A 288358-nucleotide genomic window follows, 5' to 3' on the forward strand; every position below is an offset into this window, starting at 1 on the left:
TGGTGCAGCTCTCTTGTGACTGGGGCATAAAACAGAGGGATAATAGTATCTTGTATAAGAGTGTCTGTGTGCATGGCAAGATCCAGTCTGAGGGTGGAGGTACTGCTTCTTCTATTGTGATCATTCACACAAGGAATCTTGGATCCCATGATATTATAAGGACTAGTAGTTCTTATAGAATGCTGGTTCTTTCAGAATACTGATGAGCTTCTCTGTTTAAAAATTAAAAAAAATTTTTTAAATATAATTTTGAAGGTTATTTCCATTTATCACTATTACAAAATATTGGCTATGTTCTCCAGGGTTGTATAACACATCCTTGAGCCTATCTTACACCCACCTAATAGTTTGCGCCTCTCACGTCCCCACGCCTCTCCGACCTCTCCCCCTTCTCTCTCCCCACTGGTAGCCACTAGTTTGTTCTCTATGTCTATGAGTCTGCTTCTTTTTTGTTATATTCATTAGTTTGTTGTATTTTTTAGATTCCACATATATGTGTGACATTATATAGTATTTGTCTTTCTCTCTGATTGCCATTACGTTATTTTGAATATTCTGAAGTTCTGCTGGAATGAAGCTGTTTTGAATTATTCCAAGTTTTATATTACATGTTACCACATCACCTAGAATGTCATTATTTGTTCATTAGAAATATAGGGTACAGCGCAAGGCAGTGAGCTTGGAGTAAATTTGCATGAAACGAAGAAGGAGTCAATGATAGATACTCTCTAGAAATATATATTTATTGAGAGTTTAGCACACTTGTTTAGCATCTGTATTGCAGACAGCAAACAATCCTTTTTTTTTTTTCCATTTATTTTTATTAGTTGGAGGCTAATTACTTTACATCATTACAGTAGTTTTTGTCATACATTGAAATGAATTAGCCATGGATTTACATGTATTCCCCATCCCAGTCCCCCCTCCCACCTCCCTCTCCACCCGATCCCTCTGGGTCTTCCCAGTCCACCAGGCCCGAGCACTTGTCTCATGCACCCAACCTGGGCTGGTGATCTGTTTCACCCTAGATAATATACATGTTTCAATGCTGTTCTCTTGAAACATCCCACCCTCGCCTTCTCCCAGAGTCCACAAGTCTGTTCTATACATCTGAGTCTCTTTTTCTGTTTTGCATATAGGGTTATCATTACCATCTTTCTAAAGTCCATATATATGTGTTAGTATACTGTAATGGTCTTTATCTTTCTGGCTTACTTCGCTCTGTATAATGGGCTCTAGTTTCATCCATCTCATTAGAACTGATTCAAATGAATTCTTTTTAATGGCTGAGTAATATTCCATGGTGTATATGTACCACAGCTTTCTCATCCATTCGTCTGCTGATGGGCGTCTAGGTTGCTTCCATGTCCTGGCTATTATAAACAGTGCTGCGATGAACATTGGGGTGCACTTGTCTCTTTCAGATCTGGTTTCCTTGGTGTGTATGCCCAGAAGTGGGATTGCTGGGTCATATGGCAGTTCTATTTCCAGCTTTTTAAGAAATCTCCACACTGTTTTCCATAGTGGCTGTACTAATTTGCATTCCCACCAACAGTGTAAGAGGGTTCCCTTTTCTCCACACCCTCTCCAGCATTTATTGCTTGTAGACTTTTGGATAGCAGCCATCCTGACTGGCGTATAATGGTACCTCATTGTGGTTTTGATTTGCATTTCTCTGATAATGAGTGATGTTGAGCATCTTTTCATGTGTTTGTTAGCCATCTGTATGTCTTCATCGGAGAGCGTTTTGCCTATGTTCTCCTCTAGGAGTTTTATAGTTTCTGGTCTTATATTTAGATCTTTAATCCATTTTGAGTTTATTTTTGTGTATGGTGCTAGAAAGTGTTCTAGTTTCATTCTTTTACAGGTGGTTGACCAGTTTTCCCAGCACCACTTGTTAAAGAGGTTATCTTTTTTCCATTGTATATCCTTGCCTCCTTTGTCAAAGATAAGGTGACCATAGGTTCGTGGATTTATCTCTGGGCTTTCTATTCTGTTCCATTGATCTATATTTCTGTCTTTGTGCCAGTACCATACTGTCTTGATGACTGTGGCTTTGTAAGTAGAGTCTGAAGTCAGGCAGATTGATTCCTCCAATTCCATTCTTCTTTCTCAGGATTACTTTGGCTATTCGAGGTTTTTTGTATTTCCATACAAATTGTGAAATTATTTGTTCTAGTTCTGTGAAAAATACCGTTGGTAGTTTGATAGGGATTGCATTGAATCTATAGATTGCTTTGGGTAGTATAGCCATTTTGACAATATTGATTCTTCCAATCCATGAACACGGTATATTTCTCCATCTGTTTGTGTCCTCTTTGATTTCTTTCATCAGTGTTTTATAGTTTTCTATGTATAGGTCTTTTGTTTCTTTAGGTAGATATACTCCTAAGTATTTTATTCTTTTTGTTGCAATGGTGAATGGTATTGTTTCCTTCATTTCTCTTTCTGTTTTCTCATTGTTAGTGTATAGGAATGCAAGAGATTTCTGTGTGTTAATTTTATATCCTGCAACTTTACTGTATTCATTGATTAGCTCTAGTAATTTTCTGGTAGAGTCTTTAGGGTTTTCTATGTAGAGGATCATGTCATCTGCAAACAGAGAGAGTTTCACTTCTTCTTTTCCTATCTGGATTCCTTTTACTTCTTTTTCTGCCCTGATTGCTGTGGCCAAAACTTCCAAAACTATGTTGAATAGTAGTGGTAAGAGTGGGCACCCTTGTCTTCCTCCTGATTTCAGGGGAAATGTTTTCAATTTTTCACCATTGAGGGTGATGCTTGCTGTGGGTTTGTCATAAATAGCTTTTATTATGTTGAGGTATGTTCCTTCTATTCCTGCTTTCTGGAGAGTTTTAATCATAAATGGATGTTGAATTTTGTCAAAGGCTTTTTCTGCATCTATTGAGATAATCATATGGTTTTTATCTTTCAATTTGTTAATGTGGTGTATTACATTGATTGACTTGTGGATATTAAAGAATCCTTGCATTCCTGGGATAAAGCCCACTTGGTCATGATATATGATTTTTTTAATATGTTGTTGGATTCTGTTTGCTAGAATATTTGTTAAGGATTTTTGCATCTATGTTCATCAGTGATATTGGCCTGTAGTTTTCTTTTTTTGTGGCATCTTTGTCTGGTTTTGGAATTAGGGTGATGGTGGCCTCATAAAATGAGTTTGGAAGTTTACCTTCCTCTGCAATTTTCTGGAAGAGTTTGAGTAAGATAGGTGTTAGCTCTTCTCTAAATTTTTGGTAGAATTCAGCTGTGAAGCCATCTGGTCCTGGGCTTTTGTTTGCTGGAAGATTTCTGATTACAGTTTCGATTTCCTTGCTTGTGATGGGTTGTTAAGATCTTCTATTTCTTCCTGGTTCAGTTTTGGAAAGTTATACTTTTCTAAGAATTTGTCCATTTCTTCCAAGTTGTCCATTTTATTGGCATAGAGCTGCTGGTAGTAGTCTCTTATGATCCTTTGTATTTCAGTGTTGTCTGTTGTGATCTCTCCATTTTCATTTCTAATTTTGTTAATTTGGTTCTTCTCCCTTTGTTTCTTAATGAGTCTTGCTAATGGTTTGTCAATTTTGTTTATTTTTTCAAAAAACAAGCTTTTAGCTTTGTTAATTTTTGCTATGATCTCTTTAGTTTCTTTTGCATTTATTTCTGCCCTAATTTTTAAGATTTCTTTCCTTCTACTAACCCTGGGGTTCTTCATTTCTTCCTTCTCTAGTTGCTTTAGGTGTAGAGTTAGGTTATTTATTTGACGTTTTTCTTGTTTCTTGAGGTAGGCCTGTAATGCTATGAATCTTCCCTTTAGCACTGCTTTTACAGTGTCCCATAGGTTTTGGGTTGTTGTGTTTTCATTTTCATTCATTTCTATGCATGTTTTGATTTCTTTTTTGATTTCTTCTATGATCTGTTGGTTATTCAGAAGCGTGTTGTTTAGCCTCCATATGTTTGAATTTTTAATAATTTTTTTCCTGTAATTGAGATCTAATCTTACTGCACTGTGGTCAGAAAAGATGACTGGAATGATTTCAATCTTTTTGAATTTACGAAGACTAGATTTATGGCCCAGGATGTGATCTATTCTGGAGAAGGTTCCGTGTGCACTTGAGAAAAAGGTGAAGTTGATTGTTTTGGGGTGAAACGTCCTATAGATGTCAATTAGGTCTAGCTGGTCCATTGTGTCCGTTAAAGTTTGTGTTTCCTTGTTCATTTTCTGTTTAGTTGATCTATCCATAGTTGTGAGTGGGGTATTAAAGTCTCCTACTATTATTGTGTTACTATTAATTTCCTCTTTCATACTCGTTAGCATTTGCCTTACATATTGCAGTGCTCCTATGTTGGGTGCATATATATTTATAATTGTTATATCTTCTTCTTGGATTGATCTTTGACCATTATGTAGTGTCCATCTTTGTCTCTTTTCACAGACTTAATTTGAAAGTCTATTTTATCTGATATGAGTATTGCGACTCCTGCTTTCTTTTGGTCTCCATTTGCGTGGAATATTTTTTTCCAGCCCTTCACTTTTAGTCTGTATGTGTCCCTTGCTTTGAGGTGAGTCTCTTGTAGACAGCATATATAGGGGTCTTGCTTTTGTATCCATTCAGCCAGCCTTTGTCTTTTGGTTGGGGCATTCAACCCATTTACATTTAAGGTAATTATTGATAGGTATGGTCCCATTGCCATTTATTTTGTTGTTTGGGGTTCACGTTTATACCACCTTTCTGTGTTTCCTATCTAGAGAAGATCCTTTAGTATTTGTTGAAGAGCTGGTTTGGTGGTGCTGAATTCTCTCAGCTTTTGCTTGTCTGTAAAGCTTTTGAGTTCAGAAGGATATGTTTTTATAAAAAGTTAACTTTGGTACCCAAAGACTAATGTTACTCTGATAGGCTCTATGCTGAGTATCTTAAGGGCAAAAGTAATTAAAATATACATTTGAGTCATGATGAACATAGCAGTGATATAATAGGGGATCTTCCCTACCCAGGAATCAAACCGGGGTCTCCTGCATTGCAGGCAGATTCTTTACCAACTGAGCTACAAGGGAAGCCCAGATGGCAGGTATATAGACAAATGGCTTCTCTTGGAGCATGGGCTCTAGGGCATGCAGGCTTCAGTAGTTGCAGCTCTCAGGTTCTAGAGTAGAGTCTCAATAGTTGTGGTGCACAAGTTTTGTTGCTCTATGGCATGTGGGATCTTCCTGGATCAGGGGTTGAACCCATGTCTCCTGCATTGGCAGGTGAATTCTTAACCACTGAACCACCAGGGAAGTCCTAAAGATTACTTTGGAGTGAAAAAATTACATAGAATTATATAATATTAAAGTTGAAAGGGGTTGAGATTTTAGGGGGAAAATGGTAATGGAGAAATATGAGAGAGAGAAAGGTGGAAAAAAGAAATGATGAAATAGGGCCTTGGGTGGTACTCACAGTTTCCCCTAGACAGAGACAGCGGCAGGCAGGAGAGCAGCAAGGATTAGAGCAAGACCCGGTGGAGCAGGTCTGCCTTCCCCATGGTGTCAGGAGAAAGAGCAGGAGACCAGGGAATATGGTGTCCTCCTCCTTGCACTCTGCCTGGCCTCAGAAACTCCCCGATCCACAGGAGTTTATTTATGACAGTGCTCTGTGCACACAGCAAGCCCCACTCCAAGGCTTCCTAACACAGTGTAGAATTTGGCAAGAATTCCTCAAAGGGGTCATTGCTCTCAGTGGGGGCCTCATGTCACTTCAAGGATCAATCTCAGTGGGCTCAGAAATGGTGTCAGCAGCATGGGGGAGGAAAGGGTGGGATGAATTGCGAGAGGAGTGTTGGCATATATACACTACCATGTGTAAAACAGATAGCTAGTGGGAAGCTGCTGTATAACACAGGGAGCTCAGCTTGGTGCTCTGTGATGACCTAGAGGAGTGGATTGGGTGGTGGGGGGAGGGAGGCTGAAGACAGAGGAGATATATGTATGTTTATAGCTGATTCACCTTGTACAGCAGGAACCAACACATTGTAAAGCAAATATCTCCCAAATTAAGAAATGATGACTCTTAAAGCAAAATGATAATGCAATAAATCATAAGCTCTCCCTTCCCCCCCAGAAAAGAAGTGGTGTCAGAGTAGGTGTTGGTGGTAAAGAACACGACCACCAACACATGAGTGGAAGCCCACATTATAGTTAGAATCTGCTTCCTTTGCCTGGGAACAGAGGCTCTGAACCTCAAAACCATTGCCAGCAAATAAATTTGTATTGTGGAGGTTTTGTCTTGTGATGGTGGGCTTCCCAGGTGGCTCAGTGGGAAAGGTTCCTACTGTATTGCAGGAGTCACAGGAGATGTGGGTTTGATCCCTGGGTTGGGAAAATCCCCTGGAGGAGGGCATGGCAACCCACTCCAGTATTCTTGCCTGGAGAATCCTATGGACAGAGGAGTCTGGCGGGCTACAGTCCATAGGGTCACAAAGAGTAGGACATGACTGAAAGCGACTTAGCATGCAACATTCTTGCTTATACCCACTGATGCCAATGGCATTTTCTCAGTTGTGACAACTGAAAATGTTTCCTCTTTCCTGGTTGAGAACCACTGACTTATAAAGTTCTGGTAAGAGGTTTTCAGCTTTCCTGCACAGATTCCAAAACTGTTACTAGCCACATGGCACTGCTTTCAACTTCCTCATTAGAACAGTAAACCTCAAACTTTTTCACATTGCGGCACACATGGAAAATAATATTTGCACAGTATACTGGGAGGTCAAAGAGATTTCTTGCAGCTAAAGGTGACCTCTTGAGGGCTGAGGGGATTAATATTTGGGACATACCTTAATTCCCTCTGTACCACCTTACTGTACTGGCTGGGAAGTGCCTCAATGTTTTTCTTGTAGATAATGTGGGCTCTTCATTTTTGCAGAGAATCTATGAAAATACTCCTGGGAGAGAAGAAATAACATAAGCTAATATCAACTATAATCTTGAGGTATTAATCAAGCAATACTGGTAAAAGAAAGACAATGCTGGGGGAGTCTATGGTGGGAGTCAAAAGGATGGAAGAGTAAATGAAACTTTTTGTTGTTCAGGTTTTGCCTCTAAAAGCTCCAATCTCTCATTGGTAAGGAATGTCTTACCAACTCCTGAACTTGTCATTTGTCTCCAACTTGGGCTTCCTGGATAGCTCAGTTGGTAAAGAATTGGCCTGCAATGCAGGAGACCCCAGTTTGATTCCTGGGTTGGGAAGATCCGCTGGAGAAGGGATAGGCTACCCACTTCAGTATTCTTGGGCTTCCCTTGTGGTTTAGCTGGTAAAGAATCCACCTGCAGTGCAGGAGACCTGGGTTCGATCCCTGGGTTGGGAAGATCCCCAAAAGAAGGGAAAGGGTACCCACTCCAGTATTCTCGCCTAGAGAATTCCATGGACTGAGTTGGACAGGACTGAATGACTTTCAGTTTCAGCTCTTACAATAATTATATTTGTTCACCCATTCGTTCAACAAATACTTATTGAGGCGGGGGTGGTCCTAAGATGGCAGAGGAATAGGATGGGGAGACCACTTTCAAATTCATTGAAAGAACATTTGAACGCTGAGCAAATTCCACAAAACAACTTCTGAATGCTGGCAGAGGACATCAGGCACCCAGAAAGGCAGCCCATTGTCTTCGAAAGGAGGTAGGACAAAATATAAAAGATAAAAAGAGAGACAAAAGAGGTAGGGACGGAGATCCATCCCAGGAAGGGAGTCTTAAAAAAGAGAAGTTTCCAAACACCAGGAAACACTCTCTCCAGCGGTCTCCAGCAGTTCTGTGGCGAGCCTTGGAATTTCAGAGGGCAAAATAACTGGGAGGAAAAATAAATAAATAATTAAAACCCACAGTTTACATGCCTAACAGCAACTCCCCGTGGAGCAGCAGCCCAGATGCTCACATCCCCCACTAGCAAGCGGGGGCTGGACAGGGAGGATGGGCTGCATTGCTTAGGGTAAGGACCTGGGCCTGAATGCCCTGAGGGCAATCTGAGGGAACTAGCTTGAGATAGCAACCCAGACTGTGGGATAGCTATCCCGCGAAAAGCCCTAACACCTAAGACACTGCCAGGCCTGCTCACAGAACAAAGGACTGAGCAGAGCTAGCTGGCTGTGGACCGGCCCATCCCCGCTGGAGACAGGCAGGCGAGGGCAGCCAGAGCCGGAAGGGGGCAATCGCGGCCCCAGAGAGGCATCCTATACCAAACTGCAAGCAGGCTTCTTTGCTAACCAAGACTTCTTGGGATTCTGGATGGTCGACATCCGCCGGGAGGGTTGCAGCCAGAGATCAGCTCCCCAGAAGAGACACACAGCACACCTGAGAAGGCGCGCCGTTGTACACCCAGAAAACCGAGCAGCTGGGACGGGGGAGGCGATAAGTCGCAGCCTTCAACTGGGGGCGACTGCACTCGCCAAGCACCTGGTCACCTGAGCTGCTCGGACCTGGGACGGGCACAAAACGCAGGCCCAACCAAGTCTGCGCCTTTGTGGAGTACCCGAGAACCTGAACCTGAGTGGCTTAGACCTGGGAAAGTGCATGCAACCCAGGGCCCGCCTCAGACAGTTCCCAGCAGAGCAACCTAGAGCCTGAGCAGTGTAGACTGGGAAAGCACACATGCCGTGAGTGGGGGGCAAACCCAGTGTGGCTGAATCACTGTCAGCACACGCCAGTGATATTTGTTCGCAGTGTTCCTCCCTCCCCACAGCACGACTGAACAAGTGAGCCTAAAAAAAGTGACCACCACCGCCCCCTTGTGTCAGGGCGGAAATTAGACACTGAAGAGACCAGCAAACAGAAGAAGCTAAAATAAACAGAGGGAACTGCTTTGGAAGTGACAGGTGCAATAGATTAAAACCCTGTAGTTGGCACTGAATACATATGAAGGGGCCTATAGACCTTGAGAAGTACAAACCAGACCAAGGAACTATCTGAAAATGAACTGACCCCACACTGTCCACAACAGCTCCAAAGAAAGTCCTAGATGTATTTTTACTATTGTCATTTTTTAAATTATAAAAAATTAAAAAAATTTTAAGTCCCCTATTACTCTCTTACTTCATCATATATATATATATACATATATATATATGTATATATATATATATAATAACAATTTTTGTGACTGTGTCTGTGTGTGTTTTGTGTTTTTGAGAATCTAACCTCTACTCTAGATTTTTAATCTTTGCTTTTTGGTATTTGTTATCAACTTTGTACCTTTAAGAACCCAATCTTCAGTACCCATTTTTACTTGGGAGTGAGATCACTGGCCTGATTGCTCTCTCCCCCTTTTGACTCTCCTTTTTCTCCACCAGGTCGCCTCTATCTCCCCCCTCCCCCTTTTCTTCTCTACCCAACTCTGTGAATCTTTGTGTGTTCCGGGCTGTGGAGAACACTTAGGGAATGGATTACTGGCTGGATCTGTCTGTCTCCTTTTGATTCCCCCTTTTATCCTCCTGGCCACCTCTGTCTCCTTCCTCTTTCCTCTCTTCTGCGTGTAACTCTGTGGGATCCAGACTGTGGAGAGCACATAGGGAAGTGATTACTGGCTAGCTTGCTCTCTCCCCTTTTGATTCCCCCTCTTCTCCTCCTGGTCACCTCTATCTCCCTCCTCCCTCTTCTCTTCTCCATGTAACTCTGTGTACCTCTCTGGGTGTCCCTCACTGTGGAGAAACTTTTCATCATTAACCTAGATGTTTTATCATCAGTGCTGTATAGATGGAGAAGTCTTGAGGCTACTGTAAGAATAAGACTGAAAACCAGAGGCAGGAGGCTTAAGTCCAAATCCTGAGAACACCAGAGAACTCCTGAATCCAGGGAACATTAATCAATAGGAGCTCATCAAACGCCTCCATACCTACACTGAAACCAAGCACCACCCAAGGGCCAACAAGCTCCAGAGCAAGACATACCACACAAATTCTCCAGCAACACAGGAACATAGCCCTGAGCTTCAATATACAGGCTGCCCAAAGTCACACCAAACCCTATGACATCTTAAAACTCATTACTGGACACTTCACTGCACTCCAGAGAGAAGAAATCCACCAGAACACTGACACAAGCTTCCCTAACCAGGAAACCTTGACAAGCCACCATCCAACCCCACCCACAGTGAGGAACCTCCACAATAAAGAGGAACCACAAACTGCCAGAATACAGAAAGGCCACCCCAAACACAGCAATATAAACAAGATGAAAAGGCAGAGAAATACCCAGCAGGTAAAGGAACAGGATAAATGCCCACCAAACCAAACAAAAGAGGAAGAGATAGGGAATCTACCTGATAAAGAATTCTGAATAATGATAGTGAAAATGATCCAAAATCTTGAAAACAAATTGGAGTTACAGATAAATAGCCTGGAGACAAGGATCAAGAAGATGCAAGAAAGGTTTAACAAGGACATGGAAGAAATAAAAGAATCAATATATAATGATCAATGCAATAAATGAGATAAAAAACACTCTGAGGGAACCAACCATAGAATAACAGAGGCAGAAGATAGGATAAGTGAGGTAGAAGATAGAATGGTCAAAATAAATGAAACAGAGGGGAAAAAAGAAAAAAGAATTAAAAGAAATGAGGACAACTTCAGAGACCTCTGGGACAATGTTAAACACCCCAACATTCGAATCATAGGAGTCCCAGAAGAAGACAAAAAGAAAGACCATGAGAAAATACTTGAGAGAATAGTTGAAAACCTCTCTAAAATGGGGAAGGAAGTAATCACACAAGTCCAGGAAACACAGAGAGTCCCAAACAGGATAAACCCAAGGTGAAACACCCCAAGACACATATTAATCAAATTAACAAAGATCAAACACAAAGAACAAATATTAAAAGCAGCAAGGGAAAAACAACAAATAACACACAAGGGGATTCCCATAAGGATAACAGCTGATCTTTCAATAGAAACTCTTCAAGCCAGAAGGGAATGGCAGGACATACTTAAAGTGATGAAAGAAAATAACCTACAGCCCAGATTACTGTACCCAGCAAGGATCTTATTCAGATATGAAGGAGAAATCAAAAGCTTTACAGACAAGCAAAAGCTGAGAGAATTCAGCACCACCAAACCAGCTCTCCAACAAATGCTAAAGGATCTTCTCTAGACAGGAAACACAGAAAGGGTTATAAACTCAAACCCAAAACAACAAAGTAAATGGCAACAGGATCATACTTATCAATAATTACCTTAAATGTAAATGGGTTGAATGCCCCAACCAAAAGACAAAGACTGGCTGAATGGATACAAAAACAAGACCCCTATATATGTTGTCTACAAGAGACCCACCTTGAAACAAGGGACACATGCAGACTGAAAGTGAAGGGCTGGAAAAAGATATTCCATGCAAATAGAGACCAAAAGAAAGCAGGAGTAGCAATACTCATATCAGATAAAATAGACTTTAAAACAAAGGCTGTGAAAAGAGACAAAGATGGACACTACATAATGATCAAAGGATCAATCCAAGAAGAAGATATAACAATTATAAATATATATGCACCCAACATAGGAGCACCTCAATATGTAAGACAAATGCTAACAAGTATGAAAGGGGAAATTAACAATAACACAATAATAGTGGGAGACTTTAATACTCCTCTCACATCTATGGATAGATCAACTAAACAGAAAATTAACAAGGAAACACAAACTTTAAATGGTACAGTAGACCAGTTAGACCTAATTGATATCTACAGGACATTTCACCCCAAAACAATCAGTTTCACCTTTTTCTCAAGCACATACAGAACCTTCTCCAGGATAGATCACATCCTGGGCCATAAATCTAGCCTTGGTAAATTAAAAAAAAATTAAAATCATTCCAAGCATCTTTTCTGACCACAATGCAGTAAGATTAGATGTCAATTACAGGAGAAAAACTATTAAAAATTCCAACATATGGAGGCTGAACAACACGCTGCTGAATAACCAACAAATCACAGAAGAAATCAAAAAAGAAATCAAAATATGCATAGAAATGAATGAAAATGAAAACACAACAACCCAAAACCTATGGGACACTGTAAAAGCAGTGTTAAGGGGAAGGTTCATAGCAATACAGGCTTACCTCAAGAAACAAGAAAAAAGTCAAACAAATAACCTAACTCTACACCTAAAGCAACTAGAAAAGGAAGAAATGAAGAACCCCAGGGTTAGTAGAAGGAAAGAAATCTTAAAAATTAGGGCAGAAATAAATGCAAAAGAAACAAAAGAGACCATAGCAAAAATCAACAAAGCCAAAAGCTGGTTCTTTGAGAAGATAAATAAAATTGACAAACCATTAGCCAGACTCATCAAGAAACAAAGGGAGAAAAATCAAATCAACAAAATTAGAAATGAAAATGGAGAGATCACAACAGACAACACAGAAATACAAAGGATCATAAGAGACTATTATCAGCAACTATATGCAAATAAAATGGACAACTTGGAAGAAATGGATAAGTTCTTAGAGAAGTGCAACTTTCCAAAACTGAACCAGGAAGAAATAGAAAATCTTAACAGACCCATCACAAGCACAGAAATTGAAACTGTAATCAGAAATCTTCCAACAAACAAAAGTCCAGGACCAGATGGCTTCACAGCTGAATTCTACCAAAAATTTAGAGAAGAGCTAACGCCTATCCTACTCAAGCTCTTCCAGAAAATTGCAGAGGAAGTTAAACTTCCAAACTCATTCTATGAGGCCACCATCACCCTAATACCAAAACCTGACAAAGATGCCACAAAAAAAGAAAACTACAGGCCAATATCACTGATGAACATAGATGCAAAAATCCTTAACAAAATTCTAGCAAACAGAATCCAACAACATATTAAAAAGATCATACATCATGACCAAATGGGCTTTATCCCAGGGATGCAAAGATTCTTCAATATCCACAAATCAATCAATGTAATACACCACATTAACAAATTGAAAGATAAAAACCATATGATTATCTCAATAGATGCAGAGAAGGCCTTTGACAAAATTCAACATCCATTTATGATAAAAACCCTTCAGAAAGCAGGAATAGAAGGAACATACCTCAACATAATAAAAGCTATATATGACAAATCCACAGCAAATATTATCCTCAATGGTGAAAAATTGAAAGCATTTCCCCTAAAGCCAGAAACAAGACCAGGGTGCCCACTCTCATCACTACTATTCAACATAGTTTTGGAAGTTTTGGCCACAGCAATCAGAGCAGAAAAAGAAATAAAAGGAATCCAGATTGGAAAAGAAGTAAAACTCTCACTGTTTGCAGATGACATGATCCTCTACATAGAAAACCCTAAAGACTCTACCAGAAAATTACTAGAGCTAATCAATGAATATAGTAAAGTTGCAGGATATAAAATCAACACACAGAAATCCCTTGCATTCCTATACACTAACAATGAGAAAACAAAGAGAAATTTAGGAAACAATTCCATTCATCATTGCAACGAAAAGAATAAAATATTTAGGAATATATCTACCTAAAGAAACAAAAGACCTATATATAGAAAACTATAAAACACTGGTGAAAGAAATCAAAGAGGACACAAATAGATGGAGAAATATACCGTGTTCATGGATCAGAAGAATCAATATAGTGAAAATGAGTATACTACCCAAAGCAATCTATAGATTCAATGCAATCCCTATCAAGCTACCAATGGTATTTTTCAGAGAACTAGAACAAATAATTTCACAATTTGTATGGAAATACAAAAAACCTCAAATAGCCAAAGCAATCTTGAGAAAGAAGAATGGAACTGGAGGAATCAACCTGCCTCACTTCAGGCTCTACTACAAAGTCAGTCATCAAGACAGTATGGTACTGGCACAAAGACAGGAATATAGATCAATGGAACAAAGTAGAAAGCCAGAGATAAATCCACACACCTATGGACACCTTATCTTTGACAAAGGAGGCAAGAATATACAATGGAGAAAAAACAATCTCTTTAACAAGTGGTGCTGGGAAAACTGGTCAATCACTTGTAAAAGAATGAAACTAGAACACTTTCTAACACCATACACAAAAATAAACTCAAAATGGATTAAAGATCTAAATGTAAGACCAGAAATTATAAAACTCCTAGAGAAAAACATAGGCAAAAGACTCTCCGACATAAACCACAGCAGGATCCTCTGTGACCCACCTCCCAGAATATTGGAAATAAAAGCAAAAATAAACAAATGGGACCTAATGAAACTTAAAAGCTTTTGCACAACAAAGGAAACTATAAGCAAGGTGAAAAGACAGTCTTCAGAATGGGAGAAAATAACAGCAAATGAAGCAATGGACAAAGAATTAATCTCAAAAATATACAAGCAACTCCCGCAGCTCAATTCCAGAAAAATAAATGACCCAATCAAAGAGTGGGCCAAAGAACTAGACAGACATTTCTCCAAAGAAGATATACAGATGGCTAACAAACACACGAAAATGTGCGTAACATCACTCATTATTAGAGAAATGCAAATCAAACCCACAATGAGGTATCATTACACGCCAGTCAGAATGGCTGCTATCCAAAAGTCTACAAGCAATAAATGCTGGAGAGGGTGTGGAGAAAAGGGAACCCTCTTACACTGTTGGTGGGAATGCAAACTGATACAGCCACTGTGGAGAACAGTGTGAAGATTCCTTAAAAAACTGGAAAAAAAAAACTGGAATATGACCCAGCAATCCCACTGCTGGGCATACACACTGAGGAAACCAGATCTGAAAAAGACACGTGTACCCGAATGTTCATCGCAGCACTGTTTATAATAGCCAGGACATGGAAGCAACCTAGATGGCCATCAGTAGACGAATGGATAAGAAAGCTGTGGTACATACACACAGTAGAATATTACTCAGCCATTAAAAAGGATACATTTGAATCAGTTCTAATGAGGTGGATGAAACTGGAGCCTATTATGCAGAGTGAAGTAAGCCAGAAAGAAAAACACCACTACAGTATACTAACGCATATATATGGAATTTAGAAACATGGTAATGATAACCCTGTATGTGAGACAGCAAAAGAGACACAGATGTATAGAACAGTCTTTTGGACTCTGTGGGAGAGGGCGAGGGTGGGATGATATGGGAGAATGGCATTGAAACATGTAAATTATCATATGTGAAACGAATCACCAGTCCAGGTTTGATGCATGATACAGGGTGCTTGGGGCTGGTGCACTGGGATGACCCAGAGGGATGGGATGGGGAGGGAGGTGGGAGGGGGGTTCAGGATGAGGAACACATGTACACCCCTGTCGGATTCATGTCAATGTATGGCAAAGCCAACATAATATTGTAAAGTAAAACAAAACAAATAAAACTGAAACAACAACAACAACAACAAATACTTATTGGACATTACTAAGATCAATACACTGCACTGGCCGTTGAGAATACATCAATGAACAATATGGACATTGTTTGAATCTAAGCAGGGGTCCTCAACTTCTGGGGTCTAATGCTTGATGATCTGAGGTGGAGCTTATGTAATAATAATAGAACTAAAGTGCACAATAAATGTAATGCCCTTGAATAATCCCCAAATGGCCCTCCCACCCTGGTCCATGGAAAAATTGTCTTCCACAAAACCAGTCCCTGGTGCCAAAAATGTTGGGGACTGCTTTTGTTGGGAGTGATGGATACCAAGCCTTGAACAAGACAGTGTAGTGAATAAAAACAGAGGACATGTAGAGCTTCCTAAAAAGCACTGAGGTGGGTGTGTAATCCAGGCTTCAAAACTCAGGGAAGGCTTCTTTTAGGATGCTAGAAAAAGCTGGGCTATAATGAATGACTTAAAATTCTTCAGCTGGGTGGGCTGCAGTTCTTGGCTTCGGAAATAAACAACAACAACAGGCTTAAAGATAAGAGAAAGCTTGGTATAGTCTGAGAATGGGAAGTATTTCATGAAAATAAGGATGTGGAGTGAAGTTAGGACTTGAACATAAAGAAGCTTGTGGGAAGGAGTTTAGATCATATCCCAGGAGAAATGAGGACCCCTGAGGAAATTTAAGCAACACAGTGGTATAATCAGGTTTGCATTTAGAAGGGCTACTCGTATGATGATTTGGAAGAAGGCTGGTGTGGTTATCTAGATATGTTTTGATGGTGTCCTGAACTAAGTAAGAGAAGGGTCATAAGAACAGAGAAGATGAAGGATTCATGAGATATTTAGAAAAAAAAAAAAATCAATGTTGCCTGGTGATTGACTGCATGTTTAGGATGGAAAGGGAGAAGTTAAGGGTGAGATCCAGGTGTCTGCTTTAGTTAGTTGGGTGAGTTATTAAAATTTTTGCTAAGAGGCACAGCAAGGAGATTGTGTGTGTGTGTGTGTGTGTGTGTGTGTGTGTGTGTGTGTGTGATTATGAATGTGGCTTAGACATGATGTGCCCATAGGTATCTACTATTGAGTTGGACATGAAACTCTAAGTCACAGATACACATTTTGGAATTTTCATGATATTTTGAGGATTTTTAGCAGTGGGAATAGATGAAAGCCCCCATGTAGAGAACATAGAACAAGAAGAGGTGTAGAAAGGGGTTCTGAGAAGCAAGTACATTTAAGGAGACCCAGAGGAAGGAGCCAGAGCAGTAGGAGAAAAATCAGGATAATGTAGTATCATGAGAAAGGAAAAACAAGGCATGAAAATTTAAGAGGTATAAAAATATATAAAGATCTTTACAACATTGGGCAATTGTAAAATTTGTTTTATTTTCAGATTGGGTCAGATTTAATGAAGGATTATTTACATATAGAAACTTAGTCCTTTAGCATATAGTTCTATGTCACTCAGTTTTGTCTGACTCTCATGCAACTCCATGGACTGTAGCTTGACAGGCTCTGCTGTCCATGGGATTCTCTGGGCTAGAATACTGGAGTGGGTAGCATTCCCTTCTCCAGGGGAGCTTCCTGACCAGGGAGCAAATCCAGGTCTCCTTCATTGCAGGAGGATTCTTTATCATCTGAGCCACCATAGGTCTTTTAATTTCTAATTCTTCTAAAGTTTATTATCATTGTTACTTATTATTTTGGTAAAATGCCATCAACTTTCTTGAAACAGGAAATTTCCTTGCCTGGAATATTGCTCTACCAAGTCAGATCCTTCTCCTCCTCGGGGTGGAATACACACCGCTCTGAGTACCACACTGAACTGCAAGTCCAAATGGAGTTCTCGTCCTGTTTTTGCACTGGATAGCTAATGTTTATTGAGCTCTTATGGTATGTTAAGCTGGTGTTACCTAATTTAACCCTTCCAGTTACTTCACCAAGTGGGTCTTATTATTGCCCCCACTTTAGAGATGGAATACCCAGAGATTAGGTCACCCACTAGGGATTCACAGCAACTAAGCACAGTGAGAAAATCTGAACTCAGGTGTTGTCTGGGCCCAGGGCCCCAGCTCTGCCTCACCATGACATGGCATTGCCTCTTTCATGTGCTTCTGATGAAGTCACCTTTGCTTCTAACCTAAGCTACAGCTTTCTGAGCACTAACACTGGGATAAGGAGATTTTCTTGAGAAGAAGCCTAAGAAAGAACACTGAAGAATTCAAGACTCACATAATGATTGAGAATGTCTGGAGTTAGAATGCCAGGGTTCAAATCCTGAGTTCTCTGGTTTACTTAAGATCTCAAAGCCTCACTTTTACAACCTTAAAATGTGGATACTAATAGTATCTGCTCATAGGATTACTGTGAGAGTGCAGAAAGAAAGCCGTGTAATATATTCATGACAGGGCAGGATGCAAGGTGAACAGGGTGTTAGGACACCTCCCTTTCCCCTACCCTTTAATAATAATAATAATAATAATAATAATACCAATACCAATAACAATGATAATAATTACTATTCCCAAGATGTGTTAAGGGAAACAGTTATAAGTCTGCTACTTATGTGAATGATATAGGGAAGAAATTTACCAATCTTTAGACAATACAGCTATTAGCTTATCTTTGTAAAGACTCTGTGAGGAACAGAGCTGCTATGACTTTAATACAGATTCTACAGCTTTTCAATACTTATTTCATCATGTAATTTCTGTAGTTAAGAGGAAGAGAGAGAAAAGGTAGAAGGAAAGAAGAAAGGGAGATCAAAGACAAGGCAGGGAAGCCAGAGACAGGAAAATGGACACTATTTTTTCACCTTTTACAAGTTGCTGTGTAAAAGTGAGCCTCTCCTGGAGGCCTACCTGTTTAGAGCTGTAATCACTTTCCACTCATACTCACACCTTCTTCCCCTGCTTTGTTTCCCGTAGTGGGAAACTTTTCTTATATGCAATTTGGCTTCCTCATTTATCTTGCTTTTTATCTTTCTCCTCACTCTAGAGCATACGCTCTCTGTTGTTCAGTTGCTAAGTCTGTCTGACTCTTTGTGACATTAGGCTTCCCTGCCCTTCACTCTCTCTCCTCTGTCGTCCCCTTCTCCTGCCCTCAATCTTTCCCAGCATCTCTGGGTCCTTTCCAATGAGTCCACTCTTACATCAGGTGGCCAAAGTATTGGAAGCTTCAGCTTCAACATCAGTCCTTCCAATGAATATTCAGGGTTGATTTTCTTCAGGATTGACTGGTTTGATCTTGCAGTCCAAGGGACTCTCAAGAGTCTTCTCCAGCACCACAATTCGAAAGCATCAATTCTTTAGTGCTCAGCCTTCTTTACGGTCCAACTCTCACATTTGTACATGACTACTGGAAAAACCATAGCTTTGACTGGACAGACCTTTGCTTGCAAAGCGATGCCTTTTCTTTTTAATTTGTTGTCTAGGTTTGTCATAGCTTAAGTGCTTTAATTAAGCTTTCTGAAGGTGGGGATTTTTGTCTGTTTTACTTCCTAGTAGGCAAGAGTGTAGTTGCTCAGTAAATAATGGTTGAATGATTGATGGACATGAAACAGAAAGCAAAAGAGTATTTGCAATTGGAGACAAAATAGGGATGATGAGCTAGAAGCCATGAACCAATTATATAAAATGTTAATTTCCCATAACAGTTACCGTATGACTGAAGAACTCACTTGTCTTCCCTTTACATCCTACAAGTCTTCTGCTTGTATTTGCACTCTATCCAAATAAGTTACACAAGAGTACATTTAGCTGCACTTTGCCTGAGTCCTACACCTGCTGAGGACATTTCTTTTGCTTAAATATTAACCTGTTTCAAGTACAGGAAATCCACTTACTGGATATGACAAATTTTTTTTTCTCGGAATTCTGAGCCCCACTGTTTTGACATAACTCTTTTTACTAGTTTTTAATTAGAAACCATGTGAAAAACATAATAAGACACTTTAAAAACTATCGTTAGCCATAAAGTTATAATTTGTTTGTTATTTTTAGCTGAACTTGATAATTTAGGTAATTTTTTTCATTTTGAAAAATGACCTGAAGAATAAAATACATTGATAATAAGCATAAACATCTGAAAATTAAAATCTTCTTCCTTTAATGTTGTTCTGGAAAGGATTCCAGCTCATTGTCCAGTGAAAATAATGGCTCATTTGTTTTTCTGCTAAATTTCTTTCTACGGGGATTCTAATATCTCTGCCATCTGCATTTTTAAAATAGGATACATGAAGGACATCTTTTAAGACAGTCCTCAAACAAAGAGTCAGTGTAGAGGAGTTAAAGAAAAGAAACGGGAATCCAAATGCAGGCTTTACTATGTTTTAAACTGTTTTTTCTAAGTTGTAAAGCAAATTGACTCATTGAACCTTTTAAATGAAAATCAATTTTTTATTGCTTAATCACTTCATAGCAAATAGATGGGGAAACAGTGGAAACAGTGACTGACTTTATTTTTTCTGGGCTCCAAAATCATTGCAGATGGTGATTGCAGCCATGAAATTAAAAGACGCTTACTCCTTGGAAGGAAAGTTATGACCAACCTAGACAGCATATTAAAAAGCAGAGACATTAGTTTGTCAACAAAGGTTCGTCTAGTCAAGTCTATGATTTTTTCCAGTGGTCATGTATGGATGTGAGAGTTGGACTATAAAGAAAGTTGAGCGCTGAAGAATTGATGCTTTTGAACTGTGGTGTTGGAGAAGACTCTTAAGAGTCCCTTGGACTGCAAGGAGATCCAACCAGTCCATCCTAAAGGAAATCAGTCCTGAATATTCATTGGAAGGACTGATGCTGAAGCTGAAACTCCAATACTTTGGCCACCTGATGCAAAGAGTTGACTCATTGGAAAAGACCCTGATGCTGGGAAAGATTGAGGGCAGGAGGAGAAGGGGACGACAGAGGATGAGATGGTTGGATGGCATCACCGACTCAATGGACATGGGTTTGGGTGGACTCCGGGAGTTGGTGATGGACAGGGAGGCCTGGTGTGCTGCGGTTCATGGAGTTGCCAAGAGTCGGACATGACTGAGCAACTGAACTGAACTGAACTGAAGGGGTTATATGGGCTTCCCTTGTGGCTCAGCTGGTAAAGAATTCACCTGCAATGTGGGAGACCTGGGTTCCATTCCTGGGTTGGGAAGATCCTCTGGAGAAGGGAAAGGCTACTCACTCCAGGTATTCTGGCCTGGAGAATTCCATGGACTGTATAGTTCATGGGGTCGCAAAGAGTCAGACATGACTGACTTTGACTACTTTCCCTAAGGGGAAATAAACTTCCATTGATTTTGCTGCAATTTTCTCTTTCCTTGACCCAACTGGATAAAATCTGCCATTTATCTGTAAAGGATTAAGAATTTTATCTAGTGAAAGAAGAGTTTCTGTATGTTTTAATTCAGAGCCAGTTAATTTATTTTATCTGCTCTATAGTATTGTATTGCATAATACCACATTTTATCCACCGTTTTATTATTCAAACTGTGGTTTCTAGATTTTTCTGGTAACAATGCTGTAATGAATGTTCTTGCATAGGCTCCTTATTTACATGTGGGGTATTTCTTTATGGTAGATATGCAGAAGTGGAATTGTTACCAGCGTATTTATATTTTAGAATTCTAACAAATTACCGTTCAAGTCATATAATGCCCTTCTGCAAACTTGCCCAAGTTAATAGTACCAAACTTAAAAATGTTTCCTGATGTGTATAAATAATGTTTTAATTTGCGTGTTTCTGATTACTAAAGAGGCTAGGTAACTCCTGTGTTTACCAACCACTTATATTTCCTTTAGTCTTTTGTCCATTTTTCTACTGATTTGTCTTGTTCATGATGTTTTATAGCCTTTAAAAGATATATTCTAGACACTAATTTAAAAAATTGAAGTATAGTTGATTTGCAATGTTGCATTAATTTCTGCTGTACAAAGTGATTCAGTTATATAGAGTGTGTGTGTGTGTGTGTGTGTTTATCTGGAGAAAGGCATGGCAACTCACGCCAGTATTCTTGCCTGGTGAATCCCATGGACAGAGGAGCCTGGCGGGCTACAGAGCATAGGAGTGCAAAGAGTCAGACATGACTAAAGCGACTAAGCAGGCAGGTGTGCGCGCACACACACACACACACACACACACACACACATGTGTTCTTTTTCATTATGGTTTTATCCCAAGAGGTTGGATATAGTTCCTTGTGCTGTAGAGTAGGACCTTATTGTTTATCCATTCTGCATTTGTAATAGCTACATCTAGTAATCCCGAACTCCCACTCCATCCCTCTCCCATCATATCTCCTTTGGCAACCACAAGTCTGTTCTCTGCTAGAGAACAGACTAATACTTAATTGTTTATTTGAATTAAAAATATCCTCTCCCAGTCTGTCTTTTGTTTACCTAAAGTTTTTTTGACCCTTGTTGGTAAGTGATGATTAATCTAGGTATATATTTTTAGATTTGAAGATATTTTCTCTCAATGTTTTGAGATATTTTGGTATCTTCTGGCTTCAATTATTGTTTTTGAGTAAACTGTTAATTCTAATACATGTTCTTTGTCTTTTTTTCACTCTGATGTGCTTAACATTGGATTTTTGTTTGTGTGGTTTTACTATAGTGAAGTATAGAAAGTATAAAAAGTCATTTCAACCATTATTTAAATGCATAATTAAGTGGCTTTAAGTATATATGCAATGTTGTATAATCATCACCACTATTTTATCTCCAAAACCTTTTTGTCATTCTTAAGAGAAGTTTTGTACCCACTAAGCAATAGCTCCCCAGTCTTCCACTTACCCCCTGTCCCTGTTATCCTCTAGTCTACTTTCTTTTTCTAAGACTACTTCTCTTCTAGATATTTCGTGTAAGTGGAATCATACAATATTTGTCCTTTTGTTTCTGGCTTATTTCACTTAGCATAATGTTTTCAAGTTTCATCCATGTTGTAGAAATGTCAGAACTATATCTTTTTTTTAATGGCCAAATAATTTTCCACTGAGGGTACATACCACCACTTATATATCCATTCATCATCTGTTGATGGACTTTTGATTACCAACTTATTATGACTAATGATGCTGTGAACAATGGCATATGAGTATCTGGTTGAGTTCTCTTTTCCAGTTCTTTGGAGGTATATTCTTAGGAGTGGAACTGTCAAATCATATAGTAATTTTATGTTTAACTTTTTGAGGCTCCACCACACTTTTTCACAGTGGCTGCACCATTTGACATTCCCAGCAACTGTACAAAGGCTATAATTTCTCTACATCCTTGACAACACTTGTTAATTTTTAAAACAATTATAGCCATTTTTGTAGGTATAAAGTGGTATCTCATTATGATCTCAATTTGTGTTTCTCTAATCAGTAATAGTATTGAGGTTCTTTCAGGTCAGTCAGTCAGTTCAGTCACTCAGTCGTGTCTGACTCTTTGTGATCCCATGGACTGCAGCACACCAGGCTTCCCTGTCCATCACCAACTCCTGGAGCTTGCTCAAACTCATGTCCATCGAGTCGGTGATGCCATCCAACCATTTCATCCTCTGTCATCCCCTTCTCCTCCTGCTTTCAATCTTTCCCAGCATCAGGGTCTTTTCCAATGAGTCAGTTCTTCACATCAGGTGGCCAAACTATTGGAGCTTCAGCTTCAGCATCAGTCCTTCCAATGACTATTCAGGACTGATTTCCTTTAGGATGGACTGGTTGGATCTCCTTGCAATACAAGTGTCTCTCAAGAGTCTTCTCCAGCACCACAGTTCAAAAGCATCAATTCTTCAGTGCTCAGCTTTTTTTATAATTCAACTCTCACATCCACATATAGCGATTAAAAAACCATAGCTTTGACTAAATGGACCTTTGTTGGCAAAGTAATGTCTCTGCTTTTTAATATTCTGTCTAGGTTGGTCATAGCTTTTCTTCCAAGGAGCAAGCATCTTTTAATTTCATGGCTGCAATCACCATTTACAGTGATTTGGGAGTCCCCAAAGATAGTCTTTCACTGTTTCCACTCTTCCCCATCTATTTGCCGTGAAGTGATGGGACCAGATGCCATGATCTTAGTTTTTGGAATGTTGAGTTTTAAGTCAACTTTTTCATTCTCCTCTTTCACTTTCATCAAGAGGCTCTTTAGTTATTCTTCGCTTTCTGCCATAAGGGTGGTGTCATCTGCATATCTGAGGTTATTGATATTTTTTTCTCCCCTGGCAATCTTGATTCCAGCTTGTGCTTCATCCAGCCTGGTATTTTGCATGATATACTCTGCATATAAGTTAAATAAGCAGAGTGACAATATACAGCCTTGATGTACTCCTTTCCTGATTTGGAACCAGTCTGTTCCATGCCCAGTTCTAACTGTTGCTTCTTGACCAGAATACAGATTTCTCAGGAGGCAGGTAAGGTTGTCTTGGTATTCCCATATCTTTAAGAATTTTCCACAGTTTGTTTTCTTTCAGGTACTTATATGTCATTTATATATCTTTGGAGAAATGCCTATTCAAGTGCTTTGACATGTTTTAACAAGTCTAGGTGATTCTGATGCACACTAAACTTTTAAAAATCAAGTGACTAGAAACCAATAAACTACTACCACAAATAACGTATTAATATAATTGAAACCAACTGGAATAAAGCTGTTAGGTTTTTTCAGAAAAAAAAATTATTTATTTGTGCTGAGTGTTAGTTGTGGCACATGGGATCTAGTTCCCTGATCAGGGCTTTGAACCTGGGCCCTCTGCATTGGAGCTCATAGTCTTAAGCACTGGATCACCAGGGAAGTCCCAAGTGTTAGGGTTTTGTTGTAAGATTATTTAATAGATCATGGTGAATATGTGCTATTCAATTTTCAAAAGCTTGTCTCTTGCCTTCTTAAGTAGACAAAGGCTGAGGAGAAATAGATAAACATTTGGGGAAAGGAAGAGGAGAAATCAAAGAAGTGGAGGATAAACAGAAGCAAGAGTAGGAAAATACGTTCCACAAAACCAGATATGTGGAGTATTTAAGACCAAATGAGGGTTATGAGGTAAGATATCTTTAATTGTACTTTATACAGTAAGTATTCTTTTTTCTTGTACAGAAGGGCAGGTACTGAATTCAAGGACTTCCTGTAGCTCTAATGTTAAGGAATCTGCCTGTGATGCAGGAGACCAGGGTTTGATCCCTGGGCTGGAAGATCCTCTGGAGAGGGGAATGGCAATCCACTCCAGTATTTTTGCCTGGAGAATTCCATGGACAAAGAAGCCTGGCGGGCTACAGTTTGTGGGGTCGCAAAGAGTCAGACACTGCTTAGCGACTAACACACACCATAGACTTAAGTTTCTTATTCACCGGATTTTAATTTAATTTTTAGAGTAGTAAATATGCTTATGTGGTTCAATAGTCAAATAATTTTAAATGGTACTCACTAAGTGGTCTCTTCCTATCCTTGAGAACCTCTGCTTACTTTTTCCTGTAGTACTTCCCTTTTTGACTGTGCTGGCTCTTCATTGTGATGCATAGGCCTCTCTAGTCAGGGCGCTCAGGCTTAGTTGCCGGGTGGCATGTGGGATCCTAGTTCTCCGACTAGGATTGAACTCGTTTCCCCTACATTGGAAGGTGGATTCTTAACCACTGGACCTTTGGGCAAGTCCCAGGTAAATACTTTTTTAGTAGCTTTTTTTTTTTTCTTTCTGGTGGGCATCATTCTAGGCTTAGTTTATGTGAGTGCAAAAAAAGGATATGTTATTTCCTTTCCCTCCCCTTATTATTTAAGAGCCTGTATTATGTACCCTGTCCTTTGCTCTATTGTTTTCTCATAACAGTATAAGCCTGGAGATATTTCTGTATTGATGTGTAGAGTGCACTCTCATTCTGTTTCCAGTCACATATTTTTGCCATTGTTTAGATGTTTCCTAATATATTCTGAATTCTTGTGACCTTTTACATACAGTAAACTGTTATACTCTCGCCTCCCAGTATTAACTTTTGATTTATCAGTGGAGTTTACATGAATATAAAAGATATTTATTCTTGCAAGATAGATCAAGTATTCTATTTCTTTCTCTTTGAATTCCTGCCATAACCACCCAACCAGCCTCCAACCTCTCTATCTCATTTACTGTTGTGTCTCCAGATACTGTTACAGAAAGAACAAATTTCAGTTGATGAAATTTGATGTCAAGATATGTCATTCTTTAAAAGTCTACTGAATTTTAAGTCCAAGATTCCCAACCAGTAGGCTGGTGGCAGATCTATTTTCAATTATAATTAGATCTTTTCTTCAGGATAAAGAACAGGATGTAAAAATTCATAACTCAAGAGTGTCCAGGTCTCTCTGGTTACAAAAATAGTGTTCAAGATCCTCTTACAATGAAAAGAAAAGTGAAGCGAATTATAAAAGAATTCATACAGAGTGCCAGGTAATTACCAGAATATCAGAATTTGAATGTAGTATGTCAAAACTGAGAAGCTCATTGTGTCTGGAGTCCATCCTAGTAATGAATAGTTTGCAATATTTATCATGTAGTATTGCAATAAGCCAAATATCAATGTTTCTTTTATTCTTCAGTGTAATTTCTCTAAGGAAGGAATCCTAATGTATTCAATTTTGCAACATAGCATGGAATATAGTGCCTGACACACTGGAGTGAATGAATAAATGTTTCTTGAATGAGTCTTCTTGGTCCAAGGAGATACAGTGATTGATTTGCAACAAGCATACCCTCCAAGTACATTTGCAGTCATGACTTCCATAAGAACAAAGAAAAAAGGACTCGACTAAATGATAGAATTTATTATAATCCTGTTAGTTTATTTCCTTTAGTCATACCCCTAAGAGAAGGAAATGGCAACCCACTCCAGTATTCTTGCCTAGAGAATCCTGTGGACAGAGGAGCCTGGTGGGCTGCTGTCCATAGGGTCACACAGAGTTGGACATGACTGAAGCGACTTAGCATGCATGCATGCATTGGAGAAGGAAATGGCAACCCACTCCAGTATTCTTGCCTGGAGAATCCCAGGGACAGAGGAGCCTGGTGGGCTGCCATCTATGGGGTCGCACAGAGTCGGACATGACTGAAGTGACTTAGCAGCAGCAGCAGCCATACCCCTAATTTCTTTTATATTTCATGCCTTAGATGGATGCTTAATTGATCTAATTATAACATTTATTCAGCTCTGAAATGGTTTTTTTCTTGGCCTTGTTGTCTGGTGTGTGTTGGAGAAGCAGTATGGTTTGAGGTTATGAGTGTAGACTTGGAAGCCAGACTTCTTGATATTGAATTCTGGTTTAGCAATTTACTACCTGAGTAACTTGGGGAAATTACACCTCTCTGTGCCTCAATGTCCTCACTTGTTATGAAACGGAAAGTGTTAGTCATTCAGTTGTGCCCCTAACTCTTTGCGACCCTGTGGACTGTAGCTCGCCAGGCTCCTCTGTCCATGAGATTCTCCAGGCAAGAATACTTGAGTGGGTTGCCATTTCCTCCTCCAGGGGATTTTCCCAACCCTAGTCTCCTGCCTTGCAGGCAGATTTGCTTACTGTCTGAGCCACCAGGTAAGCCTCAATTGTCATAATAATACCTGTTTCATAGGGTTGATATATTAATACTTATGAAGTGCTTAGAGTAGAATCTAGCACAAAGGTGATTATCTTTCTTTCTTAAAGATTTTTTTTTTGATGTGGACCATTTTAAATGTCTTTATTGAATTCGTTATAATATTGCTTCTGTTTTATATTTTTTGGCTATGAGGCACATATGATCTTAGCTCCCTGACCAGGCATCGAGCCCACACACCCTGCATTGGAAGGCAAAGTGTTAACCACTGGATGGCCAGGGAAGTTCCAGGGTGATAGCTTTTAGCTTTTACTTTTGCCTAGACTGGAGACAGAGCTTAGGGTGCTTGAACTTCAAAGACCTTCACAGTTCTTAGTTTATAGCATCCAGGCTCTGTCAGAATCAACCAAATGAAGACTAGGACTCCTAGGACTTTCCAGGGATCTTCTCTTCAAACTCTGGAAGCTTCTACTCCTCCATCCATATGATGGATGATTTAATGCTTATGAGTACCTCCTTGAGTTTATATTCATCCTTTGTTTCTGGGTCAAAGTTCCAAAAGAAAAAGATGTTTTGATGTAACACTCTTATTTAGGCTTTGAGTCCTATGTATTCTTTCTTCTAGGAAAACTCCTCTTTGAATCACCTCTTTAGTGTTTTCAATCTGTCATCCTTCACTGAATCTGATACCCAAGGTTAACTAACTGATCACATGTATTGGTCAATGGCGGATTTCGTTCTCAGGATACATAACTTCCAATTCAAATCAAGTCCCAGTTAATTATGCTGCCTCCCTATGTTGGACAGCCAGTTTTCTATTTCATTACTTCCCTTTAATGTGGAAAGTCTTTCTTTCTCCAGGCAGCCATTTGTTCTCTCATAAATCCACTCTTTGGCTTTTTCTTAGGGTACTGCCATAACCAAACACACTTTTCATACTCTTAGCATATAATCCAACACTTTCTTCTTTTCCCTGGAACCTTTAAATGGAGCCTACTCAGACTACCATCTCCGTAATGTTTTTCAGTTTTGAAATCCCTTAGCCCTTGGCTTTTTAAACAGTAATTTTATTTATTTATTTTTGGCTTTGCTGGGTCTTTTGCTGCACAAGGGCTTTCTCTAGTTGTGGTGAATGGGGGCTACTCTCTAGTTGCAGTGTGTGGGCTTCTCATTGCCGTGGCTTCTCTTGTTGCAGAGCATGGGCTCTACTGTGTGGAGGCTTCAGTAGTTGCAACACGTGGGCTTAGTAGTTGCAGCTCCTGAGTGCTAGACTACAGGCTCAGTAGTTGTTGCACATGGGCTTGGTTGCTCAGCAGGATATGGTATATTTTGATCTTTCCTGATCAAACCCATGTCTCCAGCATTGGCAGGTAGATTCTTTAGCCAGTATGGAAACCTCTTGCTGTGAATTTTTATCTTAGGAGTCTATTGGGAATCACATAGAAGTGTAATAAACATTTATTGAGTAAATGAGGAAACAGTGATAGAGACTGACCAGAAAAAAAAAAAAAGGTTTATTCAACAAGCCTTCAGAGATGTTAAAAATTATCTTTCTCCCATGGAGATCTGAGTCTGTGGAACAGGGACTCCAGCAAAGCAGTTTTCATTGACATGGTCTTTAAGCATTTCCAGTATCTGTGATAGTGGAAAGGATAGAAAGTTAAGATGGACATGGGTTACTGAAGCAGTGAAAATTTCTTCCCTGAGATCTGGGTAGTATACTGTCTGAGGAAATCCAGTTAGCATAGTGGAAATGAGATTCATTACTTAAAATGATCCAACTTGCAGTTCTATGAACTGAGATTTGACTATCAGGGGTTCCTTTTCAATAAAGGTATTTTTCTACAATAAGTTGCACTTTGAGAAGTATGATATCCATGAAAAATATTTAGCCAGAATTTTATGGAGGAGATTTGAGAGGAGACAAAGGGGTTCTCACTCCATCTGGAAGGAGTTTTGCTTACCTTTGCTGCAAGGAGCACTGTACTCAGCAACTGCAAACTCATCTGAATAAAAACAAAAACAGTCAAGCAAAGTGAGAGGGAAAGCAAACATCAATGGGATACAGGTTAGTGAAAGAATCTTTATTGTGGGAAGAATTGTATTAGAAACACCAGCATCATTCACTTGATGTGTTCTTACTGCCTTCTGTCTTCAAATACTGTAGATTATGCTTTCCTTTACCCTAAACCCTTGAAGGGCAGCAGTTTAGATATTATACTTATTTAAATTTCATATTGTCTTATAGTCGATTTTATCTGAAAAGAGAACTAGATATCCTACAGGTGCTTTGTATTAGGAATAGTACATTTACACAATAGGTAATTTCTACAATGTTTGTGTAGAAGACAAAGACTGGAGAAGTAGACTTGGTGGAGACAAAATGAACTGATGAGAGCAGTTAGTTTAATGAACTGGCCCAACATATCTCTCACAAATAAATCTCTGTGATCAAGATTTTAATTTCTGTGTGAACATTGCTCTCACTCACCTGTCTCATAATAGTCATAGACTTTCACTATGGCCGGTTTCAGATCCCTTACTGGGATGTCTTGCAGAACTGTGAAGGTCAAGGTCAGGGTCTCATTTGTGACCTATAAAGCAAAAGGGAATTAAATGATACTCCAGGGAGCTTCTGTATCTCTTCTTTGAGTGAGTTTAAGTATTCATCTATTTTGGGGAAAAACTTTTGTCAACTAAGAGGGTCCTTAAATTGGGTTAAAAGCTCTCAAAGTAGATGAAAACTTCCCCAAACTGTTTCTTAAGTAACTAAAACTATTCATACACTCCCATTAATGTGAGTTCATGGCTCTGTTCATAGAGGTGAATGATGTATGCCTTTTATTGTTTGAATACCTATGTATATTTTTAAGTATCAGAATTCAATATTTTCACTTCTCTATCTTGCAGAAATACTTGTTAACTCAAAATACATGTATATATATGGCTGAGTCCTTTCGCTCTTCATCTGAAACTGACACAGCATTGTTAATTGGCTAATGTGTGCATGCTAAGTCGCTTCAGTGTGTCTGACTCTTTGCGACCCTATGGACTATAGTTCACCAGGCTCCTCTGTCCATGGGATTTCCCAGGCAAGAATACTGAAGTGGGTTGCCATGCTCTCCTCCAGGGGATCTTCCTGAATGAGGGATTGAACCCTTGTCTGTTATGTCTCCTGCATTGGAAGGTAGGTTTTTTACCACTGGGCCACCTGGGAAGCCCAATTGGCTATACCCCTGTACAAAACAAAAAGTTAAAAAAAAAAAAAGGAATATAAAAGGCAGATCGTTGCAGACTTAAGTTTCATAAAATTGTGAGCTATAATATCCATCAATATGGGAACGAATAAATTATGCAACAACACACAACTATAACATCAGATTGGTTTATTGGTGGACTGACCCTATATTTTATGGTATAAGTCCTTTCTGAGATTGATAGTATATTAGCCTTTTGTTTTACTGATATGAGGCTGAAATTGTGTGCTCAGTCATGTCCAACTCTTTGCGACACCAAGGACTGTAGCCCACCAGGCTCCTCTGTTCATGGGATTTCCCAGGCAAGAATACTGGAGTGGGTTGCCATTTCCTCCTCCAGGGGATCTTCCTGACCTGGGGATCAAACCCTCATCTCTTGAGTCTCCTGCATTGGCAGGTGGATTCTTTACCATTGATGTCACCTGGGATGTTGATATAATAATTGACTAACCCCAATGGTTGCTTCCTTCTAGTATGCAGTATTTGCAAAATAACTTGTGCACATAAATCAGCACCTTTTATGGAGAATTTATTGCTTTTGGGGGGTCCTAGAAATATTCATATCCAAATATTATATATAACAAGCCATTTCTTCTCATAGTCCTAAATGAAATTATAAATAGAGGAGAGGAGAATATTCATTGGAACTAATGTTAGAATGCTCAACTTTTTAGTATGGAGGTGATGTCTCTGAAAATGTCTTAATTCATTTCCTAAGTAGCTCACTATCTGTATTTTTTTGCAGCTAGATTGGTAGGGTGCTCACCTTATCCAGATAAATCAAAACATGGTTGTTGCTAACTTCTGTTCGGCTCACATCAGATCTTTCAAGCTGAAGAAAATCAAGACATTGTAAATGTTAATAAACAGATGAAAACCCTGGGGAACCAGAGAAAAGAATGTTTACTACCAAACTAAGCCTGAGGGTGAAATTTCTTGAAATGCTTCTTATAAGTAAAGACAATAATGTGGCAAAATTAAAAAGGAAAGGTAATTGGGATGCAGGGTTTAATATTAGTATGGTATAGGACCTATATATAAAGTTGATTTATTTGAGGAACAGGGAACAAAAAGACTTGGAAATTACCCATATTTCAAGGTTCAATTCACATTCCATTCCTTTATGGAGGCTTTTTTTTTTTTTTAACTTTTTCTTATTCTCAGTTTTCTCTGTACTTCTGTAATAGTTCTAGTTTATGTCAATTTTTTTCATATTTTTTCACTAGTTCATGTGCTTATGCTTTATTTTCTGAAGATTATAAGATCCATTAAAGTAGGAGCCTGCCAACACTTTTTTTCCTATTAGATGTGGCTCCTAGCATAGTGCTGTTCATGACAGGAAACAGACTGTTGCTGTGTCACTGAAGCAGTGGACAGTAAGGATGCTGGAGCTGGCAAGGTCACCAGATTTGCCCAGGAAGTTCAGAAGACTAAATTAATATGATATGATCTCTAATACCTGCCACCCCAGTATGATCTATGGTGAAAGAACAGTCTCAAAATTGTCTGAATTGACCACTGAAGTTAGTAGTGAAAGACTAGTTAATGATAACAATGCTTCATTAAACTAGAACAAAATGAGAACATTTTACAGACCATTTGTTTTTCATGGGTGGCAGTTTAAAATTAATATTTCAAACTAATATCTTAATGGAAACATGACCAAAAAATCCATCACAAAATTTTGAGACCCATTAGAGCAAAGTTTAATGAGAAAACAAACAAGCAACTCCCCATACAAACATGCTAAATTATATTTCTGCATTTGGTGAAAGTAATGTCTTTGGTAGGAGTTGATTTAATAGTATTTTATATTAATGTCTTAGTCTAGAGATATATAAAACATTAGATCCAATAGAGTCTCCTGGGCTTATTGGAAACCTACCATTTTCACTGTTGGTTTCAAGGGAATGAAGCCAGATACCATCTTCACATCAACAATTGCCATGTTGGAGGCTGGACGGCTTCCGATATAACTAAAGATCCAGGGAAGAAAGGAATTAGGATTTTCTGTGTCATTAAATATTCTTTTTCTATGTCCAGTAAGCACATAAGAGCCCCGAAAGGTATCAGAAAACTTCCTAAATTTCTTATCAAATAGCTCAAAAAACTGGCTGTGCATTAGAATCTTCAGGGGAGCCTGTTGAAGCCACAGAGACCAGGCCTTACTCCAGACCAGATAAATCAGAATTTCATGGGTGTGACCTCTGAGCATCTGCCTTTTAAGAAAGCTCTATAAGTGATGCATCGTTGGGCAGTTCAGTTCAGTCGCTCAGTCATGTCCGACTCTTTGCGACTCCATGAACTGCAGCATGCCAGGCCTCCCTGTCCATCACCAATTCCTGGAGTTTACTCAAACTCATGTCCATCGAGTTGGTGATGCCATCCAACCATCTCATCCTCTGTCGTCCCCTTCTCCTCCTGCCTTCAGTCTTTCCCAGCATCAGGGTCTTTTCAAATGAGTCAGTTCTTCACATCAGTGGCCAAAGTATTGGAGTTTCAGCTTCAGCATCAGTCCTTCCAGTGAATATTCAGGACTGATTTCCTTTAGGATGGACTGGTTGGATCTCCTTGCAGTCCAAGGGACTGAGTCTTCTCCAACACCACAGTTCAAAAGCATAGATGAGCATGAGACTTCTAATCTATCCAGTTATTTGTTACATGTACTTTGTCTTTTTTTCCTGAATAATATCCCCAATCAGGTTATAATAATCTTGTTGTTGCTGTTTAGTCAATAAGTTGGGTCTGACTCTTTGTGACCCCATAGATTACAGATTGCCAGGTTCCCTTGTCCTTCACCATCTGCCAGAGTTTGCTCATAATATTCTTATGGACAGATACAAATAGCCCAGTAATTATTTGAAACTTGCTGCATATGTATGTATTTCCCCCAGATTGATTATTTTATATATAATCTGAGATTTAATTATCATCAGTGGGAATTCTAACTAGAGAGTCACTACTCCCTTCTATTCATACTTTTCAAGAGGTCTCCACCTTTGTCCTGGATAAAGCAAGAATAATATCAGATTTCATGACAATAGAATGAAATCAGGATGAATCATTACTTTAGAATAAAGTCAGGAATTCAGGTTAGAGGAAAGGGGTAATATTCTTTATGTAATTATTATTGAGAGGGATTAATAAGCTGTAAATAAGGAGATTAGACACTTACAGATCCTGCAGTGGGTGATATAAAATGTAAACTCCATCACTGAGAAATTCTGTGTCAACATGGGAACAGGTTGCTTTTTCAATAAATGCAGAACAGACATTCACCATCACTCTGCTCTGCTTAATGTGGAGTTCTAGTGAGAAGATTGACTGTTATACCCAGAACTACATGATGCAGTCAGAGGTCTTACCTGACACTCAGTGAGATCTGGAAGCTGGTGTGGGCTTTGGGTCCATCACAAGTTTGGGGCAGAGTCTGTACCTCCAAAGCAAATGGGAACTCGTCTTTTTTCGGGAGAACATTGTATTTCAAAGATGTCTGTGGAACAGATAAAAATCTGTGATTTTCCCTTCTCCAGGACTCCTCCCAGCTTCCCCAACTCTTTCATTTGCCCCTTCATTTGCTGAGTTAGGACTTTTCAGTGACCATGGTGATGCTGGACCTTCTGTCTGCAGAATCTCACCTGGAGGTAAACACATCCTTCTCCTGTGACTGATATGCTGTACTCTCCAGGCACCTCTGGCAATGAAACCTGCTGTAGTAACAGGCGGTTGCTGTTTTCCACTTGGAAGTTTGTGGAAAATGTCCCTGAAGACTGGATGGTCACCTGTGCAGCCTTCCCAGTCCTGGTGAAAGTGGCTGCTCCGTATCTGGACAAGGCGTGGAGAGCTACTACTGTGTCCTGGAAGAGACAGGTGAGAGGACCCACTTAGGCATGACAACCCTTGGAAGACCCAAAAGCCCATGTTAGTGAATAGTGAAAGTCACTCAGTCGTGTCTGACTCTGTGACCCCATGGACTGTAGCCTGCCAGGCTCCTCTGTCCAGTGGAATTCTCCAGGCAAGAATACTGGAGTGGGTAGCTGTTCCCTTCTCCAGGGGATCTTCCCAACCCAGGGACTGAATCCAGATCTGCATTGCAGGCAGATTCTTTATTGTCTGAGCCACCAACGGAGCCCAAGAATACTAGAGTGGGTAGACTATCCCTTCTCCTGGGGAAATTCCCAACCCAGGGATAGAACTAGGGTCTCCTGCATTGCAGGAGGATTCTTTACCAGCTGAGTTACCAGGGAAACCCACAATCTATGTTAGTTGTCACAAAAGGAGCTTTGGTTTCCTATTTCCTGTTCCCCCTCACTATTTCAGTAGTAGAATCCTCATTTTAAGATTGATTTTACTCCCTAGATAGATGACAGAACCATATCCTTTGCATATCTGCCTTGGACTGTATGGTTCTGTCGTAGATCTATCCTTATTTTTCACCATCCTCAAATACTAACATTTTTCCTCATTTCAAGTTATTCTTATCTTCATTTTTTTCTTCTCATACGTGTTTGTATCTGTTCAAACATTTTGCTATCTGAAGGCAAAGTGAAAGGTTCTGGCTAAGCACAGACCTGGGTGGAGGAGAAGCCCCCCTGGGAATTCTGCTGCTTTGAGATCCACTTCACGGTGCTCGTGGCATGGGTGAGGTCCTCCAAGGTCGGGGCAGGCTGGGCCGTGAGGTAAGTGAGGAGCACGTAGGCTGTCATCTCCACCTCTGCAGACGGAGCCCTGGGTTGGTAAACATCCTCTGTGAGCACCCTGGGTTTCTGAGGTCGTGTCCAGTGGATGGAATTATCTGGAGGTATGAAAAAGATTTGTTAAGTGACCACATACTCATATTCAACTTCAAGTAAAAGTGCAGGAGCCAGACCTGAAGTGAGGGCTGCCTTCCAACGATAGTCTGTTAAACCTTATCTAGATGTTTTTCCTTCTATGAAAAGCTGAACTTGACTTCTCATAGAACTTGGGCTAAGGCGGTCATGTTGCTGGAGTCCAAAGCCTACAGCCATCCAAGCTGTCAAATGGTTGCTGCAGTTGTGTTTGTGGAAGAAACAGCCGAGCAAGTTCTCTGATTGGTTGTAGTAATTTCCTGTATCTAATGTTATTCCGACCTTGTCTAGGGTTTGTTCAATTTTCTATAAAGCCTGTCTTTGGAGATTTCTTATGAGGATCACAAATCACATGAGATAATGGAGTTTTCATTCATTAGATTAAAAAAAATAGAGTAATTCTCAAAATACCAAAGGCTGACAGGGTATGAAATAACAGGAGCTGATTTATACTGCTGTGGGAAGTAAATAACTCTTTGGAGAGTAATTTGGCAGTAATCCGGCAAAGAGGAAAATGTACTGAGCTCATGAATCCAGCAGTTATGCTTTCCAAGTTCAAATTAGACAAACTCAGGTATTACCCCCTCAAGGAGAATATGAGTATTCATTGCAGCATGGTTTGCAATAGAAGTAAATAAACAAGAAAAGATCCATGAGAAGAGACACTCTAAGTTATGACCTTTTAGTTTATTGTAATGTATTATGCAGTAGTGAAAATTAACACACCTGTACAAGGGACTCCTTTCAACCTAATGTTGAACTTAAAATACAAAAGGCAAGTAGACAGATAAGGATCAAGTAGAAATATTTAGAAGGATGATAGTTCTTATCTAAAGATGAAAAACATAAGTATTTTGAATATTATTTAGGATTACACATGCAATAAAAAGATAAATCCATGGATATTTTAATGACAAATTCTGGATCAACTACTTTTTAGAGTAGGAATGGCACCCCAGGGGTTTTTCCAGCATTGGTAATATTTTGTTTCTTAAGCTGAAAGGGAGGTATTAAAGGTATTTTGTTTCTTAAGCTGAAAGGGAGGTATTAAAGGTATTTTCTAATTATTCTTTGTGCATTTTTGTATATCTGAAATATTTCTCAATGCATTATAAGAATAAACAACTAATAGCACTGTCAAGGGAGAAAGGCAGGATATGTTTTATTGTATATCTTATTATTTGCATCTTATTTTTATTTCTTCTACCTCTCATATAGGCCATTATATAAATAGAAATATTGTGTGGATAATGAATAGACTTGTCCAACATCATCAGTCTTGTGAACTGAGCATAAAATACTAGAATTTATTCGTGGGGTTACTTCCTTCAGTCTTATGTTTAAAATGATATGATACAGCCGCCCGGCTAGCTCAGTTGGTAGAGCATGAGACTCTTAAAATGATATGATACACTGGTTTAGGGTGGGGCATATATTGAGAACTGATATCTTAATCAATAGCTAATACTTGTATAGCACTTGCTCTGGGCCATATACGTTTTTTAGCACTAGTCTTCAGAGGCCAAGCTTCTTACTATTACATATACTGCCTTTTATCTTTGGATGTGTAACTTGAGTAAGAAACTTCAAGTCTATAATGATACAGAGGGACTTCCTTGGTGGCCCAGTGGTTAAGACTCAGCCTTCCAATGCAAGTGGTGTGGGTTTGATCTCTGGTCGGGGAACTAAGATACCACATGCTGCATAGTGTGGCCAAAAATTAAAAAAATAAACAAAATGTAATTATAATGATATAGTTAAAAGAAGAGAGGGAAAGGGATCCTGAGAGGGGGTCATGGGAGACTTTTGGTGTGGAATTCTTAGTCCCGAGAACGTGGGATGGGAGAAAGTTCCCAGGTATACTCTCACCTTCCTTCACGGCTTCCTTATCCAGTGACGTGAGTACCTCTGTCCTCCTTTCCTGGTTACCCGCCAGGGCAAAGGCATAGGCCAACAGTGCCTTGGTGTAGACATGGCTGCCTTGGGATCCTTCCTTGGCTGACTTCCACGCTGAGTCCAGGCAGAACAGGGCATTGCGGACGACAGGGTGCTGGTGAGGGAGAACAGGAAGGGAGTGAGCTGTGTGAGCAGGGAGGCTGGGGCCCCCAGGTAAACACAGACCACAGTAGAGAGGTCAAGAAGTTGTTCAGAAGCATTTGTCCCTCTAGCCTTGTTCTTATGGATGGCGAGAACAGTATTTTTTTAAATTAATTAATTAATTAATTAATTTTACTTTACAATATTGTATTGATTTTGCCATACATTGACTAGTATTTTTTAATCTGTTAGTCTACATTCATAATGCAAGAATATAATCCATATCCTTAGAATTCATTCTATGTGTGTGTGGTGCTGGTAGTGAGGTTGCTAGGGAAGAAATAGACTAGGGCCATCACTGGGAAAGTGTAAATGTTTCTTAGTGGTTTGATCAAATTCTCTATCGATCTGGGAAGCATTGGCATTGCATAGAGAGAAAGCTGAGTAAGGTGACATTTCAGACAACGTGTCAGCAGTTTCACTGCATCCAGAGCAATGCTTTAGCCAGGACACTTACTGTGACAGGGAGAGGCATCTCTAGAAGGGCGATGGTGATGTAGGCAGAGAGGGTCACTTCATCATCCACCCCACCCTGTAAACATGAGACAGAGATTTGAGAAAGAAGGACATTTATAGTCATACAGCTTACCTTAGGAAACAAGAAAAATCTCAAATAAACAATCTTAATCTTATGCCTAAAGCAACTAGAGAAAGAAGAACAAACAAAACCTAAAGTTAGTAGAAGGAAAGAAATCATAAAGATCAGAGCAGAAATAAATGAAATAGAAACAAAGAAAATAATAGAAAAGATCAATGAAACTAAAAGCTGGTTCTTTGAAAAGATAGACAAAGTTTATAAACCTTTCACTGGACTTGTCATGAAAAAAAAAAAAAAAAAAAAAAGGGAGCAGGCAGGCCCAAATCAATAAAATCAGAAGTGAAAAAAGGAGAAGTTACAACCGACACCACAGACATACAGAGGAGTATAAGACAGCCTACCAGCAACTATATGTCAGTAAAATGGACAATCTAGAAGTGGACAAATTCCTAGAAGGTGCCACCTCCCAAGATTGAACCAGAAAGGAATAGAACGTTTGAACAGACCAATTACCAGTACTGAACTTGATGATCAGTAATTTAAAAACTCCCAGTAACTTCTGAGAATGCTCTTCATCAGCTCCTTGTATTCTGCTGTCATGGGATTTGTCCTAATCCACATTCATGACCGTGGGGCAAAGTATCATAGTCATCCTAAGTTCCATCCCCTCTTTCTGATGCTGCTATCCAGGTTTTATTTTCATCTGATACCTTCCTTAAGAATCCCTAGGTTATCACTTCCTCTCCTTATCCTTGTGGACAGTGTACTGGACAAACCGAAACCAGCTCTGGGAACACTTCACCTTGATGGCATTGTTAAGCAGAGACCCAGAACTCCTGAAACAGCCATTGCTCTTCTGCTTTTGGGCCAACCAGGTGAGAGCTTCAGTAATATGTGCTTCATCAATGAAGATATAGCCTCGAGCCTGGGCAAAACTCTTCAGTACAAAGGCCGTGAGCCTGCAGGGGAGAGGAAGTGAAGATCACATCTATGTTGGTACAGTGATTTCATAACCACTTCATAGCAGCAGCCTGCATAGGACACGTCTCATACTGATGTGAGTCATCTAACAGACATACTTATGTACTTAGAGCTTCCATTGCCTTTACTTGATGAGTCTGCTGGATTTAGTACAGTTGACTCTTGAACAGCATGGTTTGAACTGCACTAGTCCACTTACTCAATGGATTTTTTTTTTTTTTTAACAAATATATACTAGAGTACTACATGATCCCCAGTTGGTTGAATCTGTTGATGGACAAATAGTATAGAATTTTCCACTGCTGAAGGTTAGCACCCATAACCTGCATGTTTTTCAAGGGTCAGCTGTACTCTTAATGTTACTTTTTTTTTTCTATTTATTTGATTAAGGCTTTAAATTTTTAGTGATTTTCTTTTGCAGATAGTAGCATCTTCTCATGCATAGGTCTTACATGAGGTACCTTCTGACACTGTTTTGCCTGAGGTATTTCTTTTTTGATTTTTTCTTATGTGGGCCATTGTAAAGGTCTTTACTGAATTTGTTACAATACTGCTTCTGTTTTATAAAGCTTGTGGCATCTTAGCTCCCCAACCAGAGATCAAGCCTGCACTGCCTGTGTTAGAAGGCAGTCTTCACTTCTGGACTGCTGGGGAAGTTCCTACCTCAGAGATTTTAAAATAATGTTTGATATCACTGGGACCATCTCATTTCTTTCCTCCTATTGGTGAGTTTATTAGTGATCAAAGTGAATCTGATCCAAAAAACATAAACTGAAGTTAACACAATTTATCTGGAAGTTATGTGATATGGTCACTGGCTATCTCATTTAAAAAGTCATGGTTATGGAGGCTGTTTTTTAAAAAAAATAGCTATTTCAGAAAGAATACCTTGGTATATTATGAACAGGATGAATTCTGGGGACAAGTCTAACATATGTGTATTCAAATCTCAGCTTTTTTGCTTGTTACCTTGCTAGTCTTGTATATTTATCCAGTATAACCAATATAGGCTTAATGATAATATCTGATAGGTTTACTGGGAATATAATTTTGACTCTATATGTGAGAGAGCTGACACAAAAATAGAAGCTCAGAAGAGCTGTCTTTCCCTTACCAGGTATTGCCCTCACTGTTGCTGTGATGGTCCCCAAAGGTGCTGTAAGAGCCGTCGAAGTGCTTGTAGAGCAGCTGTCTCTGGTAACCTGGAGTGGGAGGTTAACGAAGCAACATGACAGATTGTACATTGCATGGCCAGACAAATCAGCAAAATGCCCTGGCATTTGGTGCAATTCCCTAAAGTTTGCTGCCATGTGTGGATGGTTTTGAGTCCTAAACATTTTATTGGAGGTTGGACACCGGATAAGTCCCATGAAATTAACTGTCATAGTATTCTTATTATTGTAAATATCCTAAAATGATATATTTACATATCACAGAATGGATAAATAACTCAAGCCTACTGGAGAATCCAATCTGTTGTTAAAACTTTAACACTGCAAAGTTTTCATGCACTTATTCAGTCACTCACCAGTGTTGAGGTAGAGGATCGCCTTGGACTTGAGTTCTGCAGTCAGCTGCTGTGTCTCATTTAGATAATCCAGAACATAGATGTTAGGGGCAAAGAGGGCCATATTCTGTTCTCCACAACCATAGGGCATTTGGAGGAGATTTTGTGTGTTTCGCATGGCAGAGCCTAATATGTCTCCTAGGAAATGGGAGAGATGGGAAGTCATAAAACTTACAGATTATCGTGTATTGGAATCATTAGGAAGAAATGAATAATTAGCTAAGGTAAAGAAAGGAGCATTTTTAGGAAGGGCGAGTCTTTCAAGAACAGAGGTATGATTAAAAGCAATAAATAAGTCCAAAGGAGAAGAGAACAAAGAAATTAAAATTAGAGCTGTTATTTTGAGAAAATATTTATGGAAAAAATAGTAGATATTGTCTAATACAGTATACCAGTCCCCTGTAGTCCCCTAGGGCTGGAGACTCACCCAAAACTGAGAAGGAGGCTCGGGCAGATTCTTCCACCACGTTTGGTGGCAGCTTCAGAGATAATGGTTCAGACACCTTGGCACCTAGAGAAAGAAACAAATCAGCCATAATGAAAATGACTTCTACTGTATATCTTCCTAAAGAGCTCCAAGATCCAGAACTAGAACTATGTCTTGAACCTAAACTTCTTCTGAAAAGTTGTCCCTCTTTTAATATTCCAATTTTTTAATATCTTCAACATATATGAATGGGATTCTGAGATTTCTAGAACCTTTCCTTTCCCATCCTCCTTGTGTGTGGAATTGTAGCCAAAAAAAGGCTATACATTGACTAGTGCCTGTTATGTCGTGATTCTGTGTAATTCCCACAAGGGAAGCCCAAAATCCAGTTTTTTTGGGGCTTTCCTGATAGCTCAGTTGGTAAAGAATCTGCCTGCAATGCAGGAGACCCTGGTTTGATTCCTGGGTTGGTGAAGATCCGCTGGAGAAGGGATAAGCTACCCACTCCAGTATTCTTGGGCTTCTCTAATGACTCAGCTGTCAAGAATCTGCCTGCAGTGCAGGAGACCTGGGTTCAATCCCTGGGTTGGGAAGATACCCTGGAGAAGGGAAAGGTTACCCACTCCAGTATTCTGGCCCGGAGAATTCCATGGACTGTGTAGTCCATTGGGTTGCAAAGAGTCGAACACGACTCAGTGAGTTTCGTTAAGACCAAACTATGGTCGGAATATCTTGGTGGTGGTTTCAGCTGTCACTGAAAAGTTCCTGAATTCTACCTTAATGCTCAGTCTTTACTTCCATCAAATTTCACCAGATATGAAGACAGTATTTTTATGGAAACTCTAGACAGGGGGAAAGGGGTGAAGATGAGCAGTATTTGACTCACTGAAAAGAAATTAATAGTTGCTGATAAGCATACATTTGATGGCATTTTAATATTGGTAAATGACCAGAAAAAAATGTAGTATTTATCATCATACCGCATCCCATCTTTATAGACTAATAATGAAACTTTTGTTAAAGGGCACAAAGTATCAGTTATACAAAATGAATAAATTCAAGAGGTCTATTGTAAAGCATAGTGCCTAGAGTTAATAATACTGTTACAAATTAATAATAAGTTAATAATACTGATACGAATTTATCAATACATTATTTAAAAATGTACATGGATAATTATTAAAGTATTAAAAAAGACTGCAAGGTGGTGACAATAGCCTTTAAAATGAGGTTTTGATTTTTTTAAGGAGAAAGTATTTTTGTATACCTAAATATTTGCTAACAGGATATATCTTATATTACAAAAACATAATAAGACAGTGAGAGGAAACTGTTGGAAGTGATGGATAAGTTTATGGTATAGATTGTGGTGACAGTTTCACAAGTGTATACTTCCTCCAAACTCATTAAGTAGGATACATCAATTATGTATGTACTATCAATTATATTAATTACATAGTCATGTAGTTAAATTTAATCCTGTAGTTAAATATATAATTGTGTGCTAAATATACAGTTATATTAATTATATATTACTTGTATGTCAAAAAGTTCTCTTACATTCAAAAAACTTTTTGTAAGAAAACAGATGACATAAGCAAAGCAAAAAGACAAATTCCCAAATGAAAGGAAATATTTACTACAAATTACTCAATAGATAAAGAATCAATGTATACAACTGAATCCAAAAAAACCCAAACTACTCCAACATATTGAAAATGGTCAAAGGATATGAAAGCAATTCATAAGTGTGCAAAAATAAGTCATCCTAATTTTCAACTAGAGAAATGTAATTTAAAGCAATAATACTTTCTTTTCATCCAGATTTTTGGTTAAAATTTAAAAACTTTGATGGTAACCAATGCTGGTGATCATGCAGGAAAATATAAACTGGTGGAAACAGAAGCATATTTAGGTAATAGACTTTGTTCAGTTCTGTTAAGACTAAGAATATACATTACTGGCTCTTAATTAGGAATTTCACATTTTGGTATCTACCTTAGATACACTTGTATATATACACAAGGAGGCATCTATCTATCTATCTAGTCCAGCAAACAGTTGGAAAAACCAATTTGGGAAATGCTATAAAACCAAGCAGAACTGTGATAGTTTGAAATTAAAAGGAATTATCTAAATCTATAACTTAACATGGAGAGATTTCTAAGATAAGTCCTTGAGTGAAAAAGAAAGCAAGTAATATGATTAAACTTATCCATTTATGTAAATCACTGTACAGAAACAAATTTATCAATGTATTATTTAAAAATGTACATGGATAATCATTAAAAAAGATTGCAAGGTGGTGACAATAGCCTTTAAAATGAGGTTTTTGTTTTTTTTAAGGAGAAAGTATTTTTGTATTATGTGAGTAATTAAAATTAATTTCAATAAAACTCTGTTGATTAGCTCTAGACACATGAGAGAGAGGTCAGAATGAAAAACTCAGAAATGGAGGAAAATCCATGTTGGATTTGGTAGTAAGCAGTAAGTTCACTTAAATGTAGAAACAAGGCTAAATAATAAGGCAATTATGTTTTTTATAGTACATTTCATATATTAATATGTTAAGTCCTGACATGACAAAAATATAATAAAGAGAAGTGAGTACGAAGAGAAAGGCAAGAAATGATGTTGATCAGACATTGATTTAAGAACACATTGTGTATATGTACCACAGCTTCCTTATCTATTAGTCTGCTGATGGGCATCTAGGTTGCTTCCATGTCCTGGCTATTATAAACAGTGCTGTGATGAACATTGGGGATATACACCATGGAATATTACTCAGCCATTAAAAAGAATTCATTTGAATCAGTTCTAATGAGATGGATGAAACTGGAGTCCATTATACAGAGTGAAGTAAGCCAGAAAGATAAAGACCAATACAGTATACTAACACATATATATGGAATTTAGAAAGATGGTAATGATAACCCTATATGCAAAACAGAAAAAGAGACACAGATGTACAGAACAGACTTTTGGACTCTGTGGGAGAAGGCGAGGGTGGGATGTTTTGAGAGAACAGCATTGAAACATGTATATTATCAAGGGTGAAACAGATCACCAGCCCAGGTTGGATGCATGAGACAAGTGCTCGGGGCTGGTGCACTGGGAAGACCCAGAGGGATCGGGTGGAGAGGGAGGTGGGAGGGGGGATCGGGATGGGGAACACATGTAAATCCATGGCTGATTCATGTCAATGTATGGCAAAAACCACTACAATATCGTAAAGTAATTAGCCTCCAACTAATAAAAATAAATGGAAAAAAAAAGAACACATTGTATTGATAAATTTCTTAGTGTACTGTTTCTATAAATGTTTTTGTCTAGATGAGAAAATTCTCCACAAAGATAAAGCTATATCTTTTACTGTAAGCTTCTTTAGTTCCTTTTTGAATGACTGATAGAATGTTAGAATTGACACCAAACAGTGACAGGACAGATGGTACAGGCTGTGGCAACCTTTTCTCAGGAAGTACCATGGCCTCATTCTCTAATGTGGTTAGCTATGCAAGACTCGGAGTTGCCGTGGCTTGAATTCAGCAGTTCAGCTACTCGTTCTGTATTGTATATTATAATTATATTACACATATGTTACCCATGTTGTATTACCAAATATCCAAGAAAATATCCTCTTTGGCAATATTCATTTTGAATCTACCCACTCTCTATTAATACTTATAACCACATCATACACTAGTCAGAAGGTCATTTTGATAGTTGGACAGGTGCTTAAGAAATAAAGAGTCAGAATTCATGGGATAAGGATAGTCTCCTGATCAAATTACTCGGCTTCTTTAAGAGCCAGTTTCCTCACTTACAAATGGGCTGATGGTTCTTCGGATCTTACCTCATAGGGAAAGTGTAGGAAGGGTATATATAAAATGCCTTGAACTTAAAATATTATACTCTAGTCAATGTCATTTTAATTATGATGGCTGAGTCTTACCTGATGAACAAATCAGGGAGTTGAATGTTACTTCCTTCTCTAGTCCTTCAGGCTTTAGGAGGAAAGAAAAAAGTCAGAAATGAGAAACTTTCAGGACATAGGGGAACTACAGGTTTCTTGATAAAGAAAAGTATTGGAATGATCTTCAAATGTATTATATAAACAAATTGTTTAAGTGTAAGCAATATATGGAGACAAGTTGATAGATGGGAAAGGGAGGGGGAATTATAAAGTTAAATCAAGAGAGACAGAGATGAGAGAGAGACAGAGAGAGAGAATCATATTGTGAAATATCACATGATCATATATTATTTAGTCCTTCTTACTCAAAAGCTGGAACTCCAACTGGATTCACCATTGTTTTTCTTGACTCATTGTGACCCATCAAAAAAAAAAAAAAAAAAAAAAGAAGGCTTACTTACTTCTACCAGCAGGGGCTTGATGATAGTGTCTTTCCTTCCATGCTCAGGGACCACAGGCAACTCATTTCCACACAGCTCTTGAGACTCCACTGCCTCTGCGCTCACTGTGAAATTCACATTCCCTAGAAAATGGGGACCAGTAGAGATGAGCGCCATCTCTGTCTTCTTCCGTGACTCCAAACCCAAGGTTTATACATGTTTAATGCTCTGTGACTTTTTATTTTGGTCTATAAAAATATAGGAGCAGGAATAGAAGTAGCGTAGACTAGAGGCTAATGATACTGAGAATCCAAGGTGGAGATGGAGGTGAGGGAAAGGGGGTATCCTTCTAGACATCCTAGAATTAAAGAAAGAAAAACATTCTACCATCTGGTGGAGTGGGGGGCACATTCTTTGCCTGGATATAAGGATCCCATAGATACATACAATTTTTAGGTAGAGAACTGCCTATAAGAGACTGTCTCTCACCTAAGGACTTTGGGGTCACCGCCCAGGATACGGTCTGCCGGCCATTCCCACAGATGCAGTGAGTCTCTTGTTCCTTGTCTTCTGGAATAGCTAGGAATGCAGGAGAGGCTTCTAGGTGCACACTGACCTGTAACCATGGATGAGACAAAGAGACAAATGAACCAGAGGAAAAGGGAACCAAAGAGGGAATGTCTTAAAGTAAAGCACATTGAGGGATTAAGTAGATTTCAGGTTGCCTAACACTGAAGATAATTTAAATGAAGACAGAGCCTCTTATGGGTGGATCTGACACCTAAATCTTAGTATGTGGGGGTAATCTGCTCTTTCACGTGGTAGGAGCAGAGATGAAGAAAAGTCATGACAGTAGGTTTGTTGCCTGTGGAAGCTCTACTCCTCTGGCTTAGGGTTTTTTTTTAATTTGTTGTTAGTTGGAGGATAATTGCTTTACAGTGTTGTGATGGTTTCTGCCATACAGCAATACGAATGAGCCATCATTGTACACATATCCTCTTCCTCCTGAACCTCCTTCCCACTCTCTTGGCTTAGGATGTCAACCACACCTTCAGGTCTCCCAGCAGAGTATATAAGATTTATAAACAGTTATGGTGAGATGTAAAAATTAAGTTTAATATAATTAATCATATATGAAAAGTTAAATATTATGGGAATTCAGAGGTTGAAATCTTGGAGAACAGAAGACATGAGGATTATGATAAGGTCAGAACCTTGTTTTACATTGTCATTTGGTATTTGGAGATATCAGAGACTGTGGTCATATAACATCTGAATATTTCTGACAGTATTCTCTCCTGATGAGCCCACCTTATACGTAGGAAGTTTGTCAGTATTCCCAGGAATGCAGTTTTTAATTTACTGGGTGGTTACTCGTGTTCAATTTAAGAAAGAGAGGTCATTACCCGGATGCATTTGGGAAGGTAGTTTAACACTGTGGCCTTGAGTGTGAAGGCCTCTCCACGGATCACAGAGTAGGGCATCGTCAGCTCCACAAAGAAGGGCTGGAAGACTCGGAGAGAGGCAGTCGGAGAGAGGCCAAGTCCAGTGTCACTGGACAGGCAGAGGGCCCCGGCCTTCCACTCAGTGATGGTATCAGGGACTGTTACTTCTACTTCATGCACACCTGAGGAGCTGGGGAGGATGGCCATGTGAAAACAAAAAGCAAGCAGTTAAAATACAGGCCTTGTTGTTGTTTAGTTGCTAAGTTGTGTCCAACTCTTTGAGACCCATGGACTAGAGCCCACCAGGCTCCTCTGTCCATGGGATTCTTGAGGCAAAAACACTGGCATGGATTGCCATGCCCTTCCTCAGGGGATCTTCCTGACTCAGGGATTGAACCCATGTCTCCTGCATTGGCAGGCAGATTCTTTACACTGAGCCACCAGGGAAGCCCAAATACAGGCATACCTTATTTTATTGTGCTTTACAGTCCTGTGCTTTTTAATAAATTGTTTGTGGCAATCCTGTGTCAAACGAGTCTGTTTGTGTCATTTTTCTACTAGCATTTGCTCACTTCATGTCTCTGTGTCACGTTTTGGTAATTCTCTCAATATTTCAAACTTTTACATTATTATTATATTTGTTGTGGCGATCTGTGATCAGTAGTTTTTGGTGTTACTATTTTAATTGTTTCGGGGTGCCATGAACTGCACTCATGTAAGACAGCAAACTTAACAGATGAATGCTGTGTGTGTCTGACTGCTCCGCTGACCAGCCACTGCCCTAACTCTCTTCCTCGTCTCAGGCTTCCCTTTCCCTGAGACACAACAATACTGAAATTAGGCCAATTAATAATCCTAGGATGGCCTGTAAGTGTTCAATGAAAGGAAGAATTGCACCCCTCTCAATTTAATAAACCAAAAGCTAGAAATAGGGTTTCCCTGGTGGTTCAGTGGTTAAGAATTCACCTGCCAATGCAGGGGACATGGGTTTGATCCTGGATCTCACATGCCCCAGGGCAACTAAGCCAGTGCATAACTACTTAAGCCCATGCTCCAGAGCCCATGTTCCACAATAAGAGCAGCATTGCAATAAGAAGCCCACATACCACAGCAAAGAGTAGCCTCCACTCTCTGCAACTAGAGAAAACCTGCATGAAGCAACAAAGACCCAGCACAGCCAAAAATGAATAAATGCAATTTTTAAAAAAGCTAGAAATGATTAAGCTTTGTGGGGAATTCAAGTTGGAAGCTAGGCCTCTTGTACCAGTTAGCCAAGTTATGAATGCTCAGGAAAGTTCTTAAAGGAAATTAAAAGTACTACTTGGGTAAACACTTAGATGATAAGATAGAAAATCAGCCTCACTGCTTGACATAGGGAAAATTTGAGTGATTTGGAGAGAAGACCAAACCAGCCACAACATTTCCTGAAGCCAAAGCCTGATTCAGAGCAAGGCCCCAACTCTCTTTGGTTCAACTCTCTTCAATTCTTTGTGGGGTGAGAGAGTAAGGGAGCTGCAGAAGAGGTTGAAGCTGGCAGAGAATGGTTCATGAGTCTTAAGGAAAGAATTCAACGCTATAACATAAAAGCTCAAGGTGATGTAGCAAGTGCTGATACAGAAGCTGCTGCAAGTTATCCAGAGGATAATTAGTGAAGGTGATTACACTAAATGACAGATTTTTAAATGTAGATGAGACAGCCTTATATTGAAAGAACATGCCAACTAGGACTTTCATAGCTGGAGAGGAAAAATCAATGTCCAACTTCAAATCTTCAAAGGACAGGCAGACTCCCTAGTTAGGGGCTAGTGCAGCTGGTGACTTGAAGTTGAAGCCAGTGCTCATTTACCATTCTGAAAATCCTGGGGCCCTTAAGAATTATGCTAAATCTACTCTGCCTGTGCTCTATAAATGGAACAACAAAGCCTGGATGACAGCACATCTGTTTACAGCATGGTTTACTGAATATTTTAAGCCCACTGTTGAAACCTACTGCTTAGAAAGAAAAGATCCCTTTCAAAATACTACTGCTCATTGACAATGTACCTGGTTTCCCAAGAGCTCTGATGGAGATGCTCAATGAGATTAATGTTGTCATCATGCCTGCTAACACAATACTCATTGAAGTCCCTGGATCAAGAAGTAGTTTTGACTTCCAAGTCTCATTCTTTAAGGAATGTATGTTGTAAGGCTTTAGCTGCCATATATGGTTGAGTCCTCTATGGATCTGTGCGGGGAGCCAGCCTGACTGCTCAGGCTCCTTCTTGGCCCTGAGAGAGATCAAGAGGTCCCTCTCTGTCCCGCCACCCCTGATTTATTAAAGTGCAGGTTGGCCTTTCTCACCTCCCTCAAGGAAATTGCTGTAGCGACCTTTTACCCATTTTCCTGACGAGATTGTCAGGCTCCTGTGTATGGTTTACGTCTAGGTAATCTTTAGATAATCTTTAATTGATTGTAATCATGATAATCTTTTAACTGATTGTAATCATACTAAGACGCCAGTCCCTTGCTCTGATAGTCTTAAAGAGTTGAGATAAAATTCCTGAGCGAAGACTAATGCCTGCGATTCTGCACGTATACATGTCCTTGATCTAAATTTAGCGAGTCCTGTTAGCATATATAAGCATGTTACTCCTCAATAAAGTTGTCGGTTTCAGTCGAGAGCTGACTCCGTCCCTCTCAACCCCATCTTTCCGAGTCTTTATTTCTTAGGTATTTCGGCGATTGCGCCCGTGACCAGTTCGTTTGCCGGCAGGCTCCGGCAGATCTGGGCAAAGTCAATTGAAAACCTTTTGGAAAGGATTCACCATTCTAGGTGCCATTGAGAACATTCACGATTCAAAGGAAGAGGTCAGACTATTAACACTAACAAGAGTGTGAAAAAAGTGGATTCCAACTCTCATGGATGACTTTGAGACTTCAGTGGAGGAAGTAACTGCAGATGTGGTAGAAATAGCAAGAGAACTAGAATTAGAAGTGGAGCCTGACTATGTGACCAAATTGCTGCAATCTCCTGTTAAAACTTGAATGGATAAGGAGTTGCTTTTTATGGATGAGCAAAGAAAGTGGTTTCCTGAGATGGAGACTACTCCTGTGGAAGATACTGTAAATTGTTGAAATGACAACAGAAGAGTTAGACTATTACATAAACTTAGTTGCCAAAGCCATGGCAGAGTTTGAGAGGACTGACTCCAATTTTGAAAGACATTCTACGATGGGTAAATGCTATCAGACAGCATTGCACGCTACAGAGGAATTGCTTGTGCACAGCAAGGAAGACCCAGCGGAGTCAATAATAAATAATAAATGAAAAGTGAAAATAAAATACATATAAAATAAATAAGTAATTTAAAAGAAGTTGCTTACCTTACAACCACCAAGTCCCAGATCCATGTCTCAGGGAAGTACTTTCGCACAGTCTCTGTGGGAGGCTCTGCAGTATCCTCAAGATGCATAAAATCACCATGTCTTCCCATTTCAGCTATGACTGTGGAGCAAACAGCAACAATAACTATAAAGAAAAAGCTTATGGAAGATTGTAATAAGTGCTACAAAAGAAATAGGGTGATGAAAAGGATAGGAACTGGGAAAGGACACTTGGGTTAAAGGAAAGCTTCTTGGAGGAGGTGATATTTTTAGGTGAATTCTGAAGTATTACAATAAGCTATAAGTGAGCTGGGGGAAGTGAGCCCCAGTCAGAGAACAGTGAGACCCAGAGGCAGAAAGAATCTTGGATAAACATTGGGGTACATGTGCCTCTTTCAATTCTGGTTTCCTTGGTGTGTATGCCCAACAGTGGGATTGTCATCACAGCACTGTTTACAATAGCCAGGACATGGAAGCAACCTACATGTCCATCAGCAGATGAATGGATAAGAAAGCTGTGGTACATATACACAATGGAATGTTACTCAGCCATTAAAAAGAATACATTTGAATCAGTTCTAATGAGGTGGATGAAACTTGAGACTATTATACAGAGTGAAGTAAGCCAGAAAGAAAAACACCAATACAGTATGCTAACACATATATATGGAATTTAGAAACATGGTAATGATAACCCTGTATGCCAGATAGCAAAAGAGACACAGATGTATAGAAGAGTCTTTTGGACTCTGTGGGAGAGGGTGAGGGTGGGATGATTTGGGAGAATGGCATTGAAACATGTATATTATCATATGTGAAATGAATCACCAGTCCAGGTTCGATGCATGATACAGGGTGCTTGGGGCTGGTGCACTGGGATGACCCAGAGGGATGGGATGGGGAGGGAGGTGGGAGGGGGGTTCAGGATGGGGAACACATGTACACCCATGGTGGATTCATGTCAATGTATGGCAAAACCACTACAATATTGTAAAGTAATTAGCCTCCAATTAAAATAAATACATTTATATTAAAAAAAAAAGAACCTTGAATAGTCTGTGAAAGGATACCTAGAGGCAGAAAGGAGGCTCTGCAACTACTGCATGTTGTATTAAGTGTAAGGGTTATGAACTGAGGTCTGGATTTGGTCTGCTCGTCTGCAGGAGCAAAGAAAAACCATACTCAGACATTATGACAGTGGCTTTGAGAAATCGTTTATAGGAGTGAGAGGATCAAGAATTTAAAAAGCTCTTCATTCCCCAATTTTTATCCATCCTATATATAATAGTTTGCATCTACTAACCCTAAACTGCCAGTTCACCCCTCTCCAACCTTTCCTTCCCTCTTGGCAACCCAAGTCTGCTGTCCATGTCTTGAATCACAAGTTCTTTTTGGTTAATTTCATCATATTTTATCTTTCTTAAAGAATTTGGTTCAATATATTAGGCAATTAATTAATTTTTACCTGGTGAAGCTAATAGTCTTTGAGGCTGTATTCTATATTGTTCAGGCTGTGGACATATCTTGGGTTTATGAATCTTTGAGTTGGTGAATGCCTTCAAGCCCATATCCTGTAAAGGAAATCATAACCGAATCAGTACGTCAATATTTTAAAATATGTATATACCCATTCTTCTTTTCATAGAATTTAACAATCCAACTAGGTTAATATTAAACTTTTAATGTTCACATGAGTAAAAAGGAAATTGATAAAGAGATAATTTTACTCTGGCTTTAAACCTCTTTCAAAGGTAATTATTTTACATGTATGATATTTATAAATATCACAAGGCAATGAATTTCAGTAAAAAGACAAAACAAAATTCGATTAATAGTCCCAGAAGTTCCAGTCTTAGTTATGTTGCTCTCACAGATCTGCTACTATTAGTAGACGTTGGAGAAGTTACTTGACCTCTCTATGTTCCATTGCCCTCAACTATGATAAGGAAGCATTAAAATAAATATTCTTTCCATGGATAATATTTTGTGAACCTTAAGAAGTGACCATCAGCAGTATAAGGGACTTACCTGTAGGAAGCTATACATATCTTTTTCATTTGTATTTGATACTGGGGAATACATGATTCCATTGATATAGACATTGTCACGACTGATGCAGTCTTCATTGTCTTCCTCCTGTTGATTTACACTTGAGGGGAAACTGCTGAGGTCCTTGACTGGTAGCAGGTTATAAACCTGTACAAATGCAAAGGACAAAAGGACAAAATTAAGGACTTCCGTGGAGGCCCAGTGGTTAAGAGTCCACGCTTCCAAAGCAGGGGGCTCGAGTTTGATCCCTGGTTGGGGAGCTAAGATCCCACATGCTGTGCTGTGTGGGGGGCACCATCCCCTCACAAAAGGGTTAAACAATTAAAAAAGCCAAAATTATTTGTGGCTTATTTCTCTTAAGTTCAAGGAGAAAAGAAAAGACTAATCACTGCCAGACTTCCTTTGGGTGGCTCTGTTGCTTAGATAATTTATAGAGAAGATGATTTTGAAGATGTTTAACAGTGTTAGGGGAAAAAAAAAATCCTATCCAAGTACCCAAAGATCATAATCCTTTGTTACAAAATTCAGAGACAAACCCTAGACTCTATGTTGGAATGAAATAAAATTTAATTAAGAGAAATTGAGGTTTGCTGTACTTGGGAGATTGTGTAACACTTTGGGATAAGAGAATTAAGTAATAGTTTTGTCTCTACCTGGTGGTTAGCAACAGACTCAGTGTATAACAAAGTAAATGGATGCATGTTCTAAACAGGCACATAGATAAGCCTGTATCCTCTATATAGGTCAGGAAGGTATTTTCTTAGTATTAATGATGGGAACAAAATGCTCCATATCTTTATAAAATACATAAACTTGATTGTAGAATACTGAAAATGATACTTGCCAACTCACTTCAACAGGAAGAATAAAACAAACATAAAAATCCTGCCAAAATTGTTTGACAAGATTAGATGAGCCCAATGAAAGTGAGTAGCACAATGAAATAAAACACTTTCTCAAAGGCAGCTCCCTCTTAGCATCTCTGTCTCCTTGCTCTATTTTTCTCGAAAGCGTATAATGTAATTACTGTCTTTCTCACCTGCAGAAATGTAAGATCCATGAGTGCATAGATTTTTTTCTTTCTAGTAGTTCACTATTGAGATCCCCAGAATTTAGGCACACAGTAGGCACACCCAGAACACAGTAGGACACTAAATAAGTATGTGTGGACTGAATGACTTATGCTACTAGCTGCCCGCATTTCATTACTGAAACATCACAGATGGAGAGGAACTCTTGTTCTAACCCAGGTCTGCTCCTAAATACCTGAAAGTGTCTGTTTTGTTATTAAGAAACTAGTAGAATCTTCTGCCTTATCTATCCACTGAGGTTGTTATAATTAAAAAATTTTTTTGAGAACTATGAAATTATGTTATATAAGCATAAAACATTAATTTAATTTGCCCACATATTTCTTGCTTCCACTATGCATTTAAAATTTCCTTTAGAAGTATCTTAAGATTTTTAACTAAATACCATTGGAAGAACCAAAAAGTCCTTTACTTATAAGTTTCTCTTGTAGGGAAGAAAAAACATAACTTTCCCTTTAAAAATTTTTAATAGTAAAAAAATACTTCAGTAAGAGGTATTCCAATTGGTTTCATTGAAAATTTGAAGAAATGGGTAAACTACTATTAGGACACATTAAGTACTTTCTTGTTGTTACACTCAGCATGTTCTTTTGTTATTTTTCCTATTAGCCCAATATTTTATTTCATTTAACTTATTTATCTATGTATTATTATTATTATTATTATTTTTTAGTGTTTATTTATTTGGCTGCGTTGGGTCTTAGTTGCACATGAGGGAATCTAGTTTCTGACCAGGAATTCAAACCCCAGACCTCTGCTTTGGGAGAATGGAGTTTTAGCCACTGGACCACCAGGGAAGTCCCCTAAACCAATATTCTAAAAGGTTTCATTTAATAATGTCATTTGTCACACAGCAATTAATTTTTCCTAATTTTTATTCATCAGAGACAATATAGATTTTCCTTCAGAAACTGTGTTCATCATGGGAAATGCAATGTTACAACTGATACAATCTTATAGAAATTTGATATTTCATTTAGCCTGTGCAGTCTTAGTGCAGGTATATGTACCACTTCTGTTAGACTTTTTGAAATATTGAAACTAGTTTGAAAACTCTTATTATTGGGTTCATAAAGCTCTTCGATATCAGGGATTTTGGATGGTGCATCATTTATACCCATATATTCATATGTAATATCTTCCTTACCAAAAAAAAGGAGCACATGAAAGAGCTCAAAACGATTAACTCCTAGATAAATATAACTTTAATAGAACCCACCCCACTGTCCTTGCTCTGAGTCCCCTGTGGGGCCCCTCCTGGCCCCTGGGGCTCACAGAACTCACCGTGGCCGCTGAGAGCTCAGCTTCAGGCCTCATGAGCAGCACACTTTGGTCCACAGCACGGAGGGCGCAGAGGGACTGAGGGGAAGCGGTGACTCGAAGGTTGGCCTGGGAAGCCGGGAAACTTTGTCTGGGGCTGAAGTTCAAACCCACCTGTGGAATGGGGACAAAGTCAGAAGAACAAATTTCCTGATTGATCCATGGATTCACCAGCCTTTCCTGGGTGTTCCTCAAATTTGGTGCAAAATCACTCGGACTTTGTTGACGTTTGACGCCACGTGAGTCTTGAGGCTTTTGATTCCCTATTGTCATTCTGATATTCATCAGTTGAGCTATTATGATAATATCTATTTTTATAAGTTATTAAATTTGAGACTCCACTTTCCACCTTTGATCCATAATGAGGTGTTCTTTAACTGTGGCTAGAATACAAATGGTTCTAGACACTCCTGCATTTTTCTTTGGTGATTTTGTAGTCTTATCAACTTGGTTACATATTTCCCAACACATCACCTTAAAAGAAGGGAACAAGGTACTGTGAACTGTATCATATGGTAAGAGGTAATGCATGAGAAGTTTGTCCTAGGAGTCAAGTGACATGGCTTCTTTTCCTTTTTTTTTTCTTTAATTGCGTATAGTTCCTTTACAATGTTGTGTTAGAGTCTGCTGTGCAATGAAGGGAATCATTGATATGTATACATGTATCCCCCCCTCATGGCCCTCCCTCCCACCCCCCTCCCCCAACACCCGTCCTGGTCATCACAGAGCACCAAGCTGAACTCCCTGTGCTACAGTAGCTTCCCACTAGCTGTTTTACACATGCTAGTGCATATACGTCAATCCTAATCTCCCAATTTGTTCCACCCTCCTTTACCCCCTCCTTGTTCACACATCTGTTCTCTACATCTGCGTCTCTATTCCTGCCCTACAAAGAGTTCATCTGTACCATTTTCCTAGATTTCAAAAATATGTGTTAACATATGATATTTGTTTTTCTCTTGGCTTCTTAGTGTGATCTGCCATTACCTTGCTGAAAATTTCTGGAGGATTCATTTAACCCCTTTGGCCCCAATGCTCAAGTGTAGAAAAGAATTGATAGTGACAGTAACTTCTAGTTTTAAATGTTGAAAATTTTTACCATCTAAAGCACTCACCTTGTTGGTCAGACAGTGTTCAACCTCATATCTTGCAGAATCCCCTACCACTTCCCCGTCAGGTAAAATGGCATAGATGAGCAGCCTAGCGACAGGAGCGATGTCTGACTCCACGGGGAGTGACATGGAAAAATGGCCTTGCACTGGAGCACAGAGACAACAAGGAAGTGATCATGGGTTAGAGTTCAAGGTTAAAATAATGCTTTTCTGTTGTATCAGTATAAAGTCATTTCAGGAGCCTGGTTTGTCTAATGACTCTATTAGTAATGTAATGTTGTTTAGTCGCTAAGTCCTGTCTGACTCACTGCAACCCCATGAACTGTAGCCCACCAGGCTTCTCTGTCCATGGGATTTCCCAGGCAAGAATACTGGAGCGGGTTGCCATTTCCTCCTCCAGGGAATCTTCCTGACCCAGGGATCGAACCCGAGTCTCCTGTATTGGCAGGAGGATTCTTTACCACTGAGCCACCAGGGAAGCCCAGTAGGCGTAGCAGATATAAGAAATAGATGCAATAAATGGATGACTTCCTTTAAGAACCCTGGCTTAAAAAGAACTTTATCAAAGTCTTCTCGTCTCTGAAAATGATTCTCCCCAGTTTTAAGCTTGAGTTCATCTGTATGAAATTCTGATGCTATCTAAAGGTGTGGAGACATCTGCTTGGCTTCCATTTGATTTAGACTTCACAGTGGAGAAAGGAAATAGAATTTGCAGTTGTGAGATATATAGTAAGAGTTTAATGCATTGTATTTACCCTTATATCCTCTGTAACTTTCTATGAACCAAATATTCTATTTTTCATTCTTAAGAGGAGCACTGAGCTCCTTTGAAAGTTGTTTTTTGACACATACATAGATTTGTTAGAATCAAGCTTCTCCAAGTCTACTGTAGCACTTCTGCATTGCTACAAAGAAGCAACAAAAGAGTAGTTCATGGTAGTTCACCTATAATTTTCTAGTAAGGGATCTTTTAGATTCCCTTAGGATAAGCAAAAAGTTCAGAGATTATATTGTTTCACATTTGTTTCTATGGAAAGTCTGATTCAATGTTGGAAAAACTCAATTTATCTCTTCATAAGTCATAAATATCTTCTAAAGGGAAATATAATGTGAAAATGTAAATGACCCAGCACAGGACTAATATATAAAAGACATTTCAAAAAAAAAATAATAAAATAAAATAAATAAAAGACACTGCAAAGTTTTAGCTTCTTTCCATTGTCTAAAACAATTTTGAAATGTCATTTTGAGAAGAAGGTTCATGAGTATTTATTTTGGAAAATTTGGAGTAAACATAGATTATGAACAAACTCAATATTTTAAGTCTGAACAGATTAACCTGAAGGAAAAGAAAATAAACATTTGATGAAGGGTTTTTAATAAAGAAACATTATTGTTTTCCCCTTTCAACTTCTCTTTTTTTCCTTTAAAGATTTTTTTTGATGCTTGCCATTTTTAATGTCTTTATTGTTTATTACAATATTGCTTCTGTTTTATGCTTTGGTTTTTTTGGCCACGAGGCATGTGGGATCTTTGCTCCCCAGTCAGGGATGGAACCTAAACCCTCCACATTGGAAGCATGGAGTCTTAACCACTGGACTGCCGGATAAGTCTCCCTTTTCAACTTTTTTTTTGAAGGTGGGATGAATAGTTTCTCTCTATTTGAGACTATTGCTGGTAGTTTTTGCAGCGTAAGGCTGCATGTGACAGAGGAGGGCAAGGATGAGAAATTACAGAAATACTCACTGTCTCCCTGCTCCACGGGCAGTGTGTGAGTCCCAGATCGGACAATGCCTCCTTTTGCCATTATCTGCAAACAAGGGCATGAAAAGGGATTGAATTTGCCTGAAAGAGATCTTAGCCCAAGTTCTTGCCCTCCATGTAATATGCCTGTTTCTTTAAGGCCCTACTGGCAATAATTAGCCTGGAGAGAAGTCAAACTTTCAAAAGGAACACGGGTAAGAGATCAAAGAAGCGATGTGTGAAAGTGAAAGTTGCTCAGTTGTGTCCGACTCTTTGCGACCCCATGGACTGTAGCCTGCCAGGCTCCTCTGTCCATGGAATTCTCCAGGCAAGAATACTGGAGTGGGTTGCCATGCCCTCCTCCAGGGGATCTTCCTGACCCAGAGATCAAACCTGGGTCTCCCTGCATTGCAGGCAGATTCTTTACTGTCTGAGCCTTCAGGGAAAGAACGTAAAGAGCTTCACAAATGCTTGCCCACACAGTGCTTTCATCTACAGACAGTGAGGGTGGCCCTCCTTCTCACCAGGTAATAGAACACGAGCTCCGTTAGCTTCTTGAGGACCTGTCCCTTCAGCACGTAATGTGCCTGGACTGTCTGAGTTTGGCCACAGGGCAGTTCACGAGGCAAGGGCTCAAGGTAGACAAAGCTGTTGCTTTGGGAGAACACAAGATTAGCATTGTGATAAGCGTCTTCATGTTCTTCTGACAGCCACTGGTAGCCGTAACAAGGGCTGTGATCCTTGTATTTGACCTGATGAATTAGAAAACCAGGATTAGTCTACGGCCATACCACCCTGAATGTGCCCGATCTCGTCAGAAAACCAGGATTAGCTTATAGATTAAATATCAGAGACAATGGCAGTGTGCTCACAGAGTTGTAGTTTAGTATCCTACCTTAACTAGTGTACCTAGAAATCTTTTGTTCCACACTAAAAAGTGAGAGAGAAGTGCCCCTTATTTTGTTCATCTGTTTTGCAGACCCTTTACATGGCAGAGGCTTCCTGGGTTGGTATTTATACTTCTGAAGAGCATATGAGGAGACATCCTTGACTCTGATTAGCTCCCTTGCGTTTCTGTAGCCACTTTATGTATTTAGACAGAGACACTGGAGCTATGAAACCTTTCTGGGGACACTGACTGATCCTCAGAAACTGAAGAATTGCATTTCGGAGAGAAGATGCCTCATTTAGGATGGGTTTCAAATGGATATTGTGAATAAATGTAATATTGCAAACTTAGAGGTCTGAGAACACTTTCTGTAACTAGCATTTGTTCAAGAGTTGAGTTTATGTTTGTATATGTTCAGTCACTCAGTCATGTCCAACTCTTTGCAACCCCATGGACTGCAGCACGCCAGGCTTCCCTGTCCTTCACCATCTCCCAGAGCTTGCTCAAACTCATGTCCATTGAGTCAGTGATGCCATCCAACCATCTCATCCTCTGTTGTCCCCTTCTCCTCCTGCCTTCAATCTTTCCCAGCATCAGGGTCTTTTCCAGTGAGTTGGCTCTTTGCATCAGGTGGCCAAAGTATTGGAGCTTCAGCTTCAGCATCAGTCCTTCCAATGAATATTCAGGGTTGATTTCCTTTAGGATTGACTGGTTTGATTTCCTTGCTGTCCAAGGGACTCTCAAGAGTCTTCTCTAGCACCAAATTTGAAAGCATCAATTCTTCAAGTGAAGTAATTGATGCCTGCCTCTCCCTGGCTGTCTTAGGCTGCATGTGTAGAACCCCCCCACTTTAACCACAACTCTGTGCTGCCTCCTTTTTAATCAACTGTTTCAAAATTGACCTTAAATTAGTTTCTAATTTATCATTTTTTCCCTGTCTTCTTTAAGACTAAACACAACTTGGAAATGCCATCACTTTTCGGTCGCAACCTTTTTTTCTAAGACTTCTTCATGTCATTGGTAACTTCCTTACAAACTTACCCTGATACTGAGGGAGGTGCCCTTGATGTTGGTGGTAGTGATGGAGAACTCTGCCAGGCCGTGCTCATCAGTGGTGGCATTAGATTTGTGGTTGGCTTCATTTGCTGTGATGAAGATGACTTTATTTGGCATGGGGACACCTTTCCCGTCCACTAGGAGCACCTGAAGTTTAAAAGCTGCAGATCAGTTATGTGGCTAATACCCAACAGGCAGCAAACATTCATTTTAGCACAGATATTTATTGTGTCCAATATGTTGAACATGGTTGCAGGCATTGAGGCTACAGCAGTGAATAAAACAACGTTCCTTCTGTCTTCGAGCACCCAGTCCAGGAAAAGAGATAGCTGCTAAACAAATGCGTAAGTAATGCGTTTCCCTGGTAGCTAGGCTTCCCTGGTGGTTCAGTGGTAAACAGCCCGCCTGCTAATGAAGAAGACGTGGGTTCAATTCCTGGGTCAGGAAGATCCCCTGGAGAAGGAAATGGCAACCCACTCCAGTATTCTTGCCTGGAGAATTCCATGGACAAAGGAGCCTGGTGGGCTATAGTCCATGGGGTCACAAATTGAGTCATACACAACTGAGCAACTAACACTTTCAATTTCCGCAAAATCTGACTTTGCCAATGAAATGTCAGTTGTACGTATGAAGACCAGAACACCAAAATTCTTCCTCTTTTGATTAGAAATGGGACTAATGGGATAGTTATTTAGCAGGAATAAAATCTCAGAAAGTACAATATATCTCTGAGAAATCTGAAAAAGTGAACTTTCGTTTTAGGAAGTGACCAAAGTTTCTGAACATGTGTGCTGTCATAACATAATCAAAACATTCTAAATATCCACTATCTAAACAATCAAAACGTCCACCACTCCTCTATAGCCTGATCCTTCTGTCTTTTACACTCTCCACAGCTGACACAGCGTTTCTGTTGAAGACGAGATGCATGGTGATTATACTTGGAGGTACATGTGACTGTCATCTTAGACTTCTGGAGTCTGGAAACTCCATTAGCACTTTTGCATATAATAGAAAAATAACAGGAGAAGACTTTTTTTTTTTTGTAGATTTGAGAGAAAAAATTTATATCTTTAAAATCTTGTGAAAGTGAAAGCATTCGTCACTCAGTTGTGTCTGACTCTTTGCAACCCCATGGATTGTAGCCCTGCCAGGCTCCTCTGTCCATGGAATTCTCTAGGCAAGAATCCTGGAGTGGGTTGCCATTCTCTTCTCCAGGGGATCTTCCTGACCCAGAGATTGAACCCGGTTCTCCTGCATTGAAGGCAGATGCTTTATCTTCTGAGCCACCTAAGCAAATATTTTATAATATTTCATAAGTCCAGGGGATCTTCCCAACCCAGAGATTGAACCTGGGTCTCTTGCATCTCCTGCATTGGCAGGCAGATTCTTTACCACTGGCACCACCTGGGAAGGGTAAACCTTAATAGCAGTATTTTATACCTCTATGTACTGTTTTTAAAATATACTTGTTATTAAAGAAAAAGTAACATAAATACAAAATCCCTGAAAGAAACAACAGGTACAGTGATTGCCATGTGCTCAGTCATGTCCGACTCTTTGCAACTCCCATGGACTGTAGCCTGGCAGGCTCCTCTGTCCATGGGATTCTCTAGGCAAGAATACTGGAGTGGGTTGCCATGCCCTCCTCCAGGGAATCTTCCTGACTCAGAAATCTAACCCCGATCTCCTCCTGCATTGCAGGTGGACTCTTTACTTGCTGAGCCATCTACTGTTTTAGTAGAACCTCTTATATTTCACAAGAAAAATAAAAGCCACCTACCCATCATTTCCATACAAAATTAATGTAGGAAAGATAATGTAATTGGCCAGCATGAATTTTGAGATGCTTATGGAAAAAATATAAAAATCTGAGACTACATGGTAAGCCATGGGAAAGGGTTTGAATGATAACACACAGGGCTATTTTAAAAACCTAATTTTAACGTGGTTTTTATAGATTTGATATACAAATTTACCCAGGAACAAATCTATTTTATGCAGTTTTACACCTTTGACTGGGGGCTTCCCAGGTGGTGCTAGTAGTAAAGAACCCGCCTGCCAATGCAGGAGACATAAGAGATGCAGGTTCGATCCCTGTGTTGGGAAGATCCCCTGGAGGAGGGCATGACTACCCACTCCAGTATTCTTGCCTGGAGAATCCCCATGGACAGAGGAGCCTGACAGGCTACAGTCCACAGGGTCGCAAAGAGTTGGACACAACTGAAGCGACTGAGCACAAACGCACACATGTTTTTGATTATATTAATCAACAGATTATATTAATCAACAGCCAAATGTGGTTTTAGCAAGATATGTTGTGCATATTAGGGGAGAGTATGTTTTGACATGTGAATTGAAAAATACTTCACCTGCCCAGTGAAAGGAATCCCTCGTCTAAGGTTTGAGTCCACTGTGACAAATGAGAGTTTGGTGATGGTTGTTGTTATTTCAGTGGCCCCCTTTCCAGTTAATTCCACCTCTGAAAAAGAAGGAAAAAATAAGTTCTCATTTGGAAGGATTCTCTCCCTGAACTTAACACCGCCAGCTCCCTTTCATAATTTGGCAAAGGAACTAAATCAGTGTCTGTTGTTCTTTTCCCATACCCAGGAGGTATACACACCTGTTCCTTTTTCTTGAATCTTGGCTTCCACTTCAATTTTCATTTCAAACTCTTGTCTCTTCATCTGGAAGATCTTGGTGTTTACTTGCTGAGAGAAGCAGCCCTCAGTGTTCAGCTAGGAGGGGATGAAATGAAACACACAAACATAAGACTGGACAAATGGGTGGTCAGGCAGTTTGGTGGGATTTTTGTTTTTTGAGGCAACAATACTTAGGAATTTTGCACGATAACACAATAAATATTCTCTAGGAATTAATTATTATTACATCTCACAACAGTCTTTGGCTTATAACTGACAAGTGTATTCCTTAGTAGCTGATAATCCCTAGAGTGAATGAGGTATAGAAATTTAAACTGTTAAAATTGGAGTTTGATCCCTGGGTCAGGAAGATCCCCTGGAGAAGGAAATGGCAACTCAGTTCAGTATTCTTGCCAGGAAATCCCATGGACAGAGAAGCCTGGTGGGCTACAGTCCATGGGGTTGCAAGAGTTAGACTCAGCTTAGAAACTAAACAATAACAACAGTCTTACTGTAGGAGGCAGCTAACTCTTCACTGAAATCTGGCTTCCCTTAGTTTACAGCTGTGGCTGGGAAGTAGCTGCCCATGTGGGGACTGTGTTTCCTCCCTCCCTGACATCCAGGTGGGGCCATGTAACGAACTCTTGCTCATAGAAAGAGGGAAGAACTGAAGCCCTTCCCAGCCAAGGTGGTTAACATGGGTATATTTTGTCCCCTTCCTTCCTGTAGATACTCAAAGGGGCTTTAGATAGCAGGTTCTGGGTCCTTGGTGCACAAAGAATACCTACAATTGACAAGAAATAATTCCTATTAGGCTAAGTCATGGGTTTTTATCAATAAAAATACTAGAGCTAGTGTAGAACTCTTTTATAGATTGGCCTGTTCTTGAATTATCACTATGTTATAACTCACTGCTTGTCAATGGTGCCTAGGCTGTTAGTCCCTAGGAGTGGCTTCCCACGTACCTGCCCACTGAACTTCTCACAGACAGCATTGGATTCTTCACCATAACAATTAGAAGGGTTCCTGTACTTTCTGCACACGTTCATAGTCACATGTCCTGGGACAGGCTTCCCATAAGTGTATCTGTTATAAGAGCATTGCCACATGGGTCAAATCAGACATTGAACACCCTCATTTTCGACCTGTTTATATTTCCCCTTTAGCTATAGCATATTTTTACTCTCTGTATTTCCTTCTAACTTCTGCAGGGCTCATGCAGTGTTGAGGGCAAGTAAAATAACTGGTTTGAGCCCCCTAACATACAGAACAGCAAATTCCCACTGGCTATCTATTTCATACATGGCAATTTAATTGTTTCCATGCTACTCTCTCAATGTGTCCACCCAATGGGTCCACAAGTCTGTTAAAACCTTCTCTTTTAGAAATTTACAGTGCAGCATGCTGAAATTTACTACCGTCTTCTTTTACTATGTCTTTTCCCCCCTGATATCTAATTTTCAGTTTCATCTTTTTAAAAATATGTTTCTTATTGTCAAATCTATACCAGATCTTAAGAGAAACAACCATACCAACAAAACAAAACAAGAAACAAGTGTTTTCAATTCTACATAGGAATATAAACCATCAGTATGATGGTATCTTTCCTTCTGCCATCCTCCTCCTATGGGCAGCTATCTCTGTTTATGTTGAATTTTACTTGTTTACTTTTTACAAAAACTGGTGTTTGAACTGTGGTGTTGGAGAAGACTCTTGAGAGCCCCTTGGACTGCAAGGAGATCCAACCAGTCCATCCTAAAGGAAATCAGTCCTGAATATTCATTGGAAGGACTGATGTTGAAGCTGAAACTCCAATACTTTGGCCACCTGATGCAAAGAGCTGACTCATTTGAAAAGACCCTGATGCTGGGAAAGATTGAAGGCAGGAGGAGACAACAGTAGGATGAGATGGTTGGATGGCATCACCAACTCAATGGACATGAGTTTGAGTAAACTCTGGGAGTTGGTGATGGACAGGGAGGCCTGGCGTGCTGCAGTCCACGGGGTTGCAAAGAGTCAGACACGACTGAGTGACTGAACTGAACTGAACTGAGCTTTTTACAAAAATGGGATTGTGCCATAAATATGTCATTGGTAATTGCTGTGGTTTTGAGAGTGTTTTATTCCCAATTTAAATATCCTCAGTACTTCCCGGATGGTATAGTGGTTAAGAATCCACCTTCTAGACATAAAGATGGCTAACAAATACATGAAAATATGCTCAACATTGCTTATTATCAGGCTGGAGAGGGTGTGGAGAAAAGGGAACCCTCTTGCACTGTTGGTAGAAATGTAAATTGATACAGCCACTATGGAGAACAGTATGGAGATTCCTCAAAAAACTAGGAATAAAACTATCATATGACCCAACAATCCCACTACTGGGCATATACCCTGAGGAAACCATAATTGAAAAAGACACATGTACCCAGTGTTCACTGCAGTGCTATTTACAATAGCCAGGACATGGAAGCAACCTAGATGTCCCTCGACATATGAATGGGTAAAAAATCTGTGGTGCATATATACAATTGAATATTACTCAGCCATAAAACAGAACACATTTGAGTTTTATATATATCCTTTTCCTATTATACAGAGTGAAGTAAGTCAGGAAGAGAAAAATAAATATCACATATTCATGCATATACATGAAATCTGGAAAGGTGGTACTGATGACCCTATTTGCAGGGCAGCAAAGGAGATGCAGGCACAGAGAACAGATTTGTGGACCTAGTTGGGGAAGGAGAGTGTGGGACAAATCGGGAGAGTAGCATGGAAACAATTACATTACCATATATAAAATAGATAGCCATGGGGATTTGCCGCATGGCTTAGAGAGCTCAAACCAGTACTCTGGCAACCTAAAGGGGTAGGATGGGGTGGGAGGTGGAAGGGAGATTCAAAAGGGAGGAGACACATGTAAACTGATGGCTGATTCATGCTGATGTATGGCAAAAACCAACACAGTATTGTGTAGCAATTATCCTCCAGTTAAAAAAAAGTAAATTAAAAAAATAGGATCTGCCTTCTAATGCAGGGGACGTCGGTTTGATCCCTGGTCAGGGAAATAAAATCCCATATGCCTCAGGGCAGCTAAACCTGTATGCCACAACTACAGAAACCTGGAAGGAAGGCCCAGTGTAGCCAAAAAAAAAAAAAAAAAAAAAAAAATCTTCTGTCTCTGTATCTGTAAGAATATTGGTTCATTAGCTCTGTGGATCAGGAGCTTGGTGGCCTTCCTCTGAGACAGTGCTGGGCAGGGACCCAGCTGAATAGCTATTATATTACAAGTGGTCTTTAGGTAGGACTTGTTTCTTCACTCTGCCTGTTCTTTCTGTTACTGCTACTGCTGGGCTACTGGAGATGGGAGCATAAGATCCTAGTAACATTAGTTCTGAAGGTTGGAAAAGCCTGAGTGAGAGATCATGTCCAGTCTCATCAGTGACAATGGCAGTGCCAAGAAGTATGTGACCTGCCTTAGGGATGGATGAGTTAGATGAGATTTCTGTAACGTGCCTATCTCTACAAATTCCAAATCTAAGTTATTTTTCCACTATGTCTGCAAGGTCAGGTAAATGATCTGTTGATGATTGAATTTCCTTTACAACCTGATAAAGGGAAAGTCACTACCCTTCAACACTCTCTTATTTGTGTGCCTATGTGTGCGTGAGTAGCTTTATTACTTTCAGAGTCAACCCTACTAGCATAGCTTCTCTAGAAACAGTTGCCTATCCCGTGATAGTTACAATAATTCTGGTAAGGACAGGAAAGAAATTAAGAAGGAAAATAGAAAAGCAACAGGAAAGTTTTAGAGATGGGAATGTTCCCACGTATTTAAGGTGTTTGTGCAGCACTCCTCATAGACAAGCTAGCAAGATATCCCAAAGGGTGAGTCTCTTTTAAATAATACACCCAGCCCCAAAAGATTTTTGGAGAGTATAAACTCACAGGCCACACACTAACACGTTCATCTCTTCTTCCAAAATGGTGATTATCTTTGGCATTCTTACTTGCACTTCAAACTTAGGAAGCACTGTTGATTGGAGAAAAGGAAGTTGATAATTGGTTTTCAACTTTTGGGGAACTGGCATTTCCAGATTCTCAATAACAATTTCCTAATAATATTTTAGGCCTCTGAAAAGGTAGCCCTCTTCTCCAGTATATTCACCTTCCTCTCAAATGGAAATCTTGGTTGAAGGACTATGATGGATCAGTGTAATCCTGGTGAATTACGGGAGACCCCACTAGACTATAATTGTTTTACATTTTTTAAGATTAAAATTGTTACAAAAAAGGCTATATCCTATTCACAAACCACTGATGGTCCTCATTGGATTTAGGTATAATTTGCTCCACTCCAAGTCTAATCTCACCCATGGCAAATAGAAGGATTCCAGAGAAACTTGAATTCTAGGCCCTAGAAGTTCAAATATGAAAAAAGAACTGTTTGGTGATTTTTCTTAATGGCATACCAAATTCCTCCACGGTGAAGGGGTGCTCGGCAGTTCCACCTGATCCCTTCTGTACCACCACCTTATAAGAGCCCTGAAAGGGCTCTGACGAGAGGGGAAAGGTCAACTGCTGGAGGCCATTCTCTACCTCGAGGTTCTGCCACTGTGCGATGCGATTTCCTTTGGGGTCCTACAGACACGATAATCGTAATTTACAAAAGAGCCTAGAGTATTAGATACAGCACAGGAAACCTATGGGGACTCCGATGTTATCCACAAAGACGGGTGGGAGGAGATGACTTGGAACAAACTAGTGTTACATGAGTTTGAAGGCTTCTCCCGTAATGATGAATTTCTGAAATATTGTAAGAACATTTCCCCTAAGTTTATTATAATTATGGAATGTTTCACTTTGCTTACCTCTATATATACTAGTGGAACCTGAAAGACAAAAGGATAGTAAGCAGTTTAGAACTGTTCTCACAGAGCCTCAATTCTGATTCATAAGCAAAATAGTTTTACACAGAATAGTTTTATCTGTAGTAAAACACAGAAAAATTCTAGAGTTTTACAGAACTTTACTCCAATCAAGCAATTAATGAGTACTTACAGGGCTGTCAGCAACAAATGCATGTGTGCCATTCTTTAGGAGTGGTATTTACTAATACCACTTAAATGCTTATAGCATCCCAGTGAAGAACATTCCTTTGCTATGAAATTTTACAGATTGAGAAATAAACAGCAATGAAACAACAAGTAACCATGTTCAGATCCAAATGTTAAGGTGGACCACAGAATTCTTAAGGAGTTCTAAGAATAAGAAGGAGTGGGAATAAATCCTCTACTATCAATGCATATTCATTTAAAAAACTGACATTTATTAAGTGCTTCCCAGGTGCTGTGTATAATCTTAGGGTAAAGAACCCACCTACCAATGCAGGAGATGTAAAGACAAGGGCTGGAGCTCTGGATCGGGAATATCCCCTGGAGGAGGGCATGGCAACCCACTCCAGTATTCTTGCCTGGAGAATCCCATGAACAGAGGAGCCTGGCGGGCTACAGTTCATGGGGTCTCAGAGTCGGACACAACGGAAGTGACTTAGAGAGTACATTAAGTGCCTACCAAGTGTTGTATATCATCCTAGGTGCTATAAATACAGCAATCCACACACAAAAAAATAGACCTGTTTCTCGTGGAGCTTGCATTCTAAAAGGGTGGATATATAAGAAACATAGACATGTAGGCAATATATTTTTTTGATACCTATAGATACACATTTGATATATATGCTTGGTATATGAGATACACATATTTGGGATATATATATTTAAGTTATATATATATATATATGTTTGAAGTAGTGTCAAGAAATGAAAATAAAGTAGTTCAGCTGACAGAGTGATGGATGAAGTGTTTGATTTCAGATAGAGAAGTGTAAGCAGAAACCAGGAGACCCATTTCAAGGCTACTGCAATAGTATTATTCAGAGGTGATACTGGTCAGAACAAAGTTGTAGCAATTCAGGTGGTAAAGCACAGTCTGGATATATTTTAAGCTAACATGATTTTCTGATAAAATAGGATGTGGCTGTGAGAGAAAGACATGAAGGATTATGCCTTAATCTTTTGCTTTAGGAGCTAGAAGAAAAAAAATTGCTCCCTCCCCTCCAGTTCTCTCCCCGCTCCTTCTGACAACCGCCCCCCTCCCAGCCACCAAGCCCCAGCAAAGATGGATTTAATCAAGATCAGCAGGGAATTGCAAACCCCCATGGCCTGGGAAAGAGAGTGTTTTTAAGAGAGGAAAAGGAAGTTGGGAGGGGGAGGGACTATAGTAAACAGAGTCTGTGGCTTTTAATTGAAAAGTGTCTCTTTCCAAGATAAAAAAAAATGTGGTTGAGGACTAGATTTGGGAGAGAAAAATTAAGACTCTGGTTTCTTGTCTACATTAAAATTGAGTGTTAGTCTTGAGGAACCAACATTGATTATACTCTCCTTCCTTTATAGGAGAGGTTTTGGTAGGTGTGTTATAAAAATTTTGAATCTTTGAGAAGTTATTTAAACCTAAGTTTTTTGACAGTTTATTTCTTATTTAGTGTATCTTTCTAGTTTGCCTAACTGAGAATTTTTCAAAGAGTAAGTTTAATTGTGTGACAATCAAGTACCAGTAACAAGAAAGAATCAATAACTCTCTTGACCCAGGGTACTGTTTTAAATGAGGATTTTGCACAATGGCTATGCTAGAAAATATTGTTATCAGTAGTAGATTCTTCCTTTCTCTGGCCCTCCTTCAACACCAAAAACAGACTCCCAGCCTGTTTATACAGATAATAATAATTCTAGATAGATATTAGGAGACTTACCAACTCATTCAGGGGGTGAAAACTTTCATCCAAAAAGACAATACGAAATTTCACTGAAACAGAAATATTTTCCGTGAGTCCCTGAAACCTTAGGCCAGGTCTGTAGGTTAGTAAGACAAGCTATTAAGGAACCAGGATTCCTTTGAATGGGAAACATGCAAGAGAGGAAGATCTTTCTTTTGGGAAGTTGTCCTGACTACAGGCCTCTGTACCTGTCTGCTCTGGTTTATAGATGGGTTTGTCTGTCTGGACAAAGACCAGGCTCTCTTCATTTTTAACCAACACTGTGGTCCGCTTCTTGAATTCTTGGGTTGATCCTTTCACTTGGATGGTGAGGAACATTACCTCTTGACTGGTTGGAGATCTTGGGAGCTGAAATAGAGGAGAGACCCTGAAAACCCACTCATTTCCCAAATTTCCTCTCCAAGTCCCTCTCCCACTTCTCCCTAGGGGTCTTGCCCCTTTTAATTTCACTGGCCCATTCTCATCAGAGAAAGTTGGCATGGACAGAAATTCATAGACAGAATGACCTCTGTCATTTGTGAATGGGAAGACAGAACAAAAGATGGAGGAAAACATAAGAGTGAGTGAGGTCATAAATAAGATTCACATCTCCTTATAGATCAGCCAGAACAGTTTTTTAAAAAATATTTTTGCTCTATTTATTGTTTTTAATTTTTATTTTATATTGGAGTATAGTTGATTAACAATGTTGTGTTAGTTTTCAGGTATACAGCAAAGTGATTCAGTTATACATATACATGTATCTATTCTTTTTCAAATTCTTTTCCCATTTAGGTTATTACAGAATATTGAGCAGAGTTCCCTGTGCTATACAGTAGGTCCTTGTTGGTTATCTATTTTAAATATAGCAGTGTGTACATGTCAATCCCAAACTCCCAATCTATCCCTCTGCCCGTAAGTCTGTGAGTCTGTTTCTGCTTTGTAAATAAGTTCATTTGTATCATTTTTTTTTTAAGATTCCACATGTAAGTGATATCATATGATATTTGTCTTTCTCTGTCTGACTTTCTTCACTTAGTATGATTATCTCCAGGTCCATCTATGTTACTGCAAATCAGCTAGTACAACTTTGATTCATTTATACTCTGAATGTTACCTAACTGCTGTTATGTGATAAATGAGCATGGTATTATAGAAGCATCTTTTAACACTACAAGAAAGGAAACTGTAATATTTTATTGGCCGTATGCTGTAAGGATCTATACAACTCTGAAGAGATATTGGCTGTACATTCATGGTGATTTCCACAATTTCACACTTAGAAAGAGTATGGGCTGATGTGTTCTGTGTTCCAGTCAGCCCACCACTGGGGCTTATGTTGAACATTGGTTTAGTATGCTTTATTAGTCTTTTTTCCATTTTCATTTTAAGAAGAAGTCACACTTTCCCTTTGTCTAGTTCCTACTGTTTTTTTTTTTTTTTTTGGCTAAGAGGAATTTTCTCTGATCATTAAGCTCATTTTAATATCTTTATAAATATTTGTTTACCATGGTTGGAAATTCACACATTACTTCTTAATTTCTACACTTAGTCACTACATTTAGATTCCTTTGTGAAGTCCATGCCAGCCTCTCAAAGTCTTATCTTGATTGCATTCTAGATCCCTGTGTTCCTGACATAGAAACAAATGTATTAAGTCAAACAGTCATACTCACAGTGAAGGAGACACAATGGAATAAGTCCTTTTCTGCCACCACATCAGTGAAGAGGCTCCTGTTCTCTCTGACAGATTCCAAGGAGGCGCTGACGGTCACCGTCTCATTCAGGTGGCTCAGAAGAAGGCAGCCCTTCTCAGGGGTCCCAGTATGGAGCAGGGAGGGGACCAGCACCATGTATTGCCTGGGGTTGGGGGAGTCCAGTTAAAGGAGAGTGTAGGAGGTGAGGCATTGTTATCAGCAGCACTGTTTTCTGCCATAATTTTTGTTACTATTCGCAGCTCTATGCCAAGAGAAGACATATTGATAAGCAGGAAGTTGATCCCTGCCACTGAAAAGCATGCAAGAGAATTATTCCCCTTTCCATAGTCAGTGCCATGTCAGTGAACATTTAACTTAAGTGAGCCTTAATGAGGTGAACATTTGCAGGCATATCTCACGCTGAGGAACTCAAATCTGTGAGCATCTGAATTCAAATAAAGACATGATAATTATAGTTAGTCAAGCTGTCAATCTATTTTACATTAGGATTGCTGAGGAAAGCAAGCAATTCTCATGTGAGACATTACAAAAGCCAATCCACTTATAGAACTTTTCACTGAATACATAGCAAGCCTGTAAAAATGGAATGGCATGTTCTTGCTTTCCACTTTACAGGTATGGAGGCTGAGGCTTAAAGAAAGTCATTAGTTTAAAGTCTAATAATGAAGCAAATAATGTGTGTGTTAAGCAAATAATGAAATCTTGGTGTGTTACCTAACCCTGAATGTTTGTATGTTAAATATTTGTCTTTCAACTCATGGCTGGACAAAAATGGTCTACTCAAAAATGGTCTTCTAAAGATTGAATTTGGAATCCTGGTAACTCATGAGCAGAACAGAAATTTTCCCAACACCCTCATATATAATTTTATTGACTCTCAAATTTTCAAACATTTTTGCTCACAAAATCCTTCACATAATTCTTAGACACTATGAACTCCTTACAAATACTCAGGTAAACACCTGTTTTTTCACAAATTTAAGTAGTAGTAAAATATATTATTTTTGATGATACTTTAAAATAAAACCCAGATATAGCTCAGTTGGTAGAGAATCTGCCTGCAGTTCAAGAGACCTGGATTTGATCCGTGGGTTGGGAAGAGCCTCTGGAGAAGGAAATGGCAACCCACTACAGTATTCTTGCCTGGAGAATCCCATGGACAGAGGTGCCTGAGGCTACAGTCCATGGGGTCGCAAGAGTCAGACACGACTCAGCGACTAAAGCAAACCACCACCACCACATTACTTTTTTGGAACTCTCCCATGGAATCTTAAATATCATATTGATAATATATCCAATAAGATCTATTTAAAAAATACACCAAAATGTTCTTTTTGTAATGATCAGAAATTTAGCAGCTTTCTCCTTTTCCCTCTTTAGCTTGAATTTTCATGCCACTTACCACACAGAAGTCTGTCCTAATGTTTCGATGCTTCAAAATATTTTATGGATCACTCTAGTGTCTTTATGCATATGTATGTGTATGCATATGTAATGTTTGCATATGTACATGTATGCATGTAGTATTATATGTGGGTATATAAATTGAATTTTAACTCTTAAATTTAATGTGATCATAAAGCTGTAAATGTTAAACATTTTCTTCTGAATTGTTTTCAAAAGTCTTAGTAGTATACAACAGATCAAAACAAAATAAATATATTGCAAGCTATGATTCATATATTTTCCATATTAATATAAAGTCAAAATACTTTTGAAGCACATCTTTGATGAAAATGATGAGCTGTCCTTATATATTCATAGACGAATATTCCTTACTGCAAGAATTAAACAAAGGTCTACCATGAATTCTGTTGCTAGTTTTGGTTTGTGTAGATGCAGTGCTGTGAAAAATTGTTCATTTCTTTTTTTTTTTTTTTTTTTAATTTTTATTAGTTGGAGGCTAATTACTTTACATCATTACAGTAGTTTTTGTTATACATTGATATGAATTAGCCATGGATTTACATGTACTCCCCATCCCAGTCCCCCCTCCCACCTCCCTCTCCACCCGATCCCTCTGAGTCTTCTTATCATCTATCAACTGGTATTTCCCTTAGATCCTCCTTCAATTCTGTTGAAACAAAGAATTCATCACCACACGATCTGCAAAATGATTTTCTCTTCTGTCATTTGAGTCTTTTGTTTTCTCAACATCAACATCAGTTTTTCAAATTGCTCCTTTATTTGGAACTCTAGAGATTTTTATATTCCTTAACAATGTTCCACGGTAACAACTGATTGAGGGAGGTTTGTCTCTTTTAAAGTGGAAGATAGGAAATTAAAAAGGGGGAGGTAAGAAAGGATAGATAGCATGGTCTCAAGCTGATCTGTATGAATATGAGGATCTAAAAGTTGATTCTTTTAAAAGTATCAATTTCCAGTGCCCTTTAGAAAGTCTTTGTATATCTCCAGAGAACTTAGAGATTCAGAGATCCAGAAAGTTGGAAAGAAATGTTTAAGAATAAGTGAAGATTTGTAAAATCTCATTATTGAAAGAGACCTTAAAGATAAGAAGGTGACAGTTTCATAGGGAAGGCAAATGAATGGTAAGCATTTAAAATAAAGGAAAGGATTCTTCGAGTTTATGTTTTATGTGAAACTCACGGTTTCCCAGAGGCTGAAGCATCTGTCGGCAGCAAAAGCAGAAGAAGGAGAATAAGACTTGGATGAAGGAGTTTGTTCTTCCCCATACTGCAGGGAGAAGGACTGGAGGAGACCAGACTGTGTTGCACCTTTCTCCCTGCGGTTGGTCTGGTCCCAAACTTTCCTCGGAGCAACTAGGCTTTATGCTGCTCTCTGTGTAAACAGGAAGTTCCACCCACACAAGGTGTCTAAACAAAGTAGAGGTCTCTGAACATTCTCTGAAAGGGTCGTTGCTCTAAGGGACTTAATTACAGTCAAGGTTAATTCTTGGCAAGCTAAATAGGATTCCTGGAGGGATAAAATCCACATTCCCATTAGTGCTCATTTTCCCTGGGTTTTCCCGTAAAGCAGCTAATCGGCTTTTCAATCCCTTCTCTCTCTTGCTCCCTCCTTCTGCTTCCTCATAGTGCCTTTTATGGCTTTCCTCTCATCTCTTGCATGAATAGCTGGCAGGGGAAGCTATAATTTAAGCAACACTGGAAGGCTCAAAATAGATATTTCACTACAAGTCAGTCTCCTGCAAGTCCTCCATCAGATATGTCTACTCAATATTGAAGCAGTTTCAGAATTTAGTTGTCCTCTATGGAAATGACAGTGGATTAAAAGAACAGCTTTTTTTCTTGGAGGATACTGCTGAATTGCAGATAAAGAGCTAGGTTCTGGAAGAATGATAATAGATATATTTCTCTGTATTAAGGAAGTGAAAAGATGAAAGGAGAAGTAGCAAGACCTCAAAAACAAGCTTTGACTTACTCTGCCCAAGAAAGATCTTAATTGTCTTTACCATCTACTTAACGTGAACATGAACGCATTTTGTTACTGCCTTCTAAATATGCAACTCCCTTTCAGTCTTTAATCATATTAACTATTTTATCCATCCATCCATCCATCCGTTCATCCACCCATCCATTCATTCATCCAATTGATTGATTGTTTTTTAAGTTTTATTGAGCCCAGTTGGTCTAGGTATCATACAAAATCATGGAGATGGAATGGTCAAATATGTAGAAACAGATTGTACATTCTTGAGGGTATGAAAGCAGACAAATAAATAAGCAATAAAAATACAGTAGCCAGACATTATAATTGGAGAAGTTCAGGTGCTCTCGGAGCACAGGACAGGGGCACACAATTTAAACTTGGGTCTTGGAAAAGAAATCTAAGGGAAAGAAAAAAGCAAATTAAATTCTGGAGTGTGGGTGGTGGCTAGCCAGGGAAAAGAGGAGATGCAAAGTGCATTCGAAGCACATAAGGAATGACATAAACAAAGACACAGGGGGCGATAACCATCATGACACATTAGTGATAAACATCATGACAGTAAAATGAAAAATGTTTGGAATGGAGAAAATGCTTGTCCGCTTAGAAAAGGGGTGAAGTAAACTTGCTTCAAATAAAAAAGAAACTTGCTGGCACTACTAGGGTACTTGGAGAGTAATCAGTGAAATGACTTCCCCAGATTTGTTTCTTGGAAAGATCACATTCACTGAAATTTGGGAGAGTGATGGGAAGGAGGCAATCCAGGAAGCAGGGTGGGAGTTGGCACAAATATATGGACGAGAAATGATGGTATTTGGCTAGGGTTGGGGCTTCCCGAATGGCGCTAGTGGTAACAAACCACCTGCCAAGGCAGGAGACATAAGAGATGTGGATGCAATCCCTGGATTGGAAAGATCCCTGGAGGAAGGCGTGACAACCCACTCCAGTATTCTTGCCTGGAGAATTCCCATGGACAGAGGAGCCTGGTGGGCTACAGTCCATGGGGTCACAAAGAGTTGGACACAACTGAAATGACTTATTGCATGCATGCATGCATGCATTTATAATGATGAATAGAGGTTGACAGATTTATATTATATTTAAGCGGTAAAATTATAGTACACAGTGAGCACATGAATGTGATAGTAAAGGAAAATGTGCCTTCCGATTTTCCTGGCTATTCACTGAATGACTTTTGTTGCTTTTAAGTGATTGAGTGAAACACATAACACAGGGTGAGAACAGAGGGCTGAGAGTTGGGAAGATAAAGAGTCTCCTTTTAGAAAGTGCTTGTGCTTTAAATAGTAATGTTTGAGGGAGTTTAACATTAGCTTTTGAACTGTGGTGTTGGAGAAGACTCTTGAGAGTCCCTTGGACTGCAAGAAGATCCAACCAGTCCATCCTAAAGGAAATCAGTCCTGAATGTTCATTGGAAGGACTGATGCTGAAGCTGAAACTCCAATACTTTGGCCACCTGATGCGAAGAACTGACTCATCTGAAAAGACCCTGATGCTGGGAAAGATTGAGAGTGGGAGGAGAAGGGGAGACAGAGGATGAGATGGTTGGATGGCATCACCAACTCAATGGACATGAGTTTGAGTAAACTCTGGGAGTTGGTGATGGACAGGAAGGCCTGGCATGCTGCAATCCATGGGGTCGCAGAGTTGGATGCGACTGAGCAACTGAATTGAACTGAACTAACATTAGCATCTAGAACTTAGAGCATTGTTGTCTAGAAGAAATATAGGGCGAGCCTCCTAAGTAATTTTACATTTTCCACATTGAAAAACAAAAAGTAACAGATTAAATTAATTTTATTTTTTATACTTATTTTTTATCATTTTATTTTTAAATGAAATTTTATTGAAGTATAGTTGCTTTACAATGTTTTGTTATATTTTACTGTAGAGTGAAATGAATCAGTTGTATATATACACGTATCCCCTTCCCTTTGGACTTCCTTCCCATTTAGGTCACCACAGTGAATTAAGCAGAGTTCCCTGTGATGTACAGTGTGTTCTTATTAGTTATATATTTTAAAATTTATTTTAAAAATACCATTTACTTATGTCAGTATTGCCAAATTATTATCATTTCAACATTTGATCATTATAAAAATTGTTAATGAGATACTCTAAATTTGTTTTTCATACTAAGTCTTTGAAATCTTGTATGGATTCTACATTTATAAGAAATATCAATTTAGAACAGCCACATTTCCAATGTTCAACAGCCCATGTGGCTACTGGTTACCATATTAGACATAGCAGGCTTAAAGAAATGTTTTTCAAATTATGGGTCACCATCTATAATGTGTTACAATGTCATGATCAGTGAGTCATGACCAAGATTTTTTTTTTTAAGATTTTTTAAAATGTAATAGAATACAGTAAAATAGAAAGCACAGTGTACCAAACAGAATATGTGAAACTAATGAATTTGGAAATATTTATTTCACTGTTGTGCAGCAGAAACTTTGGTTATGTCCTATTACCCCTTTTCTGACTCTACCTTTATTACTCAAACACCTGAGTTCTTGCTGGGCATAAACCATCTCATTGAAAACTTTTATTTCCTGGTCTTCTCCTTGGAGGCTGGGTATGGTATACGGATAAATTCTGGCAACTGGAGTGTGAGTGCAAGGGCAGTGTGCAACTTTCAGTTCATGACTTGGAAGGATTAGGTTCTGTCCTTCCCTTCTCTTCCTTACTACTGTCTGGAATCTGACGTGTTGATGGTAGCCAGATCTTTCATTGTAGGCAATAAGATGGAAGCCATGTGTCAAGGGAGGCAGAACAAGAAACAAGACATCAACTGAACCCCTAAGTCATCCAAAGGCCATTTTAGCTGGCACTTTTATGTAAGAGAAAAACATTTTCTCTTATTTAAAGGCCTTTGCATTTTGAGATATCTTTGTTCAAGCTAAAACTTATATCTTAACTCATATAATTTCTCTTTCTTTATTACATCTCTATCATCTCTAAGTGTCACAGTGTAAAAGTTACATTGTGAAAATGTGATTTCATTGTTATCTTGCGAACTGTCTAGTGAAAATATACAAAATTTCTTATTGTAGGTTAAAGTTAAAGCAATCTGAACACCACCAGTTAACAGAGATCTGGCCTATTTATTACAGATTAGAGATTTATCAATTTATAAGGAGAGCTGATGCCATGGAAATAGATGATATGGGATGAAAATAGAAAAGAGTCCACAACAGAGCTCCAAGAAACACTAGTATATAGGTGATGAACACCTAAGTGGAACTGGAAAGAGAAACATGGGAGAGAGTGGGATTTCTGAGCCCCAGAGAAGGGACATTTTAAAAAAATAGTCAAAAGAAGATTTTTACTAGTCAGAGTGACTGGGGCTTTATAACAAAACATCAAGGCTTGTGACTGGGCTTCCCTGGTGGCTCAGATGGTAAAGAACCTGCCCACAATGTGGGAGACCTGGATTTGATCCCTGGGTCGGGAAGATCCCCTGGAGAAGGAAATGGCAACCCACTCCAATATTCTTGCCTGGAGAATCCCGTGGACAGAGGAGCCTGTAAGGCTACAGTCCATAGCGTCTCAAAGAGTCAAACACAACTGCGTGACTAACACTTTCACTTTCTCTCATGAAATGACCCTGTGCTTGTACACACATATGCACGCGCGCGCGCACACACACACACACACACACACACACACTCTTCATTCACCAAAGGAAAACTAACCCTGCAACATATTCCCTGCTGAGTCTCATATTAAAAAATAAACTATATAGAGTTAAAGACAAAAATATAAACCATAAATATTTAAATTAGGGAAAATGTGTAGGAGAATAATTTTACAGTTTGGTGGGTAAAAAATGACTTCCTAATCAGAAAATAAAACCCCAAGACAAATTTAAAGTATAAGCAGCAGAGTTACTACAAGTAACTGATATAATACATTACTAGTAATCATACATTTGAAAAAGAAAAAAATATATGTCATGCAACGTTCCCTATCAGACTGGGAAATTTTTTAAAGGCGTGGGGAAAATGTAGTCTTAGGCGTTGCTGGCAGAAGATAATTGGCAGTCATTTTAGAAAGTAATGTGATAGGATCTACACTCCTTGACATAGCAAATTTACAGACAAGTTCATCATACAAAACAACAAAAAAATCAAGTAACTGAATTTAAAAAAAATGAGCAAAAATGTAAGCATGTACAGCTGGCTGTTAAGAGTAGGTTGAGTGGTCTTGGCACCATTGTTGAAGATAATTTTATCATATACATGAGGAGTTTCTCTCTGGGCTCTCTATTCTCTTCCATTGATCTATTTGTCTGTCTTTATGCCAGTACCACTCTATTTTGATTAATGCAACTTTGTAATGTTTTGAAAATAAGAAGTGAGAACCTTCCAGCTTTATTATTATTTTTTTTAATTGTTTGGCCATTCAGGGTCCCTCAAGATTCTACAGGAATTTTAGTGTGGGTTTTCTTTCAAAAGTATGATTTTACTATACCATACATTTTGCTCTGCAATTTCCCCCTGAAAGTATACATTGTATTGAAGATAGTTTTCATGTCAGCATAAGGATCTATATTAAAAGAGATATATTCTCTTGAATAATTACCTTATATATACATGCTGTGATTAATCAATACCATATAGATAACCAATCAGTTTTTGTTTTCTAGATATTGTGTCAATGAACATACTTGTCTTGGCAGAGTAGTCCATACTCTGGGAGTAATTACTCGAAGTAGAAATATTGGATCAAAAGGGCAGGCTGGGATGAAAGTTTCACAAGGGAAAGGATTTTGTCATTCTTGTATCCCTAGTACCTAGAACAGGGTCTGGTGTGTGAAGTGAAGTTGCTCAGTTGTGTCCGACTTTTTGCGACCCCATGGACTATAGCCTCCCAGGCTCCTGGGTCCATGGGATTTTCCAGGCAAGAATACAGGAGTGGGTTGCCATTTCCTGGTGTGTACTAGGTGCTAAATAAATAGTAAATAAACAGTAAACCCAACAAGCAAACAAATAAATAAACAAATAGGTAAGATAACTCTTGACCTATGTGTCAAAAATTAAGAAGATGTTTGCCAAACTATGTTCATTGTTCATTGGCTTAACTACTCACACAGCATCTTTCTCCCTAACCATCTTCAAACTATGGGTAGCTGTTTGATCTAGTCTGGCCAGTGACATATAAATGGAAGACTTCTGGGTGGGGCTTGTGGAAAACTTTTGGTTTCTTAACAAAAAGAGGAAGTTTCAGAAGACACAGCAATGAACATTTTTATTTATTCTTTCTGCGTGGAAAATGAATGTAACACTTAAAGTTTCAATGGCCATCTTGAGTTAACAAAGCAACGAATAGGATGATCAGGTCTGCATGCTAAGCAGGTCCAAACAATAGAAAGGGCCTTGATCTCTGTCAGTGTTATTGGGTAATTGTGTCAACCTTGGAATGTCAACCTCTGGACTTCTTCCTTATTTGTTCAGCAATTGCTAGTTGCTTTTCTGTTATTTATTGCCAGAGGAATCCCTAGCTGATTCACAGACAGGTGCAAAATGCATTTTAAATATATAGAGAAAATTAGAACTTAAAGTAACCTTGCAACAGTGGGGAGAGGGTGAAAAATGTGGATTTTAAGTGTATTGGACATGATAATTGCTAGTTTAATATTGATGAATGTACTACAGAGAAAAGTTACAGTACTCCCTTTTACCTTACTTGATGCACTATGGATATAAAGGACACCATTATTTAATATATTACTTAAAGAAAAACTTTTCCAATTAAATTATGTAAAATATGTCATGATATGAAAAGATATGTATGTTGTAATCACTGAATGCCAGAAATAGCTAATATTTTAGGTTCTATATGTTAGGCATTGTGTTAAGCACTTTATTTCATTTATTTTGCTCAAAAATGCATAAACGAGTTATGGACTTTTCCATTTTGGAGATGATAAATAGAGAATGACTCTAGTTTTCTCACTGGGACTGTCGTGGGTGATCTTGCTAATAAGAGACAGGAAATTGTCAGGTAGAATCTTAGGTATGTTGGCTTTGAGGCTTTCTTGTGAAATTCAGGAAAGTTGTGCAGTAGGGAGTTGGGGGTAAATTTCAGAAGTGAAGGAAAAAAAAAAGAGATTAATTAATTGGCTCCTTTGTCTGTTCAGTCAATATTTAAGCCTACTATGAACCAGGCTCTGTATTAAGTACTGGGGATATTGTGAAGCAAAGCAGTCAAGTGGAGAAGATGGATATTATTTAGTCAGTCCACATACATTCTAATGCATATTTTGTACCAGACACTGTCCTGTGGTTAACAAAAACCATATGTTTCTGCCATTGGAGTTTACATTCCTTTGCATTGAAATTAAGAAGGTGACTGGTGAAACATATGTGAGCATGCCAACAGATCCACTTTAAATTCACGACTGCAGACTTAGGTGCAAACACAGCCTCCATGCAGTGCTGCTGCATTGCTCAAGTGATTTTATTTTCTCACTCTCCCAGGTCATCGTTTCTGTAGACAATGCCTTTCTTTTCTCTCTGCTGATGACATTGCTTCTTATTTCACTGAGAGAATAGAAATGATCACAAGTAAAATTCTGATGATCTATCTCCAATTCTGAAATGGCCAGCTCATCTACATCTGCACCTATGGACTCTGTATTCTCTTGTGTTGCACCAGATAAACTTGTGTGCATCTAAATGCAAACCACCATTTAAAAAAATTTTTTTTTAGTGTAACGTACTCTTTTCACATACTCAAAAACTTTTTTTTACTAATTTAATTTACCTCTCCCTGTGCTGTGCTTAACACTCAGTCCCATCCGACTCTTTGTGACCTCATGGACTGTAGCCTGACAGGCTCTTCTGTCTGTGGGATTCTCCAGGTAAGAATACTGGGAGTGGGTTGCCATGTCCTCCTCCAGGGGATCTTCCCAACCCAGGGATCAAACCCAGGTCTCTCACATTGCAGGCAGATTCTTTACCGTCTGAGCTACCAGGGAAGCCCTTAGCTCTCTCTACTACAGCATCAAATCTCTCCACTAAACATCATTATTCTCATCAGCATATAAATATATATTTCACCTGTGAAAAAAACAAAATTCTTGACTATACATATCCTTCTGTCTATCCTCCCCCTCCCCCATTTTTTGATTCCTTTTTCCACAAATCTCCTATCAATATTTGTTCAAACTTACTACTTCCACTTCTTCTCCCTTTATTTCATTAACCTACTCCTAACAGGCTTTGAGATAAAGCCTGTTAGTCTTTGTCTGTCAGTCACCAGCGATCTCCATGTTGCCAATTTCAGTGGTCAGTTCTGTTTTCATTTTATTATGTCTTTCAGAAGCAACTTACTTAGCTGCTCACTCTGTTCTTGAAATCCTTCCAGAAGCCTTTTCTTCACTTGAGTTTCAACACACTGCCTTTCTTTGATTCTGTCAATCATTTTCAGAATCCTTTACTATTTGTTTTCCTGACACTTAAACATTGCAGTGTCTCAAAGTCCAGTCTTCTAACTTCATCTCTTTTCAAGTCATATTGTCTCTAAAGGGATCTCCTTTTGTCCTAGGCTTTTAAAATGCTGTATTTAGAGAGTATTTAAACTCTCATTCTCAAACAATTTCTCATTGCAAAGTATCTATCCCTCCTTGCTCCCTTCTGATTGAGAATTGTATTTATAACTGCTTTCTCTGACTTTCTACTGAAGTTTTACCGGCACTTCAAATTCAACACATTCAGGATGAAGCATCTGATTCCTCTTTGCCTCCTAGGACTTTTCCTCTCAGTAAGTGGTGTCTCCATTAAACCAATATGCTATTGTTCCTAGCGTATTTCATTACACACATATATGTGACCATATGACATTACTTAAAAATAGAAATGACCCCTGGTGGCTCAGATGATAAAGAACTTGCCTGCAATGCAGGAGACTCAGGTTCGATCCCTGGGTCAGGATGATCCCCTGGAGAAGAGAATGGCCAAAAATATGTGGATTCATCCTTGGTTTCTTTCTTTCTATTTCCAGTGTAAAATTTAGCAACAATCAGAATATATCTTTAGTATGCTGATGTTATTTCATCTACCGCCATCTAGTCTAAACCACCATCATCCTCTGTCAGTCCCAGTGCAAGACTAGTTTAATTTGTCTTCTTGATTCTTCCACTGCTGTCTTACAAGCCACTGTCTCACACAAAAGTCAAAATAAATCCTTTAAAGGAAAAATCTAATTATGTCGTGCCCCGGGAAACTCCTCTAACAGCTCCCCATGTTCCTGAAAATAAATAAGTCCAGATTTTTTTTACCAAAGTCTAGAAGATGTCCAGGACTTGGTGATTTCCTCCCATAGTCTGATCTCATTTTTAGGGCTTCACCCATCCTGTTCACTCCGCTGCAGTCACGCTGCTCTCTTTCCTGTTCCTAGAATACACAAAGTCTGTTTTTGTTTCAGGGCCATGACACTCCCTGTTTCCTCTTCTTGGGGCACTTGGAATATGCATGACTTTCTCTTGTACTTCATTCATTTCTCTGTTCCACCTCACAAAGACCTTTCTTGACCATTCTACCAGAATAGCAGTCCTCCACATATTATCCTCTGTTTCCTTATTGTTCCTAGTGTATTTCATTACACACATATATGTGACCATATGACATTAATTAAAAATATAAATGACCCCTGGTGGCTCAGATGATAAAGAATCTGCCTGCAATGCAGGAGACTCGGGTTCGATCCCTGGGTCGGGAAGATCCCCTGGAGAAGAGAATGGCAACCCACTCCAGTATTCTTGCCTGGAGAATCCCATGGACAGCTTGGACAGAGGAGCCTGGCGAGCTACAGTCTATGGGGTTGCAAAGAGTTGGACATAACTGAGCAACTAACACAAGGTGTACATATGACATAAAATATATTACATATAACCATATGATACTATGTATATGTACACACAATTTATACAGTATATATACATATTAATGCCCAGAACAGTGCCCATTTGCTCATATTAGGTGCTTAATAAATAACTGTTGAAAGAACAAAGGATTAAAATCAGTATATACAATTTTTCAAATGTGATTCCAGTGTTCATAGAGTTGTCTTTCCCAGTACTGTTATTTACAAAGTTGATAAGCATTCTTTTTTTAAAATTATTTTTATTCATTTATTATTTTTTGCTGTGCTGGGTGTTGGTTGCAGTGCAAAGGCTCTTCGCTGCTGGGAAGGGTTTTCTCTGGTTGTGGGGAGTGGAGGCTGCTCTCTAGTTGCAGCTTGTGGGCTTAGTTGCTCCGAGACATGTGGAATCTTCCTAGATCAGGGATCAAACCCATGTCTCCCGCATTGACAGGTGGACTCTCAACCACTGGACCACCAGGCAAGTCCCTGACAAGCACTCCATTTGTGACAGAACATGAAGGGCTGAAAAGGTTAAGCATTAAAGACTTGATGTGTTCTAAGAATATTTCCCAAGTTAAAATGTATTTATTAACATTCTAGGTGTAGTAATTTGACTGTGAGTTAAGCTATGAATTTATTCACATCTATGCAACTCACATTAAAAAAAAAAAGTATTTATTTATTTATTTGACTGTGCTGGGTCTTCTCATGACACTTGAGATCTTTAGTTGTGGCATGTGGGATCCAGTTCCCTAACCAGGGATCAAACCCAGGCCCCCTGCATTGGGAACTTGGAGTCTTAGCCACTGGACCACCAGGGAAGTACCTCTCTATTTTTTTTTTTCCTATTCCATTTGCAACTAATAAAAATAAATGAAAAAAAAATTAAGAAAAAGAAAACCCTCTCTATATTTTATAAAGGCACTTTCTACCCTCCTCTGCCTTTGTCAGAGGTGTTGCCTGGTGCCGTCATTGTCACTGCTATCATTGCCTCCGGGATCATGGGTACCTTGCTGCTCCGGCATCACTGGCATCACCACTTGGGGTACCAGGATGACAGGAGCCTGAGCCACATCTTGGGCCTCCTGGGGTGTAGGCTCTGGTGCTGTGTGTTGTAGGGGTGGGGGGAGAATCCAGACTCATGAATGTGTCCACCATGACCGGGGTTGTTGGGTCATGGGTGCTGCCACTGTGCATGTGTGTGTCCAAGGTGGAGTACCTTTGCGGTACTCTGTGGCTGGAGGGATAGGACCTCAGGCCCTGCTGCCATGCCGTTCAGTTCCCTGTGGCCGCGGGCGAGTCTGCACCCAGAAGGTCAGTGTTATGTGCACTTGTTCTCCTGAGGCTGCCAGCTTGTGTGGGGCTGCGGGCTCAGACACCAAGTCTGGTGATTCAGAATTGCAGCTACGGCTATCAGTGTTCTCCTGGCTTTGCCTCCACTTTGTGTGTCCCAGCCCACCCACCTTTAACGTACAGCTGTGTGAAATCCTCTGATGTCGTGGTGTGTTGGACGGAGGCACCTTTGCTGAGTTGCAGATGTTTTCCTGGTGGTAGACTGAAGGGGAGAGATAAACAGAGCATCTCAACCACCACGATGCTGATGTCACACCAAAAAGATTCTTCTTGCAGTTGTGGGAGACAATGGCACTTCAGATTAGGATTTAGAAGGAGATAGGGAGAGCATATTTAGCTGATTGATGATAATGCCATTGCCAAGATAGTTCATACGTGAGGAGAGGAAAAGCGAGGAGGCGACAAGAGTTTGACATGGTTGTAAGACATCCAAGTAGAGGTGCCCAGAAGACATGTACATCTTCGCATGTGGTATCCCAGGGTGGTGCTGTGTTCTTATTGTAACCCTGTTAGATAGCACATGGTTCATTTCCTTCCATTCTGGGCAATGTTAAATCCAATCACTTGATTAAGGTGTTATGTGCCGTACTTCTTGTCTGCGAGTTTATTTTTTGCTTTGTAACTAATATTTTATGGGGATACTATCAGACTGTATAAATGTCCTGCTGTGTGCTTAGTCGCTCAGTCATGTCCGACTCTTTGCCACCTGCCTACTTACTTCTCAGGGACAGAGAAGCCTGGCAGGCTACAGTCCATTGGGTCACCAATAGTTGGACACAATTGAGCGACTAACACACATACCTACTTCTCATCAAAATTTCAATGTGTTTGTTTGTTTCTGCCAAGTATAGTCATGTTTTCCTCCTTTGTTTAATGGGTTATAATCTATTATTTCATTATTTATTTTGATGCTCAAATAGTCTCAGATTTGGCCAGTAAAAAATCCATTTAAGCTGAACTCTGGGTCCTATTGGCATGCCCTCATTAATCTTGGGCAACTACTTATCTTCTGACCCAAGATATTTCAGGCTCATCTTATAATTTTCCTTCTCTATGTGCTTTTTTTTTTTTTTTCCTTTTAGCGAATGACATTAGAAATCAAGAACTGGGGTGTAGGTATGCCCTTTATTTTTAGGGTGTCCCTACTCTTAGACTTTCTTAGCAAAAGAGCTAGGGAGTTATGCATGTTTAAACATACATATATATGTAGATAAATTGATACGTACTCTGTTAGGCTTCTGATGCCCCACACATAGACCAACCAAGATGAAGACAGCCACCTCATCTTCTCCAACCCTAATATCACAACTAATATCACAGGAGTGATATTTTATTTCCTTTTATTGTCTTATTGCATTAGTTAGAACTTCTAATATGCTGTTGATCCAGGCTACTTTCTTTATGAACATTCTTCTCACTCTTTTTGGAGTTATACAGCCCACTGTCTTCTATCTTAATTCTCTTTGACTCAGTGTGACATCTGTCTTACCTATCTCTATCTAGTGGTGTTGGGCTGACTTATTCAGAAAACAAAGGAAGAGGCAGAGACCTGATTTTCATTGGCTAATCCAATACTTCTTTAGTGGTTTGCTACATTTTTCAACTTTACTTAGGAACCAGTGCTGCTTATAAAATAAACACAATTAAGGAAAAATAAACAGACAAGTCTAGACAGATGAATAGGATTATCTTGCTAAAATGCTATTTATTCTGTGAGGAAATTAAGTTTAATTCCTTCAGGGATTGCTTAATTAGTATTATATCTAGTTAAAATAAATAAACAGGGTCTGTTTGTGGCTTGTCTTCTCATTTTCTTGATAGAGTCTTTCATAGAGCAGATTTTTAATCATAATGAAGGTCAGCTTATCAATTATTTCTTTCATGGATAATGCCTTTGCTTTGTATCAAAAAAGGTCATCACTATATAACTAATGTAACCTAGATTTTCTCCTGTGTTGTCTTCTAGGGTTTTGAAGTTTTGTATTTTACATTTAGGTCTATGATGCATTTTGAGTTAATTTTTTTGAAAAGTGTGTAGATTCCTTCATTTTCTTTTGCTTTTTTTTTTTTTTGCATGTGGCTGTCCAGTGGTTCTAGCATATATATTTATTTTGTTAAGTTTATACCTAAATGTTTCATTTTGGGGGTTGTTAATGTAAATGGTATTGTGCTTTTAAATTCTGAATTTTACTTGTTCATTTCTGGTATATAGGAGAGCAATTGACTTTTTATATTAACTTTGTATCCTGCAACTTTATTTCCTGCAACCTTATTATTACTGCTGTGTGTAGTGATCTGAAAGAATTAACAAAAGAACTGTGACTCATATCACAGGAGTGATATTTATTCTTTCTCATGAGTAATTTTAATTTCCTTTTATTGTCTTATTGCATTAGTTAGAACTTCTAATATGATGTTGGAAAGAAGTGGTAAGAGGGAATATACTTCCTTTGTTCCTCTTAGTGGGAAAATTTTAGTTTTGCACCAGTAAGTGTGATATAAGTTGTAAGTTTCTAGTAAATATATATGTTTTTTATCATGTTGAGGAAGTTCTCCTCTCTTTTTGTTTTGCTGAGTGGTTTTGTTTTTTAGGGCTTCCCTGATAGCTCAGTTGGTAAAGAATCTGCCTGCAATGCAGGAGACCCTGGTTTGATTCCTGGGTCAGGAAGATCTGCTGGAGAAGGGATAGGCTACCCACTCCAGTATTCTTGGGCTTCCCTTGTGGCTCAACTGGTAAAGAATCCACCTGCAATGAGGGAGACCTGGGTTCAATCCCTGGGTTGGAAAGATCCCCTGAAGAAGGGAAAGGCTACCCACTCCAGTATTCTAGCCTAGAGAATTCCATGAATAGTCCATGGGGTTGCAAAGAGTTGGATGCGACAGAGCAACTTTCACTTTTGTTTTTTTATCATAAATGGGTGTTAGATTTTGTTAACTGCTTTTTTCTGTACCTACTGATACCATGAAGAAATATCAATTTCTTCTTTAGCCTATTTATGTAAAAGGGTTACTTTAATTGATTTTCAAATATTGAACCAGATTTGCATAACTGCAATAAAACCCACTTGGTCATTGTGTATAATTCTTTTATACACTGTTGGATGTGATCTACTATTTTTTTAAAAAAGATTTTTGCACTTATGCCCATGAGAAATATTGTTCTGTATTTTATCGTATTGCCTTGGTACAGTTTTAGTATTATGTTAATGCTGGGCTTATAAAGTGAGTTAGAAAATATTTCCTTGTCTATCTTTTGAAAGAAACTGAAGAGAATTGGTATAACTCTTTCCTTAGATGTTTGATAAATTCACCAGTGAACCTATCTGGGCCTGATGGTTTCTGTTTTGCAAGGTTATTAATTATTGATTCAATTTCTTCAATAGATGTAATCAGTTTGAATTGTCTATTTCTTCTTGAGGGAGTTTTGGCAAAAGTGGCCTTTCAAGAAGTCAGTCCATTTCATTTAGATTATTAAATTTCTGGGCATACCATTGTTCATATTATTCCTTTGTTATCATTTTACTGTCCTTATGATCCAGCAATTCCATTCCTGAGTATTTATCTATAGAAAACAAAACCATTAATTTGAAAAGATATATGCTCCCTTATGTTCATTGCAGCATTATTTGCAATAGCCAAGATATGGAAGCAACCCAAGTGTCCATTGACAGGTGAATGGATAAAGAAGATGTGACATACAAATACAATGGACTATTACTCAGCCATAATAAAGAATGAAATATTACTATTTGCAACAACATGGATGGACCTGGAGGCTGTTATGCTAAGTGGAATGGGTCAGACAGAGAAAGCAAATGCCGATTTCACTCACATGTGGAATTTAAAAAAAGAGAGAAGTGAACAAACATAAGAAACCTGAAACAAACTCATAGATATAGAGAGCAAACAAGCAGTTGCTAGGGGAGGGGAATGGGGGAATTAATGAAGCAAGTGTGGGAGATTAAGAGGCACAAACTTCTAGTGAGAAAAGAAATGAGTCTTGTGGATGAAATGTACAACATTTATGGGGAATATCGTCAATAGTATTGTAATAGTTTTTTTATGGTGACAGATGGCAAGTAGACTTATTGTGGTGATCATTTTGGATAGAAATATCAAATCACTGTTTTGTGTGTCTGGAACTAACATAGTGTTGTAGGTCAATTGCACTTCAATTAAAAAAAGAAATATAACTGCTTTACTTTCTTTGTGAGTGTGTGCTAAGTTGCTCCAGTTGTGTTTGACTCTTTGCGAACCTACAGACTCTAGCCCACCAGGCTCCTCTGTCCATGGGATTCTCCTGGCAAGAATACTGGAGTGGGTTGCTGTGCCCTCCTCCAGGGGATCTTCCTGAACCAAGGATCGAACCTGTGTCTCTTAAGTCTCCTGCGTTGGCAGGCAAGCTCTTTACCACTAGTGCCACTTGGGAATCGAATTAAATCTGACTCTGCTTTCATTCTTTTAAAATTCTTAGTGAGACTTAATCTTCATTTTTATTAGAGCCTTCCCCACACTGGGGTTTGTAAAGCAAAATATTTGGGAAGCTGCTTTTGTCTTTGCTTGAAACTGGTTATGACCATGCCATTGTCCAGCCCTTCGGCCATGTCGAAGCCTGGCTACTTGGCTACTTCTGTGCTCTATCCAGACACGGGAATATTTCCTGAGACTGGGAGCTCTGTGTTCCAGAATGTGCCTCACATAGTTACTTAGCTCAGAGGTCCTGTCTATTACCCTGAGCACAATTATGAAGGTGACCCAGTGCCCACTATCCTGGGTCCCATAAGCCTCCGCCCACCTCCTGGTTTTGATTTCTTCCTGTCAGTGGTGCTTCTCTCTCTCTCTCTTTTAGGGCTTCTCTGTCTCTCTCTTTTATAAGAAAATCTTTTGATTTTGTATTGGGATATAGCCAACTAACAATGCTGTGGTAGTTTCAGGTGAACAGCAAAGGGACTCAGTCATACACAGACATGTATCCATTCTCCTGCAAACTCCCCTCCATCCTGGCTGCAGTGGGGCTTCTCTCAAACCTCTCTGCAAAAGATTTCTTTTTCTTCCTCAGGAGCACCTAGAGTGATTTGCCCAAGTGCCAGGGCTTTTGAAAAGCTACCTTTAAGCCACCTCTGCTTCTAACCTTGAAATTTCTTAAGGCGAAAGGACACAAGGACCTCGCCACACTTTTGAAATAGGGAAGGGAAACAAATCCCAGAGGATAAGAATCAGCACAGATCACAATCTTTTCAAATCCTTTTTCAGTCTTGAAACCAAAATAATCTTTAATATTTTAGTAAATTTTTCTTCTACATTAGGAAGGAGAAAATGCCGGAAAAACTGAGAGGTATTTTGCTTATTTTGGGAAAAGAAATGTGAACTTCTATGGTTTCAGTTAAGATTTGTCCGTGTAACTGTTTGGGGGGAAAAAGAGGAAAAAAATAAAAAAAGATAAAGGAAAGGAGAAAAGCAGGCTGATCTTGTTATTATTTGAGAAATTCCTCTTTTCACATATATATTCCCATAACCTCATATTATTGAATAAAAACTAATGTAGAGGCTTCTGTTGATCTGTGTGATTTTCTTATACAATAGTAAATAAAATGACCCTTCTTCCAATTTCTTCTTTGGTTCTTGTTTGGTAGTCCCACACACATATCTTTCCTGCTTCTTCAAGCAAACATATGGTTCTGGAAATCTGCAATTTTAATCCCAGGATTCAATTAAGAGCACTAGTATTGAAACCTAACTATTCCCCCGCCCACCACCACCCGGGGAGTAGTGAGATGTTGGGAGAATGTGTCTATCTTTGATTCCCGTTTCTATGATTTCTACCATTACTCATGAAAAAATACATGAGCAATATTTCACCTTATGAGAAAGGGATCAAAATGTATAGTAATAAGTGGTAATAAACTCATCATTTGAGGAAAAGGACCAGTACACATCTTCTCTCTTTGGAAAATATGAAGATGAAATTTAAAAAGTGGTCTGGATTAGGGAGAGAGTTCTTAGACTTCTGACTGCCCTGCCCTCCTATCCTATCTCCTGTTGGCCTGTGTATTGTCTATGATTGAGAAATTCCTTGTTTCATACAAAATTCTTTCTCACATTCTAATTCAGATCTTTTGGATCATCTTCAAAGATTTATTTCAAGTTTTCCATTGTGAAACTCTGTGTCTTGTAATCATGGTCTACAATAAGGCCACGGAGAACAGTTTCTTGTGCTGCTTCTGGCTTTTTCTCTGGGACAGTTTAGAAAAAAAAAAATGAGATGTATAGAAACATTTCTGAGATGTTTAAAATACCATGCAAATATAAATTTATATCAATATTTTATTTTCCTACCAAAAAAAAAGAAAGAAAAAGAGAAGACCCCACATAAAAATAAAAAACGAATGGACAAAATTCTTTAACAAGTATATTGTGTAGGTTAAGAATTCTCTGACCAAAAGGACTGCAATGGAAACAAAACTGAGTTTCTGAATCAAGTGAAACTTCTTTCCTTTCCTTTTCTTAATGGTTCATTTAAAGGATGCTGAAAACAGAGATGGGCTTTCCTGGTGGTTCAGCGGTATAGAATCCACCTGCAATGTAGGATCCACAGGAAACACTGGTTCGATCCCTGGGTCAGGAAGATCTCCTGGAGGAGGGCATGGCAACCCACTCCAGTATTCTTGCCTGGAGAATCTCATGGACAGAGGAGCCTAGCGGGCTACAGTCCATAGGGTCGCAAAGAGTCAGACACAACTGAAGTGACTTAGCACGCATGCGCGAAAATAGAAACCCACAGTAGGGCTGAAAAGGAGACACAACCAGCTCAGGTTGATGGATGGTTCTTGCAAATTAAATGCAATTAATGAGGAATTATACATACATGTGGATGAAACAGCAGGGGGCGTAACAGCCCAGAACACTGAGATGTAGACATTGAAGCCATTATTTTAGAGCGAAATAGATTCTAATCCTGGTTTTCTCTTTCTGGTGCCCAGCCCCCATTCTGAAGCTATCCAGGAGCCCACCAACAGTTGCCTCTTTAGAAGAAAAAACCTCTTATCTAAAAAATCCCAACGGATTTAGGAGCTCTGTGTCAGGAACTTAGGTCAAAGAGCAAAACTTCAAATAAAAGATGCTCTAAGTACTCTTATCACTTAGGAAATTCCAAGGGGATTTTTAGAAATGCCAGGAATCAGGGGCAGACAGATAAACCCATAGGCAGACAGACACACATATATGAAATATCACCTATCTTTTTTTTTTAATGTGAATTTTAGAATTAGCATCTCTGATCCTAATGGTTTTTGAGCTAAGATTACATAAAATGTAAATAAATTTAGGGAGCATTGACATTTGACATTTTCATGATGCTAACTTTTAACCTATCCAAAAATATAGGATGCTTTATAAAATAACATTTGGTCAAGTCTTTTTTTTTGTGTTCTTCATTACTATTTAAATTTTTTTTCTTATATATATCTTTTAAACATTTCTTTCACATTTATTCCTGGGTATCATGAGAAAAATCAAACCCAAAATAAAAATCAAAGTAGAGAATCAATGTACTTTGGGATAAAAATAAAGTCAAAGTTTTGACTGTAGCATCCAACATTAAGGTTCAGAACTAAATAAAGGTATGCCTAGCAGTTACTTTTAAATAGAAAAGAAAAATGATTTCTGAGAAATTTAAGGGTATTCCTCTCTGACTGTATTTGCCAGACAATAGGAATTCTAATAATCTAGTTCACAGGAGCCTTGTAGATGACCTAAGGCAGAGATGTGCCTTTTGGAGAGGTTTGTGGGTATTGGTTTTGTCTCATGGAAAAGATCTCATTAAAACTGATACGAAACCATGACATTTAAAAGGAGAATTGTACTAACAGAAGCACTTCCAGATGGGACTTCAAAGGACAGAGATGGTTCAAAGGGAAAAGGAGATTTCAGAGCCCTCAAACATCTACAGACTGAAAGACTGAGAGCATATTTCAGCTGAAAATATATGCCTTTTCTCATGGGAAGTAAAGGATGGATTAGAGTGTAGAGTGGATTCCAGAGCCACAGAGAACCACTCTGAGGAAGCAAGACTGAACCCTAATCAGAGAACTGGTGACAACTGCCTGGTCAGATTTCAGAGTGGCTATGGACCATGAACTGGAGTGGCCTCCCATGCTCCACCTTTCTGAATAGAAGTGCCCGTCACAGTTGTCCTGTGACTGTCCCCGGCAGAGTGGTGGTAGATAACTTTGCTGTTTAGTTCACAGATCTTCAGAATGAGAACTACGCTAAAGGAACTGAAATTGAGCAGATGACCCCAAGGAGTCTCATCTATACTCGGACCCAATTTAGATGCTAGATTTCTTGGAATCCAAGAAATGTGTCTGCTCCAAATCCTGAGCCATTTGGAGAGGACATGTGTCAACACTCTGGGCAGCATTTCTAGATGAGCCACCAGGTGATGGCCAGCATGCACTGCATGCCATCTGAGAAGCCATCTTGGGTACCCAGTCCAGTTGAATCTTCAGAGGACCAAAGCCCTAGCCAACATCTGATTTCAACTGCAAGAGAGAACCAAAGCAAATAATGCCCTGTTGGGTGAACCTGGTCAAACCATAAAACCATGAGAGAAAAATGATATTGTTTTAATTCATTACACTCTAGGTAGATAACTGGAACACAGAGCAACATAGACACACATACCCACACACACACCTGACTTGTAGCAGAGACTGGCTAGTTCTGCACTGAATTTCTTTCCTTTTCCTCCTGAATACACAGAAAAACTGTCTCATCATGCAACTGAGTTCTGGCTAATGGAGCATAAGTAAATGTGATGTATGTCATATCCAGGTTTGCTGTGTTCAAACTTCCCGTGGGCACCTTTATCTCACTGTTTCATGGATAAGTATTTGGAAGCGACACACACGAAAATGGCAAAGTTAGGTTATTGTGCTTTGTCACTGAGTTTTAGGGTTTACTGTTTTAGCAGCTAATGTAAAATCAACTAAATACACAGCTGTAACAAACTGGCAGTATTTTATTATGCATTTTGCTTCTATGTCCATACATGAGATTGATATTTTTCTTTTTTGTGTGTGATTCTTGTGATAAATGTAAAATGATTTATATAAGTATTCTTTTTCTGCTCTCTAAATATTGTTTTTAGGATTGGGATTATCATTTCCTTGAAAGTCTGATGAAATTTTTCTGTAAAATATTGTTATGCTGTCTTTTGTAAGTGAAGGATTATTTTTTACTCCTAATTCACTTTCATTTCTGGTTTATTCAATTTTCCAAAATATCCTGTCCTCAGTTTTGATAATTTGTATAATTTTTACTCCTCTAGAACATTATATTTTTCATTGAGGATTTCCAAATTTACCAATTATATGTTTTATTAATCTTTAGAATATGGACTTTTGTTTTCTTGATTCTATCATTTTGTTGACTTTTATTTTATTTAACTTCTGTTCTTCACAATTTTGCTGTCAACACTCTATATATTGCTTTTTTCCCCATTTTTCTAGCTCATTTCATTCATTTAACAATCTTGATTTTTTAATTCATATAATGTTTAGGTTTTATAAAATATACTTCCATGTGTACTAGATATTTAAACAAATAAATTAGGTATTTTGACATAAAATGTTTTAATTTTTGTTCAGTTCTAAATGTTTTGTAACTTTCATTGTTTCTTCCTTTTAATTTTAAAGTTTTTATAATGGAACATTTCAAACATATATAAAATTAGACTAATAAATGAATCTAAATATACCCACAATATTATTAATTTCATAATATGTTTTTAATAGGCTTTTATCCTGCTCTCCTGACATATGTTCCACTCAGAAAAATAGTAGTCTTTAAAAGTAGTAGTATTAGTAATAGTCTTAAAAAAGCATCATTTGAACAGAAATGCTAAAGTTACCCTCAAAAATAACCCTAATGATTGGCTACCAGTCACCCATGACCACACTGAAAATCTTTCTGGTTTGTAATTTATCTGCAAGGCACTTTTATATGTAAAGTGAGAAATCACCAATCCTGTGTAAATTTTAATCCAGAATATTTTTTGTTAATATATAAAACGCTACATGTATATATGTACACATATTCTTTATCTGTTTATCTCACTGTTCTAAATCTACTGAAAGTCTATATCCACAATATTATATTAATGTAATGAACTACTAGGCTCTCAATACCCAGTTTTAACATATAAGAACATCTACGTGCACTCTTGCCTTAGCTATACCGTATCCACATTCCATTTACGTTCACCTCCTAACCTCCTCACCTTTCACATTATCATTTTGAAGCAAAACCCCAAAATATTTCAGCATGTATTTCCAGAAGGAAAGGGTTATTTTTAAACAAAAACATGCTACCTTATCATACATAAACATTTAGCAAAAATTTTTAATATCATCCATATTTAAATATTCAGCCAGTGCAAATTTATAATTCCTTATTAAAATGTCATGTTTTTTTATTGGAGTAAATTACTCTACAGTGTTGCATTAGTTTTTGTTGTACAACAACGTGAATCTGCCAAAAGTATACATATAACCCCTCCTTCTTGAGCCTCCCTCACACGTCCCCATCCCACCCCTCCAGGTCATCACAGATGTCATTATGTTTTAAAAGATGTCTTTGAAATCATTATCAAAATTAGGTCTATACATTGTGATTGATTAATTGATTGATATGCCTTTTAAATCTTTCTGATTTTATAGGTGGTCTCTGCCTCTCATTCTGAGACAATTTATTTGTTGGAGAAATCAAATTGTCAGTTTTCCACAGTATGAATTTTGCAAATTATATGCTTGTGATATAATTTAACATGTTCATTATCTTCTGTGCACATATAATCTACAATATGAGTTTACTCCCAACTGTACATTTTAAATATTTTTATAGTCAATACCTTTCACCTGAAAGAATGATTCTGTGAGGGTGGGGTCTGAGGTTTGTCATGCTTCCTAACGACTACCTATTGTGTTTATGACTATTATTGACCCCATGAAGAACATGACTTCAAGAATGTTGAATAAGTGAAAAAAAAATATATTACTTTCTTATAATTTTAAGTTATCTTAAGGAATGGAAGGGTAGCAATTACTAGGAAAGGCAAAGCAAAGGTGTAAGGGAGAGACTAAATTAAAAAACAGACTCTTGAGGAAGAGACGTTGGGTGAGACTTACGGTTCCACAGAATCTGAGGCGCTGGTAGAAAACCAAATGAGGAGAAATAGCAGGAGACACGAGTGAAGAAGTTTGCCTTCCCCCATAGTGAGGGACAAGCTGCAGGTATCGTGTCGTGCCCAGCTCCTGCCTTCAGCCTAGTCCTTGAGACCTTTCAAATTTAGCAGACTTTATATGCTATTTGCAAACAAGCTCCACCTAGTGCCTCCAAATGGAGTTCATGTTTGGACACAGATTCCCCGAAAGGGTTGATGCTCTCAGCGATTGCTTCATTAGTCTCAAGGCTAAACTCTGTCTGACAGGCTCTGAGTCATTTCCAGACAATAAAAATTTATGTTCCAGTGAGAATTAACCTTCTTTAACTTTGACAGCAAAGCTCCTGAGGAGGAACTTTCAACCCATCCTTCTTTCAAAATTCTTGCAAGTAGGTGTCAAAGAGAGCTACTTTTGAGGGTCATGGGATGTGTCATTACACCAGTAACTCATTCAATGACTTTAAGGGGACTACTTGACAGAGGATTGAGTAAGCTGCTCTGGAGAAAGTAATTCAAAAGAAATGCCTGTGCTTGATGAAAATTGCAGGTGTTCTCCCTGCCTTCTTCATCCCCATCACCTTATCACGACCCACCCATCTAGCACTCTCTCCTAGACTTCCTCAAGCTGCAGCCAAGCCCTGCTCCCAATACCCTTCCCCTATATCACTAACACTGTGGATCCACCCCACCCTCAACATTCTCCTGCAGCCTTGCTAAGGCTGGGCAGTAGACACAGTTCGCACAGGACACCTCTTGATCACCTGGTGCTGGTGGTCAGAGGGACTAACCTCCCCAGGCCCCACAGGTCTGTAATGATTGGAAAGATAGTTCTAGGCAGGCTGTCACACCCAGGGCATTGCACAGATAGCAGAAAAAAAGTTATCCATAGTCTGCCTGTGAAAAAGACATTTACTTGTCCTGGAGCTTCAACCTTTGGGATAGGCGTCAGCATTGCTGCTCATTGAGAGGCTGCAGATGCACTTGAAGGGAACATGGGCAGGAAGATGCAGTCTTTGTACCCTCCCATTGTTGCATCCTCCCCTGGCCTTGGCATGACTTGCTGGGATCTTCCAGCAACGAGCTTATACACTCATAGGAAGGCTTAGTTCTGGCAACTATTGCCCAGAAACACTCCCAAATCTCCTGGTCTGGAGGTCAGCAGGGATTGCAGACCCACAGGACTATTTACGTATTTTAACAGCTGTTGCCTAAGGATCTGGCTTTCAAACTGTCTGAAACTAGGCTCTGACTCTGGGAGCAAGCTTTTTGGAACACTGACAGGTCTTAAAACACCCTCGACAACTGGGACCCATCAAGAATAAATCAGGGCTGCTTAACACTGATTTGAGACAACCAAGAACTAGGGTGAAGATAAATGATAAGTTTCATCTCCTAGTCAGGACACTCCTTCAGTGGGAAAGTGGGCTGTTTTACTTAGTATGCAGACTCAAACAGAGAGTCAAGCAAAATGAGGAAATGGGGGAAGATGCTTCAAATGAAAGAACAAAACAAAACCTCAGAAAAAAAAATCTTAACAAAATGGAGATACCTATGGCTGATTCATGTTGATGTATGGCAAAAATCATCACAATATTGTAATTATCCTCCAATTAAAATAAATTAATTAATTTTTAAAAATGGAGATACGTAAATTATCTGAAAAATAAAAAACAGTTCAAAAGAATAGTTGAAAAATGCTCACTGAACTTGAGGAAGAATGGATGAACACAGCGAGAGCTTCAGCAAAGATAAATAAGAAAGTGCTGAACAGAAGTCATAGAGCTGAAGAATATAATAACTGAACTGAAAATAGGCTCGAGGGGTTCAACGGAAGATGAAGTGGAGCAGAAGACAGGATCAGTGACCTGAAAGAGCAGTGGAACTCATCCAAATAGAGCAGCAAAGAGAAAAGAGAATGTTGAAAGAGTGGAGGCAGGTAGAGTTCCTATGGGACAACATCAAGCAGAATAAAATTCACATTAAAGGAGTCCCAGAAGGAGAAGACAGAGAGAAAGAGTCTGAAAATTTGAGAAATAATGGCTGAAAACGTCCCTAACAAAGGGCAAGAAACAGATACTCAGGTACAGGAAGCACAGAGTTCCTTATGAGAGGAACCAAAGAGATCTCTACCAAGGCATGTTACAATTAAAATCAAAAGTTCAAGAGAGAATCTTAAAAACAGCAAGAGAAGAAGAAGAAAAAAAAAAAAAAGACATTGTTATGTACAAGGGAACTTCCATTGGGCTATCAGCTGAGTTTTCAGCAGAAACTCTGCAGGTCAGAAGGGAGTATCAGGATATATTTAAAGTTGTGAAGGAAAAAACTTCTCACTAAGAATCTACCCAGAAAGGCCACCATTTAGAACTGAAGGAGAGAGAAAAAGTTTTCCAAAGAAGCAAAAGCTAAAGGAGTTTATCACCACAAAACCTGCTTTACAGGAAATGTTAAAGGGACTTCTTTAAGCTGAAAAGATACTGATAACTTGAAAATGTATGTAAATAAAAATCTAACTGGTAAAGGCAAGTAAATAGTAAAGACAGTGGTTAACTGTGGGTTATTTGTACTAGCGGCTCAGGTTTTTTATGACATTTTTAACTTTAAAAGCAAATATACTTCATGAAAAAGAATGCTTCGCCTAAGATCAAGCAGAATAAGAATTACTAGGGCTGAATGAACAAGGAGGGAAATTAAAATGTAGATATTTATTTAGAATATGATAGGTCTTTATCCCCCTGGAGGAGAAACAGCAACCCATTGCAGTATTCTTGCCTGAAAAATCCCATGGACAGAGGTGCCTGGCAGGCTACAGTCCAAAAGTGTTAGACACAAGTAAGCAACTCAACACACAAACACTCAAAGGTATTTTTTAAATGTATTTTTAACAAATATAGGGAAAAGTTCTTCCTCTTTCTTTTTTAAAAAAAACTTTATTTCTTTATTTTTGGCTGTGCTATGTGCTTCTCTTTAGTTTCAGTGAGCGGAGGCTGCTCTCTAGTTGAGGTGCCCAGACTTCTCTTCTTGTGGAGCACAGGCTCTCAGGCATGTAGGCTTCAGTAGTTGTGGCTCCAGGGTTTTAGAACACAGGCTCAGTATTTGTGGCACACAGGCTTAGTTGTTCCTCAGCATGTGGGATCTTCCCGGCCCAGGAACTGAACCCACGTCTCCTGCATTGGCAGGCAGATTCTTTACCCCTGAGCCACCAGGGAAGCCCTTCCTTTTTTTGCTATATATCTAGCACCCAATTTAGTAGATTCTGTTTCTGTAGATGGAGACAAAGCATTTAAAAATGGTATCTGATTTGCACTAACTCCTTAAAATTCAGAACAAAAGCTTACTGAAAAAGTAAAAATATCTCCATAATTTTCATGGCAACATAGTTAGTTGCATTAGTTTAATAAGAATCTGTCCTTTTTAAAAAAAATCTAGACATAATTGGACAGATTGTGTAATTAAGGCCTACCAGAAAAATAATTTTTGAAAATAATTCTTATTTAATCAGTCATGACAAGCTCACAATAGAGAAATATGGGTGGAGTCAATATTTTTGAAGTCTTCCAAAGGAAACTGACATGGTATGACATATAGGGTACCAGCCTCATACATAAAGAAAATTGTTTCCTGGCAGGCCAAGGATCTTGGTAATTTGGGCAGGGGAGGCTCCTAGAGGAGAGGAATTCCTCTGACTTTGTAGTTACTGCAGGTAATAAAACAAGTTTTCAGTTCAGTCATTCAGTCGTGTCCAACTCTTGGTGACCCCATGGACTGCAGCACGCCAGGCTTCCCTGTCCATCACCAACTTCCGGAGCTTGCTCAAACTCATGTCCATAGAGTCAGTGATGCCATCCAACCATCTCATTCTCTGCCGTCCCCTTCTCCTCCTGCCTTCAATCCTTTCCCAGCATCAGAGTCTTTTCCAGTGAGTCAGTTCTTCGCATCAGGTGGCCAAAGTATTGGAGCTTCAGTTTCAGCATCAGTCCTTCCAATGAAAATTCAGGACTGATTTCCTTTAGGATTGACTGGTTTGATCTCCTTGCAGTCCAAGGGATTCTTGAGAGTCTTCTCCAACACCACAGTTCAAGAGGATCAGTTCTTTGGTGCTCAGCTTTCTTTATGGTCCAACTCTCACACCCATGCATGACTACTAGAAAAACCATAGCTTTGACTAGATGGACCTTTGGCGACAAAGTAACATCTCTGCTTTTTAACATGCTTTTAATCTGCTTTTAAAATATATCATAGCTTTTCTTTCTTTCAAGGAGCAAGAGTCTTATGGTTTCATGGCTGCAGTCACAATCTGCAGTGATTTTAGAGCCCAAGAAAATAAACTCTGTCACTGTTTTCAAGTTTTAGAGGTTCTTAAAAGTTTAAACCAAAACACTAATTTGCAAAGATATATCCACCCTAATGTTCACTTCAGCATTATTTACAATAGCTAAATTATGGATGCAATCTAAATGCCCATTGATAGATAAATGGCTAAAGAATGGCATATTACTTGGCAGGAGAAAAAAAGAAATCTTGCCATTTGACAACACGAGTGAACTTAGATGTATTATGCTAAGTGAAATAAATCAGACAGAGAAAGACAAACACTGTATGATCTTATATGTGTGTGTTTGTTATTCAGTCATGTCCGACTCTTTGTGACCCAGTGGACTTGAGCTTACGAGGCTCCTCTGTCCATGGGATTCTCCAGGCAAGAATACTGGAGTGGGTTGCCATTTCCTTCTCCAGGGCATCTTCCCAACCCAGGAATCAAACCCAGGTCTCCCACATTGCAGGCAGATTCTTTATTGTCTGAGCCACCAGGGTCAATCCAACTTGTATGAGGAATCTAAAAACTCATAAATACAGAGAGCAGACTGGTGGTTGCCAGAGGAAGGGTGGGTGGGGGGTTGGGTGAAACACGTGAAGGAGGTTAAGAGGTCCAAAACTGGTTATAAAATAAATGTCATGGGGATGTAATACATAGCATAAGGAAGATAGTCAATAATACTGTAATAATTTAGTATGGTAACAGATGGTTATGAGACTTACTGTGGTGATCATTTTAAAATATATTTAAATGCCAAATCATTATGATGTATACCTGAAACTAACATAATATTGCACATCAATTATGCTTCAATTAAAAAAGAAAGATTTTCAGCAATACTTCTGCTTTTTATTAAATACTAATAAACATTTTTTGAAAAGCTGTACTAGAGCAGATTAAAATCTATAAAGCAGTCTTTTTACCCACATTTGCATTGAAGTCTAGCAATATTCATGACTCATAGATTTATTAATTTATATCATGAATTATTTTATTTTCTGGAGTGGGTTGCCATTTCCTCTTCCATGGGATTTTCCTGACCCAGGGATCAAACCCTTGTCTCCTTTGTCTCCTGCATTGGCAGATGAATTCTTTACCACTGAGTCACCTGGGAAGCTGGCAAATTTTGCTTCAAGTCCTAATAAATAACCAAAATTCCTTCTTATTTCTCTGACTTTGGAAAAGTATGAAAATCTGTTTTATATGTTTGTGAAACAGTAAGCAATTCAAGTCAGGTTTGAGTGAAGATGATCTTTCTGGCTCATTTTCTCTACAGGTATGTGCTAAAACCTTTGCATTATTCCATTTCTCCTCTATCTGTCTGCTTGTGGGAATATGCTCACTCAGCACTGACCCAATTTTTTTCACTGTCTACTATATTCCCAGAACTGTGTTGGGTGAACAAGCAGCAGACATGATAAATATACAGGTCTGAATTTCAAAGAAGTCTGACTATACAGAAGAGGGGGAAAAATAATTTTTTAAGGTGTGGAATTGTACAAGTTGAAAGAGAGATATTTGTGCTAAACCTTCAGAAGCATGAAAAGAGAACAGTTCTGCACAAAGATCAGAAAAAAACTTGCTTTCTTTTTCCTGCCATTGCCTAGAAGATGGACTACCTATAGTACAACTCTGAAATAATTCTCCTTTCAAAAACCTTTCAGTGGTTTTCATAAACAAATGACAATTATTGTTCTAGTCTTTACTTATTTTGTAATTTTATTTTTGCCCTTATCTTTTAATTTGTCTATTTGTATACATTTTATCGGGTTTCCCAGGTGGCACTAGTGGTAAAGAACCCACCTGCCAATGCAGGAGACATAAGAGATGAGGGTTCAATCCCTGGGTCAGGAAGATCCCCTGGAGGAGGGCATGGCAACCCACTCCAGTATTCTTGCTGGGAAATCCCATGGACAGAGGAACCTGGCAGGCTAGGGTCCACAGGGTCGCAAAGAGTCAGACATGACTGAGGGAAATTAAGGACACACACATGCATACATTTTATTATTCTTTCAACTTATTTTTTCTCTTCATGCCCATGAAATTAATCTTTAATTTTCATTTTGTAGTTCAGTCCAAATTCAGGAATTAAGTCCGAATTAGAATTCACTTCTTGTGAGTTGAATAAATGAAGATAAAGTGTGTCTGACTAAGGAAGGCTAAATATTGTAAAAAAAACCCTGACATTCATAATCATTATACATTTATTAATATTCAGTGAATCGCCAGACAATACCCAATGTGACTATAGGGATAACTCATATCATAAAAAAAATTTCAAAATTTTACCTGGAATAAATGATAAGCTTAGTATTTAAAAGAAAAGGTGAGAACTGACCAGCTGAATAATTACAACATTTCATTCAGCCACAGTAATTCAAATATTTTAGTATGTATGAAAGAATAAACTGGTTAATCAATGAAATAGAATAAATCACTTAGAAGCAAATTTTAAAATATATAATTTAATTTGTGATAAAGGAGTCACTTTTTATTAGCAGGGAAATATTGAATTGGTTAATAAATGATAATGGGACTATTAGAAGGCTACATAAGTGAGAAAAATAGTCAATTTAGATATCAACTCATATAGCACACAATAGACAACAAAATAATTTGAGATGGAATTAAATGTAAAAATTCAAACCAGGACTTTTGCTTCCACACATGCAGGATTTCTTCAGCACAAAGGTCTCTCTAATGTAATCCCTTCATAATTCACACCCCTTTTCCCATTTCCCTAGCACCCATAACCCCTGGAAACCACTCATTTATCTTCCATTTCTATGGTTTTGTCATTTCAAGAATGTTTTATGAAAGGAGTCATACAGTGTGACCTTTTGAGGTTGTATTTCTTTTCACTCAGTGTAAAGTTTTCGAGATTCATCCAAGTTGTTGTTCGTATCAGTACTTTGTCCTTCTTTATTAGTGAGTAGCATTCCATGGTATGGATGTACCACAGCTAGTTTGATGGACATTTTGGTTGTTTCCAATATTTAGAAATATTGTTTTCTTTCCCCCATCTTCTGGGAAAGCAGATTTTGGAATTTAATTTTTAATTATCTACAGGTTTTTTTGTGTGTACCTCTTTGTGTAGTTTTTCTGTATTTTTAAAAACACTATGGGGACTTCCCTGGTGTCCAGTGGTTAACATACTGTGCTTCCACTGTGTGGGGCAAGTGTTAGATCCCTAGTTTGGGAACTAAGATCCTGCATGCCATGCGGAATGGCCAGAAAAAAAAAAAACAAAAACAAAACACTGTGGAGAATAGGTACATATTTCAGAAGGAAAATATAACATTGATAAAAAGATAGAGTTATGAATGTCAAATTTATTCAATATACAAATTTAGCATACTTCCAGTTCCTGTCCCTTCTTTCTCCTACTGTCCTCGCTTCTGGTAAGTCTTTGTTCTTTGTTTCTGGAGTAGGTCATCTGATGAGGTCCACAAGTTACCATCTTCAATCATTTCTATGTTCAGATTCTAAACAGTAAAGAAAATATGGAAATATTAGGAAAATTTTGTGATCTAATAAAGGGATAATTTTTCATATTTTAATGATAAATATTTGAACTTAGTATGCTTATTTATTTTTATTGATAAGGTTGTTCTCAGTTTTTCCATGCTTTAAAGTGGAGAGTGGAAGGTCTCATAACAAGTGTTGTATTGTCAAAGTTGAGCTCTGTCAATCAGTCTAAAGGAACATCTTATAGATGTTCTTATGCAGTATTTTATGGACAATTTTAGAGTGAAAAGTTGCATGACTTTAGCTTGTATAAGTTTAGAAACATCTCAGAAAGCCCATGGGTGATAAATATATCACTGCTGAGCATAGAAATGTAAACTAAATATTAGATGATTTAGCTTTTATATGTGGCAAATTCCTGGATTCATCCTCAAACAAGTCAACCCAGATACATGTTTTATACTTTACTTGCATTTTTTCCTACTGTGAAAGTCTATAATACATCTGAGACAGTTCAAATCATAAATGATTCACCAAGGAGTTTTATAATATGGTAAGGGAATGCTCAAGAAGCAGCTTTAAGCAGAAAACAAATGTTAATTTATTTTCTTTTCATTAGCATCAGATTTTACTGTCTATACTTTACCAGCACTGCAGGGAACAATGTACTCTTCAATTGTGAATTCCTCTGAAATGCAAAAAGAATGAGACAGAGTGAAGATAGACATGCAGTAATAGGCACATGAGTAGTTAACTGTAAATAAACTGTGTAAGCTATCAAAGAAAGTATAAAGCATAGTTATAGAGCCAATAAAAGGACTTCTTTTGTACTAAGCTGCTTGGGATTGGTTGGTGGGAAGTAAGAGAAAGTTGGGCTTGGATACAAAGTTCACAGATGGATAACTGTCTTTCTGTAGGACACTGTATAACCCTTTTTCACAATTATGTTTTTCTTATTGGAGTTGTACCTTCCACTCTGAACCTTTTCTTTTCTAAGAAAGAGTTAAGTTGGAATGCTACCAGCATGCTAAGATGCTGGTAAGTTTCTAGTTCAGAGTCATGAGCAAATCAAAGAATTTCCTGATATATTACACAGTTTCCCAAAATTTGTTACTCTACAAGGCCCAGGTGAAAAATAGATCAAATTTTGGGTCTCATAGCACACATTAGTACTGAGAAGTGGCTTTTTAAAGTTATTGCTACCCTTCTTTCCTTTCTGGAAAAATTCAGTGTAGAACAAACAACTTCATGGGGGAATTTAGAAAGAACTGATCCCCTTATTGCTTTATGATCAGTTTATAAGAATGACTCTAATACTTGTTTGGGGATAAGTATTGCTAATAAGATTATCCTGTGATCATAAACTCACTCTTTCTTCCAGTGAGAGATTGTGGAGTTTTCTTTCAGTTATGGTGACACTATCCTAGATTAGTCATTTTTTTCATTTCAAGGCTTGGCATGTCTGAATCTCACTCACCTGTCTCATAGTAATCATATGCCTTTACGGTAGCTGGTTTTAAATTCTTTACTGCGATGTCTTGTTCCACTGAGAAGGAGAAACTCAGGATTTGATGGGTTAACTGGAGAGACAGGAAAACTGAATTGAAATCAAAGATTAACTGAGTCTCTCTTTCCCTAAGACATTATCAGACTCTGTACTTATGCTATTCTCTGTACCAAAACCTATGAAAAGAACGAGATGGCTTCAGACTTGTATAATACATTCAAGGACAGATAAGAGAAGGGCAAGAAGACAATTCTACAGACAGTTAAATGTAGTAAATCAAGCCTGTTGACTTGGCCAGGATTCATTTTCCTCTATAGCTATTTTCTTCCCCTACCCCTTTCATACATGAAATACAAGGGAGTTTTATAACATGGGGCTTTCATGGAGGCTCAGATGGTAAAATATCTGCCTACTATGTGGGAGACCCGGCTTCAATCCCTGGGTCAGGAAGATTCCTCTGGAGGAGGGAATGGCAAGCCACTCCAGTATTCTTGCCTGAAGAATCTCTTGGATGGACAGAAGAGCTTGGTAAGCTGTAGTCTGTGGGGTTGTAAAGAGTCGAACACGACTGAATGACTAACACTTACACCAGAGACTTTTGTAATATGGTAAGCTGTGTATGTAAAGTACACTCTTTGGAACCTGGGTTGGATTGTTAGAACCTCTAATGGCTCTCCTGGACCTAGCAGAGTTACAGAGACTCTTACCTCTTCAAAGTAAATCAGGACATGGTTGACATTCACTTCAGTCCTCTGAATCTGAGCCATTTCCTGGAGCTGTAGATGAAGAGGATAAACCAAAGGGTATGAGATGAGGGACTTTCAGGTTGAGATAGTCTTCAGATATTTATGTTCTAAATGGCTTCTCAGAACATCACACTCTAATTTGATCTCCTCAAGAATAATAGCAATAGTAATAAAAATAACATTGACTAAACACTCTCCCTATCTATTATCTACATATAGAGACAGGGAATTATCTTCTAATAATATTTAAAAAAGAGGGGAGGGGAAGGTTAAAAGACATTTCTCCCCATCTTTTGAGTCTAGCATAATTTTGATACCAGAAACCAGTAAGAATAATGTAAGAAACAAAAAGTATAGCCCAGTGTCAGTCACTGGGATGACGTCAGTCACTGGGAGAAGGGGGCGACAGAGGATGAGATGGTTGGATGGCATCACTGACTCAATGGATATGAATTTGGGTAAACTCGGGGAGTTGGTAATGGACAGGGAGGCCTGACGTGCTGCAGTTCATAGGGTCGCAGAGAGTCGGACATGACTGAGTGACTGAACTGAACTGAGTGTCAGTCATGATATTAAAAAAAAAAGCACAAAATACAACCATTTATAAGCAAACAGAATCCAGAAATTTATTTTAAAAAATAAACACAGTGACCAGGTCCAGTTAGTCCTAAGAATGTAAAGTTGCTTCAGAATTTAAAATACCAGTGTGATTTATTATACTAATTAAAAATAAAATCCCTGTCCTAAAATACAGAAAAAGATTTGAACTAAAACACAGGGCCCATTTGCTACAATAACTTTTGTAAATTATACAAAAATTGGGAACTTCCTTGAACCAATAAGGAAAATGATCAAAAACTCTAAAGCAAACATTTGTTCAATGATGGAGAGATAAAAACTGTCTCTTCTATGTCAAGGAAAAGTTCAGAAAAAAAATGGAGAATATATGTACATATATACATATGATGTAGTCTCCCTTTTCCTTTTTATATGTAATGGAAAGATAATTCAATGCACTATGGATTCCTAGAAGTCTCAAGGTTAAACATTATTAACCATGTTTATGATTTAAAACTTATAGTTGAGACCATATAACTAGGATGCCCACTGTTCAAATGATGGAAATATACACTAGAGACACAAGTTTGAGAGACCTCTTGAAGAACTGAATCAAAAAAATTAAATTTATAGCATTTATTTGCCATGACTTTGCTATCTGTAGGGGATTTAGGGCTTACCTTTCTCACTGATGATTTCACAGGTATGAAGCCTGATACCATCTTCACATCAACAATGACCATGTTGGAGGTGGGTCGTTCCCCAGTGTAACTATGAAGTCAAGGTGTACGGACAAGGCAGTCAAACAAAATCCTTTGGACTTCATTCAAGACAGAAATCTCTCCTGTTTTATTTCTAGTGTTTCCTATCCCTGGCTACCATTCAACTTCACCATCTACTCTATTTGCTTCTGCTATAGTTGTCTGGGGGCTTCCCAGGTGGCACTAGTGGTAAAGAATCTGCCAGCCAATGCAGGAGACACAGGTTTGATCCCTGGGTTGGCAACAAGAACCCCCTGGGGTAGGAAGGAAGTGGCAACCCACTCCAGTATTCTTGCCTGGAAAACTCCATGGACAAAGGAGCCTGCCAGGCTACAGTCCATGGGGTTGTAAAAGAGTGGGACATGACTGAACAACTGAGCATGTAGCTGTTTGGAAAACTCATAAGAAGTCATACTCTGCAGGTATGGTGACGTCATATTCTCAACATTAAGGCTTTTCAGTTAAGAGTGAAGAAAATTTTCTTTTGAATAAATACTGCAAGAGTTTCTTATTCATTATGTATGATCCTGGACAGTGAAGGTCCTCTGCACCAGAAAATAAATTTCGCCATATTTTACAAAAGGTCAGGTAGCAGTTTAGGATTTACCTAATGTTGATGTGAATCTGGACTTTCCTGTGAGTGCTGACTTTATCACAACCCTTCGGGAGAGTTTCAACTTTCAGAGTAAAGGGAGCTTTTCCTTCTTTCTTGGGCAGGATATTATATCTCAAGGATGTCTAAAACAAACGGGGGAAACAAAAGCGTTTATTTTTGTACTCAATCTATTGCTTCTAGGTAATTTATATTTCCCCTTGGTACACATTTCTTTCTCCGTTTTGAAGCTCAGATCTCCTTCTTGAGACTTGACCTCCCATTTGTGACACTTCGGAAATGCTGGCAGGTCTCACCTGGACGTACACACATCCCGACCCTGACACGCCTGTGTTGTACTCTCCCGGGATCTTTGGCAAAGCCACCTCCTGCAGCAGTAGACGTTTGGCTTCATCTACTCGGAATTCTTCAGAGAAGGTCTCTGCTGACTTAATGGTGACAGTAGCTGCTTTCTCCCCTTTAGTGAAAGTTGCTGCTCCATATCTGGAGAGTGCCTGGAGAGCCACCACTGTATCCTGAAAAAAGATGCATGCAGAAATTATAGGAGAGGAAGGTGGCCAAATCATACTGGATATAAACCATAATCATGCTACTCTCAGAGTTACCTAGTCATAAGCACTGTTCATTCACTGAATTTCAAGTCTATTCAGAGTTCCTTATTCATCATGAACTATTCTAGGTACTTTGTGTGTGTTAGTCACTCCGTCATGTCTGACCCTGTGATCCCATGGACTGTAGCCACCAGGCTTCTCTGTCCATGGAATTCTCTAGGCAAGAATACTGGAGTGGATAGCCATTCCCTTCTCCAGGGGATCTTCCCAACCAGGGATTGAACCCAGGTCTCCCACATTGCAGGCAGATTCTTTACCATTTGAACCATCTGGAAACCCTTAGGTACTGTGGGGAAAGGCAGTTTCCTCATTCAAGTAGTTTACAATATACATATGGGACTAAGACTCAAATATTTTGACATAAAGTAGAAGACATTTCAATAATCTATATATTTCTGTGTATTTCTATGAGTCACAGGTGGCAGAGTGGTAAAGAATCTGCCTGCCAATGCAGGAGATGCAAGAGACTTGGGTTTGATCCCTGGGTCAGGAAGATCCCCTGGAGTAGGAAATGGCAACCTACTCCAGTATTCTTGCCTGGAGAATCCCATGGACAGAGGAGCCTCATGGGTTACAGTCCATGGGGTCGCAAAGAGTCAGACACGACTGAGAATGGAGACATGTAATATACACATTTCTGTAGCAATATTTGTTGGGAAATTTCAGAGAAAGAAGGAGTTGGAGCTAGTATACATAATAAGAGAAGACTGTGAAGAATATGAGAAATAAGATTATCTCTGAATAGTGAGAAAGATTTATGAAGGCAGAAAGGAGGCATCAGGCAGTAACATGGAGGGACATAGTGGAAGTAAAGACCTGGAAAAGAGTGAGCCAATTCCAGGAAAAACAAAGAGATTTGCCTTATTAGACAAGAGTATTCATGTTTACTGAGGAGAGGAAATATTTTGGGCAAAATAATTTTAGTCTTTGATGAAAAATGCTACAAAGTATGTGGGATCTTAGTTCCCCCACCAACCAGGGATAGAACCTGAGCCCCCCTGCAGTGGAAGCACAGAGTCTGGACCACCAGGAAAGACCCTAAAGGAAGTAATTGTATGAAAACATTGCTTTAGGAAGATTGGTTACTTTATAGAAGAGGATCCACTAAGAAGAGAAATTATGAGAGATTGAATAGAGGACAGAGAAATAACCCAAGTATAAAATAATGAGGCTGAAACCTTTCTGGTGATGCAAGAATAAAATATAAATTAGAAACACTATTCACTTACTCAGCTCTTAGAATATGGTTGTGTCTACATAGGTATTAGTACATTTATTTTTCTTCCTAGAGTCTCTTCACAGACCTGAGTGGAGGAGAAGCCCCCGTTGGGGTTCTGTTGCTTGGTGAGCCATCTTACAATCTTTGTAGCCACAGACAGATCTTCTGAAGATGGGGCGGGCTGGGCAGTAAGATAGGCAAGGAGGCAGTAAGATGTCATCTCCACGTCAACAGAAGGAGCCCGGCGTGGACTGTAGAGTTCATTAACTTCTCGAGACTTCCCAGGACGTTGCCAGTGGATTGAGTCCTCTTAGAAATAAAAAAGGATATCATCTTCAGCTTAGAGAACATTTTCAAAAATCTAATTCATGAATGATCCCTGTAATTACAGCTCACCCAGTGAATGGGCATACATGAAGTGAAGTGAAAAAGTGTCTCAGTCGTGTCCAATTTTTTGCGACCCTATGGACTATACAGTCCATGGAATACTCCAGGCCAGAATACTGGAGTCAGTAGCCTTTCCTTTCTCCAGGGGATCTTCCCAACCCCAGGGATTGAACCCGGGTCTCCCACATTGCAGGCAGAATTCTTTACCAGCTGAGCCACCAGAGAAGCCCAAGAATACTGGAGTGGGTAGCCTTTCCTTTCTCCAGTGGATCTTCCCAACCCAGGAATTGAACTGGGGTCTCCTGCATTGTGAGCAGATTCTTTACCAACTGAGCTATCAGGGAAGCCCAGACATACATGAAGTGAAAGTATTAAGTAATCACCAATCAAGCTAATCATTGCCAAGAAAGTACATTGAGGTTCCAGTAAATCACCTCGTGTGTTTGTGTTTATTACATCCCATGTGACACTAGAAACTGGACTGTTTAGAGGTTTATAAAGTGTGAATTGATAAAATCATTCATGTTACCTAGAGATGTTAGGTCAGTAATAATTAATCTTCTTATAATAATAAAATGGATAGAATATAATATAAGTATGATGTGAAAGTGAAAAGTGAAAGTCATTCAGTCGTTTCCAACTCTTTGAGACCCCATGGACTGATTATATACAGTTCATGGAATTCTCCAGGTGAGAATACTGGAGTGGGTAGTCGTTTCCTTCTCCAGGGGCTCTTCCCAAACCAGGGATAGAACCCAGGTCTCCTGCATTGCAGGCAGATTCTTTACCAGCTGAGCCGCCAGGGAAGCCAAGAATCCTGGAGTGGGTAGCCTATCCCTTCTCCAGGGGATCTTCCAACCCAGGAATCGAACTGGGATCTCCTGCATTGCCGGCGGATTCTTCACCAGCTGAGCTACTAGGGAAGCCCAAAATAAATGTGAATAAAATAGGCCCTCTCTCTTTGATCATTGGTGTGATTTTTGGAAGTCAATTCTTACCTTCTCTGACAGCCTCTTTGTCTAGTGACTCAAGCAGCTCCTTTCGCTTGGCTTGGTCTCCTGCTAGTGCGAAGGCGTAGGCCAATAACGCCTTGGTATAGACAAGACTTTCTTGGGCCTCTGAGGCAGATTGCCAGGCCCTTTCCAGGCAGAAAAGAGCATTGCGGACAACTGGGTGCTATAAAGAAGATAAAGATAAAGATGAAGTGTATATATGTCAATCCCAATCTCCCAGTTCATCCTGCCCCCACCTTTCCCCTTTGGTATCCATATGTTCTCATTCTCCACATCAATCCTGTTTCTGCCTTGCAAAGAGATTCATCTGTATCATTTTTTCTAGATTCCACATATATACATTAATATACAAAATGTGTTTTTCTCTTTCTGACTTACTGAAAATGAAGGAAGACCTTAAGCTAGCTGAATCAGGCTAATGAACTGTCCCCTGGCTAGCCACAGATTAAATGCCCCAATGTGCTTACACGACACCACAGTTCTGACCAGAAGGTAATTTCCTTTGCAGCTTCCCAAGGGATCTATCATCCTTTATGCTCCAATGAAATATGCTAATATTAAATAATGTGAAAATCACAACTCATTTTACTCAGGGATTCATATCCCCACGAGTTTCATCCTTACATTAGAGGGAGGTACATTAGAGGGTGGGAGTGGCGGTACATACGGTGACGAGCAGCGGCATCTCCAGTAGACCGATGGTGATATAGGCAGAGAGCGTTACCTCATCATCAACCCCACCCTGCAGGATCAGAGGCAGAGACACTCAAACACTCCAAGAGCCATCATCCAGAGTCAGCTAACTCTAATTTCCCCATTGGTTATCTTCACCAGAACGTTTCTTTTCTAGGGTAATATTATTCTTTCCTCCACTTCCTCCTTCACTCCCAAATTCTGAAATCTGTCCCAAATCACTTTCCCTCACTTTTAATGAAATAGTGGAGTTTCTTGGACATGCTGTTTTCTTATCATAGGAAACACCTAATTTATTGTTAGGTTTCAAAAGCTTTCACTTCTGCTGTCCTTCTCAAAGTTATGTCACCAGGACTTGAGGAATCCATAGGAGCATCGCAGCTGATACATTTCATTCTTCTCAGGGACCAGAGCAAATTTAAAGACATCACCTTAATAGCATTGTTTAGCAATGATCCGGAGCGCTGGAAACAACCATTTTCTTTCTGCTTCTGTGAGAGCCAGGTAAGGGAGTCTCTGATGTGCGAGTCCTCCACAAAGATGTGTGACTGGGCTTGAGAAAAAGACTTGAGCACAAATGCAGTAAGCCTGTCCAGCAAAGAAGAGAAGGAGACCTGAGGACCATCTCCCTTTTAAAGCTCACTGTGCATCATTGTTTCCAGATAGCTTCACAATTCCATGGAGAAAATTGGTGGGGAGATGACCCTTGAATACCAAATATACTCTTATTTGTACAACAAACTTCTGAATCTGTTTAAAAATCTCAACTTTATTGGTTTCTCCAGAGTTGATACTTTTTTCCTCATAAAATGTTTGTTGGAGACTCAAAGCCTTCCCACCACCCAAATTGCCATTTTCTGAATGCTTTTACTACACCACAGTATCTTTCTGTCCTTCGCCTCCTCTTCTCCCTGAATGCACAATATAGAAACTTCTTTTTCTCTCATTTCACATTATGACACCTTATGCCTTATATATCTGCTTGAGGGGGCCCTAATTTTACTACTATCTATTGTACTATCTGCCTGCAATGCAGGAGACACAGGTTCTATCATTGGGTCAGGAAGATCCCCTGGAGAAGGAAATGGCAATCCACTCCAGTATTCTTGCCTGGAGAATCCCACGGACAGAGGAGCCTGGTGGGCTACAGTCCATGGGGTCCCAAAAAGAGTTGGACATGACTTAGCGACTAAACAACAACTGTACTGTCAGAACAGTGAGCTTTCATACATGAAATGGTGAGATCCTCCGCTAGCAATGATACGCATGTGGGTTTTTAAAGGGTAACAAATTTCTACACAATAAGTCCAGGTATCAGAGAAGAGCTATTTCCAGTTATCTGAAATATCTTGGATCTACAGAGAGCATATGGAAATAATTATCTTACCAAGTGTTTCCCTGACTTCTACCACCACGATCCCCAAAGGTGCTGTAAGAACCGTCACTGTGCTTATAGTTCAACTGTCTTTGGTAACCTGAAGAAGAAGGACGTTTGCATAGATTTAGGAAATAGCAGAGACACTGGAGAAGGAATCAGGCTTTTCCATAAAACTCATTGAGGAATCACAGGGAAACTACTATTTTACTACAAAGTCTCCAAGATTTGATGATGCCATTTAATTCTCTGGTTGTATTGTGAGACATCTTGTTGGATGTCACAGCAAAGGTAATTACTAAATCTTAATTGAAGGGACATTGATTTGAGTTCACTGGAGGAGATATTTAGGAAATCAATTAAAGTTTTTCCTTTGGGAGTAATCTCTCACCACTGATGAGGTAGCTGATGGCTTTGGACTTGATCTTCTCAGTGAGCTGTCCTGTCTCATTTAGATAGTTCAGAACATAGATGTTAGGGGTGAAAAGGACCATATTCTGTTCTCCACAACCATAGGGCATCTGGAGAAGATTCTGAAGATTTTGCATTGCAGAGCCTAGTATATCACCTGAGGAATGAAATACAGGAAAAAATTTAGAAGAACTCAGAGCTGATTGATGTTAGGGTAGGAAAATAGATGACTAGCTAAGTGAGAAGTCAAATCATGTGTAAAGGGGAGGACCAGAAAGCATAAGAGGTGAAGAAAAACAAGAAATAGAAAGAGAAATGTGGGAACAATAAAGTAGATGTTCAAAGATGGGAAAAATAGGAAAAAACCAAAATGGCAGGATGTACCTTTTTGATGAGTCACACATCTGGTAAAAAATGATTAGTTTCATCTCTAGGAGGAAGCATCACTATCTAGCCAATATCTTGAAGGTGAGAACACAAAGAGATGACTCTCCTTACTCTTTAGAGTATATCAAGGTTTAAGGTGTAACACAGCATCAAATCAGCACCCCTTTCCCACTAATACACAGTGTGGTCCTTGGTGCTTTCTCAGTCCAATGCCTAGACTCAGGGACTTTATTAGGAAGAGATGAGGAGACCCCATGCACTAGAGTTAAAGGGATGGACAGACGCTTCTTTTGGGATGGGAGACTCACCCAAAACTGCATATGTCGCCCTGGCAGAACCTTCAACCACATTTGAAGGAAGTTTTAATGACAACTTTTCAGATTCTCCAGTTTCTAATGAAACAAGAAAAATAGACAGAAGGGAGGGAAAAAATGAGAGAAATGTTCTAGTTCTGTTTGCATTTTTTCCGTCTCTGTGATCAAGATCCAACATCATGTTTTTCTTAGGTATTATTCAACTTCTCTGATGCAATCAAAGTTTCTCCTAGAGCCACAATTCATCTCACAGTGAAGTTCATATTAATCATATATATTTATGCTAAATCTCTATAGATCTCTATATAAGCATATACCTTATGTTATACGTATTTCCTTCTCTTTATTGTTTATGTTAACTTCTATTACAGCTAGTGGTTGTAAAAAAATCATATTTACTCCATAAATATGTATTAAGTGTCTTCTATGAACCAGATTCTGTTTTAAGTGCAGTGACATAACAATTTTCAGAAGATATTTCCTGACATCATAATAACTTCATTTTGATGGGAGTAATAAAATAACAAATTTTTAGTATGCTAGATACTGATAAGTTCTATACAAAAAATAAACCAGAGTGTTTATATGGTTGAGCTAGTGAGGCAAGGTAAACCAGGAAGTGCAGGGTGTGGGGAGAAAGTTGCCATCTAAATACTCATTGATTAAAAAATAAGGTATTTCCCTGGTGGTTCAGTGGCTAAGACTCCATTCTCTCAATTCAGGGAGCCTGGGTTCAATCCCTGAACTAGGGATTGAATCAGGGAACTAGATTCACACTCCCCAACTAAGACCTGGCCCATTATATCTACTACTGTGGGCAAGAATCCCTTAGAAGAAATGGAGTAGCCCTCATAGTCAACAAGAGTCTAAAATGCAGTACTTGGGTGCAATCTCAAAAATGACAGAATGATCTCTGTTCATTTCCAAGGCAACCATTCAATATTACAGTAATCCAAGTCTATGCCCCAACCAGTAATGCTGAAGAAGCTGAAATTGAATGGTTCTATGAAGACCTACAAGACTTTCTAGAACTAACACCCAAAAAAGATGTCCTTTTCATTATAGGGGACTGGAATGCAAAAGTAGGAAGTCAAGAGATATCTGGAGTAACAGGCAAATTTGGCCTTGGAGTACAAAATGAAGCAGGACAAAGGCTAACAGAGTTTTGCCAAGAGAACACACTGGTCATAGCAAACACCCTCTTCCAACAACACAAGAGAAGACTCTACACATGGACATCACCAGATGGTCAATACTGAAATCAGACTGATTATATTCTTTGCAGCCAAAGATGAAGAAGCTCTATGTAGTCAGCAAAATAAGACCAGGAGCTGACTGTGGCTCATATCATGAACTCTTTAGTACAGAATTCAGACTTAAATTGAAGAAAGTAGGGAAAACCACCAGACCATTGAGGTATGACTTAAATTCCTTATGATTATACAGTGGAAGTGACAAATAGATTCAAGGGATTAGATCTGATAGACAGAGTGCCTGAAGAAGTCTATGGACGGAGGTTTGTGACATTGTACAGGAGGCAGGGATCAAGACCATCCCCAAGAAAAAGAAATGCAAAAAGGCAAAATGGTTGTCTGAGGAGGCCTTACAAATAGCTGAGAAAAGAAGCAAAAGGAAAGGAGAAAAGGAAAACTATACCCATTTGAACACAGAGTTCCAAAGAATAGCAAGGAGAGATAAGAAAGCCTTCCTCAGGGATCAATGCAAAGAAATAGAGGAACACAATAAAATGGGAAAGACTAACAATCTCTTCAAGAAAATTACAAGGGAACATTTCATGCAAAGATGGGCACAATAAAGGACAGAAATGGTATGGACCTAACAGAAGCAGAAGATATTAAGAAGAGGTGGCAAGAATACACAGAAGATAATGACCCAGATAATCACAATGGTGTGATCACTCACCTAGAGCCAGACATCCTGGAATGTGAAGTCAGGTGGGTCTTAGGAAGCATCACTGTGAACAAAGCTAGTGGAGGTGATGGTAATTCCAGTTGAGCTATTTCAAACCCTAAAAGATGATGCTGTGAAAGTGCTGCACTCAATATGCCCACAAATTTGGAAAACTCAGCAGTGGCCACAGGACTGGAAAAGGTCAGTTTTCATTCCAATCCCAAAGAAAAGCAATGCCAAAGAATGTTCAAACTACTGCACAATTGCACTCATCTCACACACTAGCAAAGTAATGCTCAAAATTCTCCAAGCCAGGCTTCAACAGTATGTGAACCTGAGAACTTCCAGATGTTCAAGCTGGTTTTAGAAAAGGCAGAGGAACCAGAGATCAAATTGCCAACATCCGTTGGATCATTGAAAAAGCAAGAGAATACCAGAAAACATCTACTTCTGCTTTATTGATTATGCCAAAACCTTTAACTATGCAGATCACACCAAACTGTGGAAAATTCAAGAGATGGGAATACCAGACCACCTTACCTGCCTCTTGAGAAATTTGTATGCAGGTCAAGAAGCAACAGTTTTAACTGGACATTGGAACAACAGACTGGTTCCAAATTGGGAAAGGAGTACATCAGGGCTGTATATTGTCACCCTGCTTTTTTAACTTATATGCAAAATACATTATGTGAAATGCTGGGTTGGATGAAACGCTAGTTGGAGTCAATATTGTCAGGAGAACTATCAATAACCTCAGATACACAGAATGACACCACCCGTATGGCAGAAAGTGAAAAAGAACTAAAGAGCCTCTTGATGAAAGTGAAAGGGGAGAGTGAGAAAGCTGACTTAACACTCAACATTCAGAAAATGAGGATCATGGCATCTGGTCCCAGCACTTCATGGCAAATAGATGGGCAAACAATGGAGACAGTGTGACACTTTATATATGAGGCTCCAAAATCACTGCAGATGGTGACTGCAGCCCTGAAATTAAAAGACGCTTGCTCCTTGGAAGAAAAACTATGGCCAACCTAGACAGCATATTAAAAAGCAGAGACATTACCTTGCTGATAAAGGTCTGTCTAGTCAAAGCTATAGTTTTTTCAGTAGTCATGTATGGATGTGAGCATTGGACCATAAAGAAAGCTGAGCACCAAAGAATTGATGGTTTTGAACTGTGGTGTTGGAGAAAACTCTTGAGAGTCCCTTGAACTGCAAGGAGATCCAACCAGTCAGTCCTCAATATTCATTGGAAGGAGTGATGCCGAAGCTGAAATTGCAATACTTTGGCCAACTGATGCAAAGAGCTAACTCGTTTGAAAAGACCCTGATGCTGGGAAAGATTGAAGGCAGGAGGAGAAGGGGATGACAAAGGATGAGATGGTTGAATGGCATCACCGACTCAATGGACATGAGTTTGAGCAAACTCTGGGAATTGGTGATGGACAGGGAAGCCTGGTGTGCTGCAGTCCATGAGGTCACAAAGAGTCAGACATGACTGAGTGACTGAACTGAACTGAATAGCCAAAATAAATAAATATATAAATAGTTTTAAAAAATCATAAGTGATGGAGACTAAGTAAATCAGGGAGTAAAATTTATAGATATCTAAGGCAAGAGACTTGCTGGAAGATGGAACAAAACGTGAAGAGACACCAAAGATGAGAGCATGCTCGATGTGTTCCAAGATCAGCTTAGGAGACCAGTGTGATTAGATTAGGAGGAGCAGGGTGAGTGGAGGACAGGCTAAGAGGATGTGAAGTCACAGGGGTAGAAAGGCTTTGTAGGTAAGGTTGGAGACATGCTCTAACTTTGAGGGACATGGGAGACTCTTGGAAGATTCTGAACAGAGGAGGGGCATGGTCTGAAATATGGTTTGCAATGATTCTCCTGCTATAGAAGAACAGAGGGAGATGACCAGGAGACCAGTTTGGAGGTGCCCGAGATGATCCAAGAGAGAAAGGTCTAGAGCAGGAGTGGACATGATGAGAAGTGGGAAAATTCTGAATAATATTTAAAGGTAGAACCAACTAGATTTGGAATCGATTGGGTGTGGAGTAAAAGAGAAAGAATATAACAAAGGACAACTCCAAAATTTTTATCTCCCACAAGCAGAAGAATAGGATTTTCATCATCTGAGATGGAGAAAATTGTAGGAGAAGCAGCGAGTCCTGCAGGGGTTCAGTTTTGAGCAAGCTAGTTTTGAGAGACCTCTTAGACCTCTAAGCCTGCAAGTGGAGATGATAAGGGAACAGTTGAATACATGAGTCTTAGTTCAGGAAAGAGGTATGGACCAAAGATATATACATTTTGTGGTCTCTGGTACAGTTATTAAAGTTCTGTGACTAGCTGAGATTATTAGGGGATACTTAAATAGAGAAGAGAGGCCATATGTACACTAAGCATTGTTCTCAAGATGATTTTAGATAGTGCAGAGTTGAACATTTTAATAGTCATTTTCTGAATGACTGTATGAATGTTTAGATGGTAATTTTAAGGGTAATCACTAAATATTGTTTTTCTCTATATGTTAATAACCTAAAATTCTTCAAAAAATTTGTTAAAAACATGAATACACTTAAGCTATTAAGAATAACCAATAATACTAGTGCCACAATGATATTTCAATATTTGGAAAATTGTGTAGGAAGAAGTTTGGGAAGCAAGGTGTATTGGAAAGAATCCTGTCAGATAGTCATCAGCTTTAGTCCTCATTATTGACCAAGAATTTTTAGGAGAATCTCTTTAACTTTTTGATGCCTTTATCAGGAAAAGATTGTTCTCCATCAAATGTCCTTCAATTTGCACATGGGATAGTATAATTCTTTCCTTTTTTTTTTTTCCACCAGAGAAAACATGCCTCCAAGGGCATTTCACATCATATACTTTGGTAAGTGGCTTAACATAAGAATTTTTTTTTTTTAAAGTCTGACATTTGCTTTATTTTTCCTTTTTTTAAAAAAGTTTAGACAATGAACAAACAGAATAGGATTGCCAAGCAAAAATACAGATTGAAGCAGAAAAATATTTCCTTCTTAATAACTACTTTTACACCACAAAGCTAAATTCTCAAATAATAATGATGAATGACCAAAAATTTAAGATACCTAAATTACAGGAATAATCTACCATGCTATATAATTTTATGGAATGAGACATGTTGTCAGATATCCCTGAAAACAAATGGATTATGTACTTTAATAATAGTTCTTCCTGGTTTTCTTCATGCCCTTCCGTAGTACAAATCCTTGGCCAAACTCTATATATCCACTTACCCCAAAGAAGACACAAATTAAAATTACCTACTGTCTTGTGACTGAACTATTTTAGCTTTAGAATTTGGATTTTTAAAACTGTTAAAAAATGAAATGCTACCAAAAATATACAAATGCACATGAAATTAGGTATTTGTTGATTTCATGGCTTAGAATTATCTCTGAGAAAAAAATCGCATTTTATTTGTAAACACTTTGTTCAATAAAAATACAAAATGATAAACTTTAAAAAATTTTTAAAAGAGACTTTTCAAAATCTATGAAAATTTTGCTATCTAGTATACATATGTGCATATTAAAAATAGACTTTTATATTTTATAGAGAAGCCCACTGATATAAATCTGAGAGAAACAATGATAATAGTAGGGAGCAGTTTTTGAAAATTCATTCTTCATTTTGATACAAAAAAATAAATCCCTTAACCTGTTTGTGGAGATGAAGCTTGAAAGTAGAGTTGAAAAATATTAAAATAGAGGTGAAAAGTGAAATTCAGGCACAAAATCAAGCCTGCTATAGAAAGCCACAGCAGGGAGCTGCCGGGGTCCAGCCCCGGCGGAGTCCCTTCGGATGAGCGGTGTCAGCGAAGAAAAGAAAGCGAGTCGAGTCTTGGTTGAGTGCAGGATCAAGACTTTAACATAAGAATTTTATCTATTTCTGACACTTACCTGATGCACAGAGAAGTGTGTTGAAAGTTTCTTCTCTTTCTATTCCTTCAGGCTTTGTATTGAAAGAGAAAAATTAAGAAGAAACGTTATGCATGTATATATATATATGGAATCTAGAAAAATGGTACTGATGAACCTATTTACAGGGAAGGAAAGAGAACAAACTTGTGGATACAGGGAGGAAGGAGAGCGTGAGGCGAACTGAGAGAGTAGTATTGACATACATATATACTACTGTGTGTGAAATAGATAACTAGTGGGAAGCTCCTGTATAGCATAGGGAGCTCAGCTCAGTGCTTTGTAATGACCTAGAGGGATGGGATTTGGGGGGTGAGTGGAAGGGAGGATTCAGAAGGAGGGCATACATGTATACATATAGCTGATTCACATTGTTGTACAGTAGAAGCTAATATAACATTGAAAAGCAATTATTCTCCAGTTAAAAAATGAATTTAAAAAAAAGAGAAGTGATAATGTATCAGAGAAGAAGCAATCACTTTAGAAGAGAAAATGTTAGTGAAAGCTTGAGTTGTGGACATATTCATATTCATGGGAATGAAATGTCACAGCCACAACATGTTAGATAATGCTATTTCCATAATAAAACTTCTGAGACTCAGAGAAATGAGACCTGCATACCTCAACTAGTAAAGGCTTGATAACGGTGTCCTTCTGTCCAAGTGCTGGGAAGTGAGGCACCTCACTGCCACATAGTTCCTGAGACTGCAGGGCTTCTGCAGTAGCTGTGAAATTCACCTCTCCTGGGGAATAAGATTCTTAAGGAATTAAACAGTGATCCTATATTGAATGGTTTCTTCTTTTTAAGCCTCTCCAATATATATAATTGTTTTCTTCCCTTTGATCATTGTCAAAGGAGGAGAGAAAAACATGCATCTGAGTGGGAGTGGAAAGCAATCATCACAACAAAGAAGTAGGATTTGTGAACACCGTTATCACTCACCCAGTGACTTTGGGCTCACAGCCCAGGACACGGTTTTCTGCTTATTTCCACAGACACAGTGAGATTCTTCATTCTTCTCTACTGGGATGGCCAAGAAAGCAGAAGAGGCCTCCAGCTGCACGCTCACCTGTCCCCCATTCCACCCATGAGTTGGAGAAAGAACACAGGCAAAAGGTCAGTAAGGGCGTTGGGGTGGGCGGAGGGGAAAGAAGCTTAAAGGGACAATGCATACTAATGAGAGGCTTTGAGAAGCTGTTCAGACAAGGTAAATCCTGTCAGGTATTTTGTAGTTTAGTTGTTTGCCATAAGGACAGGGAGGCCTGGCGTGCTGCGATTCATGGGGTGGCAAAGAGTCCGACACAACTGAGCAACTGAACTGACTGACCAATAACGACACTGAAAAACTGACGGGAATCAGGATAAATACTCAGGATTTAGGCTTGTGCCAACACAAGGAAGAAATATTTTTCTTTTGTTAGAGTGAAAAAATAATCAGGTGGGAGTAATATCTGAATTCAGGAATGCGCAAACAAAATAGAGTCCTGGATGACTATAACCTTACCACCTTGGATCTGTTGGGGAGCTTTGTTCTTAGCACCTGAAAGTGAAAGTGTTATTTACTCAGTCGTGTCCGACTCTTTGCGACTCCCTGGACTGTAGCCAGGCTCCTCTGTCCTTGGGGATTCTCCAGGTGAGAATATTGGAGTGGGTTGCCATTCCCTTCTCCAGGGGATCTTCACCCAACCCAGGTCTCCCACATTGCAGACAGATTCTTTACTATCTGAGTCACCAGGGAAGCCCGGATGATTGTAACCTTACCACCTCGGACCTGTTGGGGAGCTTTGTTCTTAGCACCTATTCCAGTCTAAAATTAGGCCACATCATATTCAATTATGATTTACTAGATGACCTGGGGGAGATTTAGGAAATGAATGGTGTGTTCCTTCCTCCTACCTTCAGTTACATCCAGACAAGTGCCCTTACCCGAATGCAATGGGACAGATAGTTGAACACAGTGGCTTTGAGTGTGAAGGCTTCTCCTCGAACCACAGAATAGGGAAGAGTGAGTTCCAGGAAGAAGGGCTGGAAGACTGTGAGAGAGATGGTGGGCGAGAGGCCAAGCCCTGCTGTTTCAGACAAGCAGAGGGCGCTGGCCTTCCATTCCGTGATGGTGTCAGGGACCTGGATTGCCAACTCACGTCTGCCCGATATACTAGAGAGGGGAAAAAAGAAGACGAGAGTCAATGAATTCCTTTTCTTAAATCATAGAGCACAGCTGACTCTAGAGCATGACACTTTAGAAACCCAGTGTGATAAATACTAAATTTGATATAAAGTTTGGTGCTCCTAGAGAGGTCTCTGAAATTTATTTTTTTCTTTTTAGGGTCAAGGGTAGCTTTCTATTGTTTGAAGTATCTCGGGACCAAATTAGAAAAACAAATTTGCCTTTGTTTAGCTATGAGATAAATGAATTATGAGTCTACACATCTATCAGAAAAGAGTGGGGCAGAACAGAAAGGACTGGGAGCCCTACGATTACACCAGAATCGTAGAGGAGGATTCAAAGCCTCCTACGAACTCAGTTCCAAGCAGCACACAACTTACTCCAGTGGTATCAACTCCCAGATCCAGGTCTCAGGGAAATACTTCCGGATTGTTTCTTTCACTTTCATGGCTGAAGAGTCGTCTCTTTCATTCAATGGATAAGGTAACATTGCAGCTCCACCTACTGGAGCACCAACCATTCTTTGTATGGGGCCTGGTGGACCTGCTGGATGTGCTGGAGCTGTGGAGAGACAACAAGAGGGCCCAATGTAAGCCTGAGTTTTATCATCGATTTCTCAGAGCCACCTTATGTATCAAGCAGAACAAGGTCATATGCTCAGGGAACGTCTTTTGTTAGAACAATTTACCCTACCACCTTCTTACTTTGTTTACTCATCTATTTGACTTATTGGAAGGTTAATCCTGCTGCTTCATCAAATAGTTTAGAGGCAAGTGTATTTTTCTCTAGAAATGAAAACAAATATAACTCTCCCTAAGCTGATTTTTCAACTGGTAAAAGGAAGAATAAAGAGTAGTTTAACCCCCCCTATACTGCTCAGATGGTAAAGAATCCGCCTGCAATGTGGGAGACCTGAGTTTGATCCCTGGGTCAGGAAGACCCCCTGGAGGAGGGCACGGCAACCCACCTCCAGTATTCTTGCCTGGAGAATCCCCATGGACAGAGGAGCCTGGCAGGCTACAGTCTATGGGGTCTCAAAGAGTCGGACACGACTAAGTGAGTAACAACAGCACAGCACATACTGCTTATGGGCTTCCCAGGCGCCACTAGTGGTAAAGAGCCTGCCTGTCAATATAGGAGACATAAGAGACATGAGTTCGATCCCTGGGTCAGGGAAGGTCCCATGGAGGAGGGCATGGAAACCCACTCCAATATTCAAGAATCCCATGGACAGAGGAGCCTGGCAGGCTACAGTTTATAGGCTCACAAAGAGTTGGACACAACTGAAGCGTAGCGCAGCACACAGCACAGGGGAAATAGGATTCGTAGGCATCTCAGCATGCCTAGAGAAATGTCTCTGTTAGCAGCAGAAGAGAAAATAGAATCTTTTTGACTTTTCCTCTTTTCTATGTATATTTGAGACACACAAGGAGATTAACAGTATATCTGCCAAAAGCTGAATTATTCTATTCTATTATTCAACTTGTCAGAATCACTGACTTCCGTAAAAGAACGACAGAGGCAAATAATATCCATATAATCGTTCACATTTCTCAGATCCCGTGCAGGTAGGGCACCGTGATCTGTGCCACTTCCATAGCTGGCCGTAAAGTCATGTGCATATCTACTCCTTCTTCCCCAAGATAGTAACCTTCAAAGGCATGCTGGAGATGGAGTCACAAGATGAAAGCTGAATGAATCTCCTTGACAATGATTGGTCAGTGTTTCGACCACTGGAGGTGTTTTGAACAGCTCCCGGTCTCACAAGCAGTTTTTGTGAGAGCATTAAAATAAACTGTTAGGTGCTCAGACTCTGAGATGTGGGGATTTGTTTGCTAAGGTGGTATAATTTATCTTATCTTGACTAATTCAGATGCTGAAGGCACAGTAGATAAAGAGGATTTAAAGTACCAAGACTGTATTTAATTTTGATTAGAGAGAGACAGAGAAATCATAATGTTTCATTTTTTTTTCTAGAGAAAAAGGTTATTTGAGGAAATTTTACCAAGAAATTGCTGCAGAGTCATAACATTCAATACTTAAGAAAATGGCTTTTTTTCCCAACCCAGCAAAACATTACTTTTCTTCTATTATTTTAGTGGATAGATAACTTTCACCCTTACCATTTGCATAGGTCACAGGCATTGCTGGATATGGTGAAAGCGGCTGACAGAAATATGGCTTGTGGATTTTTGAGTTGGTAAAAATACTTAATCCCGCAGACTGGAAGAAAAATAATTATTAAAATATATTGGGAATCCACTCTGGAGACTGGAATATTTTCTTATGTTTGTATTATACCCTTAACATTATACATAGAACTCATAGGGTTATCGTGAAAATTCCACCCAATGGAGAGGAGACATATTTCATAAAAATGAAAATGGGGTCACAGAGAGTCCAGATTATCCAGTTAATGAATGGGAGTTGAGATTAGAATCTACTTCTGATTCCTGTTTCTGAATTTTGATTCCTGTATGCTTGGTGCTCCTTTAATTATCTTTTGCCTCCAAGAAACTGAGTATTTTAGCTTTGGATGTTTTTCTTCCTTTCCTCCCCCTGCCTCAAACCACGCATTAACTTTGTTGCAGAGAATAGTATTTTGTTTCTTTTCATTTGAAATTGTAGGGTTGCATATTGGAGAATTTTCTTCATAGTCAGTACACTTTGCTTTATTGGGAAATATGCCTTTGCCTGAATATCTGTGTTCAACTCATCCCTTTTGTGATTTATCCTTTCTTTTTTTCTTTCTCAGTTTTAAGTATCCTGAAACTGCATGCAAGACACGCATGCAGACATCCACAGTAGCTTGATTCCTTGATTCCTGTTACAGACTTCCTCCTTCTTCAATATTAGTCATAGTTAAATACTACTTGCTGTCTTCTAAGAGTGCTTGGGAAACTGGGACTCTGAGGCACAGTTGTCAGTGGTGGCAGTGGTATGGAACATGGAGAAAGAAGTCAGAAAGAAACATTTAACAGTTAATAAAGAGCTTTTTTTTCTCCCTCCACCACCAACTGATTCTGGAGGCTCCAGAAAAGGGAGGTTTAAACTGCTCTCAGCTAAGGGGCAGACCTCCACAGCAGTGACTGCGCATGACTTCCTCAAGGTATAGTGAGTGTTTTCAGTCCTTTCTGGTGGAGCTAAGATTTAATCTCACAACCTGGATAAACTTCCCCTTTATAACTCTGCCTAACTGTAGTTGAAGATACACATTTGATCTAATGTACCTAAGGCATGCTAATGTTTCTACTCCAAGTTTAGTAAATTTTTCTTTATGAACAGCTACTTTCAATTCACCTGAAATTTTACTGCACTGAAACTGTTGGCCGAAGTATTTTACTTTATGTGTTCAGTCATTTGCCGATTCATTTATTGTGAAATGACTGTTATAGTGGCTGCCAACAGAGTATTCACTTTTTTAAAGGATGTCAGAGGCTCTGTGGGAAATGTTTGCTTTGGTTTTCTCACATATTGGAATCTCTGAGAATCACTGAGAGGATATATGATGGTGACAACTAGCTTTGGGATCAACTTGGTTAAAGTTGTGGGCCCTAAAAGTATACCCCTTGCTCTTAAAGTGCCAGAGAAATTCATGACTGACTGTGTATGTACAAAGTTCTCCATGCCTCTGACATTTCAATATTTTTCTGTTAGGCATAGCTTTTTTTTTTTTTTTTTTTTTGGTGGTTGAGAGGAAGGTCAGATTCTAGAGCTTAGAAATCCTTTTCTTCTCCGTCTTGACGATGAGGTAGAAATCAATTTAGGTTGTGTTTTTAGGAAGAGGAATTACCTCAAAGATACTGTAAACATCATCATCACTGATGAGCTGCTTTGGAGTGTAAATCACTCCATTGTGAGTTATGTCTTCCGCGTTGATGCATTTTTCCCCATCTTCATTCATGGGGCCTCCATAACCCATGCTAAAGATTCCCTTTACTGATAGCAAGTTATACACCTGCAAAGTAGAACAAAGGAAAAACTGTTATTTATTTTATAAAGTGAGATAATGTTCAATCTGGAGTTTAAGAGATCTGGATGTTTGTTTAACACTCCCATAGCAACATTATAAAACATGACACAGAAATTATGGAGTGATAGCAAACATTATGGATCCCAGTCCTGTTGTTGTATGAAAGAAAATAATGTATAAAGAAATCAAATATATTGATGAAAGACTCAGAGGTCATTTAGCTTGAGTAAGTCTAAAATTCAAGTTTCTTTGTCTCCCAGTCCTAATGCCTACTTTTTTTTGAATATATCTTTTGAATTTTATTTATATTTATTGGTGTATAACTGCTTTACAATGTGGTGTTAGTTTCTGCTGCACAACAAAGTGAATCAGCTATATGTATACTTGTCTCCCCTCCCTCTTGGAACATCCTTCCCCCTCACAACCCATCCCACCCCTCTAGGTCATCACAGAGCACCAAGCTGAGCTTCCTGCGCTTTACAGCAGGTTCCCACTAGCTATCTATTTCACACATGGTAGTGTATATATGTCAATTTCCCAGTTCGTCCCACTCTCCTCTTCCTCACCCTGTGTCTATATGTCATTCTCTCTGTCTGTGTCTCTATTCCTGCCCTGGAAATAAGTTCATCACTACCATTTCTCTAGACTCTACACATATGTGTTAATATATTTGTTTTTCTCTTTCTGACATACTGCACTCTGTTTGATAGACCCTAGGTCCAACTTTTAAAAGAAAGCAAAAAGGTAGAGAGTACAGAGAAGCATGATGAAAGAATAGAAGTCATTCTTATCCATCACCTAGAAACAGCCTCTGTAAATACTTAATTTATTTTCTTTTCCCACTTTATGTGATTACATTTTTACCAAGTTTTTTATTTTTTTTCCCCCAGTCTACTGCTTTAGGACCAAGTTTAACTCAGGAGGAAACTAGATGCAAAGGTAACCTAGAAATAAATTCATTCTAGTTCAGTTTTTGCCTAGTGAGTGCATGCTAAGTTGCTTCAGTTGTGTCCGACTCTTTGCGACCCTATGAACTGTAGCCCACCAGGCTCCTCTGTCCATAGGATTCTCCAGGCAAGAATACTGGAGTGGGTTGCCATGCCCTCCTCCAGGGGATCTTCCCACCCAGGGATTGAACCTGCATCTCTTATGTCTTCTACATTGGCAGGCAGGTTCTTTACTACTAGCACCACCTGGGAAGCCCCATCATAAGGCCACCTGCTCAGTCGTACAGTATTCAGGCTGTTAAAGACACATTGACACCATGCGGACCTGCTGTCATCTCTTATTTAAGCTATTACCATAGCCTCTTATTTCTGTGCTTTCATTCTTGCTCCCATACTCTGAACAGCAAACAGGATCTTCATGACTAGGTAAATCTAAATCATCACTCTCGTGCTTTAAACTCCTCACTGATTTATCACTGCCTTTGCTGTCAATTCAATTCCTGGGTCGGGAGGATCCCCTGGAGAAGGAAATGGCAACCCACTCCAGTATTCTTGCTTGGAAAATCCTGTGGACAGAGGAGCCTGGTAGGCTACAGTCCATGGGGTCACAAAAGAGTCAGACATGACTGAACAACTTCACTTTCACTTTTCACTTTGCTGTCAATGCCTAATTCCTCCAGCTTCACAGTCCTCCTCATGATCATCCTGACTTTCCATCCCACCTACTGCCTCTACCATCCTTTTCTCTCACCACTTTATGTGAGGTCGTTACTGTTTCCTTGGGAAACACTCTTGAGACTTGTTCTCGCCTCAGGACCCTCAGGCTGCTTTCATTCTTTGCATTCCCTGCCCCTGCCCCTGTTATCTGACAATCTAAGAAGAGATCCGCAATCACTACATTAAAACTTGTTCAACTGTTTTCTTCATCTCAACATCCTGTTTATTCCTTAAATGATACTGACCGACACTTAGAACTACTATATGTTGATATGTTTTTGTTGCTTGCTTGCTTAACACATGAGACTATGAGTCTAAAATGGTCAAAGACCACATTTATTTTTCACCATTATAACTCTTATTCTTAGAGCACTATCTTGTAGTCAAGATGCAGTGGATATTTGTTAAATAAATAAATGGACAGTGAAGACTAAAAAACTACTGAGCTCTTTTGCATGTTTTTCATTATAACAAACATCTTTTTTTTTTTTTTTCCCCAGCTGTGCTGTGCAGCATATGGGATCTTAATTCCCTGTGCAGGGATCTGAGATCCCCACAATAGAAGCAGAGTCTGATCCACTGGACCACCAGGGAAGTCCCAGGAAACATGTTTAAAAGATAAGTTTGATTGGAATCTTGTTTATCCATACTGAAAACAAGTAAGTGCCTGGACTTTAGAGAAAATTTAAAAATTTGACATTTCACATACTATTTTGAATTGTGGTGTGTTAGACATGGCATTGAATAAAATTTGATTCAAATTCCACCTTTAAAATATATTTTTTGGTGCATGTTTCTATAGTTGCTTAATCTAACTCTGCTGTGTTTTCTTATTTCATAAAATGAAGGTAATAATACCCTCCTTAAGGAATTACCCATTTATTTACTCATTAAAAATGTGTTGAGCCTCTTTTACATGTGAGGACTGTGCGAGGCACAGGTGAGCAAGACTACTCAGTCTTTGACACACTGTAGCAGACAATGAAGTGAAATGATCTGTGGAAAGCATCTTGTGCAAAGTCCTTTTCAGAAACAAGTAGAATTCAAACTCTTCTGTGACTTAGTGAACTATTGCTGACACTCTAAAGAACTTGTCCTTTGCAGGTATAACTTCCAGCTTTCAGAAATGTCATATCATGTGTGCATTTTCTGATATCTGAGACTGAGATGGGACTCACTGATTGAGGCGAGAGCTCAGCTTCAGGATTCATTAACAGAACACTCTGGTCCACGGCTCGGAGGCCACAGAGAGAGTAAGGAGCAGCTGTGACTCTCAGGCTGGTGTTTGAGGCTGGAAGGCCTTGGGCTGAGGAGAAGCTCAGATTTACCTGTAAGGAGGATATAATTATAGCAATGAATCTTCCAATTGTTACCATCTTAAAACACTCTTCTACCCCAGGCTTCCCAGGTGGTGCTAGTGATCAAGAATCCACCTGCAATGAAGGAGACGTAAGAGATGTGGGTTTGATCCCTGGATCAGAAGATCCCCTGGAGGAGGGCATGGCAACCCACTCCAATATTCTTGCCTGGAGAATCTCATGGTCAGAGGAGCCTGGTGGGCTATGGTCCATAGGGTCACAAAGAGCTGGATATGAGTGAAGCAATTTAGCACACAGCACACACCCCAGGAAAGTCCCTTGAATATATTTTGAATTCCTCATGAATTTTTGGAAAAAACAAGAGACTTCCAAGAAATAGTGCTAATGGCCACCTGCTTTGAACTACTCCATTAGACTCAAAACTGCTCAGGTTTTGTTATCATTCTCTGCTGTTAGAGATCCTTTGGCAGAAAGTTTTAGGAGCATTACCTGACAGTCTTTTAATGAACATAGGTTCCTTATTTTTCCATTGCTCAAAAAAGGGAGATGAAGAAAAGGACTGGTCTTAAACAAAACACCCACCTCATTGGCAAAACAGTTTTCAATGTCGAGCTTCTCAGTATCTGCTACAACTTCTCCGTTAGGTAAAATGGTATAAACAAGTAACTGGGCTATAGGAGCAAAGTTCGATTCCACTCGAAAGGAGAAGGAAAATACCCCTTTTACTGCAAAGTAAAGAAAGTTCGAGATAATAGATTAGGAAGAGGAAAGAGCTTCAATTTTATAAAGAGGAGCCTCTCAAATTATTTTACTTATTTACATGTGGAGTGTACTAAAGTTACAAAAAGACCTGCCTTTATGCCATTGTGCTTGCAGTGAAAGTGAAAGTATTAGTCTCTCAGTCATGTCTGACTCTATGTGACTCCATGGACTGTAGCTCTCCAGGCTCCTCTTTCCATGGAATTCTCCAGGCAAGAATACTGGAGTGAGTTGCCATTCCCTTTTCCAGGGGACTTTCCCCACCCAGGGATCGAACCTGGTCTCCTACATTGCAGTCAGATTCTATACAGTAGTATTCAGTAAACATATGCTGAACTACTGATATTAATATTTTCCTTAAAGATGTAGATTACATTATTGATTTCCTCTGCTTAAGAAGGAAAGAACATTTAGTAAGTCTCTGTTTTTAAATTTAAAAAAAGACATTAAGATGTCAAGAGAGAAGAACTTCTAGACATCTTTAATGATCTCTATGATCCAGTCAGCACAAGTCTTGTCATATGAATGTGCTTAGTCGCTCAGTCATGTCCAGGGAAGCCTGTCATATGCATGATGGCAAGTCAAAGAATGCAACACAATCTTTACCGTCAGGCCATTTTCAATAGAGCAGAGATACAGGTACACATGGGCTTCCCTGGTAGCTCAGCTGGTAAAGAATCGGCCTGCAATGCAGGAGACCCTGGTTTGATTCCTGGGTCGGGAAGATCCTCTGGAGAAGGGATAGGCTATCCACTCCAGTATTCTTGGGCTTCCCTTAGTGGCTCAGCTGGTAAAGAATCTGCCTGCAATGTGGGAGACCTGGGTTCAATCCCTGAGTTGGGAAGACCTCCTGGAGGAGGGCACAGCAACCCACTCCAGTATTCTTGCCTGGAGAATCTCCATGGACAGAGGAGCCTGGCAGGCTACAGTCCATGGGGTTGCAAAGAGTCGGACATGACTGAGCGACTAAACACAAGTACAGTGCACATAATCATGTACAAAACAAAGTATGCTTCTGATTTTTATAATGCATCTATTTTAGTTGTTTTCTGTGTGAATTACATAGTGTTTAATTCACACACCTTCAATCTTGTTCTGTCTGATCTTTGTAGCTTAAATTTATTTTAAAGCTGTTGTCTTATACATCTATAGAAGATTTGAGGGCAACTTGTAGGGAAAATACACAAAACAGCAGGGTTAAAATAAATGTGAACTAATGGCTGATTCATGTTGTTGTATGACAGAAACCAATATTGCCATTGTAAAGCATTATCCTCCAATTAAAAATAAGCTTAGAAAATGAATTATTAAAAAAAAATTGAAGTAATAAAACTAAAACCATATGAAATTGAATTTCTTAAGCAGGGTTAACATAGGCAGGAATTAATTATTAAGAGGTCATTCAGTTCAATTCAGTTGCTCAGTCGTGTCCGACTCTTTGTGAGTCGCAGCATGCCAGGCCTCCCTGTCCATCGTCAACTCCCAGAGTCTGCTCAAACTTATGTCCATCGAGTCGGTGATGCCATCCAACCATCTCATTCTCTGTCGTCCCCTTCTCCTCCTGCCCCCAATCCCTCCCAGCATCAGGGTCTTTTCCAATGAGTCAACTCTTCACATGAGGTGGCCAAAGTATTGGAGTTTCAGCTTCAGCATCAGTCCTTCCAATGAACACCCAGGACTGATCTCCTTTAGGATGGACTGGTTGGATCTTCTTGCAGTCCAAGGGACTCTCAAGAGTCTTCTCCAACACCACAGTTCAAAAGCATCAATTCTTCGGTGCTCAGCTTTCCTCACAGTCCAACTCTCACATCCATACATGACCACTGGAAAAACCATAGCCTTGACTAGACAGACCTTTGTTGGCAAAGTAATGTCTCTGCTTTTTAATATGCTATCTAGGTTGGTCATAACTTTCCTTCCAAGGAGTAAGCGTCTTTTAATTTCATGGCTGCAGTCACCATCTGCAGTGATTGGGAACCTGAAAAAAATAAAGTCTGACACTGTTTCCACTGTCTCCCCATCTATTTCCCATGAAGTGATGGGACCAGATGCCATGATCTTTGTTTTCTGAATGTTGAGCTTTAAGCCAACTTTTTCACTCTCCTCTTTCACTTTCATCAAGAGGCTTTTTAGTTCATCTTCACTTTCTGCCATAAGGGTGGTGTCATCTGCATATCTGAGGTTATTGATATTTCTCCCGGCAATCTTGATTCCAGCTTGTGCTTCCTCCAGCCCAGCATTTCTCATGATGTACTCTGCATAGAAGTTAAATAAGCAGGGTGACAATATACAGCCTTGACGTACTCCCTTTCCTATTTGGAACCAGTCTGTTGTTCCATGTCCAGTTCTGTTGCTTCTTGACCTGCATACAGGTTTCTCAAGAGGCAGGTCAAGTGGTCTGGTATTCCCATCTCTTGAAGAATTTTCCACAGTTTATTGTGATCCACACAGTCAAAGGCTTTGGCATAGTCAGTAAAGCAGAAATAGATGTTTTTCTGGAACTCTCTTGCTTTTTCGATGATCCAGTGAATGTTGGCAATTTGATCTCTGATTCCTCTGCCTTTTCTAAAACCAGCTTGAACATCTGGAAGTTCACGGTTCACGTATTGCTGAAGCCTGGCTTGGAGAATTTTGAGCATTACTTTACTAGCGTGTGAGATGAGTGCAATTGTGCGGTAGTTTGAGTATTCTTTGGGATTGCCTTTCTTCGGGATTGGCATGAAAATGGACCTTTTCCAGTTCTGTGGCCACTGCCATGTTTTCCAAATTTGCTGGCATACTGAGTGCAGCACTTTCACAGCATCATCTTTCAGAATTTGAAATAGCTCAACTGGAATTCCAGCATATCCACTAGCTTTGTTCATAGTGATGCTTTCTAAGGCCCACCTGACTTCACATAACGAATGGTTAAACACTAAAGTGCTTAAATTTAACAGTTTCCCAGAAATCCAAGGCAAATGGAAAAACAACCATTTACACAGCTATCATCAAATAAAATAAAGTATGCTTTATCTTACAGAGAGAGACACTTCCTTCTCCCCATTTCACTTCTCGAGATACTTAATATATTGTGTAGGATTTTGGAGAAGGACATGGCAATCCACTCCAGTACTCTTGCCTGAAAACTCATGGGAGGAGCCTGGTAGGCTGCAGTCCATGGGGTCGCTAAGAGTCTGACACGACTGAGCACCTTCACTTTCACTTTTCACTTTCATGCATTGGAGAAGGAAATGGCAACCTACTCCAGTGTTCTTGCCTGGAGAATCCCAGGGACAGAGGAGCTTGGTGGGCTGCCATCTATGGGGTCACACAGAGTTGAACATGACTGAAGCGACTTAGCAGCAGCAGCAGCAGCATGTAGGATTTAAATTCTATTAGTGAAAGTTAAAGTCTCTCAGTCATGTCCGACTCTCTGCGACCCCATGGACTATACAGTTCATGAAATTCTCCAGGCCAGAATATTGAGAGGGTAGCTTTTCCCTTCTCTAGGGGATTTTCCCAACCCAGGGATCAAACCTAGGTCTCCCACATTGCAGGCAGATTCTTTACCAGCTGAGCCACAAGGGAAGCAGGAACTAATTTTGAAGAAATTTCCTCATGAGGAAATTGGGTTTTTGATATGCTATTGGGAACAAACTTACCTGCTCTAGAAAAACCACTATAATGTTTAGTCCCATAAAAATCCATGATAAATGGAAAATTAGAGGGACTGTTCCATATTTGAGTACCTGAAATCAATTTTTTAAGCAATAAAACAATTTAGTAAGAGATTTTTATCTAGATAAGAGATTTTATGGACCCAAGGAGAATCTATGCTGAGCAGGATTTAGAGTGATATGTCTTTATTATGGCCTTGGTTGTCTCATGCTGCTGGGAAAATGGATAAACTAGAAAAAGAAGCTTTCATTTAGTGATAGAGTTAGTAGAAATTTAATAATAGATGAATTGGAAATTCAAAGAATTGTAAGATTTTAAGCACAATCTAAAAGTCATGATTAATTATAAAGGTCTTTTTAATCCAGCTTTTTATGATTATTTCAACAAAGGTGGTGAATAGTAGAGTTAGGTTATTAAATAAAAATCAATCTTCATTTGGAAAATTCTGAAGAATGTTGAGGTGCAATTCTGGCTTTATGTTGTGTTGAACTGCTTAAATAAAAAGGGATAAAGGGCCACTAGAGAAATAGAGTGAAAAGAGACCCTTCTTGACACAGTAGTTTATCTTAAGCAAGTTGAGACTTTTTTTTTTTGGCTAGCAATTTTTTTTACTTTAAGAAATAAAGAAATAGTACCGAATTCTAAGTTATTCCATTAGAATTTTTAATAAAGAATGGGACTTGTTCAAACACACAAGCAGAAGAGTGCACAAAAATATAGCATCTTGAGGGCAATGGCCATGTTTTATTAATGTTTTTATGCAAAGCTCCTATTATGAGCTATATCAAGATAGGAAGATAGACTGTCTTGAAATATAGCTTTGATGGGGAAACTCTTTTTCCAAAAAAATTAACAGTTATAAATCATAAAGAAATATCTTAACCTTAATTTATGAATTAGTTTAAAAATATGTATTGCATACCCACTGTGTGCCAGGTACTAATGTGAGAAATGGTGTGTCAAAAATAAAAGACAGATATGTTCTAATCTTTATAATACATATTCTTTATTTTTCTTGAAAATATTCACTCACCTTGGGCGAATGGACTTTTCTATTTTTCCAAATATGCTTTTGTTAATAAAAATTGCTTTAGTAAACTGATAGCCTATAATTCAAATGAACAGAAAAAAAGGGAAGCTACTTATGAGATTTAGCCTGGGGACATGTAACAAAGAGACTAAACATACGTATCTTTGGTAATAGAGTATTTCTTGAAAAGTTAATTAACAGATATCAATGGATATTTATGATTCAAGAAAATCCAGAAGGAAAGTATGATCTAAAATAGAGAGGCAGGAATACAAGTGAGAGACTTGAAGATGGTGTATTACTGGCATTTAAGATAGAAGAGGCCATAAACCAAGGAATGCAGGAAGTCTTTAGAAGCTGGAAAAGGTGAGGAAACAGGCAATCCTCTAGAGTTCCAGAAGGAATTTAATTCTGCTAACACCTTGATGTTAGCCCAGTAAGACTTCTATATACAGAACTACAAGATAGTAAATTTGTGTGTTTTTTAGCCAACAAGCTTCCTACAGAAGCAATAAGAAACTAATACAAAATCATATAGAGTAAAACTTTTCTTTGGTGATTGTTTTCATTTTTCAATTATTTTCTGTATTACAAAAATTTAATAATAAAATGAATATATTTTACTTTAGAAATAAAATTTAAAATATAGAAACTCTATAAAAAGGATTTTAAAAAGTACTAAAATGAACCTAGTATTCTTATTTTTAAAATCAGTTTCCCCATCTTTGGTTGATGTAAAAAAGTTGGTAGCCATTTGCTCTGATGTAAGAAATAGCTAAAGTGTTTAGGGCAATTTAAGAGAAAAAAAATAGGAAATCCTGAAATTACTTACACGCTCTTTGTTTAATGGATAACACATGGGTTCCTGATTGAGCGATGCTTCCTCTTGCTTTGATCTGAAGACAGAAGGAAATACGTTTATTATCATTTTAAAGGGTAGTTATTAAACTTACATATTTATAATATACAAATAACATATTTATAATTCACAAATAACAAGAATCTCACTACTTCAACCCAAAAGTTACTTTTGTTTACTAAATTTCTCTTCTGATATTTTCCAATATGTGTAGTTTAAGTAATAAACTTCAAACAATATACTTTAAATAACACATGTAATTTTATAATGTTTTAGAATTTTCTTACTATTTACTACTTATCTTGGATATTAATATTTTAAATTTACATATTTTTTCAACATATATTTTAAGCATCTATTATATGCAAAGCAATATATAGTGAAGGGAGGTATAAAATATATGTAAGTATTATCTATTGCTGCCTTTATTTTAAAAAACAGCAAAAAATTAAAAGTATTTACACTCTCCATGTGTCTGGTACTGAACTAAATGATTTTAAGATTTTTCTTTAATTCTGGCAATAACTCTATGTTGTTGTTGTTCAGTTGCTCAGTTGTGTCTGACTCTTTGCAACCCCATGGACTGCAGCACTCCAGGCTTCCCTGTCCTTCACCATCTCCCAGAGTTTGCTCAAACTCATGTCCATTGAGTCAGTGATGCCATCCAACTATCTCATCCTCTGTTGCCCTCTTCTTCTCCTGCCCTCAATCTTTCCCAGCATCAGGATCTTTTCCAATGAGTCAGCTCTTTGCATCAGGTGGCCAAAGTGTTGGAGCCTCAGCTTCAGCATCAGTCTTTCCAATAAATATTCAGGGTTGATTTCCTTTAGGACTGACCAATTTGATCTCCATGCTGTCCAAAAGACTTTCAAGAGTCTTCTCTAGCACTACAGCTTGAAGGCATCAATTCTATGGTGCTTAGCCTTCTTTATGGTCCACCTCTCAAATCTGTATATGACTAGTGGAAAAACCATAGCTTTGACTATATGGACCTTTGTTGGCAAAGTGATGTCTCTGCTTTTTAATACACTGTCTAGGTTTGTCATAGCTTTTCTTCCAAGGAGCAAGTGTCTTTTAATTTCATGGTTGCAGTCACCATCTGCAGTGATTTTGGAGTCCAAGAAAATAAAGTCTGTCACTGTTTCCATCATTTCCCCATCTATTTGCCATGAAGTGATGGGGCTGGATGCCATGATTTTAGTTTTTTGAATGTTGAGTTTTAAGCCAGCTTTTTCACTCCTCTTTCACCTTCATCAAGAGGCTCTTTAGTTCTTTGCTTTCTGCCATTAGGGTGGTATCATATCTGAGGTTGTTGATATTTCTCTCAACAATCTTGATTCCAGCTTGTACTTCATCCAGCCTGGCACGTCACATGATGCACTCTGCATAGAAGTTAAATAAGCAGGGTGACAATATACAGCCTTGACATACTCTTTTCCCAGTTTTGAACCAGTCCATTGTTTCATGTCTGGTTCTAACTGTTGCTTCTTGACCTGCATACAGGTTTCTCAGGAGGCAGAGAAGCTGATCTTGTATTCCTATCTCTTTCAGAATTTTCCACAGTTTGTTGTGGAAAACTGTGTCAAAGGCTTCAGTGTAGTCAATGAAGCATAAGTATTCAAGAAAATTAAATACACCAAAGTAGTATTTCATGCAAAGATGGGCACAATAAAGGAAAGAAATGGTGTGGATCTAACAGAAGCAGAGGATGTTCAGTTCAGTTCAGTTCAGTTCAGTCGCTCAGTCGTGTCTGACTCTTTGCGACCCCATGAACTGCAGCACACCAGGCCTCCCTGTCCATCACCAACTCCCGGAGTTTACTCAAACTCATGTCCATTGAGTCGGTGATGCCATCCAGCCATCTCATCCTCTGTTGTCCCCTTCTCCTCCTGCCTGACTCGGATAACGAGGATGGTGTGATCACTCACTTAGAGCCAGACAACCTGGAATGTGAAGTCAAGCGGGCCTTAGGAAGCGTTACTATGAACAAAACTAGTGGAGGTGATGAAATTCCAGCTGAGCTACTTCAAATCCTAAAAGATAATGCTGTGAAAGTGCTGCACTCAATATGCCAGCAAATTTGGAAAACTCAGCAGTGGCCACAGGACTGGAAAAGGTCAGTTTTCATTCTAATCCCAAGAAAGGCAATGCCAAAGAATGTTCAAACTACACCGCACAGTTGCACTCATTCACATGCTAGCAAGGTTATTCTCAAACTCCTCAAGCTAGGCTTCGGCAGTATGTGAACCGAGAACTTCCAGATGTTCAAGCTGGATTTAGAAAAGGCAAAGGAACCAGAGATCAAATTGCCAACATCCACTGGATCATTGAAAAAGCAAAGAGAATTCCAGAAATACATTTACTGCTTCATTGACTGCTTCAGCGCCTCTGATTGTGTGGATCACAACAATAACTCTATGAAGTAAGCATAAATACTATCTTTAGTATTCAGGTGAAATGATTGACTTTATTCTTTACAGATGAGATTAAGTAAATTACCTGAGGTTACATAACTAGGAAGCAATAAAACTAGGATTCTAACTTACTGTCAATTATTTTACTTTTTTTAGAATTAAAAAAATACTGTATATAGTTAATGTTCCTATACAGAATTTTCTGCACATAAGGTTTTTTTTTGTGCGTAAGACTTAGCTGGGTAACTACCAGCTTTGTATATTTATAATTTTTGGACATAAGTAGGTATACTGACCTCAAAAGTATCATACCAATTTATAATATGCCTGTCAATGTACTTTTCCCTATAGTCACACACAAGTTCTTGAACTTGTAAATTATTTAGAACTTTTATAGGAGTAAAAGGCTACTGCTATATTTTAAAAATTTTCACTTCTCCAATTAATGTAAAATTCAACTTTTTCCCTAAAGATTATGTATACATTTTATTTCCTATTGACTGTTTTGATTTTTAGCCCTTGTCTATTGATCTACTGAATTCTAAGAAAAAACATTCTTTTTGACTAATATGTCACCTAACCTCTTTCCTCTTCTGTTCAATAATTTTCTAATGGAACTCAGAAAAAAAAAAGAAAAATACTTAGAGTTTCAGGGGAGACTAGAACATGAATGAAAAAGCATTAATTTGTTAGGAAGCAACTTCTTTTCACTCATAAACACAGAAATTAAAATGATATAAAGGGCATTATTTAGAAACAAATTCTATCTTTTCAGTTGGAACTTCCCTGGTGGCTCAGTGGAAAAGAAACTACCTGCAGTGCAGGAGACCTGGGTTTGATCCTGAATTAGGAAGATCCCCTGGAGAAGGACATGGCAACCTATTCCATTATTCTTACCTGGGAAATACCAGTCACAAAGAGTCAGACATGACTTAGCACCTAAACAGCAATCTTTTTAGGATTTATATAATTAGAGAGCTACAGTGGCTTTTGGTCTTACCAAATAATAAAAGGTTAATTCCCTTTCATCTGTCAGAATCTGTCCATTCAGGATGTAGTGCACCCGAATCTCCAGTGTTTGCCCACAGGTCACAGTACCAGCCACAGGCTCAAACTGAATGTAACTCTTGCTTGGGGAGAAAATATGTCTTGCAGTATGCGTTGCTGGTAAGTGAAATTCCTCAAGCCACCTGCTATCAAAACAGTTGCTACTCTGTTTGTAAATGACCTAATGGATAGAATAAAGGTCTTAAGTAAGTTATTTTTATTAACATTATATATATATATATATACACACACATATGTATATATATCACTCTGTAATATGCTGAAGATTTTTTAAGACTCATGTTTACTTATTTCATTATAGGCTGCCTTCTGAAATAAAGCATAATCTATAAAAAACTTCCTTTAAGTTTATTTAAAGTTACACTATATGAATTTAGGCACATTCACTCATAATCATGATCAATAATTTTTTCTTAATACCCTTATGGTTGTACATTTCATAATGACATTGGAATATTTCACACAAAATGAAAAGTGGTTTATCAAAGAAACAATTAAAATCTAGTTTGTAATAAAACTATAAAAATGGTGGATTTTCAAGGGACTATCAAGATGGTTTAATAAATGCCTCCTGAAACTAGATCATCGTCATAAAGTCTAAAGTGAAAGCTTTCTGACAGAGAATTTTTTGTTTCTTATTTTGTATTTAGATTTCCACTTACCCTAACTGAAATGAAAGAAGATGTGAAGTTACTGGTATCAATGGAAATGTTCACCAAACCATGCTCATTTGTAGTAAATCTGGCATTATATGTAAATGTATCCACATTGACCACTACAGTCTCATTGGGGATTGGCTGATCCTTGTCATCAACTAGAAGAACCTAGAAGTAGGAAAGAGAAATAAGGAAGTGAAAGCTGATTTCAGGTGTTATACAGCAATAACATTTTCCACTCTGTTGTGTTCACTTCTTGACACTTTGGCCATTGTCACTTAATGAAGATCTTAGAATATAAAAGTAAGATTTGTTTTCTGGGCTCTAAAATATTTTTCTTTTTGACATTTCTGTTTAGATAACTTATAAGTATTTAATTGAGAACTGTCAATATTAGATTCACGGTCTTGCATTCCCCAATTTTCTTCATCTTTGTTGTTCTGTATCTCATTATATAAGGCTTCTTTTTGTTTTTATTGTCACTGTTTAGTTGCTCAGTTGTGTCTGACTCTTTGCGACCCCATGGACTGTAACCTGCCAGGCTGTCCATGGGATCTCCTGCAGTGGGTTGCCATTTCCTTCTCCAGGGAATTTTCCCGACTCAGGGATCAAACCTATGTCTCCTGCTTGGCAGGTAGATTCTTTACTGCTGAGCCACCAGTGAAGCCCTATATAAGGTATTTGCCTTTTAAGTTTTTATAATTTCTTTACTCACTCTAAATAAATGTTTGTTTCTATAATAAATTTTGCTTTTGTATAATAATAGAATTTTGATTCATTTAAAAGATAAGTTTTGATATAAAGATTGGTTTTCCTAGAAGTCACATGCCCCCAATTATGGTTATATTGAAAAGAAACTTTACCTGCCCAAAGAAAGGAAGCCCACGTCTGTAATGTGAGTCCACTTTTGTAAATTTCAGTTTGCTTAAGGTGTTTGTGATTTCACTTGATCCATGTCCAGTTAATTCCAACCCTGAAGAATAATTCAGAGAAGTTGAACTATTCTATATGTTCTATTCGCCTCACCTCCTACCCCATTCCAGCTTCACTCCATTATAACAAAAAAAACCCCCATATACTCTTATTCTTTCATTGACATCTATAATTCCTCAATTCTCTGGTTTCACAAATATCCTGCTTGTTCCATCCATGTTCTTGAGGAGTTTTTCTCCTCATTTCCTCAGAGATCTTGCTCTATCTTGCTCCTCTCCAGCAACCATTTGGGAACAACTTGATTCTTCACATTGGCCTAAAAATATTCTTAAATTTCTGTCACAAACCCTTCCCCAGCAAAAGCCTTCTTTTCAGCACATGGTGAAAAATATAGCCAACACCCAGGGCTTTTTCATTCAGTGACGTGTGATCTGTATTTTATCTCCATTATCTAAAGCCCTCCTCTGTCAAAAGAAACGACTTTTTCATTTTCCCCACTCTGACCCTATGTGTGCTCAATCGCTTAGTCATGTCCGACTCTTTGTGATCCCATGGGCTGTAGCCTGCCAGGCTCCTCTGTCCTTGGGATTCTCCAGGCAAGAATACTAGAGTGGGTTGCCATTTCCTTCTCTAACCCCTTGTCTTCTAGTTTTATTCTGCTTATTTGTCTAATCTTCTGCCTGTAGTTGTTTCAGTTTTTGAGCCCCTCCTTGTCCACCTCTAGCCTCAATTTAGTAATGATACTGAACTTATTTTCAGAACACTTGCTTTTTCTCTTAGGAGGATCTGAATACAGTAAGAATGGTTTCAGATTTACATTTCAGGTCCTGATTTTGCTCAGGCTTTTATTTTGAAATTGTCCATTGAGTGACTCAATTGACATTTTGATATTCCAAGCTATGATGAATTGTCTTAGACAAATCCTCATCACCATAATTCTTTCTCATCTTTTCCTTATCTTGGTTAATGACATTTCATTTCCCAGACCCCCAAATTGTAGTCTTTGGGGTCATTTTGGATAGTATTCTGATTTAACACATTGTAACATATTTTTCATCTAGCCTGTCCTTTTCATGCCTGCTAAAATTAACTTCTTTTTTCTGTTTTTATATTTTTTTAATTGAAATGACAATAAAAAAATTAAAAAGAACAGTGACTATTTTAATCAAACTTTAACTTTACAAATATAAAAATATAAGCAAAGCCCTCTTTTGTGTTGTATAATTATAATATATGCCATGTTCTTTTCTCTGAGTAGTCTAAGTAGTGTATATTCTATGTAAAACTACTAAATGGCAATTGGAAAATATTCAATAGCTTGAGGGAATAAACTAAAAAGTTTTACTTAAATGTTTTAAATCACATTTAGGATTGACATCCCTTTGAAGAAAAGTGAAATTTGTGTTTTTCTCTATGTGATGAAAACTTGTGACTTTTTAAAAAGTGGATAATATTCAAAATAGCATTATGATAATTCTGGGTATGAACTCATATGTTTAATAGCATTAATAGATTTTTTTACTTTTTATCATTGCCTTCCCTTGTAATTAGCATTGTATGGTTCAGTTGCTATTTTTTTTTGTATTTAAGGGTTCTGTTAAGTTAGCATTTTATTTGGAATTGACAATTATTTTATTTATTTATATGAATAGTTTTTGAAATTAACTTAAAAATAGTTTATTAGGTCATTCTTCTTAAATATAGCTGAAGATATCCAATGCTTTCATAATAAAGTCTAACCTCTCTAGTATACAATTGACTTTTCTAAACACCTTAGCACCAGCCTACTTTAAAGATTCCTTTGGGACTGAAGACATTCGTTTTATGCATATTATGCTTTTCTGGTGCATTACCGTTTCAAAATACAATCCATTCTACTCAGATCTGCTCAAATGCTACTTTTTAGAAGTTTGTTTTGGTCTATATTAGAATAAACTATCTCTCTTCACACTCATTGTGCCCTTATTTTTTTAACACTTCCTGTGAAAACTTCACGGTATGTGCTAAGTCGCTTCAGTCGTGTCTGACTCCTTGTGACCCTATGGACCATAGCCTGCCAGGTTCCTCTGTCCATGGGATTCTCCAGGCAAGAGTGCTGGAGTGGGTTGTCATGCCCTCCTCCAGGGGATCTTCCCCACCCAGGGATCAAAGCTGCATCGCCTGCAATGGCAGGCGGTTTCTTTATCACTAGTGCTACCTGGGAAGTCTCCAAGTTTTATTATGGTTATATATAATACATAGATACATATATACATAGCCATTTATATGTATAATTCCTTTCTAGATTCCTAATTCCTTGAGGGCAGAGACCATATCACTAACACAGTCCCCAGAAACTAGAAAGTATTTTACATGGATTGAATGTTTGATAAATGTTTGCTAAATATATAAATAAATTAATATACATTTAATAATAATACAAACCTGTTCCCTCTTCTCTGACCTTGGCTTCCACTTGTAATGTATTCTCATATCCTTTTTGTCTCAGCTGAAATGATTTAGCATTTACTAGTTGTGTGAAACAACCTTCATTGTCTGCCTGAAAAGAAAGGAAGAGAAGTCCTGGGTCCTCTGATTTGTGATTTTAAAAAGTCAGTTATCAACCAATGACGATTTTGTGCTGGCCACAGAAGAAAATTTTACAAATGTTTTGTTCACCTTTTTGGTGCTTATCTTTTCCCCCAGGCGATACAAAGTTTGTTCATTAATCATTGCATCAATCATTGCTAACCTTAGCTTTCTCCTCTCGCTTCTGAAAGTCTGTCCCATTTCTGTCATATTAAACTTTCCTTCCTAGGTGGCGCTAGTGGTAAAGAACCTGCCTGCCAATGCAGGAGACACAGGAAATGCAGGTTCGATCCCTGGGTTGGTAGGATCTCCTGGAGGAGGTCATGGCAACCCACTCCGATATTCTTGCCTGGGAAAGCCCTTGGACAGAGGAGCCTGGTGGGCTGTAGTCCATAGCGTTGGAAAGAGTTGGACACGACTAATGCAACGCAGCTCAGTGTTTCCCAACATGCCATGGTATTTTGTAATTTTATCTCTTTGTGTATGTTGTTCCTTAAATATCTTTTCTTGCTTTCTCTCTCATTGTGGCCAACAGTTACAGCTCTTCTAAACTCAACTCAGACATAACATGTTCTAAGAAGCCTCTGTAATGATCTCCACCTAAATATTGACTGTAGTTATTCAGTGGCTCAGCTGTGTCCGGCTCTTTTGTTACCCCATAGACTGTAGACCACCAGTCTTCTCTGTCCATGGGATTCTCCAGGCAAGAATACCGGGTTGCCATTTCCTTCTCCAGGGGATCTTCCCGACCCAGGATCGAACCCACATCTCCTGCATTGCAGGCAGATTCTTTACTGCTGAGTCATCAGGGAAGCCCAAATATTGACTAGGGACTGTTAACTGTGTTTTCTTGATATCTAGGATATTAATGAAAGCACATATATTTATTGACTGCTGCTGCTGCTAAGTCTCTTCAGTCATGTTCGACTCTGTGCGACCCCATAGACGGCAGCCCACCAGGCTTCCCCGTCCCTGGGATTCTCCAGGCAAGGACACTGGAGTGGGTTGCCATTTCCTTCTCTAATGCATGAAAGTGAAAAGTGAAAGTGAAGTTGCTCAGTCGTGTCCGACTCTTAGCGACCCCATGGACTGCAGCCTACCAGGCTTCTCCATCCATGGGATTTTCCAGGCAAGAGTGCTAGAGTGGGTTGCCATTGCCTTCTCCATTTATTGACTAGATGAATCATTATAGAAATTAGATTTTTAAACTAAATGTTGGGTTCCATATTATAATAAAGATTTGTTTTCATTTTTTTACTTGTTTGCATGAAAATATTTATTGCATAGTAAAATTTAGTCACTCTTAATTTGGGCTTCCCTGGTGGCTCAGATGGTAAATAGTCTGCCTGCAATGCAGGAGACCAAGGTTTGATCCCTGGGTCCAGAAGATTCCCTGGAGAAGGGAATGGTTACCCATTCCAGTATTCTTGCCTGGAAATATTTATTGCACAATAAATAAATATTTATTGCACAAGTTTAATTCATTTAATTTACTTATATACAGATGTCATGACTCATTTGAAAATGAAAATGAATCTTAGTCTCCCTGATTTGATAAAGATTTTGACAGGTAAATTTCTCTCATGTTTATCTTGCTTATCAGTATTCATCGTAACCTTCATCATCATGTTCACCACCTTAGCCTTTCATTCTGCAACTTAGATACTTTGTTTTCCACACCTGACGATGTCTGCTCACACTGCCTCACCTTGACCTTTTGTGTACTCTTCCTCTGAAATCAGTAACTCATACATTTCATTTCTTAATACAACATGTCCTGCTGCTGTTTCCCTTACATCTTCTCTGATGTAATCAAGGACTCCCGTCCATCTTTTCTCTTGGTCCCACCCCTCTTCAACCTGATGCTGATCTCATAGACTCCCACATGCAGGATAGATTCCATAGTGTCACTTGATTCTCCCACTGGCCCAATTCTTAACATTTGCCATATTTTCCTTCTGTTTTCTGTTTGATTAAAGCCAGCTTTGGAGACTTCCACATCCTTTTAGGCCCCGACACCTGGCATTTTGATTGCTGTCAGAAGGAAATTGCAAAGCTGGCCAAATAAATACTATTGTAAATCCACAAGGCCTATCTTCAAGTGGGTTCTGATTATTGCCAGGCAATCTTAAAATATTTCCCTTATTCCACAGTTTTCCTAGGTGACTAATTCTAATACTACTCTCACGTCACATTGTACTGTGTTGCATTATATTGTGCTCTTTATTGTATTATCAGTCACAAGAAAGCAAGATCTGGTGTTAATGTCCTGGGTAGAATGGTTTCCATATACCTCTTGACTGAATTCTTCACAGATGCTTTGTGGATATTTTCCATGGCAGAGAGAACTGTACTGTATATATTTTCTGCACACGTTAATCGTCACCAGGCCATGGACAGGCTTTCCATATGTGTATCTGTAACAATAAAGTGGTCATACAAAAAGATGTTTAACATAAATAACTCACATTTCCTACACATGATTTGATCCATTCATCTTACTCATCTACAGCAATTGCATTTCCTTTCATAGCATTAGCACTTTAGAAGTACTTATTCTGAAACTGTCTTATCTACACCTCTAAAAGAAAATATTTATGAGTACTGAATTGTTTTTTGAAACACCTCCAAATGGAAAAGTAACAATGTGGTTTTTCTCAGATCTTGCCTTCCTCTCAGTTGAGGTTTGACTATAAAACTGCCTATTTCCTTCTCTCTCTGCTGTCATATTATCTAAGTTATGATTCTAGCTTTGTCAACAACTCCAAAGTCATTTTAGGGAAAAAAAATTAGGGAAACATAGAGAGTGTATTTCTTTTGTTTGTTTGCTGGTTTTATTTTTTAAGATTTTTTGTTGTTGTTGACCTAAAAAAAAAAAATCTTTCCTGAATTTGTTACAATATTACTTCTGTTTTATGTTTGCTTTTTTGGCAGCAAAACATGAGGGATCTTATCTCCCTAACCAGGGATTGACTCTGCACCACCTGCTTTGGAAGGCAAATTTTTAGTCACTGGACCATTAAGGAAGTCACAAGAGTGTATTTCTAAGTCCTCCCTAACTTATATATGTTTTAAGAGGATAAGTGAGGAATTAAATGGGAAAGCAGTAATTACAGAACAAAAATATTATAAATGAACTGTATCATGATAGTTGGATTCTGCCAAATCTGATGGAAGGATGTGATGTATGGCCTGAATATTTATGTCACCCTGAAATTCATGTTGAAATTCTAAACCCCAAAGGATGATAGTTTAGGAGGTGAGGGCTTTGGGAGGAGGGCAAAGTTCTCAACGGGTGAGTGCCTTCATAAAAGAGGCTCCAGAGAGATCTCTTGTCCCTCCTTCCACATGAGGACATAAGAAGATGCTCTGAACCAGAAAGAGGACCTTCACCAGAATGTGACCATGCAGGCACCTTGATCTTGGATCTCCCAGCCTCTGGGACTGTGAACAGGAGGAGAAGGGGATGACAGAGGATGAGATGGTTGGATGGCATCACTGACTCAATGGACATGAGTTTGAGCAAGCTCTGGGAGATGGTGAAGGACAGGGAAGCCTGGCGTGCTGCAGTCCATGGGGTCACAAAGAGTCAGACACAACTGAGTGACTGAACAACAACAGAAGTGTGAACAATACATTTCTGTTGTTAATAAGCTCCTCAGTCTGTGGTATTTTGTTATGATAGCATGAGCAGACTAAGGCGTGAACTCAGTCTATTGTTTCTTTTCTTTTTTTTTTTTTTTTTAATTTTATTTATTTATTTTTTTTTTTTTGGAAATTTTTTTGTTTTTTTTTATTTTTTTTTTTTTTAAATTTTTATTAGTTGGAGGCTAATTACTTTACATCATTACAGTAGTTTTTGTTATACATTGATATGAATTAGCCATGGATTTACATGTATTCCCCATCCCAGTCCCCCCTCCCACCTCCCTCTCCACCCGATCCCTCTGGGTCTTCCCAGTGCACCAGGCCCGAGCACTTGTCTCATGTACCCAACCTGAGCTGGTTATCCGTTTCACCCTAGATAATACACATGTTTCAATGCTGTTCTCCTGAAACATCCCACCCTTGCCTTCTCCCAGAGTCCACTAAAGTATGCTTTCTGGACCACCTCCATGGACATTCCCTGAGACATGAAGTGAGATTTAGAGTACTGAATCCTTCCTAAGATTTAGAGGTGGGGCCACAAAAGGCTTTCTCCCTGATGAAAAAATGTAAAGAATCAGAGCTGGTGAGAAGGAGGAAAACACACGTTTTTCATGTTGTTTTTAAAAGCAAGCAGTAAATCCAAACTCCTTGATGTAAATGGAGGGGACTTTATTGCCCAAAGGCAATCAGGGAAGAAATAAATAGCATGCATTTTTGTTTATTTCTTTTTTAAAATTTCATTTTATTAAACAAGAATATAGTTGTTTTACAATATTGTGTTAGTTTCTGCTGTACAACAAAGTGAGTCAGCTATACAGAAACACATATCCCCCTTTTTTCTGGATTTCCTTACCATTTAGGTCACCACAGAGCAGTGAGTAGAGTTCCCTGTGCTATACCGTATGTTCTCATTAGTTATCTATTTTATGCATAGTATCAGTAGTGTATACATGTCAATCCCAGTCTCCCAATTCATCCCACTCCCCCTTTCCCCTTTTGGTGTCCCTGCCATTTGTTCTCTATGTCTGTATCTCTATTTCTACTTTGCAAAAAAGTTAAATGACATGCATTTTTAATTCTATATTAATGTATCCAGAATTTAAGATAGAGGGTCTGCTTAACTTCTTTCTAGCTTCCCAGAATTTAAAAAAATGGGGACAAATAAAATTGGAGATAATAAGACATGGAATAACATGGAAGCTATGAGCATGGGCTCCAGAATTAGATGGTTTGGGTTCATTTTAGCCCAGTGTCTGGTATATAGAAATGCCTCATGCAGCTATATGTATGTTTTTGTGTTACTTGCCAAGGCAATATAGAATTATGGAGGAAGGTTCAGGGTCTGGAGCCAGACTGTTGGATTTAAATTCCAATCTGCCATTTATTGTCTGTAGGAACTTGAACAAGTTAGTTTATTCTTTATATGTTACAGTTTCCTCATTTGTAAAATGAGAATTATCCTTATCTCACAAGGTTAGTGTAAGAACAAAAATGCAAATAAGTGCAAGGCACTTTAAACATTGCCTGGCATATTTTAAATGCTCAGTTAATAATTTTACTAACAGTAGTAAACATGTTGCATGCCATCACCCCTGCTCCTTGGTCTAAGCGCAGACAAGTTGGAGAGACTCATTACTTCTTTAATTAAAATATTTGGAAGGTCAGTAGTCGTTATGTGCAATACAAACAGGGTAGAAAAATAGAAATGAGATGAAAAAATGTAACTCACAAGCTGCAGACGGAAACCTCAAATTCATCCTCTAGGAAACTAATCTTCTTGGGCATTTTCACTTGGACCTCAAACTTGGGCAAAACTGTTGTCAACAAAAGGGAAAAAAACCACAAATGTGAGAGCAGGCAGAAAGTCTTGCAAGAGAAGTAGTAATGATTCTATTACAGAATTTTGTAACAAAGAGTCACATGAAGTGATTTCAATTACAATGAGGAGCGGCAGGTCACTATTGGCAAAAAGAAATGTCATTCATACCCACGGGCAGTTAGCACCATGGTAACTTAGGCTGGTATTATAGTTCCTAGACTCTCCTCAGAATTTGTCCAAGATTTCAAAGGTGGGAGGGAAACAGCTCCATTAGTCTCTGAAGGTCACCATGATTAGACATGCTCACAGGTGCAGAGGGGCCAGAAACTTTCAGGTTGTCCTTATTGTTTTCCCTGTCTGTTCTAGCTCTTCTTCCCAACTTCTAACCCTGCTGACTCATAGAGACCCTAGGCCCACCACCAGATCCCTGTTACAGAAATACCAAAGTGGGAGGAGGGAGAGCTAACATTCTCGCATTGATTCTTCTACCAGTTTCCCTCAGTGGCCCACTCTGGAATCTGAATGTGCCCTTGTAAGTTCTGATCTGTACATCCTCACCCTGGCTTCAGGAAGCCTGGCTAGTAATTTCCTCTGATCCACCAACTGGTGACTGGACTCAGACTTTTCCAGCCTCCCCCACGCAGTTGTATATAAGGTTAGTTGTTCTTATAATTAATCCCTATTCTATAATTCTCATGGCAGTTCTGGTGAGAATGGAGAATCCTGTTTTTGTGATAAGTCTGCTATTCATGGCAAATAGATGGAGAAAAGTGGCAATAGTGGCAGATTTTATTTTCTTGGGCTCCAAAATCACTGCAGATGGTGACTGTAGCCATGAAATTAAAAGACGCTTGCTCCTTGGAAGAAAAGCTATGACAAACCTAGACAGTGTATTAAAAAGCAGAGACATCACTTTGCTGACAAAGGTCCATATAGTCAAAGTTATGATTTTTCCAGTAGTCATGTATGGATTTGAGAGTTGGACCATAAAGAAGGCTGAGCACCGAAGAATTGATGCTTTCAAACTGTGGTGTTGAAGAAGACTCTTGAGAGTCCCTTAGACAGCAAGAAGATCTAATAAGTCAATACTAAAAGAAATCAACCCTGAATATTCGTTGGAAGGACTGATGCTGAAGCTGAAACTGCAATGCTTTGTCCAGTTGATGTGAAGAGCTGACTCATGGGAAAAGGCTGTGATGCTGGGAAAGACCTAGGACAGGAGGATAAGAGGGGGCACAGGATGAGATAGTTGGATGGCATGACTGACTCAATGGACATGAGTTTGAGTGAGCTCCAGGAGATAGTGAAGCACAAGGAAACCTGACATGCTGCAGTCCATGGGGTTGTAGAGTCGGACATGACTTAGCAAGAGAACAACAACTCCTTATCCACAGCATGATGTATTTAACTTACATTAGAAATTCCACATGACTGATAACTAATAAGATGGTTTCAATGTCTGAGTACTATTATTAGCATAGATTACATGTAGGTTACAGACAGCAAGGATGTAACCCCAGAAAATACGTCCTGTTGTAAGATATAGATCAAGAGATGCATGTAGATACAATATATTGGTTAACAATTTATGTTTGAATAGGGTCTGTGGGATCTATTAAAATCTCTTTTGCTTCTTGGCTCCGTGATTTTGGTAAATTTTTAACTTCTCTAGTATCAATATACTCATTTGTAAAATAGAGATGGTATAGTATCTGCCTCAGAGGGCTGCTGTAAAGATTAAATAAGATAGTTGCATGAAATGTTTGGCAAATATTTAGATAAATAAAAATACTTGCTACTTTTCAATTGTTATATGCCAGATTTTTGCTTGTCATCTACATGTAAAAATGATCCAATCTTACATTCTTTAATGTCATAAATGTCTTTGACATGTGTGGAATTCTTACCGTATTCATTCACTTTAAAAGAGTGCTTTATTGTTTTCCCAGGCTCCTTCTGCAGTACCACCTTGTAGGAACCCAGTGTGGGCTCCACTGAGAGTGGGAAAGAGAGCTGACTGAGTCCCCCTTGCAATTTGAGACTGAGCCATTGGAAAATCCGGTTCCTTTTGGGGTCCTATAGGTAAAAGCATCAGATATATATTGAAGCAATTAAAATATATAGTTTTGAGTAGAAGGACAGATTTTCAGGGAGAATGAAGTAGGCTAATTAGATGGTTGGTAAATTGGCACCAGAAGTATTATCAAAGGTTTCTAGGAATTCTAGACTGAGAAAAGGGAAACTTGCCCAGCTGAGATATGACAGGTGATAGTAGCTCTTTTTGTGATTATGCATACCCATCTCGGTCAGAAATATTGCAAGAGCCACTACATTGCATCATCTCAGGGTATTTTGTTCCTTCATTGACATCTTATCCACTCTCCCCAGGATTTATGACAGACAGGGAAAACAGTGTTTATTTAGTTCTGGAGAAGTGCCAGTGGGGAAGGAGAAAGTGGAAAGAGGCGTTAATATAACTCACAGTGAGTCCTCATTCCAAGTGAGAGACACAAGATATTACCTACCTCAATATAAACCACCGGGAACTGAAAAGAAAACAAATGGCATGAATGTGAGATAGAGTATAGAAAGACAAAACTGTGACACCAGCATTAAAACAGTATTGGACCAGCAGGAAGTGAGCCTGCCTATTCAGTTCTTGTCTGGATGAGGACATGTGGCCCTGTTTGAGTCATAACACTTCATATGTTTGGTCTGGGACATAGTCTCTGAAGAAATCATGGGGGCTTCCCTGGTGGCTCAGTGGTAAAGAATCCACCTGCCGATGCAGGAGACAGTTTCGATTCCTGATTTGGAAAGATCCCACATTCTGTGAGGCAACTAAACCTGTGTGTACCAACTATTGAGTCTGTGCTCTAGAGCCTGGGAACCATCACTGCTGAGCCCAGCACCTTAGAGCCTGTGCTCTGCGACAAGAGAAGCCACTGCAATGAGAAGCCTGTGCGCTGCGCCTAGAGAGGAGCCCCCGCTCTCCAGCTAGAGAAAAGTCTGAGAGCAGCAAAGACCCAGCGTGGCCAAAAACAAATAATTTTTTTTTTTTTAAAGAGAAGGAAAAAACCATTCTTAAACAAACAAACAAACAAACAAACAAAAGAAATCATGATTTCATTTTATGAAATAATGCAACCTAGATTTATGTAAAAAGGTCCAAATAATGAGTTTTATTTTGCAGTTAACTTTTATCTGTGAGAAATTCTCCATTTCTCTTAAGAGAGATATCAAATGCACTTATTTTCTTTTGCCCGTTTAGAATAATTGAGTCTTTAAGGAGATAATTTCAACTGAATATTTAATTAACTTTAAGAATGTAGTTGAACTTATCTCCCTTATCCTCCAATAGCCGTATGCTTTGGAGAACTTTCTGTGGTAGATTTAAGTATCTCATATTGGTCTCAGGTTCTCCAAAGAACAGGTTTTACATTTTGGCCTTTTTTTCTGCCAATCTTACTGCTGGGAAAGATGGAAGGCAAAGGAGAGAGGGCGACAGAGTAGGATATGGTTAGATAGCATCACTTACTCAATGGACATGGACTTTTGCAAACTCTGGGAGTTATTTGCAGGACGGGGAAGCTGGTGTACTGCAGTTCATGGGGCTGCAAAGAGTCAGACACAACTTGGAGACTGAACAACAACAAAATAGCCATTGTTATGAGACTCACCGTTTCATTCAAAGGGCGAAAGTTGACATCCATAGAGACAATGCGGAATTTCACTGAAACACAGAGATTTTTCTCATGAAAGCCACCAGTGGAAGTTCAGGATGATAACACAAATAACAATGTGCCAGGGTTTCCTAAAGGTAACAGAGAACCACACCTCCAACCCTTCAGATTGCCTTTGCTTGTTTGGTTCCTTATACCTGTTTGTCCTGGCTTGTAGATGGGTTTGTCTGTCTGGACAAAGACTAGGCTTTCTTCTTTTCTAATGTATATTGGCTTCCTCTTTACGAAGTTCTGGGTTGGCCCTTGCACCTGCACAGTTATGAATGCTGAGGAAGCTGACTTTGGAATCTGTAAAACAGAAATGAGCTGAAGAATCTGTCCAGATCCACTTCTGAATGTCTCATCCTTTGTGACTTTCTCATTTCTCTGGTTAGTTCCATGGGAATTAGTAAGGGCTAGGCTTCCTTGGTGGTTCAGATGGTAAAGAATCCACCTGCAATGCAGGAGACCCAGGTTCAATCCCTGGGTCAGGAAGATCCCCTGGAGAAGGGAATGGCTACCCACTTCAGTATTCCTGCCTGGAGAATTCCATGGACAGAGGGGCCTGGTGGGCTACAGACCACTGGGTCACAAAGAGTCAGTTGGACACAACTGAGAAACAGATACTTTCATTTTCATTTTTTCAGGGTCAAATGGAATGCCCCCTGCTTTATAGATTAATATGATTGTGTAACATGAAAGCAGCAATTTATTGATTTCATTAAAGGAGAAAAGTCATTGCAATAAAAATGAAATAATTCTTCAACCAGTCATGACAATGAAGGCAATAACAAGTTCTCATTTTGACAGTAATATGGTAGTATTAAAATAATTTTTAAAATTTATTTTCTAACAGTCAAAAGCAGCACTGTATATTATTATTGGTAATAAGCTGGTATGATTAACTATGTAATACTTTAAGTTAGAAAAGTTTACAAGGACAGTACATTAACCATCAATCACCTGGGAAATCTTAGATAAGTCACTAAACTTTATGAATCTATGTGTTTATATCTGCAAATGCATGAACATTATTTACCTTCAAAGTTTGCTTTAAGAGCAAATAAAATCCCTCCTATAACCATTATTATCTTTTGTATATTGCACCAGTTCTGTTTGTAAATATTATGAAAGTATATTCAGTAGAACTTTTATCTTTAGACTTATTTGGAATTCATTCTGTACTCCTGAGTTTTCTTCATTTTTCTATTTTGTATTTTATTTTTTATTGGCATATAATTGCTTAATGATGTGCTAGCTTCTGCTGGACAACCAAGTTAATCAACTATATGAATATACATATCCCCACCCTTTTGAGCCTCCCTCCCATCCCTATCCCACCCATCAAGGTCATCACAGAGCACCAAGCTGAGGTTTTTTTAATTGTTGGGGGTCAGAACCCAAGGCATCAGCTAATGTGCTCTCTCTGTAATAATTTCCCTTTCCCCAAGGAGGAATGCTGACCGTGAAGGAGCGGCAGTAGAAGGAGTTTTTCGCCTCCAGGTCTGTGAAGAGAATCCTGCCCTGCACCTCATATTCCAGAGTTACTGTCAGCGCCACTGTCTCATTGAGGTGATTCAGCAGGACGCAGACCTTCTCAGGAACACCAGCATACAGCTGTGATGGGATCAGCACCAGGTACTGCCTGTGGAGAAGAGGGGTCTGGGTCAGCCTTGGAGGGGTTATTGTGGTTGTTTTCTAGGTAATCTTTGCTATCTTCATCAGTCACAGAACTGAGTTAGGTTTCAGCAGGAGTGCAAAGGAATATATTCTTCAAAGGCCAATCCAGAGACTTTAGAAACTCAGAAACCCCCTACCAAGTTAAACACCCATACATTTCTCTGGTATTGTGGAAATAGTCACCCTTACAACATTAGCAAACCTATTCGTAAGCTATGGATAAGCACTCATGAGTTCTTATATATTTTGGATAGAGGTAATTTTCTAAATTAGAAATTTTCAGTGAACCAAGAAAATGTGATCACACACACACACACACACACACACACACATACACACACACATGAACACTATTCAACCTTAAAAAAAGAAGGAAATCCTTCCCTTTGTGACAACATAGATGGCCCTTGAGGGCACAATGCTAGGTGAAATAAACCAGAGAAAGACAATTGTGTCTGGTATCACTTACATGTGGAATCTTTTTTTTTTAAAAAGTCAAACTTAGAAACATGGAGTAGAAAAGTACTTTCCAGTGGCTGGGAGGTAGAGGGAAATAGGAATAGGTTGGTAAAAGGGCATACACTTTTATTTATGAGGTGATAAGAGCTGAAGATATAATATCTAATGTGGTGACTATGGCTGATAACACTGTATTGTGTAACTGAAATTTGCTCACAGATCAGAAATTAAATGTTCTTACCTCTCCCTCAAAAGTAGATAGCTGAGAGACAGATGTGCTAGATAAATCATTAGATTAATCTATGTGATAGATTAGTTAGTTCAATGGGGAAAATCCTTTCACAACATATATGCATGTTGTACACATTAATATCTTACATCTTTAATTCTCAGTAATATGTCAACAGTCCTCTCAAAACACTTTTAATTTATTAACAAACAATATTATTGATAATTAATCGTCATTGAAACCAATAAGAGAATCTGTCTGTGTGTGGTCTTGGGTTTCGTATGATGGTATCACAAATCACTTCGTTCCAGGAAACATTAAAGAGATAACAATTCATGGAGAGGAACTGAATCTATTTTCAATACTGTTTCAGAAGCAACCTTACCTCTTTTCTTTCTTCCACTATCTGCAGATAGAAGACAAACTGGGTTAAGCATCAGATGTATTACCACACACACCCAGAAGACAATTCCTCTGGGATTCCTCATTCCTCAGTTGCAATTTATCTATCATTTAGAAAAGTCCAAACATACTGTACTCTGTGATGCTCTGGTGGTTTATGCTTGTCGATCTATCTGAAATGTCCTGGTCTAGCTGGAAAACTTCTATTTGCTTCATAAGACTCATCTCAAAAACAGCTTCCTTATGTAGACTTTGGTGATGCCCCTTGGTTTATATCAGTTCCCATGAGGAGTTAGGTATTATTTGTCAGTATTCCCACAGAGGGCTTCCCTAGTGACTCAGGAGATGAGGGTTCGATCCCTGATCCAGGAAGATCCCCTGGAGGAGGAAATGGCAACCCACTCCAGTATTCTTTCTTGGAAATCCCCTTGGACAGAGGACTTTGGCAGGCTACAGTCCATGGGGTCGCAGAGTTGGACACAATTTAGCAACTGAACAACAACAATTCCCACAGAATCCTGGTTCTGTTTTTGCATTTTATTTCATTCCCTGTGCACCATCTCTCTCTCTCTTTCTCTCTCTTTTATACTATGGGGTACTGAGGTCACAGCTCACATTTTGTTGATCTGTATGTTCTCAAAATCTAATGCTAGCCTTTAAAGATTTGGTGAAGGATTGAGTGACTTGACACACAAATCCTGGCTTATCTTTAGGTCTTATCCATCTTGGGAACCCATGACTTGGAGGAGACACAGATACTATGTCACTTTGCAATGGCCAAGACAAGACATTGTAGCCTTTTTCATTAGCCAGTAAAGAATTTATCTTTTTTTTTTTGTAGGAATTATATGTTTTTATTTGGTGAATATTGTAGAATTCCATCATCTTCGTAGGTGAATGTTTCACAAATATTTCACAAATATTATTACCTTGTGTCTCTGAGTTTTCTAGAACTGGAGTATACCTTTTACCACCTGTGGTAATCATTTTCAATGCTTTTCAACAGCAGATAATTTCATAGAGAATTAGGAAATAAACAAAAAGACAGACATCAAGAAACATATAACAGAATGGGAGAGAGGAGGGCATTAGAATTTTCTGGAAATGTTGCTTACGGTTTGGAGGTAGCTGAAGCATCTCTGGGAAGGAGCAAGAAAAGCAGAATCAAGACTGGATTTGGCAATTGATGTCCCCTCATGGTGTAGAGAGGACCAGGAAAGAATGGGAATCTGAGTCCTTGATTCCTTGAACTCTGTTCTTGTTCCAGAATCCCTGGTTTTTATTTTACCTGATGGATAGTGAAAGTAAACGGCTAACCATTTATTTTTGTAACATATTAACTACTTTCAGTATAAAAAAATCAATTGCAGATCACTTCCATCCAATTGCTCAAATTTTCAAAGGGCCTGAAAAAGAGAATGTTGAGACTACATTAGTTGTGGTTGTTAATCAGCACTTTAAACATCTTTAAGAAAAAAATAAAAATAAATGATATGATTTGGTGAAATTAAGAGCTACTTATGTAAATACACAACACGGATCTTTTCCTGGAAGTCCAAGGAACAGCACATATTCCCTGAGCGTCAACCAATAGAGTTCTTTAACGAAACAAAGGAAAATTTATCCCAGAATTTTAAACAAAATAAATATAATCTCTCTATTGTTTGAAAGCTTAGTTTTCACTTTTTATAGCTATCTTTATATTTATTTATAAAGAAAATGAACCCACATAATACATTATTATAGTTTCTTAGTTCATTTAACATCTAGAATATAAAGCCAATTAATTAATTTTATCTTCTAAGAAAATAACCTTTAGAATCTTTAAAAAGATGGTACAAATGAACTAATTTACAAAACAGAAATAGAGTTACAGATGTAGAAAAAAGCTACAAAGGGGGACAGCATGGGGAGAGGGGGAAGGGATAAATTGGGAGACTGGGATAGACATACACACTACTATATATAAAATAAGTACTAATAAGAACCTCCTGTGTAGCACGGGGAACTCTACTCAGTACTCTGTAATGATCTATATGGGGAAAAGAATCTAAAAAAGAGTGGATATATGTATATGTAAAATTGATTCACTTTTGCTGTAAACAGAAACTAATACAACATTATGAATCAACGATACTCCAATAAAGATTAATTTAAAAAATAAAATTCCAATGATGATAATAAACTATGAGTGATATAATGCTAGGTTAAAGTAAACTGTAAGAATACTTGTGTGAGGCCTTGGTACCTGGCAAATGCTTGCTGAATGAAGATAAAACTTTTCAGCTTCATTTGGTTTCTTCTCTCATTAGAAACTATGCTCTTTCCACTTCCGCCCTGCATTCCTACACTGCCATAAGTAAATATCTTCATTCTCTGCCAGCTTAATATGGAATAAAGTAACTTATAATAAATAATAAATGATTTTCAACAATGCTCCAAGTAACTTTTCATAGGTGTAATTATACTTTTTTGGATATATACCAATCCCTTACTTTAGCCAGACGCCTAATGACTAAGTATAAAAATCCACATTTTGATGAAGCAAAATCACCATTACAGTTTAAACTTCTAGAGTAGAAGAATAAATCTGAAGTGTTATATAACTTTATTGTTGTGATTTTTAATTGAAAATGATAGTAGATACATTTAAAATATTTATCATAGAGCATAAACAGTATGTTCTCCATGTTCTCTGCTAGTGCTTATATTACATAATTTTGTGGTCTTCAGTCTTTTCCCTCCTTGTATTCCCAAAAGAATTTTAACTTTTCACACAAGCTTAGCTTTTAAAACTTCTCATCATGAGTAAGATAACAAAAAATATATTATAAATACTGATATTTTAAAAATAAAGTGAAATACCACTTTGAAAATGTATTCAGTGAAATGTAAATACTGCAGTCATTTATTGCCTACCATTATCCATTTAAAACAATGCAAACTATTCTTTTAAAAGTTGGAAATTTTTGCATCATTCTTGTTTCTGCTCAATCTAGTATTCCCACATAATTTTACCCTGTTATTTCATGCTTCAATATATTTTATTTTTTAAAAAAGAATTTTTGATGTGGATCATTTTTAAAGTCTTTATTGAATTTTTAATAATATTACTTCTGCTTTATACTTCGTTTATTTTTTTTCTTGGCCTCGAGATGTGTGGGATCTTAGATCCCTGACTAGTGATTGAACCTTCACCCCCTGCATTAGAAGGTGAAGTCTTAACTACTGGACCACTGGGGAAGTACTGCTTCAATATATTTTAAAGATCACTCTATCATACATTTCTGAAACTAAAGATAATGAAAACTATAAAAGAGGTTCTTATACCTATCCAGTTCTGAGTAGTAATAGATTTTTCTAGATCAAGCTATCATTATAAGTATGGTCAATATATTCTTTATCAAAGCTATATATAGCTACTATAATTTCAATAATATTAAACACAAGAAAAATTTTGTTTGAAAGTCATTTCTAAATGAAATTATTTGTGTATTCCATCCCTCTGGGTCCCCCAATCAGATTATGTGTCTTTGGATGAATATGACTTACTGCTAGATTGACACACATCTCACCTATCCTCTTGCTATGTTTTCTATTCTCCTATGTTCTACTCTCCTATGTTTCTATTCTAGAATATTCCTATTCTACTTCCTATTCTATAGATGCAAGCACCAAGAAGTCTTGTTCACATAAAGAGAGATAGAGGTCTTCCCTGGTGGTCCAGTGGCTAAGACTCCACGCTCCCAATACAGGGGGCCCAGTTTCTATCCCTGGTCAGGGAACTAAGATCCCACATGCTGCAACTAAGATCCAGTGCAACCAAATAAAATAAGTATTTTTCTAAAATAGGAAAAAAACACAAGAAGTTCTGTTATAACATCATCATCTGAATATTTAGTTATCTAAGTTATAAGCCAAAGGTTGCATTGCAATCATCATTGAAAAAGAATTTCAATTACCTGTGCTGTGCAGTGCTTAGTTGCTTCAGTTGTGTCCAGCTCTTTTTGACTCCATGGACTGCAGCCCGCCAGGCTTCTCTGTCCATGGGATTCTCCAGGCGAGAATACTGGAGCTTAATTACCGATCAGCTGATGAATCAAGTATGACTTCCTTAATTCTATTGAAAGCACACCACTGGAAACTAGGTCAATTGCAAAAGGATTTGGAACTCAGTTATTAGTCATTCTTTCACTGTCTAGAAACATTACAAAAAAGGCACTTATAAATGGTTACTAATTGCTACAGTCCTACCTAGAATCATTTGATATGCTCAATATCTTTGGCGAAATTGAAATATTATTAATTTAAATATACTTTTATCAATAGAAAACCTCAAAGTGCTTTTTATTACTGTCAAAACTATGACTTGCATAATTATATTTCTAGAAAGTGCCTACAAATAATCTGATTTACAAAGCTAGGCCTCATTGTCAAGATAATCAGTCAAGTTAGATTTATGACTGATAGGAAAAAAATTATTTCATTTTTAATTCTAATAAACTCACAAAAGTACATTCTTATGACAGTTATCCCACTTCCGGATTCTAAGATAAGTGAGATCCCATTTCTGAACTCTAAGATCAAGAGTTTTGCTGTGTATCTGTTTCCTGGATTCAGTGTTTCTTTCTGTGCTCTCTCCTTTATTCTTACGCAACTCCCAGGGGCAATATAAACACTGACAAGAGTTGAGGAAGAAAAAGGTGAGGTTTAAAAATGAAAACTTTTATTATTTTTACCTCCCACCACTATAATAAATGAGTACAGAAAATTTCAAAGTGAGTCAAAAGTACCCATTTTAAATGTTATACATTTTTAATACCAGAAATATATTTAAGACAGTTGGATGTATGAGGGCTGATGAGCTACAATGAGTTCGTGATTTATTGATTTAAGAGACTTTGTGCAAATATCAGTATTTTGGATTTTTTTTTTGCAAAAGACAAGCAAGTTTTTCACTCTAAGATATATCTAAAACACATAAGTAAATATCATAATATTAAAATAAACCCACAGATCATGTCTTGATTGAATTATCAACATTATGGTAGTGATTTTATGTAATTATTACCTACAAAGACCATAAGTTTATTGATCATGCACAATTTCAGGGATTTCAAAATGATGTTGAAATACAGAGGCCAAAACTGAACCTAATGGCAGATTCTGTCTAGCCAAATGTCAAAGTCAAAGATCAATGTTATAGTATTCCAACTTTTAATAGTAGGTAACCACTTAACTCATATGAATGAAAATAGAGTAATGAAATTCCAGTCATCAGTTTAATAGACACTTAATAGATATTTGTTGAGTGAAAGAATAAATAAAATAAGTTTGTGACTTTCTTGGCTAAAGTATCGCCGTATAAGCAGGAAAAGCATTTGGAAAGAAAGAATCTGAAAATACAATATGGGAATTTTCTAACTGACCTTAAAGCAGGGTGACAAAGTACTTAAGAGAATAGACTCAATTGTCAAACTTCTTGGAAAGAATCCCAGGTTCCTCACTGTGACCTCTTCAACAAATTATTTAACCTCTCAGGGCTTCAGTTTATCTATAAAGTTGCTTAAGAGTAGCTCCCCAAGGATTAGATTTAATTTAACATACTTAAAATACTTAGTGTCTGGCATAGACTGAAAGCTATATAAATGTTCATTATTATTATTAATAGTAAAACTGTCTTTCCAGGTTTTTTTTTTTTTTTAAATCTTAGAAATTCTTTTTTCTTTTGTGCAGAGAACAATTTGTTTCACATAACTGATATGTAAGATTCATAGTTTTGAACACCAAGTTTAATTGACTCAGCCAAGAAATTCCCACACAAAGAGGAAAATTGCACACAGCCACCCAATCATTCACTAAGGGCTTCCCAGGTGGCGCTAGTGGTAAAGAACCTGCCTCCCAATGAAACGGGATTCGATCCCTGGGTTGGGAAGATCTCCTGGAGGAGCACATGGCAATCCACGCAAGTCTTCTTGCCGGGAGAATCCCAAGGACAAAGGAACCTGGCAGGCTATATATAGTCCATGGTGTCGCAAAGAATTAGATCTGACTGACCTAGTATTTCCTCTAATCACTCACTAAAGCAAAAATTATTATTCATAAACTCTGAAGAAGAAGTCGCTCAGTCGTGTCTGACTCTTGGTGACCTCATGGACTATAGCCTATGACACTCCTCCGTCCATGGGATTTTCCAGGCAAGAGTACTGGAGTGGGTTGCCATTTCCTTCTCCAGAGCATGTTCCTGACCCAGGGATCGAACCTGGGTCTCCAGCGTTGTAGGCTGATGCTTTACCATCTGAACCACGAGGGAAACTTTAAAATGAACTGAATACAACTTTAGATGAACTGAAATGTTTAATAAGTGAAGACTCATGTTATATATTGCCTTGGTAGAATCTATCTTACACATCCACCAAAATAGGAAGATCTTATCACAACATAAAAGCTTTAATTACTTACTGTTAGGTGAAAAGGAATAAAAGTTAACTTTTGCTATAATAATAGCATTAAATTTTGACATAAACTAGGAAGAGAGGCAAATAAGTAGATGTGAAAAGAGTTGACTTTGTAATTGCTGATAATTCTAATTTTCAATTGTGTATGGCAAACAGATTCTTTAAAATCTCAAAGTTATTTTTTACAAAATTCTGTGAAAGACATTATTACCTTTGGACATATTTCTAAACTGCTACTTTCAAAGAAAAATATGTTTACAGAACATTGAGCAACTGTGAGTGGGTGAGAATGGAAGTGTCCTTGTCACTTAGTGTACACTGGGGCAGGTGCTGTTAGAATCACTGGCATAAGCAGAATGAAATAAAAACTCACGTTAACAGAAATGGGACATTCATAGCAATATTTTTTTAAAACTATTTTTTATTGGAGAAAAGTTGCTTTACAAAATTGTGTTGGTTTCCGTACAACAATGAGAGTCAGCCATAATTGCATGTATATTCCCGCCTTCTTGAGCCTCCCTCCCCTCTCCCCATCCCATCCCCTCTAGATCATCACAGAGGGCCAGGCTGGGCTCCCTGTTATGCAGCAACTTCTCACCAGCTATCCATTTTACACATGGTAATATGCATATGTCAATGCTACTTTCTCCATTCATCCTACTCTCTCCTTCCCCCACTGTATCCACAAGTCCATTCTCTATGTCTGCATCTCCATTCCTTCCCTGCAAATAGATTCATCAATACCATTTTTCTAGATTCCATATATATGTTTTAATATATGATATTTGTTTTTCTCTTTCTGACTTATTGCACTCTCATACTTTGTTTTTAAAAGCAACAGGACCCTGGGAAAGCTATGACTATTTGAAGCATTGTATCTTAGACACTAATGATCAACTTTTTTGAAAACTGAATATCCTCAATTGTGTGACACTCATTCATCTTTTTTGCTACGTAAAAACCACTTTCCAGCATTGTCAGTCCTCTACTAGAAAATAGGTGGGATGAGAGAGAGAAAAAAAAAAAAAAAAACGCACGTCATTTTAATTAAATTTTCATGTTTCTGGGCTGTTGGAAGTAGTAGCAGGCTTTTTAACCTCTGCCCTCTTTAGCTCTTCTTACTGAGAATTCCAGAAACCTTCCATTTTTGTCCCTAGTCTTATTTCTTGAACTATTTCCTATCAGGAAAGAAATTAGTAGTTAATAATGTCAGTTGCTAAGGCTGATCTTCAGGCTGTTTTCATCATGGTATAATTCCCTAATCTACAGAAAACAGCTCTGCAGTTCCACAGCTCAGACTTTTCTGTAACTCTTCTATTCACTTGAACTTATTTCTCTCCCTGCTGCTTTTTTTCTCCCTTCACTGCAAATAAATCTATCCAACTCTCATCTTAAGGCATGATTTTGAATTAATTCCACATTTGTGCTTTCTCATGTGTCATTCATCTCATCAGAAATGTCTTCTTTTGAGGCATTTCTGTAGTAATCTGTGCCTAAGAACTGCTTATTGACAACGGAGATGAGAAGAGATTTCTCAGCTTAATTCCCTGCCATGCTGATCATTCTATCACTGGGCAATTCTCTACTCACTAGGGTTCTCTTACTAGCTCTTGATACACTTTATTGCTGTTTTTTTTTTTTTTTTTTTTTTTTTTACAGTTCAACTGTTAGCATATACATTTATATAAACTGTCAGTGATTTTAAAACTTGATTATTATTAGAATCACCTAAGGAGCTCTTTATTTATTTATTTTTTCCCATTTATTTTTATTAGTTGGAGGCTAATTACTTTACATCATTGCAGTGGTTTTTGTCATACATTGAAATGAATTAGCCATGGATTTACATGTATTCCCCATCCCGGTCCCCCCTCCCACCTCCCTCTCCACCCGATCCCTCTGGGTCTTCCCAGTGCACCAGGCCCGAGCACTTGTCTCATGCACCCAACCTGGGCTGGTGATCTGTTTCACCCTAGATAATATACATGTTTCGATGCTGTTCTCTTGAAACATTCCCACCCTCGCCTTCTCCCACAGAGTCCACAAGTCTGTTCTATACATCTGAGTCTCTTTTTCTGTTTTGCATATAGGGTTATCGTTACCATCTTTCTAAATTCCATATATATGTGTTAGTATACTGTAATGGTCTTTATCTTTCTGGCTTACTTCACTCTGTATAATGGGCTCCAGTTTCATCCATCTCATTAGAACTGATTCAAATGAATTCTTTTTAATGGCTGAGTAATATTCCATGGTGTATATGTACCACAGCTTCCTCATCCATTCGTCTGCTGATGGGCGTCTAGGTTGCTTCCATGTCCTGGCTATTATAAACAGTGCTGCGATGAACAATGGGGTGCACGTGTCTCTTTCAGATCTGGTTTGCTCGGTGTGTATGCCCAGAAGTGGGATTGCTGGGTCATATGGCAGTTCTATTTCCAGCTTTTTAAGAAATCTCCACACTGTTCTCCATAGTGGCTGTACTAATTTGCATTCCCACCAACAGTGTAAGAGGGGTCCCTTTTCTCCACACCCTCTCCAGCATTTATTGCTTGTAGACTTTTGGATAGCATCCATCCTGACTGGCGTGTAATGGTACCTCATTGTGGTTTTGATTTGCATTTCTCTGATAATGAGTGATGTTGAGCATCTTTTCATGTGTTTTTTTGCCATCTGTATGTCTTCCTTGGAGAAATGTCTGTTGAGTTCTTTGGCCCATTTTTTGATTGGGTCATTTATTTTTCTGGAGTTGAGCTGGAGGAGTTGCTTGTATATTTTTGAGATTAATCCTTTGTCTGTTGCTTCGTTTGCTATTATTTTCTCCCAATCTGAGGGCTGTCTTTTCACCTTGCTTGTAGTTTCCTTTGTTGTGCAAAAGCTTTTTAAGTTTCATTAGGTCCCATTTGTTTATTTTTGCTTTTGTTTCTAAAATTCTGGGATGTGGGTCATAGAGGATCCTGCTGTGATTTATGTCGGAGAGTGTTTTGCCTATGTTCTCCTCTAGGAGTTTTATAGTTTCTGGTCTTACATTTAGATCTTTAATCCATTTTGAGTTTATTTTTGTGTATGGTGTTAGAAAGTGTTCTAGTTTTATTCTTTTACAAGTGGTTGACCAGTTTTCCCAGCACCACTTGTTAAAGAGGTTGTCTTTTTTCCATTGTATATTCTTGCCTCCTTTGTCAAAGATAAGCCATAGGTTCGTGGATTTATCTCTGGGCTTTCTATTCTGTTCCATTGATCTATATTTCTGTCTTTGTGCCAGTACCATACTGTCTTGATGACTGTGGCTTTGTAGTATAGTCTGAAGTCAGGCAGGTTGATTCCTCCAGTTCCATTCTTCTTTCTCAAGATTACTTTGGCTATTCGAGTTTTTTGTATTTTTCCATACAAATTGTGAAATTATTTGTTCTAGTTCTGTAAAAAATACCGTTGGTAGTTTGATAGGGATTGCATTGAATCTATAGATTGCTTTGGGTAGTATAGCCATTTTGACAATATTGATTCTTCCAATCCATGAGCACAGTATATTTCTCCATCTGTTTGTGTCCTCTTTGATTTCTTTCATCATTGTTTTATAGTTTTCTATGTATAGGTCTTTTGTTTCTTTAGGTAGATATACTCCTAAGTATTTTATTCTTTTTGTTGCAATGGTGAATGGTATTGTTTCCTTAATTTCTCTTTCTGTTTTCTCATTGTTAGTGTATAGGAATGCAAGAGATTTCTGTGTGTTAATTTTATATCCTGCAACTTTACTGTATTTGTTGATTAGCTCTAGTAATTTTCTGGTAGAGTCTTTAGGGTTTTCTATGTAGAGGATCATGTCATCTGCAAACAGAGAGAGTTTCACTTCTTCTTTTCCTATCTGGATTCCTTTTACTTCTTTTTTCTGCCCTGATTGCTGTGGCCAACACTTCCAAAACTATGTTGAATAGTAGTAGAATCACCTAAGGAGCTCTTTAAAAATACAGTTTCCAAGGCTCCCCACTCCATACTTACTGAAACTAAATATTTAGCCTTTATACTACATAATCTATTTTCAAGTCCCTTTTTTTTTAGTATGATTGACATGAAGAATGCCATATATTTAATGTATAGAAGAGAAGCATATATCTGTGAAAAAATGAAATGTTTCATGAATTTGTGTGTTCTTATCTAGGGGTCATGCTAATCTTCTCTGTATTGTTCTAATTTTAGTATGAGTGAGTCAAAGTTGCTCAGTCATGTCCAACTCTTTGTAACCCTATAGACAGTAGCCTCTGTCCATGTGATTCTCCAGGCAAGAATACTGGAATGGGTTGCCATTCCTTTCTCCAGGGGATCTTCCCAATCCAGGGATCGAACCTGGGTCTCCAGCATTGCAGGCAGATTCTTTACTGTCTGAGCCACCAGGGAAGGCCCAAATATGGGCCTCAGAGGGGCACACCCGGATTTTAGTGTCCATGCTGCTGAAGCGAGCACTTTAATCTATATTTTTATTTTATATTTTAAGCAAACTCTCTAATGGATTTTAATATGACTGATTTGCTAAGCATGTATGGTTTAGTCACTGAGTTGTATCTGACTCTTGTGACCCCATGGACTGTAGCTCTCCAGGCTCCTCTGTTCATGGAATTCTCCAGGCAAGAATACTGGAGTAGGTTGCCATTTCTTTCACCAGGGGTTCTTCCGAACCCAGCGATCAGACCCAGGTCTCCTGCATTGCCGATGAATTCTTTACCAACCAGGTAAGCCCCAAGCTTGTATCGAGTACCACCAATTTAGATATCCTATAAATGATAGCAGCTAAGCATAATGAAACAGATACACTCAGTTTCTGCCCAGGCTTGTATATGGATACCTGTCTGCACAAGGACCATGTTTCCTCTGGGCCTGATTGCTACTGATCTTTCCTTCTGGTCGATAGTTGCTCTTTTAGCAAAGAATGTAATGAAGGCTGGTCTGGTCTGGAGAACCTAGGGAGCAAATAAATATGCGATAGCTGTTTTATCAAAAAATCCCTCCCTTGGGAGATGGGGGCTTTGGGGTGATAGCAAATGGGTATAGATTTTTGGAGGGGATAATGAAAATATTCCTATGGTGATGGTTACAAAACTCTGGATATACTAAAGTCACTGACTTATACTCTAAATGGATGAATTTTCTAATGTGTAAAACATATCTTGATAAAGCTGTTAAGAAAAAATCCCTCCTACTAACTAGGTGTTGGCATCACTCAAAATTTTCATTCATCACTTGTCATATCTTTTTTTGGAGAAGCCAATCTTGTTTATTGCTCTCATTTTGTCACTTTCTTATATCATTATTTAAATTCTTTTTTTTTCCTTTCTTAAAACTTTCCTTCTCTGCATGGGAATGTTTCGTTTGTTTATCTTATTCCATTTGACAAATTTCTGTCCTCATTCCCTTGTCAGCATTTATGACTAAACTTACATCATCCTAAACTGAGGACTATGTTATTTTTTTTAAAATTAAAAGACATTTACACACACTGTAAAAGAGTCTGATATCTGTCCATAGAAAGTCAGTTATAAGGGTATCTTTTGTGAACCTACAATATTCTTATCTCTACAACTAGAATGAAATATTTAATTCAAAGCTAATGCATTTGAAGAAATCCTGTCCAGTAGCATTCTCTTCAAATATTTTGGTCTGGATCTCACTATAGTTGAGAGAGACAGTCAAGAAAACAGATTCTGCTTTGTAGATTGAAAAGCCATGCATAAGCTCTATCTAAAGAGCTTTCATATAGAATGGAGGGATGAACAGAGTATACTGCTCACAAAATTTAAGCCAGAGCATTAAAATTGAAAGCATTAAAGCAGTATTTAGTCACTTAGCAATCATTTTGATAACTGAAGGATTTTGGAGTTTAAGAAAATTGCAATACATCAAAAGACTGAATCTGAGGAATTCATGTAACAGAAAGATGCTGGCCTATGAATTAAATTTTGTAGCCCCAACAAAGGAAACCTCAATAAGAGAGAAGCAATTAATTAAAGTCATTAGTTGTATAAAGGCTAGCAACGTCAGTATCTTCATTACAATGCTTTGCCTCCAAATTGATAACAACACATTTCATTTCAAATTTTCCCACTCTTAGTCCAGCTTCTTTCCTCAGCTTCCCACTGATGCCTCTTCTTTAATATGGATACAACAGTGTTAGAGCTCTTGATTACATTCTGGATATTTACTAGGCAAACATGATGGTGCTGTTCAAATTTGGAATTTACCATATGAATTAATGGGCTTCCCAGGTAGTGCAGTGGTAAAGAATCTGCCTGCCAATGCAGGAGATGTAAGAGACTTGGGTTCAATCCCTGGGTCAGGAAGATCCCTGGAGGAGGAAATGGCAACCCACTCTGGTGTTCTTGCCTGTATAATTCCATGAACAGAGGAACCTGATGGGGTACAGTCCATGGGGTCTCAAAGAGTGGGAGATGGCTAACTATACATTTCCTCTAATCATTCACTAAAGCAAAAAAATGATAGTCACGATCTTTTCTTTCTCTTGTTGTATTTTTACCCACCCCTTTCTACAAGGACAACTTGGTATTGTGTGTTTCTTTACTGCAAAGGTTTTGGCCAAATCTAAAGAAAATTGTCTCTGTCATTTGACCAAGACTGTGTCTTTATGCCTTTAATTAATATGTCTCTATATCACAAATGGAAAACAATGTCATAGTGGTGATCACTTACCTTATCCCTTATGAAAAGCAACAACAAAAATCTACTTCTGTCCATGCTTCTCCTCCTTTACTGATTCCATGGAGTTTCTTTGTCCCTTGTCATAACACTCACTTCAAGGTATGACCGTAAAACAATCACTTAATATTTGAAGAACATTCAAATAGCTATATACTTACACTTAGAACATCTTTGTTAATCAAAATGTAGACCATAAATTTACCAGAAATGGGCATATTTGGAAGTCGAATGTTTTCTAAGACTTTATTAACACGATACAACTTGGAAGCCTAAATCTAATATCAACAACAGGAAGTGCAACATGAGGAATTAATTGTTATACATGTTGAAATTTGCTGAATGGGAGAAGCAACTTGCATAACACTCCTTTTTACTAAGGTGAATTGAATTTATATTTTCAAACAAATGTAATCTGATTTATCTGATTAGGAGGAGACAAACATAAATATTTGAATACCTATACCTCTGATACATATGCTGTGCTTAGTTGCTCGGTCATGTCCAATGCTTTGTGACGCCAGAACTGTAGCCTGTCAGGCTCCTCTGTCATGGAATTCTCCAGGCAAGAATGCTGGAGTGGGTTGCCACGCCCTTCTCCAGGGGATCTTCCCAACCCAGGGATCGAACCCAGGTCTCCCGCATTGCAGGCGGATTCTTTACCATCTAAGCCACCAGGGAAGCCTACATATATATATATATAGGACATATATATACTTTAAGTTCATTAAGTTGGCTCATCCATATGAGAATTCTCTAGATTGTCAATTAACAGCTAAAATTTATTGTATCTATCCTTAGAATTTTCTTTCTAGTTCTCATGTTTGGAATTTATATATTTGAAGTTAATACTCATACTTTAATACATAAAATATTTTATATCCAGATAATTTTGTCTATGATGAAAAAGTGATTGAAAATTATATAGGCAGTATATACTCTTAAAAAGTAAATAGGTAGCACACACTGGTGAAAAGTAAAAATAAGAAAGAGAAAAAATAAATTTTCCCAGTCTTGTGAAAATACATCCCAAATTCCAAAGTCAAATTTGTAGTATAACTTCAGTATAGTTCTATATCCTTATCCTCTTTCAGGCTTCACTTTCTTTAAGGTATGGTTCCTTAGGAAGTAGTTATAACTCATTGTTAAATTAATGTTTTAAACTTTTTATTTTGTATTGGGGTATAGCCAATTAACAATGTTGTGATAGTTTCAGATGAACAGTGAAGGGACTCAGCCATACATATACATGTATCCATTCTCCCCCAAACTCCCCTCCCATCCAGGCTGCCACATAATATTGAGCAGAGTTCCATGTGCTATATAGTCAGTCCTTAATTATCCATTTAAAATATAGCAGTGTGTACAGGTTCAACCCAACCTCCCTAACAATCTCTTCTTTCCATCCTTCCCTCCCTGCAAAATAATTTTTAATATTAAGAAAGTAGAAAACTTCTGGAAAGAACCCTAATCCTTTCGCAATCTTTGATATAATCACTTTGATGATAGTGACATTGCTTTGCACAATATTCAGTGTTATGCAATTATTTCCTGTTAGATAAAGGCTTAGGGCAAAGGGAAAATGTGCCAGGAATCTATCATGACTTGTGTCTTGAATGAGAACTTGTTCCTTCCTCAGAACATGTTCTTGATGAGAATTCTACCCACAACCCCACAGGCAGTCACGTCCTGCAGCAGATGGTAAGCAAGGCACCTCTGTCTTCTCCCTTCAAACCCTTCTTTGTGTGACCGCTCACAGGATTATGCACCTCGGGTGGGGCTGAGGGGGAGCAAGCTCACAGTGTTCTCTTTGGAGTTACCATTACCTCAAATAATAAGGTTTCTGTCAACTTGTTTTGGTTTTGGCAAGTCATAAAATTTTCCAGACTCTTTTTGCCTTGAGAGGTGGACTTTCTTTTAGGCAAAGTGAGTCTGGGAACCAATGGATTCTGCAGGGAAACGGGAGCAGCCGTGCAGCCCCTTTGCATCCAGTGGCTAAGACCCCGAGAGACCAAAGCAGGGGGCACAGGTTCGATCCCTGGTTGGGGAACTAGATTTGATATGCAGCAACGAAGACCCAGGGCAGCCAAACAAATATTTTAAAAAGGAAAGCTTTCCCTCAAAAAATAAAAGAAAAAAAGTGTTCATTTTGTTGTTGTCAAAAAGAAACTACATTTACTCACCCAGTACTTTAAATATCATTATATTAAGAATTGGGTTTGTATGTAGAATTTTCTTTCCTTTTCCTGGGTAGAAACCCACAGCCCGTGTTTGGATTCTGCTTCTATGACTTACAGACAAATAGCCTCTGATGAGTCACTGAAATTCCCGGTGCTTCTCTTTCTTTGTCTATGAATGGGAATAATTATAACAGCAATGATTTATAAGGTTATTGTGGGAATTAGGCAGCACTGGAGTGGCAAGCGGCAGAGAGGAGATACCCCACGTCCAAGGTCGGAAAAGCCCCAGTAAGACGGTAAGCGCTGGAGCAGCTGTGAGGAGCTACCCCACATCCAAGGGCAAAGGAGAAGCTCCAGCAAGACAGTAGGAGGGGCGAATTCGCGTTTAGAATCAAACCTCGGTTCCGCCAGAGACACTCAGAAGGCTCAAACAAACCTTGTGCGCACTGGGACCCAGGGACTACACAGAGACAGAGACAGAATTGTGTTTGAGTGTCTCCAGTGGAGGTACGGGTTGGCAGTGGTCTGCTGCAGGGACAGGGGCTCTGGGTGTGGGTATGGCATAAGTCCTCTTGGAGGAGGTCACCATTAACCCCACTATAGAGCTGCCAGAACTTACATAGGACTGGGAAATAGACTCTTGGAGGGCACAACAGAACCTTGTGCACCAGGACCCAGGAGAAAGGAACAGTGACCCCACAGGAGACTTGCCTGTGGGTGTCTGGGAGTCTCTGGTGAAGGCGTGGGTCGGTGGTGGCCTGCTGCAGGGTTGGGGGCATGGAGTGTAGCAGTACATGCCTGGGTTCTTTTGAGACAGGTCACCATTATCTTCATTACCTCCACCATAGTTTGGCCCCAGGTAAATAGCAGGGAGGGAACACAGCTCCACCCATCAACAGAAAATTGGATTAAAGATTTACTGAGCATGGCCCCGCCCATCAGAACAAGACCCAGTTTCCCCCTCAGTCAGTCTATCCCATCAGGAAGCTTTCATAAGCCTCTTATCCTTCTCCATCAGAGGGCTGCTGCTGCTGCTAAGTCACTTCAGTCGTGTCCGGCTCTTAGCAACCCCATGGACCGCAGCCTACCAGGCTCCTCCACTGATGGAATTTTCCAGGCAAGAGTACTGGAGTGGGGTGCCTTTGCCTTCTCCACCATCAGAGGGCAGACAGACTGAAAACCACAATCACAGAAAACTAACCAATCTAATCACATGGACCACAGCCTTGTCTAACTCAATGAAACTATGAGCCATGCCATGTAGGGCCACCCAAGACAGATGGGTCATGGTGGAGAGTTCTGACAAAATGTGGTCCACTGGAGAAGGGAATGGCAAACCACTTCAGTATTCTTGCCTTGAGAACCCCATGAACAGTATGAAAAGGCAAAAAGATAGGACACTGAAAGATGAACTCCCCAGGTCGGTAGGTGCCCAATATGCTACTGGAGATCAGTGGAGAAATAACTCCAGAAAGAATGAAGAGATGGAGCCAAAGCAAAAACAACACACAGTTGCAGATGTGACTGGTAATGGAAGCAAGGTCCGATGCTGTAAAGAGCAATATTGCGTAGGAACCTGGAATGTTAGATACATGAATCAAGGCAAATTGGAAGTGGTCAAACGAGAGATGGCAAGAGTGAACGTCAACATTTTAGGAATCAGTGAACTAAAATGGACTGGAATGGGTGAATTTAATTTAGATGACCATTATATCTACTACTGTGGGCAAGAATCCCTTAGAAGAAATGGAGTAGCCATCATAGTCAACAAAAGAGTCAAAATGCAGTACTTGGATGCAATCTCAAAAACAACAGAATGATCTCTGTTCATTTCTGAGGCAAACCATTCAATATCACAGTTATCCAATTCTGTGTCCCGAACAGTAATGCTGAAGAAGCTGAAGTTGAATGGTTCTATGAAGACCTACAAGACCTAGAATTAACACCCAGAAAGGATGTCCTTTTCATTATATGGGCCTGGAAAGCAAAAGTGGGAAGTCAAGAAATACCTGGATTAACAGGCAAATTTGGCCTTGGGGTACAGAATGAAGCAGGGCAAAGTCTAATAGAGTTCTGCCAAGAGAACGCACTGATCATAGCAAACACCCTCTTCCAACAACACAAGAGAAGACTTTACACACGGACCTCATCAGATGGTCAACACCAAAATCTGATTGATTATATTCTTTGTGGCCAAAGATGGAGAATCTCTATACAGTCAGCAAAAACAAGACCAGGATCGGACTGTAGTTCAGATCATGAACTCCTTATTGCCAAATTCAGACTTAAATTGAAGAAAGTAGGGAAAACCACTAGACCATTCAGATATGACCTAAATAAAATCCCTTACAATTATACAGTGGAAGTGAGAAATAGATTTAAGGGACTAGATCTGATAGACAGAGTGCCTGATGAACTATGGATGGAGGTTCGTGACATTGTACAGGAGACAGGGAGCAAGACCATCCCAAGAAAAAGAAATGCAAATAACCAGCATGGCTGTCTGAGGAGGCTTTACAAATAGCTGTGAAAAGAAGAGAAGTGAAAAGCAAAGGAGAAAAGGAAAGATATACCCATTTGAATGCAGAGTTCCAAAGAATAGCAAGGAGAGATAAGAAAGCCTTCCTCAGTGATCAGTGCAAAGAAATAGAGGAAAACAATAGAATGGGAAAGACTAGAGATCTCTTCAAGAAAATTAGAGATACCAAGGGAACACTTCATGCAAAGATGGGCTCAATAAAGGACAGAAATGGTGTGGACCTAACAGAAGCAGAAGATATTAAGAAGAGGTGGCAAGAATACACAAAAAAACTGTACAAGAAAAATCTTCATGACCCAGATAATCATGATGGTGTGATCAGTCACCTAGCCAGACATCCTGGAATGTGAAGTCAAGTGGGCCTTAGGAAGCATCACTATGAACAAAGCTAGTAGAGGTGATGGAATTCCAGTTGAGCTATTTCAAATCCTAAAAAATGATGCTGTGAAAGTGTTGCACTCAATATGCCAGCAAATTTGGAAAACTCAGCAGTGGCCACAGGACTGGAAAAGGTCTGTTTTCATTCCAACCCCAAAGAAAGGCAATGCCAAAGAATGCTCAGACTACCACACAATTGCACTCATCTCACAAGCTAGCAAAGTAATGCTGAAAAAACTTCAAGCCAAGCTTCATCAATATGTGAGCTGTGAACTTTCAGATGCTCAAGCTGAATTTAGAAAAGGCAGAGGAACCAGAGATCAAATTGCCAACATCCACTGGATCATCAGAAAAGCAAGAGAGTTCCAGAAAAACATTTACTTCTGCTTTATTGACTATGCCAAAGCCTTTGACTGTGCAGATCACAATAAACTGTGGAAAATTCTGAAAGAAATGGGAATACCAGACCACCTGACTTGCCTCTTGAGAAATCTGTACGCAGGTCAGGAAGCAACAGTTAGAACTGGGTATGGAACAACAAACTGGTTCCAAATAGGAAAGGGAGTATGTCAAGGCTGTATATTGTCACCCTGCTTATTTAACTTATAGGCAGAATACATCATGAGAAACGCTGGGCTGGATGAAACACTAGTTGGAATCAGCATTGCTGGGAGAACTATCAATAACCTCAGATATGCAGATGACACCACTCTTATGGCAGAAAGTGAAGAAGAACTAAAGAGCCTCTTGATGAAAGTGAAGGAGGAGAGTGAAAAAGCTGGCTTAAACTCAACATTCAGAAAACTAAGATCATGGCATCTGGTCCCATCACTTCATGGCAAATAGATGGGTAAACAGTGGAAACAGTGGGAGACTTTATTTTTTGGGGCTCCAAAATCACTGCAGATGGTGATTGCAGCCATGAAATAAAAAGATGCTTACTCCTTGGAAGAAAAGTTATGACCAATCTAGACAGAATATTAAAAGTCAGAGACATTACTTTGTCTCTGACAAAGAGACAAAGGTCTCTCTAGTCCAGGCTACGGTTTTTCCAGTGGTCATGTATGGATGTAAGAGTTGGACTATAATGAAAGCTGAGCACCAAAGAATTGATGCTTTTGAATTCTGGTGTTGGAGAAGACTCTTGAGAGTCCCTTGGACAGCGAGGAGATCCAACCAGTCCATCCTAAAGGAAATCACTCCTAAATGTTCATTGGAAGGACTGATGTTGAAGCTGAAACTCCAATACTTTGGCCATCTGATGCGAAGAACTCACTCATTGGAAAAGACCCTCATGCTGGGAAAGATTGAAGGCAAGAGGAGAAGGGGACAACAGGATGAGATGGTTGGATGGCATCACTGACTCAGTGGACATGACTTTGAGCAAACTCTGGGAGTTGGTGATGGACAGGGAGGCCTGGTGTGCTGCAGTCCATGGGGTCGCAAAGAGTCAGACACGACTGAGTGACTGAACTGAACCGAACTGTGGGAATTACATTGTTGTTGTTCAGTTGCTAAGTTGTGTCCAACTCTTTATGACCATGTGAATTACAGCACACCAGGCTTCCTTGCCCATCACCAACTCCCTGAACTTGCTCAAACTCATATCCATTGAGTCAAATGATGCCACCCAACCATCTCATCCTCTGTCACCCCCTTCTCCTCTTGCCTTCAATCTTTCCTATTATCAGAATCTTTTCCAATGAGTCAATTAGTATATTTAAATTGATTAGCACAGTGCCTGACATGTGGAAAACATTGGATAGGTCCCTTTTAAGACTAAATATTACACTCCCACCCACCCACACACGGACCTTCAAAGTCCTACTCACGGAGACCATTACTGTGAGCATTGGATGTTTCATGTCAGCCAGACACCTATACTGACCCTTCCAAATGATTTTCCTGGGATTAGTAATCAGAAGAAACTTTAAAAAGGAGGCATCACAGATTCTATATGAAGATAAGACAGGAAAACAGAGGCAAAGAATTGGGGAAAAAATGAATGAGCAGGAAAACTTTATCAGTGGCAAGTAAAAGAATGTCTTACTAGCAGAGGTTTTAAAATACCAAATATTTATTATCTCATTTGGCACAAATTCTGAGGAACATGGTACCAGCATTAATTCAATAGCTCACCGATGCCATCAAGAAGTTTCTTCCATTGTTTCCACTTTACTTCTTAGGTATATCAGTATTATTTTCCTTTTTGGCCACAGTTTGACTCCTAAAGTACCAAAAATTATTTCTTCCCAACAATATCCCAATCTGGGGAAGAAAGGAGTCAGTAAAAAACAAAATTTCTGCTCCCCAATCTCTTTATTTCTTTTCCTTTCTCTTTCTCTCTCTGTCTGCTTCTCTCTTCTCTACCAGAGCAAAATCAGTCTGGTTGTTGTATTAGGAGTCACCCCTGTATAGGTCCTTAGTCAGATTCAATGTCAATTTCTCATTGTTAGATCAAAGTATAGTAATCAGAGGTGTGTTCCTTAGAAATTCTACTTCATGGCTGAAGTACTCATAACCCTAACTGCTGGGAATCTTGGTGGCTCTTAGTTCTTGGATGACTTCAGCACTGAGAATTTCCCTGAATATCAGAAAGACTTTTTACACAATTCCCCTCTTCTTCCTCCTCTTCGTTAGAGGCATCTCTGTATTCAGTAAATACAGTCCATGGGGTCGCAAAGAGTCGACCTCATGGACTGAGCACATGATGCTTATGTGGAGAGTCAATTGCGATCATAAGGAAGTATGTAAATAACTGTTTTTTTTTTTTTTGTCTCTTATTTATCCATGATTATATAAAGACTTGGCTCCCTTGCGTTAATGTGCATGTGCCTGCTCAGTTGCTCAGTCATATCTAACTCTTTGCAGCCCCATGGACTGTAGCCCACCAGGCTCCACTGTCCATGGAATTTTCCAGGGGAGAATACTGAAGTAGGTTGCCATTTCCTTTCCAGGGGATATTACAGACCTAGGGATTGAACCTGGATCTCCTGCGTTTCCTTCATCGGCAGGTGAATTCTTCACCACTACACCACTTGGAAGTCCCTTGCCTTAAAGTAGGAGAAGCTCTAAAAGACCATCCCAGCAATAAAGCTAAGTATGGGCTCAAACTTTTGTTGAGACCCATTGCAGCTCAAGTCTTCCATCTGTACAATCCTGCTCCTTTACCCTGTACTGCTGTTGATCTTCAAAATTGTCCCCAATAAATGCCTTACACACCTATCTCCATCCAGGGTTTGCATTCTAGGGAACCTGACCTGCGAAAACCAGTCACTGTCAGAGGAGACAGTGGTAATGTGATTGGCTTAAACCATTATGCTCCATCCAAAAGTACCCTGAGGCCAGAGTTTTCATTTTATTCCTCTGGTTTCTCCTTCGTAGTCTCCTTTATTCATTCTCCCTCAACCTGCTCCTGCCTTGTGTTTTAATATTTGAATGCCTCACAGTAAAGTCCTTGATTTTCCTCTCCATACGGACTCACTGCCTGAGTGAACTCCTCCCATCCATGATCTGTGTGCTAACATCACCCACATTTATTTATTTATTTTTTTAACCCTGAGCTCTCTCTCAAATTTCTAATAATTTTTTTTTGTTGTTGTTGTTCAACTTTCAACCTATTATCTCCATTTGAGTGTATAAAATCACAAACTCCTTACATCCAAAGACAAATTCCCATTTTCCTATTCAAGCTTGCAGCAGCTCAGGGAATCTATTTTTCAGTAGCTCAACTGATAAGCATGGAAATAATCTCTGTGTCCAACTCTTTGCAACCCTATGGACTATAGCCTGCCAGGTTCCTCTGTCCATGGGATTCTCCAAGCAAGAATACTGGAGTGGGTTGCCATGCCCTCCTCCAGGGGATCTTCCCAACTTGAGGATCAAACCCATGTCTCTAAAGTCTTCTGCGTTAGCAAGCGAATTCTTTACCACTAGCATCACCTAGAAAGTCCTCATTTCCTCATTCCTTGTATCCAATCCATCAGGAAATTCTACTGATTTTACCTTCAAAATATACCTGGAACTTGATAATTTCTATCCTCACCATTACTACCCTGGTCCAAGTCCTTGAATGGAATCCTTGAATATAATATGTATAGATTCTGGGGTGTGTGTGTGTTTAAATGAGTACAAAAATTAAAAAAAAAAACATGAGTACAGATTATCTACATATGTGACATACGGTGTTTTGGTAAACTAGGTATAAAAGAATTCTTAACAGTGAAATAAGCTTTTGTAGTCCTTCATATGGGCTGACATAAGCAGTTTATCTAGGATGATTCAATAAATAAACATTTATTAAGGGCCCAGTTGTAGCTTAGTACTATTTTGGGGGTACATTGAGCAGAGAGAGTATAAAATAAGCCTAACCATCTTTTACTGTCACTCTATTATTAATTTGTTGAATACTGATAGATGCTGGGACACTTTGTTTCCAATATTTTGAACTCCACAACTGGAGAATTTATCTCTAGCTCCTTCCTGTCTGTAACAGAGTCACAGCAGAGTTAGGGCCTGCATTGAAATCGGTAGAGAAATGAATTCATTTCCACCCCTCTTTCCTCCAATTTTGCCCCACCTCCATCTTCTCAGTATTAACTCATTGCTTCAACCATAGTGTTAGGTAAAGGGTAGACAATGAGTATTGCTTTTCAGGAGTAAGTGATAAGCTCAGGCCAATAAAATAATTTTTAGAGAAATAAACTGTCCTTGGATTACCCTCTAGATCATGTGTGTGAATTCAACAAATCCATCAGTTAATTTGTGACTAAGTATACTCTCCCCTCCACACATGCTTTGTTATTTTATTGGGAAGAGTGTTTTATGTCTTCTGTGTTTCTTTTTATATCATCAAGCTCACGTGAAGTCCTCTTAAAGGTGGTCTCCTCCTCTACCCCTCTGGGAATCTGGGCTCTCGCTTTCTCTGAATGCTGGAAGATTTTATATTTAGTACCCTGAATTCTGTCTAAAAACTTGAATTCAGAATTGACAACAGTAAAGCAAAATTGTTAGCATTTGGTATCAAACAAAACCTTGAGTTTTCTAGGATGAAAATTATGAATGGTGTAATGAAAAAAAGAAAATCAGAGACTCGGATGCAAAAATCACAGCATTTAATGAAACAAACTGTGATAAGAACTCATAGCAGAGTGAACTCTATTCAGAATGTGACGTGGTTCATGGATTTCTTCCAGGTTTGAGACAGCAGAATAAGTTCATTCAAAGTAAATTGTTTTCTACCTGGGATTTAAAAACAGTTCAAACAATTAATAAATGTGTGTATATACATATAAATACGAACATAGAGGTAGATAAACAAATACATATTTACAGACCTGCACAAATTCACATTAGCATACACATAATGTGTATAAAATATGTACATACATATTAATAACATATCAACTCATAAAACAAACACAAGAGTTTTTTTAAAATGAAACATTTATGAAAAGCACATATATAGTTTCAAATTCTTTAAAGTTATTTAAAAAAATCTTAATGCTGTCCTATCAGAGTACTTACCTAATGTACATAATTGTACAGACCGTGTGAAGCACCAGAGACTTCTCTTTGCTTCATCTATTGTTTTATCTTCTTAGGTTTTCATTTTCTCACCAGATGTGTTTTTAATAACTCACGATGCATATGATTTCCTTACCTTTTTTGTGTATTTTGTTTTGTCTCACTGAGAAACAGAAACACTGTTGATATTGTAAGAAGCAAGGGCATATTCATCTGGAAAAGAAAAAGAAAGTTCATCCTTATTATTACTCCAACTTTCTATAACCAGATGATGTCAGACAATATAATCACACTAGGTCTAACACTTCCAGTAATTTTTCAAGAAAGTCAATTCCTTCTATTTTCTAAATCCAGGAACATTGTATCAGAGTTTAAGGCACTTGACAAAGTACATTCAATTAGTAAATGACAGAGTCAGAATTTAAAGACTGCTTTACAGGGGTTTCCTTGTGATCCAGTGGTTAAGAATCTACCTTCAAATGCAGAGGACGCAAGATTGATCCCTGGTGGGGGAACCAGGATCCCACATGCTGTAGGGCTACTGAGTCTGCATCCTGCCACAAAGACCCAGCACAGCCAAAAAAACAAAAGAATGACAAAAAACCCCACCAAAAATCCCCAAAGACTGGTTGACAAACTTCTCATGACATTCAACAAGAAATTAATAGCACTAACCTTCCAGGGAACATTTTAAAAAAATCTTCTGAATAGCATTAGTAACTGCTTTGAAACCTAATCAAGATTTGCCTATAACATTTCAGAATATTTCTCACTATTCCTCTCAAATTAAAGTCCATAGATGTAGCATGAAATGGTAAGTTTCAGCCATTAACAACAAAAACAACAGCAACAAGACCTGGAAGCTTAGCTGGTTTGTATTTCAAATTAAAGGGAGTGCCTTCTCATTATATCAAAAGGATTCTAGGTGTTGAAAAATTCTGGCAAATAGAAAAAGGCCCAGTCAGAAGTTTATATATATATATATATATATAAGTATACATAAAATATATAAATATTTATAAACAATATAATAAATGCATATATAAATATAAACAAATATATAAATATATAAAAATTACATTAATATATAATATATGTATATATAATGGAGTAAAAAAACAATATGTAAAGTAAACCCAGATATTGAAGACCAAGGATGATTTTCAAAAATTAAGTTGTTCAGGGAATCCTAGATACAGATGTAACTTCCAGTAGTTTTAAAGCATGGTTGTTGCCTACCTACCTTTTTCATAATAATCGTAGACCATGACTGGGGCTGGCTGAATGTTTGCCACATGGTTGATTTGCTCAACAGAGAAGGTGAAACTCTTTGCTGTACCTGAAACCTATAAAGATACAGATTATAAATACACCAGAGCAGGCCTGCAAAAAAGGAAAACCACAGAGCAAATTAGTCCCAGAAGTTTATGATAAATCCAGGGTGTCATGATCTTACATAATGACAAAATAATGAATTAAGTAACATTAAATTGTGCAAAATGTTGTTTCACCGATTATATTGAGGTACAAGAAAGTTGAAAATGTTAGAAAAATGTAGGCATTTTTGTGAATGTTAATGATGTATACATAGAAAGGATGAGTCTGAAACTCATGCCAGCCTCTGCTGGAGTTCAAGTCAAATTGTAAAAGAATTGTACATCTTTGACCAGACTATGTTAGATGCTGTGAGGAATAAAAGAATGGGGAAATGATGCTTCTAAACTTGAGAATCATCCAGTTAGCCAAGGCATACACGAAATAGCATAGTATTTAAGAGGGAAAAAACAATTAGTGGGGTGTAAGAACACTGATCACATTTAACATCTCACATAGTTTTGACAAACCCTATCATGTATATTTATGAGAAATCAAAGCATCCAGTTACTCTCAGAAGAAAAAGAAAGCCGCAGAGAAAAAAATTATTGTCAACTTACATTTTCCAGGTAGAAAAGAACATGGTCATTCTTGAATTCACTCTTCATTACTTGGCCATTATTTTCAAGCTTTAAGGAAATTGGCAGGCAGGGATAAATATGAAAGAGCATAATTTCAGAACTGAATGTTTCTTGCTTTTTCTCTAACCAGTAACAAGAAGTTATTTTATGGAACATTCATTCCCTTGTGCCATGATGTTTTCATAAATACAGTTAGAACTAAATTTAAAAAATAAGTTACAAACTATTGGGAATAATGACTTCTAATTGCTATAAATCAAGAATCCATTCCACCACTGTTTTAGCAAAAATATGAGTGTGAACTGTGAACGTTTGCTTAAGTGAAGAATTACACAGCTTGGCTTTGCTAACCAACTGTTTCATCAACACACTACTGCTTTTTGGATGTTGAAAGACTGAGCTTCTCTTACTTACCTCTTCGATGGATGACATGACTGGGGCAAATCCTGATAACATTTTTACATCAACAAGGACCATGTTGGAGTTATTGCGAGTTCCCGTATATCTGAAATTTAAAAACAAAACACTAACTTAGACATCATTTTAGAAGTGACTTAACCTTATGGCAAGGATATGAGTACATTGATGCCAATTGGCTCTAAGCCTGGAGGAGAGGCAAAAGCTGGAGAATAATCTGAAGATAGTCATTCTCACACATCTGTAAACAAGCACAGTTAGAGTGATCGTGGCTGAGATGATTCAAAGCAACATAAATTGGAGTAAAGAATGAATGGACCTAATATCCCCAAATCCTGCTTTTAAGCTTACTTGAGGCTTTAAAGTCAGAACTTATAGACAAAACTTTTAAACTTATATTACACATATGGTGGCTCAGTGGGTAAAAATATGCCTGTAATGCTGGAGAAACAAGGGACACAGATTCCATCCTTGGGTCAGGAAGATCAACTAGAGAAGGGTATGGCAACCCACTCCAGTATTCTTGCCTGAAGAATTCCGGGGACAGAGGAGCCTGAGGACTACAGTCCACAGGGCTGCAAAGAGTTGGACATGACTGAAGCGGCTGAGCACAGCACACATACTTATGTCAGCCTTAGATTCTGTGCATCACTTAGAAGAGACCCATGTTTAAAAAGCAGGATGTAGACAAAATCATACAACAGACATGTCCCCAAGAGATCTTCTAGGTTATACCCCCAACTTTGAATAAAATTGTTGGAACATGAAGTTGAGAGCTGTGTATTATATTATTAGCATTAGTGTTCAACAGATTTTCATTTTGAAATCCTGAGAAAAATCCCCGAAACTAATTTTACTCAATGTTTTTCCACACATTAACCAAGACTAAAACTCTTCAGTGCCTATAAATTATATTTTAATTCAAGAGAATTACTTTGCTTTTCTACACGGAAAAAATATCTAAAATTTTGCTTTGGGTACAGTTATATTAATGATTAAATAAATGTTAGCAGGTTTTCTCTTCTTGGCCCACCCATGCTTGTCTTTAGAAAGAAAATTGTATCTCTGTTGTGCAAAACTGACACACAGAAAGGTGGAAGCACTGCTGAAGGAGTAGTGTGGCAGAAGCTTTCAAATTGCATACAGTACAGATTATGTTTGCATAATTCTAGCTTTGACTTAGTTGAAGATGTACTAAATTGTGATGTGGGCACAGAGAGCAATGAATTGACCACATTATAGAAATATCACCATCAACATGTGATTATTGACATTATCAATGTATAAATATTTTTTATACAATTTAAAGCTTAGTCTCCATTTATAGTTATTAAAAAATATTGGCTATATCCCCCAGGGCTGTACAATACATCCTTGAGTCTATCTTACACCCTCCATGGTTTGTGCCTCCCACTCCCCAATCCACAGATTCCCACTCCCCCTTCTCCCCACTGGTAATCACTAGTTTGTTCTTTATATCTGTAAGTCCACCTCTTTTTTGTTATATTCACTAGTTCGTTGTATCCTTTAGTTTCCACATGTAAGTGATATCATACAGTGTTTGTCCTTCTCTGTCTGACTTATTTCACTTGGCATGTGCTTTGTACTGAGTCTCTCAGTCATGCCTGACTCTTTGCAAGCCCACAGACTGTAGCCCGCCAGGCTCCTCTGTCCATGGGGATTCTCTCTAGGCAAGAATACTGGAGTGGGTTGCCATTTCCTTCTCCAGGGGATCTTCCCAACCCAGGGATTGAACCCAGGTCTCCCATACTGCAGGCAGATTCTTTACTGTCTGTGCCACCAGGGAAGCCCTTCATTTAGTATAAGGCCCTCAAAGCACATCTATGGGCTTCTTTATCCATTCATCTGCTGATGGACACTTAGGTTGCTTCCATGTCTTGGTGATTGTAAATAATGCTACTATGAACATTGGAGTGCATGTGTCTTTTCAAATGAGTGCTTTCTATATTTTGTTTAACTTTTCTGATGCACCACTTTCTCTCTAACCTGAGAGTTGACATCAAAATGGGACACTTACCTGAGGGTTACTGTCAGGTCAAAATTACTCTGGGATACATCCGAAGAGTTTTTCTTTACTATTTGTAAGGAAAGGGAAAATCCAGATTCCTTCTTAGGTAGCAGCACATTATACCTTAGGGTAGCCTAGGAAGGATAGAAAAGTGTTAGGAAAAAAAATCCATCCATCCATCATATAGTAAAAATTGAAGCACTATTGTTTCTCTTATTTCCATTATTGCTGTTGTTGGTCACTAAGTTGTGTCTGACTCTTTGCAGCCCCATGGACTGTAGCTCACTGAGCTCCTCTGTCCATGGGATTTCCCAGGCAAGAATACTGGAGTTGATTGTCATTTCCTTCTCCAGGGGATCTTCCTGACCCAGGGATCAAACCCCTGCATCTCCTGCATTAGCAGGCGGATTCTTTACCACTGAGCCACCAGGGAAGCCCTCATTTCCATTATTAATGCACTTTATTTTATAACTTCACTATTGGGGAATAAGGCTAAATGTAATCATTTGATTGTCAGAAGACACAAGAATCTTTAACAATGTAATTTAATAAAAATATCAGAACACCCTCAAACACTGACATTCCTCAACAAACTTCTCAGTTATCCAGTCATCTTTAAGAGTAAGTAGCCTTTTACAAAATAACTTTAGTTTTCAGCTGTTGAGTGGTAAATATCAATGGAGGAAAGTGTAATCATGAAAATATGCAAGAGTAAAATAGCACTTCATACATAACTGGAAAGATAGTTTGCCTTTTTTATGGGCAAACACCCATCTTTCTCACAGAGTTCTATTACCTGGATAAATGCACAACCTTGTCCTTCCACATATACTGTGTATTGTCCACCTGCTTTTGTTAGTTCTGAACGTTGGACCAATAAGTGATTATCACTGTTAACCTGGAAAACCTCGCTGAATTCTTCACTGCTTAAGCTGACAGTGACTTGATCATCAGAGAAGATTAAATTCATGTAGCGGGTTGTGGCAAGAAGGCAGATGGGCGTATCCTGCACAGAACAGTACAAGCAGCATTCCAAGCTCTGTTATGATGCAATATTAGTCATCATGTGGCCATGAACTTTAAATCAACCCATAGAAATATTTCTGACATGTCAATAGAACACCAAGAAGGAATATTCCAGGCAACAGGAAAAACATATTTGCTTGTGCTAATTGTTGTCACTTTCTTTAACAGATCTTAATTAGATCTAAAAGTCTTCTAAATAATTTTATACTATCCATGTGAAATAGTGCTCAGTCTTTTCTAAAAATTAAGGTGTTATGTAATTTGGCTGCCATAGACAGTTTATGCTCAACTGTCTTCAAAGATGGGAAGTCATGTGTTCCCCATCCCGATCCCCCCTCCCGCCTCCCTCCCCATCCCATCCCTCTGGGTCTTCCCAGTGCACCAGCCCTGAGCACTTGTCTCATGCATCAAACTTGGGCTGGTGATCTGTTTCACCCTTGAGAGTCTACTTGTTTCAATGCTGTTCTCTCAGAACATCCCACCCTTGCCTTCTCCCACAGAGTCCCAAAGTCTGTTCTGTACATCTGTGTCTCTTTTCCTGTTTTGCATATAGAGTAATTAGCCTTCAACTAATAAAAATAAATGAAAAAAAAAAAAAGATAGGAAGTCAGAATCCAGAAAGGATGTTGGGAGATTCAGTAACATATGGTTTTACTCAGAAACTAAGACTGAAAAAAAGAAAAGAAGGAAGGAAATGATTTTCCTTGTGGGAATAAACTTGCATTTCTTTGCATTAAATTTTTTTGCCTATTAAGGAAGGACATAAGTCATTGTTTTTGATATCCATTTCTTTGGCTATTCATTCATTTGCTTTTTCCACTGTATAGACCACAGAAATAGGGAGAAATATTACTTCTTGGATGACATGAAGTAACAGTTTGACCAAAATATTCTTATTGTCAGAGCTCTTGTGTTTATAACAACCATCCTTTCTAGACTTTCATTCTATTTTTGCTGCGTAAATGGAGATATAAATCAGGCATGCATTCCCTGAGAGGGGATTTTATTTTATTCATCTGTACATAGAAAATTCCTAGTAGAGTTCCTGGTATACAAGAATGGCCCGATAAATGCATGTTGACTAAATATTGGGTCACCTGTAGAGATGTGGATGGACCTAGAGACTATCATACACAGTGAAGTAAGTTAGAAAGAAAAAAAATATTGTATATTAGTGCATACATGTGGTATCTTGAAAAATGGTACAGATCAACCTATGTGCAGGGCAGGAATAGACACACAGATGTGGAGAATGGATGTGTGGACATGGGGTGGGGGAAGAAGGGGTGGAATGAATTAGGAGATTTGGATTAGTATATATACACACTACCGTGTGTAAAATAGATAGCTAGTAGCACAGGGAGAAGACTCTTGAGAGTCCCTTGGACTGCAAGGAGATCCAACCAGTCCATCCTAAAGGAGATCAGTCCTGGGTGTTCACTGGAAGGACTGACGCTGAAGCTGAAACTCCAATACTTTGGCCACCTCATGCAAAGAGTTGACTCATTGGAAAAGACCCTGATGCTGGGAGGGATTGGGGGTGGGAGGAGAAGGGGACGACAGAGGATGAGATGGCTGGATGGCACCACCAACTCGATGGGCATGAGTTTGAGTAAACTCCAGGAGTTAGTGATGGACAGGGAGGCCTGGCGTGTTGCGATTCATAGAGTCGCAAAGCGTCAGACACGGCTGAGCACAGGGAGATCAGCTCGGTGCTCTGTGATGGCTTAAAGGGGTGGACTGGGGTAGGGGTAGGTGGGAGGTCCAAGAGGGAGGGGCTATATGTATACATGTATCTGATTTGCTTCATTACACAGCAGAAACCAACCCATTGTAAAGCAACTAAATCCCAATAAAGATGATTTATAAAAGCAAATATTCCTTGTCTCAGGAGGTATTTCCTACTTTTGGTATTTTTATTATGTATATCTATATTATATGTTATCTATAGTATTATAGGGTGGCAACTTTTGCATTGAACATATTGTGGTTATATTAGCCGATCCACACCAATCACCTGAGGGGAGGAGAAGCCTCCGTGAGAATTCATCTGTTGGGCAAGCCACTGAACAATCTTACTAGCGTAGGTCAGGTCAGGGTTCTTCTGGGCAATCACAGCCAACAGCACATAGCACGTCTTCTCCATCTCAGCAGAAGGTGCCCGAAGAATAAAGAGTGGAGATGCCTCTGTCTCCAGTTTCTTCGCTTTTCCCCAATATATCACATTATCTGAGAAGAAAAGAAGAATTTTCACACAGTCCCTATGAAAAGAAAGATGCAAATGCCATCCTTGACCTCTGTTATAGGTTCATTGTGCCCCTCAAAAATCCATATATTCAGGCCCTACTCCCTAGAACCTCAGAATGGAACTTTACTTGGAGATAGGTCTTTTAAAGGGGTGAATAAGTTAAAATGAAGCCATTTAGATGGGTCTTAGTACTCGGAAACTAAACAACAACAACAAATATATCCTTATCAGAAGAGGTAATTTGGACTCATGAAGGGGGCACCAGGAATGCATGTACATGAGAAAAAACATGCTAAGGTGGTCAGAGAAAATGGCCATCTACAAGCTAAGCAGAGTGGCTTCAGAAGACATCACACCTGCTGACACCTTGATCTTGGAATTCTAGCTCCAGAACTATGAGAAAATAAATTTCTGTCATTTAACAGACCCCCCCCCCCCCCCGCCCCCTGCACGGCCCAGTACAGAGTTTTCATTGGGCTTGCCAAAAAGTTTGTTCAGGTTTTCATGGGAAAACTCAAATGAACTTTTTGGCCAACTCGATATTATGGCAGCCTTAGAGAACTGATGCAACTTCAAATAGCAACTTCCTATTGCTAGGTCAAAGTTTTTGACCTGAAGTTCAAGGCCAAAGTTTCACAAGCAGTTTTTATTATCTGCATTCACTCCACTAGAGTTTCTTTACTTCACTCATTTGAGAAGAAATGAGCAGAAAAGAAGAAGAGGCAACCAGAAAATATATAATGTTTTGTTTTTTTTAAATGTCACTCAGAAATTTCAGAAGAGAAATAGAAACATGCTAGAAAAGAACCGGTTGCTATGTGATTGCTCAGTTTCATCGGTTTATTCTCAGGGTCATCTCCATTAACAAAGAAGTGAAGTGAAGTGAAATGAAAGTTGCTCAGTTGTGTCTGACTCTTTGCGACCCCATGGACTGTAGCCCATGAGGCTCCTCTGTCCATGGGATTCTCCAGGCAAGAAAACTGGAGTGGGTGGCCATTTCCTCCTCCAGGGGATCTTCCCCACCCAGGGGTCAAACCCTGGTCTCCTGCATTTCAGGCAGATTGTTTGCCTGAAAGCCTCTCCATTAGCAAAAGTGAAAATAATACTTACTTAATTTTGTAGCAGATTCATCCAGGGTCCGGAGTAAGGATTTCACTTGCTCCTCTTTTCCAGCTAATGCAAAAGCATAAGCTAGAACTGCAAGGTTGTAGCCATTTCTGACACCATTTTCCAAGGCTTCCTCTAAGCAAAAGAGCCCATTTCGAAGAGCAGGAAACTAGTCAAGAAGAAGAACAATTCATTTTAAGATGATACTTGAATACTTGTAAGCGTGACTGTTTAAACTAATCATTCTTTATAATGTATATAATATACCCTGGAAATATATTTTACATGCAAACCTGTTCATTTCTGTACATGTGAATTATATTTTATAAATATCATTAAAATTCATTTTTAATGGATTATCAGTATTTGAAAAAATTTAAGTAGTATGAAAATGGCAATCTCTGTCTGACTGGTTGTATTTTAGTTAATGATATTAATGTTTTCTACATGGCAAAGTATAAATATTTATTTTTAGACCTAAGATATTTTACACTAATGCCCAAAATCGGAGCTCATATTTCTAAAGATGGTTTTTGAGGTATACCAATGACCCTGAAAATTCCTAGGATCTTATTTCAAGAATAGATTTTGTGATTGGATAATTTGAACTTTGGATTGAGAGGCAGCCAAGATGAACCACACTTAAGCTGAAAATATTTGCATACTGAGTTGGTTAGATAAACAGAATATCAGGTTATAGTTATATTTGGAATAAGAGTTCTTAATCTGAAATTATTAGCTGAACTTCAGGAGATATATGGCATGAAATGGTATGAAACCAAAATGGTATGAAACACTTGTATAAGTGTATATATGTATATCTTCTCTAGGGAAAAACTCAGTACTGTTCATCAAAGGTTTCTATGAATCAAAAAGGTGGTGCTAGTGATAAAGAACCTGTCTGCCAAATGCAGGAAACCTAAGAGATGTGGGTTTGATTCCTGGGTCTGGAAAATCCCCTGGAGGAGGAAATAGCAACCCATTCCAGTATTCTTGCCTGGAAAATCCCATGGACAGAGGAGTCTGGCAGGCTATAGTCCATAGGGTCTCAAAGAGTTGGACATGACTGAAGCAACTTAGCATGCATGAATCAAAAAACTTTTGCGAGTGTAAAGTTAAAGAGTGGTGATGAATTAATTATTCTCTTGACGTTTCACCCAATCCAGGAATTTTAAATCACTCTGAATTGATAGTCAAATTCATGTGCATTCAGCTGATTGGAACTAAAAGACAATGGGACCCATACAGTGAAATTGAGTCCAGCTTCAAGGAATGCAGCAACGATGTAGGCAGTGAGTACAATGTCCTCTTCATCTCCAACCTAAACACAAAGGAACCATGAGTCATATAGGACAGCAGAGCCCAAAAGAACAGCTATCCTTCTGAAGCGAAACTAGACAGGAGAGAAACAGTGGGACAAATATCATGAAAAAAGTATTTTTTTTGACCATGGTGCAGCATATGGAGAATACCAAGTGACATACCTAAATACGAACAGGAAAAGGGAAAGAATAGGTCTATCAAGGACAGACTTTATTTCATTTGCATTTTGACCTGAAGCAAGTGAGGTCCTCATGCTTGATTTAAGGAGGTATTGGATCAGTGCTTCATTGAAACAATATAAATAACAAGATCCACTTCCTCTACTGGCTTACCATCCATAAATAGAAATGAATAATGTTTGGCTTCAAATTTATAAACTGCTTCCTCTCTAGGTTCTTTTTCAGTCCCCTCTCTCCTATTTTCAGTTTATCTACTCAAGGAGACTGGTTCTAAGAAAGGACTGAGAACAGTAAGGTAAATAATAGATTCAAGAGGAATTCAGTGTAGGCAGAGAGTAACATGCAGGCAGCAGTAATAATGGCTTTTATCTACACACCACAAGCCTATCATGGCAGCAGCAGGAGTAATATTCATAGGAAGTATACTCATGTTTCCAAGAGCTGGATAAGGCAGGTAATGCAAAGGAGAAAGGAAAGCTTACTTGTAAGAATCACTCACCTCCCAGGCGTTGTTGAAAAGCTTGCCATCACTTTTAAAGCAACCATCTATTTTCTGTTTGCTTGCAAGCCAGATCAAGGTCTCCCTTTGAACCAGTTCATCAATGAAGACGTATTTCTTCATTCCCGCAAATGTCTTAAAAGTAAGAGCACTGAGCCTGTAAAGCCAATCATCAGTTAGACAGAAGTTAGATAAAAAAGAAACGATGTAGCTTCCCATTAGGTCCATCATCACTGATTGCTTTGGGTGATGGGTGGATCTAATCTGGCTGAGAGTGACTCTAACAAGTCTTGATTGACAGCAGTTCTTTCCTTTGGGTCAGTAAAGTGTTATGAACAGCAATATGTGAAAGTAAGAGCATGTAATTTCCAGCACATTTATGCACAAATTTCTATAGAATCCATCAGATTGTCCATACATGAAGAAAGAATGGAATGGGTGTAATTAGGTGCTTTGGAGCCTTATAATTTTACTTTCTTCAATCTACATGGGCTAAGAGAGGCAGACTAAGATGTGCCATTTACCACAAATTGTGGAAGTACTGGTGGGGGTGTCATTAAATGACCAGACATCTAAACAATCTGTTATGAGACTTTTAGTACATTGTTGCTTTAAAGTTGGAATAATCAAATATTTTAGTTTTATCTGATTCACCTCTAGGAGTTCACTTTGAAACACAAAAGTGTTGCTTTGAAATCCCCACCAAGCGCAATTCCCCTCAGCCCCTCACAAGTCCTCCTCAGATCATTCTTGTATTATTTAAAATAAAATTTTCATCTCTTACCATATGCTTCCTTCCTGATTCCTCTGCCAAAACATGCTATAGGAACCATCCAAGTTTTTGAAAGACAACTGCTTCTGATAACCTAAAATACAACATGGTAGGAAATTATTCTTTAAGAAAGTTAGAAGAAAAATAATGGTGTAGTAACAGCGCCATGTTTTGGTATTAGACAGACATAAATGACTAGATGATCATTTCAAGTTTAATTTCTGAAACTCAGGTTCTCCATCCATAGGGAGAAAAGATAGCTTCTACCTTATAGGGTTTTAATGACAAGTAAGATATTCCAAGTGACTACCTCTAACTCAATAGTTGTTTGATATTACTAATTATTTAATTCTTTTTCTTGGGGTTATTTTATTTAAGTGTTATTTTTTTCTGAAAAAAAGAACAAAATAAATTATACTCCTGAACTTTTCTTTGATATCACATTTACAAGATCTTTCTAAATACAAAACCAATCACTTAATCTCAATGGAATGCAATTGAGCAAACAAATATAGAAGTTGATAAATGAACTGTTTATAGTTACCATTAATAACAATTACAAAACCCACTAATAAAGTAGCTTGGCAAAATATTAGGCATTAAAAAAACAAACCTGAGCTCATAATGTGAAACAGTACAGATCTGAATTGTGAAGCCAAATGATCATACAGATATTGAATTCCAAAAAAGCCCCCAAACAAACAAAAACACCCCAAAATAGAGCTAGGACTCAGAGTGACTCAGTTCTTCAGATATACTTTTTCCCCATGAGACTACCTCATAAGAGCAGCTTTATGACATCTTGATATTAGTAATAATTTATTTAATCTATTATAGGCAGAAATTATTTCAATCTTCTCACCACTAGATAAGAAGAATAAAGCTTTAGATTTAATTTCCTCTGTCAGTTGTTTAGTAGATTTCAGATAGTCTAGGATGTAGGTATCAGATGCTAGCAGGGCAATATTCTGTTCTCCACCTCCATAGGGCATTTGGAAAAGATTCTCCAGATTCTGTATTGCAAGCCCTAGAATATCCCCTAAAAACACAACAAACAGAATGCTCAGTTCAGTTCAGTTCAGTTCAGTCACTCAGTCATGTCTGACTCTTTGCGACCCCATGAATAGCAGCATGCCAGGCTTCCCTGTCCATCACCTTACTGTTTGTTAAACTTGGCATCTCAGCATTAATGACAATAGGTGAAAGAGGCATAGTGGAAGGAAAGAACATTTTAAAATAGGTCTAAAACGTGGAAACAAAGAATGTTTTCATGAAGCAATTCTAAAGAGGGTGAAGTGAAAGAGGTTTCTGGTATGAAAAATGTTTTGGAAAATCTCCTATTACCACAGAGAGAAGGAATTTAAGAAAGTGTGTTTGTTCACTGAATTGCTTGCTGGTTTGGTTTTTTGAGAAACTGACCCTGTGAATTGTACAATGTAATCTATCTCTTCCCCCAAAATGTAGATGTTAATAATAGACAAAGAAATTTGACTTCTCTGGAACAGTTTTCTCCTTTACTGAGGAAATTTCCAGCATTTCTAACAAAGTGTATTCTGATCTCCAAAGGTATATTTAATATTTCATATGGACAGGCTATAATAGGATTCTTTGTTTTCTAAACACCAATTACCATTCAGTGGAAAAAATATCTTCTAGGGGCATAGATTAAAAAAATTTTTTTAAATTGAAGTATAACTGCTTTACAATGTTGTGTTACATGAATCAGCTCTTAATAGATGTATACATATATCCCCTCTCCCCCGAGCCTCCCTCCTCCCCTCTCCCCCGAGCCTCCCTCCTCCCCTCTCCCCATCCCTCCTTTCTAGGTCACTACAGAGCAGCAAGCTGAACTCCTTGTGCGGTACAGAAGCTTCCCACTAGCTGTCTGTCTTACACATGGTCGTGTATACTCTCCATCACACAGGGACATGGATTTGAAAATGGTGCTGTAAGCCCCTCAGATCCCATGCAGAAACAAACATAGGTGATCATCCTCAACAATAATTCCCTCCAACTGATACTGTAAGAAAAATCTCTCCATCCTTTTAAGTTGTTTTTTTTTTTTAAGACCACCTCAACTAAGATTTTCAAATCACTGTGAAACAAAAAAATTTAACCAACTTACCCACAACAGTGAAAAAGGCCCTGGTTGACCCTTCTACGACATCATTTGTCAAATTCAAATCTACCTGCCTGGACACATTGGTGCCTGGAAAGAAAAAATATCAATAAAACAAATAATGTATGGCTTTCTTTCATAAACATTAGTAGCAGATTTGTGGGAGAAACATATTAAGTAATATATTTCATTATTTCTATGTCTTTTATAAGTTGCTTGTTTGAAGAGATGAACTTTAGGTTTTGATCTAGTTTAGAATAACAATACATTTAGAAAATGGCATATAAATCTGCAAGTTAGAGATGGTCTCTATGCTCTGTCAGTTTAGTTCCTGAACTACTTGTGTATGAAAAAAAAAAGTAAAAACTACTGATTATGACATATGGAACATTACACACGAAAGGGAAAGCTTGGAGACTCTTACTAGGCATTAAAATCACATCATCAGGAAATCCCCTGGCCGTCCAGTGGTTAGGACTCAGTGCTTTTACTGCTGGGACTCGACTTGATCCCTGGCTGGGGACTAAGATCCTGCAAGATGTGCAGTGTGGTCCCCCCAAAAATAATGTTAACAAGAAATTAAAAAAAAATCAGATCATCATCAACCACATAAAGCAATACTCATGAGGCCCATAAAACTGGCTATTGAAGGGCAGTGATTTTCTATGGTTGTTTCATCCCAGGAGTACAGAAGCAAAGGTTACATTATGAACTGCTTATACTATGTGCTGTTTGGGCATAATCTTGACTTCCCACTGACCAAAACTGTGCCACACTCACATGCAAGATGAGCTCCACCCACTCCACCGCCCAAAAAATTCACAAGATGAAAGAAGTAGGCTGAGACAGATTAATGTCATAGATGAACAACAAAAAATAACCTCATAAATATCCTTTATGTTTGCTAAAATTATACATTAAAGACTGGGCATGAAATGAAATAATCCTCCATTGGATATTCAGAATAAAGTCACTTCAGTATAGCAATAAAGTGGAAAAAGAGGAAATAAACAGACCTGTGGATAAATTTCCTTAGGAGTAGTTTGACCATGTAGAAAATCCTACAGCACATGGAAATCTGCTCAATGTTACATGGCAGCTTGGATGGGACGGGAATTTTGGGGAGAATGGATACATGTATATGTATGGCTGAGTCCATCGCTGTTCGCCCGAAACTATCACAGTGTTGTTAACTGGTTATACCCCAATACAAAATAAAAAAGTTAAAAAAGAAAAGATCCTCTTACCTTGTGCACAGAGAAGGAAACTTTGAGTCATCTCTTTTTCAATACCTTCAGGCTATCAAAGAGTAAAGTAAACAGAAGCATAAAGTCAGGGATCTGGGTCATCTTTCCACACAGAAAAAGCAACCAAGTGTCAGCTCACATAGGCATGGCTGGCTCATGGTTGTCGCTGGAGAAGATCCATTCATTGTCCCCTTCTGTTTCTATCTGCAAGTCACTCTATGTTACCAACACCCACTTTGGCCCTGTGTTCCCATAGTTCTCTGTGGGACAGAGGTAACTTCAGTGTCTTAGCGGAACATACTCAGCTTCCCTGGCACTGTCCAGCTTCCCCAGTAGACAAACAAAAGTGTTTTTCAAAGTAAGAACATGCCAAAAGGTGAGGTGAGAAGATGCCATTGACAAGCAGTGATTCTTTTAGAGGATGATCAGGCCTGTACAGGCATGTAGATTTGTCTCTTGGATTTGCGAGTCAGTTAAAGGAAGGGAGGGAAGAGGATCAGATAAGAGGATCAGGTGTATAGGAAGTATCATGAGTCAGGAGCAAACAAAAAATCCAAGCCTGTTTCACGAGTTACATTTTTCTATCATGGGTTAAGTTAATTAAAGAATGGATGAATTTTATTGCTGTTTTAATTTATTTAAAATGTCATGTCTTGTGTCAATAGTGAAAGTGTTAGTTGCTCAGTCATGTCCCACTGTTTGTCAACAGTAATTGTGGTCAATTAAGTCTCTTCACAGAGAATGTCCTTTATTATTTAACCTATTGAATGCATGCTAAGTCACTTCTCGTGTCCATCTCTTGTGACCCTATGGACTGTAACCCGCCAGGCTCCTCTGTCATTGAGATGCTTCAGGCAAGAACACTGGAGTGGGTTGCCATTTCCTCCTGCAGGAGATCTTCCCAACCCAGGGATGGATCCTGAGTCTCTTATGTCTCCTTCATTGGCAGGTGGCTTCTTTACTGCTAGCACCACCTGGGAAGCCCATTAGATACTCTATTTTGTATGTGGAGGGCTTGATAGTTTTGCATGTACTTACCTGTACCAACAGACTTTTGATCACAGTATCTTTCCAGTTCAGATTCTGCCTCTCAGGTGCTTCATTTGGGCAAGCACTACTTTGCTTGGACTCAGCAACTATGGTGATATTCACTTTACCTGAAAAACATTCCCAAATATAAATTACATTGACCACTGGCCTCTTCTGTGAAGGGAGATGATTAAAAGTCTATAAATCACTTCTTGAATCAGACAAACTGAATCTTATCATCATATTTATTCTTGGGCCAAAATAACTCATTCTTTCTCCTGCCTGGAGATAATGTGATGTCCTTTTCTATCTCTTTCAAGATTCCTTACATGAAGTAAATTATTCACTTACCTAACTAGAACTTAAGAAATTTTATGGAAAAAAAGAGACTATTCTGCAAAGCCAGTTGAGCAAATTCCTTGATATGGATTGCTTTTAAAGTTTGCATATGACAATATAGGGGCATAAAGTCGGAAAACTAGGCCTTCTAACTCTTTTCAAGATTGAACAAACCAAAACAGTAAACTACGACATAGTGGAAAGGGCACTGAATTTAAATCAAATGTTAGCAGGGAATCTATTGTTTTTTACTCCCTGTTACAACATATGTGTGTGCATGCTAAGTCAGTTGAGTCGTATCCACCTCTTTGTGAACCCCATGGATTGTAGCCCATCAGGCTCCTCTGTCCATGGAATTTTCTAGGCAAGAACTGGAGTGGATTGCCATTTCCTTCTTCAGGGACCTTCCTGACCCAGGGATAGAACTCACCTCTCTTATGTCTCCTGCATTGGCAAGTGGATTCATTATCACTTGCACCACCAAGGAAGCCCTATCTGGGAAGCCTTCTGGGGAGTCACTGGGAAGTGATATCATAGGTCATAATTAAAATGGATCTCCAATTTTCTTGTGAAAATTAGAGAAATAAGAAATATAATACTTTTGGTTTCATATTATCTGTATGCCTATATACCTATGCATAACCAATACACTGTTCTTATTTTTTGTTAGTGTGTCTTGTTTCTTTTTTAAGATAGATTTTTGACACTCCACTCTTAGAACTGTGTCCTCCACTTAAAGTCATAAAACCATACAAGTCAGTACAGTATTCTATCTCAATTGCTGGTGGAAGATTTTTGAAGACCTTGTATAGTTAGAGAAGTTGAGAAACTTAAAATCTAATAGGAAAACTAGTCTTACGCAGACCAATGTCAGGTGAACTAAAGTGATATCATAAATTACTCTTTATTGCTAAAGGAATATAACAAATAGAGGATATGAAATAAAGGAAATTTTACTTTTAGATATTAGTGATAATGATGAAAATGTGTTTACTACATCTAGCATTCTTGTTTACTAGATTCTTTTTAACTTTTCCCTTCCCTTGTATTTTTAACAAGATATTGTCAAATTTGGTTTTCTATATTGCAGATAACCTATGCACTGAGACTGTACTCTTCTCTGTGTTTAATTCCCATCTGAGTGTTCAGTGTTTTGGGTGTCTCATAACACATCTAGTAGATTTACAAATCCTGGCAATCATTGAGATTGAGGAGCAATTTTTGTTTAAGTAACATGAGTTCCTGATGGCAAGTGAAGAAGCAAATGAGAAGTGAAGAAACTGAGGAGCATTAGTGAAAATACGGTCTTCACTTGGGTGGACTTGATGGGTGATGCAAATTAGCCTTTACATTGTATTTCAATCACATTCTGCTTTTAAACAAATGGAAGATGGGTTTGCTCCACACAAACATTAGCAAAACCCAAAATTAGATTATAAAAACAGGATGTTAATTGAGACCCTAAAAAAACGAGAACTTTTAAAAACAGAAATTTCAAATGTGAGGGAGAAAGTTATTTCTGTATAGAGGATTTAAGGGAAACAGAGGCAATAAAAATAGACTGGTTTTTCAGGAGAGGTTGACATAGACACATAGTTACTTACCCAGGTTCTTAGGTGTAACAGTCCAGACATACGTCTTTTTCTCTGCAGCTTGGATAATCTCACTGCTGTTGTCTTTAGGGGTACTGATATATGCCTCAAAATCCTGAGATGCTTCCAGTTGAGTGAAAATCTAAAATAACAGTCATGCAATGAGAGTGACACTTTTTTTTTTTTTTTTTTTTTAATGTGGACCATTTTTTAAAAGTCTTTATTGAATTTGTTACAATATTGCTTCTGTTTTATGCTTTGTTTTTTTTAGCCATGGAGCATGTGGGATCTTCTCTTCCCGACTAGGGATTGAACCCTCATGTGCATTGGAAGACAAAATCTTAACCACTGGACTGCCAGGGAAACCCTAGCAACTGTTTTTGTTTGAGGAAAAATCTTATGACTCTATAGTACCATTTTGTATTTGAGAATAAAAAGAATATGGCAATATTCAAGGAATCTCTTGGCCTTGCTAGATTTTGACTCCAGATCAAAGGGAATAATTTACCTCTACACAGGTATTCAGGTAGCTGAAGACACTGACAATCAGATCAGACCGTTCATTCCGAACAACTGAAGAGGGGGAGGTTATTTCAACAAAGAAAGGTTGGGAGGCTTCCAGAGAAGCTGTTGATGAAATGCCAAATCCAGCCTCACCGTTCACACAGAAGCCATTTGCTTCCCATTGGGTTATAGTATCAGGGATGGTGAATGAAAGATTTGCTGAACCGGAGGAACTACAAAGAGAGATTCTAGGTAAAATGCATCCTTTATCTAAAGCAGGAAACTAAATTTAATCCAGAACAAACAAAAAAGTATTAACTGAAGGTTAAAAATAAATCATAGATCAGTATAGTTGAATCTTTGTCAAGGCGTTAGATCAGTATTTTGAGAGTTGTATTTCTAGAAAATTTAATCTCAAAAAGGTCACATTTCTCTAAACACACTATTTTTCCTAATTCATGTAGCTTGCATCTATCTGCATGAAATGAACAGACAAGAAATAATACAAAAAATAAAATAAAATATGTGGTCAGTACATACAAGTAAATGGTGTTTTGTACTTTACCAACATGGTTCTTCTTTATATACTCAGAAATAAAGTTTAGGAAATAAAGACAAAAAGAAAATAGAAATAAAGACATATAGGAAAGAAAAACGCTTACTCAATGCTGACAAGGTCCCAAATCCATGTTTCTGGAAAGTTTGTTCTTACTGTTTCAATTATAACCTGTTCTATGGAGTCAAAATTCTCCCTTGTGACTTCACCAGCTAAAAGAAGAGAAATATTTTAAAGAGAGAGAATAAAAATATACATTCCAATGACACACCCGTAAGCTATGTCTCTGACCACACATGCTTAGTGGGACATGATACAGGGGTTGCTGCTGGGGCTCAGTGTCAATAAATGTACATTTCAGCCTAGGTGTTAGTGTTTTGATGCTCAAATCAGTCCCATTATTAAAATAAGAGCAACACACACACACACACACACACACACACACACACACACACACACAAATCAGCCTACATTGTTCCTCCAGAGTCAAATTTAGAGAATGTCATGTCTATTTATTGAATGGAGTTTCTCGTCTGACATTCTGGTGTCTGCCAGGAAGCAATTTGGTATCGGCCAATTCCATCATCCTAATGACTAAAGTTTCTAATGACATTAACATTGCTAATTTCTTTTTTAAATTTATTTTTTTATTGAGGGATAATTGCTTTACAGAATTTTGTTGTTTTCTGTCAAACCTCAACATGAATCAGCCACAGGTACACATATATCCCCTCCCTTTTGAACCTCCCTCCCATCTCCCTCCCCATCCCACCCCTCTAGGTTGATACAGAGCCCCTGTTTGAGTTTCCTGAGCCACACAGCAAATTCCTGTTGGCTATCTATTTTACATATGGTAATGTAAGTTTCCATGTTACTCTTTCCATACATCTCACCCTCTCCTCCCCTCTCCCCATGTCCATAAGTCTATTCTCCATGTTTGCTTCTCCACTGCTGCCCTGTAAATAAATTCTTCAGTACCATTTTTCTAGATTCTGTATATATGTGTTAGAATACAATATTTATCTTTCTCTTTCTGACTCACTTCACTCTGTATAATAGGTTCTAGGTTCATCCACCTCATCAGAACTGACTCAAATGTGTTCCTTTTTATGGCTGAGTAATATTCCATTGTGTATATATACCACAACTTCTTTATCCATTCATCTGTCAATGGACATCTAGGTTGCTTCCATGTTCTAGCTATTGTAAATAGTGCTGCAATGAACAATGGGATACATGTGTCTTTTTTGATTTTGGTTTCCTCAGGGTATATGCCTAGGATTGGGATTGCTGTTTATCGTCTTCCTTAATGGCTGTATCAATTTACATCCCCGCCAACAGTAACATTGCTAATTTCTAAAGACATTTTCTCTTGTTTCCTTGGCCTCTGGGCTATATTTGGCATTAAAAATATTTTCCTTTAAAAGTGAAGCATAGCTGATTAACAATGCTGGGTTACTTGCTTCTATACAGCAAAGTGACTCCATTATACACACACACACGCGCACACACACACACCCCCACACACACATATATATATATATATATATATATATACACACATTCTTTTTTGTATTTGGCATTCTTTTTTCCTATTTTTTGGCCAGGCCACATGGCATCTGGGATCTTAGTTCCCCCACCAGGGATTGAACACGCACCCCCTGGATCACCAGGGAAGCCAAAAATTGACTGGTATTTGAACACATTTCTCTGATGCCAGCTGTTTGGTCATCTGAGGATCAAAATGCTCTTTGCCTTGAACTATGTATTCTGATCTATACATAAGAAGGGCATCTCCTCCTGTAATCATTATGATTGCCCGTTTGTACATTTCTGCTGTTGTGTTCTGCCATAAAAATAAACTTCCTCTCACATCTGAAGCTAATTCTTCCCTTTAGCTAATACGATTTCCACTTGCCTTATTCTGCTTTATTCAGCTGCAGGATGTGTAGTCATAGACAAACACATGACATACTGCACATGTAAAAACCCCAGTTTTGGATAGTCATACGAAATACAACCAATTCCATGAATCCTTTTAACCATCTTCCCCCACAATTCTTGGTTACCCACATGCAATTTTCAATGGGGCACTGTACATGGGTGAATATCCTCCTGATTTTAGATAGAGCGGCCCACGGTATGGCATGATTTTCTCTGTTGAACATACTTCTGGTTTCCGGTAATGGAGATTGGTGAAGACTTTCAGACCCATATCCTTCAAAGACATAAATAACAAAGGTAAAGTTGAGCAGTCTTCATACAAGACCTAAAAAAGAGTCATCAACTATCTTATAATTTCAAAAATAGATAATAACTATACATGTTTTCTTTGCTAGCAAGCAAGGGTCTGGTATATCACAAGTCAAGTCACCTGTCTTTGATGTGTGTGAAGTCTCTAATTTGGAGGAAAAATGATAATCATTATGATTACTCAGCACTTGTATTCTGGGATTTTGCTAAGGGTTTTAAATTATTCTCCATCTGATTTTAAGGGAAAAATATTTATGAGATGTTATCATTGCCTTAATTAACATCACACACATACACGAACATACGTGTATGAGACACAGCCAGTAAATTTGAGCTCTGGGACTTGAAGAAAAATGTCTGATTCTACTCCCCTTTATTTCTATAGCTGTGATGGCAACCCACTCCAGTATTCTTGCCTGGAGAATCCAGGGATAGATGAGCCTGGTGGGCTGCTGTCTATAGGGTTGCACACAGTTTGACATGACCGAAGCGACTTAGCAGCAGCCCCAGAAGACCGCAATCATAAAGATTCCTTGAGAGAATTCCCTGGTGATCCAGTGGTTAAGACTTTGCCTTCCAATGCAGGGGTGCTGGGTTTGATCCCTGGTTGGGAGCTAAGATCCCACATGCCTTGTGGCCAAAAAACCAAAACATAAAACAGAAGCAGTATTATAACAAATTAATAAAGACTAGAAAAAAAAAGGTCCACAAAGAAAAAACTTTTAAAAAATACCCTAAAGGAAGCCTCAGAAAATTCCAGTGATAGCCCTTGTATAAATGAAGCTGAGACTGTATTTTAGCCTCTTGATTTGATGATTTCTGCATAAAATTTATTGCAATACCTTGAAGATTGTCTCATTGTTTCTAACATCAAGTTTTAACTTTAACATCAACATCATCATTTCAGCCACCCCATAATTAATTTTTCACAGAGAAAAACATCAACAAAAATGAGTATCTTTTTTATAAGACAATTTCTGAGTGATTTTAAATACATTACTGACCTCAATCTCAAAGAAAAGGAGGTGTTAGTCACTTGATCATGTCTGATTTTTTGTTACCGCCCCCCCCCCACCCCCGCCCCCCGGACTGTAGCCCACCAGGCTTTTCTGTCCATGGAATTCTCCAGGCAAGAATACTGGAGTGGGTTGCCATTCCCTTCTCCAGGGGATCTTCCCAACCCAAGGATCAAACCCAGGTCTCCTGCATTGCAGACAGATTCTTTACTGCACAAATAATAAAACAGATTTGCATTCGGTGCATGCATGCATAGTCATGTCTGACTCTTTTGCGACCCCATGGACTGTAACCCACCAGGCTCCTCTGTCCACAGAATTTTCCAGGCAAGAATACTGGAGTGGGTTGCCATTTCCTTCTCCAAGATATGCATTAAGAAAACTAAAATTAAAATTGACATGCAATAATTTTTTTTAAATGTTTTTTTTCTGATGTGGACTATTTTAAAAATCTTTATGCACTTTGTTACAATATTGCTTCTGTTTTATGTTTTGGGGTTTTTTGGCCTCAAGGCATGTGGGATCTTAGCTCCCCAACCAGGGATTGAACCCACACCCCCTGCATTGAAAGGCAAAGTCTTAACCACTGGACCACCAGGGAAGTCCCAGCATGCAGTAATTTTAAAGCTTAAAATGACCTTACCTTGAGAATATCATAGGTGTCTCCATCCCCATGGTTGCTTACAGGTATATAATACAAGCCATTGTAAAACATATCTTTCTGAGGAATGCAAGGGTCTAGCTTGCCATCATCAAGGTTGAGACCACGATAGAAATAACCATCCAGTTCTGTATTTGGGAGCATATTGTACACCTGGAAGAAAAATATCATGGTTTCTAATTATTTGAAATATTCTTTTTGTAGTGGCAAAAATTGGCAACTTTTTGTGCTATAACTGTTTATTCATGTAAAAATATATCAACACATATTTATTTTATAATCCTTATACATTTTAATTTATTTTCAGTTTTATATTTTGATATGGTTTAAGGGAAAAGGAGGCCATTTAAAAATTTTATTTACTAACAACAAATAAAAAATTCAATCAAGTAAAATGAAGTAAATAAACATATAAAACAGGTTGCTATGGTTCAATGAATAAGCATAGTATCAAATCTGAATCTGTTTCCAGGAAGCCAAGGCAAAAAGAAACAGTATTCAATATGTAAATCTCATTATAAAAAAGAGAAGAGCATATATTCTAGTTACACATAATATGTAAGTGCTTATAATATGATTTAGAAGATCTTTTTATTGAAGTATAGTTAATTTACAATGTTGTGTTAGTTTCAGGTATATAGCAAAGTGATTCAGTTACACATATACCTATATTCATTTTTTTTCAGATTCTTTCCATTACAGAGCATTGAGACACGTTCCCTGTTCTATACAGCAGGCTCTTATAAATTACCTATTTTATATATAGCAGTGTGTTGATGTCAGTCCCAATCTCCCAGTTTATTCCCCCCACCCCTGTATAACCATATATCCTTGTTCTTTTCTTTATAGCTGTAATATTTTATCTAACACTTTTGAGTCAGCTCAAAGGAGAGGAAGCCTTCAATTTTGTTTTATGTGGTTCACAGAAATTTTTTGTTTTAATGCGGAATTTAAGATAGCATGTAAGGAAGAGATGCCTGAAGATCTATGGGTGATTCCAAGGCTGAGAGCACAGATAATTCATGATTATCTGTTAATACCTAGATCTGGAGGAAAATGATAGCAGCCTGATTGTAAATCTTCTCAAGTATCCTTCCAAAGAGAACACAAAACCAAAGAGAACAAGTAATCACTAGCATGAGTGTGATACGGATACCATGACCTTCAAATTACTTGTTAGCAGAAATACCAACAGGCTTGCCTGGTGGTTCAGCATCAAAGAATCTACCAGCAATGTAGGAGTCATGGGTTCTTTCCCTTTGTGAGGAAGATTCCCTGGGTGGGGAAGATCCCCTGGAGAAGGAAATGGCAACCCACCCCAGTATACTTGCCTGGGAAATCCTGTGGACAGAGGAGCCTGGGGGGGGGGGGGGGCTACAGTTCATGGGATCACAAGAGTCAGACACAGAGACTAAACAACAACAACAAGAAGTATCAGCACCATATTCCAACAAAGCTCCTACTGTTGAGAAGCTGGAGAAGGAAATTTTAAGAGACTACATGAAGGAAAGAAAAGACTGGCATGGAGAAATTGGAAGATACACACACCAGTCAACTCCAGATGAAAGAAAGTACAACATTAAGTGTCAAAGGATGAATCATGGTCTTTGGACTCCATAAGAAACGGGCTTAAAATAAATGGGCCTGGAAGTGGCAGCTTCCAAACCTTGTGGTTGATGGGACGTAATCAGATCATTAAAGGAAGGAAAAGATGCAACTTCAAAATGTGAGGACGTACTTGCAGGGCAAGACTAGAAACACAGACATAGAGAACTGGGATGAATTGAGAAAGCAGCACTGAGAGATACATGCTAACATGTGTAAAAGAGAGAGAGTGGGAAGATGCTGAACAGTCCAGGGAGCTCAGCTGGGTGCTCTGTGAGGGATGCTCTGTACACAGATGGGATGAGGGTGCTGGGAGAGTCAAGAGTGATGGAGTACATGTACACATAGAGCTGGCTCACCTTGTACAGCGGAAACTAACACAATATTGTAAAGCAATTATCCTTCAATTAAAAATAAATTTAAAAAAAGAGGGATGGGAAATACGTATACATATAGGTGATTCATTTTGTTATATAGTAAAAACTAACATAACACTGTAAAGCAATTATACGTCAATTAAAAAAAAAGTAAAAACAGATGAAAGAAAATGGGAAATTAAAATATCCAATAGTTTTTAACTGAGATGACTTTGATGAAAAATTCTGAAATTGCAGGTTTGGAAATGCTTATGAAAGTATAAGATCTATTAACAGATAACAGAATGTCCAAGCACACCTTTTGATACTGAGATTTAACTCTAGGTTTTCATATATGGTTACTTCTACAGTTGTATAATCCCTAACCCATTATAATTATCCATAGAATTCTTTATTGTTGTGAGTCCTGAGCCATCCAAGAAAAATATTTAAGTGTGCAATCCATGGAAAGACAAAAAAAGACAATGTTTGACATTTTTCACCTGTTCCATTTCAAATAAAAACATCATCTGGAGCATAAGACTTGAGGAAATCTGAGAACTTACACTTTCAGCTGACAGCTGTTGTTCTGACTTCAGTAGAATGCTTTTATCCACAGCCCGGAGGGCACAGACCGAGTCAGGGGATGCCTGAAGATGGAGACCAGTGCTGGAGCCTGGTAGTCCCTGCTCCTTTGAGAACTTTATGCTAACCTAAAATTAAGGAAGAAAAGGAATGAGTAAGATTATTTTACATGAAAATGTTGAGTTTGCCAAGCATTTCATTCATGGTTTTCCATAGCATCTTATAGAAAAGCCCCCAAAATTTTTTTGGCCAACCCAGTAGTTGGACTATGTCTGATCTTTTCCAAGTAAATCTTTATAGGTTTCTGTATCTTTATTTCTCTTGCCCACTCTCCCCCTTAATTCTCCATCCTCACAGGGACATTGCCTTCACCAATCCTCGTACCACCCCAGGATTGGCACTGCTGCCAAAAGTGGTTCCTTCTGTTTGATGATCCATCTCCTAATAACTGAGCTGTGCCAATGCTGATTGTGAGACGACCATGTAAAGGTTATAAGCACCAAAAAACAAGGAGACACCAAGGAGTAAACGGCCCACCCCTCTCACTCAGAATATGCAAGAAATAGAAGAGACCTCACCTTGTTTTTAAAGCATTTTTCCACCTGGAACTTGACACTGTCAGCTATGATTTCCCCACTGGGGTGAAGAGTGTAGACAAGCATGACAGCCACAGGAGCCAGATCAGCACTGATATTGATGGGGAAGGAGATGTTTCCCTTCCAGGCTGTGAAATATGAGAGATGAGCAGCAGACAGAGTACCAGAAGTTTCCTGACTCACTGGGTACACTTAGATAAAAGAGAATGGCTTGTGGGTAGAAAGAGCAAATAGGACTTTATTTTAAAGGCAAATCAATTAATTAATCAATAAATTGTGTGCATTCTCAGTTGCTAAGTCATGTCCGACTCTTTGCGACCCATAGACTGTCACCCGGCTTCTCTGTCCATGGGATTTTCCAGGCAAGAATGCTGGAGTGGGTGGCCATTTTCTCCTCCAGGGAATCTTCCCAACACAGGGATTGAACCCACATCTCCTACATTGACAGGTGGATTCTTCACTACTGAGCCATCCAGGAAGCCCCAATGAATCAATGAATGGGAAGCATATATATGAAGGAAGATTGCATAGTTTAGATAATAACAATGCTTGAGTTTTGGACATCACTTTTTCTATATTATATCTGATAGCCTGGCAATCATAGAAACAGGTTGAAATCTCTTTCACTGAAATATTTAGCAGGCTAGCCTGGGCCTCTATCCACAAATTGTAATGCCAAGTGTCTTTCCTAACTTCTTGACTAGAATCACTGTAACATTTCTTTAAAAGACAGAAAAATGAAGGTAGAGTGCATGTTTTAAAAAAAAAAATCAATGCCTTATATACACCTTTGCTTCTGATCTCCTTCTGTCCACTGAGGAAGATAGTTCCTTTCACCATAACCTGTGCCGAACAAAGAAAACACAGTATGTGATAGCATGTTAGATAATATGGTATGTGGACTTAAAAAAAAATATTCACAACCTAAAAGTTGAGAGTTATGTTTTATTCAGTGGGAAATTTTAGGACTTCAATCCCGGGAGAAAGCATTTCAAGTAAAACTGAGAGACTTGCTCCGCGGAGGCGAGGGCTTTGCAACAAAATTCAGGTACATCAAAAGGTTATTGTTAATTAATGAAAACCAGATATCCCAAGTTAAGGAATTTAGCACTTTTCAATGTATGGGAAGATGCAAGATTCTGGGCTCACTGAAATCATTCCTTTGATATGTACCTCAGCTATCTGGGGCCAGTATCCTGTGTTTTCATTTCTCAGGTTTCCTCAGGGCTCACTCACTCCCTCACTCACTTCCTGCAGTGAGTGACTGTAGTCTGGTGGCTTCTAAGCTCAGTTCAGTTCAGTCGCTCAGTTGTGTCCGACTCTTTACAATCCCATAGGACTGCAGCACGCCAGGACTCCCTGTCCATCACCAACTCCCAGTATTTTTTCTTAATCAAGTTCCCTCAGGGCTCACCAGCTCACTAACCATGGTGGCTACAGCTGCTGATGACTGTGACATTCTTTGTTTACTGATATGGCAGGAAATATTCCATTTCTCAGGTATCATGTTATTATTAGATAATGAATGGCCTAATTATAATTCTGTTCTATAAGATAAAGTTGTTTTTACAAACAAATAAGAAAAATGAACTCTTTCACAACTTGGGAAGGAACAGAGCAAGTGACCACAGTTGACTGAGAGCTAATTATGTGCTGGAAACTTGGTGAGTGATATGCCAGTCACCATGGGGGGGGGGGTGCTGTAAATAAAGCTCTGAAACAGTTGAGACTAACTGATTTCACATAAGCCAAGTCATTTCACCTCTGCCCCTGTTCTGTTGTTTATAAAAAGAAGACACTCATAGGGCTGATTAATGAGTTAATTAAAAAAAAGCACCTTTATAACACTGCCTGACATGTAATACTTACCCTTGGAGGAAAGTCTTTTGTTTTTCTTCCAGTGACAAATATATAACTGAGGAAGTTAAGGCTTAGAGAGCTTAAACAATCTGCCCAAGATCAACTAGCTCGCCTAATAAATAGGAGAGGGGATTCCAGTCAGGAGTCCTAATTTCCAAGTTTGTAGCCTTTCACCTTTCCATAGCCTTATAGAGACAAAATGGATAGGGTCAGAACCAAAAGGGCTAATTCTTTTTATTGCTCATCAAAGTCAGCCTACTAATTTGCTCTCTGATAGCTGTATAATACTTTATTCTCCTGAAGGGTCTGTATATACTTGATGTGAGTTAGAATGGAATGTGTAAAATAGCAGACTCTGAGTAATAAATTTTTCCAGGAACAGATTCACAGACTTAGAGAATGAATTTATGGTTGCCCTGGAAGGGGGAGATGTTGAGGGGAAAGGGATAGTTGGGGAGTTTGGTATGGACATGTACACACTGCTGTATTTCAAATGGATAACCAACAAGCACCTACTGTATAGCATAGCAAACTCTGCTCATGTTATGTGGCAGCCTGGATGGGAGAAGGATTTGGGGGAGAATGGATACATGTGTATGTGTGGCTGAGTCCCTTCACTGTTCACCTGAAACTATCACAACATTGTTAATCAGCCATACCCCAGTGCAAAAGAAAAAGTTTAAAATAAATAAATAATTAAGTTTTTCAACCTTGGAAAAACTGAAATGACCTTGGATATTTTTATGTGTTTATTTGTTTCTGGGTTTGTTCTTCATGGACCCAGTGGTACTCACCAGCAAAAGGAGAAGCTTGGTTCAATCTGATTAACATAGCCCAACTGATGCACAGGTTCTGAGCTGTACTGGGCTAAGCGGACAATTAGACAAGATCCAAGAATCGACCCACTGAGACTTACCAAATAGAAGAAGTTGATGTTTGAATCATCCCTGTATGCTTCACTGTTTAGTGAGTAATGTACAGTAACAATCTTCTCTTGATCGCATCTAAGCTCCTTGGGTTCAGGCTCAATCATCAGGAAACTGCTGGTTCGTGAGTAGAAGCGTTGGACTAAGAAAAGGCCATCCATGTACTGTGGAATTAACCAGCTGGGAAGGTAGCAGCTTTGGGGTCTGACATATGTGGCCTGAGAAGATAAAAGAAAGCAAATGGGTTGTAGAGATATAAAGATCTTCCAGGGATCGTCATTATAGAATAGGAAGCCTCTTATCTCTTCAGGGCAGGGAAGAATCTTAGCTTGTGGTTAACGTTTCAGAGTTGTTACTGGCAGTAAAATAATAAGAGCACTCCCCTCTTTTCATATATAAAATGTGACCTTAGTTGTATGTCTATTTCATCAGGCTTACAATGAGTTGTTTGTCTCACTTTGTCATTGAAGTCAGCGTTAGGCCTTATGCCTTTCAGCTACTTTTGAACAATAACCAATTGTTTAAATGCAAAATTCTGTTTAAACAGAAGAGGAGAAATCATAGTATCTCTCTTATCTATGTCCAAAATTGTCAAAGGAAAGAAGCCAAATCATCTTTATGAGCTATTTCTACTTTTTCAGAGGAAAATATTGGTTATTGGAGAATTTATAATAATAGTAATTGGCTGTTATCTTGAATAAGTATTCTTATGTATCATTTAGTGAACAAACATAAAATACACTAAATGTTAAAGTGTATTAAAATGTATTTTCAATGCGAGATATCTTTTAAGAGATTTCTAATCTTCAAAATTTCTAACATTCAGTTCTTCTGTGGGATCTCATCCACTCTGATGTCTTACTTTCAGACGAAACTCCGGATCAAATATATCGGAAGTATCAATGGAAAACTGAGCTTCACCATTCTCATCTGTAGTGTAGTTTCCTACCAATCTGTCATTGAGCTCCAACTGCAATAACTTATTCACCATCGGAACATTATTAGGGCCGGAAAATTTAAGCTGTACACACACAAAAAACAAGCATTAATTTTTAAAATTCAAAATGTCCTATTTCTACCAAGACAGCATTTTCTATTTGCAAATGTGATTGTTTATTTGTAATTGTCTTAAATTCCATTAGGCAGAAAGATGTTCTATTAAAAAATATATAATATGGAGATATCTATAATTGTATCTATTGCTTTCTTTCAGCCTAGGACTTTTTCCAATACATCATATGCAGTCATGTTACACATGTGTTATGAAAGTAGGAAAAAAGTATCCAGAAATTTTCAAAAGGCAACCTATGACCTAAGAAAATGAAATGAAAACACGTTTTGTTTTCAAACCCACAGTTCCAAAATAAGAAATTCCTCTTCTATAGAAAGGGTCCATGTTCTTGAAGCTCACACTTCCAAGCACTGGAGTGATAAAAATAGAAGACTTTTCGCTGATTTGCACACCTGCAAGAAATGAAAAGCAGTGTTATGGGAAATACATCATTTGATCAAGAATTTCAGAAGAACAAATAGCTTAGATTTTGTTTGTACATGTGCAAATGCATATACACAAAATTATATTCTTGTTCTACATTGAAAAGGAGGTGTGGGTGCTAGGAGCAGGCTACAGAGTATTCTTTATTAGGTTATATAATTCATTAAGCTGAATAATGTAATTAGCATGAAAATATTTGAATCAGAAGCAGGAGAGAATATTCAATGTCCTTCCTCCTATCATTCTAGTGATTTCTGGCTTGGAACTCTTCTTATGATGGAGAATACCATAGAAATTTCAAAAATAAGGCTTTCACTTTCAAAATCATTATTAGACTTCAAGGTAATTGTTTTTACACTTTTTCCAGATTAAAAAAAAATCTGATAGCAAAGTAAGTAAATTCGTTGTGATACCAAAAAAGCACGTCATAAGCAGAGGCAAGTATATGTAAGTTACAATATAAATATGTCAAACATCCATTATTTGAAGGCCACTATAATATTGACCAAGTAGATTTACACAAAGAAGTTTATAAATAATATCTTTGCAGTCATTTTTAGGAGAAGGCAATGGCACCCCACTCCAGTACTCTTGCCTGGAAAATCCCATGGACGGAGGAGCCTGGTGGGCTGCAGTCCATGGGGTCGCTAAGAGTCAGACACAACTGAGCGACTTCACTTTCACTTTTCACTTTCATGCATTGGAGAAGGAAATGGCAACCCACTCCAGTGTTCTTGCCTGGAGAATCCCAGGGACAGGGGAGCCTGGAAGGCTGCCGTCTATGGGGTAGCATAGAGTGGGACACGACTGAAGTGACTTAGCAGCAGCAGCAGCAGCAATCATTTTTAAGTAACAAGAAATAGTAACTGCATCTGGTTTTATTACCTCAAATTAAATCTCACATTCCTCTTTTTCTGTTTCATTTTTAAAGCAAATATTTATTGTACACTCACTATGTGCAGACTTTTCACTAATAATTTTTGCCCTTGCAAATGTATCCAGTTGTATTAAATTGGAAGTTGGCAAAATTCTGTAAAGGATCTGATAGTTATTATTCTAAGCCCATGATTCACAAGCCCCTGCCACAGCTACTCAACTTTGTTGTCAGTCTTATGCAAGGTGAGTAAATATGGTTGTATTCCAATATAACTTTATTTATATAAACAGGCAAAGAGCTAGATTTGACCTACCAGATGTAGATTGTGAAATATTCATTAAATAAAAAACTAGGCCCTGGCAGTTGATTATTACACAAAATTATAAAGGGATACATAATTTTTTCACCTGTCAAGCCTCTCTGTCTCACTGATGCAGGCACAGATCATATATAAACATAGAGCATTTACTTAATAATTTTAAGTATTATTAGGAAAATCTTATTCAAAAGCAATGCTCAAGTTGACCTATTGGCAATGTACTCCACATGCTGAGCAATTATTGATCTGTATTTCGTGAACATTGTTAACTCAGTAAATGTCTCTCAGGAAGCTGCATATAGCCCCAGATTGCCCATAAACCATGAGCATTACCTGTCCCAATTTCTGTAACAGTTGTGGTGATATAAAATGACATGAAGAGTCCAGAACGGTAGAGTTGGAAGACTTTGGTATTTATAATTTGAGAAACACAACCATTTTTCAACTGAAAAAGAAGAGAAAGTATAATTAAAAGTTCAGGGATTTAAAAGTCTCTAAAAAAAATATGGAGTTTCAGCACAGATATATAACTTCCTCAATTGCTCTATGGCTCCATCTCACAAACTTGGTGAAATGATCAAGAATTACAAAACAAGGAAGGTTGGGGGGAGTTTCATCAGCAATGAAAAGAAAGTGGAAGTAATGCATATTTTACAGATTTCAGGGATATTCTCCGGGAGACACTGATGGGAACAAATTTAAGAATGAAAAATGGAACTGAATAATATTTTAGGATTGAGAAATTAAAATCTCCTTAATACTTGAGAAGTATTAAGAACAGATGGAGTAGAAGCACTCTTCAAATATGTGACACCAAAACACTTCAAGGTAAGTTGTTCATATAAAAAAGGAAAAATCCGGTGTATGTATACAATGAAATATTACTCAGCCACAAAAAAGAAAGAAATAATGCCATATTCAGCAACATGGATGGACCAGGAGATTATCATACTAAGTGACAAAAGTTAGAAAAAAGATGAATATATGATTTCATTTATATGTGGAATCTAAAAAAAAAAATACAAATGAACTTATTTGTGAAACAGAAACAGACTCACAGACATAGAAAACAAACTTGTGATTATTAAAGGGGAAGAGGGGAGGGATAAATTAGAGGTTTGGGATTACAATATACACAATACTTATATACGGTTAGGTAACCAACAAGGACCTTCTGCATAGTGTAGGGAGCTATACTCAGTATGTTGTAATAACCTATAAAGAAAAAGACTGTATAAGAAGAATACAAAAGAAATAATACATGTATGTATATATATGTGTGCAAGTGAATCACTTTGCTGTACATATGAAATTAACATGACATGGTAAATCAACTATATTTCAATAAAGATTTTTAAAATTGCTACCAGTATAAAGTGAAATGAAAGAAAAATCTGTAGATAATCTTTCACCAGTGATATGAGTAATTAGAGAGATAAAGATTTAATTCTATTTTAAAATATAGTGTTTATTAATTTCAAATATAAAACATTAGGGGGATATATCAATTCATTGATCCTCAGAACCATGATATGAACAAGTCACTATTATCATCTCCTTTATATGGATAAATGAAAGAAGCCCAGGTTGGCTATATAATCTGCCCAAGGTCACACAGTTGGGAGGTGGTGGCGCTAACCAGGCATTCTGATTCCAGAATATGTGGTGCTCTGAACTATTAGCTATAAAATCAACAACAAAAAAGGTCAAGTTTGTCCGTTTAAAATACAAATTAAAAAGAAATAATAAAAAGTAATCAGAAGAACCTTAATTGCTTTGAAATTAAGAGGAAAAATTTTTCAGTCATCCCTGAGTCAAAGAGACCACGTGAAGTAAATCAATAATAATCTAGATGTTGCCGTTGTCAAGGGACAAATACTTTACACCAAAATCTTTGCTGTTATGTTGTGATTAAATGAAAATGTAAAAACACTGAATGTGTGTTTTTTTTTAAACAAGAAGCAACTAACATTTTTTGAACTAATAAAATAAACTAAAATTTTAAGGAAAAAAGTAATATGAAAATGAAAATGAAAATAAATTATGCAGAAATAGAAAGTAATATTAGGAAAAAAGTGAAAGCAGAAGTAAAAGACTGACAAAATAGATGAACATTTTTATGAGATGATTTAGGAGGGCAAAATTGTACAAGAGGCGGATACACAGAAAATCCATCTGGAAGAAAATTATTTTAGAACTTAATAAAAATTATATAATGATTAGATAAATTTTTAAAATTTTATAATAGATAGCTACATGTACAATACAATGGCAGGTAAGATCTTTTTCTAAGGCTGACAGCCCATAAACATTAGGAGCTCTGGTATTTCAAAAATACCACAAAGTCAATATTTAAATAAAAACCTGAAAAAATTTTGCTTAGAGACTAGAGGGTACTTTTTTTGGCTGCTTTGGATCTTTCTTGCGGCACGGAGGTTCTTTGTTGCTGTGTGCAGGCTTTTTCTAGTTCTGGAAAGAGGGTTAGAGGGCAACATAAAACAAGAAAGTTTCCATTTCACAGCAACAGGAAAACAGGTCTAATTAAGAGTTCTCAAACAAGAAGTCCAAACTGATAACGAAAATATGAAAATATGATCTAACTCATGGGTTATTGCTGTTGTTGATTAGTATCTATGTCTGACTCTCTTGTCTATAGCCCACCAGGCTCCTCTGTCCACAGGATTTTCCAGGCAAGAATACTGGGGTGGGTTGCCATTTCCTTCTCCAGGGATCTTCCTGCCCAGGGATGGAACCCACATCTCCTGAATTAGCAGGTTGGTTCTTAACCACTGAGCCACCAGGGAAGCCCAAAACTCACTAGTAATGCAGGTTAAAACAAACTAAATTTTTGTCTACCAAAATGGTAAAACATTTTAAATTCACATATTGCTGGCAGTAATATTTTTTAAAAATGAAATCTATATATGATTATATCTATCCACCTATCTATTTATCTAATTTGACTCAGGAAATCTGCTCCAAGACATCTATTTCAAATAAATAAAGCTTCTCATACATAAAAATGGTTTCAGCAGATTATTTATTGTTGCATTTTTCACACTGGGGAAAAATAAAACACTAGCTGAATGAAACCCCCATCACTTGGGTAAAATGGCTGACAAAATTATATTATAACCACACCATAGAATAATGTTCTCTGATGTGAAAGAATTCCATTCAGTCTTTTTAAGTCTGCAATCCCTACCTAAAATATAGGTTTCTGTCTGTATTAACCAAATATTGATATTAACAAAAAAGCCTTTAGGTAATTTCCTGTTGACCAAATTCAGTGTGATTAGGACAATCAGAATTAAAATACAAACTGTATGGTGTAAACACATTTCACTTTTGAAGTCTAAAGGTGATCCTCAAAGAGTTGGCCAGGATTATTAATGTTATGATGCTATAGACTGAAAAAGCAAATGGTGGCCACAGAAGTGAACTTCAAATTTAAGGTAATAAAATAGATACTCTGAATTGCAGCTATTTGCAAGTGAACTTTTTTCAAAAAGAGAATTCTAGGTGGCATGGTGAGTGCCATCAGGGTTTCATTTATGTAAAGGATAGATTATGATACTTCAAAGCAAGGTCAGAGAGGTCACCTAAACAGTATAAACAAAAAAGGCAATAAGATCTTTCAAATTCTAAAACTTCTATGAATATATAGGTGAAGAGCAATGAACTTGGCCTAGAGAATGAATTATACCTTGAATTTTCTTCTCATTCTTCACCTTACCTATGTATAATTTCAATTATCCACATCAGGAAAATAGTGTTGTTCATTCTGTTTTATAAATGGAATCAAAGAAAGAATAATATTGAAAATGAGCAAGAATTCATTTTTTTGGAGTAAAGATCATGATCTGTACCTGTGCAACAAACTGTTCACATATTTCATTCTTGTCTTTCTCACAAGCCCCAGAGGAAAAAAATTCCCTGCACACCTGGACGTGGACTTTCCCATGTACAGGTTGGCCAAAGGTATACCTAGGAGGAGAAGATATACTGGTGATATGAACAATACCATGGTCATATTTCATGGTCTTTTATTAATAAGTTATATGTGAAATCTCTAAATTATGTATACCCAACAACCAAATTCAATTAGGAAGCTCATCTATTTGCATTCTCTTCTCCACTGAATTTAAATTAGACAGATTCAGTTGTTTTTTTTTTTTTTAAATCAAATTTAAAGTAATGTAAAATTCAAAATCTCAGTGACTTGGACTTAATGATCAAATTGAGTTTCAAAAGTTATATTTTAATCTGATAAAAATATTTTAAAAATTGCTTGCAACACTTGCTTTCTCTAGCACAAAAGATATATACATATAAATAAAACGAATTACTCAGGATCATGAGTACTTCTTGATTAATATTTTAAATAACACTTCTCATTTCTCACTCAATAAATATAAAAGGATTGGCATATACTGGATATGCTTTGACCAAAAGTATGTCTTTTGGGGTCTGTGTGTGCTTAGTTGCTCAGTCGTGTCTGACTCTTTGCGACCCCATGGACTGCAGCCTGCCAGGCTCCTCTGTCCATGGGGATTCTCCAGGCAAGAATACTGGAGTGGGTTGCCATGCCCTCCTCATGGGATCTTCCCAATCCAGAGATTGAACCAGGTCTCCTGCACTGCAGGTGGGTTCTTTACTGTCTGAGCTACTAGGGAAGTCTGTCTTTTGGGGTGGGATTAAATAAATATTTCATTTTCTCCCCAAACAACAAAAGACTATAATACAAGCTTTTTAAAGATTCAAAGGCAAATACATTAATTGTTTGAGCTTTTGGCTTATTTAAGGATCTCTTCTACTAGTATTTAGAAAAACAAATCTGAAATCAGTATACAGTAAAACTGAATATTATTAAATGTATTGATTATAATATTTTTTCTAATAGTTGGACATTGATGTTTACATATATCACTTATTTTTTCTAGTGATTCTGAGATGTAAGTATGTTATCTCATTTTATGGATTAGTAAATTGAGATTGAGTATCTCTCTTTTCCACATTGTAACAGATGGAATTAAAATTCAAACTCAGATATTCCTCAGGCCACAATCCACGTTTTTTCTCTTTCCACTAATCTATTTAAAAATTCTTAATGCTTCTGATATTTTGACTCAATCCAACTCACTATAACCTGTCAAGTCTATCAATTACAAGTAAAATAGAGTCAAGACTCTAATCAGGTCACAAATGTTATACCCAAGCATATTTTATTTACGTCTTCTTATTGTCTTTTATTTATGAAATAAAACTCATCACATTATCACCTACAAGTTGACATATACCCACAAGATATGTGGGTTTTAAGTTTTCATACAGGTCAGAATAAACATTCTCCTTTTATAATCTGAAAAGTTTTTGGCGAATACTAATGCAGTTTATTAAAATACTTTTGCCTGTGGGCGATTTTCCTCCTTCTTTAAAGCTTAATTCATCTCTGAGGTGGTTTGCTAAAATAATCTAATTTGTTGTTGTTTCCTCTGGCTGTTCCAAGCTAAGTCCCAGGGAATGGTTAAGAAACAACGATGCAGTATTGTGCAATCTAATTGTTGGCAACTCAGTCACTGATGTTATTTTCTGGACACACTGATTCATTCATCATGTTCTCTTAGCCTGCACAGAAATAACCTTGGAGCAAGCAGAGCTCTGCTCTCAACTCTCTAGTCCTGTTGCAAGATTTGATTATTGCTGATACTGACACACTGTTTAATGTCAGATCTGAGTACAATATAACATTAAGGAAGTTTTAATAAATCCTAATTCCATATCAACATTTCAATAAATCCCAACTCCTTATCAATCAATAAATAAATCCCCATTCCATATCAACATTTAGCTTTTAGGAAGTCTTTGGAAGGTGATACTTGATAAATATTTTGACTAACCCGATAAAGTGCATTGTAGTTTTTCAACATACCATTCAGCAGATAAATTATAGATGTTAATCCCACTGACAAGTCTAGTTTTCTGTAGGATTTTTCTAGTGAAATCAGTTTAGGATCCTTATATTGATTATCCTATTATGTTTAATACAGGTAATCTATAATCTCTCATACATTACATTTACAAAACTTTGGCACATTCACTGATACTGAGGAACAACATATTTATGATTGTTTTTCTAGAGTCCAAAGAACATTTTTTTTTTTAAAGGCTAGGAACTGTTTCTAAGATTCTTCATGGTATCCTCAGCAAAATCCCCATGTTTCTACCAGGCTGCCCTTTACCAATGTATCTTTAATATACTACTGAAAATATTCAAAGGCAAGTACTTTTCATGTCACTAGTTAAATAAACAATGTTTAACAAATAGGGCAAATATTAACATTTTCAGTTGTTTATATAAAGTACAATAGAGGTCTTGGTTAGGAGAGAAACTGAACTTAGATAGCCTAGGTCTAAATTGTAGTTTTGCCATCAAAAAACCCCATTAATGTTGATAAGTTTTTTCAATTCTCTGTCTCATTATCTTTCTTTATAAAATTGACTTGATAATAGCTCCTTTCTCACAGTGACATGGTGAGAAAGTTAACAAATATAATGCTTAGCTCATTCATTGGCATTCAATAAATATTAGCTCTTTTTTTTTTACTATAATTAGAAATTTGAGGAAAGGCATTGCAGCTTTAAAAAAGATAAAAGACATTAGAAATGATCCACTCAAAAGAAAATAACAATTTCTCAAATCACATAGGAATTCCTTTTTTACATCAAGTGATTCAAATTAGTTAAAATTAAATTGATAAAATGCCTTTTTCTCCACTATGACATTTTCAATATTTATTTCTTTTCTTTTTCTTTTTTTAGTGAAAACACCCACTGATGGTGAAGATTCAATGAGGCAGGTGCTTTAGACAAGCTGTTGGAACCATCCTTGGGTACAACATATATAGTGATCAACATGGCAGTCAAAAGGCTAAAAGAATGTTACACACTTGTCATAGTAATGTTACACTTTGGTTGTAGTAAATCCAATTCTGGAAATTTTTCTTAAGTAAATAATTTTTAATTAAAATGCTATATTTTATACAAAAAACATTACTATAAGTTTATTTGTCACTGGGAAAACAAAATCAAACAGGCTGCGTGTCATATAGTAAAAGAGTAGTTAGATAAATTTGATATAGCCACATAGAGATATGTTTATGCAGTGAGGAATTGGAATACATGAAAAGACTGGCATTATATAGAGACAGGTTTTCTTAACTGGAGTGGGTAAAAAAGTATAATTGTTGAAAGTACTCATAAAAGACCAGAGAAAAATAAAGTGTTAATGGCAGTTAATGTGATTAATTTTAGGTAATTTTGCACATTTTTCAATGTTTTTCAAATATTCTACAGTGACAATCCATTACTTCTTTAATAATTTTAATATAAGCAGATACATAAGTTTACATGGTTGACCTCCTTTTTTGTTTCCTCTAAGCCTTGTATTGACAGGTGGAGTTAAATCTCTTGAATACTTACTTAGCACATGTGCTGACTTGGAATTCATCATCTGAAATAGTTATTGTTTGTGGTGCACTGACTTTAACTTCAAACTTGGGCAACACTGGAAACAAAGAGAAATATAATGTTACTTCAGCTCTCACACACTGCTGAGCAAAAATGATTACAACCATGTAAATGTGTTTCCACACATGACATTTTCTATGTATGTCTCTGTATAGATCATGGTTCAACTTCTCCAGATTCCATCAGTGCGTGATGGTGTTTCATTAATTAACCATTCCCCTTTCCTTTCTCTGCCCTATTCTTGGAGCTTCACATTTCGTTTGCTGTAGTCCTTTAGATCCTTTCTAGATGGTTGTCTGGATTCTAAAAAAAAATGGGATATTTCCTCAGGAGAAAAAGAAGGGATCAGAATAAGGATACAGGCAATGAATGATGAGCAAGAAAGCAGAGACAGTAAAACATAGAAGGCCAAGAAAGGAAAATGACAGAAAACCAAATCAAACTTCTGTAATTTGTCTAACATAGAAGTTATTTTGTTTAACAGTTCTTTGGACACCTCAATTATATAAGACAACAATCATAATTAGCAATCGATTACCATTTCTATTAACAGTAAATTGGTGTGTCAATGTCTTTCCTGATTTTTCTTTCACGACAATAGAGTAATCTCCAAACACTGGTTCTAAAATCAATTGGAATGAGAGTTCGGTAATATTTTGAGAAGAGGTCACATTTTGCCATTGAAAAATCCTATTGTCTTGAGGATCCTAGAAAATAAAGAAGAAATAAAAGCAGAGGATGTATGAGAGTGTTATCCTTTTCTTTTTAATTTGTGATCCTTTATGTAGTTGGGGCTTCCCTAGTGGCTCAGAGGGTAAAGAATCTGCCTGCTGCAGTGTGGGAGACCTGAGTTTGATCCTTGGGTTGGGAAGATCCCCTGGAGGAGGGCATGGCAACCCACTCCAGTATTCTTGCCTGGAGAATCCCATGGACAGAGGAGCCTGCGGGCTGAAATCCATGAGGTCACGAAGAGTCAGACATGACTGAGCGACTAAGCACAACACAGCAAGGTGATGCTAGTAGAAAAGAATCTGCCTGCCAATACAGGAGATGCAGAAGACATGGGTTTGATCCCTGGGGCAGGAAGATCCCCTGGAATAGGAACTGGCAGCTTGCTCCAGTATTCTTGTCTGGAATATTACAGTGATGGAAGAGCCTGGTGAGCTACAGTCTATGGGGATACAAAGGGTCAGACATGACCAAGTGACTGAACACATGTAGTTCAGGGAAGTAAAGAAAGTTCTATCATTTTATTGCACTCGTATCTCAAATTGTGAAAACAATTACACACTGTTAAATGGAAGTCCCACAATAAGAAAGCATCCTTCAAGCCATGCTTCCTCCATCATTTGCTTTTAGCAGCTTATGTGACCCTGCTTCAATAAATGTATTGATATTATCGAGCCATAATTAAAGAAATCTGGATAAAAAGATATCGACAAAGGCACAGACACATTACTCACTACTCTTTCTTTTTGTTGTTTTGCTTTCCTCCATAGTAAAATCTAGAAAGTTAAATTAATTTTGTAGACTTCTATTCAGTAAGGACTACTCATGTGATTGAGTGTTGGCTGATGACACATAAATAGAAGTTACTGGGTAGAGAAGAATCAAACTCAGATGCCACTGAAATTAAAGCAAGATATTGAGGATGACATAGAGGTTAATAGAAGTCTATTCAGCAGCTTCAGCTGCATGCAACAAATTCTGGTAAATTCTCTTTTCATTTTTATTCTATTACAAATATTTTCTAATTTTCCTTGTTATGGCTTCTTAGATACACCCATCATTTAAAAGTGGACATTTAATTTCCAAATACATGGGACTTTTTTAAAAGTATCTTTGATATTAATTTCTCATTTAAATGCTTTCTTCTCTGCAATCACCCTCTGTGTTTTTTCAGTCTTCTAACTTTATTGAGGCTTTCAATGGCTAAGTCAAAGATCTCTCTTGGTAAATGTCACATTGCACTTGAAAATATGTGGGTTATTTTCAAATATCTTTTGATATTGATTTCTAACATAATTCCACAGTGATAAGAGAACAGACTCTGTATGATTTCAATACCTTTAGATCATGAAATTTTTGCACCTTATTCTATATCCCTGGATATATTTCAGTGTCTCCTAGTTTATAGTCTGTGAGAACTTGAACAGAGTGTGTATCCTACTGCTTTGTCAAAACTGTATAAATCTTAACTATGTTGAATTGGTTCATGGTGCTTTTCAGGTCTACTATATCCTTCTACTTTTCTGTATATTCATTTTATTAATTTTTGAGAGTTTGATATTGAAACTCCAACTAAAAATCTTAATTTATCTACTTAAAATAATAATAATTGTAATATATAGTGAAACTATATGTAACTTTGTTCTGTATTTTCCAAGTCTCCTGTAAATGTGTTATCATACTTTTAAATTTTAAAAATAAAAAAGAAAGAAAAAAAAAGAGTAAATAGAAGAAGCCTTAGTAACATTGTGCTATTACTGCCCTAACCTTGAACCTACTACACTCGGGTGTAGTAGTTTCTGAAAACAATAAAGCTTTTACTCATTTAGAGCGATGTTACTTAAGTTTTCTGTTGTCTTCCATGGAACACAACATTATCTGCATGAAATGTTTATAATGTTTATAGTGGAGATACTATTATTTACAGGTTACTAGTAATGCAGAACACATGAAAATGGCCAACCTTATATTTAATTATCCCACTAGAAGGACAAGTTGTCACCCATATAACAAAGTCAAAATCATTTAAATTATAGACTATATTTATATACATGATCATTAATGATGAACTAGATCTCAATGTATTAACCTTTAGAACTAATTAGTCATGGAATCTTTATTATATGTAGGGATTAAAATACATACTGTTGGTGTTGATTGATACATACATGGAGTTGATTGATACAAGCTATTTACTGACAGGCATGCAATTTCAATTAAATTTGAAAGCCACATTACACTACACTAGAGATTTGAACTGGTAGAAGGAGCTGCAAACTTTTCTGAAAGTGGAGTCCATTTTATAATATCACCTTCTGTGTGCTCCTACATTTTTAGGTGTTTATGATTTCTATTTTCTTAAAACAAAATGGTTGTCTAAAGAGGTCTTACAAATAGCTGTGAAAATAAGGGAAGTGAAAAGCAAAGGAGAAAAGGAAAGATATACCCATTTGAATGCAGAGTTCCAAAGAATAGCAGGAGAGGTAAGAAAGCCTTCTCAGTGATCAGTGCAAAGAAATAGAGGAAAACAATAGAATGGGAAAGAATAGAGATCTCTTCAAGAAAATTAGAGATACCAAGGGAACATTTCATGCAAAGATGGGCTCGTTAAAGGACAGAAATGGTATGAACCTAATAGAAGCAGAAGATATTAAGAAGAGGTGGCAAGAATACACAGAAGAACTGTACAAAAAAGATCTTCACAACCCAGATAATCACGATGGTGTGATCACTCACCTAGAGCCAGATATCCTGGAATGTGAAGTCAAGTGGGCCTTAGGAAGCATCACTATGAACAAAGCTAGTGGAGGTGATGGAATTCCAGTTGAACTATTTCAAATCCTGAAAGATGATGCTGTGAAAGTGCTGCACTCAGTATGTCAACAAATTTGGAAAACTCAGCAGTGGCCACAAGACTAGAAAAGGTCAGTTTTCATCCCAATTCCAAAGAAAAGCAATGCCAAAGAGTGTTAAAACTGCTGCACAATTGCACTCATCTCACATGCTAGTAAAGTAATGCTCAAAATTCTCCAAGCCAGGCTTCATCAATGTGTGAACTGTGAACATACAGATGTTAAAGGTGGTTTTAGAAAAGGCAGAGGAACCAGAGATCAAATTGCCAACATCCACTGGATCATCAAAAAAACAAGAGAGTTCCAGAAAAACATTTATTTCTGCTTTATTGACTATGCCAAAGCCTTTGATTCTGTGGATCACAATAAAGTGTGGAAAATTCTTCAAGAGACAGGCATACCAGACCACCTGACCTGCATCTTGAGAAACCTGTATACAAGTCAGGAAGCAACAGTTAGAACTGGACATGGAACAACAGACTGGTTCCAAATAGGAAAAGGAATACGTCAAGGCTGTATATTGTCACCCTGCTTATTTAACTTATATGCAGAATACATCATGAGAAATGCTGGGCTGGATGAAGCACAAGCTGGAATCAAGATTGTTGGGAGAAATATCAATAACCTCAGATATGCAGATGACACCACCCTTATGGCAGAAAGTGAAGAGGAACTAAAGAGCCTCTTGATGAAAGTGAAAGAGGAGAGTGAAAAAGTTGGCTTAAAGCTCAACATTCATAAAACAAACATCATGGCATCATGATGCCATGGAAACAGTTGCTGACTTTATTTTTCTGGGCTCCAAAATCACAGCAGATGGTGACTTCAGCCATGAAATTAAGAGACGCTTACACCTTGGAAGAAAAGTTATGACCAACCTAGACAGCATATTAAAAAGCAGAGACATTACTTTGCCAACAAGGGTCCATCTAGTCAAGGCTATGGTTTTTCCAGTGGTCATGTATGGATGTGAGAGTTAGACTGTGAAGAAAGCTGAGCGCTAAAGAATTGATGCTTTTGAACTGTCATGTTGGAGAGGACTCTTGAGAGTCCCTTGGACTGCAAGAAGATCCAACAAGTACATCCTAAAGGAGATCAGTCCTGGGTGTTTGTTGGAAGGACTGATGCTGAAGCTGAAACTCCAATACTTTGTCCACCTGATGTGAAGAGCTGACTCATTTGAAAAGACCCTGATGCTGCAAAAGATTGAGGGCAGGAGGAGAAGGAGATGACAGTGGATGAGATGGTTGGATGGCATTGCCGAATTGAAGGACATGGGTTTTGGTGGATTCTGGGAGTTGGTGATAGACAGGGAGGCCTGGCGTGCCGAGATTCATGGGGTCGCAAAAGAGTCAGACATGACTGAGCGACTGAACTGAACTGAAAACAAAATGTGGCTAAATTAAAACTGAGAAGAGCCAGCAGCCAAAATCAAGCAATTTGAAACATAAATCTCCCCTAGAAAGAGCCTGTATGTGTTGTATGTTCATTTGCTTCAGTTGTGTCTGACTCTTTGCGACCCTATGGAATGTAGCCCTCCAGGCTCCTCTGTCCCTGGGATTCTCCAGGTAAGAATACTGGAGTGGGTTGCAATGCCTTTCTCCAGGAAATCTTCCCAACCCAGGGATCGAACTGGTGTCTTTTGAGTCTCCTGCATTGCAGGCGGATTCTTTACCCCTGAGCCACCAGAGAAGCCCCTATAAAGAGCCTAATCTTATATTTTTCCATGAAGATCCACCGTTACCCCATTTGGCCCACAGCAGACACTAAAAGTGGCAGCCCTTTCTTTGGTTCTTCACATGATGCCTTACACTGTGTATGCATGTACAAATTTCTCTCCCTCCATATTTCAGTTATCTTAATTTCTCACTGTGCATAATGAAAACTACACACATATTGATATTTATCTAAACATTTAAAATGATGGATTTGAAAAAGATCTCTTACCTGAAGTGTGATCAAGGGATACTGAAAGAAAAAAGAAAAATGCAAGTTAATATTAAAATAGTTCATTTTGGGGCCAGATATTGCATTATAAGGATTATCTGACTTAAATGTTGACTTAGTTCCCCCTGTTCCAGATGGCAAAGTTTCTAGAGCCAAAGATGCCAGGAAAACTCTGAATTTGAAACAGACTCAAACTTTCCTCTGGGAAGTGAAAAGCAAGTTCTATGTAAGTCACTTTTTCTAATAGGATGAAAAGACCTAGAGAAGTAAAAATCAATTCACTGTATTGGAAAGTTTTTTGTTTAATATTGAGGTTTATCTTTGAAACTATACCTATATGTATCTCCATAGTTATGGAAAATTTCCCAATGATATCTTATAGAGCAATGGAGTAATTTGTTTAGATTTCATTGTGTGTTTGAAATGACTGAACTCACCACTTCGTTGATAGGAAGGAACTTAGTATCCAGTGTCACAATGCGAAGTTTAACTAAAAGAGGAAGAGAGGACAATAATACTTTTCTTATTATTAATCATTAATTTTCTCATAGCTATTGATAAGAATTATTATTCTTATTTTCTCTCCCAGATATGATTGCTTACAAATAGACAGTGAAATTAATTGCCTTGCTTTCATAGAACACTGCACTTCCTCCTCCTCTAGCTCTGATTTAACCCTTTGAAATTTGGGTTCCTTTTGGAAAGATTTTTTATTGCACATTTATAATTCCTCTGTTGATCATGACCTGTGTTAACGAAGCTGACACAAGCTGCTGCCACCACTAGAAACTTTTTACCATAACAGCCCATAGGGAAGTCTCAGAACTTGGTGGCAGAATTAATCATCGAAGAACAAATGTGAAATATGTATGGTAAGAGTTATACGTGGACTTCCTATGTGGTGCTAGTGGTCAAAAAGCTGCCTGCCAATGCAGGAGACACTAGAGACTTGGGTTTGACCCCTGGATCAGGAAGAGCCCCGGAGGAGAAATGGCAACCCACTGCAGTATTCTTGCCTGGGAAACCCCATGGACAGAGCAGCCTGGTGGGCTACAGTCCATGGGGTTGCAAAGTGTCAGACACAACTGCCCACATGCACACACATACAGACACATGCACATGAGTTATACATAATTTTTATGGAAAAATATATTAATGTTGGCAAATATTGATTTTAGCAGAATTCCAGAAAAGCCATGTTAGCTATTTTTGCACCTATAACTGTCATCATAGTATCTTAATACATCCAGAAGAGAAAACATAATGTAGCAAAACAGAAAAACTCACTATAAGCTAAATTCTGTTTTAGTTCTTTTACTTTTTTTTTTAGTAAGTCATCTTTGTGCTCAGATGTTCAGTCATATCCAACTCTTTGCAACCCCATGGACTTTAGCCTGCTAGACTCATAGAACAAAGTGTGTAGATGTTCTTACCAGCTTCTAATTTTATAAATGAGAAAACTAAAGCTCCCAAAGACCAGAACTGACTTGGCAGAAGTTGATGATTTATTCTCAGAGTCAAGACAAAAATCATATCCTTCTGAATCTTAGTTTGGTGTTCTTTCTGCTTTCTTCTACTTAAAACAATAATGAAGAGGGGCTCTGCTTAAGTTATCAGATTTATGATTCCTTTTTCTGGTATGAATAATAATGATGATGATAATAAATGCCATTTAAAAATTACTTACTGTGTGCCAGGGACTATTTTGGGCTTCCCAGGTGGCACTTGTGGTAAAGAATCCACCTGCCAGTGCAGGAGACATAAGAGATGGAAGTTTGATCTCTGGGTCTGGAAGATTCCCTAGAGGAGGGCATGGAACCCACTCCAGTATCCTTGCCTGGAGAATCCCATGGACAGAGGAGCCTGGTGGGCTACAGTCCAGAGCATCACACAAAGTGGGACATTACTGAAGCAACTTAGCACGCACACACACAGAGAGACTATTTTACATTGGCTATCTTATTCTTGCAGTAAAAATGAGATACTTTTACTATTTCCATTCTATGGATGAAAAGAATTGAGTCAAAATAGAGATTTAATTAGTTTTTCCAGCTGGTAAATTATGAAGTAACACAACCCTAGCTTGCAGCCATTGTATTATGCAAGCCTGTCATGAGAATTTGTAAACAGTGAGATAAACACAAAACTGTAAGAAACAAAACACTCAATAATTGAAACTGAAGTGTACTGTTTCATAACTGACCTAGACAAGTGGTCAAAATTCTAGAAATTCTTGATCTGAAGAGTTAAGACCAAATTAGAACTTGGATTTAAATTTAATAATGTGTTTGGATTGCTTAATATTAGAAGAAAGAGTTTCTGAAATCAACAATAAGAAAGAAACATAAATATTGACTTACCATTCTCTCCAGATTTATAGATGGGTTTATCTGTCTGCACAAAGGTCACTGTCTCTTCTGAAGAGAGTGCTACAGATCTCCTCTCAAAGATTTTAAGAGTATCTCCCTTAACCAACAGAGTCACAAAAGCCATCTGTTCAGAAGACTTGTGGGAAACCTATTTAACATAAAGAGCAGAAAATGGGAGAATCATTCTTAGACATTTAGATGGTAAAGAATGCCTTAGTTTGCTTCTGAGGCTGAGAGAGCCTTGTGAATCCATTATGTCTTAATGGGAGATTTATTGATCACTTGTTCCAATTTCTTTATTTAGCCTGAGGACAGTTCCCAGTAAAGTCATTCCTACGTTTTCTTATCTATTGTTTTCTATGTTCCTGAGTTCCAATCTCTCATTCCTTTACCTAATTCTCTATCCTCATTTTTAAACAGTTCTCTATCTAAAAGCAGTTGTTTAGTCACTAAGTTGTGTCTGACTCTTTTGCAACCCTATGGACTGTAGCCCACCAGGCTCCTCTGTCCATGGGATTTTCCAGGCAAAAATACTGGAGTGGGTTGCCATTTCCTTCTCCAGGGGATCTTCCTGACCCAGGGATCGAACCCATGTCTCCTATATTGGCAGGCAGATTCTTTACTGCTGAACCACCAGGGAAACCCATCAGAAAACAGTTATATTGTCTTATTACCATTCCCTGCAAGAGAAAACTCAGTACTTCACAAGTTTTATTGTATATATAACTTGTCTTTTTATTTGCCTTTCAAAAATGCTCCAATTTTCCTTCTCAGATTCCACAACTTATCCAATCATGTTTTGTTATTTCTCTAAAACTAATTTTTTAAAAATTTATTTATTTTTTATTGAAGGATAATTGCTTTACAGAATTTTGCTGTTTTCTGTCAAACCTCAACATGTATCAGCCATAGGTATACACGTATCTCCCTCTCATCTCCCTCTCCATCCCACCCCTCTAGTTGATACAGACCCCTGTTTGAGTTTCCTAAGCCATACAGCAAATTTCTGTTGGCTATCTATTTTACATATGGTAATGTAAGTTTCCATGTTACTCTTTCCATACATCTCCTCCTCTCCCCCCATCTCCATGTCCTTTCTAACACATATATATGGAATCTAGAAAAATGGTACTGAAGAATTTATTTACAGGGCAGCAATGGAGAAACAGACACAAAACTCATTTTTTAGTAGTAATTCCATCTTCCCATCTGAAGTTCTGAAAAGTCAAATTTTGCACCTCACCTCAAAATTTGCACAAGCATAGAAGTTATCCTCTTCCACAGTCTGGTCAAAAATAGTGCTATTGGATCCATCATATTCTAAGACAACACTCAAGGACACAGATTCATTCAGGTTTAAAAGGTGGAGACAAGCTTGTTCTGTAGAATGACTTTGCATCACAGAGGGGACCCATAGAATATATTGCCTATGCAAACAAAGTAATCAACACTCTAAACAAGGGTAAGAGAAATGCAGAACATGCATAAAGCAATTTTAGCTTATTGACATATTTCTGAAACACACACACTTTTCATGATATTACAATAAACTTGAGTATGCAGAAAGCTATCAAGAAAAAAAATTAAGTCATTTCCCTTCATACTCCTGTTTAAGATTTACAGGGTAAATCAGCACTCTGTCTCAGAAACTGAAATGGTAAAATACAATTGAATTTTAACACAGCATATTTCATAAGATCACTTTTCCAGTACTTTCATAAGAACAGTAATATAATATTCCTTACGGGTTCAAAGCCTCAGAAACAGTAAATTGAAGCAAAAAGGTACTCATAAAAATGATGGGCACCATTTTACCCCAGTGCCTGAACAATTAAGACTTCAAGATAGTCTCCTCTTTCTCTCTGTCTTTATTAGAAGTCAGCTGTCTCAACTCTTTCCTTTCTTTTCTTCCTTCTACTCTGCATCTCTCTGTATACTGTTGCTTTTATATAGTCACACATGAAGGATCAATTGCTTTTTGGAGCAAATATAATGGGACTCTCCAATCACATTTAGATCTCCTCTCCCATTACTTTTCCGGGGAGTGGGGGTGTCACTTTACCTACAACTTCCTTCTTAAATTCTGATGCTGATCTGTTTTTGCAATCAGCAGTATGAGTTGGACAGGAAGAAAGAGGAAAACAAAGAAAGCACTTGTGCGACACTTAGGATTCTATTAATTTAGTTCCTCACTCCCAGGGCTCACCGCAGTATCAAAAGCATTAACCCACAGGAATCAGCACTTGGAAGAAAATACCTGTCCAAACAGCTATTAATCGTTTCAAATCCCCAAAGGTAAATATTCCAGGCTTCTGAGAGAAGAAACATTATCTGATATTGCCAAAATCCAGATGCAAATAAATATCTCAACATAGGCTCATTTTACAGAAAATTGAAACTCATTTTTCTATAATTTCATGATACAGAATACAACATTTAAAATGTTGATATATGTGCAACATTTACTATAATTTTCTGTTGGTGCTGACTTTTATCTATTTATTTATTTTTTGCCACATCGTGGCATGAGGGAACTTAGCACTCCCACCAGAGATGGAACCCACCCCAGTTGCATTGGAAGCATAGAGTCTTAGCCACTGGACCATCAGAGGAGTTCCTACTATAATTTGCTTAGGTTTTTATAATGGTCAATATCCTTTCCTACCCTAAATAGGAAAACAATGCAAGAAAATGTGATAAATATGTGTGAGTGTATACACACCTACCGGGCTTCCCAGGTGATGCTAGTGGTAAAGAGCCTGCTTGTCAATGTAGGAGATATAAGAGAGGTATGTTTGATACATGGGTGGTGAAGATCTCCTGGAGGAGGGCAAGACAACCCACTCCAGTATTCTAGCCTGGAGAATCCCATGGATAGAGGAATCCGGTGGGTTACAGTCCATAGAGTTTCAAAGAGTTAGGCATGCATGACTGAAGTGATTTGGCATGCATGCACAGGCGTACACACATACTAGTAACTTCTTGACCAAAAAAAAAAAAAAAAAGCTTTACCATCATTATTGCAAAATATTTCTACAAGGAACATGAGTCATACCAGATAAACTGGTGACCTCTTACCCTCAGTGTGTTAATTCTCCTATTTGTCTTCTTTTTTTGGTTGTTGTTGTTAACATCCTTTCCATGTCAAGTGTTGATGTAGTTAATGCATCTGGCTTGAAGAATGATACATTGGGTAATGAAAGATTGAAATTGATTTCAGTCTTTTAGAAATAGATCTACAATACTGCAAGAGCAAACACAAAGGCAAGAGCAACAAAACCAACTATAATCCATGAGGAGGTGGAGTGGGGCTCTGAGGCCAGGGAAGGTCATAACAGGATCCTCAGCTGACCACATTTCCAATTTCAGCACAGCACCGTGTGCTTGAAAACTCAGATCATGTTCTCTCAGTAGAATTGCAGCATTTCTCAACTCTCCATTTCAATTTAAGACTTTTCTTTTCAGTCTGCCTTTTCTCTAACCCTGCTTAAGACACCAACTCTTTTAAAATCTCTGCTACAGGGCTAATCTTCAACTTTTATTCAGTCCTGCCAGTTTTAATATTTAATTTCTTTCCACTGGACTCTCAAACTGTTAGTCTCTGTGTTTGACCAATACCCTTTCCTTTGATAGCCCCTTGGGCTTATTATTAGAACCACTCTCTGCACTCTGTTTCTCCTACTCACAAATCACTAGTTTCCAAAACAAGTGAAGCTCAACTCATCAGTGTTCAAGTTAAACAGAACCACAAGGCAGACTGTTTATAAGTCAAAGCAACAAATTCTTTATTCCCAAGGCTGGTGAATCTAAAATCATGAAACTTCTCTAAAATATTTGTGTTTTTCCAAATGTGAAAATTTTATGCCCAGTAAATGACTCTATTCATTTTAACTTTAATCAAGGCTAGTTATTGATAACAAACATATGTTTTGCACAGTTCTTTTAAATCACCTTGGAAACTAGACTTTTTAAAAAATAATATCTCTTTCCCCAAACACGACTTTATCTGATTAACATATCCCCAAATGAATTTATCTGATTTACATGGTTATGGCCCTTATCCCAGAAAATTTAGATATGAATCCAACATCTATTGCATACTTGCTATGTATCAGCAAGGCAATAGTGAGGTTCTAGAGATAACAGGATGAGTAAGACACAGCTCTTTAAAGGAGTTTACTTCTAGTAGAGAAGGGAAGAAAGGAAAAGAGAAAAGAAGAAGGGAGGATGGGAGAGGGCAGGGAAAAAGGAAGTGAGAATGAAGGAAGTGAGGATCTGTTGAAGAGGGGGGATATTATAATTCCTTAATAACTAACAGAGTGCTAGGCACTGATATTAATAGTATCTCATTTAATTCTCAAAAATACAATTTCAGGTTCATTATTCTTATTTTACAGATAAGAAAAACACAGTATCAGAAAAAAACACATATTTTCATAGGGTCACTCAGAGAGTAAGTGATTGGGAAGAATTTCTTTTAATAATCAAATTAAGTGAGATCAAGCAATGTTTATATATAAAAATATGAAAGGACATGGATTAATATACTATGCTCTAAATTCTCTTTATGTTTCTGCTGAATAAAGGGATATATGATGGATATTATATCATCATCACGTGACAGACTCAGTGTTATTTAGGTCATTGTTGTTCACTGCTATGGAATTATCTCCAGGCTCTTGTTTATTCTGTATGTGCTTACTGAGTATCTACTATTTGCTAGAAATATGGTAGATGGTGGGAATTATGAGGTGAATGAAAATTTTTGTAGTTATTCTATTAGGAAAGGTGGAGGTTAAAGAACTAACTGTACAATTAAATATTTCATTACAACCTTGGTAAATGTTACAGAAGAGAAGGAACTATAGGGTGCCAAGGAAATGTGTGCTGGTTGGTTACAGGTGAGGTGAGACTTAGTATTGAACCTGGCCTTGATGATAAACAGATGAATAAGACTATTTCTTTTCCTAGAATAGATCACTGTCCACTCAGCACAATATTTAAACATAAATTGCAATGCCATGTGATACAAAGACTATCCTATATTGAAACTATGAGCAATGCTCAGTGGAATCACATTAAAATGACAAATAGGAAGTTGAAAAGAATTTGATTAGGAAGTTTTGAATTGGGACTATTAACATGATTATGAATTTTCTAGGTAGCATAGAAATTGAAGTAATAGCTCAGGAAAAAAACTGTGAAATTATAATCAAACATTGTGTGTGTTTTAAAAATAATAGTAAGTTCTGTTTTGTTGAAGAAAAGATAGTGTATGAAATGACATTCAACAAGCCTATTGAAAACATTGTGATTGACTTGTGAAAAGTTGTTTTCTTGCGCTAAGGAGTCTGAATGTTAGTTTGAAGAGTGGTGGACATAACGACTCTGTACTCCATGAAAAACATACAGGAATGAGAGTAAAATAGTGGAAGGAGAATCATATATGTTTTCAATACTATGCTTGATATTTACTGTCAAAGGCAGAAAGAAAGAGCTACAAAGAAATTTAGACTGGCCTCTAGCAAAATAGACTGGGAGAAAGTCTGTTTGAAAATATAACTCAGGCCATAAAAAAACAACATATTTCTTTTAAACATATCATCACTTTATTGCTGTGATATTAGAAAGTGGCAGGAAGTCTGATGTAAAATATGAAATAATGTGGCTAATGTCACATATAAATATATCCTCTTAAATATCTTAATAATTACCACAGTGAGTCTGCTCACAGATTACCCTAGGTTAAAGAAGTAATACCCTGAACAACGGCAATATGTCTCAAGATACATGTTTCTTTACTCTTGTTGTTAGAATTTGAGGCAATTTTGATTTGGGGATAAAGAAGAGGGAGAGGATGAGATGGACACTAGGAGTAAATACTATTGCAATTCCCTGTAAGACAGGGAAACCAAAATAAATATACAGATGAAGTGATAATTTAAGTTTGATATATATATTAATTAAGAGGTGACTTTAGTACTCCAGAGAGGTGATACACAGTAGAGGGCTGAAATAATAAATCTGGTACTCTGAAAAATGCTGGGATGTGGATATCAATTTGGGAATCAACATCATACAAATGATATTGAATATTCTGGATGTTGTTGTTTAGTTGCTAAGGAGTGTCCAACTCTTTGTGACCCCATGGGCTGTAGCACGCCAGCTCCCCTGTCCATGGGATTTTCCAGACAAGAATAAAGAATACTGGAATGGATTGCCATTTCCTTCTCCAGGTGAACCTTCCTGACCCAGGGATTGAATCTGTATCTCCTGCATTAGCAGGTGGATTCTTTACCGTTGAGCCACCAGGGAAGTCCATAATATCCTGGATATTGCTAAAATTATACAGGAAAGTAGTTTTGGGTTGGCCAAAATGTTTGTTTGGGTTTTTCCATAGCATTTTTCAGAACAAACAAACTTGGGCCAACCCCATACAAAGGTAAAGAAGATAGCCAATAGCAAGAGAAAGACAGGTGAAGATTTGGCTACTCTGCTTTTCTAGCTGGGTGAATTTGATCAGACAAGGGGCAATATTGGTTTTGTTTCCTAGAACCATTGGGTTGAATCTAATGCCATGCTTTGAAAGGCTGTTTTGGCTTTATATGATTTTTATATTACAAGTTCTCTCTAAACAACAAGAAAACATTGTCTTGTTTTTCCCAGCTGCATAATTAATGATAGTCCATTTAAAGGGACAAAAGTTTAAAATGTATGTCAGAGTTCCTGAGACTATCTTGAGCTTCTAGTCCTCCTCTCTGAAATGTTTAAGCCAACACTACAAATCAGAGGATTGCCCAAGACTAGCAATGTATAGGCAGTGAATTATGTTTTAAAATAAACAAGACTCTTCAGTTCCTGATGTTGCAATCCACTGAAAAGGAAATCGCCTTTTCCTCAGAAGGGAGCAATCAACTTGATAAGTGACACTGCCCTTCTTATTCTCAGATGTTTGTCTCCTGCATCACTGACTGATTGTTAGAGTTGCCAAGAAATTTCTAATCACACAATGCCCACCTGTAGATGAGTGATTTTTTTTTTTTTTTAAAGAAGTAGTTGGGGGAGAAACAGATGGATAATAAAAAGGTCAAGTGAATGCATATGGCTTGACAGGGCATTTCTTTAGTCCTTTGATACATTAGAACAGGATATATCAATCTTGGCACTATTGACATTTGGGGCTGGATAATTCTTTGTTGTGTGAACCAGCCGGTGTATTTCAAGATGGTTTAGCAGAGTCCTCATCTCTATTCCCTAGCTGCTGGTAGCATATCCCCCAGTTCTGACTGCCCAAAATGTCTTGAGCCACTGCCAAATGTCCCCTGGGAGAATTCCATAACATTCAAAATTGTTTTGCAAGTTACAGTGCTCTTTCAATAGTTTTCAATATACATTTAAAGTGAGGTTCATAGGGCATTATATCTTTTTAAGATAATAGTGAAACAAAAGCAAAAATAAACAAGTAGGACCTAATCAAATTTAAAAGCTTCTGCACAGTGAAGGAAATCATCAGCATAATGAAAAGGGAACCTACTAAATGGGAGAAGATATTTCTAAGTTGGATAAATATCCAAAATACATAGTGAACTCTTATAACTTAATATCAAAAAACCTAACAACTTGATTAAAAAATGGGCAGAGGATCACAATGGGCATTTCTCCAAAAAAGATATACACATAGTTAACAGACATATGAAAAGATGCCCAACATCACTAATCATCAGGGAAATGCAAATGAAAACCACAGTGAGGTATCACCTCATACCTGTCAGAATGGCTATAATAAAAGAGATAAGAAATGTGTTAGTGGGGATATGGAGAAAAGGGAGTCTTAGTAAAATTGTTGATGGGGAGGTAATTGGTGAAGCAACTATGGAAAACAGTATGGAGATTCCTCAAAAAAAAAAAAAATTAAAAATAGAGCTACTGTCTGATCCAGCAACTCCATCCCTGGGTATTTAATCAAGGGAAGTGAAAACACTAATTTGAAAAGCTGTATGCACCAGATACTCATATTGACATCATTTACAATAAATAAGATGTAGAAGCAACCTAAATGTCCATTAGCAGATAAATGGATAAAGAAGATGTGGTATATATATACAATGGAATATTACTCAGCCATAAAAAGAATGAAACCTACCATTTGTGACAACATGGATGGACCTAGAAGATGTGAAAGAAGTAAGTCAGAAAGAGAAAGACAAATACTCTGTGTTGTTACTTAAATGTGAATCTAAAAAATAAAAAGGAGGAAGATAACAAAAAAGGGAACATTCACAGATAACAAACTAGTGGTTACCAGAGGAGAGCAGTGTGGGGGGATGACCAAAATATGTGAAGGGGATTAAGAGGAACAAACTATTAAGTATAAAATAAATGTCACAAGGATATATTGTACAGTACAGGGAGTATATTCAATATTTTATAATACCTTTACATGACATATAATCTATGAAAATTTCATACTATGTTGAAGCTAATATAATATTGTAAGTCAACTATACCACAATAAAAAAAGATGCCAATATGTTTCAGGGCATGATAGAAGATGGGAGACTATGATTTATCATTGTAAAGCAAGCATGGTGATTGGACTTCTACCTCCTGTGGGTGAATCCAACTCCCAGATCTATGCAGCTGCATGATTTTTGACAAAGCACCAAAGCCCTGTGTCTGGCCTAGTCTGTGGTATCACATGTTTTTCTGTCCCTGAGTCTTCTGTTTGCTTATTCACCCTTCCTTCCCTATTTCTTCAGTGTACGAAAGTCTGCTTATTCCCTGCAATGCCAACTTGGAAAGTTGTTATATGCTCACAAAGCAGCATCTGAATCAGAAAGAACAGACATTATGCTGAGACCTCTCCTAAAATCCCCTCAGATCCCTGGAGTGATTTCATAAGTCTAGTTTGAACAGACTTCAAAGCTACAGTGACTGTTTAGACAAACTTAAAGAAGGCTGTCTCGGGGAAGAAGGAATCTTTGTTCTAATACTTTAGCAAAATCCTGATTGTGACCGTCAGAAGCCCAGCAATCTTCTCCAGGACTCTAAACAGATTATGTGGAATTCTCTCATATCCCCACCAGCCTACGTGACACCTTTGCAAGAAGATCCAGGTGGATGCAGACAGACAAAGTGTATTGCTTGGCTCAGCAGAGCTTAAGTTGGGTTTCTGGCCTTTGGGTCCTTTTATTTTATTCACTTCTATTTAAAAGTAAACACTTTGAATTTTATACAACCTATATTATAAATGTTCTATTGACTCTAATTTTAATTTCCTGTACTGCAGAAGCCAATCAAAGCTTGCAGGAGCAAAAAATGGGACCAAAGCCTAATCTATGAAGCCCTAAAAGGCTGGACACTCTCTAACTATGAAAACTCAACTTCTTTCTCTCTGGCTGTGAAGGGTCTGAGGAAGCCTCCACCTGCAGTGTACAAGCTAACACATCAGCTTACTGCAATTTCACAGATCCTGACTAAACCTAGACTCTTGCAGAGACAGTGGACCTTATTATCGTCAGAACAGCAAACAGTATGTTTCACGTTTGAGCGTCCCATGGACATTTACCCTAGTTCTGGTGGAGCTGGATCAACCAGTCACATGACTGCTGCACATATAGAGAATTAGAATCAAAAGGTTATGAAACACATTAAAAATATTGGGTTGCAAGGAAACTTGCCTGATCTTTGCCCTAGAAGGTCAGATCGTCTCTTACACTGGAAAACAAACAAATCAACTTCCTGCTCCTAAAAAAAGAAATACCCTCTATGTCCAGGTCTGTTTTTTCTACAAGTGCCCTTGAAAAGATTTTTGTTGTTGCTTTTCAGTTGCTAAGTCATGTCTGATTCTTTGTGACCCCATGGACTGCAGCATGCCAGGCCTCCCTGTCCCTCACTATCTCCCAGAGTTTGCCCAAGTTCATGTCCACTGAGTTGGTGATGCTATCCGAAGATATCGCAGAATGAAAGTTGATGTTCATCTGACTATTAGACATGCAAAAACACCAAGGACTTATGCACAACTGTCTCAGCAATATCCATCCCTTATTTCTATACCATCTTAGTTTCTGATGAATTTTCTCACAAATATGCTACTTTAGTGGGCCACTCTGATTAAGCTGACCACTAGGAACTGGGACCAAATTTTTCTCCTCAGTATTTAATTAAATAGTCATTTGTTTAGCTGCATTAGATCTTAGTTGTGGCCTGTGGGATCTTAAACCTTTGTTGCAGTATGTAGGATCTTTAGTTGCAGCATATGGGATCTAGTTCCGTGACCAGAGATTGAATCCAGGCCCCCTGTGTTGGTAGCTCAGAGTGTTAAACACTGGACCACTAGTGAAGTCCGCTAGTATCTAATTAACACACCTATCAACAGAGAGCCAAGCAGTGAGATGAGGCCAATTTAAAGTACTGATCTCACCTATGCCCTTCCCAGGGTTTTCGATCCAACCAGACAAATCCATAAACCACCAAGGTCTTTCTTAGGAAGCCAGAATCTTTTTTTCTTAAGTTCCTTTACAGACTTTGTATTATACTTGCCCTAAGGCATCAATCCAGGTATAAGAGGATGTGTTGGTGAGTGCACAGGCTCACAAGGAGGAAGGTTAAGGCAATTCTAACATTCTTTCAAAAAAAAAATTTATTGCAGTATAGTTGATAATTCTAACTTTCTTAACAGCCTTGGCCAGTGAGCTGAGGCTGATCTGAATGCTTTCCAGGGTGAAGGTTTGTGATATTGATCATTGCAGGTAAGTCTAGGACAAATTTTGCACCATCTAATTGCATTCTTCTTCTTTATTTTAAAGGCTATGGAACTGACTTGACTTCAGTTTTTTTTTTTTTTTTTGTATCATAGATGTCGATTTTACTTTTACTTATTTTTTTTGTCATGTCATGTGACATTCAGAATCTTAGTTTTCCAACTAGGGATGGAACTCATACCCCCTGCAGTGGAAGCTCAGAGTCCCAACCATTCTTGGAGACAAATTTTTTCATCTGCTAGATGAGGAAAATAATAGTACCAATCTTAGAGCATTCTTATGAGGATTAAGTGTGTTATTAGAGACAGAGTGCTTAGAACAATCTTTGGTACATAGTAAAAACTCTATAAACACTGAGACAGGCAAGGTGAGGTAAGAGACTGGACTTAAGTAAAATTCTCCTGGCTTCATCTCTACCTTTGTAGAATATGGTCATTGTATAATACACACTTTCTATGAGTCTTTGTATGTTTATCCATCTTATTTCTGTAGTTAGACAAACTGATAAGGATCAATTGTTTAGGGCAACAAGAGGCCATTTATTTGTTACTAGGTCAGTGGCTTGCGTCTTTCCAGGAAGGAGAATCAGTTGTTTGCTTTGACTTTAACTCTGGCTAATTGGCTTGGAATTGTGCCAATTAGTACAATGATATTTGATTAATTTATTCCAACACAAACATGGGGAAATTTCTTCTTTACCAGCTCCAAGTACCAGGATTTAAAAAAAAAAAAAATCCAAGTGTAATCAAGGTCTTAGGATGCCAGGCATTTTGCTTTATAAACTAAAGATTGTATAGATAAGCAAGCACTTATTTGGGATTAGAAAATATTCTAGTGCCAACAAATCGCTAAGGCTCTTTATTGAAAGGCTTTTAAAGATTTGTACTTCCTTTTGTCTTTTAGAGACCTGTGATGCCTTTAAAGTAATATAAAGAAATAAAAAGGTACCAACCTATTCTCCCACATCAAACAAAGAGAAAGAAACAGGATGTTATTTCTTCTTATTAAATCCTTATTTTTCTAGTTAGCCCTGGCCAAGAATAATGGACTCTTATTTTTAATCATGACCTAGTTCTGAAGAAATAATACTACACAAATTAATCCCTTGAAGAGCAAGACTTTATGGTGCCGAGCTTGGCAAGTCACTGAGCATTACATGTGAAATGATTTTACTTTTTTAAGATTCTATCCTATTGCATCAAAATTGAGAATATTACATATAATTTCACTCCACATCTCTCAAAAACTTGCAAATTTATTTGCATTCATTTTCCCTCAACTTCTTTTTATGTCAGAAGATTAACTGTCCATCCTCCATCTAAGTCAATTTTTCCTCCATGTATATTGTAGATTCCATTTTGTCCACGTCCTTTATAAAAACTTTTTATTTTGTATTGGAGTATAGTCAATCAATCCTAAAGGAAATCAACACTGAATACTCATTGGAAGGACAGATGCTCCAATAATTTGGCCACCTGATGTGAAGAGCTAACTCATTGGGAGAGACCCTGATGCTGGGAAAATTGAGGGCCAGGAGGAGAAGAGGGTGACAGAGAATGAAATGGTTGGATGGCATCATTGGCTCAATGGACATGAATTTGAGCAAACTCTGACAGATGGTGAAGGATGGGAAGCCTAGTGTGCTGCAGTCTATGGGGTCGAAAAGAGTTGGACACCACTGAGCAACGGAACAACAACATAGCCAATTAACAATGCTGTGATAGTTTCAGGTGAATAGCAAAGGGACTCAGCCATACAGACTCTGCACAGAGTTCCCTATGCTATACAGTAGGTCCTTGTTGGTTATCCATTTCAAAATGTGTGTACATTTGTCTATCAATAGAGTAATGGATAAAGACGATGTGGTACATATATACAATGGATTATTACTCAGCCATTAAAAAGAGTAAAATAATGCCATTTGCAGCAACATGGATGGAGCTAGAGATTGTCATACTGAATGAAGTAAGTCACAAAGAGGAGAAATATCATATGATATCCCTTATATGTGGAATCTAAAGGAAGTGATACAAATAAACATATAAAACAGAAACAGGCTCACAGACTTAGAGAGTGAAATTACTATTGCCTGGGGGAAAGGTGGGAAGAAGGGATAGTTAGATTGGGATGGACATGTACATACTGTTTATATCTTTGAAATCTTTCTTCAACAATTGGTCCATGGCTGAAATAAGCTAATATTTTGAATCATCTAGTTTTGGCCTCATCCTATTTTATATAATCCCCGATCCTGACAATGCCTTTACAACATGAGGCCAAACAAAAAAATGTTAGGCAAAACCGGATGAAATTATGTCCTCTTTCAATATTAAGTCAAACCACATCCATTTCCCTCTGTATTATAACACCTGGGGCTATTGACTTTTTTCTACTTAAGTAACAATATCAAGATTAAGTTAATTAGCAATGTCAAGATTAAACCTGAAGGTGGTAGCTGCTGAACAGGAGGGAGTTGACCTTGCATGGAGCCAGTATAACTGAAAGAGGTCAAGATTCTAAACAAGCAAAGCATGTCCCTTTGAGGTCGTGGAGAATGGACACTCTGCTTTATATGTATTTCCTTTACATTGTTTTAGAATAGAACTCGCTTGTTTTTCAAGATCTGATTCATAATAACAAAATCTGAACTCAACAAAATCCTCTAAGAAAAGCAAATGGATTTTAAAATACTTCAGAGGTGCTGGACTTATTTCAGTTCCTAAAATGAAAATATCTTTGTCATCACAAGACTTTTACCCATCCTGTGCTCTATAAGTAAGGTGCCTTTATCCCTCATTCCCTAGAAAACCTCTACATTTCACCCAAGATGTAAAATGATATATTGCTAAACTAAATCTGCAAGTTAGCATAAGCCCCTACCACTATATATATATTTTTTATTTGTTTCTTTTTCTTTTTTTAAAACAGAGAACATAGGCAAAACACTCTCCGATATAAATCACTGCAAGATCCTCTATGACCCACCTCCCAGAATATTGGAAATAAAAGCAAAAGTAAACAAATGGGACCTAATTAAACTTAAAAGCTTTTGCACAACAAAGGAAACTATAAACAAGGTGAAAAGACAGCCTTCAGAATGGGAGAAAATAATAGCAAATGAAGCAACAGGCAAAGGATTAATCTCAAAAATATACAAGCAACTCCTACAGCTCAATTCCAGAAAAATAAATGACACAATCAACAAATGGGCCAAAGATCTAAACAGACATTTCTCCAAAGAAGACATACAGATGGCTAACAAACACAAGAAAAGATGCTCAACATCACTCGTTATCAGAGAAATGCAAGTCAAAACCTCAATGAGGTACCATTACACGCCAGTCAGGATGGATGCTATCCAAAAGTCTACAAGCAATAAATGCTGGAGAGGGTGTGGAGAAAAGGGAACCCTCTTACACTGTTGGTGGGAATGCAAACTAGTACAGTCACTATGGAGAACAGTGTGGAGATTTCTTTAAAAACTGGAAATAAAACTCCCATATGATCCAGCAATCCCACTCCTGGGCAAACACACCGAGGAAACCAGATCTGAAAGAGACTTGTGCACCCCAATGTTCATTGCAGCACCGTTTATAATAGCCAGGACATGGAAGCAACCTAGATGCCCATCAGCAGATGAATGGATAAGGAAGCTGTGGTACCTATACACTATGGAATATTACTCAGCCATTAAAAAGATTACATTTGAATCAGTTCTAATGAGATAGATGAAACTGGAGCCCATTATGCAGAGTGAAGTAAGCCAGAAAGTTAAAGACCAATACAGTATACTAACACATATATATGGAATTTAGAAAGATGGTAATGATAACCCTATATGCAAAACAGAAAAAGAGACACAGATGTACAGAACAGACATTTAGACTCTGTGGGAGAAGGTGAGGGTGGGATGTTCAGAAAGAACAGCATTGAAACAAGTAGACTCTCAAGGGTGAAACAGATCACCAGCCCAGGTTGGATGCATGAGACAAGTGCTCAGGGCTGGTGCACTGGGAAGACCCAGAGGGATGGGATGGAGAGGGAGGTGGGAGGGGGGATTGGGATGGGGAACACATGTAAATCCATGGCTGATTCATGTCAGTGTATGGCAAAAACCACTACAATATTGTAAAGTAATTAGCCTCCAACTAATAAAAATAGATAGAAGAAAATAAAATTTATTTTAATTGGAGGATAATCACTTTACAATATTGTGATGTTTTTTGCCATACATCAACATGAGTTGGCCACGAGTACACATGTGCCCCCACATCCTAAATCCCCTTCTCACCTACCTCCCCACGCCATCACTCTGGACTGTCCCAGAGCACTGGTTTTGGGTGCCTTGCTTTATGCGTTGAACTTGCACTGGTCATCTGTTTTACATACGGCAGTGTACATGTTTCAAAGTTATTTTCTCATGTTGTCCCACCCTTGCCTTCTCCCATTGAGTCCAGAAGTCTGTTCTCTACATCTGCGTCTGTCTTGCTGCCCTGCATATAGGATCACCATTACCGTCTTTCTAAATTCCATATATATGCATTAATATATATTTTTAACCACCCATGACACCACCTATGATTTCTCCTCTGTATTGCATTGAGTTTGAAATTAAGGATGCTGTATTTCTCTTCTGTACTTAAATATAACCTTCATGAGGGCAGGCACTAAAAAACCTGCATATTTTTTTAAACTATATTTTCTGTACCTAGAATGACATAACATGTGGTAGTTGCTCAATAAATATTTTTCAATGAATAGAGTATGTTATGGCAGAACTGATCAAGCACCATTTTTAAAAATGCTTTTATTTACTTTTGGCTGTACTGGGTCTTCATTGCTGTGCAAGGACTTTCTCTAGTTGCAGTGAGCAGAGCCTACTCTCTAGTTTCTGTGCTCAGGCTTTTCATGGTGGTAACTTCTCTTGCTGCAGAGCATGGGCTCTAGGGTATATGGGCTTCAGTAGTCCTGTAGCTTATAGAATCTTCCTGACCAGGGATCGAACCCATGTTCCCTGCATTGGCAGGTAGATTCTTTATTACTGGACCACAGTCAAGTTCCAAATGTATTGTTTCTTGACATTGGTATGCATTATGGGCTACCCCAAAGACTCAGCAGTAAAGAGTTCACCTGCAACACAGGAGACACAGATGTCACTTGGATCCTGGGGTTGGGCAGTTCCCCTGGAGGAGGAAATGGCAACCCACTGCAGTATTTTTGCCTGAAAAATCCCATGGACAGAGGAGCCTGGTGGGCTACAGTCCACGGGGTTGCAAAAGAGTCAGATACGACTTAGTGACTAAACAACAATGGCAACCTTTTTGTATCTCGTCCAGTGAGTTCATCCCACCAATCAGGGAGCCAAAGGACTAATTTTAGTCTAACTACAAACAATGTTCTCTAGAAAATCTTCTCATTTATAGAATTTTAGCAATGGTTATCATGATCTGGATATAACTGATTAACATCCTATGACTTATATTCATCTATCTTTAACCAAAAGCAGGGAATTAAGATAGAAAAATGTGTCCCTGAGACCTCTTAGCTGGTGTTCTCTGTTAACCATAGTAATTTCACGGAATGGAAACATTACACAAGGTCACTTTTTAATCATTTCTAAGCACAAACAGAACACTGCAGTAACTACAAAAATAACCAAATATGTTCCTTTCCTACCTCACTTCAGTGGCTGCAGCTTCTTTCCCATTTACAATTTAAGTTTTAGAATGCTCGTCTTGTCTCTTGTATTAAAACTATTAAGAAACCTTCAGTGATTACACAGTTCAGTTCAGTTCAGTCACTCAGTCGTGTCCGACTCTTTGCGACCCCATGAACCACAGCACGCCAGGCCTCCCTGTCCATCACCAACTCCCAGAGTTCACCCAAACCCATGTCCATTGAGTCAGTGATGCCATTCAACCATCTCATCCTCTGTTGTCCCCTTCTCCTCCCACTTTGAATCTTTCCCAGCATCAGGGTCTTTTCAAATGAGTCAGCTCTTCACATCAGGTGGCCAAAGTATTGGAGTTTCAGCTTCAACATCAGTCCCTCCAATGAACACCCAGGACTGATCTCATTTAGGATGGACTGGTTGGATCTCCTTGCAGTCCAAGGGACTCTCAAGAGTCTTTTCCAACACCACAATTCAAAAGCATAAATTCTTCGGTGCTCAGCTTTCTTTATAGTCCAACTCTCACATCCATACATGACCACTGGAAAAACCATAGCCTTGACTAGATGGACCTTTGCTGGCAAAGGAATGTCTCTGCTTTTTAATATGCTGTGTAGGTTGGTCATAATTTTCCTTCCAAGGAGCAAGTGTCTTTTAATTTCATGGCTGCAATCACCATTTGCAGTGATTTTCTTTTTACAAATATAAAGAGAATTTTAACACTCCAAAAAGTGTACTGAAGTTCAAAAACATTTTTCTTTTTTTGGAGGATAATTGCTTTACAATGTTGTGGTGGTTTCTGCTGAATGTCAGCTTGAATCAGTGATGAGTATATATCCCTTCCCTTTTGAGCCTTCCTCCCCTCTCTCCATTCCACCCCTCTAGGTCGTCACAGAGCACCAGGCTGGGCTCTCTGCGTTATACTGCAGCTTCCTGCTAGTTACCTATTTTACACCTGATAATCTGTGTATATCAATGCTATTTTCTCACTTTGCCCCACCCTCTCCTTCCGCTCTGTGTCCACCAGACCGTTCGCTACATCTGCATCTCCTCTTCTCTGTAAATAGGTTCATTGGTACTATTTTTTTAGATTTCATATATATGTACAAATATACAAAATTTATTTTTCTCTTTCTGACTTCACTCTGTATAACAGGCTCTTGGTTCATTCATCCCACTACAACTGAACTAAATTTATTTCTTTTAAATGAAGTTTAATAGAGACAAAAGAGCTGATACCACAGGAGAAAAGAGAACATGGGCAAATATCAGGATGGTCCTAGACATTCAGGCATATATTTCAGGGTCCTCTTTCCATCATGAAGGACATGCTTTGTCTCTAAAGCATGAACCACCAAGATGTGTGTGTAAATCTCAGTCTCTGGGAAATCAAGGCACGAATTTGCTAAAAGACTTTTCTTCCCCTACTGGTCACACAGCCAAATCCTACCTGTGTAACCGGGGATGCCTGTAGACCATCAGTCTACATATTTTTAGCAAAAAAAAAAATGCAGTCAAACTGACACAGGCCACATACATGTGTTTCTGGCACATTAAATCACACCTTGTAAGTCACTAGCTCATCCATTCCTTTCCTGCCCAAGTTTTCAGGGGCCCCTGGAGAAAATTGTCAGGGAATGTTTGACGGGAGGATGCCTACGTGCTGTCTCTCATGAGTCCTTTGTCCCTCTTCAAGTGGAACAGCACGCTGCTCCCAGGGACTGAGGTCATTGTGTGAGGCAGGCTTGGGTCTCCTTTAGTAAACATTCTCTTTTTGACAAAATTGCTTAGTCTTGCTCCCCCTTCATGAGATATGGATTGTCTCCTGACCTTGTGACTAGGATTACCCCTTGTTCCCTTGGTAACAGTTGCTGTACATTTGGTTTTCTGATCTCTATCATTCCTGAAAGAAGTTTCTTGTACCACAGCCTATATATACTCATAGAAAAATCATTAAAGCACCTTTGCTCCATCAGAGCTTAGGTCCCCGGGTCTTTTTTTGTCTCTCTCTTTCTCTCTTTTACTTTCTTATCGTCGACTCCGTACCACCAGGTTCTGGTCCATTAAAGGACCCCAACAAAAATCATTGTTGTTGTTTAGTCACTAAGTTGTGTTGAACTTTTTGCAACCTGCCTGGACCATAGCCCACCAGGCTCTTCTGTCCATGGGATTTCCCAGAAAGAATACTGGAGTGGGTTGCCATTTCCTTCTCCAGGGGATTTTCCTGACCCAGGGACTGAACCCATGTCTCCTACACTGGCAAGCAGTTTCTTACCACTGAACCACCAGGGAAGCCCAGAGGTAATCATAGAGTTACCATAAAATAGCTGTAAGTTAGCACTATCCAATATTCAATAACCTGTACAATATTCAATAACCCAGTGAACCAAATTTCCCAGCGAACCAAAATCCTGGTTTCTGACTGCATTCAATCCAGAGCAAGACCCACTTTATCAAACTCTCCCCCAAGTCTCCAAGCACACGGCCAGATCCTGTGACTGCAACAGACACTTCCTAATGCCTTTCTACTGATATTCTCTGCTGTGTGGGATAAAGTTGACTTATAACTGAACAGGACCAGACAAAACCAGATAAGATGCAGCCTTATCTTTGGTAATTCTTGGTTATCTGACTTTGAATCTTGGTTAAAAAAGGGCAATATAATTTATAGTGTGCTAAAAAAGAAGGGCAACATAATTTATAACTTGCTATTCAAATATGAAACTCCTATGGTGACCCTTAGACCAGTTCACTGATGGACAGGTTCCGACTGGCACAACCAGTTAGACAGTCTGACCTGACAAATGTTACTGTGGGAATAAGAACCCAGAGGGGAACTTCTGCCTTGACCTTTCTCAGAGCTATGATTTCTTGCATGGATCCTGGTACAGCAAGTCCCCTACATATACGTTTTCAAATTGCAAACTTTCAAAGATTCTAATGTCCACTCACATGTCCAATCCCATAAGTTAGTTCACGAGTCTGTCTTATGCTGTCACAAGTGTACATCCTCTTCAAGTGGTTGTGCTTCTGTGTACTTTATTGTACAGGACTGTACAGAATACAGTAGTACATATCTTTATTTCTTGCCTGTTCACTTGATGCTGGCCTCTGCATGCCAGTTGTTGTATTATACTACTGTACTTCCCTGGTGGCTCAGATGGTAAAGCGTCTGCCTACAATGCGGGAGACCCGGGTTCAATCCCTGGGTCAGGAAGATCTCCTGGAGAAGGAAATGGCAACCCACTCCAGTATTCTTGCCTGGAAAATCCCATGGACAGAGGAGCCTGGTAGGCTACAGTCCATGGGGTCACAAAGAGTTGAACACAACTGAGCGACTTCACTTTCTTTCTTTCACTTTCACTGTACTTTCCAAGGTACTCTTGTGTAAGATTAAAAATGTTTTCTTTCTTTGTTTTTGTTATATATTCTTTGAGTGAAAAGTATTATAAACCTATCGCGGTATAGTGCTATGTAGCTGACTGTGGTAGCTGGATACCCAGGCTAATTTTGTTGGATTTACAAATGTGCTCTCAGAATGAAATTCATTTGTATGTAGGGAACTTACTGTAGTTCAGTTCAGAGGCAGGACACAGACCATGTGAGATGAAGAACCTTGGGTGATTGCCCCTGGAAGTCTCCAGCAACCCAGATGCTTGCCTAAATTGTCTCCCGTGTGCTCCACTGTTATCTGTGACCTTTAGATAGAAGCGTTCTGTGAGGATGCTCTTTGGAGTCTTGCCATTGCTTGCAAATATCCAAGCTGGCAAAAACCTTGCACACGTGGATTCCCGTGGTGTGTAGCATCCCTTGTAAACCCAGATTTAGGGGCTTCCCCAGTGACTCAATGGTAAAGAACCTGGCTGCAATGCAGGAAACTTGCAAGAGAGACGAGTTCCATACCTGCGTTGGAAAGATCTCCTGGAAAAGGAAATAGCAACCCACTCCAGGATTCTTACCTGGGAAATTCCATGAACAGAGGAGCCAAAGCCCTTATAATGATCTACAAGTATTACTTAGTTACTACTTGTCACCTTGCTGTGTCATTTACTCAGCTCCAGTCATTTTCACCTTCTTGATGTTTCTGGAACATACCAGCTATACTTTTGTTTTTTTCATTGACTCTTCCTTCTCGTGAGAACCCTCTTTCACTGGGGGTTAGAAATTGCCTGACTCTCTTATCGTTTTGATATTCTGTTGGCTAAATCTCTAATCCACATCTAGTCATTGCTTACTATGTCTGACCTTGACCATTTTATTATAACACAGCAATTCACATCTCCATTCCTCACATCCTTCACCTTTTCTTATTTCTTTTTCTCTCCTTAGTACTTATTACCTTTAACATGTTTACTTATTTTTATTGTTTATTGCTACTCTGAGTGTTTGAGAATGTAAACTCTATGAAACTTGGGATCTTCCTGTATTCGCTTTACTAATGTGTCCTAAGAGATAAAAATATTAGTGGGAACTGTAGGTCAATAACTATTCAATGAATAATTGCTTCTGAATATTAATGGAACAAAACTATGGAGAAAGAACATGTAAAGAAATATTGTTTTAACTCTCTGACATAAATCACAGCAGGTTCCTCTATGACCCACTCCCCAGAATATTGGAAATAAAAGCAAAAATAAACAAATGGGACCTAATTAAAATTAAAAGCTTTTGCACAACAAAGGAAACTATAAGCAAGGTGAAAAGACAGCTCTCAGATTAGGAGAAAATAATAGCAAATGAAGCAACAGGCAAAGGATTAATCTCAAAAATATATAATCAACTCCTACAGCTCAATTCCAGAAAAATAAATGACCCAATCAAAAAGTGGGCCAGAGAACTAAACAGACATTTCTCCAAAGAAGACACACAGATGGCTAACAAACACATGAAAAGATGCTCAACATCACTCATTATCAGAGAAATGCAAATCAAAACCACAATGAGGTACCATTACACGCCAGTCAGGATGGATGCTATCCAAAAGTCTACAAGCAATAAATGCTGGAGAGGGTGTGGAGAAAAGGGAACCCTCTTACACTGTTGGTGGGAATGCAAACTAGTATAGCCACTATGGAGAATAGTGTGGAGATTTCTTAAAAAACGGGAAATAGAACTGCCATATGACCCAGCAATCCCACTTCTGGGCATACACACTGAGGAAACCAGATCTGAAGGAGACACATGCACCCCAATGTCCATCACAGCACTGTTTATAATAGCCAGGACATGGAAGCAACCTAGATGCCCATCAGCAGATGAATGGATAAGGAAGCTGTGGTACCTATACTATACACTGTGGAATATTACTCAGCCATTAAAAAGAATTCATTTGAATCAGCTCTAATGAGATGGATGAAACTGGAGCCCATTATGCAGAGTGAAGTAAGCCAGAAAGATAAAGACCATTACAGTATACTAATGAATATATATGGAATTTAGAAAGATGGTAATAGTAACCCTATATGCAAAACAGAAAAAGAGACACAGATGTACAGAACAGACTTGGACTCTGGGAGAAGGCGAGGGTGGGATGTTTCAAGAGAACAGCATTGAAACATGTATATTATCAAGGGTGAAACAGATCACCAGCCCAGGTTGGATGCATGAGACAAGTGCTTGGGCCTGGTGCACTGGGAAGACCCAAGGGATGGGGTGGGGAGGGAGGTGGGAGGGGGGATCGGGATGGGGAATGCATGTAAATCCATGGCTGATTTATGTCAATGTATGGCACAAACCACCACAATATTGTAAATTAATTAGCCTCTAACTAATAAAAATAAATGAAAAAAAAAAGAGAGAAATGTTGTTTTAAAGTATATGTGAGACATATGGAAGCAAAATTATGGTGGGAAGCTTTGCCCTGGCACACATTATACCTGTGAGGTTCACTTGATTAAAGATTCATTAGGATATAACAGACTATACAAATAGTAGGGTAGATTTATGAACTTTGTAAATTATGCAGCTCATAGAACACACAATTACTTTTTCAAAAAACAGAGTTAAATATTTTTTCATTACTTTAGAAATTACTAGAACATTTTAAACCAAAACACAGTAGTTGGAAGAAACAAACATAACTCCTCCAGATATTTCTTGAATTTAGAAGAATTTCAAACAATAACTACAGAGTTCAGTTCAGATCAGTTGCTCAGTCATGTCTGACTGTGACTCCATGGACTGCAGCACACCAGCCTTCCCTAGCCATTACCAACTCCCAGAATTTACTCACACTAATGCCCTTTGAGTCAGTGATGCCATCCAGCCATCTCATCCTCTGTCGTCCCCTTTTACTCCTGCCTTGAATCTTTCCCAGCATCAGGGTCTTTTTCAATGAGTCAGATCTTTGCATTGGATGTCCAAAGTATTGGAGTTTCAGCTTCAACATCAGTCCTTCCAATGAATATTCAGGACTGACTTCCTTTAGGACGGACTGGTTGGATCTCCTTGCAGTCCAAGGGACTCTCAAGAGTCTTCTCCAAGACCACAGTTTGCCAAAGCATCAATTCTTTGGTGCTCAGCTTTCTTTATAGTCCAAGTCTAACATCCATACATGACTACTGGAAAATCCATAGCTCTGACTAAATGGACTTTGTTCGCAAAGTAATGTCTCAGCTTTTTAATATGCTGTGAGGGTTGGTCATAACCTTTCTTTCAAGCATCAGCCATCTTTGAATTTCATGGCTGCAGTCACCATCTGCAGTGACTTTGGAGCCCGCCAAAATGAAGTCTGTCACTGTTCCCATTGTTTCCCCATTTATTTACCATGAAGTGATGGGACCAGATGCCATGATCTTAGTTTTCTGAATGTTTAGCTTTAAGCCAACTTTTTCACTCTTCTCTTTCACTTTCATCAAGAGGCTCTTTAGTTCTTCTTCCCTTTCTTCCATAAGGGTGGTGTCATCTGCATATTGATATTTGTCCCAGCAATCTTGATTCCAGCTTGTGCTTCTTCCAGCCCAGTGTTTCTCATGATGTACTCTGCATAGAAGTTAAATAAGCAGGTTGACAATATACAGTCTTGACGTACTCCTTTTCTTATTTGGAACCAATCTGTTGTTCCATGTCCAGTTCTAACTTTTGCTTCCTGACTTGCATACAGATTTCTCAAGAGGCAAGTCAGGTGGTCAGCTATTCCCATCTCTTTAAGAATTTTCCACAGTTTGTTGTGATCCACACAGTCAAAGGCTTTGGCATAGTCAATAAAGCAGAAGTAGATGTTTTTCTGGAACTCTCTTGCTTTTTCAATGATCCAGTGGATGTTGGCAATTTGATCTCTGGTTCCTCTGCCTTTTCTAAAACCAGTTTGAACATCTGGAAGTTCATGGTTCACATACTGTTGAAGCCTGGCTTGGAGAATTTTAAGCATTACTTTACTAGCATGTGAGATGAGTGCAATTGTGCAGTAGCTTGAGCATTCTTTGGCATTGCCTTTCTTTGGGATTGCAATGAAAATGGACCTTTTCCAGTTTTGTGGCCACTGCTGAGTTTTCCAAATTTGTTGACATACTGAGTGCAGCACTTTCACAGCATCATCTTTCAGGATTTGAAATAGCTCAACTGGAATTCCATCATCTCTACTAGCTTTTTTCCTAGTGATGCTTCCTAAGACACACTTGACTTCACATTCCAGGATGTCTGGCTCTAAGTGAGTGATCACACCATCGTGATTATCTCATTCATGATGATTTTTTTTTTTGTGTGTGTGTGTGTGTGTGTGGTTCTTCTGTGTATTCCATACCATTTCTGTCCTTAATTGTGCCCATCTTTGCATGAAAAGTTCCCTTGGTGTCTCTAATTTTCTTGAAGTGGTCTCTAGTCTTTCCCATTCTATTATTTTCCTCTTTCTTTGCATTGATCACTGAGGACGGCTTTCTTATATCTCCTTGCTAGTCTTTGGAACTCTGCATTCAAATGGGTGTATCTTTTCTTTTTTCCTTTGCATTTTGCTTCTCTTCATTTCACAGCTATATGTAAGGCCTCCTCAGCAAAAGCCATTTTGCTTTTTTGTATTTCTTTTTCTTGGGGATGGTCTTGATCCCTGTCTCCTGTACAATGCCATGAACCTCCGTCCATAGTTCATTAGGCACTCTGTCTATCAGATCTAGTCCCTTAAATCTATATCTCACTTCCACTGTATAATCATAAGTGATTTGATTTAGGTTTTACCTGAGTGGTTTAGTGGTTTCCCCTTCTTTCTTCAGTTTAAGTCTGAATTTGGCAATAAGGAGTTCATGATCTGAGCCACAGTCATCTCCTGGTCTTGTTTTTACTGACTGTATAGAGTTTCTCCATTTTTGGCTGCAAAGAATAAAATCAATCTGATTTCAGTGTTGACCATCTGGTGATGTCCATGTGTAGAGTCTTCTCTTGTGTTGTTGGAAGAGGGTGTTTGCTATGACCAGTGTGTTCTCTTGGCAAAACTCTATTAGCCTTTGCCCTGCTTCATTCTGTACTCCAAGGCCAAATTTGCCTGTTATTCCAGGTGTTTCTTGACTTCCTACTTTTGCATCCCAGTCCCTATAATGAAAAGGACATCTTTTTTGGGTGTTAGTTCTAAAAGGTCTTGTAGGTCTTCATAGAACCATTCAACTTCAGCTTCTTCAGCATTACTGGTCAGGGCATAGACTTGGATTACTGTGATATTGAATGGTTTGCCTTGGAAATGAACAGAGATCATTCTGTTGTTTTTGAGATTGCATCCAAGTGCTGTATTTTGGACTCTTTTGTTGACTATGATGGCTATTCCATTTCTGCTAAGGGATTCTTGCCCGCAGTAGTAGATAAAATGGTTATCTGAGTTAAATTCACCCATTCCAGTCCATTTTAGTTCCTTGACTCCTAAGATGTCTATGTTCACTCTTGCCATCTCCTGTTTGACCACTCCCAATTTGCCTTGATCGAGGACCCAACATTCCAGGTTCCTATACAATATTGCTCTTTACAGCATCAGACTTTACTTCCATCACCAGTCACATCCACAGCTGGGTAGTGTTTTTGCTTTGGCTTCATCTCTTCATACTGTCTGGAGTTATTTGTCCACTGATCTCCAACAGCATATTGGGAACCTACCGACCTGGGGAGTTCATCGTTCAGTGTCCTATCTTTTTGCCTTTTCATACTGTTCATGGGGTTCTCAAGGCAAGAATGCTGAAGTGGTTTGCCATTCCCTTCTCCAGTGGACCACATTTTGTCAGAACTCTCCACCATGACCCGTCCATCTTGGGTGGCCCTACACGGCATGGCTCATAGTTTCATTGAGTTAGACAAGGCTGTGGTCCATGTGATCAGATTGGTTAGTTTTCTGACTGTGGTTTTCAGTCTGTCTGCCCTCTGATGGAGAATGATAAGAGGCTTATGGAAGCTTTGTGATGGGAGAGACTGACTGAGGGGGAAACTGGGTCTTGTTTTGATGGGCGGGGCCATGCTCAGTAATTTTTTTAAAATTAATTAATTTATTTATTTTACTTTACAACATTGTATTGGTTTTGCCCATACACTGACATGAATCCGCCATGGGTGTACATGTGTTCCCCATCCTGAACCCCCTCCCACCTCCCTCCCCATCCCATCCCTCTGGGTCATCCCAGTGCACCAGCCCCAAACACCCTGTCTCATGCATCCAACCTGGGTTGGTGATCTGTTTCACATATGATAATTTACATGTTTCAATGCCATTTTCCCATATCATCCCACTGTCACCCTCTCCCACAGAGTCCAAAATACTGTTCAATACATCTGTGTCTCTCTTGCTGTCTTGCCTACAGGGTTATCATTACCATCTTTCTAAATTCCATATATATGCGTTAGTATACTGTATTGGTGTTTTTCTTTCTGACTTACTTCACTCTGCATAATGGGCTCCAGTTTCATCCATCTCATTAGAACTGATTCAAATGAATTCTTTTTAATGGCTGAATAATATTCCATGGTGTATATGTACCACAGCTTCCTTATCTATTCATCTGTTGATGGACATCTAGGTTGCTTCCATGTCCTGGCTATTATAAACAGTGCTGTGATGAACATTGGGGTGCATGTTTCTCTTTCAGATCTGGTTTCCTCAGTGTGTATGCCCAGGAGTGGGATTGCTGGATCATATGGCAGTTTTATTTCCAGTTTTTAAAGAAATCTCCACACTATTCTCCATAGTGGCTGTACTAGTTTGCATTCCCACCAACAGTGTAAGAGAGTTCCCTTTTCTCCACACCCTCTCCAGCATTTATTGCTTGTAGACTTTTGGATAGCATCCATCCTGACTGGCGTGTAATGGTACCTCATTGTGGTTTTGATTTGCATTTCTCTGATAATGAGTGATGTTGAGCATCTTTTCATGTGTTTGTTAGCCATCTGTGTGTCTTCTTTGGAGAAATGTCTGTTTAGTTCTTTGGCCCACTTTTTGATTGGGTCATTTATTTTTCTGAAATTGAGCTGTAGGAGTTGATTGTATATTTTTGAGATTAATCCTTTGTCTGTTTCTTTGTTTGCTATTATTTTCTCCCATTCTGAGGGCTGTCTTTTCACCTTGCTATGGTTTCCTTGTTGTGCAAAGGCTTTTACTTTTAATTAGGTCCCATTTGTTTAATTTTGCTTTTACTTCCAATATTCTGTGAGGTGGGTCATAGAGGATCCTGCTGTGGTTGATGTCGGAGAGTGTTTTGCCTAAGTTTTCCTCTAGGAGTTTTATAGTTTCTGGTCTTACATTTAGATCTTTAATCCACTTTGAGTTTATTTTTGTGTATGGTGATAGAAAGGGTTCTAGTTTCATTCTTTTACAAGTGGTTGACCAGTTTTCTTTGCACCATTTGTTAAAGAGATTGTCTTTTCTCCATTGTATATTCTTGCCTCCTTTATCAAAGATAAGGTGTCCATAGGTGTGTGGATTCATCTCTGGGCTTTCTATTTTGTTCCATTGATCTATATTTCTGTCTTTGTGCCAGTACCATACTGTCTTGATGACTGTGGCTTTGTAGTAGAGTCTGAAGTCCGGCAGGTTGATTCCTCCAGTTCCATTCTTCTTTCTCAAGATTGCTTTGGCTATTCGAGGTTTTTTGTATTTCCATACAAATTGTAAAGTTTTTTGTTCTAGTTCTCTGAAAAATACCGTTGGTAGCTTGATAGGGATTGCAATGAATCTATAGATTGCTTTGGGTCATATACTCATTTTCACTATATTGATTCTTCTGATCCATGAACACGGTATATTTCTCCATCTATTTGTGTCCTCTTTGATTTCTTTCATCAGTGTTTTATAGTTTTCTATATATAGGTCTTTTGTTTCTTTAGGTAGATTTATTCCTAAGTATTTTATTCTTTTTGTTGCAATGGTGAATGGAATTGTTTCCTTAATTTCTCTTTCTGTTTTCTCATTGTTAGTGTATAGGAATGCAAGGGATTTCTGTGTATTGATTTTATATCTTGCAACTTTACTATATTCATTGATTAGCTCTAGTAATTTTCTGGTGGAGTCTTTAGGGTTTTCTATGTAGAGGATCATATCATCTGCAAACAGTGAGGGTTTTACTTCTTCTTTTCCTTTCTGGATTTCTTTTATGTCTTTTTCTGGTCTGATTGATGTAGCCAAAACTTCCAAAACTATGTTGAATAGTAGTGGTGAGAGGGGCACCCTTTCAGTGTTCCTAATTTCAGGGGAAATGCTTTCAATTTTTCACCATTGAGTAATTCTTTATTCCAATTTTCAGTTGATGGGTGGAGCTGTGTTCCCTCCCTGCTATTTACCTGGGGCAAAGGTAGCTCAGATCGTAAAGCAATGATATGCCTACAATGCGGGAGATCCGGATTTGATACCTGGGTTGGGAAGATCCCCAGGAGAAGGAAATGGCAACCTACTCCAGTATTCTTGTCTGGAAAATCCCATGGACGAAGGAGCCTGGTAGGCTACAGTCCATGGGGTTGCAAAGAGTAGACACGACTGAGCGACTTCACTTTCACTTTCAAACTATAGTGGAGGTAATGAAGATAATGATGACCTCCCTCAAATGATCCCATGCATGTACTGCTACACTCAGTGCCCCCAATCCTGCAGCAGGCCCCCGCCAACCCACGCTTTCACTGGAGACCCACAGGCAAGCCCAGAACAGTCTCCTGTGGGGTCTTTTCTCCACTGATCCTTTCTCCTGGGTCCTGGTGCGCAAGGTTCTGTTGTGCACTCCAAATGTCTATTCCCCAGTCCTGTGTAAGTTCTGACAGCCCTACGGTGGGGTTAATGGCGACCTCCTCCAAGAGGGCTTATGCCATACCCAGTCTGCTACACCCAGAGCCCCTGTCCCTGCAGCAGACCACTGCTGACCCATACCTCCACAGGAGATGCTCAAACACAGTTCTGTCTCAGTCTCTGTGGGGTCCCTGGGTCCTGGTGTGCACAAGGTTTGTTTGAGCCCTCTGAGTGTCTCTGGCAGGAATGGGGTTTGATTCTAAATGTGAATTCGCCCCTCCTACCATCTTGCTGGGGCTTCTCCTTTGCCCTTGGACATGGGGTATCTCCTCACAGCCACTCCAGCGCCTACCGTCTTACTGGGGTTTCTCTGACCTATATGAGATCACCATGGCTTATTTACTATTCATTACAACTTTGTACCTTTGAATACTCTCAGTCTTATACCTCAGTCCCATTCCCTGGTAACCACCAGTTTAGTCTCTGTTTTTGCAAGTCTAGTTTTTTAGATTCCTCATGTGAGATCATACAGTACTTGTCATTCTCTTCTGACATTTCACTCAGCAAAATGTGGTCAAGTTCCATCTATGTTGTTGCAAATGTTAGGACCTCCACTTGTCTTGTGTCAGAACTACATTGATCATGTTACTTCCTACAGTTCTCACAGGGCTCAAGCAGGGTGTTCTCCCTTAGGGTTTCTAAGACATTTGCAACCTGTTGATGACTGGGTCTGGAATCATTGCAAAGCCTTTCCCACCTACATGTTTAGCTGTTGAGGTTGGCTTTCACCTGGATCTTCAGCTTGGACTGTTGTTCAGAATACCTCTATATGGTCTTGGAACCAAGAGTGGGATTCAGGTGTTTGATCCTCAAAAGTCAGCAAAGAGGCAAAGTTTGTTGAAAGGGAAGTTTGTTTTATTTTGGAGGCCAGTTTCCGGGGGTGGGTTGGGACGTACTTTACTGAAAAGGTCCATGTATTCAAAGCTATGGATCTTCCAGTAGTCATGTATGGATGTGAGAGTTGAACTATAAAGAAAGCTGAGCACCAAAGAATTGATGCTTTTGAACTGTGGTGTTGGAGAAGACTCTTGAGAGTCCCTTGGACTGCAAGGAAATCCAACCAGTCAATCCTAAAGAAAATCAGCCCTGAATATTCATCGGAAGGATTGATGCTGAAGATGAAGTTCCAATATTTGGCCACCTGATGTGAAGAACTGATTCATTGGAAAAGACCCTGATGCTGGGAAAGATTGAAGGCAGGAGGAGAAGGGGATGACAGAGGATGAGATGGTTGGATGGCATCACTGACAATCAATGGACATGAGTTTGAGCAAGCTCCAGGAGTTGGTGATGGACAAGGAAGCCTGGCATGCTACAGTCCATAGGGTCTCAAAGAGTTGGACAGGAATTAGCGACTGAATTGAACTGATCCATAATGCAGGACATTCTACAATAAAATGGACCTAGACTCTTTAATAAATGAATGCAGTGATAAAACAAGAAAGAGTAGATGGACAATTCTTTAATAAAAGACACCAAAGTAATGTTGAAAACAAGTAAACAAGAATCCAAATGGATTCACTTGTGCTAAGCCCCATGTCACTAAACCAAGATTTAATTACACTTTTGTCTCTCTCGGAATTGGAATCTTAAACAAGTTAATCAGAAATTGTCTGATCAGCACTAGTTAGGTCATCTGCCTGAGAGTTGCCTGTCATCCATTAAAGGAAAGTAGCTTTGCAATAACCAATAGGCTTTTATGCCTACAACAATTTCCTTGCTCCCGTTCCTTTCTGCCTAATAAAAATTGTTCATTTTGTAAAGCACATATGAGTGCCTTTCCATCTGCTAGATTGGAAACTGCCTGATTTGAATCAATTTTTGCTCAAATGAACTCTTAAAGTTTTTTAATATTCCTCATTTTCTCTTTAAACAGTGACAGTAACACAATGCAAAGTGTAAACTTTCATTAGCTCCTGCACTGAGAGGCAAGGGATTCTAAACATTTTGGGAAGACTTGGATGTCAAATATATCTTAGAATATATATTAAATTATTTTGATTTCCTTAAATTTATTTATATATACAACTTACTAATCACCACAATAAGAAAAAAAGATAACAGAAAGCAAGTGAGGGGCAGTAAAGGATATGTAGGAAAATCATAATAATAGTTAGATTTAGGTGACAAAAACATTGGTATTGAACAAATTGTACTTGAACGTTTTTGCACATGTAAAACTGCTTTCACGGTTGCAACTACACACTATAGTCACAAGGTGGCGATAGGTTCACTTATGAATTCGTACAAGAACACTCCTTGAAAGGAGAGTCCGGAAAGCAATATTTCTCAATATGGCATCCTCAAATCCTGGCTCTAAGAGGAGAAATGTGAAAATCCCAGAAGGCAAAATCATTGAAAAGATTCACGCCTTATTTGAGTAGTTAACATTCAAATAAGTTCTGGAAAGTGGAAGAAACTCTGAAGTAGGAAGAAGCAAGAACTGATACTTGCTTCAGGGAAAACCTAGTCTCTAGCCCTGGCTTCATTAGCGTCTCATTCTGTGACCTTACTCAAGTCGGGAATAAGTAGCTGTCATGTGTAAAATGAGGAATAGCTGAAGAAAAACCTGGAGAGCAATTTTAGTCAGAATTGGAATTGCCTTTAAAAATTATGCCTATTAGAGTTCTTTGCTAGAAATTTTTAGCCACATAGAAGTTTAACTAATTCTTGTCATAGAACATTGGCAATTTCCCATGAAGCACAGAGGGTAAATACAAAGCACATTCTGATTATGCAGACTTCAAAGTTTATTTTGAAAGAACCCTTATAGATTGTTTTGACAGAGTGCAGGTGGATCCATACACCTGGGTGGTTGTATTTAGGTTCTAGCCCTATTAGTGCATCACCTCCTGTTCTCATATGTTCAGTTGTGTCTGACTCTTTTCAGCTCCATGGACTGCAGCCCACCAGGCTCCTCTGTCCATGGAAATTTTGCAGGCAAGAATACGGGGGTGGGTTGCCATTTCCTCTCCCAGGGTATCTTCCAGACCCAGGGATCAAACCCTCATCTCTTGTATCTTCTGCACTGGTGGGTGGATTCTTTAGCACTACCACCACCTGGAAAGCCTCAGATCACCTCCTGAATGTTGACACATCATTCTATGCTGATTATTATTTGGAAAATGATCCTTTCAGAAAACTGTTCTTGTAGCTCAATTATCCTCCTGAGGTTTCAAGTAATCAGTAACCATGTATATGAGTGACAGAGACTTTGAGCTAACTCCAGTCCAGTCACCATCTCACTCCAGTTGCAAGAGAGACTCCAAACAAGAATCACCTAGGAGAGCTCATTCAGTAAACAAATTCCATTTGATAATTATTTGTTTGTTGTTCAGGAAATACTTATTGAACATTTACTATGTGCCAAAACCATGCATGGACTAAAATGCTATGAAGGTCTTGATCTCATGGAGCTCAAATGGCAGTTGTGGTAATAAAATGATAACAATAATAAATGGTATATAAATAAATATCAAATTTCATATATCATGAAGGAAATAAGCTGTGCAAAAGGACAAAACAGATAAACCACTTCTGATTGATATACAACTTTTTTTTTTTTACCCTGTTTGGTTTTGCTTTGTTGGAAGAGAACAAGTATAGTTACAAACACACACAAACTGCCCACATGCACACACACACAAAACAAAACCCAGTAAGCCCACAAGAGGACAAAATGGAGTTCATCAAACAACTGCAGATTCAAACTAGTTGCTGTCAAGGTGTGAACTAAAAACTGTGCCCATCACACCTGGTTACTTTAGTTGATGTTTAGTTTAGATGTTTAGAACTTTAAAAACTTTTTTATAATTATCTTGTACTTCTTGGATTTTCCTTTCTCACACTTCTTGGTATGAAAGTCAAACTTATTCTTGTTTATCCATACCTGCATTTTAAAGGAACAGAATTTGATTGGTGGTTACTTACACATCATGGATTGGAAATAATGGTTTTAAAAAAGCTAGGCTAATTCATGTATGTTTTATTTTTAAATTTTCCCAGTATAATTTTCTCCACAATAATTTATTTTTTTTTAAAAGTTGAAATACAGTTACTTTACAATGTTGTGTTAGTTTCAAGTGTACAGCAAAGGGATATATGGTAGGTCCTTGCTGTTTATTTTACATGTAATAGTGTAATATGTTAACCCTGACACCTGCTTTTAATACACACTGTGCATATTGAGGAGCTCTGTCAATGGGTGGAACAGGAAGATAAAATAGTGGGAAATGAACTTCAAATTCAAGCACATGGCATAGAAAATAAATGGAATACATGCCATTTGTCCAGTCTCAAGCATCATTAAATATGGCATAAATAGACCACTGCTGTGTCCTTGCTCTTTTTTAAATTAATTAATTAATTTTAATTGGAGGCTAATTACTTTACAATACTGTGGTGGTTTTTGCCATACATTGACATGAATCACACATGTTCCCCATCCTGAACCCCCCTCCCACCACCCTCCCCATCTCATCCCTCAGGGTCATCCCAGTGCACCGGCCCTGAGCACCCCATCTCATGCATCAAACCTGGACTGGTGATCCATTTCACATATGATAATATACATGTTTCAATGCTATTCTCTCAAATCATCCCACCCTCGCCTTCTCCCACAGAGTCCAAAAGTCTGTTCTTTACATCTGTGTCTCTTTTGCTGTCTTGCATATAGGGTCATCATTACCATCTTTCTAAATTCCATATATATGTGCTAATGTACTGTATTGGTGTTTTTCTTTCTGACTTACTTCACTCTGTATAATAGGCTTCAGTTTCATCCAACTCATTAGAACTGATTCAAATGCATTCTTCTTAATAGCTGAGTAATATTCCATTGTGTATGTGTACCATGGATAAGAAAGTGCCAGCTTTCTTATCCATTCGTCTACAGATGGACATTTAGGTTGCTTCCATGTCCTGGGTATTCTAAACAGTTTTGCGATGTACATTGGGGTACACATGTCTCTTTCAATTCTGGTTTCCTCAGTGTGTATGCCCAGCAGTGGGATTGCTGGGTCGTATGGCAGTTCTATTTCCAGTTTTTTGCCCTTACTCTTTTAACTGAATCAGAGACTTCTCTTCCCTTCATTGTTTTATTGTGATACTTGTCCAGCTCTAGCCAGGAGAGAAGCAGAGTCAGTCTTACAACTATAAAAAAGGACTAACTATAATATTGCAAAGAAGAAACTAAATTCTGTTTTAGAAAAGTGGAAATAAAAAGAGTCAGAGAGATTTGAGGAAAAGTTTAGAAAGAAATGAACATTTGATTCGAGCTTTCTACAGTTCCTAGGCTTTTTCTAGGCAAAGAATAAAAGGATTATATGAAGGGAACCTGTCACATGTATGGTGCAACCATGAAATCCTAAAACATCAGGATGTGTTTGAAGAGCAGTCAGGAGCCTGCATCTGAAGCATGGGCTGCACAGAGGAAGTATAGATGGCTGATCCTGAGTGACATAATAGGTTGACATGACTTGGCTTTGCAGTGAGTATATTGTCAGTAAAAAGTGAAAGCCACTCAGTTGTGCCTGACTCTGCGAGTCCATGGGCTATAGAGTCCATGGAATTCTCCAGGCCAGAATATTGGAGTGGGTAACCTTTCCCTTCTCCAGGGGATCTTCCCAACTGAGGGATCGAATCCAGGTCTCCCACATTGCAGGCAGATACTTTACCAGCTGAGTTACATAAACATTTACTCAAATACTGCAACCAAAAAATGTTCTCTTAGATCTGATATTCTTTTTTAATCTGTCTAGAATATGGTTAGACTTGTCTTCTTCCTGGAATTGCATCTTTATAGTTTGAGTTTCAGAGATGACCTCAGCCTTATCATATTCAAGAATGAATTCACGTGATTATCTAATAGTGCAGTAGCAAATGGCTGTTCAAGAACCTAACTTCTTGGGCTTAGTTTCATTGTAAAAGGTTCTTACAGATGTGTGCTTTAGGGGTGCTTAATTTCAGATCACACAAATATAGGGGAAAGAAAGTGCTATAATCAGAATGAATTTTGAACTAACTGAATGCACTTAGCTTTATCCTGATCGGCTTTAGAATGTTGCTTTGAACATCATTCCAAGGAGATAGGAATGTATATTGTCAATTCTGGGAACGTTTTTTCTAAAGTGTCTGTTCTTTATAGGTCTTTTCCCTCGAAGGAACAAACATTTCAAAAATCTCACTTTTATCATATATTACTTTGTAAAGATAATCTTGTCTAGAATGTTTTTATAAAAATTTATTGATGTTTCCTAAGTAATTGGCACAAAATGAATTATCCCCTGAATATTTGATGTGTTCAAAATTTTATATGAATAAGTATTGTAAATCAACAGGCATGGAAAACAGATACTAAAATTTTATTTTGGTCATTATAGTATTATTTGAATTTATATGATTCAGGCTGGCACTGACTTGTCAGACATAAAAAGGAATGAAATTGGGTCATTTGTAGAGATGTGGATGGACCTAGAGTCTGTCATACAGAGTGAAGTAAGTCAGAAAGAGAAAAATAAATATTATATTAATGCATATATGTGGAATCTAGAAAAATGGTATAGATGATCTTATTTGCAAAACAGAAATAGAGACACAGACATAGAGAACAAACGTATGGATCTCAAAGGAGAAAGGGGGTAGTGGGAGGAATTGGGGGATTTGATTGACATATATACACTATTGACTATGCACATATATAAAATAGATAACTAATGAGAATGTACTGTATAGCATGGGTCCCCAGTTTCCCATATCTAATGGCTGATGATCTGAGGTGGAGCTGATATAATGATAATAGATGTAAATAAATAAATGTACAATGAATGTAATGCACTTGAATCTTCCTGAAACCACCCCCCCCCCTTTCCTGGTTGGTGGAAAAATTGGTGTCTGGTGCCAAAAAGAAACTGGTGCCTGGTGCAGAGTGCACAGCACATGGAACTCTAGTTAATGCACTGTGGGAAGGAAGTCCTAGAGGGAGCTGATAAATGTACACGTAAGGCTGGTTCGTTTTCCTGTACAGTAGAAACTAATGCAGTATTATAAGGCAATTATACTCCAATAAAACTTAATTTTTAAAGAACCAAGGATACAATTAAAATGGGAAGAACTTTACAATGATGGGGAAGAGTTATGTCCCCTTCTTCAAATTCCTTTAGTAATGGAGTTCTGATATAAGAGTCAAGAGAATGGATTTTAATCCATGCTCTGCCACAAAACATAAAACAAAAAATAGAGGCTGTGGAGGAAGCAGAAAACTTTAGAAATATTGACTAAAACTTTTTTGGAGATGAGTTAAGGCACAGAGGGGGATGGATGAAAGGAGAAGGATTAGAAACCATTCCCCTTAGCTGGTCTGGGCTTTTATCCATGGCGCATCACTGTCTTTTAAAATGAGACTTTTCGTTAGAGTATAGCTATTTTACAATGTTGTGTTAGCTTCTGCTGTACAATGAAGTGAATCAGCTATAAGTATACATAAATCTCCTTGCTTCTGAGCCTCCCACCTGTCCCCCTACCCATCAGACTCCTCTAGGTCACCACAGAGCGCCAAGCTCAGTTTCCTGTGCTATATAGCGGCTTCCCACTAGCTATCCATTTTACACATGGTGCTAACACACCAGTCAGAATGACCATCATGAAAAAAAATCTACAAACAAGAAATGCTGGAGAGTGGCTGGAGAAAAGGGAACCCTCCTGCACTACTGGTGGGAATGTAAATTGATACAACCACTATGGAGAACAGTATGGCAGTTCCATAAAAAAACTAAAAAATAGAACTACCATATGATCCAGCGATCTGACTCCTGGGCACATGCCCTGAGACATCTTTTCTTTAGGTATATGTTTTCTCAGTTATGGAATGAGGAGGTTAGACATGAAATTTTGTAAAATTCACAAAAATTAGAATTCTCAGTGTGTGCTCACTTTGTACCACAAAATGTGCATGGAGCCACTATGACAACATATACAGTTAAAATGACAGAGATCTGAAATGGAAATTAAAGAGATGGAGGGAGATGTCTAGTCAACTGAAAGAATATATGACTTTATTTCTGACAGGTTTTAGTTCTTTTTGGCAAATCCATCTATTTCCTGCAGCACAGGTAGCAGAATTAAATTGTGTGCTTGATATGAAAACGCAGCTGTCTTCTTTAGCATCACCAAAAACGTGTAATCTGTGAAGAAAAAGAAAAGACTCTCTTTGGTGTTTGTTATTTTCTCACGTAATTCTCCTCAGCCAGTCAGTATTTTCTGTAACTTTCAGGAAGCAACAAGATGCTCAGTCATTAAGCACTGGGTAAGTAAACAGTCTATGGCAAAAAGTGAAGAGGAACTAAAAAGCCTCTGAAAGTGGGTGAAAGATGAGAGTGAAAAAGTTGGCTTGAAACTCAACATTCGAAAGCTAAGATTTTAGCATCCAGTTCCATCACTTCATGGCAAGTAGCAGGGGAAAAAATGCAAGCAGTGACAGACTTTGTTTTCTTGGGCTCCAAAATCTTTGCAGACAATGACTAAAGCCCTGATATTAAAAGATACTTGCTCCTGGGAATGGCTACCTACTCCAGTATTCTTCTCTGGAGAATTCCATTTTGTGGACAGAGGAACCTGGTGGGATACACTCCATAGGGTGGGAAAGAGTCAGACAGGACTGAGGGCCTAACACTTTCACTTTTTTCACTTTTCCTTGGAAGGAAGGCTATGACAAACCTAGACAGCATATTCAAAAGCAAAGACATGACTTTTGCTGGCAAATGTCAGTATAATCAAAGCTATGATTTCTCATGTATTGATGTGAAAGTTGCACCATAAAGAGAGTAAGTGCCAAAGAATTGATGCTTTCAAATCGTGGTGCCGGAGAAGATTCCTGAGAGTCCCTTGCACTGCACAGAAGTCAAACCAGTCAATCCTAAAGGAAACCATTCCTGGATACTCCTTGGAAGGACTGACACTGAAGCTGAAGCTATAATACTTTGGCCATGTGATGGGAAAAGCCAAGTCACTGGAAAAGACCATGACGCTGGAAAAGACTGAGGCCAAAGGAGAAGGGAGAGACAGAGGATGAGATGGCTAGATAGCATCACTGACTCAAATGGACATGCATTTGAGCAAACTGGGAGATACTGGAGAACAGAGGAACCTGGCAAGCTGCCGTCCCTAGGGTCACAAAGCATTGGACATTGCTTAGCAACTGAGCAATAATAACTACACAGTCAGTCACAAATATAAGCTTTTAATGGAAAGCTCATATAAACGTCTGGAACTTGCAAGCTATCTTCATTGGAAGAGAAGCATTCTAAATAGAAATGTCATCATGATATACACAAAAAAGAAGCTTTGAAAGTTGGAAACTGAATCTCCTATTAACATGTTACATGAAAAATTTCTTGCTTTTTTGAACTTTGATTTTCATAAATATTTAGGATACAACCACCTAGTATTTGGGGAGGCATTGAGATGATACCTATAAAAGTGTGATCAGGTTTAAACAGAGTATGTGCTCAGGAAATGTAGTAAGTACATAGATAGATACACAGGGTCTCAGAATTTGAATGTGACCCAAAAAATGAAGCTCAGATCATGTTGTATGTAGTAGAAAGTTCCTTCCCCCCCTCATTCCAAACAGTTCACGAGTGTCTATTGTGATAAATGTTCTATTAGTTCCAAAGACGCAGGAGTCTAGTGGCTCATTGCAGGTGGGGTGTGAGTAGCAGTCAAAGAATGGGATGGCAACACAGAACTGGCATGCCAGGAGGGGGTATGCACAAGACGTTCACCTGCCTGTGCTAAAATGAAAGTCAAGTGGTACAGTGGGCAGGGACTCCATCACAGATTTTCTTTGTTCCTTTTTTCCATTTCTTCATAAAGCCCCTTGGCCCTGAGAAGTCAGCCTGATTCCCTCCTAGTGCCTGACACTCTAGTCACATCAGTATTTCTTTCAAGCAAGTAATAGCAAAAGTCTCCTGCATTTTATCACTTTCACCCTTCTGGTTCCCTTCTTCAACTTGCAAGATAACTTTTTTAATGTTCAACTGACCAAGCCCGTTACCAAAAGGCCCTCAGTGACTTGTCAGGCTTGCTTTGACCAGATCTCTGCCTAGTTCTTTAGTGTTATCTTCTTTAATCCCCAAAACAATCCTGTGAAAAAAATTATCACTCTTTATGTTTTTCTTTACTTAAAAACCAGGGTTCATTTCAGTTCAGTTTAGTTGCTCAGTCGTGTCCGACTCTTTGTGATCTCCATGGACTGCAGCACGCCAGGCCTCCCTGTCCTTCAACAATTCCGCAGTTTACTCAAACTCATGTCCACTGAGTCAGTGATGACATCCAACCATCTCATCCTCTGTCATCCCTTTCTCCTCCTGCCTTCTATCTTTCCCAGCATCAGGGTCTTTCAAATGAGTCAGTTCTTCCCATCAGGTGACCAAAGTATTGGAGTTTCAGCTTCAGCATCAGTGCCGGGGTCCAGCCTCGGCAGGATCCAGGGGTACCCTCAGGATGAATGGCGTTGGTGAGAGAGAGAGAGAGAGAGAGAGAGAGAGAGAGAGAGACCAGACTGGGGGTGTGCAGCAGAGTCTGGCAATGCTTTATTTTTTACCATAGCTTTTATACCCTAAGTTAGTACATTTCTAAGGGGAAGATAGTTTAACATTACATCAGCTTGTCCTTCATGAAACCAGGGTGTTTTCTGCATACTTCTTTGTTTATGAGGGTCTTGTACATTATCTTCTGGCCTTGGGGACCTATTAACATTTTATGCAAGTCAGGTGAATGTAAACCTATTTTCTGTTTCTGTGGTGATCTTAACAGAAAAGTTACAGTCTCATAGGGCAACAGTACAGCATGTCACAACATAGTAGAAGTATAACCTTGTTAACACAAAAATTAATTCTGCAGAAGTTGTCAGTTGAATTTATCTAAGAAGTTTACCCCACACAGACTCTGCGGCTTCAGTGACACAGCTTCTGTAGCACTTCTAGGTGACAATTAACAATCATCCAATTGTTACCACACTAGGGCCAAGCTCTTATTTTTCTAGATCTTTAACTATATTAACAATGGTTTCCATAACACAACCTTAGCACATTAAGAGCAAAAACACAGCAAGCAAAAACACACAGGTTAACCCAATAACCACCTTTATAATAATTTTTCTTATATTTTCTAATAGGGCTCCTTCACTCCCCGAAGGGCTCTATGTCTATTAGGGCCTTTATATGATCAGGTTCTTTATGCTGTTTTATGATTAGGGTATTATAAGCAGTCATGTATATTAGTACCAAGGGCATAGATGCGTTTGCCAAACAAACTAAAATGCCAGCAAAGGAGTTTAAATTAAAACTCTCCTTTCACCCTGGATAATCTCATAAAATACCACCACCTGGAAAACTTATTGATTAAAGTTCTAAATTGATTCTTATTTGGAAAGAGATTGGGGAAGGCCTTCTGCCTATGTCACAGAAATTAGGGAGTAGTCTATTGAAGCAAGCATCAGAAAGACAGATATCATCTTTAAGGTGAGCACCAGGGGCAGCTTTTTGGAATCCCTGAAAACCTGATCTGCCTTGCCGGTCAGGTTTTCTCCTCATGACCTTGTCATAGGTGGGATCTCGTGAGTTGGCTCCTGACACATCAGTCCTTCCAATGAATATTCAGGACTGATTTCCTTTAGGGTGGACTGGTTGGATCTCCTTGCAGTCCAAGGGACTCTCAAGAGTCTTCTCCAACACCACAGTTCAATGAAAGCATCAATTCTTCGGTGCTCAGCTTTCTTTATAGTCCAACTCTCACATCCATATATGACTACTGGAAAGGCCATAGCTTTGACTAGATGGACCTTTGTTGGTAAAGTAATGTCTCTACTTTATAATATGCTGTCCAGGTTAGACAACTAAATAAAAGCAGTGTCTGTTACTCTTTCTACTATCATATGATACCTTCCAGATTTACTTGATCACAGTCTTAATAAAACCATTACTTTAATCTTCAGAATAAAATAGAATGTTCAGTCACATTTAATCTATCAACTATGCCTATATTTCTTCTCATAAACACCTCAGAGTTTTCCAATTTTATAATAAACCTTAATAAAATAAACCTAATGCCCCAGTAAGAAATATACACACATGTAACCAAAATTAACATTTTCTAATGACAAAAAATAAAAATAAGCTAATATCAGAGTTGCATTTATATGTGAATGAAGTATAGATAATAATCCCTGTAAAGCAAATAAAAATTCAGAATAGATTTTAGTTAACAAAATACATTTGCCTTTTAATATGTTTATTCTAGTCCAGTACACTTTATTTTAAATACTATTCATTTTAAAGTACTGCACTTAAAAAAAGACTGTATTTTAGAATGAATCAAACAAATCAAAATTTTGTAATTAAACCAACCTATCTCAATGTTTGCTAACTTTCCACACAATAAATTATTATTATATTTTAGATAAACTTGAATATGCTCCTGAGTCTTAAACTTTAATGTCTTGGTTTTCTGAATGATAAAAAGAATCCATTTCAACTGTAATTTATAGAAATGTCAATAAATGTTTTACAGACTCAGAAAGCATAACACAATGTCATATGTTCTGCAAAACTCAACAAAAATTCTTTTCAGAAACTTGATTGGATGCCTGCACACTTTCACTTTCTAGGGAAAAATAATGTCCTGCCCTTTGATGTACAAAAAAGATGAAGTTCATTAAAGATTTGTAATTTAATTTGTAACATCAGTCCCCCTAAAACACTAACAGTTATCCTGACCATCTTTCAACAAGAGCCTATAGTGAGACAACCAGAAAGAAATGGCAAGGGCTTCCCTGATGGCTCGGTGAAGAAGCCACCTGCCAATGCAGGAGACACAGGTTTGATCCCTACTCTGGGAAGATCCTACATGCTGTGGAGCAACGAATCCTGTGCAACACAGTTATCGTGTCTGTGCTCTAGAGCCCATACTCTGCAACTACTGAAGTCCGAGTGCCCTAGAAGCTGTGCTCCACAGTAAGAGAAACTACCTCAGTGAGAAGCCTGCACACCACAGCTAGAGAGTTGCCCCCACTCTGAGCAACTAAAGAAAAGTCTGAGCAGCAATGAAGACCCAGCACAGACAAAAATAAATAAATAAATATAATGTAAGAAAAAGAAATGGCAAATAACTCTGTTGTGGCTTATGCAGGTTTATTACATCTCCTCAAACAACTCTTTTTTTTTTACATTATTGGTTAAAATAGGCTACAATATTTATCACAATTTGGCTAGTTCCCAAATATCTGAATTCCACACACTCTGATATGTGCTATATTTTTCTTCTCGTATTTATTGTTCCAATGTGGCCCTCTAAGGTATGTGGTCCCACAGGTTGAAAAACTCTATTTAACATTTTTTTTTGTGTGTCAATAGCTTCTAGCTAGAAATTTCTTTATTTTAAAATTTTATTCTTTTTTTTTTCACTGTTCAAGCTTTATTTATTTAGTTGGTGTAACACTTAGTTGGCGGCATTATTTATGTAATTTTTCCCTTTTACATTACAAGGCAGTGTACACTATTCTGATTCATACAGTACGTAAGATTCTTTAGAACAGTTATGCACGTGGCATGCAATACTGGATTTATACATTGGATCCCAGGATGTGATTCACTGGAGGGAAAAAGTTGGACTAGGCACCTTGGCTAAAGGAACCAGAGGTTATATAACACAGTAAATACACATCTGGCTTGAAGGGCAACTGCAGCATCTGCAACATGGGCAGTGGTACCTCTTGAGGAAGCTGAATTATTTGACAAACCAGTTTAGGACCACACAAGGTAAGTGCCATCCAGCATCAGGATACAGCTGCAAGGTTTTATGGACCATTCCTATTTCTAACATTAGGAAATTGATTTTTCCCTAGGCTGTCTTAACATTACTGTTTTAATCACAGATCAGATATAAAGGACAGTATGAGTTACAACCTCCAACTAAAATCCTGTGTAGCCTAGACAGTGAAGTGATACATTAGAAGACTTTAAAACTGCAGTTCTTTCTGGATCCCCCAAAGTGTATCTGCACTCTTCTTCAAACAGGCCTCTTCCTCATGAGTCAGAGTCACTTTCACAACGTCTGAGATTCCATTCTGTCCCAAGATGCAAGGAACACTAAGGAAGACATCCTCTTTTATTCCATAGAGACCCTTAATCATGGTGGAAATCGGATGCACCCGCCTAAGATTCTTCATTATACTTTCGGCCAAATCGGCCACTGACAGTCCAATGGCCCAGGATGTGTAGCCTTTCAGTTTGATCACCTCATAAGCACTGTCAACCACCTGTTTGTGAACCGCTTTCCACTGTTCCTTATCTGCATCAGTGCCTAATTCAGGGTGTAAATTCTTCAGGGAGACACCAGCAACATTCACTCCACTCCATACAGGCACACTAGAGTCGCCATGCTCCCCAAGGATCCACCCATGGCAGCTTAATGGGTGAACTCCCAGCCTCTCCCCCATGAGATAACGGAACCGAGCTGAATCCAGATTGCAACCACTTCCAATAACACGGTTTTTGGGAAAGCCGCTTATCTTCCAAGCCACATAGGTCAAAATATCGACTGGATTGGAAACAACAAGCAACTTGCAATTTGGGCTGTATTTTACAATATTAGGAATGATGAATTTAAAGATGTTCACGTTACGCTGGACCAAATTAAGACGGCTCTCTCCCTCTTGCTGACGTGCCCCAGCTGTGATAATAACCAGCCTGGAGTTTGCTGTCACATTATAGTCTTTGCCAGAGACAATTTTTGGTGTTCTAAGGAAAAGGCTGCCATGTTGGAGATCCATCATCTCTCCCTTCAGTTTATCTTCCATGACATCAACAAGAGCAATTTCATCTGCCAAGTCCTTCATTAAGATACTGATGGCACAGGCCATGCCAACAGCACCAACCCCAACAACTGTAATCTTATTCTGGGGGACATGTTCTTCCTTAAGAAGATTCTGAATCAGTTGATCCTTGAGAGTTGCCATCTTGGACTTAGAACCTAAAGGAATCGGGAGTGACCGTCGAACGGGCGGGCGTCGGAGGCGCGCGGCGTGGGATCCGGACTTGGCGGCAGCGGCTCCGGTCTAAAATTTTATTCTTTTATAAACTTTTTTGTGTGTGTCTCTCTCAAAGGAATTGGTTTATTCCTTGTCTCCTAAAACCCAATTGCAGATAAAATATATGTTGTGACTAAGGGTTGGTGTGTTTTCATACATAGAACTTTTTAACCAACTTAAGAATCATTCTTCTTCTCAGGCTATTAACTATAAATCTCAGTCTTCAATAACAATGTTACTGTCTTGCCATGTAAATGATGTAAATTGAATATTCAAATTATCTTATCTAATACTCACATATTAGAGTTTAAAAAGGATCCATTTATCCACTTCCAGCTCTTCTCTGATAATGTAAAATTTAATCCAATCCAAAACAGAATTCCTTCTTTGTTTATCAGGTTTTGTATTAGTCTTTGTAAATGAAACAGAAGAAATGACTGAATATTGAATCTGTTTATCTGTTGCTGGTTTCCATTCTTATGCTCATCCTCTGAAACCCAGTTCAAGTATCACCTCTATGATATGAGGCCTTTCCTGACTCCCTGTTGGGGTTAATTAATCCTTATTTGTGATATTTCTATTTGTTCATTTATATATTAATATATACAAATGTTTACATTTATATTGTTGTATTCATTAAAGTATACTTACTTTGTTTACATGTCCATTTAGTCTCTCAGATTGTGAGCTTCTTGAAGTCAAGGTTGATATTTTCATCTGCATAGAACCCTTAAGGTTAAAGCACAAAGATCTTGATATGGCTAGAAGTCAATGCTAAGTTGTATTGAAGTATTTTACTTAATTATTTACCAATTCTTCCTGATCTTGAATAAGCAGTAGACTGGATTCTCTTGTGGAACAGTCAGCTAGACCGTCACTCCAAGGTTTGAAAGTTTCATGAAAATACAAGCATTTATCTCGGATTTGTTGCCAGTGCATTGGGCATGTTAACAGAACTGATCTCTCTAAAGTAAGAAAGAAGGGGAACAATAAAGAAAGAGGAAGAAGAAATAAATTTTATGTTTCTAACCTGTCCCTACCCCTCTAACACTAACCACACATGCACTAGTCGTTATAAATTCAGGAAAGACTTTGATCATCGTTGTGAGGACAATTATGAATTTAGAATTTAATATAACTGTGAAGGTTCTGATACTATTGTTCATTCTGCTACTAAGATTTGAAAAATAGTGACCAGTTAAAACACTGACAGAATGACTTGTTCAAGTCCACACAAACAGATGGTGATAGAGACAAAACTTTTTCTAGGATTCCTTAAATTCCTCACCAGTGCTCTTTCTACTCCACGGACAACAATATCAAAATCATCTAGAAAATACACTTGAAACAATATACTTGAAAGCAAATAATAATTCATAAGTTAATGGCAAATACCATGGAGAAAAATCATTAAAAATTTTTCTAATGCTAAATTATATATTTGCCTATTCAGTTCAACTCAGTTACTCAGTCATGTCCGACTCTGTGAATCCGTGGATTGCAGCATGCCAGGTTTCCTTGTCCATCATCAACTCCCAGAGCTAGCTCAAACTCATGTCCATCAAGTTGATGATGCCATCCAACCATCTCATCCTCTGTCATCCCCTTCTCCTCCTGCCTTCAATCTTTCCCAGCATCAGGGTCTTTTCCAGTGAGTCAGCTCTTTTGCATCAGGTGGCCAAAGTATTGGAGCTTCACCTTCAGCATCAGTCCTTCCAATGAATATTCAGGACTGATTTCCTTTAGGATTGACTGCTTTGATCTCCTTGCAGTCCAAGAGATTCTCAGGAGTCTTCTCCAACACCACAGTTCGAAAAGATCAATTCTTCAGCACTCAGCTATTGTTATGGTTCGAATCTCACATCCATACATGACTACTGGAAAAACCATAGCTTTGACTAGACAGACTTCTGTCAGCAAAGTAATGTCTCTCCTTCTTAATATGCTGTCTAGGTTGGTCACAGTTTTTCTTCCAAGGAGCAAACATCTTTTATTTTATTTTTATTTATTTATTTATTTTTCATTTATTTTTATTAGTTGGAGGCTAATTACAGTATTGTAATGGTTTTTGTCATACATTGACATGAATCAGCCATGGATTTACATGTATTCCCCATCCCAATCCCCCTCCCACCTCCCTCTCCACCCGATCCCTCTGGGTCTTCCCAGTGCACCAGGTCCGAGCACTTGTCTCATGCATCCAACCTGGGCTGGTGATCTGTTTCACCCTAGATAATATACACGTTTTGATGCTGTTCTCTCAAAACATCCCACCCTCGCCTTCTCTCACAGAGTCCAAAAGTCTGTTCTGTACATCTGTGTCTCTTTTTCTGTCTTGCATATAGGGTTATCATTACCATCTTTCTAAATTCCATATATATATGTGTTAGTATGCTGTAATGGTCTTTATCTTTCTGGCTTACTTCGCTCTGTATAATAGACTCCAGTTTCATCCATCTCATTAGAACTGATTCAAATGAATTCTTTTTAATGGCTAAGTAATATACCATGGTGCACATGTACCACAGCTTCCTTATCCATTCATCTGCTGATGGGCATCTAGGTTGCTTCCATGTCCTGGCTATTATAAACAGTGCTGCGATGAACATTGGGGTGCATGTGTCTCTTTCAGATCTGGTTTCCTTGGTGTGTATGCCCAGAAGTGGGATTGCTGGGTCATATGGCATTTCTAATTCCCTTTTTTAAAGAAATCTCCACACTATTCTCCATAGTGGCTGTACTAGTTTGCATTCCCACCAACAGTGTAAGAGGGTTCCCTTTTCTCCACACCTTCTCCAGCATTTATTGCTTGTAGACTTTTGGATAGCAGCCATCCTGACTGGCGTGTAATGGTACCTCATTGTGGTTTTGATTTGCATTTCTCTGATAATGAGTGATGTTGAGCATCTTTTCATGTGTTTTTTTAGCCATCTGTATGTCTTCTTTGGAGAAATGTCTGTTTAGTTCTTTGGCCCATTTTTGATTGGGTCATTTATTTTTCTGGAATTGAGCTGGAGGTGTTGACTGTATATTTTTGAGATTAATCCTTTGTCTTTTGCTTCATTTGCTATTAGTTTCTCCCAATGTGAGGGCTCTCTTTTCACCTTGCTTATAGTTTCCTTTGTTGTGCAAAAGCTTTTAAGTTTCATTAGGTCCCATTTGTTTATTTTTGCTTTTATTTCCAATATTCTGGGATGTGGGTCATAGAGGATCCTGCCGTGATTTATGTCGGAGAGTGTTTTGCCTATGTTCTCCTCCAAGAGTTTTATAGTTTCTGGTCTTACATTTAGATCTTTAATCCATTTTGAGCTTATTTTTGTGTATGGTGTTAGAAAGTGTTCTAGGTTCATTCTTTTACAAGTGGTTGACCATTTTTCCCAGCACCACTTGTTAAAGAGGTTGTCTTTTTTCCATTGTATATCCTTGCCTCCTTTGTCAAAGATAAGGTGACTATAGGTTCGTGGATTTATCTCTGGACTTTCTATTCTGTTCCATTGATCTATATTTCTGTCTTTGTGCCAGTACCATACTGTCTTGATGACTGTGGCTTTGTAGTATAGTCTGAAGTCAGGCAGGTTGATTCCTCCAGTTCCATTCTTCTTTCTCAATATTACTTTGGCTATTCGAGGTTTTTTGTATTTCCATACAAATTATGAAATTATTTGTTCAAGTTCTGTGAAAAATACCGTTGGTAGCTTAATAGGGATTGCATTGAATCTATAGATTGCTTTGGGTAGTATAGTCATTTTGACAATATTAATTCTTCCAATCCATTAACATAGTATGTTTCTCCATCTGTTTGTGTCCTCTTTGATTTCTTTCACCAGTGTTTTATAGTTTTCTATGTATAGGTCTTTTGTTTCTTTAAGTAGATATACTCCTAAGTATTTTATTCTTTTTGTTGCAATGGTGAATGGTATTGTTTCCTTAATTTCTCTTTCTGTTTTCTCATTGTTAGTGTATAGGAATGCAAGGGATTTCTGTGTGTTAATTTTATATCCTGCAACTTTACTATATTTGTTGATTAGCTCTAGTAATTTTCTGGTAGAGTCTTTAGGGTTTTCTATGTAGAGGATCATGTCATCTGCAAACAGCGAGAGTTTTACTTCTTCTTTTCCTATCTGGATTCCTTTTACTTCTTTTTCTGCTCTGATTGCTGTGGCCAACACTTCCAAAACTATGTTAAATAGTAGTGGTGAGAGTGGGCACCCTTGTCTTGTTCCTGATTTCAGGGGAAATGCCTTCAATTTTCCACCATTGAGGGTAATGCTTGCTGTGGGTTTGTCATATATAGCTCTTATTATGTTGAGGTATGTTCCTTCTATTCCTACTTTCTGGAGAGTTTTAATCATAAATGGATGTTGAATTTTGTCAAAGGCTTTCTCTGCATCTATGGAGATGCAGAGAATAATCTGCAGATATTGAGATAATCTATCGGTTAATCTATTGAGATAATCTATTGAGATAATCATATGGTTTTTATCTTTCAATTTGTTAATGTGATGTATTACATTGATTGATTTGGATTGGAGCAAGCATCTTTTAATTTCATGGCTACAGTCACCATCTGCAGTGATTTTGGAGCCCAAGAAAATAAAGTCTGTCACTGTTTCATTGTTTCCCCATCTATTTGCCATGAAGTGATGGGACCAGAATGCCATGATCTTCATTTTTTGAATGTTGAGTTTTAAGTCAACTTTTTCACTCTCCTCTTTCACTTTCATCAAGAAGCTCTTTAGTTTCTTCACTTTTTGCTGAAAGTGTGGTATCATCTGCATATCTAAGGTTATTGATATCTCTCCCGGTAATCTTGATTCTAGCCTGTGCTTCATTTAGCTCAGCATTTCATATGATATACTCTGCACATAATTTAAATAAGCAGAGTGACAATATACAGCCTTGATGTACTCCTTTCCCAAATTGGAATCAGTCCATTGTTTTTTTGCATTTCTTCTTCTTGGCGATGGGTTACTAGCAGGATCTATTGCATAGCATTTTTTAGAATGATTTCCCAAGTTTCTTAAAATTTCTGTTCTGTACAATGTATATCATAAATGTTCACTTTCTGCTGCAGTCACTCCTCAAGAGTGTATTAAAACACACTACTTGGAAAGTATAAGAACAAGATCAAAGTCTTAATGATTAATACAAGAAATGTAAAGAATTTATTTCAGATTTGTGTTTTATTAATTAATTTCAGACCAAAGTTAACTGCTTGACATATTCATTCAAATCACCAAATAACCCATGTAAATGAATATTTGACTATGTCTTGGTTTTTGACAATTAATTATTGACTATCCTGCATGAGTATTCATCAAGACAGTATTATCTGGTTAAGATAATAGGCTCTGAATATAGACCACCAAAGTCTCAGAGTCACCTCTTAGGACTTGTATGACTCTGAATGTGTGGCTTAATCTTTCCATGCCTCAGTTTTGTCAAAAGTAAAATCACAGTGCTAATACTATCTTAACACATTGGTTGTTACTAGCCTTAACTAGATAATGCAATGATATCTATCAAATTTTAGCCATTATTCTTAGGAAATTCAAGGCACAAAATATACCTGTTGTTACTTTCCTGTTTTCTTGGGAATCCACATTGCTTTTTTTCTTTTGATGAGTTGTTTGTTAAGGATATCACTGGTAAAAAAAAGAGAAAGTATTCAAAACCTTAATGCTAAAACCTGCAGTGAAATGGATATGCTATATTTTTCATATATAGCATATATATATGGAAATGATTTCAACAAGCTTGAAATGAACAGAAGATAAAAGCAATAGCAATGTAGTAACAGAGAGTCTATTTAGAAGACAATGTAAACAAACACATAACAAGTAAACCCACAGAAACATTAAGGTACTTGCTTCTACTATAAATAAGGCTTTACCTATTTACTTAAACTTTGTTTGCTTATCAGCTTGTAATGCAGGGGACCCCGGTTGGATTCCTGGGTTGTGAAGATCTGCTGGAGAGTGATAGTCTACCTACTGCAGTATTCTTGATCTTCCCTGTGGCTTAGGTGGCAAAGAATCCAAGAGCCCCTGGAGAAGGGAAAGGCTATCCATTCCAGTATTCTGACCTGGAGAATTCCGTGGACTGTATAGTCCATGGGGTTGCAAAGAGTCAGATACGACTGAGCGACTTTTCACTTTCACATTCTTTATTTGCTTTAAGTAACCCGGTGTTACTTAAACTTTTAAATTGCTTACATTCCTGTCTGCATGCTCCATCTTCAGAATGAGTATAATTGTGCCTATCCTATGTGAGAGATTGCCCTAGACAATCTGAAATTTAGTAGGCCCTTAAGAAACGATAGCGACTTCCTAAGCCATCCAGTGTTAAGACTTTGCCTTCCAGTGCACGGGGAGCAGGTGTGATCCCTGGTTGGAAAGCTGAGATCTCACATGCATCTTGGCCAAAAACAAAAAACAAAACCAAACAAAAATCCAGAGCATACGCACAACAGAAGCAATCTTGTAAAAATTTCAATAAAGACTTTAAAACTGTAAGCTTTACAAAAGCTAAATACAAATCAAGCATTTCTGATGAATACTTAGTGGCTGAGTTGAAATGTACTGTAGACATAAAATAAACACACTAGATTTCAAAGATCTAAAAAAATCTGTAAAAAGAATGTAAAATAGCTCATCAATAATTTTTGTATTACTATGTGTTGAAATATTTTGGTGCATTACATAAAATATATTTTAAAATAAAAAAACTGCAAATAATGGGAAACTTTCTTTTTTACTGTCACCTTTTTATCATAATTACAATAAAAAAAATCCTTGGAGCACATGTGAAATCCCTTGCGATGACTCTGAGAACAATTAGGAAGAGAAATACCAGAGGTCAAAGCTTAAAGAATGAATATGGGCTGAGCACTATTAGAGCACTCTTTTGTGGCTCTCTTTATTTCATTGGTCTTCCACTAAGTTTGGGGTGGCCATATTGATGGTACAAGTAGAATAAGTAGAAAAATAAAAATAAATGATCTTGTATCACTTACTTGAAATTCTCAACCCAGTCACAGTCAAGGCAAGAAGAATAATCCCAGCACAACCAAGTTTCAGAGCAAATCTATGCCAACCTGGATCCTGATAAACATCTGAGATGTTAAGAAAATATACCAGGTTAACTCAGTTGAGTTCATTTGCTACAAAATGCAAAGGTTGTCTGGATCACATAAGAAAGAGCTAGATTTAGGATGAGGGCTAGGGGCAGGAAAGAATATTTACCAACCATTTTTTTTTAAAAAATATATTCGAGTTTATTCTTCATTTAACTTTTAAACACTACTATAGTTGAATATTAAAACAAAAGCAAGTAGTGAGCATATTATGATTATAGTCCTTCACTCAATCACTACTGCAATAAAACCCCAGCAGTGAGTGTTATTCACAGGCCTACTAAGAGGTCTGACACTGAACACCACCCCGAGGATGATGTTCATCATCCTCATATGCTTCTCCATTGTAATGACGCCGTCTTTCCTGATTTGGATCAAAGTCCACTAATTCTACCTGGTGCACTTTATCAGTCTCTTCTACTTCCTTCCTCTCAGGCAGAAGTTTTGCCAGCAAAGAGAGTTTATCAGGAGAGAGAAAGCCATTCTCAGGAAAGTTTACCTTAAATTCAATGATTAGGCGACTCTTTTCATATGGCCTACGATAAATTGGCATGCCTTCATTTAGCACACACTTGATATCTCCATGCTTGACGATCTGACCTGGATGAGAAGTGATGACTATGGTTCGGTTGTCAAGAGTAGATATTGGCTTCTGGAAGCCACACAATGCCTCAACCAGCTGTATGTCCATACACATGAAAAGATCTTCTCCTCGTCGAGTAAAAACAGCATGGTCCTTCTGATCTAAAACAATGATAATATCTCCTGGCTCCAGTCCTGGTTCTTGGTCTCCTTCACCATGGAATGTTATCTTCTGGCCATCTTTCATGCCTTTGTCAATATGAACTTCTAGAATTTTCTTTTCTCGAACTATCTTCCTTCCATTGCAGCTTTTGCATCTATCTTTAGGACTGATCCGCTCCCCATGGCCCTGGCACTCCATGCAGACAGACTGAATTTGCTGAACCATTCCAGGTCCTATCTGATGAATTCTTATTTGCATTCCAGTACCCCGGCAATTGGGACAGCATTCTACCGCTCCTTTCTTACCACCTCGGCCTTCACATTTGTCACAAATCACATTCTTTTGCAGAGCTAGTTTTCTTGTTGCACCATTATATAAATCTTCTAAAGTTACTGTAAGTTGATGCACAACGTTTTTACCTCTCCTCTCTCTCTGCATCCTGCCTCCTCCTCCGAAAAACATATCAAAGATGTCCATGGGGGAGCCAAAACCACCACCTGCTCCACCTTCTTTAATTGCCTGTTCTCCTCCTTTGTCATATAATTCCCTTTTCTTTGCATCAGAAAGCACTTCATAAGCTTGAGAAATCTGTTTAAACTTCTCGCCTTCATTTGGATTCTTATCAGGGTGGTACTTCAAGGCCAGTTTCCTGTAAGCCTTTTTCAATTCTTCTTGGGTGGCATTGGGTTTGACCCCCAAAACATCATAGTAAGTGGTTTCTTTCACCATTTTCTACAGCCGGTGAGCGGGCCGATGCCGGTGTGGGGGAGCGGGAAGGAGCGCGTTGCTGTGCGCAGCTCGGGCAGCCGCCGCTCCTCTGCCTTTCACCGAGCGTTCTGGAAAGTTCCCTTTACCAATCATCTTAAAGTAGGATTCTGAAGACTTCCCTGGTGGTCCAGTGGTTAAGAATCTGCCTGCCAATGCAGGGCACAGGTTTGATCTCTGGTCCAGGAAGATTTCACATGCCACAGCACAACTAAGTCCATGCTCCACAACAAGAGAAGCCACCACAATGAGAAGCCCATGCATTGCAACAAAGAGTAGCCCCCACTCACCACAACTAGAGAAAGGTTGCATGCAGCAACAAAGCCCCAGTGCAGCTAAAATAAATGAATTAAACAAGAGACCAAGGGGGTGGAAATGATATATACATATAAAGTTTTCTCTTTTGCACTTAGTATCATCTAATACATAATATACTTATTCATTTATATGTATGTCTTTCTAGTAGTATAATATAAACACAAGAATAGGAAGTATTTTTTCACTATTTGTTCACTTACTGTCACCCCAGCACCAGAGCATGCCTGGCTCAGGTGCTTATTTTTGGATGAAAAGATAACTTTAGAGGCATTTTGCCAGCATTTATCTACTTTTATAAGAAATCATAAATAAGTCACAACTCACATCTCTGTCTGGTTTTCCTGAATGTCTTTAATATAATCACTACTTTACAGTTCCCACAGCCTGAAGAGTTCAGCCAAAGAGCTCAGGGGTGGTTTCACAATAACTGTAATACCAGGTCAATGTGGGAAGAAAGCATGTCACCTGTCATTTCAATAAACAAGAGCTGTTGCGACCATAAAGCCATCAACCAGGGCAGCTGCCCCGATGGTGAAGCCTGAGGGGAATTCAGGATAGAGGAAAAACAGGATAAAAGCCTATGTATTTAAAATATATGTGAATGATTGATTTCAATAAGCCCAGACTCTTGTGTCTTCCCACATGTAGAAAAGCACTAAAATCATTAACTTGAGACATCTGTTTTTATGATTAGCAGTTGTCTCTTGACACTCAACTACATGCTTTTTGTTTTGTTTCGTTTTAAGCAAAAACTCCTATAAATCCTGGTTTCTCTGTCACCTCTTGGCAAAGTTCCTTAGAGTTATCTAAGAGGCTACCTTCTAGGCTATGGTCCTTAGTAAAGTCACCAAATACATAATTCTCAGCTTTTAGGTTATGCATTTTTTCAGTCAAGTGTTTTGTAATCACACATTTTGTTCTGACTTTATTCTATTTTGTTTTTTCAAATTTACATTTAGAATGATATTTTGTGGAATAATGATTGCAATCAGAATAGACACATTTTCTGGCCCCATTGATTTGGGATCATAGATAGTAGCTTTTGAGAAAAATCTTGCCATCTTTCTGTATACTCATTCTCTAAAATGACCTTTCAACATCATCCTCCTTTCTTCCACTTTTGCTTGATTTGAATAGGGAACAGAAAGCCTTGCTCTTTCTCATAAAAAAATACCCATAGCTTGACCAAACTCTCACTGTAGTTATCAAAATCCCCCAAATTTCCATTACCCCATATGAAACATCATTAAACTCTTTTGCAACCCTAAGACTTTTCAATCTCCAATTTAGAATGTTGGTAATTTAATAGTTTCAAATTATGCCAAATGATTCTAAAAAGACACAACCCACGTGCTAAGTACACAATGAAATGAATATCAGGTGGGATAAAAATGGCAATATTAGTAAATTTGGTTTGGTATCAGAAGGCAGTACTATATTATGATAATTTTATACATTTTTCTACTTAGTTTCTAATTTCTCTTCATCCATTCCCAGCTCATGGGATCCATCGCCTCATTTTAGAATCCCTATCTCCTTCACTCAGAATACTAGATCCTCTGACACACAAAAAATCGCCAATTTCAACAAATGTCAAATAGTTTCATCAGTGATATTCTCTCATATCCTGTGGCTTACCTCCTTCTAAGCTGGTATACATTTTTAATTTAAAAATAATCAGATTGTGATTATATTCAAGTTTTTGATCTTGAATATCTTTTTTCTCAGGACATTTTCCCCCTTCCCTTTGTAGATGAAGGATGTCAATCATTAAACCTACACTCCAGTGCTTTGAAGGGAACGTCATGGATACAAATGCTTTGGAACTTACAGTAATTTATAAAAGAATTTGGAATAAAGTAGATTACAATTACAGCAAAGTAGTAAAGTATCTCTAAACATACTCCTTTGTTAAAAAAAATGAACAAACTAAAAAACAAAAAGGAGACTCTCTGGTGGTCCAATGGTTAAGCCTCCAAGCTTCCTCTGCAGGGAGCATCGATGTGAACCCTGGTCTGGGAACAAGGATCATGCATCATGCATGGTGAAGCAAAAGAACCAAAAAGACAAAGAAAGATACTTCTTTGTTCATATGTTCATACATGTAAAATATTTCTTACGAATCTTTTTGCCAAGGTTCAGTGATAAGAGCGATGTTCACTTTTCACAAAATTATCTTGATAAAAAACAAACCTACAAGTGTGGGTTTTTCCCCATATCTGTGATTACCTACAGACAGGCTGTGCTATATCTATTTAAAATTAGCATATGACTGCTGCTCATCTTCAAAGTCATGATTTAAAACCACAAATTTAAGAGAAAAATCTGACTATTGGAAGATATACCAATGCCAGAAGGAAAATTGAAGTCACTTACTCTGACAAAGAGAAGAAGGTGATGATCTTTCAAGGGCAGAATCCCTGGGTAAGTTTGAATTATCATACATCGACTGATTGTCCATTGCAGAGGGCAGAATGTGGCACTAATGTTGTATAAGAGAAAAAACTCTAAGTTCTATGAGGCAAGATCAGCTAAAGGAAGTGCCCATTCATGAAAAGCTTTGTTGTCTTCTTATGCTATCACCAACCCACACGTCTAGCGGTGCGTTTTCTATTAATTAGTGAGAAAACCCATTGACTGGGTGTCAAGCATACTTAGACACACAATACTGGGTTGGCCAAAAAGTTCATTTGAGTTAAAATGCAAACTAACTTTTTGGCCAACCCAATATCTACTTTCTTTAATTAATTGGCCTGTTTGACAAAATTCTAGTAAGGTTTGCTTGTTGTCTTCATAGCCATCATTTTTGAATACCTTCTTTTGTGCTGGGGCCAGAGTGAGGGAAATGAAGCACTCTGATTTGGCTCCAAAAACGTTAGGAATTAAGATAAACAATATTTAATACAAGGTTGTAAAACATAAACACGAATGCAAAAACCAAACCAAAACAAAACAAAACAAAACCCTGCAGGACACCTTTCAAAACCTCTAAAATCTTCTTTAAATATTTGTCCTCCCCCCAAAAAATGTGAAATGTGGAAAATGGGGTTGTAAATGTGGAAAAGGCCACTGAGTATTACAACAGAGAAAGAAAAGAGCCAAACATCCAGACTATTCTTAGCTTAAAAGGATGCTGTGTACTGAAGTTTAATTTCAAGTTATGCAGCATGACTATGACCACAAGGAATCCACAATGGCCATGTTAAAAACAATTGATGAGGAAAGAGTATTCTCTTAACCAGAATCTTGCAAAATTATGTGAGCTTCCAAAGTATAAACTGGCCAGAAATATAAACCAAAGGAGAGTCTTCATTTGTCCATATATAGTGTGAAGCATATTGATGGATCTTTTTGTTCAACCATTTTCACAATTATATAATTTAAAAGACCCTTATTAAAAAAAAAGACCCTTATTATTCAATTACCATTATATACATATAAAATAAATTCCTCAAGAGAACTTACATTTGGAGACTTTTTTAGTTATGTTATTGAATTCATTGATCATCTAATCTCCTCTGTAACACTTTCTAAACACAGCTTATTAGAATTTAGAAATTTACTGTCACTATTATAGATAGAAATATAAGTACAGATGATGCACACACATATACAACAGAGAAACAAGACAAACATGACAAAACATAAGAAATAAAGGAATAAAAGAAAACTCCAGGAGCTGATTTTAAAAGAATCAGGTCTATGAGCTACCTGACAAAGAATTTAAAATAATTGATGAGGATATAGGGAGATAAATTAAAGAAGAAAATATTATGAATAATTGAATAGCAACAAGTTGGATAACCTAGAAGAAATGGATTAGCTCTAGAAATGTACTAAGACTGAAACAGAAAGAAACAGAAAATCTGAACAATTCAACTAAATTCTGTTTAAGATTTGAATAGTATTTTTAAATCTCATAGTAAAGAAAAGATCAGTTCACTGGAAAAGTCTACTTAACATTTAAATAGAAATTAACACTAATTCTCCTGAAATTTGAAGAAGATGGAACACGTCCAGCTCTATGCGAACAGCATTGCCCTGTTATCAAAGCCATATAAAGACACTAAAAGAAGACTATACTAATATTCCTGATGAACATTGATACAAAAATTGCAGCAACATACAAATGCACTGAGTTCAACAGCACAATAAAAAGATTATATATCATGACTAAGTGGATTTATTTCTGGAATAGTTGAATGGTTTAACATAGGAAAATCAACCAATGTAATACACTATATTAATACAATGAGGGACAAAAACCACACGATTTTTTTAATTGATGGAGAAAAAACCATTTGAAAAGTCCATACATGTTCATGAAAAAGACACTCAACAAACTAGGAACAGAAGGAAATTACCTGAACATAATAAAGATCACTTATGAAAAGGCCATGGCTAACAGCACAATCTACTAGCAGCACAAAAATACACAGAAGAACTGTACTAAAAAGGGCTTTATAACCCAGATAACCATGATGGTGTGATCACTCACCTAGAGCCAGACATCCTGGAGTGTGAAGTAAAGTGGGCCTTAGGAAGCATTACTACGAACAAAGCTAGTAGAGGTGATGGGATTCCAGCTGAGCTATTTCAAATCCTAAAAGATGATTCTGTGAAAGTGCTGCACTCAATATGCCAGCAAATTTGGAAAATTTGGCCATAGGACTGGAAAATATGTTTCCATCCCAATCCCAAAGAAAAGCAGTGCCAAAGAATGTTCAAACTACCACACAATTGCACTCATTTCACATGCTAGCAAGGTTATGCTCAAAATTCTCCAAGTTAGGCTTTGACAGCATGTGAACTGAGAATTTTCAGATGTACAAGCTGGATTTAGAAAAGGCAGAGGAACCAAATTGCCAACATCCATTAGATCATAGAAAAAGCAAAGAGAATTCCAGGAAAGCATCTACTTCTGCTTCATTGACTAAGCTAAAGCCTTTGACTGTGTGGATCACAACAAACTGTGGAAAATTCTTCAAGAGATGGGAATACCAGACCACTTTATCTGCCTCCTGAGAAATCTGTATGCAGATCAAGAAGCAACAGTTAGAACCAGACATGGAACAATGGACTGGTTCTAAATTGGGAAAGGAGTATGTCAAGGCTATATATTGTCACTCTGTTTATTTAATGTATATGCAAAGTGTATCATGTGAAATGCCAAGCTGGATGAATCATAAGCTGGAATCAAGATTGCCAGGAGAAATATCAATAACCTCAGATATGCAGATGACACCACCCTAATGACAGAAAGTGAAGAACTAAAGAGCCTCTTGATGAAGGTGAAAGAGGAGAGTGAAAAAACTGGCTTAAAACTCAACATTCAAAAAACTAAGTTCATGGCATCTGGTCCCATCACTTCATGGCAAATAGATGGGAACAATGGAAACACTGACAGATTTTACTTTCTTGGGCTCCCAAATCACTGCAGATAGTGACTGCAGCCATGAAATTAAAAGATCTTTGCTCCTTGGAAGAAAAGCTATGACCAGTGTAGACTGTATTAAAAAACAGAGACGTCACTTTGCCAACAGAGGTCCATATAGCCAAAGCTATGGTTTTTCCTTTGGTCATGTACATATGTGAGATTTGGACCTTAAAGAAGGATGAGCACTGAATTGATTCTTTTGAACTGTGGTGCTGGAGAAGGTTTTTGGGAGTCCCTTGATTTGCAAGGAGGTCAAACCAGTCAAACCTAAAAGAAATCAACCCTGAATTTTCAATGCAAGGACTGATGCTGAAGATCCAATGCTTTGGCCACCTGATGCAAAGAGCTGACTCATTGGAAAAGACCCTGATGCTGGGAAAGACTGAACAGAGGAGAAGGCGCCAACAGAGGACGAGGTGGTTTGGTGGCATCATTGACTCAATGAACATCAGTCTGAGCAAGCTCCAGTAGTTAGTGAAGGACAGGGAAGTTCCATGTGCTGTAGTCCATTGGATGGCAAAAGGTCAGACAAGACTAAGCAACGGAGCAACAAACAACAGCACAATCAACGGTATAAAACCGAAAGCTTTTCCTCTAGGGTCTATTAGAAAACAAGGATGCCTCTTCTCTTCAACCTAGTATTGGAAGTACTAGACAAGAAAAGCAAATAAAGGCTTCTAAGTTAAATAAAGAAGTAAATGTATCTCTGTTTGGAGAGAACATAATTTCAAACGCAGAAAAACATCAGGATTCCACACACAAAAAATTACTGGACTAATAAATGAATTTGGCTAGGTTTCAGAATAAAAAGCTTAATACACAGAAAGCAGTTGCATTTTTATACACTAATTAATTACCAGGAAAGGAAGTCAAATTTGTTCATTAGCAACAGCTTCAAAAAGAATAAAATATTTAGGAAAAACTTAATCAAGGAGGTGAAAGACTTGTACACTGAAAACTACAAAATATTGCTGAAAGAAATTAGGGAAGAAATTAATAAAGAGGCATCCCATGTTCATGGATTGAACAATTAAAGGTTAATATTCTTAGTTTGTGCATACTATATCTGCTATATGACCCCAGACATCCTACTCCTGCATCTGTATTCATAAAAGTGAAAACATTAATATGAAAAGACATATATCCCCAATTTTTTATAGCAGCATTAACTACAATTGCCAAGATATGGAAGCAACATGTGTCTATCAAAGATGAATGGATTAAGAAGATGTGGTGTATGTATACAATGGAATACTTGTTGTTCAGTCACCCAGGCGTGTCCAACTCCTTGCGACCCCGTGGACTGCAGCACACCTGGACTCCCTGTCCCTCACCATCTCCTGAGGTTTGCCCAAGTTCATGTTCATTGCATCGGTGATGCTGTCCAGCCATCTCATCCTCTGATGCCCTCTTCTCCTTCTGCCCTCAATCTTTCCCAGCATCAGGGACTTTTCCAATGAGTCATCTGTTTGCATCAGATGACCAAAATACTGGAGCTTCAGCTTCAGCATCAGTCCTTCCAGTGAATATTCAGGGTTGATCTCCCTTAAGATTGACTGGTTTGATCTCCTTGCTGTCCAAGGGACTTTCAGGAGTCTTCTCCAGCACCACAGTTCTAAGGCATCGATTCTTTGGTGCTCTGCTTTCTTTACAGTCTAGCTTTCATAACTGTATGTGACCACTGGGAAGATCACAGGCTTGACTATAGGACCTTTGTTAGCAGAGTAATGTCTCTGCTTTTCAACACACTGTCTAGGTTTGTCATTGCTTTCCTGCCAAGAAGCAATTGTCTTCTGATTTCATGGCTGCAGTCACCATCTGCAGTGATTTTGGAGCCCAAGAAGAGGAAATCTGTCACTCCTTCACCTTTTCCTCTCGCAGGGAAGCACACAATGGAATACTACTCAGACATAAAAAGACAAAATCTTACCATTTGCAACAACATGGATGGACTTGGAGGGTATTGTGCTAAGTGAAATAAGCCAGAGAGAGAAAGATAAATACTGTATGATATCACTTATAAGTGTAATCTAAAAGATAGAGTAAACTAATGAAAATAACAAAAAGAAAAAGACTCATAGGACAAACTAGTGGTTACCAGTAAGAAGAGGGAAGGCAAGAGTGGCAAGATGGGGTAGTGGATTAAGAGGTACAAAATGCTGCAAATAAAATAAGAATAAGCAACAAAGATATATTTTACAATACAGAGAATATAGCCAAAAATTAAAAAATAGAAATAGAGAATAACCTTTAAAAATGTGAATCATTATGTTGTATACATGAAACATATTTTATACCAGCTATATCTCAATTAAACAAAGAAGATGTACATACTGTTCAAACTAATCTATAGATTCAATACAATCCCTATCAATATCCCAGTGGCATTTTTTTTTTTTTTTTTTTAGAAATAGAAAAGAATCATTCTTAAAAAAAAGTAAAAGTCACACAGAATCTTTAGGGAACCTCAAATAAACAAAGTAATTCTGTAAATGAACAACAAATTTGGAGGACTGAGCCTCCTGATTTGAAAACATCTTAGAAATTAACAGTAAACAAAACAGCATAATACTAGCATAGAAATAGACAAGTAGATCAATGAAATTAGAATAAAAAATCCAGAAATACACCTGCATATATATGGCCATAACATCTTTTTTTTTTTTAATTAGTTGGAGGCTAATTACTTTACAACATTGCAGTGGTTTTTGTCATACATTGAAATGAATTAGCCATGGATTTACATGTAGTCCCCATCCCGGTCCCCCCTCCCACCTCCCTCTCCACTCGATCCCTCTGGGTCTTCCCAGTGCACCAGGCCCGAGCACTTGTCTCATGCACCCAACCTGGGCTGGTGATCTGTTTCACCCTAGATAATATACATGTTTCGATGCTGTTCTCTCGAAACATCCCACCCTCGCCTTCTCCCAGAGTCCACAAGTCTGTTCTATACATCTGAGTCTCTTTTTCTGTTTTGTATATAGGGTTATTGTTACCATCTTTCTAAATTCCATATATATGTGTTAGTATACTGTATTGGTCTTTATCTTTCTGGCTTACTTCGCTCTGTATAATGGGCTCCAGTTTCATCCATCTCATTAGAACTGATTCAAATGAATTATTTTTAATGGCTGAGTAATATTCCATGGTATATATGTACCACAGCTTCCTCATCCATTCATCTGCTGATGGGCATCTAGGTTGCTTCCATGTCCTGGCTATTATAAACAGTGCTGCGATGAACATTGGGGTACATGTGTCTCTTTCAGTTCTGGTTTCCTTGGTGTGTATGCCCAGGAGTGGGATTGCTGGGTCATATGGCAGTTCTATTTCCAGTTTTTTAAGAAATCTCCACATTGTTTTCCATAGTGGCTGTACTAATTTGCATTCCCACCAACAGTGTAAGAGGGTTCCCTTTTCTCCACACCTTCTCCAGCATTTATTGCTTGTAGACTTTTGGATAGCAGCCATCCTGACTGGTGTGTAATGGTACCTCATTGTGGTTTTGATTTGCATTTCTCTGATAGTGAGTGATGTTGAGCATCTTTTCATGTGTTTGTTAGCCATCTGTATGTCTTCTTTGGAGAAGTGTCTGTTTAGTTCTTTGGCCCATTTTTTGATTGGGTCATTTATTTTTCTGGAGTTGAGCTGGAGGAGTTGCTTGTATATTTTTGAGATTAATCCTTTGTCTGTTGCTTCATTTGCTATTATTTTCTCCTAATCTGAGGGCTGTCTTTTCACCTTGCTTATAGTTTTCCTTTGTTGTGCAAAAGCTTTTAAGTTTCATTAGGTCCCATTTGTTTATTTTTGCTTTTATTTCCAATATTCTGGGATGTGGGTCATAGAGGATCCTGCTGTGATTTATGTCGGAGAGTGTTTTGCCTATGTTCTCCTCTAGGAGTTTTATAGTTTCTGGTCTTACATTTAGATCTTTAATCCATTTTGAGCTTATTTTTGTGTATGGTGTTAGAAAGTGTTCTAGTTTTATTCTTTTACAAGTGGTTGACCAGTTTTCCCAGCACCACTTGTTAAAGAGGTTGTCTTTTTTCCATTGTATATCCTTGCCTCCTTTGTCAAAGATAAGGTGTCCATAGGTTCGTGGATTTATCTCTGGGCTTTCTATTCTGTTCCATTGATCTATATTTCTGTCTTTGTGCCAGTACCATACTGTCTTGATGACTGTGGCTTTGTAGTAGAGTCTGAAGTCAGGCAGGTTGATTCCTCCAGTTCCATTCTTCTTTCTCAAGATTGCTTTGGCTATTCGAGGTTTTTTGTATTTCCATACAAATTGTGAAATTATTTGTTCTAGTTCTGTGAAAAATACCGTTGGTAGTTTGATAGGGATTGCATTGAATTTATAGATTGCTTTGGGTAGTATAGTCATTTTGACAATATTGACTCTTACAATCCATGAACACGGTATGTTTCTCCATCTGTTTGTGTCCTCTTTGATTTCTTTCACCAGTGTTTTATAGTTTTCTATGTATAGGTCTTTTGTTTCTTTAGGTAGATATGCTCCTAAGTATTTTATTCTTTTTGTTGCAATGGTGAATGGTATTGTTTCTTTAATTTCTCTTTCTGTTTTCTCATTGTTAGTGTATAGGAATGCAAGGGATTTCTGTGTGTTAATTTTATATCCTGTAAAATTTACTATATTTGTTGAATTAGCTCTAGTAATTTTCTGGTAGAGTCTTTAGGGTTTTCTATGTAGAGGATCATGTCATCTGCAAACAGTGAGAGTTTCACTTCTTCTTTTCCTATCTGGATTCCTTTTACTTCTTTTTCTGCTCTGATTGCTGTGGCCAACACTTCCAAAACTATGTTGAATAGTAGTGGTGAGAGTGGGCACCCTTGTCTTGCTCCTGATTTCAGGGGAAATGCTTTCAATTTCTCACCATTGAGGGTAATGCTTGCTGTGGGTTTGTCATATATAGCTTTTATTATGTTGAGGTATGTTCCTTCTATTCCTGCTTTCTGGAGAGTTTTAATCATAAATGGATGTTGAATTTTGTCAAAGGCTTTTTCTGCATCTATTGAGATAATCATATGGTTTTTATCTTTCAATTTGTTAATGTGGTGTATTACATTGATTGATTTGCAGATAGTAAAGAATCCTTGCATTCCTGGGATAAAGCCCACTTGGTCATGATGTATGATCTTTTAATATGTTGTTGGATTCTGTTTGCTAGAATTTTGTTAAGGATTTTTGCATCT

The 288358-nt window shown here is 38.3% G+C and overlaps 4 protein-coding genes, 1 long non-coding RNA gene, 1 other non-coding gene and 1 pseudogene across 8 annotated transcripts; 1 reads left to right on the top strand and 6 right to left on the bottom strand.

Annotated features, from left to right (window-relative positions):
- Positions 1-28286: 28286 nt before the first annotated feature.
- Positions 28287-95108, bottom strand: A2M (alpha-2-macroglobulin). Of its 2 annotated transcripts, none has more exons than XM_070464037.1 (36): positions 94978-95108; positions 70100-70283; positions 68633-68792; positions 68421-68473; positions 66481-66501; positions 66082-66250; positions 65558-65642; positions 62572-62692; positions 61588-61702; positions 61337-61446; positions 58950-59111; positions 57544-57771; positions 57023-57086; positions 55280-55422; positions 54129-54278; positions 51733-51900; positions 51170-51275; positions 49705-49825; positions 46303-46531; positions 45386-45512; positions 44918-45039; positions 44496-44547; positions 40541-40624; positions 40075-40251; positions 39661-39748; positions 38368-38524; positions 37485-37559; positions 36800-36980; positions 34673-34896; positions 33740-33958; positions 33467-33594; positions 31987-32077; positions 30868-30933; positions 29336-29438; positions 28809-28850; positions 28287-28479 (listed from the first exon to the last, which is right to left on the bottom strand). In XM_070464037.1, exons 1-36 carry the CDS (start codon positions 95061-95063, stop codon positions 28463-28465), a joined length of 4428 nt encoding a protein of 1475 aa, XP_070320138.1. In that variant the 5' UTR covers positions 95064-95108; the 3' UTR covers positions 28287-28462. The 2 variants fall into 2 exon arrangements, with proteins under 2 accessions (XP_070320138.1, XP_070320137.1); XM_070464036.1 differs by lacking the exon at positions 94978-95108 and adding an exon at positions 72749-73152.
- A 7531-nt stretch (positions 95109-102639) lies between these two features.
- LOC110144653 (pregnancy zone protein-like) lies at positions 102640-155552 on the bottom strand. Its single transcript, XM_020904637.2, has 36 exons — positions 155406-155552; positions 152985-153165; positions 151679-151829; positions 151479-151531; positions 150324-150344; positions 149706-149874; positions 147709-147793; positions 144625-144748; positions 142188-142302; positions 139694-139803; positions 138837-138998; positions 138107-138334; positions 134666-134729; positions 128970-129112; positions 128247-128396; positions 125225-125389; positions 123555-123654; positions 121812-121992; positions 121191-121419; positions 120207-120333; positions 119885-120006; positions 119246-119297; positions 113385-113468; positions 112670-112846; positions 112291-112378; positions 111335-111491; positions 110878-110952; positions 110196-110373; positions 108896-109119; positions 107277-107495; positions 106975-107105; positions 106287-106377; positions 105010-105078; positions 104273-104375; positions 103442-103483; positions 102640-102812 (listed from the first exon to the last, which is right to left on the bottom strand). The coding sequence occupies exons 1-36, from the start codon at positions 155486-155488 to the stop codon at positions 102790-102792; spliced, it is 4476 nt and encodes a 1491-aa protein (XP_020760296.2). The 5' UTR covers positions 155489-155552; the 3' UTR covers positions 102640-102789.
- Positions 155553-164862: 9310 nt separating this feature from the next.
- On the bottom strand, positions 164863-164966 carry LOC139033966 (U6 spliceosomal RNA). The gene has a single exon (XR_011486446.1). It is a non-coding gene; the product is annotated as a U6 spliceosomal RNA (small nuclear RNA).
- A 4081-nt stretch (positions 164967-169047) lies between these two features.
- LOC110144652 (uncharacterized) lies at positions 169048-175772 on the top strand. 2 transcript variants are annotated; one of them, XR_002315933.2, is made up of 3 exons: positions 169048-169151; positions 169856-170137; positions 175505-175772. It is a non-coding gene; the product is annotated as an uncharacterized lncRNA (long non-coding RNA). The 2 variants fall into 2 exon arrangements; XR_011486444.1 differs by lacking the exon at positions 175505-175772 and adding an exon at positions 170649-173553.
- Positions 175773-177644: 1872 nt separating this feature from the next.
- Positions 177645-213508, bottom strand: LOC110144651 (ovostatin homolog 2-like). Its single transcript, XM_070464049.1, has 29 exons — positions 213433-213508; positions 209897-210008; positions 208227-208336; positions 207735-207893; positions 206863-207090; positions 204875-204929; positions 204069-204214; positions 203472-203618; positions 200927-201097; positions 199088-199232; positions 197121-197226; positions 196463-196691; positions 195967-196096; positions 194033-194151; positions 192995-193046; positions 191754-191837; positions 190491-190667; positions 189641-189722; positions 188857-189013; positions 188102-188176; positions 186859-187024; positions 185518-185729; positions 183271-183480; positions 182484-182608; positions 180443-180533; positions 180008-180076; positions 179317-179419; positions 178210-178286; positions 177645-177788 (listed from the first exon to the last, which is right to left on the bottom strand). Exons 2-28 carry the CDS (start codon positions 209937-209939, stop codon positions 178234-178236), a joined length of 3444 nt encoding a protein of 1147 aa, XP_070320150.1. The 5' UTR covers positions 209940-210008; positions 213433-213508; the 3' UTR covers positions 177645-177788; positions 178210-178233.
- A 54053-nt stretch (positions 213509-267561) lies between these two features.
- LOC110122429 (L-lactate dehydrogenase A chain) lies at positions 267562-268765 on the bottom strand. Its single transcript, XM_070463986.1, has one exon. It carries the CDS (start codon positions 268670-268672, stop codon positions 267674-267676), a length of 999 nt encoding a protein of 332 aa, XP_070320087.1. The 5' UTR covers positions 268673-268765; the 3' UTR covers positions 267562-267673.
- A 7250-nt stretch (positions 268766-276015) lies between these two features.
- On the bottom strand, positions 276016-277467 carry LOC110122428 (dnaJ homolog subfamily A member 1 pseudogene; annotated as a pseudogene).
- Between the last annotated feature and the right edge of the window lie 10891 nt (positions 277468-288358).

Source organism: Odocoileus virginianus, unplaced genomic scaffold (genome assembly GCF_023699985.2).
Source record: "Odocoileus virginianus isolate 20LAN1187 ecotype Illinois unplaced genomic scaffold, Ovbor_1.2 Unplaced_Contig_11, whole genome shotgun sequence".
NCBI lineage: Eukaryota > Metazoa > Chordata > Mammalia > Artiodactyla > Cervidae > Odocoileus > Odocoileus virginianus.

Bases quoted from the DNA above. Each gene is read 5' to 3' on its own strand.
- A2M (XM_070464037.1), bottom strand. From the start codon at position 95,063: ATGGGGGAAGGCAAACTTCTTCACTCGTGTCTCCTGCTATTTCTCCTC. The intron at 61,447-61,587 runs GTGTGTATACCT...CTTCTTTTTCAG, and splicing joins GATTCAAGAAAAAGGAACAG to AGGTGGAATTAACTGGAAAG. The intron at 29,439-30,867 runs GTGAGCACCCTA...TTTGCTTTATAG, and splicing joins TTTTGATTTATCTGGATAAG to GTCACAAATGAGACCCTGAC.
- LOC110144653 (XM_020904637.2), bottom strand. From the start codon at position 155,488: ATGAGGGGACATCAATTGCCAAATCCAGTCTTGATTCTGCTTTTCTTG. The intron at 120,334-121,190 runs GTAAGGGCACTT...AATGGGGGACAG, and splicing joins ATCTGTCCCATTGCATTCGG to GTGAGCGTGCAGCTGGAGGC. The intron at 110,374-110,877 runs GTATGTACCGCC...TCTTCTTTATAG, and splicing joins AGATGCCGCTGCTCGTCACC to CACCCAGTTGTCCGCAATGC.
- LOC110144651 (XM_070464049.1), bottom strand. From the start codon at position 209,939: ATGTCATTTTATATCACCACAACTGTTACAGAAATTGGGACAG. The intron at 208,337-209,896 runs GTAATGCTCATG...CATTTCTTGCAG, and splicing joins TGTTACAGAAATTGGGACAG to GTGTGCAAATCAGCGAAAAG. The intron at 203,619-204,068 runs GTGAGGTCTCTT...CCTTAATTTTAG, and splicing joins AAAAATGCTTTAAAAACAAG to GTTAGCATAAAGTTCTCAAA.
- LOC110122429 (XM_070463986.1), bottom strand. From the start codon at position 268,672: ATGGCAACTCTCAAGGATCAACTGATTCAGAATCTTCTTAAGGAAGAA.